We start from the raw sequence: 288,358 nt of genomic DNA on the forward strand, positions 1-288,358 counted from the left end.
AGTCCTGTCAAGCAAGTGTGTAAGTATGGAAAGAATCTAGGACAGATGAGTAATAAATAATAAAACACTATGATTGAATTGGGACAGAAGTAACAATCTCAGAGTACAAATAGCTATTAGAGGACATTTATACCTGTCTAGTAATCACGGCTTACCCAAGGCAATTTACATAATTGTTCAAATGCAGATGGTTAACTGAACAACTTAGCTGGTATATGATAAACTTAATCCTTAATCAGTTTTAAATCAACATCTCTTTTAGCAGGAAAGAAAGTTAAAGACACCAGCTTTTAATAGTATTGAACACCCTAGCCATCAAAAATCTCTTTTCATGTCCAAGCTGCAACAAAGCATCAAGAAGCAACATTAAAAGGTCTCTGCGGTGAGACTGACTATGCCTAGAAAACATGAGGATTTCAGTAGCTGTCTTTCTGCTGCACTAAAATGTTGCCCTGGCATTACTACTTGCTTATTTATGCCAAATATAAAGAAAATTTGTTTACTAGTGGAAAAAGATGGAACTGAAGGACATTGAGCAAATAAAGAACAAAAGCAATCAAAAGATCACAGAGAAATAGTGCCTTGTTGGCTGGAATATTAGCTAATAACTTAGAATAAGATATTTGCTTTGCTACATGAATTAACTTAGAATAGAATAACTTGCTCTATGGATAATCAGTTCTGGTGCCATCCCCTGACACTGCGAACTACTGCAGTTTATATAGATTACTGACGTTTGCATAGATTATAACAAGGTGAGACATATATTTTACATATCTACTAGAAAATACACAAGTGTGAACATTGCTGTCACTGAAGGGCAAGTATTAAACATCAGTGAAACCCACTTTTATATGTCTGAAGTTGTTATGTAGTATAATGCTTTGCATTATGCATACTTTGATTTGTATATGTTCAAGCTGGAAAGAAAGATTCACAGTTGATGTCTTCATGTCGCCAGCACTAAGGTTGCACTGTCAGGTAAAGAAACACTTGTCAGTCTTTGTAAAAACACACCCCAAACAGCTAATGTGACTTTCAGCACCATCATCCACCATGTCACAGTTCCTCGAACATCACATCAGATGTTCATGCTGCCAGCTTGCTGCAGAGAGCACAACATGACACAGCTCCAGGCCTGGGAGCAGAGCAGCATCATGCCCTGCATGGACGAGGGAGCGGGGCAAGGATGGCTCCCACAGACCTGCGGGAACCTTTATCCCAGCCAGTGGCTGCAGCACATCAGGCAGAGGTGCCAGATGAGTCTCAACATGGTACCAAGCCCTAATACCATGCATGGGGATGGCTTCCACAATCAAATGATATCAGATGGTGATGGCATGCATGAGCAGATGCTGGGAGCTGCAAACTGTCCACAACTGCAGCTGTCATCTCCTCACTCCTGGCCAGGGCAAACTGCACCCATGGCCCATGCCTGCACCCATGGCCCCAAAGCCCAGGTCTGATACAGCCCTTGTGCCTGCACAGCCACAGCTCCGGCTGCCGCGGCCACGGCACACCCAGGAGGGAGCAGCTGTGAGTCACCCACGGAGCAGAGCCAGGCAAGGACTCTGTGGTGGGTTGACCCTGGCTGGACGCCGGATGCCCACCAAAGCTGCTCCATCGCTCCCTCCTCAGCTGGGCCGGGGAGAGAAAATACAAGGAGAGGCTCCTGGGTGGAGGTACGGGCAGGGAGAGATGGCTCTGCAGTGACCGTCACGGGCAGAACTGGCTCGGCTCGAATCAGTCCAGTTTATTACCAATCAGATCAGAGCAGGGTAACCAGAAATAAACCCAAACGTTAAGAACACCTGCCCCGGCCCTGCCCGCAGCCCGGCCCCGGGGGGGAGCTGCTCCCCGCGGGCTCCGTGGGCTGGGGGCACAGCCTGCCCCGCCGGGGCTGCCCCGCGGGCTGGGGGAGCCGCTGCTGCGGCGCCCGGAGCCCCCCGGCCCCCCTGCACCGCCCGGGGCTGCGGGGCTGCTGCGCTCGCACGGTCCCGCTCCCCTCTCGCCGCGGCGGCTCTTGCGCTGCAGCTTCTCCCCCTTCTTCAGCACACGAGCCGGGGGGCTCCCGCCGTCGCTGGGGGCTCGGCCTCGGCCAGCGGTGGGTCTGTCCTGGAGCCGGCTGGCACCGGCCCCATCGGGCATGGGGGAGCTTCCAGCAGCTTCTCACCAAAGCCGCCCCGTGCCCACCCCGCTACCAACACCTTGCCAGGCAAACGCAATACAGACACAAAGGCGACACTGCAGGCAGGGGCAGGGTGTTGACATCCATCACTACATGCTCAAAGGTTAGGGGGAAAACCCCAGCATGGAAATTTGCAGAGCTGCGTGTGCCCTACTCGCCGGCTGTCTTTGCGTCTGCCAAATGCTGCCCAGACAGGGCAAGCTGGGGGGATGGCAACTGCAGTCAGCAGAAGTGACAACCGCATTGAGGTCACTGTCTTGAAGCCCAGGTCCCCTGCCTGGGGACCAGTAGATCTGGCCTGAGAATGTGTTGCTGTAAAAAACCCTTATGCTTCAATTCAGCCTTGACCTGCACTGGCCTTTGAACCTGCAGAGAAAAGGAGAGGTTACAGATTTTGTTTGAATTGGCAGATAATCCTGGGTTTCTTTTTAAGAAAACAGGAGTTTCTAAAAAATGTGCCATTCCTGCTGCTACACTTTGTTCTTTTTACTGTGTTCACTTTGTTCTGTGTTCACTTTGCCTCTGCCCAACATAATCTCTTTTGAACATGTATACGGGCAAGTATCTTGGGCACATACAAAGGTGCGTTATACGTATCCTGCTGCAGCATGAAGAAAAGACACTGCCCATTTAGCCATGGTGCCCATTTACACAGTAGTGGCCAGTATCCAGTGGTTTAGCAGGTTCAGACAGCCCTTTCCTGTGTCTGGGTACTATCCACATAAGTCATTTTAATCTGTCACTTAATGGGAATGGTTCAAAAGCCCCAAGACTATCCCTGGCCATCTCTGCACTGTCGGTGAGCTGTTCAGTCACTCTCGCCCTGCCAAAGGTTGTCCTGTCTTAAGCCTGGTCTTGTACTTTCCTCTTCAATATAGTGTGTGAGCTGCTTCTTGGGCCTAAGTGGGGTAAAAAACTTCTGTGCCAGGTGTTTGGATCTTTCTGGACCTCCAGGATTTCAGACCTTCTAGCCATGGTGGATGCATAGCCTGGAGGTGGTGCTTAGACACCGAAGCCCGAAGCCTGAATCCCGGGAGGAGTCAACAGGGATCACACAGACCTAGCAGGGCATGTTCCTGTGCTCTCTGCTCCCTGCCCAGAATGACACATGGCTAGAAGGAAATCAAAGGATTTTGAAGACAGCCATTTCAGAAACCTTGGAAAGATTTTTCACTCTGCTCTGCAACAGTGGCTCCAGAGGTCTCAGAGTTGCTCTGTGAGCCCCAGAAGTGCACAGGTGGAGACAGCCCCTGCCTGGCAAGAGTCTATGGTGTAAGTAGACAAGACAAATTACAGATGACAAGAAGGAAATATGATTATCCAAATTTTACACAAGGGGAATTGAATCTATTTAGATACATATAGGGCAAAAACTTTCAAAGACACAAGGTAGGATCCAGCACCCAAATTCTAACTGATGGCCAAGTGTCTGATCCAGTACATGCTCCAAAACTCTTCCCTGAAATTACTTGCTCAAGATCACCAGCAAAGTTTGCAACAGAGCTAGGTACCTGTTCCCAGACTCCTGAGTCACGGCACTTTAATCACAAGGCCACCCTCCGTTCTGGAGAACAGCTTCTCCACACTACACTTGCATGCAGCTGAGCACAAACAATTTGTATGCACATTCTCAGAACACCATTAAAAAGGAGAGTGAACATCAAAGCAAAAGCACAATTTTTGTTTGAGCTAACACTGATTAGTACTTCTTCGCAGAATTTGCCAAGCTCTACTATTGATTAAAAATAATTGAATTATAACATTCAGTTCACATTTACTCTGCTATGGTTGCTGGAGTGTTTCTAAGTGGGCAAACATCCCTGTGATCATGTTGTTTGGTTCTCATAGTGCTGCAGGCTGAACAAGGGTATAAATATGCAAAAGCTGCTCCGTTTTACTGTTGCATGGATACTAAGCAGATGGATAGATGAACAAAACTCCTTCTTAGAAAGCAAGTGCTCTTGTCAATACAGACTGCACCCATCTGGCTCAGTTCTCCACCCGGGAAAAAGGTGAACATCATATTTAAACCATATCCCATTTTTTCTGAACACAGTGGTAGAATTAACAGCTTGGTGCGCTGTTTCTGTTTCTGCAATAACACATTGTGGATCCCACTGGACAATCCCTTCCGAAGCACAGAAAGACACTCTGCTATCACTTGCCTCCATCTCCCTTCTAAGCAAAATGGGTACAGCCATGTCACCGCCACGGACCACATCTGCAGTGGGGCAGCTGCACCATCCAGCCACCCTGTAAGGGTCCAGCAGTCTCTCCCACAAGATGCTGAAGGCATTGCCGGGCCAGCCATGGACCATTCCTGTTAAAGCAGTGGTACCAGACCTTCCTCTAAATCCCTGCTACCCGAAGCACCCATCCACAAACTGCAGCAGCGACCATGACCCAGTGCTCATACCAGTGCCCCGCTGGCAAGTGACTGGAGGTGGTCTGGGTTATGTGTCCCCACTGCTGAACCGACTTAATGCCTCTGTGAGCTGCAGAAACAGTGTGTCCCAGTATCCAGCATTTCCCCCTCAATCCCAGCCACCTGGGATTGAGATTCCTCTCGCCATCCTGTATGAAAATAAAACACAAGCAAACCCAGTACAACAACCCCCAATAAAAGCCAAATGAATTCTGAGACAACAGAAATTTGGCCAAGATGGAATTTTCCAGATTACAGGCCCCACTCTAATGCAGGTCACAGCTCTGAAGGAGTGACCAGGATGAGCATCGCATGGGGGCTGTGCCAGCAGGAACCAGAGCAAGGAGCTCTCCCATGGCCAGCTCCCCTCTAGAATTCAGGCGCTGCCTCCCTGGGAATCAGCAGGAACTCAGGGCAGGTATCCAGTTTCCACTCCATGCACATACTCCATGGGTGTCTTCATCAGCATACCCCATCCCGCAGACCTGACAGAGAAAGGCTTAATGATGCATGTTCACAAAACTATGAAGCCCAAGCAAAGGACTGAGCATAAAGTTGTTTTTCTATCAAGACCACAGCTGCTTTTGGAGAGAAAATTGACCTTTTTGTGCAGTTCTGATTTGCAATGAAAAATGGAGGGGGAGGGGGGGTGAAGTAAGCTTGAGCTTTGAATGTTTATTTACTAGTTTTTTTACTATTTTTATATCTATTAATTTGGTTTCTTTCCTTGCCTACATGCAAACACGTAAAGTCCTTGTTCTTAATTTGCAGGGCACTGCCTTACACCTTACAGACCAGCAGAGCTCCAGGACGCCCAGCTGTGAAATGCAGTGTTCAACTACGCAGATGCTTCCCCTCTTACGAGGAAAAGATGATATGCACTTGGAGGTGGCTTGTCTGAAACCCACCAGCAACGATCAAATGACTCCAAGGCAGGTAATAGTTATGGCTCATTCCCAAAGGCAAGGAATCATTATCATATTCTAAGCCCCTGAGTTACAGTTGTCCCTTAATCACCCTTTCTGTGGATGATGTGGGGAACTTGTGTGGAATAAGCACTTCCTTTCAGTAGCTATTGGCTTCAGTTTAAAGTGATGAATGCTCAGATCACTGGTATTGAGCTGTTTATGAACAGACAGAAAGGCACAAGAGATGTTACAGTAATAAATATTCAGCAGGTGCCTGTAGAAGAAAAGTATAAATATGCAAAATTGCTCCACTTCGTGGCTATATTAGAAGGCACGGGGGAGTGCAAATCCTTTTCTTTATATTGCTTTGAGGGGGTTTCCTTTTTTTAATTCAGTAATTTTGTTTCTTCTCCAGCTTTCTGTTCAGCAGCCCACAGAGGATGTGGGATCATGACCTGTGCGGCTGTGTGTCCGGTGTCACTGCCGGCACTGGGAACCAGGTGCCAGCTACCATGTCACGCCAGCTCCTTCCCTGACCACCTTCTCAGGGAGATGCTCTGCCCTGGGGGGCACACAGGGTGACGCTGAGGTGGACACATTTCACCCCAAGGAAAATCCAGCCACTGGAGACAGGGCAGAGCTGGTGGGGCTGAGGGGTCCAGTGTGGTCCTGCCTTGATGCTTAGTGCGGTCTCACATCTGGGCATCTGCCATGTCCCACATCACATGAATTGCTGCAAAGCTCATCCTTGTCCTCCTAAGCATTAATAATGTGGAAACTACTAAAGGGAAAATGTGCTTTTAGTAAGCAGGGAGTGCCATGGCTGTGTAATGCTGCAGACAGCTGCAGATGTGGTCTTCCTCTTGGGGTTTCTTTTCCTTCTTCCACCTCATATGTCTCGGTTACGCAGAATAAGCACAAAGGTGCCTTTTTCTGATGTCTCTGTAAACTTAAGCATATGCAGCTATTCCAAATCATGCTGTGAAATGGGGGTGGGGGTGGGTGGGGAGTGCGGGGTGGAGCAGTAAACCTTACAGTCCTGGGCACAGGGGAGGAGAGCGGGACTGAGCAACATGGCCCAGCTCTGCTGCTGTTAGCTCTCATCTGCACTGATAGCTGTTCGGTCACTGCACCCTCAAAAAGCCATGTGCAACCCTGAACCCCAGCTAGGGGACAGAATCACCGGTAGGATCACTTCTCCAGCAGGGAGGGAAGACAAACAATGTCACCCCCACTTTGTGCTCTCAAGTCCAACTGATTTCGAAAGTTCTTTCTTCTACATGCTGCTTGTGCTAGCAGAAGGCACTAACTGACCTTGCAGTTTTTCTTTGGAAATTCAACTGTTACTCAGTTTAAGTGTTCCTGGAACATACACTTGCTGTCTTTCTGGAAATCTGTAGATCTTCTTCCTGCTCATACGGGATAGTGTTGCTGCTACAAACTCTGCAGAGCTGGGAAATATCCATTGTGTCCTCCCTCAAACACAAAATATTTCATTTCTGGCCCGTGCAGGGTCAGTTTTGTGATCAGCAAATAAATTTATCTAATTCTCAAAATATAGTTTCAAGAGTGCAGCCAATGTGCAAAGCCCTAATTTGATAGGTGGACCCTGCAGTGTAGTCTTTCTCTTCCAGAGCTGTCAGAAAACATTTTGTAATTCCAAGGCAGGGAGATGACCCCAGTAACATTTGAAATGTGCCCATACTGCAGATGGATGTGTCAGTACTTTAGACTGTAACTGGTCATTTTTATGAAGCTAATGTCAGTAATACGATTCCCAAAAGACTATACATCACCAAAGGAGAATTTTGTTGTTTTAAAATGCAGACACAGAGGAAAACTAGAATCACAGAATAATTTAGACTGCAGTGGACCTCTGCTGGTCATGTAGTCCAATATCCACTCAAAGCAGAGACAACTTCAAAATAACATTCTGTAGCTCAGGCCTTTCAGAAATATTTTTTTTTTTCTCAGTGAGTAATTTTCACCTCTTCTGTCCTTTGACTCTGAAATTACAATTCCACATCTTGCCTAACACCTCTGCAGGGACAGGCCTCTGGAATTCAGCACTTACCACCACCCCCACCCCCTTCCTTCTGCAGCATCTGCACTTCAATCAGCATCGACAATTTCAGTTTCTCCTCTCCATCTCCCTCTTCTTTTCCCTCTCCTCCTCTCCATGCCTTCTGGGGGCTGGGGAGAGCTTAAAAACCTGAGCGAAATACTGGCTGAGAATGGGGTGAGTTGAGAGCAGCGCTAGAAAGCCACCAGGGTCAAAAAAAAAAAAAAAAAAAAAAAAGGAAAAGGGGGCACAACTGGAGAGAATTGTTAATATTGCCCTATGCCAGTTTGAATGATGGAGTAAAATCGCCCTGAGGATACGGGATACAAGGAGCAGTGAGCTCTGCAGCAGGCTGGGGAGCAGTGCTTGTGCTGAGGCCATTAGCTGGGTCTGAGGCCACAAAGCCCCTGGGCTGGACCCCAGCACCCCCGGAGCTGGACAACAGCACCTCAGGGCTGGCTTCCAGCACCCTGGGGCCGGACCCCAGCACCCCGGGGCCGGACCCCAGCACCCCCGGGGCCGGACCCCAACACCCCAGGGCTGGCTCTCAGCACCCCGGGGCCGGACCCCAGCACCCCGGGGCCGGACCCCAGCACCCCCGGGGCCGGACCCCAACACCCCAGGGCTGGCTCTCAGCACCCCTGGGGCCGGACCCCAGCACCCCCGGGCCGGACCCCAGCACCCCCGGGGCCGGACCCCAACACCCCAGGGCTGGCTCTCAGCACCCCGGGGCCGGACCCCAGCACCCCGGGGCCGGACCCCAGCACCCCCGGGGCCGGACCCCAACACCCCAGGGCCGGACCCCAGCACCCCCGGGGCCGGACCCCAACACCCCAGGGCTGGCTCTCAGCACCCCGGGGCCGGACCCCAGCACCCCGGGGCCGGACCCCAGCACCCCCGGGGCCGGACCCCAACACCCCAGGGCTGGCTCTCAGCACCCCGGGGCCGGACCCCAGCACCCCGGGGCCGGACCCCAGCACCCCCGGGGCCGGACCCCAACACCCCAGGGCTGGCTCTTAGCACCCCGGGGCCGGACCCCAGCACCCCGGGGCCGGCGGCGGGTGCGGGCGGTGCTGCAGCGCTGGCTGCCCTCCACCACCAGCTGGTAGAAAGGCTGCGCCGGCACGGGAGCTCCCCCGGCAGCCCGCAATACTCGGGCAGCCCGCTAGGCGGTGCCGGCCTAAACGCTGGAAAAAGCCACCCTGCTGGATGCCAACTCTGCTTGTTCTGCGAGGCGCCCTGCCTGTGCACAGGGGACCCCCCGCTGAGCAGCGGGAACGACGACCGTGGCCGCAGGGGGACCCACCTTGCCGGCCCTTTGCCCGGAGATGCCCACTCCGAGCACCCACCCGCCCGCCCGTGGCATATGCTCAGCCACAGGCAGTGCTGCAGAAATACCCCTCCTGCCCCACCAGCAGGCACAGGGACCCCTGGGTGCCCCCAGCAGCAGCAGCAGCATGTGGGTGCAGCCAGGTGCACGTGTTCTTACAGGGTGCCAAATAGACACACACACACCAAAAAAAAAAAAAACAAAAACCAGAACAAACAAAAAAACCCCCACCACAGATTAGCAAAATTTCTGAGGAAGTGCTGACGTATTTTCTCACCCAGATGCACCCACATGCTTTGGCCAAAAGTACACCTTGCCCCAACGCCAGCAGAGTGCAAACCCCATTGAGGGTGCGGAGCTCAGCCCCATGTGCAGTCCAGCCCTTGACCCAGGGGAAGCCAGCACCAGCTGTGTGAGGAGGTGACACCCAACCTGTCCATCCACTACACACCTCCTGGCATCTTAACGCCATCTCTCCCTCAACCAGTGAAATGAAGGGCTCTCCCTCCTCACACAGGGTCTGTCTCCAGGGCAGGGAAAGGGTTTCACATCATCCTGGCAGCACCTCAGAGCTGCAAGCACATGAAACATGGTTATCAACCACTTCATGCCAGGTATTTCCCACTTTGCACCAAACAAGCATGCCACGCCAAGAGGTGACACAGCCTTTCCCCAGATGAAGCTCCCTTCTCCCTGAGCCAGGCTGCTCAGAGGGGCTGTGTTGCCTGGGATGCATCACCTCTCTTTCTCGACAGCAAGCAGCAGTGCCATCACCACAAGGTGTCGCAGGACACGTGCTGCCCTGGGAAGGTGTCACTTAGGCAGAGAGCACAGCTGAGGAGGAAAATCGCAAGGTAGTCACCCAAACTGCTACTCCCATGAGACACAGATCATTTTGACACCCTCAGAAGATGCACCATCATCACCGCTAGTGAAACCTCGCGGGGCAGGAATTAAGAAGCCAGCACACAGCAGTATTTCCTCGGAAGTGCTGCAGTTTACTCATTGGGTTATTTCTTTTTGCTCATATTTGGCACTCTAAGAAAATACAGACCATTCAGACAAAGCTTAAGTTACATTAGATTTGTTTGCTTTTACACCGTGTAAAGGTCCTTTCTGGCATTTTTATAAGTATGCAATTCACAGAAATAACTGCTGTGCTCTGTACCACACACCCATCCCAGTTACAGTGACTTACCCCGTTGCCCAAAGCTCCTAGGTTTTTGTTTGGTTGTGTTTTTTTTAATATGGCACAAGCAAACAGCATTGGGAACACGGTGACCCAACAAGTTAGAGCACGCAGGTTTCCCTCCATACCAGACCTTCACATTAGTTTCTAGAGAAAACCCCTTTTTATGGCTTTTTCAGTCCAGATTACGGTGTCACCTCATGTCTAAGGAGGAGCCAGCACAGCCCACAGTCTTCGCTTAGACAAGGCACAGCCACCTAACCAACACGGTCTCCAGAAGGGGCACTGACAAATCTGTGTTTCCTGACCTCACCCCATATGTTCCTCTTGCTTTCCCACTCTTGCCCACTAATTTTCCTTTGTCTTGGAGCAGCCACAACCAGGATACTCCAAGCTGTTGAGTGAAAAAATCCTACAAGAAATGGTGTTACTGTGGTGAGCCCAGGGCACATGACTCTCAAGGCAGAGGAAGAACGCCTTTTTGCTCAGCCAAAGAGTTACCAGTTCACATCCCCTTAGACAGATGATTCACAGTGAACTTGGGTCTTACCCTGAGTTGTGCTGTACCTAGTGAGCTCAGAGATCACAAGTAAGAGACCACCTCATCATCAGCCCCTGGAACCGCTGAAAAAGGGAAACAATTTGGCAAATTGAGTCATACTAACAGTCTGGCGATGACCAACACTGCGCTGTTGCAAATGAAGTGTTCATCAGAAGCAGTTCAGTCAGTGCTACTGACAGGTCCAAACAGAAAATCAGGGCCCGAGGCTTTGTCTAAAATCAAAACTTTCTGTAGTTTAATGGAATTCAATTAACAAACCAAATTCCTTAAACCAGTGCAAATCCCTGAGCAGGCCATCTTAATCAGCTGTGCCTTAAGGCTTGTTTACAGACAGTTTAGTGCTGCATTGACCATTACTGTATAGCTTCTGTATGTCAGTGTAACTCATCTGAGGAGAGGCCTCATTATACCAGGGGATGCCCTGATGTAGCTGGAGTGATTTCCAGGCAGAGTTAACGGAAACAACACAAGCATTGTGGCATTGTGTGTGTGATTTCAAACCACCACCCATTTGATTTAAGCCAAACTAGGTTTAGACAAAGTTAAGCTGTCCCTACAGTATTGTCTTAGTCTTAAATCACTCCATATGCTTTCACTTTCTCCAGCTGAGAAACAAATGGTCTCATTAGTGAGACTGTAGGACAAGATGTGTATTAGCTTTAAACTGCCTTGAGTAGGCTCCAAACGTAGCTAACATGTTAGCTTAAGATCAGTGTCGTCAGCACAGCACAATTACACCAAACATACCAACAAGAAGGCCAGTTCTGCATGTCTCCTTATTTTAAATCATCCACACACTCACCTCAAACCACTTGCAGTTCATCACTGAAAGGCATTATTACCAAGCAGTAGCATCTCTTATCTTTCTTCCCTGGGGGCATTGCTCCACCATCGTGTGCCAACAGCCACAAGCCATGCCATCCAGCACAACCAGGCAGGAAGATTAATGCAGAACCACGTCTGCTTTAATGAATTCAGCCTCTCCCAGCACAGGCACAAGCTAAATATGCCTGAGGGTTCTTGGCCTCAAAGCTATGAGATGGTCTTCTTAACTGTCACATGACTGCATGTGCCGCTAGTAGACAGCACCCGAGGGAGAGGCCTGCCTGCAGTGAAGGGCTGCACAGCTGTGTTGCTTCTGAAGAAATTGGAAACTACATAAAATCAGTGTTTATGGAACAGTTTGTTGACTTCTATTGACTTGACTTGAGTACCAGAGCTCAGGCCTTTGCTCCTGGCTTTGTCACCAGCTCTCCATATGGCCCTAATCCCCTCCTTGTGACTTGGCTCCTCTTCTGCCTTTTTGTCTCTCCTGTACACTGAAGTCAAAGGTGTTTTGGGGTGGGAACAAACACTTCATCCTCAGAAGTTTTCAAGCTGCAACTGGATGAAGCCCTGAGCAGCCTGGTCTGACCTCAGAGCTGACCGTGCTGTGAGCAGGAGGTTGGAGCAGAAGCCTCCTGAGGTCCCTCCCAGTCTGAGCTACCCCGCAGTGCTGTGGTTCACAGCAAATAGCACACGAGTCAGTGTTGGGCTGGGAGAAAGGAGACAGAAAAAGACTTCAAAGAACAAATATTTTTGGCTGTAAGATCATCCTTACTACAAAAAATACCTTCTGCATTCTTAATTATATGACATTCACCAAATAAGGAAGTCTACCAGGACATTCAACGATGCAGCTAGCTCATGGAGTGCTTTGGGAAGCAATAGAAAATGAACAGATTCTGTGTATTGGGAGTTCAGGCCAAAACTTTCAACTTTGTCTGTTAGAGTTTAAACTTGTCTGTACAAAGACAGAAAAATGAAACTACAGCTACTTAAGTTAGGTGCAGATTAGGCCATGAAAGCTTGAAATCAGAACAATATAAATGAAACCATCGTGAAGGTCTAAGGTTATCTCCTGTATACAGCCTCCTCCTTAACACAATCAATTCATTTCCTCTGAAGACTCAGAAGAATAGTATCAGTAACCATAGTAACACTGAAATATAAGTATCATTTTTAGCTTCATGATGTAGGCTGCACAAAATAAGAGAACGCATTTTGAAAGTTTTCGTCACAACATACTTTAATTTTTCATGGGTTTATTTTAATAATGGATCATGTATCTGGGGTTTTTTTAAGTTGTTCTTAAAATTTTCATTGAGAGATGACTGATTTGCATTCATTGTAGCTTGCAGCGAGGAAGTCAGTGGAGCCTGAGCTCTTCTGCCTCCCACTGCAGCCTCCTCAGCACTGAGGAGGTAACTTTGGTCCCCTGTCCTCATCTCTTCTGCACCCAAGCAGAGTTTGAAACTCCTGTTTCAACCTGTGGAAGATGCCCAAATGGTTATTTCTGAGCACCGCACCACCAGCCAGCCCAATGGGTCCCAAATACCCAAATCAGTGGCTTCCTGCCACTGCTCCTTCAGCTGGAGGATAAGCTGGGTCCATTAATGAGCATGAGTGTCCTGTGAGCCCTGAGGCATCGGGCTGTGGCCCATCAGACCTCAGCACCGGGGGCCTCTGCACCATGGCCCTGGAATGCCTGGGGCATGGCGGGCTCTGCCCAGCACAGCACCCACCTGAGAGCAGCCCTCGCAGCAGGATGCTCATCACAACAACCTCTAAACCCCATGCGTACCAACATGCTGGGGACACTGTCTCCTGGAGATCAACATTTATCTGATTTGACTGCATGTCTTATCTAACATATAGCACTACTGTTAGAGCTGGCAGCCACTTTTTTTTTTTTTTTTTTTTGGTAATCATTTTTCCTAGGTGACACAATATCCCAATGATTATCAGTTTTTCCTTTCCAATTCTGAGATGTCTGCTATGTCAGCTTCCAAATTTAAAAACAAGCATACCCATTCCCTGATTTCAGCTTGCAGTGGAAGCACATACCCCTTGATACAGTTACCTCTGTGTGTGTGTTTGTATGTGCGTACACACATGCACCTTGTTTAAATAGAACTTTGATCTTCAGACTGATCATCACTGTTTCTCTCCTGGGTTATCAGTCTTTACCACTCATCCAAAGATGTAGATTTTTTCATGCCTTCACCCCAGATGACGTGCCTTTTCAGATGCTACACCTCTTTGCTTTCTCACAGTTCTTTATTAATCTCACAGACTTTTTCTATTTTGAACACCACTTTCTAACATTTCTAAATGTAGAACCCAGATTTTCAAAAGCTTATGATGAGTATGAACTCTGCATTATTTCTTTTCCTCATTTCCTAAAACATAACCTGAGATTGATTTTCAGTCTTTCTGCATTGACACTTGGCACTGGGAGCATTTCAGCAAAGACAGCCACAAGAAAAGGCAAACCACCATTCAGCTACTCCCTACAAGCCTCTGCAGAGGTCTACAAGATCTCGCACTGTTGCATCCAGCTGGCATCACAAACCCAATTACCAATATGCTTGGCAAGCAAAGTATCTTCCATTTTAACTTGCTTCTTCCCATCCATGGAGAGAAATTCCCTACAGCAGTCCCAGAGGGAATACCTCCAATGCAAGTGGGTACAGAGTCCTCACTTGGCAGAGGGGGTCTACTAACAGGATCATTTCTCCCTCTGACAGCTTGCTGCCTTTCTGCCATTAAACTGTTTTCTCCCGCAACAGCCTGGGTCTGCTGGCCTGGAAGTGAGATTTTTCTATTATTTGCCTCAAAGTCTTGATGACAGACCTTTTTCTTTATTCCCAGCTTTAGTTTCTCATTAAAATAGGGGTGGGGTTTTTTCGCCTTTAGCCTTGCTCTAGAGTGGTTTGTACTGAGCTGAGCCCCTTTTATCCCAAATGGAAGACTTCTCACCTCTGATAAACTAGGGTCCTTCATGGGGATTTAAATCTGCAGTACAATGAAAGTCAAACTATATCAATTACATGTTAACCTACAGAAGACTGTTCATGTACCTGAACAAAAAGAACATGACAAAGCCCTGGAAGTGTTTACGAGATTTGAAAGATTGTATAACAGCGAGAGGTGGTGAACAGTGGGTAGCATTTAAATGCATCCTGTGAATCATAAGCTTCTGCAAACTAGGGTTTAACATTGAAAGTTATCCCAAAAGTACTGTCTGCTTGTCTTCAGAAGCAGAGAAGGTGTTTTCTTCAAACAGACAGCTACAGACTCTATTATTTCACCAAAGAAATGGCAGAGGAGAGAAGGGAAGAAACACAATTACTGTAAGGCATTTTGAAAATTAGTAGAAAAAACTTATCTTGGACCTAGCAGGCAGACAGACCCATTATCTTGTCTGCCTGCTAGATAAGATGCTGCCAGCATGTGTTGAGTTTGGGAAGTTCATCCCCACGATTGAAGTCGTCAATAACAAAAAAGCTGCCGGAGTGTCTGTGGTGGGTGCCTGTTAGGGGGCACTGGTCACCCCCGGGTGATGCTGGGGCTCAGGTTCGCGTGCCAGTGCAAGTGCAGGACATCAGGCTCAGTGGGAGGGTTTGCACCGACCTCAGCAACTAGAGTCTGGCTCCTAATCAGCCTGTACAAAAGGTATGCCTACCAACAACTGTCTCTTTGAAGTATTGGCTCCTTTGTGATTTTAATTTTTGTTTAAAAAAAAAAAGAGAAAGTGAAAAAGGTTCTGTTATTACAAACAGAAGAATGCTGAAAATGATGTGGGAACAGCAATTACACTCCCACATACTGTGGCCCAAAACAGGGAGGAAAATTGTTTCATTTTTCTCCAGAAATTCCTGTCTGCCATTTTGGGGCAATGTTGAAGTACTGGACTGGTTTGATCAAAGCCTTCCTATGCTGTCAAACTTGCTAATAATTCATGAAGTGTAAGGGACAGAAACCTGTCACAAATATAATAGTACATTTTTTAAAGATGTTGACCATATTCTTTCTATCAGCACCTGCGAATAGGCACCTCTTTTAAATGCTTAACAGTTTTCAGCTTAATGCTGAAAGCATGATTTAATTCAGTGAGTCAATGAATCAGTTGCTGCAGATGTGCTTCCAAGGGATGTGCTCATTGCAATGTCTGGCAAACCATTTCTGCCACCTCTCCATTCACATCATGATGCAAATTCTACAACTAAGCTGAAACTTTCGGTGCACTTAAGTGATGCACTCTGAGTAACAGCAGACAAATCCACAAAGTCATCCCTTAAGCTCTTAATATTCATGTCTCTTCCACTGAATCTCAGTTGTGCATGCTCTGACCTCAGTGTAAAGCATTTAGGATTAATGTCCACATTTTAAAGAGCAGTCACTATTTTGGTGACCTATTCTTGCCCTACTGGAGGGCCAGCTCGAGAAAGTGGACCTGAAACTGGATACAAGACCTGATTTTCAGGTGGCACAGAGCCTCCCTCTCCAAGAATCAGACAATTTTTTCTTGATTTTTCTGATGGAAGACTAATCCAAGAGTATCTGTTTCTGACTGACTGTTCCTGCATCCTCATTTTTATTCCAGGATGGGTTAGAGAGCAGTGGGAAAAAGCAGGAAAGCCTCAGAGGAGAAACAGAGTGGCTTGTTTTTACCCACCAGCCCATAAAGTCTCTCAAAATCTTCCAAAACTCATCAACTCTTTCAATCTCTGTTCACTCAGGAGACAGCAGAGTCCCTTCGTACCTGAGGGCAAGAACATTGCCTCATCTGCTCTCCCTGCCAAGCTGTTCTGCACCGAGAAGGCCCATCAGCCATCACCTCAGGTATGCAAGGGAATGGCATATTATGGGAATGCTGCAGCTTTCAGTGTTACAGGAGTAGTGGCTCTCTACAGGCTTTGAGGCAGACAGCAAGCTGGCCAAGTCCTGAGCTGTCTGAGGCCATATATATATATATATACATATATATATATATATATACACATATACATATATATATACACACATATATATATATACACATATACTATAACCAAAGAGAAAAAAGCACTCCCCACCAAAAACTGAGCCTGGCATCAGAAAGGTGATGTTCCCATCAGCTACTAACAGCAATGGGGGGGGGGGGGGGGGGGGGGGGCGGGGAGCGGGCAGAAAGATCATTGAAAAGAAGTGGTGTCTGATGGAGCTTTCAGACTTACACATTGAAATAATAAGACTAATAGGCTATACGTCTTTCCAACTACAGGTACTTCTGTTTAAGAGAGACTTTTTGGAATCATAGGTAATAGGTTTCTCCTTCATCTCATTGAAGAAAATCTTAAGCCCTGGATATGAGACTATATCATAAGCAGCCTTAATCAACTTAGTAACACAATCCTATTCTCTGAACCTGATAAAACACAGTTAGTGAAGACAAGCCCCCTGTTGCTTCTGTTTTGAAATAATCAGACTTCTTAACATACCATTTGGAAAACTGGAATTGCTGTTGTTGTGGATCATAAGTGCAAAATTTTGTCACTACAGTTGGGATGTGAGGGCAAAATGATCAGAAGATATTGCAAATCCAGAAGATAATGTAAAAGATATACCTAGCAAAAGGGAGATCTCTCCCTGCCATAGGTAGAATTTTACATACTCATTGGAAAGGAGTTGAGAAATAATTCTGCAATAAAAGACTTGTTGGCACCAAATAAAAAAGGACAAATAGAAACACAAACTTTGAAACCCCAAGTATGTATATTTAAATTCTTAGAGGGGTTGCTTGCCAGAGCCAAATTTAATATTCAAGGTCAAAAGAAAACTTGTACAGAAAATCTCTATCTAAGTCAAGATTGCTCATTAATCTGATTGATAGGAAAAATAGCATGGGAAGGAAGAAGTATGCCCTTTTCCTCCTTAGCATAAGATCAGTACATTTAGCCATCAATGTTTCTGGAGTTTTAATTCAGCTGAATGAAAGGAATTGACTTTTAGAGGTTGGGAGTTGGCACAATCGTCAAATCCAGCAATTTTAGCCAAGGTGTCAAGGTGCATACTTAAGAAACAAGATGTCCCAAATCATTTGTCAGCTTTGAAAGGTGCTGGCGAAGATTTGCATTCTAGCATTTCATCATTCCAAAGACTCCTAAAATGCTTTGTAACCCTAATGAAATGTAGGGTACAGTTGGTAACCACTGCCCATTTCTTAGTACTTCTGTTATGGTTTTTTATTTAAACCAATAACCCTGTATTTGTAAAGGGAACCCTTTTTTTCCAAAGTGGAAAATTAAGGTTCTTGGTGCCATCGAAAAGAAGCTACAAGTTCGTATGACTGAAAAACAATGTCCTTTTAGGAGATTCACACCTCACTCTAAAATCTCTAAAATCAGAGGTGATAATCGAAATACAATCCATTACATATGGTTCATTGGACTGGAAAATAAATGTTAAAATCACACTTAGAGAAAAGTTAATAACTGATAGAAGAACAAATTGTAAGCTTTCTGCATTTGGCAAACTTGTTTCACTATTAAACAGTCTCCAGAGATGCTGAAGTCCAAACTAGCTGCTCCACTAGCACCTTTAAAACTAAGACCATTTTATTGAAGTCTTGAAATGCAAGATATTGATACAAGTAATGAAGTACAATTAAGACAACTGCAGAAAGAGTGGCAGTAATTGGTAACGATATGTGCAGTGGTACTTGTCAGTCTTGAGTTCTGCTCCAGATGAAATGAGTAAGATAATAGGCTGAGTACCCTGCTAAACTATGCAGAAATTAGTAACCAGACCAGCATTAGTTACTCAGCGCACAGATAGAAAGGCACGTAATTTTAAATGGTCTCTCCATGTCTTTCAATTCATTAATACAATTTTAAATGTCAGGCTTATTACTGAAGCCTCAATTTTGCTGACAATAGGCCTTTACTTAAAATCACAGCAGATGCAGCAATTTTCTAAGTACAGACCAAAAGGCTCCAGAGCTGTTGCAAATGTTGCTACAGATTTTGGACTTTGGAAGTATTCACGTCACATAAGCTGTCTAAAAGCTAGGTGCCTAGCCTCGGTTAATGGTTAAGTTCCCTCCCTAGTCAATGGGGGAAGTGAATCACCCTTCGAAATGCCTTTCTCTGCCTCTCTGGCCATTGGTGGAGGCTATTTCATAAGCTTAGCCTGGTCCTTACTTCTAGATGACTGAAGGCAGGTGAAGTGAAGCCTGCCTGCCATGACTTCAGTGCCTCACAGACAGGTACAGGTCCCACAGAGGGGGTCTCAGAGGTGTGGAGAAAATGTCCCAGGTGACGTTGCGCGCTGGTGACATGGATTTTTCCAGCATCCCTGCAGTATATGAAGGGAAACTGCCACTAATCAGTCAGCAGTTTTGAGTACCTCATCTCCTATATTTGGCACTTCACATGATACCATGTTGCCAACACTGACTTTTCAGCTGTAACCAGCACATGTGCAAAAAACAGATGGAATTAACTGCGTAATGGAAATACTGGGTTTAGAAATAACTGTTTGTTAGAAGAAGCCAGGTTTCGGAGTTAATAATATAACAGGAAATCAACCTAGCGAGATAGATGAGATACATAATCAGTGAAGCCGTGTTGATTGAAATAGTACTTTAATAACTTCCACTTTTTAAACGCTGTCACAAACAAATCAATGGATGTCAGTCAATTTATGATTCTTGTGGTTAGAGATTAGTTCCCGGGAAATGGCTGCAATGTCTTAGCATGAATACACAGTATTAAATAATTATTCAATGTGAAGGAATGCTCTTCACCAGTACTGCCAACAACCCTGAACATTGTTTTGCCTAAGTAAAGAATATAAGTTGTGGTCCATAATTATATTATTTTTGCCGCCTTTGTTCAAATGTGAGGATGTACTCTGCAGTCACAACAGGGTTCATTTAGTGAAAGTGCCTCTGGGTTTACCAGCTGATGCCCCTTCTCAAGGTATGGTTAGCTAAGGCGATAAGGGTAGTTAACCCAAGGTAGCAAACAGTTGCAGATCATCCATGTACTTAGAGATGCCTACACGTGAGTTAGGCACCTAGGGCATACTGTGGTCAGCAGAGATACGGGACTCAGTTCAGACAGGTGTTTAGTGCCCTCTCTGGTCCCCAGCTTCTCTTACAGAAGGTCCTGTGCCACATGCACCAGCCCACATGGATGTCTTGGATACTCAAGGACAGGACATCTCAGTCAGCACTAGGCACCTATGTGCAGACAGCTGGATTGAATTCTGAGCAAGTGCAGACAGCAGACCCCAGAGAATAATTCTGTTCACCTTGACGTATTTACCCACTGCTTGGCTCAGTTTTCCATACATGAATGCTGTTTGGGATGCCATGGGACACCCAAGACATCCACATGCAGCTGGAAGATGCCCCCAGGACCTACAAGGGACCATGGCCTGCTGGAGGCCAGGCAGCTTAAATGACATTATGTGCAGGCACACAACCAGGCATGCAAGTCTCTAGTGCCTGCTGCTGAGCAGCTCCCTCCGTCCCAGGGATGTTTCAGCTGGGATGCCATTACCTGTGATGGGGTCCTCAGCACTAGTGCTCTCAGCCCCCTATATTTAGATTTGATAATCTCAAACTGAGTCGTGTCCTGAATGCTGGACAGTTATGTCTTGTCTTTTACTATTTTGCTGAAGAAGCTGGAGTAGCCTCTGTGGAGTTTTATTTCTTAAGAGCTTAGCAATACTCATGGGTCTAAAAGGCCTGGAGAAGTTTTCTTTTCCACTCTTTGCATAGATGCAGGGAACATCAAGAGAAATGGATAGTGCCTGCAGCACTCATGCAGAGGACTCTGAGGCTAACTCTCCATGATGTCACCTCTCCTCCCTGACCTACCCTCCTTTCCCCCAGCACGTTAATCAGATCAGCCTTCACTACCCTGTCCCAATCTCACCTGAAAGGCATCTGCCTCTTACTCCATGTGCTGCAAAATCAGGGTGCAGAAGAAGAACAGCAAAATACAAGGAGGGAAGGGACAGCACATCAAGGAGCTGTTTTGTGAGGTTGATGACTCTGCTAAATTCATTCTTGCTGTAATCCTGCTACATGTAATAAACTGCAGAGACAAACTCACCCCAATGCCCATGGGCTCTCATAAGTTGCCTCCTATGGGCCCAACCCAAAGCCTATGGAAATCAATGCATCTCACTTCAATGATCTTGAAATGACCTTGTCATCATTTCTTCTGCTCCCTGTCTTTTCTCCTCTGTTTTCCCTCTGCTGCAAAATTTTACTGCCTTAAATGTGTCGTGAATTATGGCAACCAGCTACTCAAATCTGATTCTTTCAGGAGTCTGTATTATGTTCTGCCAGATAATCCATCTGTGCAAATCAACCTGAAAACAGGAATTTAGCCCTGCAGAAATTAAGCTGAGAGAAAACAGAAAGAAACTACCATCTGAAATGTAGATCTGCTACTGAAATTTTGAAAAGATGTGGCCATGATCTCAGTTAATCTGTTCCACCTGTGACACTCTCCTATAAATAATAGTATTCTCTCTGGGTTTGCATGTCTTCATAAATCTACTGCAAGTGGACTGTGTCAAAGTTTAGCTACAAATGCTAAAATTTGTTATTCATCTATTGAACCAGCCTCAAGTGACACTTTCTCTTCTTATTTTGAACTTAGGGTGGCTGGACCAGGCTTATACCTGAGTAAAAGGCTAAGTCACATCCCATGTTCCTCCTACCATGGGGGACATGCCAGCTGATGCATCCAGCCACAACACAGCCAGCTAATTTGTATTTTCCAGATAACCACAAGGCATGATAATGACTTTGAATTAGTACAGCTGGGGACTTAGCTATGATTTAGCCAAACCTAGATGAAAAGTGCTGCCCTTCTTTCCCAGCCTCCTGTGTTTAACCACATTTCAACAAAGACAACAAAAACAGAAACAACAAAAAACCCCAACAAAATCAGAAAAATAATTTCTGCTTTTCCTTAGCATAATGGATATACTTCCAAATGTCCATAATTCCCATTTACAGATATACATATAAAGAAAATGAAGCACTGCTCAGGAAAGGGTACGGTTAGAGAGAAGGACAGGACGAAGAGAAGCCAGACTCTTGCAAAAAGACATAAATCATCCCGGGAGCAAATAAATGGTAAGTGAGCTGGCAGGAAGGCCATGGAAGATAATCACAACCAGCTCAGAGCAGGTGAGGCCTCAGCTGACCCCTGTCCACCCCCATTGTCCTCAAAAACATATTGGAGAAACATGTTTGAGGGATGACACAGTTTACAGTTCATTTTCCCTTGGGTAAAAGGACAACTAGGTGACCTGCAAGGAGCCATCTAGCCCCTTTTTTTCCCAGCTATAATTCTCAGCCATGTAGGAAACTGACACAAGAAAAGGGGCCAGTGCATCCAATATCACACCTGGGTTCCCATCTAGGAATCAGGAGTATGGCATGTCCCATGACGTCCACAGCTTTGACACTACTAGCAAAAACACCTGTTTAAAAGGATACTGATTCTGTTTCCATTTAAAACAAACAGCAGCTGGTTTCCTATGCTCTTTCATACAACCTAAAAAGTAATCGTTTAGTGGCTTCTTCAATAAAGGCATGGAAGATTTCTTTGGCTGAAAGCTGTTAAATATTGGAGTTGATTTACAATGAAAGCCACGAGTAGAAAGCAAGCTCTGTTGCACTGATTTCTCAGTACATAGCAAGGAGCATCTCCTATGACCAGGCTGAGAGTTTGCAGACTTGAGAACTAAGGTATGTTGCATAAATAACCTGGGGTTTCCTATGCTGCTATACCCAGGTAAATACTCAGTAATTTCACTGATTTCAACAGAGATCAAAGTTAATCTAACTAATCCATGTTAGAGTTTTATCTGTATTGGATGGAAGTCCACTACAGTAATTTTCTTGGAAGGACCATAGGATCAAGCCTTTGTACTCTTCCTGAGTCAGAATCTGTCCAGGACACTTAAACTTAGATTTTCGCTCAGGATGTTGCACATAGTACACATAACTGCACAATGGACACCTGGGATACAAGTCTCATTCTCTTAATGGTTAAAAACTGGCCTTTTACTGCCTCCTGTAAAAAATATTGACTCATTTATTAAATTACTGTTATTAGGGCTGTCAGATACCAGTAAATGACTGAGATGGTTTTTTTCACCTTTGCATCCTATTTCATTGCTGCCGTGCAACACATGCCTTTGCATACCAACTGAATGAGGAAGCGTTGCACATTGTAGCAGCAATGAATTGTTTCTTTGCTTAAGGGACACTGCTCAGTGAGGAGACCAGGAGTTTGTAAGGTAATTAATGACCATCCTTTACTTTGAGTCCTCAGCTTTACCTGATTAGCTTGGGGAGACAGTAAACAGGGCAGTGAGTGTTTCTTTGCTTTATCTCAACAAAAATGTAAGTGGGTTCACTGGAAGGTTTAACCAAAGGGGTTGAAGACTTTTTATCCCCCAAGATGCCCATTTATTTCAGTCCTCTCAAGACACAGTAACTTTAGAAATGACTAGGTTTCTGATCCCAGTTCCACTATTAATGGGAATTTGTCTGCATCTCAAAAGCTGCCAGCTTCAATCAGCAGGCTGGGACGAAGGGTGAAAGGGCAGCACCAGACAAGCATCATGGCTAGCCTGCTACCAGTACGTGAGACAGCTGGCTAATGCTAGCTCACATATTTGCCCTGTACAGCCATCACTCCCAAAGCTGTTTGACAGACACATTTTCGGACAGACCAAAACCATCACAGCCCCTCCAGAAGGACTCTGTGAAATAAAAATTAAGCCCTATACATCATCTTGTCGACTACAAATTTAGATTACTTGGGCTTTGTGAGTAAACAGAGCATCAACCACTGAGGTGTCATTCTGCATCAACTCCTGAGCAGTCAGTGCTTCACAGATTGCCACTCAGTAGGTGATACGATACTGTTCGTTATGTTCAGTGGGAAATGACAACACATTTTTCATAGTACTTGAATGTGATTTGTCCACAGTACAAGTACATGGTGAACACTGCAATTGCCATTTCTCACTAATTATGTGGAAAAATCCACCAAGGGAAAAATAAACTCCTGCAATAGCTTCTTAGCTAACAAGAAAAGGACATGAAAGGTAAATGTACATCTCTAGAAATAAATAGAATATTCCATCCATAAAGAAGCAGAACTACTACCAGCAAATTGTTTTTTACCCTCAAGGGCTTTGAAGAAAGAAAAGGGAAGGTTAGATTCACAGCAAAGTGCAGGGTACTGAGTCACTGCACAGAGCACAAGGAATTGTACCCAAGGCATTGCTGCTGAGGCAAAGCTACTTGTATTTAAGGTTGATTGAACAGGACAACCAACAAGGATATGTTCAGGTGCTCTGATTCCTACAACGGGGTATGCAAGCAAGGCTTTTGAGGGGTGGCATTCAGGTGGCACTACGCCAGAGATGTCAATAGTTCTGGTTCAGAAAGAGTATTGAAAATAACATTAATTAAGGTCTTAGCTATGTTATTAACTTTGTGCCCATAATTTCAAGGACAAAATGTTTGGACTGAATTTCCCTTCTCTTGCCTACTGTTTCTACAAATTAGGTCTGGTTATCACCACAAGTACTGACCACAGGAGCATTCAGAGGTGTTAAATGCAAGCAGAGTTCAGATTTGCTGCTGGAACTGACCCACCTGGAGAGGAGTTCAGCTAATAGAAAAAGCTATGTTTCATAATGGGGGAAAAAAAGATTATTATACAGCTTTTAGGGCTCACCCATTTTCCATTTCATTTTCACAATTTTCTTAGCCAAAAAACCCAAACACATAATAAATGACAATCCAAATTTTTTAAAAAATTGTACCGTTTTTTGACATCTTTAAGTGGCATATTTTCAGAAGATGAGTGATTAGCACTAGTTTTATTCGTTAATAGAGTTAGTGGAAAAGAAACAACCTGACGTCTTTGGCCCCAGTCACCAGGGTCCTCTTCAGGGCATTGCACTCTCCTAAGTTAATTTGGAGTTTATCTGAATGGTCTTTCAGGTCTAGCTAGCATGATGCACTATAAAGTGGATTGGGACCAAGCCCATGCAGGACACCAACTAACAGCAGGTCTAACCCTGACATATACAAGCCAAAATGTCTGCAACAGGCTGACAGTAATCATCAGCCAAGACATAAGAAAGAACATAATTTTCTGGGCATCTTAACTACTCTCAGGGGGGAAAAAAAAACCAATCCTGGACCAATTTTAAATGTAAGGTGAGTACTTGCTATCAACATTGTTCTCACACCAAATCTAAAACACAGCACTGCACCAGCTACTAAGAAGAAAATTAACTCCATCCCAGCTGAAACCAGGACACACAAGCAATCCCACCAACGAGTCAGGAAGGAGGAGCTACCACAAACACCCTGATGCTCTTTAATGCCTCCTCAGATTTGCACAGAGCTACAAGACTGCTCCTTAAGTCCCTCATCCTCAGCCCTGTTTCTCTGAGCTTGCTAAAATAGACTTTGCTGCCTGGTTTTGCTTTTCCTCTCTGCTTTCCGAACTCACCTAAAGGTCTGGGAGTGGGGTCTCCACCCTCAATTGTGGCTGAAGTCCCCGGTGTCAGCTGCCACGCTGTTATCCCAGCTCCTGCCCATTCCCGGCTCAGAGCCCTGGGGTCAGCAGTCAGGTAAGAAGCTTGGCCTTTAGTGCAAATCAACCCCATTTCTAACTCTTGCCATGGAGGAATAAAGTATAGAGATGTGGGGAGGGAGGGCCAGAAAGGAAAATAAATGGGTATTTTAAAGAAAACAGCACCAATGGGCACAGGGTGCAGGGGGTGTGTGGTAGGGCACGGAATCTGAGTCACAACTTTTCAGCAACTGAATCTGGTAATTTTGTGAACATCCTTACCCCCACCTCACCTCTATTGAGCTGCTGCCCTTCAAGATAATCACTTTAAAAGGGCTACTAGCAACTAGTCCCTGCTGAGTACGAGGGATGGGCAATCTGCTGCGCCAGAGACCAAGGAAGCTGATGAGCAGAGCCCCCATGGCACACAGAGAGCTGGAGCTCAGGGCCATGACATCGGGAGCTTAGGGCTATGACATCTTGCAGAACAGAAGAGAGAGAGGCTTCAGACCCCTGTTCCTCCAGCCCATGCTTCAGCCTGAGCCAAGATGCTTCAGATACCTGATTAGCGGCATCTTGCTCTGGCACCTGCAATTCTTTGCTGGCACATTTGACCTTTAATTTGGAAAGGAAACATTCAGTCTGGCCTTCTACCTTGGAAAGGATGCTGGCATCTGCCACATATTTTCACTTGGAAGAGAAAGTAATACCTGGTCTCTTTAATACAGTAGATAGCTGGAGTGACCCATGGGACAAGCTAGATGGATATTTTGGGAATGGTGATTCTTAACTAAAAGCTCAGCTTGGAGGGGCTTTCCATGTTTGTGAGCCTGCAGGTAGTTTGGTATTTATTTAGCTGCTAGTATGTGCGAGTTCCTCTGACACTAAACAAGCTCCAGCACATTCAGGGCTTTAAATATTCCTCCCAGACCACGGTACCGCCTTTGACCTTAAGGGAGCTGGAGCATGCCTGCTTACAGCACGAGTCCAGAATGTCCTTCAGCAGAGGACATCTTCCATCACATAGCACCCAGGAGCAGTGAGGGCCCTGGAAGCTCATGCCAGGGTCATAAAAGGGCTTTGAGGGGACATTGTCCGTGAACCAGGCACTGTACTGGGAAGGGAGACAATACAGAGCAGAGCACAGTCACCAAGCAAACATACCGTCACTTGGCACAATCAAGTGTTGCTGTTTTTAAGCTGATTAAGACCTAATGAGTTATAATAATGAAGCCATAAAAGCTCTGGTGTATGGCACGTCACCGTTTGGTCTGTGCCTACATGATCAGGGGCAGCCTTTGGGCCAGCAGAGATGGAACAGAGCATTGTATTCTTCCAGTCAGGCTATGTGTTAAAAGTACTGCAGGAGATACCAAAAGGACTCTCTGGATGCAGAAGGAGCTGCTTTTTGGATGGCAGCACACTGCCTGTTTTTAAAGAGGGCCTTACAAATGCTTTTCAAGATGTCAAACAGGGAAACAAAGAACAACAACAGGTAGGAACAAGAGGCTCACTCACTCCCAAAAGCAATTAAAACATTCATGTGCTTTGCAATATATTAATACATGCCCTGGACGGCACAGTTATTTTCCTCCTATCTTTGGGGAGGATGGCTTAGATGCATTTACTTCTCCATGCTTTTTGAGCATCACCTATGCTGAGCATGCAAGAACATTAAAGTAGGACAAGAAATGCAGAGATTCAATAAATACAGCGATACAGTGCTCCAGTTAAGAGTGCTTAAGTAGCCCTGGTAGCCACATTTTCTGAGCATCTCTCAGCCTTTTCTCAATGTGTTCATTCTCATAGCACTTCCATAATACTTTCTAAACCTGTGTGACACAGGAATATATAAATACAGGTAGTAAGTCATTTGACTCTCTATCCATTACACCACATCTGTACAAGTAAATAAAACAGCTTCGGGACTATTATCTGACCAACTGGCACAGCACAGCCTACATCCATGTAGATACCCTCTATCCCAAAACAGAGCAGCCTCGTCCAAACTGCCTGCAGGGCACAGTCCCCAGCCTGTGCTAAACCAGGCTTTGTCTGACACAGCATGAGCTGGCCCAGGCCAGAACAATGCGGGAAGCGTGCCACAAACTTGGCACAAACAAAGGTGATGGTGGGATAGTCACTCTGAGCTGCCCTTTGGGAGCACTCAGTTCCCAGCTGGGGCTGTGCACGGAGCCAGGCACCCGCAGCTCTGCACAGCGGCTGCTTGGAGTGGTCACTTGTAGACAGCAATGCCACCAAAAGTGATAGTGGTTCATCCAAAAGCAACACACATGAGAGCTCCTGTGATCAACACCACCTGCCAGGTTATAGCAACAGTTTTCTGCAATGAGTGCAGGTGCAGAATTAACAGAAACATGACCCTGGCTGGTTTGCAGGTTAGTGCAATAAGACCGCAATAACTTTGTTTTAGTTTACTGCAAAACCCATTAGCAGTTGCATTTGAAACAAACAGGGCTCTTCCCATAACCACTAGTGCGTAACCTGTGATCCGTCATTTTTCCCTTAAATGTTCATACCATCACTGAATGCTTTCTCTGGACAGAAAAACAGATCAAGATTTCATAAAGCCCGGCACAAAATCACTGAGCAGAGGGGAAAAATGACCCTCTAGCAAAATCTTTCCTGGTGAAACCACATTCATCAAATAGGGGGAAAATCTGGCAAAATAAAACAATTTTTCAATATATCTGTTAAGTACTGCACTTCTTGAGAATCAAAAGCAATAAACAGCACAAGCAACAGGTGCAGAACATCACATGGCATGGGTAATGTCACCCTCCCTGACAGTACACAGATGTCAGGATCCAGTGGGGAAAAAAAGGCTTTTAAAAACATACCTGATTTGATTGTTACTCCACGGATAAAACAAAGAGTTCACAGATGAGTATGTAGAAAGTATTTAATTTTATATTTATATATAGAAATATATATAAAAAACCTCCCCCAAGCATTAGCTGAAGCTCTTAAAAATACATGGGCACACATAAAATATCTTTACTCCAGCACCAGCTGGAGTTATCGTAGTTTACACTAACAGAATTTTCGAAAAAAAAAACTTCCCAAAAGGCTCAGTTTCCTACACAACCCCCACAACATAGTGGTGAAGTATGAGCACCAGCCAGCCAGGAATGCACAGTGAGAAGCTGCACCATGAAGCTGCTTTCCCAGCTGAACCAGGCACCTCCAAAGTAAAGGTTTTGCAGCTGCATCTGCTCAGAGTAAAATGTTATTTCACGTGCAATGGTCAGTGGAGTTGCCAACAGTACAGAACTAATTGTATGAGGTTTTATCAGCTTTCTAGCACACACCATAGTATCCCAGTGTCATAAAGCCAGACCTGGGGGACCACAAGAAGAGAGAGGAGTCATTTACTACCAATACGCTATTGCTCCCAGATTCACTTCAGTATCTTCATAGCTATTATCTATAAAGTACCAGTAATCACTTATATTTTTCACCTTTTCATAAACATTCTCTCTCAGGAGGAATACTCAAATAATATGGTCACATAAAATTTCATTGTCAGTAGCTACTTCTTACAGTTATAATCTGTCCTCCAAAAGACAACAGACAGCTTTACAAAGGTCCACTTGAGGGCCTCCTTGAAGGCATCTGGAGAAAAATGATGACACAAGAATGGGTTTGAACCCAAAGCAGAAGACATTTCAAGAGAAGCAAATTTGAGCGTGAGACTCATCGAAGAACTGGATTCAGTGAGTAACCTGAGAGCCTTGTAGCTGAATAAGATAGAACGAACCTCACATATTTCTGTGTATTTGACCTTAAACAAAGCAATGACTTTCTCACATGTTCTGCTTTAGTGTAATATAGATTTTTTAGGTTTTATTTTTAAAAATACAGTTCTCATAATACTGAACTCTTAGTGCTATGAATGATTTTAGGGTAGCTGGAAAAGTAGAGGCAAAAATATACCAGGTTTAGGGGTGATCCTGAAGAAGACCAATTCCCTCTCAGACTCCTCAGAGCCCTGGTAGATAATTTAGATATCCAGGAGTGGGCTGAGAAACATGCGTGAGCAGTCAGACTGACGCCGAGTGTTGGTGGCGTGCGACAGAGCAGTAGGGAAACTCTCTGAGTCACTAAAGCTTCCCCAAATTCATGCCATCACGTTTCACAGCTCATGTGAGGTACCACGCTGGCACATTGACACCGCCAGCAGTACTTAAGCAATCTTGTTTTAAACCTGCTCAGACACACTGTTAGCTACAGTGAAGTCATAGTATTAATCCAGTTAGAGAGCACTAAACTGGGTATCTTACGAATTTCTGCCCAATATGGATGAGAAGCAATTGACCAGCAGGCTGCATTTTTGCTTGTTGTTTTAAACTTTAGCCTTCTTCCAGACACATAATTCACCCAGCCAAACAATAAATTGCATTAAAGTAGGAATCATTCACCTACTCTCAGAGAGGGTTAACCCCAGAGTATGACATCATTTCAATCAAATGTAATTAATCCTCAAAATAAGGACTGATATGGGGAGAGTTGTTGCGACATCTCAGGCAGGGACCTGGCATTTTCCTAATATAGAAGATTGTCCCTTGTGTAAAAATGGTAGATTAATCATACTGATTAAGTGTGATGAAAATATACATGCAGTAATACTAGCAGATGATCCTGAAAATGTATTAACAGAAAATGAGACGGGAACTGCAGGTTTCATTCAGATTTGCTGCAAGCTCTGTTCAGATAACAGGATACAAACTCAACCTTATGCAGACTATTACTGGAGTATCGTCCTTCTGCAACCGCAGCCTTCACCAACACATTTGGAGAAGTGTACAAAGAGGCTTGGTTCACACAGCGTTATGCCTAGAGCCAGTCCTGGTACATATCAAGCTAATATTTTGGCAAGGTGCTTATAAACTGTTACCAAAATGGCTAAGCCAAGCCCAAGCTGCAAGGTTCTAATCTTTGGTTAGTAATGCCTCTTGCAGAAAGAGGGAAGACTAAATTCATGGCCTGACCGATGTCAAGCAACTCTTTCAAGTTAAAGACTCACTGCTACCTACTAAAAAGCAGCAAATACGAGAACAAGTGATGTGCTTTTGAGTAAGATCCAGAAAAGGCAAAGACAGCAGCCTTGTGATTTTTCAGTACTTAGTTCCCTCTAACATGACATTAGATTGTCCCAAGAACACCCAGCTCTGTCTTTAACAGATTATAGCTCTAAGAAGCAGCCTGTGGATGTTTTCTCCATGGTAGGGAACCATTCCTCTGCTCAAGAAACTGGGAAAGTTTGGTTCTTTGCCAACCAAAATCCCAGTGGAGAGAAACTACCCAAGGATACAAAGTGGACACAAACCTCATGCAGAACACCCAGGCACCAGAACCCTGAACACACCCACCACGCAGGACTGTTAGCAGGGGCAAAACCCACAAATGGACATGAGCTAAATTCAAAGCTGCCTAATGTTGCCATCAAGCAATTCCTGCCATCCCCAACAAGAAGGATCCTACAGCATCACGTGGATGTGGGACACCCAGGAGCTCACTGTTTCTCCCATCTATCCCAGGAAGCAAGCGGCTCTGCACTCATCCTCTCAGCAAACACAAAGACAGATTTGCCTCCAGTAAGACAAATCCATTGAGGATTTTTCAATAACAGCCTGTCCCAAATTGGCCAGGATTTCATTAAAAGCAGAAACACAAGTGCTCTGGTACCAAGGCAGATACACGGCCAGCCTCTTCCCACCTCCGTACCTCCTGCTGGGTTAGTAATTGTACTAATGGTGTTTCATTACTAACCTGTATCTCTCCCTAGGACACAGTATGGATGTTTCCGATACACGGTGGAACCTCTACCACTAGCTGCTGAGTTCTTTCATGTATGATCAATAAACAATCCACTGAACTCCATAAACCTTAGAAGCTGATGATACACTTGTTGCCAGAATGTGTTGTGGCATACATCTAAGGTATATTGCTCCTGGGGCCGTTGGCACAGTGAGCAGCGTGGACTCTTAGCACTTCCCAGAATAGTACTCTTAACAAGTGTTCATTTTAATTTGAACAGTTGCTGCAAGCAGTGAGGCAGACAAGCCTCCCCCATGCTGTGCATGTTTATGTATAAATGTAAATCTTTCCTACCTTTCATCTGTGAAAGCTGAAACATCACCAAATGTCCTCGTTTACTGAAAACCCACATGCTGCTGCTGACAGAGAAGCAGCTTTCCATTTGGCATTATGTATCTTCCTCTAGACCTGCACTAAATTAATTTTGGATCGTAATAAATAATTGTAGTATTATTTTTACTTGAACCAGGGTGGCAATCACAATACATCATAGTTAATCTTTTGTATAGACAGTGGAATGCAGGAATACTTTGGAGGACTTCAAGACATTTAAAAGATTAACCACCCCTTTTTCAGGGTAGGTCTAGCACTGGGCAAGTATATTTGGGTTAGGAAGGCATTTCTGAGCTGTCTTTTCACCTCTGCCTAAGATGCCACCCTTTCAGAACGTTTTTTGCATAAGTAATTTTGGCAAATAGCACACACAGCAATCAAGCCCACAAATTTTGCAGCAGGACATATTAAAATATCAAATCGGAAATCATTAGGCCTCTCTAACATGTTAAACTTTTCACACTGTCACTTTTAAATAGATGGTGAGATTTCACTCTGCAAGTGTGTCTAAACAATAACACATCTGCTAACACAGAATCAACCCCACTTAATATCACTCTGCCTTAAGTTCAATAGTCTGCAACGCTCAAGCAAATTCAGACCAACTACAGACAGAACAAACACCAAGTAAAAGCAAGAGTGGTAACTAAAACTAACCTGACATTTGATGAGAGAAAAAGAGAACCAATGCCGGGGCCTTTTCCATACCCTACCTCTCACATGTTCAGCAGTGGGCCATGGTTTCATTTTGTTAATCACGTTGCTTCTCATGGTGCTTCTAGAGGGAAGCTGCACTTTGACACAGCTCGCCTACAACATGGTTAACTCCAGATTTTGAAAAATCACTAGGTGGCATGCTTAGTAATTACCATTAAGTTTTACTTGAAGTCAAAATCAGGGAGATTGACTGTAAAACTTCTTGATGTTGATGGCAAGTGAGCTGTGTGCATCCTTGTGTTTGTGCAGGCTGTGCCACAAGACCCGAAGAGCTGTCCCTCATCCCACTGTCCTCTGGGGAAGAGGTAGATGGGAAATTGTTTTCCCACCTGGGGAAAATTTTCAAGAACTGAGAAAAGTTCTCCACCCCAAATCAGGGTAAGAAGTGTTCATGTCAATTGAAAAAAAAAACAACTTGCATTTAAAAGGAGATTTCAATTCAGTTTTGATGATTTTTATTTCTCCACCGTACAGTTTCAGTAGAAAATCACTTTCAAATGAGAAAAATATCATCTCCTGCACATAAATCTTGAAGTATCTCATTTCATACATCCAAAAACAACGGTTGTTCAGACCACATGTCTCTGACTGTGGCATCTATCTTCTCTTGTCCTAGGTTAGGTACTATGGAGGGGACAGAGTTCCTCTTTCATTCTGTGTTTGCATAACGTCTAGAACAAATCCTTGGTCTACTAATAATAAGCCCTTAAGTGTAATAATAATACAACAAATAAATAATAATTGAATAACTGGAAGAAGCTGGTTGTCCTTTATGTCAGCAAGTCCTGAACAATGTAAAGATTTATAAAGATAAAACTCATACCCAAAAGACCATGGAGAAACTTAGAAGCAGTTAGTAGGTGCATCACAATAAACTGATTCTGATTTACCAATAACTTAATTTTAAAACTATATCAAGTAGCTGCAATGATAGTAAGAGAATACTGCAGGAGAGATTTATTAATGGATAACAATATGAATTCAAAGCACTTTGCAATATGTGGTGCAAGTGGAAAATCTTACATATTATTGGACAACATCATAAAGCAGAGGGTATCCAATCAAGATGTTGATGGTCTCCAATTTCAGAATCACAAACCCAACGAATTCTCACAAGGTTTTTAATGTAAAAGCCTTCAGTCCATGTGTCAGGTCACATGCCGTAGCTCGGACTCACCCAGGATATTGACTGCATCAAAACAACTGATCAAAAAGCCCACTGCAAGCCTCTCGTGGGCTCTGTCCTGAAGATCTGGAGAAGCAAAAGCTGTTCATCTCTGTCTCCACAGAGAAGATGATGTCCTGGCTCTCCTCTCAGATGATTTTGAACCCAGAACATCAAAGCAGAAGGAGCTAAATATAATGTTTCTATATGAGCAACCAGTGGCAACAGCGTATGAAGTAAATTTTCTATCTTCTATCTTGGTTTCTATCTTTCAAACTGTGATGATTTCTTTAAACCAATGGTATTCATGTGAAATTTAGAATCCCAGGTTCATTATAGTCATTATTAGTTTCATAATGCAATTAAAATCAAGGTATGATCAAAGTGGTGTGGATTTACCACAACTGCTCTTTGCAGATACTCATGCATTCTCCCACAGCCCCACTATCAGTCTGGTAATTTGTATTTTCTCTGTATTTCCTTTGACCTCAGACAACTCTCTCCACTTTAAATTTGTTCCATTATTCTCACAAAACTGTTCTGAGCTTCTTATAAATTGATTGACACGTGAACAGTTAGAAGATTCAGGAACAATTATCCTCCATCATAAGATGTACTATAGTAATAAGGAATTTTTTTAAGGAACCATTATAAATCATTTAAGCTGTTTATAAAAATAGAACTGAAAAGAGTAATATTTCTGAACAATGAGCTACAATGGAGCGTATTTTTAGATCAACATGCTTTTTAGATATATGCAAAAAAAATCCTGTCAGCATTCCTCCTCCACACATGAACTTGAAAATCTACTCCACAACTTCAAGAATGAAGGCAATATCTTCTTAAACTAGCAATCAAGATAATAAAGTTAAGAGCACTTCTGGCATCTAGCTGATCTAGATTCTGGAACTAGATGATCTATAAGGTCTCTTCCAACCCAACCCATGCTATAATTATATGATTCTACGATCTTGTTCTTGTGAGCATCTTTTTCAAAGCATTGTAGACATACATCATTAAGAAACAGCCATCACGCTTTTGCTGACGTGATGTTTGCTGATTTCAATACTCTCCTATCGGGCCTTGTGGCTCACTGGTATCCAGCACCCAGCTTTACAGTAAGTACAGCCTGAATCGAGCACTACACAGCTGCATGTACTGCTTTTGCTTCAGTGGTGATGTAATGAAAGGGAGCTTTTCCTCTGATTAAGTTCCCCATTCACTGTCCTAAAAGATAAACTGGGGTTCACGCAGTATACATTTAATACCACATGGTCTCTCTTCCACCACGTTTAGTTTTGAGTTCCTTATTATGAGGACTACGTGAACCAGCTGGAAAGAGTCCAAAGAGGAACAAAAACAGATGATGTGAGAATAAACAGTGTTTAAAGAAAGAGTGAACTGGTTTAGCCTATCGAATATGACAGGCAACATGATAAGTAAGTGTAATGGGTACAACAAAGAGGAAAGGAATAAATTGCACACTCCACACCTGTCCTATTGATGAGACAGAGTGAAATGGCTTTAAGTATAGGTGAGACATCAGCGGTGCTCTTTCCATCTCAGATGGCTCTGAACACCTATCTGTAGACAAATGAATCAAGATCCAGATCTCCACATCTTCCAGCAGAAACTTAGAAACCTGCAGTATTTGTAGATGTATACCTGTAGACATCTACACATAGAGAATTAATTGCATGATGATTATTTGAAAGACAGTTCCCAGGGAAATTATTCAAATAGTACAGACCAGTCAGTGCTGGAGCATTTTGCCTACAAAGTATATGGTGTCTCCATCACCAGGAATTCTCAAGAAGTAGGACAAACTCCTTCAGGACTAATTTAGGTGGAGATTAACCTGCTGTGGACTATAATGATGGGCCAAAATATGTGTCTTTTCATACTATTTTCTGTGGTTTATATGATTCTGCTTATAACGATGTACAAGGGTGGCCAAGAATGGGGGAAATAGACCCCAAGAGGTGCAAAGACCAAAGCAAATTAAAAAGTGAGTGTATAAAGTTGTTATTGCTCCTGACTAAAATATAGACACTGGAAACTGTTCTGTTAATTCAACACTTGAAAAAGAAATTAAAGTGAACCAAAAGCTGAGAACATGGATGCTCAGTTCCAACTATCACAGTATGGTTATCTAAAATACAATGAATAAATAAATACTGAGATGATTTAATACTTGTTTGATTTCAGGGTTTTGCTCAAAAAAAGGGGACAGAAAAATTACATAAATGTGGGGAATAAAGAAAGTAGAGATTCTGATCTCCCAGGAGATGAGGTATAAAGAACAGCAACCATTAGGAGAGAATATATTACTGCTATCTTATTAATGATATGCAAAACCACTAAGAAAATGGTAGCATACCGATGCATACCAGCTTTGGGCCAAGTTGCACAGTTCCTGAAAAAATGAATTCTCACTGCAGCTGAAAGCCATTTTGTTCATTTGTGCTAACTGTTGTGTTGTGTTCGCTTCTGAGCCATCACGAAGCAGAACGACACATGAAATAACACAACCCCCACCCAGGAAAAAAAGCACAAGCATTGATTCTTTTTTTGCATCAGTAAGAACAGACTTTACCAAAACAAAGGAAATAAAATAGTAACACTTCACCTTACAGAAGCACCAACTACCCACAGTGTAGCTCTAAAACTTGTAATAAAAAATCCTTTCAGGTGATACAGCAGAATATGACTAAAAGTCATATTGGCTGCAGAAGGACAGAAGAGAGCTTGTTCCTGTGTAGTGCTCTGCCAATTTTTGACAGCTATGAAGAAAATAAAAGAGCTAAGGTCAACATTTGATTTTCAGAAAATTATCACCACAGTGCTCTTTCATTTTAATTTTTGGCATTTAAAGTATTTTCAGACAAACTAAAGGAAATTTCAGACTGAAAATTTCTTTCAAATCAAGGTATCAAAAAAACCAACTAAGGATGGAAACATAAATTATTTTACTTAAAGAAAATTCTGTAAAGTTTATGCGTGCAAAAGTGCTCAGTGTTTTAACATTTTTTACTCAAAATTTGGAACGCTGTAGCAACTACTTTTGCTTGAATTTTCATTGTTTCAAAATGCAAAAACCCAATAGTAAATAAATGGGATGAAGACATTTTACATTCCATATCCTTCTCTCCCTTAGTCATTAAACCACCGCATGACAGTAGCAATAGATTAATGTGTGGGGTAATAACAACCTTCCTAAAACAGGGACAGGGTTCTTTTTCTTATGCTAACATTGGGTTTCTCAATCACCTTCTCCCAGAACTCTCCCCAGCCTAAAGGAGATCATAGGTATGAACAATCTCTCAGCACTGACCTTCTTCCTCTGGCTATACAGTGTCTCAGTTCTCCAGACAGATGCAGCATGTTTGAGGTGACTTCTATCCTTCCTGGCCTGCAGAAGCCAACATGTATGCATCCTGCTAAGTGAAAGCCTGTTTAATATTCCTGTCAGTCAGACTTGATCAAACATCAAATTCTTGCTTTCTTGTGCTCTGCAGTGAAGAAAATTCCCGTGCTAGTTTTCAGTCATACCTCTGGATATGTTGACAGTGGATAATTCTCCTTCTTGCTGATGCTCTGGAAATTTTGAGAACAGCAAGCATGACCCCTGCCCTGACCCACTTCAGGGATCCCCCAGGTGATGTCTCCCAGCTGCAGAAAGTAGGTTTGCATTCGCTAGATTCATTCTCCAGCAGGCTCAGCAAGGAAATGTTCCTCACTGTTTCCCCCACCCCCAACATTATTGACCCATATTGTGGCCTTAAAGTGCCTTAGGATTTTGCTTGGCTGTTTCATGATGAAGGAGAAGGTGATAATGGAGTCAGGCATCTGTCCACGCTTGTCTGTGTCCATGGATGTGGAGGCAATCTTTTTTTCTAACTAAAAGAAAATAAAATTTTAAAAAGCTCTGACTTATCAAGGGCAGATTTCTGCCTCCTGCTTATTCTTTTGATCACTTCCCAGGCTAATTGTCTCCCGCAGTGCTGCAAGCTTGCAGAAGCACAGCCCCAGACAAGTCAAAGGATTTCAGAGCTTTCTCAGTGAGCAGGCTAATAAACTACAAAGTAAGAATGCTCACACTGGGACACGTGTCTCTGTCCAGTCCCAGACCTCTCCCTGACAGCGGCCAGCAAAAGACGTCCTCTGCCAAACACAAGAACTAAACAAATGTATAAAGGCTCCAGCAGGGCTGGAACCTGGGGCTTGGGGCTGCCTTTCTTGGGGACCTGCTGAAACAGAGTTCTCTATGCTTTGGTTTTTAACAGCTCTAGATGGATTTTTATTCCATAAACATACTCACTTGCTTTCTGAAAACATTGGTAGTTTCAGGGAACTTCTGCTTTTGCCTCTCTGAAATCTGACATCTGACAACTTTATCTGATGCTCCCTAATTCCTACATTAAGAAAGACAGGTACTTTATTTATGGGGTTTGTGCCATCTGTGGTTTACAGATCATTCTCATACCCTGTCTTGGCTGTGTCCTTCTCAGGCTGAAAAGTGTCTATTCAGGCACACCTCATGGAGGAGCTGTCCTATATCCCTAATCATCCATATCACTCTTTTCTAGTTCTATTGTATCTCTTTTGAGATGTGAAGGCAAGAGCTGCTTGCAGCATTCAAAAAAACTGGAGCACCGTAAACAGTGGCACAATGATGCTTTCTGTTTCCTATTCTTTTCTTAATATCTATTTCTTTCAGCCATGGCTGAATGCTGACATTGTCATTACAGCTCCAATGTCCTTAACTTTACATGAAGTCGATGATTCTTCATTGTTGAATGTTAGTTTTTATGACCCTGAGAAACAAAATATAACCATGAAATTTTGCCACTTTATTCCCCACCTCTTCCACATCACCTGTGAGCATGTTGATCGGCGCAGGTACATGGGCAATCCGTGTTCTGTGTAGCACTTTATTTATCCTTAACAAGAAATCAGTACAGGACAAAATACCTCATTCTCAAAAAGGATAAAACGACTATACAAGTTTTCAAAGTTGTCCCTAAGGGGGAAAAGAGTAGCCTTAAACTCCTGATGGACACTGCCTTAAAAGATCAGTAAATAATGTATTCAGCACTGGCAATTATTGCAGTAGCTTTTTTTTATTCTAAGATGCCCAAAACATGCATGGTTTTGCTCTCACAAACATGTTGATTTAAGGCTATAACAGCAAAAGTTTGTGATATACCTAATTATAATACCTAAAGTATTATAATTATAATATATATATATATAATACCTAAAGTATAAAAGTAATACCTAATTAGAGCAGATAACATGGTTGGAAAAATAGAAAACCTATCAGGAGTGCTGTCTGTTGATCCAATCTGCCAAGTAAACAAATGTCAATTGTTCTTGGTATAAGCTATTTATTTTAAATGGAAATGCAGAAGTAAATACTAAACTACTTTTTTTTTCTTTAATATACAAGACTTTGTATATTAAATCATGCAAAACAAATCATGCCTAGAAAATAAGTAACATGGTACAGTTCACATTAAAAACTTCTATGGGTTCCTGGCAGTGAAGACTGGAGAACTGAGGATTGTGTGCATTAGGCAGGTCTACTATAATAAAAAAATATTTTATGAATTGAGCAATTTTATCTAGTATTTGTCTAACGCATCTCAGATTTATGTTAACATTATGTAGAGTTTATGTAGAATGTGTTTGAATGGACTGGCAACAGTCATCTAAATAATTTTTACTGCATGTTTGACTCCCATGAAATTATCATAGTTATCTCAGCAGCTCAGTGCAGTACAACTCACCAGTCTGTGTCTATTGCAGGCTGCCAGGAAAACGAGAAAGGCTTTGGTATTCGAATACACTCAGAGAAAAATGGGACAAAACATTTTTTGTCCTCCAAGGGACACAGGAATAACTAGGGATCCTAGTTGAAAAGAAAACAGAATGTACAATGGGACTGGATAAAGGAATGATGATTAATAAGAAGACTCAGATTATACGTAATCACAGAGAAATAGGTCTGGAATGGACCTTGATTAGTCACCTAGTCCATCCTCCAATTCCAGTGCCAGATCAATAGTACTTACTATTTGTCCAGTATGTACGTATGACCTCTAGTAATGGAAACACTATTACACCCTCTGTAATATAAAGCTGTGCCTCACTAATGTTACCACTAAAAAAGCTTTTCCTCCTTGATGCAATTTAAGTCCATTACATCTTATCCTACCTACCAAGATTATTCTCTTACTTTTTGCAATGGCCTTTTAAGAATATGAAGATTCTTAGCATGTCTTTCTTCTGCCTTCTTTTCTTTAGCCTGAACAACTCCAGCTCCTTTAGTATTCCCTGTCCACTGTTATTCTTGTTGCCACCTGCCCCGTCTCCTGTTGGTTCACATACTTCTTGAGCTATGGTGCAGAAAACTAGCCCTTCCACTGAGGTCCTACCAATACTGACTGCATAGAGCCCACGGATCACTTCCCACGCACACATCTTCCTGGGATGTTTACTGGTTTTGTCATGAAAACACATTGCTGACTCATGTTCAGCTCGTGACTTACAGTAGACTCCAGCTCCAGATTCCTTTCTGGAAGATAGCTCTTCCACCAATTGTTTTTTTTTCCCGAATTTCTGCTATTTTTTTATTCCTGCCTAGGCTCAGCAGCTTGCTTTTGTCCCCCCAGCCTGTGCCTTATGTTTACTAGATCAGTTCTGTATTTGTCAAGATCCTAATTCCCTCCTCCAACATGCCTGCAATTCCTCCCAGAACTGAAAAGAACTGGATTTAGATTCCTAGGGGATTCCTACGTGGTAAACCCATTTAGACACCAGCAATTGATACCTCCTCTGTAGGCACAGTTCTCTACCTAGTTAAACCCCAGATCCACAGCCGCTCCAGGCAGACTACATTTCCCTAGCTTTTTATCAGAATACCAAGGTACAATACCAAACAATGCCACATTACATTTTCGCATGACTCAGTTGCTGTGGTAACATAAATTAACAAAATGTACGTTGTTGTAGCAGCTTTGTCATATGAAGTATGTAGGCTTTTCTACGCAAATAATGGCAGAAGCAGCACAAGGTTCTGAGATTAAAAAGTATCTGGACAAAATGCGGTGGCTGAAAAGGGAAAATAATGCCAGGTGGAGGCTAAACAAAGAACTGATAAATCATCTAGACATTTCAAGGATGTCAGTTTGGAACGAGGGACCGTAACTGTGCTTAAGTGGAAGGAAAGGATGAGGGTCTACCTGCAAAAGGTACTCAAATGACTGAAGCAGAAAGCCAGCAAGAAGCTGACTTAATGTTTAGGATCTTCAAGTCAAGCAGCAATTATTTAAGAAGACAAAAGCAACAGGTGCTAACAGTGACAATGTGCTGCTGAAATCAGTTATCTGCTCTGGCATATCTGCTAATGTCAAGAACAAGCTGGATCAAGTGAGTTTTGGGCAGGAGTTACCTGAGAAGTGGGCTGTTGTGGATGGAGGCACGAAGAGCGAGTTTCCCAGGCCGAGTAGGCTCAATTACAGGGGCTGGCCAGCTCGTAGGACAACTGCAGGAATAAAACAGGCATTCTCTATGTCACAGGCAGAAAATATTCAAGTCATGGAAAACAGCTGTAGTTCATAAGAGGAGGGCAGAAATGGCAGATTAAATGCACAACGTAAGTGAGAAGGTAAAGAAATTTTGAAAATATGAATGTGCATTTTTTTAATTAAAAGAAGAGGTGACTGTGATGCAAAGTTGCTAAAGCAAGTCTGACTTGACAGAGATTCATGAAGAAGACAGAAGGGAAACCAGAGCTTCAGGGGGCCAGTTTTATAGAAAAGTATGGTTTATAAACTTTTGCTATTCTGTATTGTTACATTGTAGTTAAACAAATACAGATTCTGGAAATGAAGGCAGTTCTCTTTCAGAATGGGGCAGCTGACCCTGTTTCCCCTCTTCCTGCTTCTAAGTACTGATTAATCCCATGAGTGCATTCTCATTTATTAACATTTTCCTTCATTTGCTGACCAGGAAAGCATTGTGCAATGTGTGAAAGTCCCAGAGAAGCTACGGAAATCCTGAGTTTCGGCACAACCTGAAGAACAGTGATGTGGGACTGCTAACATACAATGGGGAACCAAACTCAGAGGATGAGAGATGTCAAAATTTCTGCAGGCATGTGAATCCGCAGCCTCTGACTGTCCTACCCAGAGAAAGAAAAACTTTCAACACTCTACAAGCCCCTTTCCAAGGTCCTACTGCTGTATTTGCGGTTTGTAGTCACAGGACAGGAAAGTCCCGGAATCTGACTCCCAAAGGTCTGTTTTAATTGTCTCGCTTCCCAAGGCAATAGAGAGGAAATGAGGTTTTACCAATGAGCAGTGCAGTGACTTCAAGCAGCTCACTTCGAGTAAACCTCACATTTGAACAGACTTAACTCGTACTTGTAAAGACCATGTTTTAATCAATTACAAAGGTACTGTAGGTTTAAAGAATCGCAATCTCTTCTAAAGAGGAGATGAGGTCAAAAAGATCTTTTAGACAAACTCAGCAGGAACTAGAGTATATTAAGGAAAAAAATGTTAATGTGAAACTCTTGTGACTTTAAGTAGTTTCAAAATCAATTCCACTCCATATTATTCTGTTCTGTCTTATTCTGATAATTGAGAATCATTTTCTCCGGCACTGCAGTGCTTTTAACTGACTCATATGCTCCTCAATCACTAGCAAAGGCTTCCATAATAAGCAGCAAAGTAGTACCGTCATGTGGCTAATTCTTTAGTCTTGCTTTCATCCATTTCCTCTATTAAATTAATATTCATAGTCCCATTTGGACACCACTCTGACTCTGGAACAGCATCAGTATGTCTGGAACCAAGGGAACAACTTTGGGTGTTGTGTTTGGTTTGGGGTTTTTGGGGTTGTTTTTTTTTTTTTTTAGTAGAGCTTTCAAACTCCTTCTGCACAGCTAAGTAACTAACCAGACCAGAGAGCCAGCCTCTTGCACCATGAGCTGAACCCTCCAAACTCATGCCTGGGGATGAGATACACTGGGAGATTGTACTGAATGAGCTGAACGGACAAAATCATGCCGTCGCTCTTAGAGATGATGTCAGCTCCGAGAGGGAGGGTTTAGTGAAACATATGTAGGAAAGCAGCATAGCCCCGTTCCTCTACAATCTTTTGTCCAGGCAGATCCTATGACATTTTCTTGGAAAAATAAACCTTGCGAAGCAGCCCTTCAGGCAAGTATTTCTGTGTACGATTTGCATAGATTCGATGAAAAACTTGAAAAAAATTAGCCCATTTTCTACTGGGTACCGGAAGAGGGGGTTTTTTTTATGAACTTCAGTAGTAGAATAGGAGCGGATAACAATTGCACACACACGTTTCCAGCCGGTGAGTAAGGACCGCCGTGTGCCGTGCCTTGTGTGCGATGCCCGGCGCTCGCCAGCCGCCGTCCCCTCGGCGGAGCTTCATCCACGGCCCCGACCGCCCCGGCGGGAGGCAGGGTGGGACCGTGAGAGGTAGTTTGCTTCATCTGCATAAAAGTAACTGCGGGGTGGGAGGAAACATCTCATAATTAGAACACGGGACAGAAATCCAGGTTTCTACCAACTCCGCCACAGAGCGAGTTTGTTATCCTTGGCGGAAAGGTCTCCCGCCTCCCCTGAGCCGCCTGCCCGGGCAGGGGCAGCGAGGCCCGGGGGACCCGCACAGTAAGCGGCCCTAAGCACCGGAGGTTCCTTCGGGTGGCGGCAGGATCCGTGCCAGGCCAGGAGGATCCGCTGCCCCGACCGGCCAGACCACTTCGGCCCACTGCCTCCCGCCTAACTCGCCCCAGCCGGTAACGTTTCGGGGGTGGGGGCAGGGGGTGTAACTACGGCGGCCTTCGCCCCCCGCGGCGGGAAGCCGGGAGACGGGGGGGTGACCCACGTCCCTCAGCGGCGCACCACGGGGGCCGGGCCGGGCCCTCATGGCGCGGCGCCGAGCAGCCGCGGGCGGGCGGTTCCCCGCCAGGCTCCGTCGCGCCCCGGCAGCAGGTGCCGCCCGCTCGGCCCGGCCTGCGCGCCCCGGCCCGGCCGCCAGCGGCGCGGCGGGAGGCGGGGAGGGGGTGGCGGCGAGGGGCCCGCGGAGCGCCTGCCGCAGCACCGCGGGCATGAGGCGGGAGGCGGCGCGGCGGCGGGCGAGGTGAAGGCGACCTTGCCGCCGCCTCTCCCGCCCGCAGCGGCGGGGCGGGCCGGGCCAGGCCGCCCTCCCTTCGGCATGCGGCTGCTGGGAGGCTGCAGGTGGGTAGCTGCGGGGGCGCGGGAGACCCAGCCCCGGACGGGGCGGGGTGCGCGGCTGCTCCCGGCGATGGCGGCGCGGGGAGCGCCGCGCCGGGCCCGGCGGCCGCTGCCGCGCTCCGCGCTCCCGGCCCGGCGCCGCCCATTGCCGGGGCCGAGCCGGCGCGTGTCAACACGGGGCCGCGGCGCCGGCCCTGCCCCCGGCGCCTCCCCGAGGTCGCCCGGGCGGCGGAGGCCGCGGTGCGGCTGGGAGGAGCCGCCGCTGCCGCTCGGCGCTTCCCGGGGAGGTAGAAGACAGCCCCGTCCCTCTGCCCCGCCGCTCCGGGGGGCCGGCGCCTCGGCAGGCCCCGTCCCTGCGGAAAGTTTCCCCCGGCCTGGCCGCCGCCGACCCCGGCGGGAGCCGCGGGCCGAGCCGGAGCGGCCGCTCCTCCCCGCAGCGCCGGGCTGGCCCGCCCGGTGGGCTGCGCCCGGGGCCCGACCCGCGGCTGCTCGCCGCTGCCGCCGGCCCGGGGGACGCGCGTACCCGCGGGTGCCGCCCGTCTGAGAAGGAGCCGAAAAGTTATTTCAGGTACTCTACCAGCCGTGCCGTCCGCTGCTTGTAACTTTCGGGCTGTTTGGGGGCTTTGGGGTGTGTGTGTTTGGTTTTTTTTAATAATTCCGTGAGAACGGTGCGAGATTTATTCACCGCCCTTTGGGTAAGGGAACCGGCTGCCTAAGTTGGCTTGCTCTGTGTAGTCGAACCGTAACGGGCAGAAGCCTCTAAAATTGCTGGCTGCGCCATTCTCAGATGTACTTGTGGCTTTTATGTTTCAGGTTTTTCTTAAAAATTAATTTTCATTCACCTGTGTGTTTTGGACCGAATTCTGCAGGCGTGCCTGGGTAGCGCCGGGCATGTGCGGCTGTATTTGTGGAGCGGTGACGTTATTCCACGATGCCCCCGGGGAGGAAACTCCGCCGGGCTGTGTCTGAACAGCACCGCCGGCAGCTGGCCCCGTCCAGCCTGGTGCTCCCGTGCCACGGTCCGGTTTGGTGGCTTTGATGGGGCCAGATAGCCCTTCTGCCATGGTGTTGCCGACAACAGGGCTCGGTAAGCTCTTCCAGCTGCACGGCAAACCACGTTTCTTTAACAGCAGATGTAGTGAAACGTGTTGTTTACTGTGTCTTCTCTTGGTCTGTGTTTGCACAACAGAGGCATAAATCATAATTGCGGCTCTTATGTTATTAACTGCATAACCCTACTTAAGATAGCGGTAGCCTAGTCTTTTCATTTGGAAAGAAAGCATTCAAGCATGTCGGGGTTTTCAAAGTAAGAGGGTACTTCCTCTTCCACTGCCTCCTTGCCACTTCGCATTTAGCGACCCAGTGACTTCACAGTAACATTTTTTCCAGTGCTGTATTAGATAAGTCTTAATTAACTATATTTTTTTGTCTGGTTATGCTCTGGGGTGAGATTGCACTTCAACAGAGTGTACTGTAGTGAATGGATCAAAATTTAAGCATGTTGTCATTTTAAAGACAATTTGTTATGTCAGTATAAAACACATTTGCAACTCTTTTAGGAAAATAGGGAAAGGTGTGGTTTTTGTTTTCTCTCTTCCCTCTCCCCCTTCTTTTTTATTAATTAGACCAATTAGTCTTGAGAATTCAAAAGGTTTGGGGTTTGGGGTCTTTTTTTCCTAATGGAGGTAGTTGAACCAATTCAAGGTATTTCATTTCTGCACAAACCTTGCTGTATTTATGGTTTTAGTCCAACGTAGTTATTACACCTTTGTTACTACACTAGACTTATAGGGCAGCAGTCACTCTGGTCTTATAATTGCCATTACCATTTGTGATCCTTTTAGAAAGGCAGTTATTATTTATGAGGTCCTGATAGAGCTCCACTAACTTTTTAAGCATCTGCAAATCAAAACATGCTTTAAAAAAAGTCATCTTGTAATGTAAATGCAAAGAGAAGTGGAGTTTATTAAAGGTATGCAGTTTAACAACAAATCCCATACTCTCAACCTGACAGAGCATGAAGGGATTATCCAGACTTGCCTCATCTATGTAGATTGTGCATTTCAAGCTGAGCTGAGCAACAGTCCACTGGAGTGATTTCACTGCCTGTTTCTCTGGGTTGTACCAACCTTTAAAAACACTATGGGTGTTCCAGAGCTGTTTATTTCTTTGAGGAAAAAAACCCAAAACACCAGGCTTGCAGTCGATGAGACTTGAAAAGGCCAGAGATTCAGTTTGATTTTTGAAGAAATCTATTTGCTGTTCAATTTTACATAGGTAAGTTGAAAACTGTATGAGATTTTCTTCTGTGAGATTTTATACATCCTACGTACAGTGGAAAATACTTTTTAAGTGAGCTGAAAAAAGACAATTCAAACTTAGCATGAAGTGAAATGAGGAACTTGCTTGGCTCAGGTCAGTTTTTGTTGTACTAGGAAATGGCTATGGCTAAGCAATTCCATGTTTGGTAGAAAAGAGATGTGTGATTTCGTTTGACTTCTTTAATTACAGAAGCCATAAAATCTTGTTTGGTATTTTCTGCATTGGATCCGTAACTTTGAGCTTGAACCAGTAATTTAAGAAAACGAAAAAAAATCTGCCCTTGAAAACTTAAGTGTGTGTAGTTTTTTCACTGATTGCACTTTTTAAATTAAAACTGCTCCTAATCTGAATTTTGCTAGCTTCAGCTGCCAGTCATGGATGTCTTCATAGTCTGTATTTTAAATAATTCTTAAAAACTTCAGTGCTTGAAAGAAAGTGATAGTAATAAGAAAGGGGTGTTAGAGTATCGAAGAGGAAGGTTGGAAAATGTGTGATGCCTAAGGTTATGGTGTAGAACTTTTTTCTGTTACTCTTCTGCTGCTTTTGCTGTTCTGTGAAGCACTGTCCCAGGTGTAGTTAGGAAGTCATGGATAAGGGTTTTTTAAGTTAGTCAAGAGAGTCATCATTGTTCACTCATTTCCGTAGTGTTTGTTGCTATGGCAGCTAGCCAGCGGCCTTATTAGTGATCAAGGTGGTTACATTTCATTTTTTGTTGTGTGGTACTGGAAACTGTAAGAAACAGATGTTGTACAAAGACTGCAATGAGTTGTTTCTGTGAAGAGACTAAAATGTTTCTGTCCTCAGATTGAAGTTAATGTATAGTGATGCTTTATCGCTCTTATTATGCGTAGTTATGTTTAAAATGCCTCCTGTCTTCAGGCTTGCTCAATATTTACAATAAACATGCTACTTCTACCCTGTGTTTGAAGCGAGAAACCCATTAATTGAACAAGCCCGATTTTTATGCTTGAAAGAATTGACACTTAATTCATTTTAGTTACTAAATTACATGTTAAAGGTAGAATATAACAAAAGCAGAGGTGAGATGGTGTAACGAGAAGCAGAGTCATTTTTCTTACCTCTTTGTCTCAAACTGTAGTCATTTCCAGTTAGACATAGATAGAAAATCAATTGTAATCTGCTCATAATTGCCTTCCTGGTAGAGTTATGAGGCATTTCTTTTCCCACCCCCTTCTTTTTCTTCTTCTTCCTCCCTTTTTAAATTTTTTTCCCCTGTCTCTCCATATTTTTTTCCTCTGCATGTCTTATGGAATAGGCAGCTCTCCAGAGTCAGAAGAGAAAAATACTGTACAGATATTTTTCACTGTAAAGCTCTGCATCTTTAAATGTTTTTGTGTAACTGCTTGAGGCTCTGTCAAAAAGCATGTTCCTTACCATGTTGTTTACTGATGAGCAGAAACTGAGGGAGGTTTTCATAACCTTGGGGCTATCTGCTTAGATGAACGAGGCATTTCTCTTTTACCTATCAGGATTGATTACTTCAGGCTAGATCACATTTCTTGTGTAAAAGGCTGAGCGTGCACTACCAAAAATCCAAACTGTATTTTGCTTAGTATGAGGTGCTGGGCTTATCACTTGACACTGACTTTCTCATTCTGCAAGGATATTCTGTCCCCCAGTTAAGGAATTACTTTAGTTTTTTGGTAAACTCAAACTCCATTCATTCTTGAATCATAGCTGCAGAATAAGAATGTTTTGAAAGAGTATTTTAATTGTAAGACTCGTACTTATGCTGTCCCGACTGGAAAGGTCTGGACAAGACCTTTTCAAAGTTTGCCCTGGGGAGTAACGAAGCTCACTCTCTGCAATTGCAAGATTCATCGTTCTTCCAGGCTTACCTCACAGTGTGTGCCAGACTACCTTTTCTGACTGCCTGGCCATTTTAAGGTTGTATTTTCATAATTTACAATACCAGTGTAACACTTCAAAATATGACATACGTCCTCTTTCTCCCTGGGAGTGGAATGTCTGTTTACGTGTATATATGTACCTGTATATGTGTGTGTATAGGTAGATAGATGCAGAATGGAATGCAAGACCATCCCAGGATCTGCGGTCCTTTAAATGTAGGAGGCGCCTATGTGCTCACAAATACAGCACCCAGTACCTCTTATTTTAGACCAAAGTGATTTAGTTCTGAATCTTTTCAGGATAAATACGTCCTTAGCATAAAACTTCTGCAAGATTATACAAAGTATTTTAAATGTATTCTGTCTTAAAATTATAGTTTTGTTGAGGGTAAATAGTGAGGAAATTGAAGTTACGACCAGGAGTAAGGATTTTACTTAATAGGAAGTTGGTATTTTGAGAAAAGAGTGGGGAGAGAAGAGGGAGAGGCAAAGCAAGACAGTGGCTGGGAGTAGAGAGTTTAATGGACGTTAATAATCGTCCCAATGGAAGAAATACAGTAATTTATTTTGGTATGAAAGGAATGTCTTGGGAGGTGGTTGAAAGTTGCAGAGGAGTGCCAGAGATTGGGGAAGTCAGTGAAGCTGGAGGTGTTCAGCAGTAAATGTGATGCAAGTTACTGAAAATTCCTTAAAAGCAGTCTGCTTGCTGTGAGCAGGTAAAGCTCAGAGGCTGGGAAGAGTCTTAAGTCCTGGAGTCCTTTACTAATTTGCAAAAAGTGTCATGATAATTCCTGAATGACTGTTTGTGTGAGCCATCCTCTCCTGTGAGCTGTAAAAAGTAATGTGTTAAGTTGCAAAATCAGTGAATCAGTCCCATCAAACTTTGACGTTTTGCCGTGACTGAAAATTTTTATTGTGTTGTGACTTTAGACCTTTTATTTTAGGACTAATGAAATTTAGTAGTTTGACAGAGATTGGCTGGAAAAGGGACAGATTACATTTCCTTTAACAGAAGCTACTTTGCTAGTCTCCTTTTGTTCTTCAAACTGTTAATGTAAGTAGCTGGTACCTATAAACCCTCATCTCTGTGCTTTCCTAGTCACTGTTACCATTGGTGCCCTGACTCTGGGCAGATCTCTTCAATCCTTCATCATCTGTAAAGCTGATGTTTGAATCACAGAGTTATCTAATCTTTCTAGCATCAATGCATGGCCTCGTCCTTGATAAGAAGCCCTTCTCTTATAAAAAGTTCCATCAACACTTTCATGGAGATCTCTACTTTATCGAAGTGGAGGGTCTGAGAGCCTCATAATTTGCAGCAACATCCCCTAAGGCCTTTCCACCTTAAAGCATTCAACTGATTTGAAAACCTTAGATGATTTCTCCTTCAGCAATAATTCCAATACATACTATTTGTAATGCCAGATACACCTCTGGAAATGGTTTGTTCTGGCTTGGGAAGGACTATGATGTACAAGCGCCCAGGGCTGTGCACCTGGGTTCATGAGTCTCTGTAGCAGCTGCTTCTGGGGTTGCTGCTGCCATTCTTGCTGGGCTGCCAACTGGGCTTTTGCTGCTCTTGCTGAGCTGTGAGTTGGACTCATTAGTGTTTCTGGAACTGTCACTGTTGGGATTACAGTCTGGGTTTCTTGAAGTTGTTGCTGAGCTACAGCCCATGCTTACTGCTGAAAGATTGAAGTCAAGAGTTTTCTGCTTCAGCTGCCATTTCCCCAGCCGCTTGTTCACTTGCCTGTTAATAGCTTTTTTTATTGTAGTTGTTTGTGTGGAGGAAAATAACATCTGGTATCATGCATACATTGATGTGACTTTCATCTGGTTCCAGCAAAAGACTGCGTAGCCCATAAATGTGTTTAGGTGATGCCCACAAGGTCGAGTTTGACCTCATTACCAAGATTCATTCAGTCTTGCGACTTTCTTGTGAGCTCTCTTCTTCCTTCTCTGAATTGACCATCACTTGTTACAAGTGGAACTTGGTAAACCACACTTGCCTGATGAATTAGGAGAAATTAAACTACCAGTCTTCGCAGAGATTAAGCATGTCTTTGCATTGTGGAATTACACAACCAGTCTTGTTTTCAAGACTCAAAATAATTGCTCTTTGACTTTGATAAGTTTAACTATGTTGGTTCCATGCATGGTCTCTCCATAAGTTTTTGTTCAGTATTTGGTGATGGTCTTCTGTCTGATTTGTTTCATAAAACTGGCAGCTCCAGATTTTCTAAGGCAGTGTTAGCAGTCTTTAGTTTGCACAGGACACCTTATTAATTTCAGACATTAGTATGTTACAGATCAATTGCCTTTTAATGTATACAGCTGTCACAAGAGAGACCTCAGATAAGCAAGCTCATTAGTGTGAAAACAAGCATCACTCTCTTAAGGCTGATCTTTTCTTGCTGTGCTCTGCATATTTCTGTGAGCAAGAAGGACTGCAAGAAGGATGTTGAGGTGCTGTAGCGTGTCCCAAGAAAGGCAACGAAGCTGGTGATGGGTGTAGAAGACAAGTCTTATGAGAAGCAGTTGAGGAACCTGGGGTTGTTTAGCCTTGAAAAGGGAGGCTGAGGGGAGACATTACTGCTCTCTACAACTGCCTGAAAGGTGGTTGCAGCGAGGTGGGTGTCTGTCTTTTTTTCCCAGGTAACAAGTCATAGAACGAGATGAAATGGCCTGAAGTGTTGCACCAAGGGAGGTTTAGATTGGATATTAGGAAAAATGTCACCATGAAGATAAACACTGGAACAGGTGCCTGGACAGGTTGTAGAATCTCCAGCCTTGGAGATGCTCAGAAGTTGATTTGGGAAATGCACTGAACAACCTACTGTGGTTGACCCTGTGTTGAGTGTGAGTTTGTTGGACTAGCTGACCTCCAGAGATCCCTTCCAAACTCAATTATTTAGTTATAAATGTTAAATAGTATCACCAGTTCTGAATGAAATCTTCATATTTGCATCTGTTGTTGTTAGATCTAACTCAATGATGTGGTAAGACTCTGAAAAGCAAAGTGTGAGCTCTGGAGGCCAAAAAGGGCTTGAAATACTAACTTTTAATGAAGGAATCTATGCAAGTTTCATAGGACTAAAATCTAGTTGCCTGTCTAACTTAAAAAAAAAAGAGGAGGGGGAAGCTTCATAAAGTGGAGACTAAACATAAGGAAGTTTGGTCTGCAATATTAATTTCTGCTTTAGAAGTTGAAATGTCTGAGCTCAGAATGGAAAGACTCTGAAACTCTGAAGACCCCCTAAAATTATGTGAAATCACTAGCAGATTGTCTCTTTTTGATATGTTAGTTTATTAAACAAAAGTGAGCAAGCTGTTTTATTAACGTATAAAATACTAGGATTTCAAGGCCTGGTGTACATAGTTCAGTATGGGGACTTCCTGGTGGTTTGCCCTGAATTCAGGGATACAATAAATCTGAAGAACAGCCATACCTAAATGACAGGTAGAGTTTATGTGTAGTTATTTTCTATTTATTTTTTAACTTGTCTTTGCAGCTACAGTAGCCCACTTTCTATAAGATCTGGCTATTGTTGCTACATGTCAGCTCTAGTAAAAGCTTCCCCACAAAGTAAGAAATAATTATATACTAAGTGTGTCTTGACAAACCACATGACCATCTCTGTCTTCCCTGATTTTTAACTTACTAAATCTGGACAAAAAAACTGGACCGTAAGATACTCTCTGGCTCTTTCATTCCAATAGAGAGTAAATAGCAAGGCCGAAAGTCTTGCAGAAAATCTGCTGCTGGCAGCTCTCTCACAGAAGGCTCCAGTCCAAAATGACAACTGCAGCCCTGTGGTACAGGCACAGGAATTGTCTCTCAAATAAGCATAACCCTGTGAAGCCATTTAGGGTGATGCAGAGTCCAACTAACACCTTGAACTTCATCCAGGAACCCTGGAGATTATGGAGCTCTGTTGCCAACAGCATGACCTGAAACACAACCTGGCCATGTCAGTAGACAGTTTGAGAGGCCTATTTTCCCCTGACGAGCCTTTCAAACTCTTAATAATAGTCTGTGGCACAGATAAAAGATGTTAGGTTGACTGGCTAAGTCTCTTAAATTTGTATTTAAATGAAGAGAATACTTTTTTATTTAACATAACCATGTTAGTTTTGTTAGAGGATTTTCTTCTGACAGAACAAATTTGAATAAAAGTACTTTGCTAAGCATGACGGCGTACACTTTGTACAGTTGTAGGCATTGTCTGGCTGCCCAATATTGTCACAGGGAAAGTTAATTAGTTCAAATTTTTATGCTCAGAAAGCATCCAGACAGTGTGACTCATTCTGGAAGTGGAAAGAGATCAAATCTAACATGTATTGCTGGAAACTTTTCCCTAAAGTCCTTTGTACCTCAGTGTCTCTGCTTCAATTCATAAGTAATAAAATTAAGAAAGAAATTAAGCAGAATGCCCTCCAGCAATAATCTTAAAATAAACACTGTTACCCCATTTGTTGCAGAAATCAGCAGCATGTTCCACACTGCCCTGGTGTTGATAGGAGTAGTTGCTCGACAGCCATCTTAGTGCATGGCAAGGGCTTTCAATGTTTTCTGGCTTGCAACCCCCTGAAATTTTTCCAGTAAAGCTGAAAGGCCCAGCATTGATGTAGCTGAACTGCAGGTTGGATTTTCTTGGGTTTCTTTGGCAAAGTGTGTAAAAATAGGATAGACCCTTCGGTGTCTGTAGATTGGAATCTGAAAACCAGTGGCAGGTGATTGATTTGGGGTTTTTTGCCTTTTCTGTTTAAGGATTTTTAATCTGGGTAATTTTCTTAAAAGCTTAAGTGTTTTACGCTCTTGCATCCCCAAAAAGGGCAGAAAGAAGTACAAGATGTTAAGTGCAGTTTTAAAGAAAACTAAAGACTTTTAGACTTATGTCTTGGTGCTAGTGGCAGATGTTGTGCTTTTCCCTTACATTTGCATTTTTAAATAAAAAGATTTTATTTTTTTTTCAGACAGGAAACGGTAACTGAGGCCTTGTCCTAAAGGAAGACTCACAGAATGGGGTGGTTCTTACACATGGCTGTATCACAGCAGGGAGTAAAGGGATCTACCCTTATGAGCACAGTCATTGTTGCAAAATTGAACCTTAACTGGCCAAACTGTGGAAATGGTCACATTGCTTATGTGAAGAAAAACATTTCCCCTACACATTTGGTGGAATGCTCTTGGGTGTCTGTTCCCCAAAAAACCCAAGAATTACTGCCCTTGGAAGCCAGGCTTCTGTGATCATGTTGTCTGTGTGCACACGCCCTTGTGCTGGTACGGTTAGTGACTCATCTTTTGTGCCAGGTTTTAACCACACTTGAGTTGGAGCTTCCACTTAAAGATGGGAAGAATCCTTGAGCCTGTGGTGTGTCCTTGTGGCAGAGAAAGCCAGCAGTGTCCTGGGCTGCATTATGTGGAGTTGTGCAGCATGTGAGGGGGGATCCTTCCCCTCTGCTCCGCACTGGTGAGGCACACCTGGAGTGTTGTGTCCAGTGCTGGGCTCTCCAGTACAAGAGAGACCTGGACATACTCGAGTGAGTCTAACAAAGGGCCACAAAGATGATTAAGGGAGCATCTCTCCTGTGAGGAAAGGCTGAGAGAGCTGGAACTGTTCAACCTGGAGAAGAGAAGGCTGAGGGGGATCTTACCAATGCGTATAAATAGCCAAAGGGAGGGTGCAATGAGGGCAGAGGCAGGCTCTTTTCAGTGGTGCCCAGGGACAGGACAAGAGGCAGTGAGCACAGACAGAAACAGGAGAGGTTCCCTCTTCTCACCGGGAAATGTTTTGGGTTTTTTTACTGTGAGGGTGACTGAGCACTGGCACAGGTTGCCCGGGAGGTGGTGGAGTCTCTGTCTTTGGAGATACTTGGATGCTGTCTGGACAGGGTCATGAGCAACTAGCTGTAGGTGGCCCTGCTTGAGCAGGGAGGTTGGACCAGCTGACTTCCAGAGGTTTCTTCTAACCTCAGTGGTTCTGTGATACTATGGCAGGAGCATTGCTTAGGGATCCATGCCTGACTTCCAGAGGTTTCTTCTAACCTCAGTGGTTCTGTGATACTATGGCAGGAGCATTGCTTAGGGATCCATGCCTACAATGGATATCTGAAGTTACGGTGCCGAGGCAGCTGCTTTTTAATTATCCTCTTAGGTAAGCATAATCAAAACTATTCACTTTCAAAATCAAAGTCTTTGCTTCAGAGAATGTCTCATTTTAGGAGCAACTTCTCAGTGTGGTACTGATGGGTGATACCAGTGTTTCTGCTGTTGCAGAATGCAGCTTTATGCCTTCTGTGTGGCTTGCTGGTATGGCTCATGCCTGTTGGGCTCCTCATGTAGGCAGACTGTGCAGTTAGGTGCAGCTACAGGCAGTCATCTTGTCATCTCATGGTCACAGCCTTCGTCTACCCACAGACAAGGAAAGACTGGATCTGTTTATACCCAAGGTTAGCAAAAAAGTAATCACTACTTGTGGTAAAACTTGCCCTCTTCTCTTCGAAAGGTATTAGAGGATATCATGATAAATGTTGCAGTGGTTTGCTCAAGTCTTCCATGCAGTCAATACTGACAATCTACTGGGATTATACTAGAGCCTGTAGACCTCCTAACCTTCTTTTAAGACGCTGGAAAATGCATCTCTGCTTTTTTAAATTTTAAGGGTAAGTGCAGTCAAATGAGTCTTTTTTTCAAAGAGTGAAAGAACTCTGCTACTTTGTTTTAGTGCATTTGAAAGTGCATGTTTTTCTACAGAGAAATTATGTTGCATTTAAAAATAGTTGAGCCTTTTTAAATGTTATTTTTAAAGGCTAGTTATTCTCTAGCCAAAGCATTACTCATATTTATCAGTGTACCATTTGTGTTTTTCTGAATTCTAAGCACTTTTTACCGGTCATTTAATTCACTCTGTGTGACTGTAGAATGGTGGTGTTTGTTTTTATGACTGTGTGTAGATACAGTTTAGAGCACCACTTACTATTCCTCAAAACTAAATAGACTTTTTTTAAAGTGGTCTCCTTAAGATAGTTTGCATCTCTTAACATACTAACTGGAAAAGAAGAATTTCTGTTGTATTGCCACCTCATAATTTTAAAGATAAGCGTCTCCCTTGCAACTCCCAATTCCAACAGTAAACGTAGAGTATTTTGCAATGGTACAGCAGTGAGTTTTGTCTGTAGCATAAACTTTCATTTCTAATTCATAAATATGTGGTTGATTTAACTTGTGTACTGTATTCTTACAAATGCATCATTTGTTACTGGAGGCTTAGCATAAAGGTCTACGATAAAAGATAATTAAATACTTTAATGGGACAAGTTGTCTTTCTAATTGCTGCAATAATACCACTTAAGTTACAGAATGACCATTTTGTATGCTTGCATAAAATAATATCTTGTTAAGTAGGGCTTTGTTTCCAATGTGTTTGAAACAACAGGAGTTGGCTGGAACTAGCAGCTTTTTATTTTAGGGTGGGTTCCCCCCCCCCTCCCCCTTCCATAGAGTAGTGTTTCCCTAATATCTTCAGCCTACACTGTCTGAATTTCCCAGCTGCTCCAGCTCTCCCTCCTTTGGTCTTTCTGATCCTGCCATGTGTGCTTTTCATACCAAACTGGGCAGCAGGGGGGGGGCATGGGCGGGGGCATGGGGGGAAACACATTCTCCGTTCCCACCCCTTGCCCAGCTGAGAGATTCACCCTGGCTCCCGTCCCTCTGCAGTGCCCCGTCCCCTTGCTGTGTGCCATTTGGAAATCTTCTTCCACCATGGAGTCCCTGAGCCCATCATTTCCAGCCAGTTCAGGATTTTGTGCTGGCCTGCTGTTTAATGAAGTGGCATTAGGGACCCAGTGAGCCCTGCACACAATGTCCAGTCTCTAGGAGCCACAAAACTAGGTTTTCACAGCTTACTGATCTTGCAAGACCAGAAATTTGAAGCACTGCTAAGTTTGCTGTATTTTGGTGACTGGATTTAACTTACTGACATCTTGTCTTTTTAGATGTGTTAATAGGAGACTACTAAACTGGTCAGGTTATTGGATTTGGAAGGATGAGCATAAGTAGAGCTTGCTTTGCCCATTTATGCTGTGTACCTTCTAGTGATGCTGTTACAGCCTCTCACAGATGTGATGGGAGAGCCATGGTGTTTCTTGCTAAGGTTTCTTTGCTGAGCTCATCGTTCCCACAAGGAAGCCTCGTGGACTGGTTAAACCTTAATACAAATGCTTTTCTGTCATCGCAAGTGTGATTTAATAGGATGATCTGACACCTTTTAAACCATGGACAGCCCAACTTTTACAGAAGAACTGAGAAGATGTTTCCAGAACAGCTGGTTTCAGTAACTGACATGGTCCACAAGGTAGAATTAGAAAATGTCTTCTTAATTCATGCAACTACAGCTTTGCTAGAATATTTTCTGTACATTAAATAATATAACATAAGTCTTCAGATTGTATCTGTTCCAACTTTGGTCATAGTCAGCTGCAGCATGGCATTAGCATGAACATTAATCTGCAAGTAGACCTGGTTTCCTGAAGACATGCACTTGAAGTATGGAGAGTTGGTTTGGAGGTGTGGGGTATTCTTACTGTTACTGTAGAAGGCATTGGGGTGGCAGGTATTTGCGAGTAAATTTCTTAAAGCCTTATTTTTAAGGCAGATCATACACTTGCCCTGGTTGTGCTTGTAGAGCCTGAAGTACGCCACTTCTGTGCTATGGAGTTCTCGATTTGTTACAGCTGTGCATAAAGTGTCATACATGTCCTTTGCAAAACAAGTGTTTCTGGTATTGCAAAAGAAGTGCCTGATATTCAACAACTGACTAGCCAAGTGATCCTGCTTGCATTTAACTGCAGTTTTTGGGCATAGGTGAGTTGGACTGGCTTCCTATTTTGCCTACAGAAGTTTTAATATGCTTAACATTATCCAATACCGGCAACTGAGGTACTCTAAATACCACAGCAGGGTCTGATTAGCTTTTTCAGATCACTGCTTTTATTCGCTGTTTGCAAAGAGGCTTAATCCAGTGCTGGAGATCAGGCGTCCCACTGTGCTCGTGGGTAGCTTTCTCTCACTCTTTGTGTTCACAGTGGCAGAAATTAGTGAGGAGTCTCCTCCTGCCTCTGACTTAAAAGCTCCGAAATAGTGGTGTTAGTAGTTGTTCTGAGGCATGTTTAATGGACAGTGCAGAGAGACTATAGCTGGGGTTTTTGGTTTGCAGCTTAATATCTGGTTATATGATAAATGCATCAGTGTAATAACATTGTGATTTATTGTGAATAGACGGTATGTGATTTCGTTTTCTATCTTGAATCACTTTAATATCCACATAAAGCTTGGGAAATTACTCAAAACAGCTCTAACAAACCTATTCTAATTCTTTTCTTCTTTTAAATCACAGTAGGTGTTTCCCAGCAGATTGCCTGTCCTCTCAAAGCATAGGACAGCTGCCTCTGTAGTTCTCAGTATTGCTTTTAGTTATGTAATGATGCTGAAGTTCAGTAAATACTCTTTTCTAGTAGTCATTCAAATGAACACTTGCAAACGTAGAATCCCCTCCTCTGTGCTGGGCTGTCTTCACTGAAGTTGCCAGCAGTAGCAACTTCTTATTTGAAAGTCTACATTACTCCACCTTTTTTATCAAGCATCAAACCTTGCTGCTACTACTGCATCACTAAATGTATGTGTTACAGGGCTTGATGATATTGGAAGTGTTGGGCATGGAAGGGAAGGGAGGGGAGGGTGTGGACTACAGTTAATGTTTCCATGTGGCTTACTTCAATAAAAATATAAACAATAAAAAGCTGGCTATGGCCTAGCTCCTGACTTTTGTTCAAATATTTTGTTACTGCAAAGAGACAGGAAGATCTTGGCATCTAGAACAGATCTGTGAAATAAAAGGGAAAGAAGTTCTGTTGCAAACAAATATGAGTGACTCCAGAACAAAAGAGTGGTTGTTAGTTCCTTTCTATCAAGTGCCCTAATGTTTCAATGCCAGTGCTTAAAAATATCCATTATTCCACATATTAATATTACATGGGTTTAGTGTAATCAGTTTCACCTTCCATTCAAATTATCCACAAGTACACTGTTAGTGTTGTGTGTAAATGCAAGTTTATTACATTTATTGACTGATGTACAAAAGTGTCGGGAAATTCAGAAAGGGGTTTCTGAATACATTTCAGTGTTTAGCGTGGGCTCCTTTCATACCTTCTTGCACTTTATACCAATATGATTAATTTTGCTAACAAGAATAGGGGACTACAATAGCTACTGATAGATTTATTTCTCTTTAATATTTTTCCTCACAAAGAACTTTTTGTTTCCATAATAGAAGGGATTATATTCCTTAAGACTGATGTATTTTAATAGGAACTCACAACTTTTACTACTTAAAAATAATTCCTTTCTTTGTTTCATGAATTAGAAACAATGAGGAGAAGCTGAAGTCTGCCCAAGCCAGGTGTTTCTTGTTGGCAGCCTGCTCCCTAATGACTCTGGCTCTCATACAGCAGCTGCCTGCTAGTCTCTTTTGTATGGCCTATTGTTGCTGCACACCCCTCGTTAATACACATGCTGCCCGGGGCAGACCCTGAGAATGACATCAACTTGCTTATCTTAGAAACCTCCGAACCTGATGCAGGGTGGGGAGGTTGCCTTGCATCTGCCCGGCGTGCTAATTGTGAGCTCTACGGGTCGTGATTGGCTCTGCGGCCGCTCAGTAATAGGTTAAGCAAAGACATCGCGGGTCCATCTGTTCGTCCATTCATTGTTCTGCTTGCTTGCCTGAAGTCTGCAGCTGAAATCGTGTTAAGGAGTTGCTTCTGGAACAGCTACAAGAAACCAATGTCTGTGTGTTTTCCAGCTATCGTAAGTATATGGGCTTCTCTCTGCAGAAATGGGACATTTCACCTGTCTGGTGTTTCAGCATATCAGTTTGCGTTTGGACAGCATAGCTAGTGGGTGCATGTATCGGCTGAGATTTGCACGCTTTGGGTGTCTCTTGGAAAAAGCGGGAAAGAAAAACAGTTTGTCTGAAGACCAAGTATATTAAAGAGCAATGATCTCACCCAGTGCATTCTATTAAGGAACTTTCAAAAGCATCGGTAATGGTGTGTTTCCCAGAATTTGAAAATGGTAGGCAGTAGCCATCAACAGAACAAATTCTCCTCTAGCCCCCTGGGGGGGAGGTTTCAACTTTAAGTTATAGGTATTTACCCTTTTTTTTGCAAATAAGGGATTATTTACTTTAATTTGTGACTGGTAGAAAGAGCTTTTAAGAGAAAAAAAGAAACAAACACCTTTTTCTATTATACCATACAATGGGTGATATTTCCTGTGTTTGTGAAAATAGGAAGAGCTCCATTGTGGGCTATATGAAGATGCCGTAGCGCAAGATAGAGCATTCAGATGCTGTCAGATGGGGACATGTTCCAGTCAAAGGTTTTGTGCTTTGAAAGCTATTCATGAGTGTGTCAGATCTAGCCTGGCTATTTTTATAAACTTTCTAATCTGTTTTGTTTTATGTTTTGAGTTCGAATGTTAGGCTGAAGAACAAACACTGTGTACTCCATGAGCCTGTGTTCCAAGGATCCTGTAAAGAAAAAAAAAACCAAAACAAAGACCTTCATATATCAGTTGGGAGGGAAAGAGGGCATATAAAAGGGTTAAAAAGAGGTTTGCATTTCTACCACATGCTCTATTGTGTGAACATATGCATGAGTCTATTGAAAGTTTTCAGAAGATGGGCAGGCCACCAGTTGCTGGTCTCCTGCAGTTCCAGTAGACATCTGTTGCCCCAGAGCATTAACCAATCTGTTCAATGGGACATCCTTCCTTTGTTGGATAGAGTGATGCAGACAACAGCACTCACTGAAATACAATGGTAATTAAATACATAGAAACTACAGCAGTAGGTATTTATTACATATTCATTATTTTATTTGCATTGTTGCTGTATCTTTATCATTTGGATAATAGATCCGTTCATTTTTTTCTTTTCTGATCAGTTCTGCACTTCTGTTTGTGACAAGTAATGACAGTGTTTCAACAAACTGTGATTTCAATATTTTCCATTTTGTGTTTAGAAGACTTAAAAAAAGTCTGCCTGTGTGAAAACACGCAGCTATTTCACTGTAGAATGTCTCTTCAGAAACTTTTGACAGTCTTTTGAGAATACACCATTTCTGTTATACTGTGCCTACATGACACTATTTTACTCCTTGTTATTTTCCTCTGTGAATTAAATTTGCATTAATTGCTTTTCTTATGCTCAGTTGTAAGTGGAAAGTATTCTGGATACACATTGAAAGATTAGATGATCTACTTGCCCACATCCCTTTGAGAAATATTTCTGTTTTGTGTGAAGGTGAAATAATGGGCTGATTATTGTTAATGGTTAGTGGAAAACAGTGGTGACTTCTAAGAAATGGGAAAAGATTACACTTCTACAGTGTAGTAGCACAGTGCTCATCTATATTACATTTATACTTGATAAATGTCTTTGACTCAGTAGTACAGTATTTTAGGCCTTTAACAGTGAACATAGTGTGAGATACTGTAGCTTTAAACAGGCTGTAGTTTAAAACTCTACGGTGTAGTATGTCCAAATTGGGCGTTACCCATTTTAATAACCTTTTCATAAATACAAATTCAGTTACTCAGCTGCGGTGAGCGTAACCAAAAGCTGAATACTTTCTTGACAAGAATTTTTTGGCTGATTTTTTGTTTCGTTGGTTCTCAGTTGAGTCAGAATTCATAGCGGATATTTTTCTTAGCTATATTGCATTGTATCAGTAAGCATACTTTAAAACCGTATTGTGTAATGAGGGTTTGTTGTAAATAAAGAGTGCAAGGAGTTGTTCTTTGCTGATGTTACTCCTTGGATAAATGTGACCTTTTCAGGTTTTCATGAGCTTCACTGTCCTATATATAGGTACGCTAGTGTTTATTTGGAATACAAATTCATTCAAATAGGCTGACTGGCATGTTGCTCTTCACTGACCAAATCAAGATAAAATAATCAATTCAAGCAGCATTCAACAGTGACATCTGATTTTCATGGTTCTAATCAATGAATCTCATAAAGGACATCATGTTGGGAGCTCCAAAGTGTTGTGTTTCTGAGAGGTGCTGCTGACCACAAATACAGTGTACAAAGTTCACAGACATTGTAAAAATTTGTGTGAAAATGAATGCAGTTTGCATGCAGGGGTTAATGCCAAATGCCAGGAATAGTGTACTGCTTATGCAGGAAGCCAGAGAAATCTTTAGCTTTGGATTTACAGTGTAAACATAATTTAACTACCCTTTTAAAGTAAAAGTATGGTGACTGTATGTTATCTGGTGTAGATTTGAAAGCTGCTGCTCTTATTACTCTAATCTTTAAATAGTTTCTGACAAACTAGACTAGAGTTCTATGCAAAAAAAACCCAATTACATATTGGAGCAAGATGGAGATTGGCAGGAGACTTAAAGCAGATAGATGCGAGGCTGATTATGTATACATTCCCAAGAACAGACAAAGCTCAGTTTATGGTCATTTTTCATATGCAGTTGATGTGCAGATCGTCTGAAGTATGTCTCATGTAATACCCGATCTTCAGACACGTTCATATGCTGCTGACTTCTTTGAATCCCACTGGAGGGTGTTACGATTGCAGCTGCTGTAAAGCACTTAAACTTCAAGGAAGAAGTGATTGGAGAATGACTTAAGTATTATTTTAACTAATATTACCAAAAAAAAATAATCCTCTTTCTGATCTAGGCATGCACTTCAAGCTTTGTTTATGCCACGTTGTTAATATGCAATCTCCTCTTCCCCCCTCCCAGAAAAAAACCTCCCTCTGCTTTTAGTTCAATACTAAAATGACATTTCACAGTACACGGATTTAGGCAGTGACCCATTATCTCCCTGTATGCTGTGGTGGCAGTACATGAGCCAGCTCAACTTTTCAGTCCAGCTTAAAAGTGTTGCCCATTAACTAGACTTCCTCGAGTCAGAGCAGATTGTGGGCTTGGTGGAACAATGATGTCGGGGCTTCCAGATCGGTTTGGCAGCTGCATTGTTCTCCAAGGGGAAACCAGACGCACTTCAGTCCCACTCTCTTTCATGGGCTTTTGTTCATACCAAATTATTCTTTGGCTGTGCTAGTATTCATGATGGTATGTTAAAGGAGCGCATCCTAGCAACTACAGGCTGGTTGCTAAGCAGCCTCACTTCCAATAGGGGTTTCTTGTTTGAGGGTGGGTGTGGTGGTGGGGTTTTTGTTGGTTTGGGGTTTTTTTTGTTGGTTTTTTGTCTTTTTTGTTTTTTGGTGTCAGTTCTGTGAAGGCCACAGTGTTTGTTTTTTTTTTATCCTTGTGATTTGTTGCTAGCACTGCGCTATCAAGTGCATTACCTTAGTAAATAAATCACAGTGTGAAAAGGTTCATTTCCTAAATTCTCGTTGTGTTTCATCTGTGGCGTTGCTTGAAAACCTAAAGCTTTTGAGTTGAGAGAGTAATATTCATTGATACGCTGCCTGAGAATTACAGCCCTACTGCCTTGTAACAAGATCAGATCTAAATAAAACTCTGTAGAGTATTTTCTTTCCTGTCAGTCTTGCCTGGATTAAGGTGTTGGACATGAAAATGCTGATGATAGATTTATTTATTTGAACTAGAAATGCGTAGGTAAAGCAAGTTTTTGTGCCCCGTAACCAAAAAGCTCCACAGCAGTGGTGATGTCTTGCCTCTCAGTGCCTACAGAGTCTGCTTTTACTGAACCACGGATTGGATTTTTTTGCTTGATTCTCTCTAATCTTAAGACTGGATGAATTTTTCTTGTGTGCACTCTCAGATCTTTATCCCAAGAAGAGGAAAGTATACCGTATTCTAAAAACACTGAGTTGTTCTTAAATCTAAAAACACTGGGTCGTTCTTAAATGCTAACCTGTAAGGGGACGGGAGAGTTAATGTATTTGCTGACAACGATTTTGGCTGCTCATGAGATAGAGCTGTAATTTGTGCTAGTATAGATCAAGAGATTGTTTGATGTAATGTTTTTTTTCTCAGTGTATCCTCCCTGATGAGATTTGTGTCTGTAATGTATCTGTCAAGTTCAAGTGAAGTCCTTTGCCTCTGTATCTGGCTTTTATGTTCTGCCTTGCAAGATGGAAGTGTGAAAGAACTCTTTGTTTCATAGTCTTCCCTTAATGTAAATTCTTCTTTTTCATGGTAACCTTGAGTACAATTGGTCCATATGGTCCATTTTTATCTATGAGAAATAATTTATCTTTTACTTTATTGAAGCAGTTAGCAAAGATTCCTGTTTAAAAGAATAAAATAAGTGAAGGAGGTAGCAATCTTGCCTTTAAATGTAGATTGTGGAAGTAATCCTGGTGTTGAAATGGGTAGTTAAGTTCTAAGTACTGTTATGCAAAATTTGTCCAGAAAAACCTATGTGGCAACTGTATGAAGTCCAGAAAACAGCAGCATTTCTTCTTCTGTTCTTCCTATGTTGCTTCTATCTATATATAGCTTTGATTCAGGAAAAGGTTTGCGTTAGTCCAAGGGTTGAAATCAGCTTTTAATTTTATTGCCTCGTTGGCTTGATGAATGGTCTGTTGCAATCAGTGCAAAGACGTCCATTGGCTTTATTGGCTGTGAGATCAATCCGTGTCTCTAAATGCTGTGTGTGTTAGTAATGCAGCACTCTGTTGAGAGCAATTAGTCTTTCTTGACTTAACTATCACTGTAAAAGGGAATTCAGAAATAGTTTGAGTGTATTCAGTTGAACTGATGGTGTGTCTTAGGGCCAATAAGTTTTTACTGAATCATGTTTTCTGTTACTAATTCATTTTGTGTTATGATGTCTTATATTTGCATAATAAGCCAGATAATCTAGTATTATGCTAATTTCTTTCTATTCAACGGAGAGTTTAAAGTATTTAGTTTAAAAAGCTTTCCTAGCACTTGTATTTTATACCTGTTTTGGGTTGGTTGTTTTTTTTTATTGTCACAATACTGTCTTAAGCTAGAAGAAATATCTCTATTCCTTTAAATATTGACAGCTGTCTCTGCATTACAGTAGGTATACTTGCAGTGTGGTTTCTACTCTTTCATAAACCCGTTTTTAGAAATTCTTAAGTAAAAGCATTTTATACACTCCAAAAAGAGATGATCAGTGGTTTATCTGCTTAGTTATGGGTGTTCCTTAGGAAAAGTTTTGCCCAAAAAAAGTTTTCAGTGTTTAAAAAAAAACCCAACAAAAAAGTCCTTTTTCTCTCCGGGGGGAGAATAAATGCAGTTCTGAGGAAGCAGCAAGAAAATAGAAAACAAATAATATGTATAACCAGTTGCAACATTTTTGTTCTTTCTTTAGGAATACGGAACACTTTATATTCAAGAATACAAGAAAAACAACAAAGTGGAGTCAAGTACATGCAGCAGCTTCATGGGCTTGAAGGATCATCTGGGGCATGACTTAGGCCACCTTTATGTGGGGAGCACTGGCACACAAATAAATGCAATTGAACCTTGGTCAATGGCAGAGAAGCCAACGATGGATAAGGTTAATTCTAGGAAAGAAGATGTAGACAAAGAGGTATCTGAAGAGACTTCTGGAAGCTCTAGTTGTGACTCTGAAGAAAGCACAAATTCTGACAATGATTCAGAGAGACTGAATAATTCTGCATCAGAATCGCATTTACTGCCTAAGACTCACCGACAGCTGTGCCGGTCTCCTTGCTTAGAGCCTCACATACTAAAACGAAATGAAATCTTGCAAGACTTTAGGATAGAAGAGGCTCAGATAGTACCTAAGGAAGTAAAAAAGCCCCCTGATGTGGTGAAAGAATATCAAACCAAACTGGAGTTTGCACTTAAGTTGGGTTACTCTGAAGAGCAGGTTCAACTTGTACTAAATAAACTTGGTACTGATGCTTTAATAAATGATATTTTGGGAGAACTTGTCAAACTTGGGAATAAAACTGAGACTGATCAGACTGTAACTAATGCTAACACTAGTGTAATGCGTGAAGCGTCTTCCATAGAGTCTCAGAGGTCAGAATCTCCACTGCAGGAGGATGTGACGGAGGATGGTGACAACCTGAGGCCAATAGTTATTGATGGCAGCAATGTTGCAATGAGGTATGTGATCATGAAGCTTTTGCTTTTATGTTTAGGTGGAAACCAAAAGATTGTGTCCTGTTCAAGCACTGCTGTTTGGTATAATTGCTGAAGACTGTATGCTGGTTCCCTTGCAAGCATCTTCATCAACCACACAGTACGGCAATCTTTTAATCAGACTAGAGGTCTGTAAGAGTTCAGTGATTTGTACTCACTGTTAGAACAACTATAGGTTAATGTCAGTCTCCTCTTGTAGGCAGCTATCAAATCTCTTTCCCATTGCCGATCTAGTGTTTAATTCATTTTTGGTAGGCACCATTGCTATGGGTAATCGCTCTATCCAGTTAGATAGAGGATGTTAAAGCAAATGTAAGATTCTCCAGGGTTATGAAACAGCGATTTAGAATTAAGTGGTTTAAGGGATACTTTTTGGTAGGCTATTTTATAATAACTACTCTGTCTGTAAAATTGGTCTTGGTTATCAGATTTGGAGTTAGGTTTTATTGCCATCAGTTCCTGAGGTTACTGTGCTTTAGATTTTCACTTTAAATGCCCATAGATATACATTTACCTACAGCATTCACTCATCCTGACCCCAGTCATCTAGGTGCATAGCAAGAAACTTGTCTGTGGGGAGGTGAGGGGTTCACGCTTCATCAGTGATGAGAGAGAGAGAAGGAAATGGCAGGCACATGCTGAGAGATGGGGGGTTTGTGGCTCTGTAAATGATTAAGTGACAAATTGATTAGTAACTAATTGGGTAATTCATAAGGATTATCTGATTACTAGCACCATGGTTGAGAAGGTCAATTTTAGTTTTCTGACAGCTTGATGTGGTTTTCATTAGCTTAGTAATAAAAGTTCATGCAAGACATTTCTGGGCTAAAGGCCTAGGTTTTTTAGCTCCTAATCAAGTCAGTTACCTTTAAATGAGTCTCTTTAAAACTAATCTCAAATACAGCTCTTATTTACGCCAAAATGATAGGTTTTGTTTAAGTAAATGTGTTAGCTCATAAAGCAAGGATATTACTACTTTGTTAATGGGGTATTCCTGTGAGTTCCTTCTACCTGATGTGTCATTCCTAATCTTTTTGTTCAACTTGACCTGTAAAGGAAGTATGTCTATTTGAACAAACACTATTCTGGTACTCAAACAAGAAGCTATCCAGAGACTTCTAAAATGGGTTTGGATTGTATTTCACGTAAATCTGAAACAGTTGTGTAAGTGTTAGCTAGTTAGCACAGCTCAGACTTGGTGGGTGGACTTAGGTTCAACTTCTCCCACAAACTGCACTGAGCACATTCCAGAAGTAGCTCCAGATCAGTCACTTTTCCTTAATGTTTATTCAGCTATTAGCATAAATATTTAGGAGCTGCCTCCCTATGCTCAGTTTGCTTTCTTGACCACCTACAGAAAATGAGCCAAATGGGGAAGCATGCTACAGGGCCTTAGATTAAATCTATTAATATAACAGTCTTTCTGTACCCAAGAATCAGATTAACAGTTCTTCATGTGTTTTCTGCCAAATTTAATCACAGAATCATTCCGTTTGGAAGGGACCTCTGGAGATCTTCTAGTCCAATCCCCTGCACAGAGGAGTGTCAATTCAAGGCCATGTCAAGTTGGGTTTTGAATGTCTCCACGGATGGAGACCCGACATATTCTCTGGGCCAGTGTTTGAATGCCCTCACTGTAAGAAAGTTTTATTTTTTTTCTGTTTAGATGACATTTCTTATATTCCAGTTTGTGCCCATTGCATCTTGTCCTATCACTGGACACCAATGACAAGTCAGTTTCTGTCCTCTTTATTCCCTCACAATGGATATTTATACACATGAATAAGATCCCCCTGAACCTTCTCTTCTCCAGTCCCAGCTCTCTCGGCCCCACCTTGTGTGACAGGTGCTCCAGTCCCTTGATAATTTTGTTGTCCTTCAGTGGATTCTCTTCTGTATTGCCCATGCCTGTCTTACAGTGGGGAGCCTAGAACTGAACCCAGCTCTCCAGATGTGTCCAAGGCTGAGCAGAGGGGAAGGATCAGCTCCTTTGACCTACTGGCAACACTTTTCCCAATGCAGCCCAGGAGGCTGTTGACCTTCTCTGCTGCAAATGCACCTTTCTGGCTCATGGTCAGCTTCGTGTTCACCAGAAGCCCAAGAACCTTCTCTTCAGAATTGCCTTCAGTGGGTTGGCCCCCAGCCTGTACAGATGCCTGGTGATAGTCCTCCCCAGGTGCAGGATTGGCATTTCGCTCTGTTGAACTTGCTGGAGGGTGCCTGTTGGCCCATTTCTCTACGCTGCTGGGATCCCTCTGAATCTCGATACACCCACCTGGTGTACTCCTCCCAGCTTTGGGTGCTCTGCAAACTTGCTGAGGGTGTACTCTGTCCTGTTATCTAAGTCATTAATGAAGATGTTAAGCAATGCTTGGCCCAGTAGCCATCCCTGAGGTACAGCAATACTGACTGGCTTCCAGGTGGACCTTATGTCACTGACAATCCTTTTTGAGTGCAGCAGTTCAGCCAGAATTCAGTCCGCCTCTCTGTCTCCTTATTTTGCCCATATGTCATTAGTTTGTCAGTGAGGATGTTGTAAGAGACAGTGTCAAAAGACTTGTTAAAGCCACAATAGAGTATTAGGAGGCTATGAGGTTGGTCAGTTGTATTTTCCCTTCGTAAATCCATGACTGTTGGATTTGGAACTGACTGTTCCAAATCACCCAATTTACATAATTTGTTGGGAAAGGGCTTCCAGGACCATTTGCTTCATCACATTTACAGGGATCAAGATGAGGCTGACCAGCCTGTAGGTTCCTGAATTATCGTCCTTGCCTCCCTTGAAGACAGAAGGGGTATTTGCTCTCTTTTAGCCCTTAGGAACATACCCAGTCACCACTGCCTTTCAAAGGTTACCAGGATTGCCCTTGCAATGACATTAGCCAACTACCTCAACACCCTTGAGTGCATCCCATCGACACCCAGCAGCCTGGGATTGTCCCATTTCAGTGTTCCCTAACCTTTGCTGAAGGAAAGTCTTATCCTGTCACTTCTGCCCAACTTCTTGCACATCAGGGTGGACCAACCTGGGTGGAGGTGATCCTTGAAAATCAGCCAGCTCTCCTGTGCCCCTCTTCTCTCCAGGGTCATGTCACACAGGATTCTCCTGAACAGGCCAATATCTGCTCTCTTGAAGTCTGGGGTTGTGATCCTGCTTTTTGCCTTGCTCCTTCTTCACTTCCCAAATTCCACCACTCGTGGTCAGCAGCCCAGGCTGCCTGTGACCCTGACCCTAACCTTCGCATCTCTGACCAGTTCTTCCTTGTTTGTAAGTACGAGGTCCAGCAGGTTCCCTCGTTGGGTCCTCAGTATGCTGGGTCCTTACCCATGTTAAAAGAAGTTACCATCAATGCACTCCAGAAACCTCCTGGATTGCTCACGCCTTGCTGTGTTGGCCAGCCTGTTGGCAAAGATGCTTTTGTTCTGCTTGGTCAAGTGGATCCCACCTTTTCCTAGAAATCAGTCCTTGGTTGCCAAAGCTGTTCCCACGTTTGCAAAAGATGAGCCCCTATTGCTGATGCCAGCTGTGCAACCAGTTGTTCACTGACAGGATCTGTCCTTTCCCCTTCGAGAAAATAGGTAATAGTAAATAAGCACTTTAAATACTTAAAAGGAAAGATTTCAGAACAGGGGTCAAAGCAGTGGGAGAGACACAGGAATTCACCTGCAGTTTAGGCAATCTTGTTCAGATTTCTGTGTCTAAATATCTAAATTACAACTAACTAACCTATATTGGCCCAGTCCATCCTTTTCTTTCCTCTTTGCATTTCTAAGCTGTGACCAGTGAGTTCACTTTGGAGTTGCTAAAGGGATACGCGCCTATTCCCTAAGCAAGACTGTAGATAGTCTTTTCAGGGATATTCTTGGGAACTCTCATATTCTCGCAGAAATGGGTAGACTGTGATCTGTATTCTTACTCCCATGTTGCTGTAATGCACTTACTTGATGATACCATTTACTGTTGGAATTATTCTAGATAATAACTGCTAATTTTCCTTTAAAGGATGTATTTGATGGGGGGGGGGGCAGGCAGAAGTTTTGTGGAGAAGGTTGAGGTGAGTGATGTCCAATATTACAAGTAGGATGAGACAGCTGTCCTTCTCTGGAAGGATCAAACACTGAATGGTGCCCTGTCTTTCCATTGCATGACTAATTAAGGATGTGGTTTCACAAAACATCTGAGTGACAGAGTGACTTACTCTCAGCCACACATCTATCTCGCTGCCAGGGATGCTTTCCTACCTGCATGTCATCTAGTGGCTGCACAGCTGCAAAAGGAGTTGATTCAGCTTCCTAATCTTGGGGGGGGGGGGGAAAGTCAGAAAGGGTTATTTTTCCATTAGACCTGTAAACGAAACCCAGTGTTTTTGTGGTTGGGAGAACAGCTAGGCTAAGTCTGACACAAAGGAGGAATGATGTGTCTGATTATGTGACTGGATGTTCATGTTTGTGTATCTGGTGCATCTAGTCAACTGATGATGGGTGGATTTGTGAGTTCCTTGAGGGCAGAACAAAAGGAGGCTTGGACTGGAGTAGTTTACTCTAGCCAGCATGTATACTGGTCTGGTCTGGTGATTACTGTTCCAGACAAGCTGCTTTAGCAAATTGTAGTTAAAACCACCAAAAAACCCCCCCAAAAACCCAAAGCAAAACAACTCTCATTTTTTCTGCCATTTGGTAATGCTTGGTAAGCTTTCCTTGTACTTTAAAATGGCATTGCTGAAAGTGATTGATCATATGTATCTTGTGTACTTCAAGTGTAAAGCTTTGATATTGGTTGAAGAATATGAATTTGTTCAAGTTTTAAAACCAAGCAAACCCTGTTTTTCAACTGGATAGGAGAAAGGTGGCTTTTGTAGGGTATGATTTGAAGAATTGCTATTTAGTTTCTATGGGATACTTCAAATCTGATCTTGTTCTTTTGCTCTTCTAGGTTTCATGGTGTTGACTTAATCCTTTTCCAGAAGAGCAAAGATGACTACATGTTTAAGCCTAACACACACAAAATCTATTGTGAGAACGCTTTTACAGATGAGACTGATTTTCCTGTGCATGCATATGTGTGTGTGTGTGTGTAAACTTAAAATATGAGCTGAACAGCAAATTAGATAATCCCCTAAGGCAGCTGTGAAGCTCTTGATAGACACTTCCCACAGCTGAGAGTGAGGCTGGACTAAGGGATAGGACCTGGGATTCAGTCGTGCTGTACCTATGTTGGCTTTCCAGAGAACTGTGTAGCTCTAACCCTTCTTCATAAGGCTGGGGGTTTCTTGCACGTAGGTAATGATGTTGTAATGCAAAAATCTTCATTTAGAACCTTAGTCCACGTGAGTGACAAAGGCATTTGTCTGTTGACATAAAAATGCATTCAGGACCTTATCTAGCGTAAACTGCATGACACAGATACTAGACAGGTAACACATTTCAGTCAATAGTGGTTCTGTATCCCTGTGTGATGATTTAAGCTATCCTAAATTTTCTCGTAACATCACTGAGGTGGGCAAAAGGTGATCTCTGCCCATCCAGAAACAGCAAATTGTCAACTTTCATCCCTACATCTGTCTGTTCTCCAGTGTGTTCTTGGATCTGCTCTTCATGCATTCCCAGCTTCCTCAGCTGAGCCACTGCAGTTTGAGATGGAGGGGAGAAGGTCCGATTTCTCCACAAGGCAGCAGAGGCAAGGTTTTGAGGTTCTCTTTTGGCCCTTTGTCTTAAGACTTCCATTCACTGCTGAGGTTGAGAAAGAGGGAAGTCATTCTGAAGAGAGAAACGCACTGCAGCGTATTTGTACAGTCCTTTTCCTTTGCTTGTCCTTTTCAAAGTTGGGTTGCTGAAAATTGCCTAAAACTGGTTATTGTTGTGATACTTCTGTTTGCTGTAATCAAAGTCAGTCTTTTGCCACCAAGAAGTAAGGAATGAGGAACAGAGTTGTTAGTCACAAAGACAAGGGGAAAACTTTAGCTGTTTAACTATTTTATTCATTTGCTTTTGTTCCATATTTGTTAGTTTTCCCTGGCTACCCTGGGTGCCTTCAGACTTTGCTAACAGTGAAAAGAATGGGTTCTAAATTTTAGATGTATACAAAACTTTGTTGAAAACATGTAGGCAAAAAAGAAGTCTGCTGTGCTTACAGAGAGTGCAACATGAAGATGACACTGATAAGCAAATAATCAGGTATTTTACTTGCTGTATTATAACTATTAAGACAACCGCTTTCAGAATTACATAGACAGAAGAACTGAAGTATTTTGATCATGTGTCATCTGGGTTTGCAGGTTGAAATCAATTAACCTTGTTTTGAGCAATTAGATTCTTCTGCAAATGTCACCCTTAGGATCCCCAGGCCACAGAGGTGATGCACTTAGTTTCCCCTTTTGGAAAACCTTGACCTGTATATTTCAATGATGCTTGTTGGTACTTCATTGCACAAGGGAAAACACCATACGAGATAACCATTGCATACTTAATTTTTATTTGTAAGAGGTAGATGCTGATTTTGGGGGGGTTGTTTTTTAGTTAAATGTTTAGTTAAAAGTTGGCACACAAAGACAGGTGCTTTACAAGTTTCTTACAGCTTTCATGCCCAGCCATCCCTCCAGCTGCAGATGTTTTAGGTGCTTGGTGGCATCAGAAACGGCCAGGCCTGGCAGATGTGACAGAGACCACAGTGCCATTCAGGAGTGGCATTCAGCTGGAGGAGGTGCGAGATACTCGAAGGTGCCTAACCAGCGTTAGACATTTCTGGGCAGGCAGCTGAGTCTTGTCCCAGTGCGTTAACCATGAGGCAGGTCATCTGGCCATAGTAAAAGGTTTGCGGATACCCGGTCTGCATACAAGTTTTTGCACAACTGTCAACCAAAAGATGGTTTGGTTGTCTTATCTATGCCATACGTAGTTTTCATATGGTAATTTAATGGCATATGTATTTTAACAAACAGTTTAGCTGCATTAGCCTCTTCTCAGATTGTGTGTTGTTGCACTTGGTAGGCATGATTGTATCTGGGCACCTTGATTCAGACATCTGTCTTTCAGTGGCACCGGCTGCCTAGTTTCTGAGATTATTTTGAGAAATCACTTTAAGGAATAGATAAAAATATTTTTCCAGCAAGTAACAGTGATGTGGATAGGAGCTAATCACTGGCAGCTTTGAGTGTAACTTCTCTTTGCCTGTTTTTGACCTCTTGACTGCTGAGTGTGTGTCTGGTGACTTGCACTTGCTGTAGTCCACAGAGTGCCCCAGCACTGGAAGTCCTACAGGCAAAAGATGTTTTGAAAGATATTATAGTTTCCAAGGAACTTCTTCCTTCAAAGACCACAAAGCACTGGAGTAATTTGTCATGGGCTAATGGAAAAAAAAATGTTTGGGAACTGTTTCATCGGCTTTGTGTCAGCACCAAAATATACATACATGTGTGTGTATATATATATATATATATATATAAAAGGAAGAAATACAGGACTGATAGAAGGCCCAGGTTACTGAGAAATACTTTGGGACAAATTGTTTCTGTGATTAGGAAATTAATAGAGCTTTAAACAAATAAAAAAAAACCAAACAAGCGATGAGACTAGTGACAAAATCAGGCTGCCAGGCTAATGAGTCACTAATATGATACAGGGTGGAAATTCTTATCTTTCTATGCTATGGACTGAACACTGTTTTCCTCCTATGACATGATAGAAGAAAATTGTTTTGTAACTCTAAATTTACCAAGCAGATCTGTGGTTTAGTTCTGTTCTTGCTTTCAATCAATATACTTTTACGTGGGAAGTACCTTGATGCGTCCAGTTTTCAGTTTATATATGTATAAAAACCTGTATGTGTATCGCAACACACACTGTAGATGTCAGCTAATAATGTGTATTGTCATCACTGTGTGTGTTTTCTGTAGTGCTCTGTGTTGGTTTGAGTATTGCATTAGAGCATGCCAGAAGTCTTGCAACGATTGTATGTAGTCAGTGTTTTAGGAGTGTGTACAACAACTCTTTTCAAGACAGTCAGTTGAAAATCTAGTTTGGGGGCTAGGAAGGTAACAGAAAATGAAAATGTTCTCATCAGATGTTTTATCACTTTCTGCTAGCTGTCCTAGCCTAGAAAATTCTTGATTGATTTTTTTGCTCAGGAAGTGTTATACTGCCTTTTTTCTTTTTCATTCATTTAAAAATAAAACCACAGCTATCAACAGGCCTAATATTAAAGTGGTGATTAAAAGGATCGTTCATGCATGGTATAAAAGAGAAATAGGTACTTGTTAAGGAATATACTTTATTTTCCTTCAACTAAAGGACTGTAGATTAAACATAGTCAGCAAGCAGAACCAAAGCAGTATACAATGTCTCACCCAGGGCTACAGCTGTCATCCTGACTGCTCTGAGCTTTCACATACTTCTGATAATTGGGAAGAGATTTTTAAAAGAAAGTTTCTTGACAAAGAAATACAAACAGTTACCCTCTTTTTTACAACTAATCAGAGGGGAAGAAAGTCAGAAGCAGCAGCATGATTTCAGTCTTTTCACCATATGATGTATCATAAAGCTGATAAAGCACAAAGATCACAAAAAGGAGAGCATCCAATCTGCATGACAACAAAACAGAAGAAAAGAACAAATTTTAATTGCACATCTTTTTCACAGACTTTCTCACTAGTCATTTAAATTTCTTGTAATTTGTATCCACTCAGATAGAAGCTTAGGCATGTGTCTGAAAAGGAGCGGAAAAAAATGAAGATTTATACGAGCTGTAAATCCACTTGCTCAGCAATGCAGAAAAGCTAGTATGCATTGTAATGCATTTCCGATTTCTGTTTTGTAGAGTTTAAATATATTTAAAATTTATGTTCTGGATGAAAGAACTTTAATAGTCTGTATTAGGCAAGAGCAAACTAAGGAGCTGAACTGCCTGGTCTTCCCTCTGCCTTTCAAAGTGTGACTTGAATTCCAACCTGATGGAAAGAGATAGGCAGGAACATCCATTTCTTTCAGAGAGGCCAGGATTTCATTCCAGAAATGATTTCTCAGACTTAGGGGAAGAAACATACTGTTATTAAAATGTCTTAACAAAACGCTTGTTCGCTGTCAGGAGTGAGAAGTGGTGTTATCCATTTGAAACCATGGAGATTGTTTAGAGTAATAACACTACAGTGATTTCAGTGGAATTTAGTAGCTGAAACAACCCTTCCCGATTGTTTTGAAAGGGATTGCAATATGGCTGCACGTGACCTGCTGATAGCATGAACAGTAACTTCTTGTATCAGGCTTTGCAAAGGAGGCCTCATGGCTGCCCACAGGGTCCTAAATGCACACCAGGAGTCCTGGTTTTTTGTTGTTACAGGGAGATGTAATTAGACTTGCCACGGCTGGAAATGCTGTTGGGCTTTTCTTCTATGCATGTGTGCATTTTAGTGTGAGATATCGGTGTGTGGTTTCAGTTCCCATTGCTGGGAAGTTATGAAATCCACAAAGATACTGCTTTTTCAGCCAAACAAGCACAAGAAAAATTGTGTAAAACAAAGCCTGGAAAAAATACTGCTATGTGTTTTATTATTATGGTGTTATTACAATGTAATAGTGTATTACATATTATCAAACAAAACAGGGAATGTATTATTGCAGAGGCCTATAACCATAGCTAAATAGCATATTGAAATACATAGATGTCTTTCTCCTGACAGTGTTCCTAATATAGCCCTATAGGCACAGAGGATGGACTTAAGCTATCCTTGGAGTACCTCATGTGTGCTGAAATCTACAAACTTTGGTTATCATGGCCAGCAACAATTGCAATATCTTTAGTATATGATTGTTTCCAGGTCCTGTCTCCAGCACCATTAGAAGCAGTAGTACGGTTCCTCACTTAAATCCAGATGATAGTAGTGGGCTCATTTCCCCCTTTTCTTTTTCTTCTTTTTTTCCCTCTTCCCGCCCCCCCCCCCCCCCCCCCTCGCTTTTTCCTTTTTTTCCTCATTTTCTTTTGTTAGGGGCCTGTGACCTTCAACACAGCCTCTGAGGATGATGCTTTGTGAGAGGTATTAGCCATGACTCATTCTCTCTTGACACCTAGACACAGGTGAAGGCTTACACCACCCCCTTTGCAGGCTTCTGGAATCTGGACATTGTTCCAAAACTTTTCTCACTTTTACTGTGGCACTTCATCCATTGCACAATTACTCAAACTCCCTCAAAATACAAAGGACCATAAAACAGTGCTATGTTTTAGAAAGCTGGAAATAGTAGGTACTTTAAAATGGTCCTACTGAATGAAAAAAAAAAGTTTTTAATAAATTTCTGGTGGTTTTATTTGCCTCAAAAGCATGTTAGTTAAGTAGGAGGATCCCCATGAATATCCATTATCGTATTGTTCCCTTCACAAATCACTCCACAGTGAAAGAATTGTCTTTTACTTTTCTGGAAAGCAGATTGTGGCATACCTGCTATATACAACAAGTGACAGGTAATGGCTTGCTGCCATGCTGCTGTTGTTTCTTCCGCTACACAGAGCTGTAGGGTTGCGAGAGACCTTGCAAGAGTTGGTGGTCTCCTGTGCATGGAGAACCCAGACTGTCCCAGAGGAGCCATCTGACTTGTTTTGCAAAGTGTCTGGTGAGGAGGTCCCAAAACCCATGGGCAGACTGTCCCATTGATCAGTTAGAAAGTTTTTTCTAACATAGCTTAACTGTTCCTTACGCTAGTTAAAGACTTTTCTGTCCTTACCCAGTAGGACTATGGTGGGTCAGCCGCAGCTTGCCTCACCAGCAGAACAGGAGGAACAGGAGCAAGAAAACTCATGGGTCAAGATAACAGCGATATCGTTCACCAGTACTGTTGCATGCCAAACACTCAGCTAGGGGAATTTAACTTAACTTATAACCAATTAACATAAATACTTAATTACTGATTCAGGTATTGGATAACAAAAAAGACAAACATTAAAATACTTAGGGGAAAAAATATCTTGCCTTTCTCCAGTCTTGCTTTGCTCCAAACACCTGTCCTCCCTGCCACAGCATCACTCCAGACACCCGTCCCTTGTCATGGCTGCAAGTGGCACTCAGTCCCTTCAGAGATGCAGTGAGCAGTGCGGGGTGTTGGGGTCGGGATGGCACAGTTTTTCTCTGCTGCTCCTTCCTTCTTGCACTTTTCCTGTTCTCCACCAGCTGCTGGTTGCTGTGGGGGTGTACCTGCTCCTCCTGGAACACCTTCTTCTCTAGCCTTGATGTTCCCTCATTCCTTTCTCCTCTGCTGTGGAGCTGGCTAGAGCTGGGCATGCCGGGCATGGGGTGGCCCCTGACCTCTTCTCATGGAGGTCACCCTGCAGCCCTTTGTTACCAAAACTTTTCCTTAGACACCCAATGGTTGATCACTGTCCTCTTTTTTTAATTACCACCTGTATACTGAAGATTGTTTTCTTCTTCTACAGGCTGCCTTTTTTCTCCAGATGAACTAAATGCACTTCCTTCAGCCTTTCCCCATAGGTTTTGGTTCACTTTCTTTTGGATTCTTTCCAGTTCATCAGTGTCTTTTGTAATCCATCATACCTGAAACTGGATGTAGAAGTTGGCTGAGGACTCATCTGCCTGTAAAACATGACATAATTGCGTCTCTTGCTTTACCTCAGACAGTAATTGCCCAACAGACGCACATCTTTTGTTTTGCTTTATGTCTGATCAGTTTCTGCTTAAACCCTCTCCACAGCTTTTTTAATACGCAATGTATTTCTCCTTCTGAAGTGCAGTACTAAGCAAATTCTTAGTTTTGTTGTGTTGATTTTGGACAGTCTCTCTGGTTTGCCTAATCTGTCCTGCAGAGTGCCTGCCATCCCCTTGGGCTTGGAGACCTTCTCTCTTTGTTCAGATGGGACCTCACAGAGCTCCTGCAGCGGGAATTTGCTGTCTCTTCCCCTGCTGCCGTGCACACTGGTGCTCAGTACTCATCTGCAGCCGTTCCTAAACACACAGCACTCTTTCATGTTGGTATTTCAGGCCTCCTGCTTTCCCTCATCAGGTCTCTGTGGTGCCTGTTACACCCCATAATTTTGGTTGGGTTATGAGGGTATTTAACACTCCCTACTTAGATTTTTTCCCTTTCTTGTTGAATCTGTGTACAGATGCTAAAGATGTTTGGAAGATTTAGTATCCCTCTCCCACACCATTTTGCAAGTGATGGCAGTGTTTGGGCAAGGCTCAGTCTGACTCGCAGCTGCCTTTAGAAGCCAAGAGCACAGCTTTGAGAACTGCATTTTACTGTGCTCAGTTTATAGTCATAGAAAAGCATAGTCATATAATAAGGAATTTTAATGTGTGTTTCAGCCACGGGAACAAAGAAGTGTTTTCTTGTCGAGGAATCAAATTGGCAGTAGACTGGTTTTTGGAAAGAGGCCACAAGGATGTTACTGTGTTTGTGCCAGCATGGAGGAAAGAACAGTCGAGACCTGATGCGCTTATCACAGGTAAGCTCTGTTCCACCTTCGCTGGTTGGTTTGATGCTTTGCACAGTATGAGTGCTACTGCTCAGATGAACAAATCTTTAGAAATAAAACACTATTATAGAAAGTATATTTGGCGTAATGACTTCATTATGGTCTTCCAGAGGGAAGCAGACAAAGCGATGCCCTCTCCCCATCATCCTTTTCTGTTTCCCTGATAAGTTTTCCATTAACGTTGCTACTTAACTTCTTGAAGCATCTAATTGCTGTTTTTAAAATCTATTACATTCATGTAGTATTGGCAGCAAAGAGGTTTGAAATTACTGATTTTCTGGGTGATCTTTCTTGCAGTAAGCAGGTTCTGCCGGTCAGCTGTGGTGAGTCAGTGCCACACTTGGGGTTATGTGAATTATCCTGACAGAGAGGAAACAGTTCCTCTTTGCATCATTACTATGGACAAGTGAGACAGCTTTCAAAAAATTTAATTCTGAAGGTGTTTATCTAGAAGAAGAATCTGGTGTAGAGTTATTTATTTCTTGATTGGACTAATTGATTCTGTGTGAAGGCTGGAGAGTCATCCTCCCTGTGCCCTAAAGTTGAAGCAGAGGAGAATTTGGAGTTAAAAAAACCTCTAGAATTTAGGGGAGAGGGGGGATTGAGTTTTGGGGGGGGGGTTTTGTTTGCATATTGGTTTGGTGTTTTGTTTTGTTTGTTTGGGGTTTTTTTTTAACATGGCTACCTTTAAAAGGGGGGGAAGCTTTTGAGAGTAGTAGCTATAGTTTGTAAAATAATATGGAAACATGTTTTGATTACCATGTGCATTTTCAAATCTGGAAAGATCTTCACAACACTTAATTTCATTTGCTTCGTTGCTACTAGAATCTATCATGTTGATGCAGGAAAATGTTTGGAAAGTTGTTATCGTCCCCTCATCACAGGCAGCGTGAAGCCTTTCTCTTGATGCCATTCTCTTTCACTGTACTAGTATTTGAGGTATGAGAAGAGCATTGGCTAAGTAATAAAGATTTGGCTATTTACATATAGATTGTGACATCTACTAGAGCTGTGGATAGGGCTAGAAGCCCCAAAAGGAGTTTCAAGAAAGTAGCAAGACTTAGAATTGACCAGGTGTCTAGCAATGAAGAATCTGTTTGCCACGGGTCATCACAGACCCTGAAAATGGGGGGAAGATCAAAGCAAGTATCTTCTGTAAAGCAGAGGTTCTTCAGTTTTCTTACCAGGATGCAGGGAGCCTCTTTGCTACCAGTCTGGTGAATTATATTGCACTGACACTCCCTTTCCAGACACATGCACCTGAAATACGCCGCCACCTGGAATTTTGAAAAAGTCTTAGATGACTAACATGAGAATGGTTCTAGACTGTCAGTATTCTTGGACTATCAGAAGCTTCTTGGACTAAACAACAGCTGCATCTTTCTTATTATTACCTGCCAATCATCACATGGCAGATTTTTTTATTCTTTTTTAGTGGGGGAAAAAAATCACCTTCCATCACACTCTTATTCATCATTTACCATATGACAGGAGACAGGGGGTGAACCAGAAGGCTGGATTTCATGTAGAATCTTGTGCTTTTTCTATTAAGCAGATAAATGTTTGTATCAAGTATATTGCTTATATGTAATGTTAATTCTGTATTTCTTCTTGTTGGAGTCTTTTTTTTTTTTTTTTTTCCTAGATGGAACATGTTCCCTGTCAAGTTTCTTGTGCTACAAAACAGTTATTTGAGATCTCAACCATTATTAAGAGCCATGACTCATTCTTTGTGCAAGAATCTTGCGCCATTCTAGATGTTGCCTAGCTTTTTGTTTATTTTTCTTCCATAGCTTGTCTGCTCTGAGGAGAGTGATAGTTTGGAGAATCAACACAAGGGGTATGTGCCCCAGTGCTCTGTACAACCGCCTTAGTAGCCTGAGCGCATCTTTCAAAGCTCTTTGAGATGTCCAGTTTCCACACAGAGAAAGAGAAAATGCTTTTGGATAGGTGATTGGTAGACTGTGTAGGACAAGAAGGAATTACATAGAACATTAAGTGCTTACTTAGCCGGATTAAAGAAAAATCTGTTTGGATTTGATGAGACCTTATATATAAATTTGTAAACTTTTCAAGGAAAGATACATTCTGAACTATTACTGTAGGTAAAAGAACACCAAAACCACATTTGCTCTTGGTTATAGGATGACATCAGAGGTCTTTTTGGGGGTGCTGTTAATGTTTGTGAAGAGCCTGAGTGTTTGTATAGAACATGGGTTTTCTGGTCCTTGTGGGTACTAACGGTAACGCCTTCCCTTTGTAGCCAGAGACTTTAATGAGATGGTTCCATTAACATGAGCTACCGAAATTATTTCAGTTCTTGCTGGGTACCACAAAGAGATGGAAGAGGTCTGTTTTTACCAAGGAGCTCAGTTACAGGAAACCCTTGACTATACTTGGGTGTAGCCCTCCTAGATCGAAACATTCATTAATGTTTAAAACCACCCTTTCAACTGGAGGAGTTTTTTTCATAGACATTTTGATAAGTAGTGTTTCTTTTGAACCACAGCAACGTGAACAAGGTCTCCTGTGTTAGTCTTAGAGAAATGGTGTGGAGCAGGAGGTTTTGTTTTGTTTGTGGGGTTTTTTTTAAAAAGTATTGCTAGTTGACTGCTGACTGTGACTTCATCAAATGCTTTCTGCTGGACTGTAACCATTTAAGATATGTTTAGTCCTATATGCTTGGATTTTCTTCATCAAATCTAATGTATTTGGAGATTAAACAAACATCTTTTTCTTTTCTGTCTTTTTTGTCTTTTTCTTTTCTGTCTTTTTCTTTTTTAACTTTCAATTCTTGTTCCTTGTAGATCAAGAAATCTTGCGTAAATTAGAAAAGGAGAAGATTCTTGTGTTCACACCATCCCGCCGAGTGCAAGGGAGAAGGGTGGTGTGCTATGATGACCGATTCATAGTGAAGTTGGCCTTTGAGTCAGATGGCATTATTGTTTCTAATGATAACTACAGGGATCTAGCCAATGAAAAGCCTGAATGGAAGAAGTTCATAGATGAACGCTTGCTGATGTATTCATTTGTTAATGACAAGTAAGTCATTCTTTCTTTATACATGCCACTAAAATAATTGAGGAAAGGACAGTTTGAACACTTGCATGAATTTCTTACCTTACACCCAAATCATTAGGTACCTGTAGGAAAACAGGAGGAATAGTCAGTCATAGATTTGGTCTTCTAATTAAAAGTACTCAAACTCTGGTTTTTGCTAGTGCTTTTTTGTAACAATATCTTTATATCTTTTTATGCTCTTTTTCTCCTGTGTTGGTGTATGCCAATGTATATTTGATGTATGCTATGGTATAATATTCCAGTTCTCTTTATATACTCCACCAGCATTTTTGAGTGCCCGTGGTTAGACCCCTAAAATCCTAGAGTCATAGAAAACCCATGCCAGAATGAACCTCAAGAGGTCTGTGGTTCAGCTGTCTGCTTCGATCCATCCATAGTATCTTCATACCCTGGCATACGTACCAACTGCAATTACTATTAGTGGCTTCTTTTATTGGCAAAGACTTAGTACTCTGCCAAGCAGACACTTGTATTTGAGTGCCTAAATACTGATGCAAAAGTCCCAGACAATCATGATTTTGCAAAGTTAGTTGTGGCGTTTTGAGAAATTGCTGCCCTTACTTTGATTTAGGAATTGGTGGTGTGTAGCTCTGCTTTGCCACAGAGCGGTCAGCTGAGCTCGAGTAAAGGTGTCTGAAGCAGACTAGGGGTGTCCACACAGTCTATTTCTATGACTCATCTCTCAGGCAGTACCTGCAGCAGAAAGGTGGCCTTTCAAAACAGCTCTCAAACTACTCGGGCTCAAAAATGTCAGCATGGCAGGTTATGGTGTAGAACACAGTCATGAGGTTCTTGCTCATTGCATGAGGAATATGAAGAGGCTCATTTGCTTCCATAATACTTTTTTTTTGTTTGTTTTATGCTCTATAGATTTATGCCTCCTGATGATCCTCTTGGCCGCCATGGTCCAAGTCTGGACAATTTTCTTAGGAAGAAGCCTATTGTACCAGAACACAAGAAGCAACCATGTCCATACGGTAATTTGGTTTAATTTACCAGTTTTCTGTACTGCTGGGACTGGAGACCAAGCTCCTGCTTTACTTTAATACTGCCAAAAATAAAAGCTTTTTCACAGAGGTTTTTACATTGTTGTGTTAGTCTGAGAATGGTTGAAATGCTGAGCTGATGATGGAAACTGAAGCGATTTTATTCATGTGCTAGTTAGAGAAATTTCTATCTACTAGTTGAACTAAAGGAACAACTCTATTAATCATTCATAGGAATAGATCCAAACCAGCACCTAAATTCTGCAGGCTTCAGAAAACCCTTTTCTAATGTGATTTGGTCATAAGACATCCAAGTTTTCTTCCAAAAAATTGATGGAGCTGTCTCAAGTTTAGCTATTGAGTATCCCTATGGGAACACCACCATCTTGACTGAGCTGAAACCTGCTGGTGTTACGACTCTGTGGGACTTTCCTATTAAGTTTTCTGCTCTATATCTCCTTGGCCCAGTAGAGCAGGTGTGTACAGACATGCTGACAGCGTCACATTCAGCTCAAAACGTGGCTGATAGTGTTGGTCTGCATTCCTAGAGTACGACCTGCAGCACACTGCCACTGCCTCCTTTTCTCCACAATACAAGAGGAGATCTTAGATCTCACCCTGTCACACAAAACCATTTGCAAGATTTTTCAAATCATCAGTAAAACTTTAAATGAGGAGCGTTTCCATTGTTTGATGATTAACAGAGTTTGGTTGAAGGTTTTTTTATCTGATTATGTTTGTATTCATAGGGAAGAAATGTACCTATGGGCACAAATGCAAATACTATCATCCAGAAAGAGGAAATCAGCCTCAGCGGTCTGTAGCTGATGAACTTCGTGCCATGTCTAGAAACACAGCTGCCAAAACTACAAGTGAAGGAGGACTGGTAAAAAGCAATAGTGTTCCCTGTAGCACTAAAAATGACGGCACTTCTGAGCTGAAGCGTGCTGCTCCAAAGAGGCAATCTGATCCTAGTATAAGGACTCAAGTCTATCAAGACTTAGAGGAAAAGCTTCCCACCAAAAACAAATTGGAAACCAGGTCTGTACCTTCTTTAGTTAGTATACCAAGTTCCTCTGCTGCAAAATCCCAAAGTACTGCACCTTTAACTAACGGCCTTCCATCTGGAGTTCACTTTCCACCTCAGGATCAAAGACCACAGGGACAGTATCCTGCAGTGATGATGGCAACCAAAAATCATGGAACGCCAATGCCTTATGACCAGTATCCAAAATGTGAGTCTCCTGTGGACGTAGGTTATTACTCTATGCTGAGTGCGTATTCAAATCTAAGTATATCTGGTCCGCGTAGTCCTGAAAGGCGCTTCTCCCTGGACACAGATTATAGGATTAGCTCTGTAGCTTCTGATTGCAGCAGCGAAGGGAGCATTAGCTGTGGCAGTAGTGATTCGTACGTGGGTTACAGTGATCGCTCTTACATGAGTTCGCCGGACCCGCAGCTAGATGAGAATTTGAAGTGCCAACATATGCACTCCCATGGCCGCCTTAACACTCAGCCCTTCCTACAGAGCTACCACGAACCTCTCACACGAGTGCAAAGCTATAGTCACGAAGAACCAAAGCATCACCACAAACCTCCAGTTCCATACATGGCTGTGCATCTACAGCATCCCACAGTTGGTGCTCGTTCTAGTTGTCCAAATGACTACTCTGCGTCTCAGAGTTCATCACATTCAAAGACCATGCATCTGGGGAGAGCCCTCGTGTCCACGAGAATAGACAGCATTTCAGACTCGCGTTTATATGATAATTCTCCATTAAGACACAGAAAGCCTTATTCTGGCCAAGACGGGCTTGGAAGTTGGGATAGGCAGAGTTATGGGCTGGATGCATATGGCTACCGCCAGACCTACTCCTTGCCGAGTAACCCCACACAGCCGTGTTACGAGCAGTTTGCCTTCCAAAGCTTACCTGAACAGCAGGACCAGACCTGGCGCGTACCTTACTGTGGAATTCCTCAAGACCCTCCAAGGCACCAAGACACCCGGGAGAAGGTTTACATTAACCTCTGCAACATCTTCCCCCCTGATCTTGTGAGGATCGTTATGAAGAAGAACCCTCACGTGATGGACGCTCAGCAGCTCGCTGCAGCTATCTTAGTGGAAAAATCTCAGCTAGGTTATTGAGAGATGATGCATCTTTGTGGTGTCTAGTAGTTTTCAGCTCAGCTCTAACGCTGAGGGAGGTTTGCTACAATAGCATTTGGGATCTCCTTCTCAGCAAGGAGGTTATATAGTAATCCGTTTATGTGAAATACTGTATCATGGAGTCTGTGTGTATAGCCCCATGCATCAGAAGTACCAGATATGTTTTGTGTTCTAGTCTGAAAATTTTTAAATGGCTATTTTCACAGCTGGAGAATGTTCCAGTTTAAATTTATATATATATATATATAAAAAAAAAAAATGTGGTCTCTGGTTATAATCTTTGGTGCATCAGGGGTTTATATGCAGCACTTTCTATCCTTGTTACATGTTGGGATTTTTGTTTTCGTTTTTAACTTGCTGGGTCTTTGTCCTTGGGCTGCGTGGTATTAAAACAACCTGCAGAAAGAGGATTTTGCTATTTCTGGCACGCAATTTTTCAAGCCAAGTTTTTGAACTTTTTACAACACCGTGTGTATGTTTGTTTTTTGTGAGCTTTTTTGTGCTATAATCATCTTTTTATAGGAAACAAAGATTTACTACAGCACTGACTTCATTTTTTTTTTAAACAAATAATTGAGTTACCAGTTAAACAGTGAAATGGGTAACAATATATTGGTAATTTATAGTATGGCACTTTTCATTGCTTGCTTTGTTTTGTTTAAATAGTTAATTGTATTGTTGATGCATTCGATTAGTAAAATCAAATGCAATCAGACAAGGAAAAAAATTTTTTTTTTCACTAATTTATGGGTAAGAGAAAAGCCTTATTGCCTGATTTTCAGAGGTGCTGAGAATTTGCAGCGCCTGTTGAACTGAAGAGAAGCTGCAGATGCTCAGAACCTCCCCAAACCAGGCCACCCTGTTTCAGTTCCCGTGTGTTGTTACCAAGCTGTGTGTATTTCTGGTCAGTAGAAGGGGGCCTGAAATTGTAGGGTCCTGCTTAGCTGTTTTATGTGGGGTTTTTTCTTTGTATTGCTGCACAAGTGTACTGGATAAAATATGCTTTTCATAAAATATTTACCTGTTTTTAAATGAATTTAATTATCTCAATGCAATTTTGTATTTAAGATACTGTTTTGATTTTTCTTGCTATTTATCAAGGCTGGCCTGAAAAGGTTTTGTGTGTTGAGGATATGCAACATTATTAACTGCACTATGGTAATGATATTGTAGCTCAAAATAATAACTTAAACTTTTTTTTTCTTTCTGTTTTGCCTGGGGAGGGGAGGGTTGCAGAGAGAGAAGATACTGTTATGTGTTCCTGAAGTTAGTTTTTGGTCTGTTGCATCATTTAGGCCTGATTCTTGCCACAAATAGTGTAGTTTTAGAAACAGACAAACCAAGTCTGTTTTAGTATTAGTAAGGGATATTTCTGGTTTTAAGTCATGGGTTTTACTAGCACCTCGTAAGCTTTTATATATATATATATATATATATATATACACATATAATAGAAATAGATTTTGCAATTGATGTCAGATATACTTGCCGACAGTTTTAGGTTTCCATCCATTGTAATGATGTTCAGCATTAAAAAAAAAAAAAATCACAAGTTTACACTATTACTGCTGATAATTTTGGTACACTTGCTGGAATTTAAAGTAAGGCCCTGAAGAACCAGAAAGTACCTTTTACTGTTGATACAAATTGTATCTTTTTAACTGAGAACTATTTTGATTTGTAGATGTAGTAGAAACACAAATGTATAACTATAACTAGTCTTTTGGGCAACATTTTATCCCTTATTTAAAAATTAGATATTTCAGACATAGAGTAGACTTAGGCAAGTAAAAGTAGATAGCTGTCTGTCTCAATTTCACATATTAAAAAGAAAAAAGAAACTATTGGCATCTTCTTCCTCCCTCTAAAATCTTTGTAGTGGGAACTCACTAAAATAAAGGTAAAATGCTGCCTGAAAATGATGTCCAAGCACCTTTGAATACGAAGATGTTTTCACTACTTGTGTGACACTGTGTGTTGCAGCGAGTAGGGTTTGGGTATACAGTAAATGCTTCTAAAGAGCATTGTGCTTATAGACATATCCAATAATCTGAACCATGTTCAGCAAACCAATTCAGGACGTAGTGTTCGTGCAGCTTCCACTGCTGATGTGCTGCGGGATCTGCCATTGCCTGTCCCAGCGGCGGTACCAGAGGGGCTCTATGCCATCTGTCCTGCTTTACCTGTTTAGGGAGAGGACCTCTTCACCTGTCGCAACAGTTTTTCCCTGGATTTGGATGGTCGTGATCTGTAGAGCGTGTTTTAATGTAGAGGTCGATGCAGCGCTGATGCTGAGGTTTGGACTGGGAAATGGGTCTCATCTTAGTTGTACACTAAGATTTTTTTAAATTGAATTACACTCAAGTACTACACCATAGTGTAGATGCATCTGTTTTAATAATGCAAGTATTATATTTGTGTTTTTTAATGGGTTTCTACATTTATTTTTTATGTAGGAATTTACTTCTGCCGAAAGTTGAATTCCTTTAAGCATGAACAGAAACGTGTATGTAATAGAGGCATTTTGTCTTTTTCCCTATCGCATGAGCATCAGAATGCTTCCTACCATGTACATGAAGCTGTCTGGCCTAGAGTGTTGGCTCAGCAGGCTTAGCCACGTTGTTAAAACGGTGTGAGGAGACGTGTGGGGCTGTGTGCTGCAGTGGCCAGGCCTGGGTTATCATGGCACTGATTGCCTCCACATACGTTTAATGCAGTATTGAATCCCTGAAAGTGTGGTGATTGCTAGAGAATTCTTGTAATAGGTTCTGTGCTTTGTACTCAAGCACTGAAAATGCTTTAAAAGTAGAAGTAAATTGGTGGGTTTTGATGTTGTGCAATGATATGCTAGTTCCTCTTAGACTCTGTTATGTTGGGTAAAGCAAATTTACTGTGGACAAAACATTGGTGCTGGTATTTCCTTTGGTTTTGCTGTGATAATAGAGAGAATGAGGAGTTGTTTGTGAGCTCCTCCACACGGTGAAGAGATCAGTCTATGTATTTAACAGGCTTTGGAGAGGGCACCAGTAATAAACATGAACGCAATGATACTGTTCAAATACTACATTTGTCAACGTAATTGCATTGATGCAAATAAGTGAAAGTAACATCCCGTGTTACTTAAACAATAGAGGTGGTTCAGTGATACTGTCTTTGCCCCAGCTGAGTGCTAGAATTGCAGTGAAGGATGAAGTACCTTCAAGTTAGGCCTGTCCCAACACTAAGAAGAGGGCAACACTTTCCCTTTTCTTCGGTACTTGAGAGTTGGTTTGATACTTAGCAGAAACTCCCTATTTTTAGATACAGTCTCAAGCTATTACAGCTACATCAGTAATAGTATATAGATACACAGTATTTTGAATGCACATTCACATTAGGCATCTGTCTACAAATGTTTTGTACACAATGTGTTGCCAATATTTAGAGTTCTAAAATATGTCCCATGGATACCTAACTTGGAGCTAAATATTCCCGGGCTATGACAGTATTAATGACTTCGTTGTCTCTTTTTTTAAAAAAAAAAAAAAAAAAAACCAAACCAAAAAAACCCCAAAAAAACAAAAACAAACAAAAAACGTGTACATGTGCGTGTATCACACTCACAGGTACTTGGCAAGTGGGTTTAAGACTACTGTTAATAGTCTGAGGTAAGATAGGTATCTTTTCAGGTGTCCTGTTTTCTTTGGTACGTCTGAATTGTAGCCGGGTTCTCCACTGCAGAATAGCTCTGGGGAGAGCCAAAAGCCTGATGTGTTCATGTGATGCCCCAAAAAGAAGGCGTGCCACTCTGGGGAAGCCCTTGAAGGAAGGAGACTTTTGTAGCCTTGGAGTATGTGGACTGTTGTTGAGCTGTTGATGATCTTCTGCTGTGAAAGTCATAGCTAACACTTTTCCAAAAATATCAAAGCTATCAGTGTAAACCAGAGTACCTCACTTGGAATGGAAAGCTGGGGGCGCTCGCCCCGGTAAGGTGAGCACCAGAGGACTGAACGCCTAGGGTGAGAGAGAGCACAGCATCTTGCTGCAGTAAGAGACTACTGAAACATCTATCAGTTTCATCAGTTGATGGTTTGACCAAGGTGTTTTTGATGTGTAAAGCTTGAAAAATGAGACACAATGCTTTCATACTCTCTGGAGCATTTAGAAAAATACCCAACTGACTTTTCATTGCTACTGAAAATTTAAAATACTGTGCAATTAAAAAGAGACCATTTTTTAAAATAAAAATAATTTAGAAATTATTTATTTTGATTTACAGTGTGACTCTTGATAATTTATTCCATGCATTATAAGGCCGTGGTGGAGTGCCATTTATATTTTTTATTTATCATAGGAACTAAAACTGCTGAAAAGAAAAAACAGTACGTTTAAACTTAAAACAAAAGTCTATAGCCTTGTTTAGTTTTTTAGAAAAGGGCTGTGGTTTTATAAATGTGAAATCATGCATTTTATATACTTTGTAAACTTTAGAGAAGCATAGTTTAAGAATTTTGTTCAAATTAAATATGTATGTGCACATTGTTTAGACTAACCGTGTAACTAATCCTAAAATCATCTGTGTTAAATGATTGTTCCAGCTAACCTTTTGCTAGGTAACATGAGATGTTTAGACTTCATCTTTACATGTTCTAGAATACATTTCATATATCTTAACGCTTTGTCAGAAACTGGTGATCTAGTCACCTGATCACACATTAAATGTCTGTTTGCATGTGAATGATCGTACCGTGTGCTGGGTTTTCCTTGCAGTGCATTACAAGGTAATACACTAGTACACATGAAGTACACAGTAGATGTTTATAAAGGCACTATATCAAATACAGCGCGTTGCTCATGGTCATGGGTATGCTATAAATAATTTTCCAGCTTCCATTTTCAGGTCTTAAAGGGTTGGCATAACTTGCTCCCAGACGGAGGTGAGATCTCACTGGTGCTGGCAGGTCTTTTGGCCAGGATTGCATTTTGTGGTCCTTGAGAACACCTACAAACCAAATCTACTTGGATGCTTAAGCACATCCATCCTTGGTGTTCCAATCTACTCTTCACCTTGTAAAACAAAACCTCTCCGCTTTTTGTAGCTTTTTTCTTTTGGTCTCAGATGAAGTCTAATTTACTACATTAGGTTGGCTGGTTGGTTACTTTTTTTTATCTGCATGACATTCTTAATGAAACTGGTATTTAAAAAATGTTTTACCGGAGTATTACAGAACATCCTGCAAGGAAACAGAATTGCAGATACAGCAGCAATAATTGTGTTTTGTAGTTCTTTTTCCCCTCATTATCTCTGTACTTGTGTTGAGTAGGTGAGATTTTAATGCTGTCCTGAAGTCCTTTCTGGCAAAAAACCCCAAAACAATTAGTTAATAATGTTTGGGCTACTTGATAAAGCAATTGTCAAACTGGCTCTTCATTCCTTCACTGGTTGTTCTGTATTATTTCTGTGATGTGACTATTCACATCTTAAAACCACCTTCTAAACCATACAAAAAACCATGTACATGGATTCTGCTTTTAGAGAAAAAAAATAAAGATTCATTTTCCTCATTGATGGGCTGCTTTTGTTTCATGAAAAAAAGAAAAAAGTCTCAAGAGCAGTTAGCAGTGAGTTATAGACAGCTCTGTGTTGCAACCTGCATGACAAAACTGCTCACTTTGAGTAAATTTAAACAGAGTTTAAAACCTATAAACAATGATAGATTGTCAGTTAATTTGTAATGTAGTAATTCATATTTAATAGGCTCTTTCCCCTCATTTTGCTTACTAAGAAAACTAAAACTCTGGGGTTGAATAGCCGCATCAGTCATGTAGTAGCAGAATTTGGATTTAGACTTTGTGCCAATGGACCTGGTCTCCTTTCAAGTACTGCTACACATCTGTTTGTCTTCCATCACACAATTATGAGTGGCCTAGCTCAGAATATTGTAGGGTAAATAGAACAGAATTCAGAATAGAATAGAAACCTATGCAATAGAATAGAGATAGAGTGCAAGGGTACAGCAGAAGCTGCTATAAGCTGTGATAAAACGACTGTTTGGAATACATGGAGCTGTTGAATTGTATTTTTGCACAATTGCATCACCTTCTAGGGCCAGCGTGCCAGACTTGCTGGGACCCCTTTTCTTTCCCCCCGTAGCCCCGTGTGCAGGTGCGAGAGCAGCCTGCCAGCCCTGCAGTGCAGAGCGATACAAATGCAGATGGAATGAGCAGTTGGCCTAAAGAAAAAAACAACCTAGCGTAGCGTTGCCCTTCATCAGTTGTGACCACTGGTGATTTGCTTCATGCGTATGTTTCGCACAGCTGTGAGCATGTGCTGTTTTAGTGTGTCCAGCATGAGCGTATCATATGACTGTGCCTCCTTCCAGGGCGAACAGAGGCGCTGGAGTGAAACGGAAAGGTCCCTCCCCAGCAGCTGGGTGGAAATATTACAGCAGTGTACCTCCAGGGATGCTGACCCCAAAAGTCGTCGTGGTGTGCATGAGCCACGGCCGCGCACAGGGCAGCAGAGCGGAGGAGTGACGGGAGGCTGCGTGCGTGTGATGTGAGGGGCAGCAGGTGCTTCCCATCCCAGGAAATACCGGTGCTGCCCGTGCCGCTGCTGGTACGCTGTTCGGTGCCGGGTGGTGGCTCCTTTGCAAGCTCCAGCATGAGGCTGCCTGGTCTGTAACACACCATTTTCTGCGTGCATTGCATTTTTCTGATCTGCTACTGGACTCGGCCCCCTCGTGCCTCATCAGAGGTCAGGCAGTGCTACTGCTGGCCCAGGTGTGCCCATTGCCATCAGCTCAGCTGAGCCTTCACACTTGCTGCGTGGAAATACATCATTTTTTCTGAAGTGCTGTTTGAACTGTGGCAACTGCTTTTCAGTAAATCAATGCTTGGAGCTTGAGCAAAAAGCATGTATGTAAACAGGGGGAGGACTCGGGGTGGGTGAGCACGTCTCCAGAAAGAAAAAATGGATCGATGACCAGAGCCGAGATTTCTTTGGCTGCTGCTCTGCACAGTGCAGCGCTGTTGGTTTCTCTAGCAGCTGCTGAAAGTCTCTCTAAAGCATTTACATTGTGTTTCCACATGACAGATCCAGAAATCTTCTATTTTTAGTAGATGAGGAAATTAAATAGCATCATTTGCACACTTTTCAAAACAGTATCATATAATTCACCTGGCAAGAAAATGCAATTTTGGAGGGCAGAGGCTCCATCCCCCAAAGCACACATAAAGGACGGACTCACTTCATGGTCTCAGAGGTGCGAATTACTTCTGCTGTATTTATCAGGCTGAGTAGGGCTGGCTGAAGACCCTGTCCTGCTCTGCTTGACCTGCAGCCTCCACCCAGATGAGTTAAGATGACAGGTTGCTTTTCTTGCAAATTGCTGTTCTCTGGAAAGCGTTGCTTAGGACAAGGGCAGAGAAAAAACACGTTTCATGAATTTTAGATGCAGAAGCAAACCGCAGGTGGGAGACATGTTGATGCTATGCTGCTCCAAAGCTGAGAGCTGTAAATCCAGAGAGCTGAGGAGCAGAAGGTGGGGTTGAGCAGATGCCCAAGGCCCTGCCACAAGCATCAGCTTGTTGTCCCTGCAAAGAGTAAGAGTAACGGGGCCTGGGGCACATCCAGAGCACAGGTTGTAAGCCCAGTACAAGATCTAATTAACAGGTTATAACTTTTCTCTGTTATTTAGTTGTTTAGTACACTGAAGTTGGTTCTTGTAAAAAAAAAAATAGTTGCTGCTTCCCTGGTTGCATTGCTTGCTTCCCTATTTGACTCCCGACCGTAGGATGCTCCAGCTCTTGGTCTTAAGCTGCGGGATGGTACCTGGTGGGGGATGCCGGGTGACCATCCTGCTCTTCTCTCCCTTGAGGGGGCCAAGCACCCCCAGAGCCCCACTGGCAGCCAGCTTTCAGCCACAAGTGCCCTAAAAATTACTTCATTACTGAACTCATTGGCTTATGTTTGTGGTTGTGATGCTGCACGCAGCTCACTGCAGCACACAAAAGTGCAGATCCACCTGCTCTGTCCCATACAGTGCATACAGCATGTCCCTGGCCACATTAAACACTGAGGGAAGCACAGTAGAAGTGCTGAAGCTGATCCTGACTGAGGAACTGGTTTAAACAGTACCCCCAGCTGTAACTCCTTGTTTAGCGAGACCTCACAGCCGCTACCACAGTCATGCTTATTCTTTATTTTTTTGAGGAAACCGGTATGCTGGATGATTCAGAGGAGTTGCAAAGAGGCAAGTGTGATTTGGGATGTCCCTGGACACCTTGGTTTCTTCAGTGGTTTGCCGGCTCAGGTTGGATTTCATTTTGTGATATTGCTTCAAGAATGCCAACCAAACCCAGCCTTTTTCTGCTCAAGACACCAATGGTGCTTATGTTGTCTGGTTTGGTCTCTTCGGATGGCAGTTGCACCACTGCCCAAGCCTCTGCACAGCTCTGAGTTCTCCTTTGGGCTGATCAAGGAAAGTGAGTTTCCCCAGTTCAGTCAAGTCTTCTAGTCCCATGAGGACCTGCTTGCCTGCATCATACAAGACAGGCTTGGCGAGTTGAGTCATTATCAGGTTACAAACGTCTCTTGAAACTGCTTCCATGTGAGCCTGACAGGCATCACAGCAGCTCCTGATGCAGGTTGATGCGTTGTTACCTCAGAGGTGAAGGGCTTCTGTCAGTCATCCTGGAGCTGAAACCTGAACTAGACAACCTGCATGACCTTGTCTAGAGGAGCTACAAGAGAGGCTGCTGTACAACCGCACAGGGAGGCTCCTTGCTAGACCATTTCTGAGCAGGACAAAGCATCTCTTTGGCTGGTCTGGGCACCGTCCTTCAGCCTCACAGGATCTTTGAGCTCATTCTGCACTGAAGAAAGGGATGAGAGTTTTTCTGCTCCAGTGCACGAACTGTCCCCTTCACTCCAAAGGTTTGCTGTGACTGTAGAGAAAAAGCTGGCAAGGAGCTGGGCACATCAAGAGCACATGCATTAAATGCCACCATCATCCTGCTCTCAGTGCAACAACAGAGGACCTGTGCTCGGTAACCCCAGCACCCACTCCTGAGACACCCAGCATGGCAGAAGGAGCAGCAGAAGTGTTGAAAATGATTGAAATTTCCTCTGCTGAGCAGGTTTGTCACACAGCCTGTTTCACCATGCCTTCCCAACCACACGGCAGGCTCCCGGAGTCCTTCAGCCACCACCAGGGAGGAGTTGCTGCCCTGCATTTCTCTGCCCATCCCTGGGGGTGTGAAATTCCTGCCCCTCCGAGGAGAGCTTGGAAGAGGCTCCAGGCTCAGGAGGACTTGCCTAAAACCAGCTTGTAGGAGACCCAGGAGACCAGTTCTCATGGGAGTTCTGCCCTGCAGAGGGGTGGGTTGAGGGGCAGGGGTGCCCCACTCTCACCACAGCCAACAGCCAGGTGCTGGGACATACATGTGTGCACCCCGTGTGTGTAGGTCTGCAGATGTTCCTGGTATCCCTCTGTTTAATGGCCTCCATAGTAAGAGTTGGTGTTGTGGGTTGTTTTTTTTCTTGCCCCACTCCCCCCCTCCCCCCCCCCCAGTTGAACTTCTCAAGAGCAGCTGGTAGCTACGATGGAAATTAAAAGCCACTATTAATTTACATGAGCTGGGCAAAGCATAAGCCAGAGGAGCATGGGGGATGAGGAGCTGGTGATGGATGTTCGCCAGGCAGGTTCCTTATGTCAGGTGGACTCACCTTACAGAGATCCCCGACTGCACCCTGGAACTGGAGCTGGAGCTGCAGCTTTGGTGACTGGATATTCCGCCCCTCGGCCAACAGCCTGATAAGGGGAAAATTGCGTTGGGGTCTTGCCAGGGGTGCTTGGGAGGCAGGGAGAAGGAAATTGGTTTTCATCCACCTATACAAAGCATTCAGGCATGCACAAACCTGGATTTAAAATTACAGAATCATTTAGGTTGGAAAAGAACTTTGAGATAATCAGAACCAACTGTTAACCTGCCAGCACTGCCAGGTCCATCACTAAACCACGTCCCTAACCACTGCATCTACATGTTTTTCAAACACCTCCAGGGATGGTGATTCCACCCCCTCGCTGGGCAGCCTGTTCCAGTGCTTCACCACCCTTTCTGTGAAGAAATTTTTCCTAACATCCAATCTAAATCTGCCCTGGCATAACTTGACACCGTTTCCTCTTGTCCTGTCACTTGTTACTTGGGAGAAGAGACCAACACACACCCCCTGCCTACACCCCCCTGTCAGGCAGCTGCAGAGAGCGATAAGGTCTCCCCTCAGCCTCCTCCTCTCCAGGCTGAACACCCCCAGCTCCCTCAGCTGCTCCTCACAGGACTTGTGCCCCAGCCCCTTCCCCAGCTTCACTGCCCTAACTTTAATTTTAAACTGATTTTAATCTGTATTTTGCTAATTTCAGAAATTAGAAATGCTGTTTCAGCAGGAAAACTCCCCGTCTGGGGCAGTGTGCTTTCTTAGCTGCCCTGCTGCTAGAGCCACCTCACGGACCACAGCAGCACCTCTGGCTGCTCCAGCAGATGTCGGTGACCCTGGCATGAGCCACACAGAGTGCCTACAACCACTGACCTGCTGGGGTAAGCCCCAGTGAAATGTTTTTTTTGGGAGGGTGCAGACCACGGTGATTCTCAGCACTGACCTGCTCCAGCATCCACGGGCTGAGCCTCTGCATGGTCTCGTCATGGCCACCACGGCTGAGAGCCAGATGCTCCAGGAACTGCAGAGAGGCATGATGTCGTGTTTGTTTATCCATTTATTGTATACAAGAGGAAGTCAATTTCTCTTGGTGCCTTCTGCTACAAAGTCATTTAATTAACACTGAAACGCCACGCACAGGGGACACAGCAGAGCTGCTCACGGTTGGCATGGGCTGCATCTATACAATTGTTTCAGAGAAAGGAAAACGTCAGCACGGTAAAAATGGGAAGTGTTAGCGTGCCACGTGCTGCCCGGAAATGGGGCTGCTACCCTATTCTAAACCTGGATCAGACTCCATGAAAGTTAACTTGTTCACCCCCCCCCCTTTCCTTTTGACCTTTAATGCAGTGGGACAACCCCCTCCCGGCAAGCACCACCGCAGGAGCTGCCAGGGCTGGGGAGGCACGCAGGCTGTCATCCACCAACTTGCCAGTGCACATCCACTATGGAAAACAAAGTGGTAGCAGAACTTGAGTCATGCCACTGCAGAAACGGGGCAAAAAAATGTAAACCGTGTGTAGGCTCCTGCTCTTGCCCCCTGCAGCTGGGGCTGCACACACCCCAGCCACCACATGCCCACCTGCCCAGCCCGGCTGGCTGCAGCCCGGCTGCTTCACACCCAGACCCTGCTGCCGCCACAAATGTGAAGAGCACTTGTGAAATTAGCGGAAAGACCCATGATGAACTTCTGCAAGGACCAGCAAAACCAGTGGCCAGCCACCAAGTATGAAAATAGCATGGAGGTGGCAGGGACAAGGAAGGAAAAAACCACTTTAAGTGGTGACCAAGTTGCTTTCTGCCTTACAGACCTGGCACTGCTCTTTCACTCTGTGTATTCACAGGCATGATTGAATTCACGCTTTCCTTCCCTGCAGGACAGCGTTTTTCATCATACAACTCTGCTGCAACAATACTTCACCTACGGGTAAATACCAGGCTGCTATTTCCACAACATCATCATCCTCACCAGAGCAAAATCCAGCCCCCCGCCCCAAGGTGACTGACTGAGAAACCTCCTGTGGTCATCCCAGAGGCACGATTGCCACCCCGTGTGGAAGACAGTGACAATTTTCAGCCATCAAGGCTTACAGAAAGCAGCTGCTGCAGTGGATGAGGCAATGGCCCTGGGCTGGGTCCTGCTGCAGCCACCGGTGGGGACCTGCCACCCCCTCCTGGGCCAGCTCAGGCCAGGGACCAGCAGTGGGGTGAACCTGCCCCTTCCAGCTAACGAGCAGCCGTTATAATGATGGGGTGCTATAGCTGGGTGGGAGCAGCTACAGTTTGAACAAAGCTACGATCAAGCGGCAAGAAAGAGCCCAAAGCTTTCATGGCATCAAAATCACTTTCTGTTATGTTTTTGTTTTTAAATCTGGCTGCTAAGCTCCATCACACTTCATCTTGCCCAATTCCCCCTCTGCAGGGCATCCTCCAGAGAACTTTGACACTGACAAGAGAAGCCAAAACACATCACAGGCAGATATTAGCAAAGGCACCAAACAGTAAATAAAATCCTGTGGAACATTTCACAGTTGCACTGAACGTGGATTTCCATGAAAGGGTCTTACTACCTTCCACTGTTAGTACCTGAAGCAAACACAAACTTAGAGAAGGCTGCTTCAAGTGGCAGTTATTGCAGAAACACTTTTAAAATCTGGCTAGAAGTAAAATTCACAGAGATCACAATGCCTTGGCTCCCCTGAGCACCAGGAACATCTCTAACCCACCACACGGGTCAGGGAGAGGAGGCCTGCAGAAACTGTTTTAGAAGAATCACTCAAATGCTGAGCAAGCCAGTCCCCCAGTCCCGGTGCTGGCCCAGACACGCAAAGGCAAAACAGCCCCTGAAATCCCACAGCTCTGGATTTTGTGTTCCTCTTGAGCATCTGGAACCCAAAACGTCATCCACCAGGGGCTGAGCCAGGGTCTCGCTTCAACTGGTGGTGCCCTAGTGTAACCCACCACCAGCTAGAGGCAGGGGAGGCTTCCTTCTGCACAAGCCCTGCAGAGCCGGGGGCCTTCAGCAGGAGGCTGGCCATGACCCACAGCCCGCCCTGCCCACCTGCAGTCCTGAAGGATCCAAACCCTGGCAGGATGGAAAGCCCACAGCCCCTCCTCCACCAGCCCAGGTGGAGGGCTGTTCCCCACCAGGGCAGGAGGCCCAGCAGCGAGCACTCAGGCAGCATCCCGGTTCAATGGGAGGCTTGTGGAGCCCTGAGGCAGCTCCCTCGCCCAGCAGTTAGCAGCTAACGATTCTGCTCATAACGCTTCGGCAGCCGTTGCTTCACATCTAAGTCCTCTGACTGATCTGCCTGCACAGTTCCCAATGCAGGAGGCCATCGTGCAAGAAGGCACCGCAAGGGACACAAGTGTTTCCAAGGTTTGGTATATTCCCATGGGATGCTAGCTGAATTTGGGAATAATTCAGGTGCCCATCTACTCAAGTACCAGATTCCTTAATTACCATCTCCCATCTTTTCCTTGAAGAGCGATCCATTCTTTGCAAATAAAGCCTCCCATGGCTTATCTGATCACAGCACAAGACGTTTACCTGGAAACTCCCCTTTGGATTGGTGCCACATAATGAACTTCTCAGAGAACTGAAAAGCTATTTCACTAGCAACAAGCAACACCGATCATCAAATGAATAGTGATTCTTTGGATTAACGTTAAAACCCATTTATTCAGGCTTTTGTGCAGGGTGCACAACTCAATGCAGTTACGTATACACAGTATGAACATCCCAATAGCATACAAAAAGGCAAGTAGCAACGGGTGCTTACACTCGAGATGTATGTACAGACATTAAATTGGGAGTTTTACATTAGAAAATTATCTGACACTATTCATGTATCATCAAAGCTATTAGAAATTGTGTAGAAAACCAATAAAACTTGGAAAGTATCTACTCTTACTTCACTTTACCCAGGCTGGATATAGAGTCAGGCTTCCCACACCACATCATTTCAGGCCAAAGTCTGCAAGATCCCCAAGCACTTTGAAGAGTCACACCACCTTTCACTCTAGCACATCCCATTACGTGTTAAAGATTAACATATTAGTATTATTTCCTGTTTTTTCTGAGAAGAACAACAGCTCAAACACTTCAAAAAAGCTAATTTTCTCCTGGGGAAAGACAACAGAGGAATGATTTAGAGAGACCATGACAGAACGAAACATTAACAAAATGTTGTAATGGCACTTCCTGGTCCTTTCAAAAAACTCTTCGCGGACCAGGCAGCACCTAATTTAAAGCACTGTAAACTGTCCAGATTTACAGAAGCGCAATAGCAGGCCTTGGCAGACCCCAGGTCTTCTGCTGATCTTTACCTTGTTCCTATCCTAAGGGCTGCAAGAGATCGTACTTTTGTAACCTGCACAAAAAGACACAGAGAGATCAAGTAGATTTAGCAAAAGGATACTACACAGAAACAATAAATAGAAATATGCAGCAACATCATGAGAGCTACACTTCACTCCCTGTAACTACTCTGAATTTCATTTCTGACTGAATTTCATTCCTAAGACGTTGGCAGAATGAGGGAGCGTGAGAAAAAGAACGATTTAAGAAACATGTGGTTCTTGTGGACAAGGCCTCCAAGGACACCCAGAACCCATCTCCATTGTCTTACAGCTTGAAGAGCAGGTCCAACTCTCTTTAACTACTCTTCTATCCCAGAGTCAAATTCTTGCACATACCAGTACAGTTGTGATGCTAAATTTTATCATTATAAAGAACCTAACCTACAATCCACCCAGGGAGTAATTTTAAAGGACTAATTTGCTAATGCAGACAACGTAAACCACAGCCAAGTACGACACTGGTAAGACTGCGTTAAAACTGCTCCCAAAGGTGGCTGAAAGAAGATGTCTTGTGCATAAATACAAACAATATAGGACGTATTTGTAGAACATTCAATCACAGCCAATATGACTTCAGCCAGCTCTTCTTTTTAGCACAGCACATGTGCCGATTGCTGTATTAAGCTCTGGGGGTTAATTTATTCAGTTTGTTGCCTTGCATGAGCCTTTTGGAGAAAAAGGTGAGGACAGCACAAAGAATCTCTCTAAAATTTATCTATCTCCTAAAGTTTAAAGTTCTCTGGTGGAAGTTTTAACAATGAGTCAAAATTTACTTCGGTGAAAATATGTTTCAAAAATCCGTATTTTCCATGTTGATTTTTATGAAAATTCATTGTTGAAGTGGCTTGAAAAATATTTTCCTTTTGCAGAATTACTTCCTTAAATATATTTTGAATAGGCAAAAAATAATCAGTATTTTAAATTCAGCCTTCCTACGGTGTGAACCTCTCTCATTCCGATTGTTTTAGAGAAACACTTCAGCTGTCAGTATTAATAAATCAGAATTTTATTCAAAAGGAAACAGGAAAAAGACTTAATAACCAGATTCTCTTTGTCATTCAATAAGCATAGGGAATTAGTTCCCATTTGAAAGAAACAAGCCCTCAACAGCACTTTTTTACGTTTAGGAGTGCAGCTACAGCCCGTCACACATAGGAACACTAAGTCAAATTTTATACCACAGCCCGTGACCCACACAAATCATTTTCTGGCACAGAGAGTCAGTAGGAATTGCCAGGGCTTGAGCGTAACCAAATAAGCCGTGTGGTTAAGATTTAGGAGCACTTAAACCCACTCATGTCTTAAAAGTCTGACAGCAATTCCAGGCCAGGGGCGGGGAGGAAAAACAGGCTTCTGGCAGCAAGTAAAGCTGTAGACTGGGAAGGTACCACTGAAACCAGTAAAATGCTTCCTGGTACTGAGAGATCCCCAAAATAAGTTTGCAGGAGGATAAAAGCAAACATGCAGGTAAATAGATCCAATTTTGATATCAAGGACAAAACTGAATCATACTTACTGTGCATGCTGTAATATTTTTTTAAAAAAATTTTAAACGCAGTTAGCTTTCAAAGGCCTTATTTCTAAAAAAATATTCAATGTCAAAGTTTATATAAAAACAAGTAGTGACTTGTGCATTTTGCTTTAATACAGCCATTGCAAGACCCAATGCCACATACTGTATTAGAAATCTCCAGTTTACCCATGCTATATAAGAACGTTTTTATATACACATGTGTGTATATACGTATATCAATTACCAAGCTCAGTTAAATGCAAGGCTAATTATAATACTTTTCCCCTCAGAAAACAGTTTCATCCACTAAACTCCAGACTGCAAAGCTAGTTGCAGTGTCACAGGCAAAACATAATTTTACAAAATCACTGGGGAGAAAAAAAAAAAAGGCATTTTAACCCTTAAATTGACAGAATAAGCCACAACAGAAGTAATTCAAGGAAACACGACTGAACAAAGAAATACACAGTATTCTCTTCTCCAGTGGTCGCTAAAGAATCCAGCAAATGTCAGTCAATAAATAATGAAAAGCCTGGTGAATTTTACCAAAGTACTTTGCTACCATAAATTTACTTTGAGCAAAGCCTGCGTTGCCATACGTAGCTGCCTGCCTCTTGTTTTCACCCTGTAGTCTTAAGTAGTCCACTAATGCAACCTATTTCTTTTGGTAAGTCTTAAGGCTTAGACTTTTTTCCCTACAATGTTTTAAAACTAATAATTATGCAACATCTTCCTTCCTTGTGTTAATTTGCATTCTCATACTGAAACAAAGTTATTTAATTGCATTAAAGCTCTCAGCGATCTAAGCTGAAATCTATTTTTCAGATTAAATACATGGCATGACACACTAGGCAAGGACAAAAAAAGCCCAAACAAAAACCAAAAGCAAAAAAACGCCAGCAGCAGTAAAGTGAGACGTAAGAACGCGTTCAGAGACTGGGAAAAACATGTATGAAAAGGGCCACCCAAAGCATACAGAAGCCGCTGCTAGAAAGAAGATTCTGCAGACTTTCTTTTCATGGCTGTGTATGAACAGAGACTGATATGAGATCTTTTCCCCCCTCACACCTGCTTCTCGAAGTCCGGATGGGCTGAAGAGCCACTGGATACCTAACTCCTTCAAGATACCTGCGATTACGCTATGGAGGAGTTAAGCTTCTGCCAGGGTGATCTGCAGACAAGGTTCAAAGCCAGGCAGAAATATAACCGTAACTCTTAAGTAAGAGTCCACATGAAAAAGTCAACTATTTCATGGTTTTTCTTCTTTTCAGTACTTGTACATCCAGGACAACTGCTGTGCAGAAGAGCAAAGCCATAGCACCATGCAGTGGTGCTCAGCTGCTCTGCCGTCTGAGCAGGCGTAACCACCCCGATCCAGCGCTTTCTCTTGCATAGTCCAGGCAGACAGACAAGCTGCACAATGAAAGTGCAGAATTTCTCTCCCACGTGCTTCCATGGGTGTGTGACCCGGGCTAGGCTCAAAGTTGAACCTCGTGGGTGTAAACGCTGATTCAGATCTCCCCCAGTTTCCTGCATGCATTAACAGATCTGCTTTCTGACATTTCCTGTCCTCCAGAATGCTCATAGCAATTATTAACTGCTAAATACAGTTATTTCCTCTATAAGCTGGCATATACTATGCATGCCCGATAAGAAAGCGTGTAGCCAAAATTAATCCAAAGATTATTCTAAAAAGTAGCAGTAATCATTCTAAATTTAAATATGGTCAGTTAGCTGGCTTTGCTGAAAACAACAATGTAAGATCCCAAACGCAAAAGAAGAAAGAAGAGCAGCTGTGTTTTCACATGGTTCAGAGAAATACAACAAGCGGCACCGAGCCACAAGATGGATGCCCAAAACTCTGTTTGCAAGAGAAGAGATTCAAGAATTCAAAACGTGAATTAAATTGAAGAACTATCAAGGATAGGAAACATGCACCAGAAGTGCCAATTAATGATACAAAGATTTCTTAGTATTTTTAGAGATTTTTCTGATGTGTGAACAAGCTTGCTGTCCTGTCTCAAGTCCGGAAACGCTGAACCTGCTCACTCAAATGTAAACAAATTTGTTCCCAGCAATAAAGGCAGCAGCGGCAGCATCAACTGGTCTGTGTATTCTGGATGTAACCCTACGCCTTCTCAACTTACTTTGCTAAAGACCTAAGTGCACTCAGCAGAAAAGTTTTCAGCCTCAGACCCGATGCAAATGAATCTATTTCTGGCAACACAACTGTAATTACCATATTCATAGAGATAATTAATTAATCAGAAGTGCTGCTTAAATAAAGGTAAAGTGCAATTATTTCAACTCATCAGCACAATGTATTCTAAGAAAACATTTGAGATGGTAGTTAACCATGTACTGGAAGCTCGGTTTAGCAGAATATTACTGAAGTTATAGGTTAAGAAGTTAAATACCGTATCAAGTTTAACGAAGAAATCAAGGGTGAATAAGAAGCATGAAAGCTGAGGCTGCGGGGAGCTGCAGACTTGATAAGAGATCCAGCGGAGTTCAGTGTACGTGGTCATGGAGCCCTCTATGCAGTTACTGTTTCACATGGGTTTCGCGTTGCTGGAACAAGCAGCCGGCAGCTAGAACCTCGCCTGTACACAACTCTCATCAATGCAGAGATGCTCTTGGGCAAAACTATCAGACTCCAGAGGATGTCTTCTGCTGAAGTTTAATAAGAGTTTAGTATACAGAGGCCAGGCTGGGTCCACATGGCCTTAAGAACTCCAAGACCTTTCACTATTGAGCAGCAGGCTTTCTAAAAGCCTTCAGCTAAATATTCAGATAGTAGCAACTCCTCTTGCATAAATAAGAGTTTAAAAGCAAACAAAACAAAAAAAAAACCCTAAACAAACAGGCAAAAAAAAAAAAAAAAAAAAAGAAAAGAAGCAGCAATGCAATTGTCCTACCTCTGACCTCGATCTCTTTTCACCTGACCCACTTATCCAGAGCACAGGGAACATTAACTCTTACACACATGTGCATTAGGAATATTTGCACCAACCAGGCCGCCTCCTTTGATGTGCATTTCCATCTCCCCTCATTTCTTCCGCTGCCTAAAGCCTACTGCTGCGAACAGAAACTCTTTGACGCGTTATTTACAAAAGCCAATAAAAACAACTAATGGAGGAATCCCAACAATTCGAAATGCTCCGTTTCCCTTCACTAACTTAAACTTTGTCTTTCCCTGAACTATGAGCTGTGTGGGCATAATCTATCTCTTCCTGAGTACCTATAGAGTATTGCAGCCACTGCTGCAAATATAGCGGTCCCTTCTTGTGAATAAATGTGATGGTTTGGGACTGGAGGTTGGGGGGCAGCAGAGCAGGCAGGCTCTTTGGGCTTTGGTGAGTCCAATTTATTCACATAAACGAAACACATACATTTGACATGTCAGCAGCCTCTTCGCATGGAAGGGGGAAAAAGCAAAACAAGTTGAAGTTTCTTTAACTGCACTCCAAAGGAGCAGTTTATCAGCTCGGAGTCTGCAGGTAGTAAAGTGAACACAAGTGACAGACACCGTGAATCAAACCAAAATCGGGTAACTGGCCTACGCCTATAAAACAGGGCTCACCTCTGTGAAATGAAAAGCGCAACTCCCTCCAGCAAACTGACTGCTCAATTTGCTGAACGAATTACTGGTCACACACGGTGAATTTACGGATGCTGCAATAGTACACTGAACAGGAGTTCTCAACACAAGTGAGTAAATGGGCCAGTTAAGGATTCTAGCTTACCACATCTGTGTTTTGGTTTTGTTTTGCTTGGGTTTGGGGTTTTTTTCTTCCTCCTTACAGCCTTCTACCATTACTTTTCACCATTACGCCATCCCTTTCAGCCCTGAGCCCCTTCTTGCTGCTGACTGGGTCCCCAACCTGGGAAAAGGACCTGTCACGTAAAACTCACATGCTTGCAGACCAGTTGGTTGAGGCAAGAATTGGCACTGGCCTGCTCAGCAGAGCAGAGGGACACACCACCTGGCAGATGCCCACGGTGGCCAGCCAGAGCCATCTCCTAGCCACCCACACAGCTGACCAGGCAGCCTGGGATTTCAGCTGGGAGGCAGGTACTCTCCATCTCTAAGCACAAACAACGGAACGTGCTCTGAGGGGGACAAAGAAATTGCCACAGCTTGTATGCTGATCCATTGACACTTACTACATTTTCCACGAAAATCTTATCACCCGGCCAAGATACATTAAGTTGTGTGTATGAGACAACTTCTATTAGTAAGTGAACTTTGCTCTTTGGCAAGGAAGCTTTCAAATTTCTTCTGTTGATATTTTTACTCAGTACATTTATAAGCACTGGCATCAACAACCTCATCCCACTGAGATACATCTTTGTTACAATCCCCAATTCTTGAAACTAATCTGATGTCTTGGAGAACAACTTTTTAGATTATCCACGTGGAAACAGATATAGAAAATGCTTGCATAAAGTTCCTTTACAAAAACAAAAGGTTTTAAAATATAGATCTAAATGATTAGTTCTTTTAAAAACTTAAGAAAACCTATGGAGAAAGTACCTCAATTATAAGTTTAAAATGTTTCATTTAGAACAAACCTCCTTTTTCCTCAGAGGTGCTTAAGCAGGAACAGCCCTAGAGAACATGTTTTAAGAAAGAGGCAAAAAGCACAATAATGCTTTCCAAACTGCGTTTAAAAAGTCAGACATTAATTTCTTTCCATTTTGGAAAAAATAATCTCAGTATACAAGAAACATACTCGAAGAGTGCAACCAACAGAAAAATGTAGGTTTTGATGTGCAGAGGGGACTACTTCAGTGAGACAGAACATCTTGTTTCACATTGAGGCATGTTGGGTGATGATATTAGTGCCCCTGTTTACAAGCCGGAATTATTTTGCATCCTTTTCTCTCCACCTCAAGAGCACATTTTATATAAACCTTTCAAAAGCACTTACCTCGCCTTTTAAGCACAATATTCTGAAATTACATACCTACACAGACGCTCTCTAACAAGTGAGAAACCTCAAATCTACTGCTTCAGCAGGAGGGACTCCAAGAAAGTATAAACTAGAAATATGAATTAAAACATGTACTTGATACTTTTAACGATGCATCATAGCAATTCTGCCATATGGAGTAACAAAAAGAGTCATGTGCTTGTATTGAGTGAAAGGCCAAACAAATACAAGACAGAATGGAATGTCACCTGAGAGGAGATCTAATTTCTGAGAGCTGCTTAGCACATTAGTTTGTATACCTACTTACACAGGACTGTTCCTGCCTTCTCCAAGTGTACTAGACAGGTGAAAAAGCCCATAAACTTGCCATTACCTAAAACATACGGCCATGCATGTATTTGACAGCACGACCCACTATAACGTGCAGCATCAAAAAAACATGTCAAGGTTTCTCGATGCTTTAGACATTGACCTGTTAAACTAAACTTCACTTAACCAGGGGCTAAGCAATATGTAGCAAGTGATTGAAAGTTCTTACATTACCGATAGAGCCCTTACATGGCTGAATTACCCTCTGTTCTCGAGAGACAATTTGCTCTGATGATTCACATCCTGTTTTGAATCAACAATCAATCACCAGTGCTTCCTCCCAGCTGTATGTGGTAATTTCTTAAGCAGAGTACCACCTCTAGGGATACAATTTGAGTATTTTTTTTTATTTCATTCTGACCAGAGCATGAAACAAAAGATGATCAAAATTTGTGTATACTGCTCTGGAAAAAGGCTATTACAGTGTGTTTAGTAAAGCTGTCAGAAATAAAGGGCATTAAATAACAACAATGGACCTCAGAGAAATTAACTGTATCTCTTTATTGTTAACCAATGAATGTTATCCAAAATAGTAGATGTAATTGTAGCTTAATTGTACAACACAAAACATGATGCTAAAGGAAAAAGCATGTGGAAAATTACTTCACCAAGTAATCATTAAATGTATTCTTAGTATTTCTGCACCAGTAAGTGTTCCCAACAGCTGGTGACAGCAGCTATTACCACTTTGTTCATCATGAAAATCCATATTACAAATGGTTGTTCCTGGTTGTTTAGAAAAAAAAAAAAAAATCACACAGCTTTATAAATGGATCTAATCCATTTAGCCCTAATCTAGATATTGTAGATTTATGAACAACAAACTTTACTGCTATTTTTTCCCAACACTGAAACTGATGTATCAGTGTTAGTGCACACTTTCCAGGGAAAAATGAAAACTCACTGGAAGCACAGTATTTCACCTGCCATGGCAAACTGTTCAAATACTTTAGAAATTTGCTTAAGCTTCAGTGTATGAAGCCTATGAAACAAAACCTGTTCTTACAATGCACTGCAAGTAGAAACACTAGCTTCCACCAAGCAGCATTTTGAAGCATGTGCACACCATCCGCACATCAGTCTTCAAGGTCAACCAGATATGTTTAGCCCCACAAACCAAAAATATATTAACGTATCTTTATTTTATTTTCATGATGTCACCCCACATAGCCAATCTTTAACTCTGCAAAATAAAAAAAAAACTCAGTTGAATTGTTCATAAGAAATTTAAACCTATTGTGCATGAAAAAAATGTTTAATAAAATGGCAAATTTTAATAGATAAGTGTAAATTTATGAGTGCATAATATCAAACAGAAGAGAGCTGAACCATCCTCAGAGAAAGCAGGGTTCTTCCACTGTAGACATTTACTAGAGTACTGTAACAAAAGTAATAACTGCAGTCCACGTTAACTGTAAATCTAAAGTTCAATTTCTAAGTTAAGTTTCTCAAAAAAGTATTTTTTTTTTTCCAAGAGGGAAAGGACTTATTAAACAATGATCTGATATCATTATGACAATTACAATACTAGCTTCACTGAAAACTGAAGCTATGAACACTTTTACTTCAATTCTGGGAACTTTCATTTTGTATTTGGAAACTTGAAACCAAATTAACTGACATCCACATCTGCACCCCTCCCAGGAGATAGTATACCAGTGACACATTACAGCTTTAAAACACAAAAGATGCTTTTACAATTTAAATTCATAAGGCAGTTAAGACAGTATTTAGCACTATAAATCCATCTTAAAGTAAAACAAAATCCTAGGAATAAAGGCTCCTAGCATTCTATGATATCACTGTGTAGCGATAAGTCAATTTCAAACAGTTTTTTTCATGGTGTTTGAAGGACCAGTCATCATGTACATAGTAGTGAGGTAGGATACTGTCCCCTCCCTGGGACTGATGTTTTCATATGCTCCCTTGCCAGAAAGGTCCAGGTCTCTCTACTGCAAATAAAATAATTACAAGCAAATAGCACATGAAGTTTTGCATTTTTGTTTTCCTTTGCTGCATTAGAACGTTTTGCACATCTGTAAAGGATCACCTAGGAAAAGCAATACTTATTCAAGCCTATCGGCAGCCATGCGCTGCCCACAGGTAGTGTTCCATTTAAAAATATTTCCTGGAACTACCACCTGCCATCCAGACCTTTGTGAACAGGCAGGCAAAGAAAACCATCAATGATGACAGGACATGAAACACCAAAGAATTTCACTTGGGAGGAAAAAAACCATAACCCACAAAACCACCAAACCTAAAAGTCAGCAATTTCAAACTCTTAATGGTGTAGCTACATCGAAAAATGTAGTTTTAAACTTCATACTAAAATAGCACCTATCCAGTTTAGGTTCAGTTCCATTCTTCTATTTCTTAATTTTTAAGCAATATATACACTTGTCAGTCATTATATACTTCACATCAGTTTCCAAAGGGAAAAAAAGAAAAAAAAAGGAAACAATGAAACTGAAAACATGATTGGGAAAAAACTGCTATCATTCTCCACACCCTCCTCCCCCCCAAGAAACCTAGGGATGACAGACTGCCTTGTGGTTGAATAGCTTTCCCTAAATTTGTCTTCTAGCCACTGTAGTCAAACTGGTATTAAGTGCTTTGGCAAAATGGGGTGCAATCCATCAAATCTGCAAAGGCCTGCTTTTTTCTCTGTTGGTGGTTCAGCTTTACGAGGAACATATATGCAAAGTAACAGCTCTCACATTGCTTCAAACTCATCAATACGCTGCTTTGTATTGCCTTGTCGGATTTGTCGAAGAGTCTTGTACTTATCACGGCCTGCTTTAACATTCTCAGCATGAAGGACATCATTTTGTGTTTTCTTGGTTTCATCTCTGGCTTGAGCCAACTCAGAACTTAAAGCCTGTTGAATAAAATATTTACATTTAAGTGCTTTGACTAATCTTCTAATGGTTCTGGAATTTCTGATAACAACTGTTCTGCAACTTGGATAAGGATTTCTTGAATGCCAACCTATGAAATGCTTGTTGTGCTGTTCAGTAACTCAAGTTGTGAGGTGTATCAGAAAGACTGCAGAGGGAAAGAGAAAACAGGATTCTTTCCTTACGCAAGTGTGGGCATCAAACTAAGAAAAAAACGGCCTCATGCCATAACATCCAAGAAGAAAGGGACTAGCAGGATAAAGCAGGAGAATGACCTTGTTTTTCAATTTCTGCTTGAGTAAAGACAGCTCTTGTTTATCTCCCTTATCCTGTTCAGCAACTGACTTAGCAAAAAGGATATTACACATACCCACTACTAAGATATTGCTGCCAGAAAAAGAAGCAGCTTTGCATTTCTTTTATTCCTTCCCAAACAGACATTTCATAACAAAGCAAAGGGTTGCAACTAACATAGATTATTATACTTTGAGGGGTAAGACTAGTCTAGGAGGAAGTGCTCTGTTTCAAGGAAATGAGATTAATCCAAAATGGGCATAATTCAGTTTTTGCATTTACAACAGTTGTGAATGATTGCAAACACAACAAATACTATTATTAAGCAAGCACCTGTTCATACCACTTCACGAAGTTCAGTATTGAGAAAGGAAGGCATTATGTGTTAACATTTAGTGTCCTGGACATTAAATAATTATTAGAAATGTTTACTGTCCAATGTGACAACATTCTAGTACTTTTAAGCTGTAAAGCACAATCTTACATCCAATCTTTTTATCTGTTCTGCTTCTAGAACACTATGAATGATATTCGTTGGTAAATTAGTAATAAACCTAGTAAATTACAAAAAGGATGTTCCCTTGGCACACTGTAATTTCAATGAGACTTTTGACAAATAATGAATGAAAACCCAAAGCCTGAATTACGTGGATACAGCTATGAATCTTCATTACCTGGAGCTGTTTCTTAACACGTTCATTTTTCTGTGTTTCTGTTACCCGTTCTTCCTCACTCCTGTGATTCATGACACCATCAGAAGACAGTTCTGCACTGGCTTCAGCATTGTTCTCATCATGTTCATCATGTTCATTCTCTGTTGGAGGAATAACTGGCGGGGGAGGAGGTGGAGGAGGAGCAGACATCACAGATTTCAGTTCTTCTTTGGTTTTTTCCAAGTCCTCTTGTGCTGCAAAAGCCTAAATATAGTAAAGAGTATTTAGCATTTTAAAAAATTATTTATGAATTTTCAGAAAAATGATGTTTTCTGACACACAGAAACTGTCCTTTATAAATGACACTACAAGCTTAAGCACTGAAAATTTTTAAATAGGAATGCAGGGTAAAAAAAGACATGACTCAAAACCAGCTGTACTGCCCAGCTATTTCCAGCAGTAGACAAGAGAAGGATGAGAGAGTAGGGCAGTTATACTGATTGCTTTAGAGCGCTCCTAGCCTCCTGAAATTTGAGGCTCGGGGACTTCCTAAATCAAAGGTAATGTCTCCAAATTTCATATTCAACCAGAATTTGTTCATCACTTTTTAAATCTGTCCACACAAGCAGTATTCACATCCCACAGCTAATTGCAGATTTTGAGAAAAAAATACTATTTTGCTTTAAACTGTTGTCCAGTTGCCTTTGATGTGCCTTTGTTACTGTTCTGGTTTGTCTTTTCACCACGACTCATGATTTTATACACCACCCCCCTGAGGTGTTTTCTTTTCCAACACAAAGCTCCAACCGATTTCATCGCCATACATAAGGAAACCATTTCAAATCTTTGACCATACCTTTGATGAGAATTTCCCCCCATCATGACTATTTAATATGAAGAAATTAGCTAAATAGAAGTATAGGCTGGCTTCAGTAGACTGGAGAACAAAAACCTTTAAGAAAGGCTTCTCTGAAGCCTACGGGGAAAGGGAGAGATTCAACCCCATGGACTTCCAGTGGGATTTCCATGCTCATTTCCCTTAGTTTCTTTGAAGTTCTGACTTCACACAGCATGAGCTCATTACTTTGTGCTGCCATTCTGAGGCTTCCTCTTCTTTTTTTTTCTTGGCCTCCTCTAGAAGTGCAATCTTGGCAGTGAATTCAGCAAGTTCTGCTGCCTGAAACAAACAAATCAAATAGAAGTTTTAATTTGGCATCATTTTGGTTGTGCAGTGGAAGAAAGCAGAGCCTTTGCTGTGATCCGACTTGAAAAGAGTACCATCCATCACTTCTCTGCTAAAAACCAAAATTTTAAGCATACATGACAGAGGGAATGAGTCTATAACTCTTGCCAGATGGAAATAAGTCAAAAAAAAAAAAAAAAATTGTCTTTGCACTTCCAAAGCCTGGTGGAAAAGAGCAAGCTGTAGTTACAAACCAGCATTTAGGGCTATTTCAGTTTAATACAATTTTAATAGTTCCACCAATAAGATTATAATTCTGGACCACATTCTCAGTATTATTAAGCTAAATCTTGCCTTCAGAATTGTGTCCTACGTTTACAGAAAATCGAAAGCTGTTTTACAGTTGAGAAATCATTTGTTCTATTTTCATGCCTTTCTCAGTTATTACATGCAAATCTTGATTTAGAAGTAGTCTAGCACAGAATTTGAGAAGATACTGTAAATGCTGGAAACAGAGGCAAAAAACCCCACCCACTGACCCCCCAAAAAACCCTTCAAAACCCCAAACTACAGTGTCACCAACTCACCACCACCACCACCACCAAGCTTCAGAACAGACCTGCCTCAGAGAACAGGCTTCCCAGTGGACTGCAGAAGGAAGCTACTCTTGTTCTTAGCTGAATAAGCCTGACACTATTAGAAGGAGAATGTAATAAGTGTTGTCACTCTGAAATGTCCACTTCATTTAATTTCCTACAGCTCTGGGGTTCTATTTTTTACTTGCAAAAACTGGCAAATCCAATGCAGTTTTCTAAAAAAGTTCTCATGACAATCCGTAACAGTATTTTCCATACTTTTACATGTGTTTCAATATGCTTAGCCATTTGACAAAACAGATATAATCAAGAATAAAGGCTAAATTCTCAATTATCTTTTCCAACTTGTTTCAAAAGGTTTAAATAGGGTTAAAGCTTCTTACTAGCTGCTCCTGGTTCTTCATCTGATCAGCTGCCTGCTTGGCTAGAGCAGCTTTAGCTTCCTCAGCTGCTCGACGCTCTTTTTCCAGCCGCTCTGCTTCCTCTTTTGCACGCTTTCGTTCTTGATCCAGTTCTAGAGCTCTCCTAGTCTGCTCCTCTAGCTCTGCCAAAAGGAACGTTTGCAGATAAGGTATTACTACCTAGCTCTTCCTCATACATAACACAGATAACAACTGTAACACACTTAAAATAACGTAGAAAGATGACAAAGACTTACAAGGCTGCCTCAAGCTATGAAGAGCTGTTGAGCATGTTACCTGAAGCTATGCTCTGTGCTTGATTCCCTCCATCCCCAGCAAGACATACTTTGGATATACTTCATCTCACCTGACAGTTATCACAGCCCAGCATTTCAGAAAATTAATCACCTCACTGATAAAAGTAAACACCCAAATACATGTACATGTATTTGTACGTATATGCACATATGCCCTCACTCTTACTACTAAGGAGACTTTATATACATTGAATCATACTCTTTCAGTAAAAGAGCAAGCCCCTCTTCTATTCTATTGAAATGCCTGACAAAGACTCCTTAATGCAACTTAGGCAATTTAGGCACGTGCCTCCAGCACAATGGTCTAAGACCCATTGGAAGGGTCAGAAAAACTCTGTAGAACAGAGCCAAAAAGATGCAAACAGGAAAATTTCAGATCAAGGGAGAGATAATATTTGTCTAGCTGCCTGGTTAGCAAAATACTGCAATCTAAAGGGCAGAACAACCTTGAGTGAAATAGGACGTAGTAATAATCTACCAGTTCTGCAAGGTAAGATTTGCACAGGCAAAATACATTCCTCTGATGTGCAAAATGAAGTGACTATGAAAAAAACTCCTCCTGAAGTTCCTTGCTGACTTTAATGACAAATTTTCCACTATGTTTTTGTCTAGGCACAGCTGCCATAGATTCCTTCACCAGAAAACCTAAACAACTGCTCAGTTAATGGAACGATCCATTTACCCTTCACCACAGGCTTTAATACCATAAAAGCTCCTCCCCAGGTATGCTGACACATGCTTAATCTTTACACTTGTAGTTTTAAGTACGTCTCGTGTAATCAATATTCTTCCATTTGTTTCTGAGGTCTATGACTTCAGTTACAAAATTAAACGAACGGTATTACAAGTATGTGGAGTTGTACTAAAGCAGTACTTAGCAAATGAAATAAAATGCATAAATGTTTAAAAATGCTACTCAAAATCTTTCTGTGAAGATGGAGAACACGTAACTACCAAGTCAACTAAAGAATGCAGACATCATTTATATAAACCCTTTTCCATATGTGAATAGAAAGCTAAAAAGACCAGCAACACATAAACATTATATATTGAATCAGAAGTTACGCTATATCGCTTACAGAAGTTATGAGAAAGCATATATATCGTTAAACCTTTAGAATCACCCTGACACTGTTTTGTGCTGAACTAAATAGCTCTCACTTAAACAATTCCAAGGCACAGTTCACGTGTTACCTGTCTGGATGTGTCCAACCTGTTCTGCACTGAAAGACTGAAAAATGCAGGGGCAGAGCTGGAGAACAGTGCCAGGCACATGTTATTTATGTGCACAGGTTTAGTCAGTAATTCTCTCTATAATGCCTGAAGCCAACAGTTATGAACATGAGAGGAAAAAAACTTTTATGAAGGTGAACCCAACCTGAAGCAAAACAAGAACATGGAGAGGAGCGACTGGGAAGGAGCAGCAGCAGGGACTCTATGGGGTGGTTCAACACAGAGCTGTGATTGGTGAAACCACATTAATTCACTAAAAACTGACAAGATTTTAGTTTTAAAATTCTCAAGACTTATAAGGGAATAGGAAAATGAAGGAACAACCCAAATGAAAAGTTAAATTCAACAAAATCCTAAAAGGAAATACTTTGAATTTTCCTCTCCAATTTCCCTGTTCCCTCCAGCTCCAGGTTTTCAGCACTTCAAGCACTTCATAATTCTGAGTTGAACTGTGTAAACATTCATTTCCTTTTTATTAGAGTGAAACTTTTGCTATATTTGTAATATAAAACCAATTCCTAACATACACACATATACATGCATACCATCTCATAACTCTTAACACTGAAAAATAATCTCTCAAATAATACACCACTAAATTCTTGTTATTATTAGTAAAATAAATAAATAAAACACAAAAAGCAACAAAAACCCACACATACCAGCAGAACTGTGGAACTGAACTAAATATTGTTATCAGATATAAGAAATCCAGGACCAGTAAGAGCTCACCTTTCTGAGCTTTCATTGTTTGTTCCTCGATTTGTCTTAAGCGTTCCATTAATTCTTCCTTTTCACGCTCTATTCTTTCCTTTTCTTTTTCTGCCATCTCCCTCTTTTTCTTCTCATTTTCTAATTGTGCCCTGAAAAAAAAAATAGTAAAAGTTTTTCTAACCTCAGATTAAATTCTAGTCTAAGGATGCTAGTAGCCTGTTTTTCAGTTTACTCAACTACAGCAGAAGCACGTTATTTTAAGTGTTTCAAATTCTGTTTACAATGCAAGAACCACCAAATTTCTGCTTCAAAATACTTTGCATAAAACCAATTTATGAACAGAATTGATTAGCAACATTGGTTATGGTTCGACCAGGTAAATCCACAATTATACCTGCATTTTAGACATGATGTTCCATCTGGACTAGAAATGGTAACAGTATTTTTTAAAATATACAAAAGGTAAGCCATGACATTCTGAACTTGCTTTAAACGTTCACCCGTAGAGTATAAATGTCCCTAAGGATCAAGCAACAGAGTTAAGCCTGTTTCACAAAAACATGAGAAACAAGGGTACAGCTACTATTACTATGCTGAAAGCTCAAAACCGATACCGCTTTCTATTAAGACAGGTGAGCCAAGCCACTCCACAAGCCTGCTCACATATTACAGAAAGAAAAGCAGCTCTTTTTTCTAGAATGCCAAGATGTCTGATATTCTATGACTTAGTTTTCTTAAAAGGGTAGAAGAATTTTTTTCTCTTTCACGGAAGTTTGTTAATTACCTTTCCAATTGTTTCTGATGTTTCTCCTCTCTAGCTTGGGCCTTCATCTGTTGCACTTCAATTGTATCAGGTTTCCTCCTCCTCATGTACAATTCATGATTTCCCATACACAGTGCCAAAATTCGCTTGTTAATTCTCAGTCGGGGTGCATAAAAAACAAAATCCTAGCAAAAATAATTTCAGCAAATCCATTAATCTAAAAATACAGTTGTGACAAGATTCAAACCATTACTGCATGCTTGCATTTTTTAAATTTAAACTTAAAAGTATTTTGACATTCATCCTCTGAGCAATCCAACACCATAATCTATACATCTAGTTACTGTCAGGAACTTGCAAGATAAATTCAAAATTACACCTGGATGCCTCCTTGTGGAGGTTAAATAAAAATTATCTTTTGTAAACTAGCTACACTTCTGAAAAAGTAAGACTGTTCTCTACTCTTACTTCTGAAGAGTTTTGACCTAGAAAGTCTCATGAAATGTGCCCCTGTAATACAAAAAAAAGAAAAATATAGGTGGGAGGCCAGAGAATTTAGCATCTTTTCAACACAACACGAAATATTAATTGACTTAAATTTTAAAAAAAAGCAGCAATCTTAAAAGTATCAACCAGAATGAAGACAGAAAATAAACATGACATGACAATACTTCGAAAATAAAAATATCCTTTTGCTTTCTGACTATTCTACCAATTAGAATAATAAATGGCACAAAAAAAATATACTCATGCCATAATACCAGAGCAAGTCCCTGCAGGCTTAAATCTTTTCATATACTAAGGCATACTATTCTACACACTACTTACAGGGGCCTTTTTGTCAATTGGCTTTATGACAAATTTTTTGTCGTTAAAAGAGATGTTTCTTATTTCACTCCAAGGGAAACCAATCTTGGGTGTCAGCCTTCAAAGAGAAAAAGTTCTCATTAGAAGCACTGAAGATATGCATTTTATTTACATCTACTAAATCTTAACTCTGCACCATTTTCACTATCACCCTCAGTTACATTTACAAAACTTAACAACCATTCAAGCATATTTTGCTAGACTTTTTTCTTGGTTTTTTTACACCTTATTCCATCAAACAAATATAAACTACATGGCACTGTAACAGAAGAAACTTTTATTTGTGACTTATTTTACTACCATTTAATAGATGCAAAACATCATAATCATGTACTGATTCTTTATAAGCTATTGATAATTCTATTTTCAATTAAAAGAATATTTAAATTTGAGAAAAGTTACAACATTTCAAAGACTAAATTAAATTAGCCTTCAGCAATGTTGTACTTTATTTAAACTCAGATGCAAGATATGTGTTATTACATTTCTAAAGTTCAAGTTAAATGTGTTTCCCCTGCATCTCAAATAAAATAAATTCAGTTCGGAAACTATTACAGTGTTACACAACAACTGCGTAACTGTAAATATTTCTCTCTATGAGCACAGAAAGTTTTTTCAATTCATATTATCTTAATTGCAAGCATTAGGGAAAGTTTAAGCATTTAATTGCTAACTATCAGGAGTTAAAGAATACTAAAATTGGTTGATTGTTCATCTGATCTGAATGCTTTCTGAATATTTCCTTTTTTCAGGAGTTATATTGCCATCTAATGGCAATTAAGGCTTAGAGAATTTTGTTACAGAGTATATATACATTGAAGAACATTAAGTTTCAGTTCAGTTGACAGGTGTTATCTGGGTTTTGACATATCATGTTTTAACTTCAAATCACTGTGAAAGGACTGTTGATATCAGATGTTATTAACAAGTGTTTGGAAAGAAACAAAAGAATAAGTTTGTTGTTCTGTTCTCAGATTCTTCAGATTTTGTACATTTCACCTTTACCTCTCTTCAAGTAGCACAGAATGTTTGATCTCTTTATCAGGACACAAGATTAATCTATTTTCTTTGATGTCTAAAAGCTTTCACCTCATAGGTTTTCATGCTCTAACAGCTATAACTCTATTTACTGCTTTTACAAAATGTTTCTCATTAAATATGTTGCTCAGCTTCTCAATGTCCTTTTCATCGTGACTGAAAAGAAAGTCTTGAGGGAAGGAAAGGTACAGAAAGAAGCCATATAAAGATGGTCTAGCTACCATATAGCCATATTAAGCAACATAAAATTCAGTTTACACAGAACTGCTCTTCCTTTCCCTTCTTTTGCATCTGTATTTAATGTTCAAGATTCAAATACTCTGGCAGTTAACATCTATATCTTTTTGTATTTTTTACGTAGATTAGAAGGTCTTTGAGAATCTGTTTTGCTAGATGTTATTTAACACACAATAGGGTGGTTTTTCTGTAATCTCAGATAGAACCTCCTAGGACAGAACTGCAAAATTAGTATTAGCCACTTACTTATCATCATGCTCATAAATATTCAGACCCAAAGCATCAACTCCTAGCCACAATTCAGTTCCTTTTTTATTCTTTATTTCAAAATAGTTGACTCCATACATTTCCAAGTCTTGTGCTATCTTAAGGTATTCCATCATAGAATCTTCCCTGATGAAAGAAGAAAAAAATGGCATAGTGTAGAAAAATCAAAAGTACATTGCAGGAATAAGGGAACTGCAGAATAACTAGTGTAAAATTTGGTTTGTAATTACATCTCTCTTTGAAATTCACACGTACATTGACTCAAGCTACTTATAGAGCTCTACAGTGTAATACCAAAGTACAGTCCAATCATCACACTTTGTCTTTTCACCTTGTGAGCAAAGGAAATACTAAATATGTTTTAAAAGGCAGACAACTGTGGTCAAAGGCACTTGACAACCTTACCAGAAATCATGTAAGTAAGCCAATAACCTAATTGGAATCTCAAACCTCACTGAAGCTTTCATGGAAGTTTTTGATAACCGCCTACCCCGGTCAAAGTAAAAGCAAGCAGTTGCCAAATAAAATATGCCACCTCCCCAAATACATCCCAATAATAATAAAAACCCTTAAAGGTCTTGGAACATTTTTTACATAATTACCTTAACATTCCTCTGTGCTCTTCGTGCCAGTTTTGTATCCTTTCTTCCCACTGTTCTTTTGTCAGTTTGTGCTGTTCTAACACCCTGTGAATAGAAGTTGCTGCTAGTAAATGACAATGACAACAAATTTAGTATCTTAAAGTTACAAAAAGAAGTTTGGTTATGCAGCATAACACATGCTTTAATGGAATAAACTTGAACATGTCTTCCTATATGCTGCTCATCTTTTTAACCCAGACAAACACAGAAACTTTGAATATCAACAAATACGCTCTTACAATTGTGTGAAATCACTTCTTTTTTCATGGTATTCTGAACTCTTTGTAATGTAGAAGTCATACCATGGTGTATCTCAACTCTCAGTAAAGTCATGAAATCTAGTATGTTTGGAACACCTGAAAATGCAGGCCTATAAAATCCTTATAAGACAATGGTGCATATTAATCTCTAGGTATGCATAGATACACTCAAGCTTGAAAGATAAAGTAACATATCAAGACAAGTTAGCAGACTAGTTTGTTGAGTTTACAGTTTGGATTCGGTTTTTAATAAATAAAATCAATAGCGAAGCAGTTTCAGAAAACTATTTGAAGTTTACACTCAGCAGGCTGCAATGATGGAATTGTATTTTGACTGACTAGAACTTTCAATGTAGTACTACAGTAAGAAATCAAATGCATATGACAACTTTATTATGCTTTTATTCCATGCACCTAGCATTTCAAGCATTCCTAGAAAAACTGTTTTAAATGACAATTTAAAAAAAAAGAAAGACTACAAGATAATCTTATTCTAAAAGTCAGAACAGTTGTTTTCCTTCCTTTTTCTTTACTCATGAAAGTAAGGATTTACTACTTCTCCCTGCACTTTTTAGCAAAGTACAATAAGGAATAGACTAAGTGATGCAGAAGATACTAATGCAGTATTTCATCTGTTATAGCATCTTTCTGCCACTCTATTTCCTACTTTGCCCCATATCTAGTGAAGTGCACTTTTCACTGGTAGCCATTATCACATTTTGATTTGCCTAGTGTGCATGCCTGTCAAGGCTCTCCTCCTCAAAACTGAGGCAGGTGTTTTAGGTTTTGTACCTGCACCAAGTTTACATGTTCACAGATAAATGACACAAGAACATGCAATGACAGGACATACCTTTTGTTTCTTTTCTCATCTTTAGCCTTGCATGTAAGTATAAGCCCTAAATGTAATACTTACGGAAGCCTGTTACAGAATACACAAAGAACAACTTGCTCTGTCTGTAATAACCAAAAAGCATCCTGGCAATCTTTTACAAGTTTTATTACATAAAAAAATTAATTCCAAGTCTTCTAGGACAATGTTAATTTATTAAAGAATTTCTGTAATTAAATGAGGCCTGATTTTTACATTGTGGTATCTACACTACGAGCTGCTTTCCACCATTATTTCTTCTACTCCTCCAGCAGACATTCACAAAATGTTCAAAAGCTTTCACAGTGGTATAGCATAAAGTTAACAAAAAAAAAAAAAAAAGGGACAAAACAGGATATTGCAAAGTACACTATCCCAGCACTATGCCCCACAAGTGCCCACCTGAAAATAAAAGCCCTGCTCCCAAGCTCTTCTTCACAGAATCACAGAATGATTGAGGTTGGAAGTGACCTCTGTCCACTTTGTCCACCCCTCTGCTCAAGCAGTCACGCACAGCCAGTTGCCCAGGACCATGTCTATACAGCTTTTGGATATCTCTAAGGAGGGAGACTCCACAAGCTCTCCAGGCAACCTGTGCCAGCTACTCAGTCACCCTCACGGTGACTTGAGCTTTCCAAATTAAAATTTCCAAAATTTCCAAAAAAGTATCTACTTCTACAGAAATTCTATGCACTTTCCTCTTTTAGAATTGAGTTTGAGTTGAGAGACACAAGACAATGCCTACAGGTGAAATACACATGCACACAGTGTTTTATTTTTTTACTGCGAAGGTGGTCAAACGCTACAACAGGTTGCCCAGAGAGGCAGCAGCATCCTTGGAAATATTCAAAACCCAACTGGAAAAGGCCTTGAACAACCTGCTGTAATTAGAATAGACTATTTCAGTTGGAAGGGACCTACACTGATTATCTAGTCCAACTGCCTGACCAATTCAGGGCTGACCCAAAGTTAAAGCATATTAAGGGCACTGTCCAAACGCCTCTTAAACACTAACCGTATGGAGCATCGATCACCTCTCTAGGTGACTAACTTTGAGGAGGCGCACTGGACTAGATGATCTTCAGAGCTCCCCTTCCAACCTCAAATGATTCTGTGTTCCTATGATATCCTCATAGCTGGCAGTATCTTTGGCAATAGCCACGTTGTCATTTGGTTCCCTCCATCCCCTCTTCACATGCTATTGATGAAACATCACTAGCAGATATGCCAGGACTATTGCAACAGAGTAACTCAGCAAGGACTTGATGCCTTGTGCTACCCAGCTCAGTTTTGAGCCAAGAAATACGGAGTAGTTTGACAAGTGAACATTATGACTCTACAATTAATGGGAACTGCAAATCTTCTCACCCTTTTCAGTAAAATTTTGAAAGCTAGTCTACTTTGGGAAACAAGTATTTTTGACATAATATTGTTCTGAAGTATTTTTATGATGCACTTGCTGGTTTTCTGGAAATCTCATGGTAACAGGACACAAAACATGAATAGTTGCGTTAGAATGAATACAAAAGCAACATGCTCACTCAGTACAGACTGGCACACGACTGGTTGAAAGCATATGCTCGGAGATCATCTGAACATTTGTCTACTGAAAAGGAGCATCTTAAGTATTTGAATTTGTGTTGTACACAAGTACTCCAGTGTTGACAGGTTGTCATCATAACTGAGCAAAACCCAAGATTTGTGAACTAACATATTCAGTAATGACAGTTTTACTGGTTCTGCATCTCCCTGCTTTCCTAACAAAGAGTACTTTTCTCGAAAGTGGTATAGACTTCACCATCACAAGAAGGCAGTACACAGCCAAAAAAAAATTCTTAGCCAGGATTTTTTAAATCTCAAGCATTTTCAGAAATATTTTTTTCAGTACTTTACCACAATCCTTCAAAAGGCTTTTTTGCTTGCTAGAAAATTCTCAAGCTTAGTTACACTAATGATTGAGTTTCCACTTTTAGTTTTCAAACCAAGGAGACAAAGCATATGATTTTTTAAAGAAACCTCGATTTCTTCCATGGCTCTCATTTCTTTGAAGATGCATTAATGTTATGCATTTATTAATCACACATTTGTCCATGATACATCACTATGGATTCATCTACACACATAAAAAAATTGTCTAACTCTATACATTTTTGTTGCAATACTTCTCTTGCTGCCAAAACACGCCAGGAGCATGGTTTCAGTTGCATAAAGAAACAGAACTATAATCTCAGTGCTTACTTTTCCTAACCAATTAGATAATCAGCTGACACAAAATAAGTTTATACTCAACAACAGTGGCAACAATTTAGTTTCTAACTTCTCTGTCCAGGCTAGCATTTTTATGCAATATATTTTATTTGCAATGCACTTTATAATTATTTTCAGGAAATTATTATAATTTAATGTACAAAACCATCAAGAACTGAAGAAAAGGAGTATCAAATGAATCTTATTGACTTCTATATTAGATTATTTTTATTGTAATTTAGCAGAAGCAAGCCTCCAGGAACATTAGATAATTTTGTACTAATTTGAAAATTTCTTCAACTAAATATCCATGCAGATGGTTGTGGATGGGACAGGAAACAGGTCTCAAGAACCACATGGTTGAGATGCTTCTTTGTTATTTAAGAGTCTAAATTAGGATCTCTAAATTCTACTAGCAAGACATGCACTCTTAAGGAAGCTACCATTAAATGCACATCATCACTTAATATTTAAATTATCAAAAAATGTGCTGTAATCAAGTTTATATAAGCAGATGATGCAAAAACTGTTTCACTCACCGCTGAGGGAGAAGTCTGTCATTCGCTAGGTAGCCTAGTTTATGTATCTCCTTACTGTAATCTCCATACTTGGACTGGACAGCATAAGAAGCCAGAAGAACTGCGGTTTCTGGTGGGCAATATATTTCATCATTTAAGATCGCTTCTTTGACTTGCAGGAAGAAAAGTCTCTGAGTTATTTCCTGAATTAACTCTTCAGATACATCCTCTGGAAAAAACTTGGCCCTGAATTTAAACTGCAAAGGGTTTTCTTTCCTTACATCTTGCTGTGTTACCTGATAGAGAGGAATAAAGAAAAATAAAAAGAGCACTAAATGGTATATTAATATATAATTAACTCTAGTAATGAACTCTTTAGCTCCTCTACTCTGAAATCCAATGCTTCCTGACAAGCCCACGGTGGAACTCACTAAATGCTCATGTGGCACTGAATCAAGTACACCAATTTGGATAAATCAGACAATTTTTAAATATTACTCAAAGGCTGGTTTAAGAGGTTTTTTGTGGGCTTATGTGAATTTGTATTTATCACAGTAAAGATCTGGGAAAAAAAAGAAGTTGTAATACAATTTTTTTAATCAAAACTATATCCAAGGATGAACTGCAGGAAGTAACAAACTAGAGTCTAACAAGATTTCTTTAGCCGGAACTACAGTACATTAAGTGTAAAGTGGATTCTTTTAAAAGTCTTTGAACTATTGAACTAAATACATGTGCTCTGTTCCTATGCAAAAATCATACCTGCATTAATCACATTTTTTTCCTAGAATGCATAAGCCTTATAATCATGATTTCTGTGAAGAAATCCGATGTGGTCATCTTAAGTAAATGTCTACTTCAAATTTCAACAAAACCTCATTTTTATGTAGAATTTTCCATTTCATTTGGGCTCAGCTTTCAGCCCTGATTATGACTAAAGCAAAAACATTCACAATGAAACTAAATTTAACATCAAATAAAATTATTATTTAAAAGTACATTCATAGTAAATCTCATAAATCCCAATTCCTCAAGCACTTTATTACATATTTAATTTTATGCGCACTTAGTAGTCCCTCTAGAACTTCTTCACTATGCATGAAATGATCCGTTTGCTTGACTCGTAGGAAACAGCAAAAATTGTAAATATAATGCAGCCATTTAAACACATAAATAAGGCAGCGTAAGTATTATATTCAACATTTCATATGTCAATTTTAAGTTTTGCTTGCTTTTCATTATTGTCCATCTGCCTCTGATTTACATACACAGCATTCAATTTAATCTCACCAATGAACAATTAGTTGTGCTGTTGCCATAATAAAACCTTATTTCCACATCTATTCTGTGATTTATCGGATCTTACCTGTATTTACCACAAATATTTACAAGTTAGAGCCAGTTTATGATGCACTTAATGAAATGTTACAAGCTTTTTAAAAAAAACCACAAAAAAACCAAAAAACTTGCCTTAGTCAAAACTAAAGAAATTAGCACACTCTTGTTGCTCCTGAACTGCACCAGCAACTTAAGTTGCTAAAGGCTTTCATAGAGCAACGTCTTCTGTGTTTTTCATAAGTGAATGTGCTAAATCCTGTAAGTCTCCAACCACTGGAGGCAAGCCTCTCTCTAGGCTTACAAAATATTTGTAGCACTACAATGTATATTGCATATGAAACAAGACACACATGAAATTCTAGGAGACAGCTTTGGTGGTTAGCAGGTTTAACTTGCTGGATTTACCACAGAGGAGAAGGAAAGATTATATAAATGCAGGCAGTGGGACTTGCTCCTAAAAACCTCTCAATTTACCCCCAAAATACTGAAGACAAAAAAGGTACTCTTGATTAAGTTGAAGTCAAAAGTCTCTTTATTCTATATAGTTCCATTAATAACATGACAGCCAATTTTAAAATGAAAAGTGACCATTCAAATTCATAAATAGAATTCCAAGTCAAATGGCCTGGTTGCCAAAAGCTGAGAGATACAAGGTGCTCAGAGCTGATGGGAAAAAACAAAACATAAATTATCCTACAATCTACTTATTAGATAGGTACCTAAATAGAACTTTAGGAGCCTATTATTGGTGCCTCGTTTAAAGATCTATAGCTGTATTCATGCAAATTCCCAAAGCTCAAATACTTCACACACACCCGTCCCCCACTGTAAAACATTCTATTACATTTTACTACATGAAAACAGGACTATCGTATGAATTTAAGTTTTCCTCATGCACGTATCACCATGGTACTGGAAATACAGGAAATGGTATCTCCTTCTCAAATTAAATGTTGATACAGCTTTGCATATTCTTGTATAACTAACCAAACAATGTATTTTGTCATTTAAAGCAAATAAAAAGCAACTTGTCAACTAAATTTGAAGTCAGCTACATCTCACCTACAACATTAAAGCAGCAAGCCTTATAAAAGTATATCTCAAACCATAGACTTGCCTAAATATTAGGGAATTGTTACCTTTTTATTTAGCTTCAGCCAAGTTGAGTAGCCTTTGCTGTCCACATACTGTAGCCCAAAAAACCAGACCTCACGTAGACCAACAGTTTTCACCACCTGAAGATAAAATGATCCATAACCATCAGCACTTTGTTAATGGTAACTAAGCTACAGAAACCATCTCAAATTGAAATGTAATCAGGTTTTACAAGAACAAAAAAAATGAAAATAGTAGCAAAATATCAAGTTCAGGGAAGCATTCACCTCAGAGCTCTAAAACTCGAACACAGTGTTGCCAAACTACCAACTGGAGTGTGCAGCTTACTGCATACATCAAACTCAGCACCTGAGGAACACAACGTAGTAAACAGGACTCTGATATTTGACAGCACATATGGGAAGTCATCTGCAGACCTACAGACAAGTCCACCTCAACAGAAGACAACTGGTGAAACAGTAATAACAGGTAATACTTGTGGACAAGTATGAGGTAATGAGGATGAATTGCTTTCTCAAAGTATTTCTGATATCTTAGAAGAGTTAACGATAAAAGGAATAAGGATGATTTGGCTGATAAATCATACGTGGATTTCCTGTAAGATTTCTGATCAGTCTATCACCAAAGGCTACTAAAGAAACAAAATTTTCCCTGAATAGAGGGAAGGTCTTCTTATGGACATACTAGTTGGAGAGAAAAAAAAAAAAATAAACTCTTTTCACAACAGACTTGTAGAGTAACCACTAGGGAAGTCCTCCAGGACTTCATATGTAATCTGCAAAAAAAAGAATGAAACTGACATGACAAAATCTGCTGTAGAAAACTTTCCATAAAGATCTGTGTATGAGCAGTAAAAAGGAAGATGAACCTCAATAAAAGACGGTATTTAATAAAAACAAAATACTGTATGTAAAAGACAACAATTTTAATTATGCAAAGCTCTTATTATAAAGGAAAAAAGCAACAAAGCTGTTATATTACCATACATGTCTATGGTATTCCTTGGAGATGTTTAAAATTTAAACACATAGATGCGATGCTTAGGGACATGGTTTAGTGATGGACTTGGCAGTCCTGGGTTAATGGTTGGACTTTATGATCTCAAGGGTCTTTTCTAATCTAAATGATTCTATGATTCTATTCCCAAATCTCTGATACTACATATGGACTGGTCACATCAACTTAAAACGGGATGCTGCAGCACTGAAAATGTTTCAGAAATGTTGAAAAGAATGATCATTGACATGGAACATTTTCTGCATGATGAGATGAGAACTAAGGCTACTGACAGAGAAATGAAGAAAGGAAAAATACAATACAGGTCTATAAAACCTGCATGGCATGTAGAAGAAAAATGGAGAATAACATTCATTATTTCCTTATAATTTAAGACTTAAGAGAATCAACAGAAATCATTCAATAGCAGGTTGAAAGCAAACAAAAAGAAGCACTTTTACTACACAGAGTATTAATGAAGCTTTGGAACTACCTTACAAGCCTTTTGCATAGTAAAAGTACACGTTCATTCAATAAGCAATCAATCAGAAAGGTCCAGCAAAGATTATTAAATAACTAAACGCTGGCTCCAAAAGATCCAGTATGGGAGTACTTACATATGTTCTCAGGTTGGACCATGCTGGCAAGTTGGTTTACTGAAGGCTGTTTTATGGAAGCATTCAGATGCATGTGAAGTAAATAGAATTTTACACATAGATCCTCCTCCATTTTAAAGTAGTACTATCGGGTTGCAAAATTAAGATTTTGAAAATTAGAAAATGTCACAAGATAGCTGTGCAAACTTACTTCTGTTGCCTTGCATTTGTATTATTATTTAACAATCATTCAAGAGTGCACCTTTTTTTCTTCCTCTACCCTTTCACCTTTCCAGCTCCAAAGCACAGAATGAAAAATGTTCATTGATCTAACCTGATTCCTTTAGTGACCTCAGTTATCTTCTCTAGAATTCCTACATCATTTACCTTAGAACATCAGAAATGTTCAAAACAAGTTTATGTTATAGTATAGACCTGAGTAACATTGAATTTGGTGTCCCAACACAGAAACTTCAGACCTGCTACTACTTTTGGCACAATCCATACAATGCTGATCAAACTACTTATGGCTTTATCAGATTGAGAATGCTCTTTACTTTGCAGCTGTGCAAGCTGAGCCTTTGTACCTCATCAGCTCTCCAAGATGCAAAAGTAGTAAGAACTGCAGATGCTCAACAACTCTGCCCATAAGGCACAAGGAGACAAGTGCTTATGCTCACGTCAGAACATTTTGCTCTCACCTGCTAACTACAGCCCTTCCACTGAGAAGCACACTGCACATTCAATACAGACAACTTGTCTACTGCAATGCAGTTACACATGCTTGCAAATCAACACTAAAACCAGCTTATACATTAGCCTTTTTTACTTCAGACTCCACAAATAAGGAAAGAGTATAATCTATCACCGCCTCTCAGCTCAACGGAAACAAATTCTCTGCAACTTTATACCAAGATAATATAAGCACTTATGTGCTGCAGTAGCATGACATGAAAAGTTAAGTACAGAATGAGAAACTTATGAGTTTGATTCTGACTCTTCATTAAGCGGCTTAAGGCAAGTCTTCATTGCATTTGTAAACCAGATTTATCCACCATCACATCCTACAATTTGACTATATAAGTCAATAAAAACTTCTTGGAGAAGAAAAGCAACTAGAGAAATAGACGTGTTTTGGCAAATTAAAACAGACACACAAAGACAACGTAGCAAGAATTTCATTGAGTCAGCTTCTGAAGATCATAAGGGAGGCTTCTGAGATACCTGGAAAGGACAGTGGAGTACAACCCGAAATAGGAGACAACCTTCTCATTCTTTCTGAATGGCAACTACAGTAAACCAGAGGCACTGATGCTCAGTGCTAACATCTTATTGAAAACAAAACAAAACAACCCCCACCGTTAACAGCCGTGTGTGGAAACATACCTCAGGGTTCCTCCTCTCCTAGGAAAGTTAGAGGTGCTAAATTGGTTGACTAAAAGAGGATAGATCTCCTCTTGCCTATTCTAACCACTGACAGGATAGACAGAAGGACTAATGATAAGTATGTTAAGACACCTTCTGAAATACGAGTAGTTAAAAAAAAGGGTTTATGCAATTAGTAAGAACTTTACCGACTTTCACAACAGCAAAAGGGAACGCCATAGATGTCATATCCTGAATTCATGTCTGCTAGCCGATGAAGATGATGAAAATATACTTACGGAATGGGAAACAAATCAACAACTCCAGAAAACACCAATTAAAAGCTTGAAAGAACCACTGACAGAAAAAAAGGACAAGTTGTTCACCAAAACCATAGGGGAACACTAGACAACAGCTAAATTCACAGAGAGGTTATTTTCTGAGAGCAATAATCAAGAAGTCTGCTGTCACGTCCACCATTTCTGCATAAACTTTGAAGACAAATCCCCTCAATAACAGTGCTATTCAATCCTCTTTCTACAGAGGAACAGCATAACTTTTGTCCAAAAATTTAACGCTGATTTTGCAATACAGTTCAGCTCTTGACATTACTCTATCAAACTCACATATGATTCTAACATCATGCTCAAAATCCTTCGCACACAACTATGCTGGTTGATTTTGCATGATCTAACAATTCTTCAATTTAAACTTGCAGAAGCTGATTGCAAGAGCTGGTGAGATCGGTCAAACGCGACACAGTGAACTGAGGAACAAAGCTGAAGAGAGCATGAAAAAGCGTTCTGACCTGTATCTTTGTTCCCCGTTTGTGAATGTCCAAGAACCCGATTACCTGGGCACAAGAGGTTACACAGCAGAATGTCACCCCACCCAATACTGCATGGCAGATGATAGCAAAGGTTGGCAAAAGACAAGTTAACAGCTTCAGGTTTCTGTGCCACAGAATACTGGACTTTTTATTTGATGATAGTATGGGTTAGGCAAAAAGCAGGACAGCCCCTCTCTAAGTTTTTAAGAATCATTAAGTCTATTCCTATGTAGAAACTGAAGATACATTGCTACCGATGTTAAGAGAACTGGGCAAGAGGTAAAAGCACTGAAGGTCAGTCAGTCATTTCAAACAAAACCAGCAAATTATGTAAAAGAAAAAGCTCAGTGTTACAAACCAATAAACGTTATCCTCCTTTCAACTTATATACTAACACATTTAATAGACTCTTAAAGGTCAATTAAAAGTTTTAAGGAGTTCTTGAAAAACTCTTTCAATGCATTACTTTCTCTTAATACCCAATCATTACATACTTTATGCATCTATAGTGGACAGACACAACAGTTCTACCAGACATAACTGCTGATACAGTTAAAGTGTTTTTGAAGAGTAATTCAAATACATCTGCATTTTTATCTAAATGCATACATCTTGGATTTAGATATATATTTATTGGTTTCTTGAGAAAAAACAAAAAAGCACATTAACAAGCTCCTATTCTTAACATTTTCTACAAAACACCACAACCTAGATCAAAAAATTGTTTTCAAGATTCTGATGGCTAACATCACATGAAATAAATATGAGAACAGTCCTTTTTAAGAAATCATTCATTTAGCCCATTTGGTGTACAACAGACAAGTGAGAATCTGTAGTTCTGATGGGTCTGCAATCCATAAGCACATTAAAGCCATCGTTTTAACTTTTCCACTTACGGAGTTTTTTAACTTAAATTTCAAACTGAATCATAGGAAAACATTACTTTTCTAATATTTGGGAAGTGAAAAAAGTATCTACAGCTTCTGTTCTTGGAAAAAAAGAAAATATGTTAGTTTTCCTTAAACTTTGTTACATTCATTATTCAATAGTAAAGGCTATATAAATTTCTTATATGCATAGGTCTATTATATTGCAGCTACAACTGTAACATTAGACATAAAAAAAAATTAATTTCAAAGCAGTTCTATTCACCATTCAGTTGAAGCCTCACTGTTAATCTGTTTACACAGAGTAGTCTTTGAATTTAATACATTCCATGAGAAGTAATGAGGAAGTTTAAACTGAGACCACAGTTTAGGTAACATAATGAAAAACATAATCTATACAGAAGAATACTTCCACTTTCTTAAACTATGCCTTAATAACCAGAATAGTTTTATGTGTCTGTACACATACATACACAGAAATATATATAAGTTACCTGATCAAAGAGCTGCTTGCCTGTTGTATTGGGCTGGATGGCAAATTCCAACTCTGCATCCATTGTGGTTACTCTGACATTGATCTACAGAAAATAAAGCATCATTTAAATCATACTGTAATAGTGTCACGCTTCTATATTCTGTGATTAGCCTGTAAGAAACAATATATGGTAAGTAAATTCAGCAATTTTAATCATGTTGTATACACAGAGAACACAGAAGATATAAAAATGGAAAACTTGAATCATAAAAATCTGACCTTTCATTTAGTATAAAAAGCATATTCAGGATAATATTTAAGACTAGGTTTGAAAGTCAAACCAGGGAAGAAAGCGCAAAATCAATTTAACGTGATAGCTGACTGACTACTGAACACTCAAAGAACGCTGGGACATTCAGCTACTGGGCATTATCATTCAGAGGGCTTCCCAAATGCGTATGAAAGAGTAAGTTCCTAGTCATAGACATATCATTTAAAGGTATTTATACTTGGCAATATAAAAAGACAAGCAGTCTCCTGCCTTGCAATTTCTAAAATTAAGAGAACTGGCAGTCTTAAAGTATATAGGACTAGAGCTTGTGCGCCTCAGGACAGACTAATAGCAGAGTTTTCATCAATAGAAGGAGGAACAATAGAAGTTAGATTCCCTTAACACTTAATAATTGAATGATCCCATTCAATTCCCTTACTACAAGACCGAAAATCACTATTCCATGAACTTCTTCCTTCCCCTGAAAGAGAGGGCCATTTTCCAGATGACTCCTGACAGTCACTGTTTTCATTTGTTCTAAAACAAGCAGTCAAATATTCCAGAAAATATCTGGAAGCCTACCTTACTTGGAAGTACAACAGTGTCTCAATTTCTCTTTGACTGGTACACAGAGAAGTGAAAATTTTCATGAAACAGAATGAAGTACTATATGCACAGTACTGTCCTCTCATTGTTAGAATGTCCTCCATTCCTACTGCCCTGCCAGAGGATCACATTTTATTTATCTTTAGTGAATACAAATATAAAGTGTTAAATCAAATCATCTTCACTAGAAATGCAAAATCCAGAAACATGAAACTTAAGGCACACAAATATATTCTAATTTTTCTCTCTCTACCATAAAATATGGAACAGGAATAACTTAGGACTTGTATTACAGGTTCTTGCACTACTTGATCTGTGCCTGTGTAAACCATTTCCATTAACTATTTCCCTGATTTTGCCACCAGGTGGAATACTTTGAGAAGTAAGAGCCTGGAAAAAGTCTCCTCAAGACAACACAAAAGGGAGATCTAAAGTGTGAAAGAGAAAAGTGGATAAAGTTTGTCCCCATACAACAGATAAAGCTTGTTCACTCCTTTCTTTAGTGTCACGGTAAACAACTTTAGGCACGAGCTGGATACACAAGACAACAGTAGCCAGTAGTGGGAGTTTGAAGACCTCTAGGCTATAGTCCTGCAAACAAGGAAGGTATCAAGGGGTTAGCACACTTTTTTGTGTGTGCAAGCACTGATAAAAAACAAGAGTTGAAAGCTTTGGAGTAAAAGATAGTAAGTTTTTACTGAAAAAAATTCAGAGGGTGTGTGTCAAGAGGAGGGAAAAGAAGAGGTGTTTTCTGTATATTGCACCACTCTGCCTGTTTCAAAAGGAAAAAAAAAATAATTGCTTATTCTCCAACAGAACAACCCATTTTAAATGGTAGCTCTAACTCACTGCCAGTTGCAGTGGTTTAAGTGTGAGGGGTTGACCCTTAAGCAGAAGTTAATTTTTTAAAGCAGTTCTTCAGTTTTGAAAATGAAGGCTGCTTCAGGGCAGCTCCAAGTAAGCAAGTTACAAAGGATAAATGTAAAAGCTAAAATGCAACTTTATTAAATGCCACAGCACTCTGTTATGTAACAGCAGCACTGCCAAGGCAAGAAGTGTCACAGAAGATCTACAAAGCACAGCAAGTTCAGCTAATTGCAGCAGACTTAAAGAGTTGCAGCAGAAACTTCTTACATAAATATCCTTGTAACAAATGTCATCTACTACAAATGCAAGAATTACTACCTGAAAGTCTATATCCCTCACAAGAACTAAAATACTCAAATAGTAAAATAGTAGATGTAACACAGAGGCAAACTCAACACAGCTGACAGATTCTGTTCGCATCTAGATGTTACCACCTCAAATAAAACCTAAGTGCTCTAGGAGTACACAGCTGCTACATCTGTGATAAATACAAACACACATTAGGAGTACCTGGTCACCTACATGCATTACAGTAACCATTTAAGTCTTCAGAAGTTTTCTTTTTCTCTGAATTTCTGATTATCAGATCACTCAACTGCTAATTAAAATTTACACTTTCAGTTCTACTAGAAGTTGAAAATTATAGTAATATTAAAATGTTACCTTTTATGATATACGATACTTCAGACTTTCAAAGCTAACACTACACTTGATCATTTTACCTCTGAAGGCATTTGAACTGACTTAGATTTTTGGCATACAAGTACCAAGCTTATAACACTGTTTCACAGCTTCAGTTATTTCTAGGCATGGAAAATAATGTTACTTTTGGCAAAACCTGAGACTGAGCCTAGAAGGTTTACGTATCTAATCCAAACCTCCGCCACACAGCATGCTCTCAACAAAAATCAAACCTCTGGTGTCAGTTGCATTGTCTGTAAAACACAGCTAACCAACACATTAAGAAGAGTCATGGGGGAAGTTTCCACATTTTAAATAACACTGGGAAAACACAGGCAGAGAAAGAAGGCCCAGTAAACTCAACAACAGACTTCCACTCACGTCATCTGCTGTTGGGAATCCAGCTACTTTGAAGCAACACTCATAACAAGGCACTGGTGACAGAGGAAAATTACATGAACCACAAATTATGAAGACAGACACTAATCTGAACAAAATTACTCTGAACTGACTTTGCCACAGAAACACAGAAACAGGAAGGAGCTCTGGCAATGGTGACAAGAGAAATGTATGAAGGTTTCCTGCAGCAAGTGTTGGAAGGCAACCACTCACTACTCATACCACAGGACCCATTGAATGCCTGCTTTTCAGTCTTGCCCTCACCAGGATTACACCTCTTCCTGCAAACTTCAGAACCTATGACAAAGCACTACACAAGACTTAACCAATTACTTCAGCTGCTCAGTTGTGAGACTTAGACAAATCCTGTTCTGCTGTGCACAGGCTCAGGGTAAGAGCTACGGCAAGTCTATTTTGGTTTGTTCATATGTGATTTTGACTGAACTCTGAGTAGATGCTTTCTAAGGATCCTACTCCAGTAAACTAACCAAGGAACTCTCTAGGTGGTTCTGCAATTCACAGGAGTATGCCTTAGCAAACATTTTTTTTTTTTTTAAAAAAAAAAAAAAGGTTAAAAAGCCTCTATACACAAACATTATTTTTGGTGCCATAATTTATATCACTTATTACTGACTCTGAGATCTCCACACAAATACCAAATACTAAAATATCATGGTGGTCATGTCTGGGAAATACTTAAAAAATGTTATTCTAGTCTTAGCAACTGGGTAACTGAAGACTTTGTGGCAAGATCCATGTGGTGAAAGATACTCCCCCCCTCCTCCTCCACAGATCAGGCACCATCATACCTGAATGGCAGCTCTGCGATGACAGAATTGACACTCAGCAATACAGCACTCCTAGACCAGCCCCCACACATCAACACCAGAAATCACCGACTTAGGCCACTGCAATGTACACAGTAAAAAAACCAACCAACCAAACCAAAACAACATACCACCAAAAACCCCTCAACAACCAACCAAAAAAAACCCTCCAATGCTTCCAACACCTAACCCACAGAGCTATAGGAGGTTTTCATGCAGGGGACATAGGACAGCTTCTCAGGTCCCAATTTAGATATATGCCTATACTGATGTTCATCCAGTAAAACCAGGACAAGGGCACTCATATGCTGGAAAGAAGGTGGCATTTAAAAAGGAAACTCACAACCTATAGGCAAAATGCAAACACCTTTAGGGCTCGCTTCTTTCTGGCAGAATTTCATCCTGAATATGTTGCCTTTATGCAACTGTACATTAAAGTACATAAGCCAAGCATCTAGATAAGCACAGCCTGTATATAAAATGCCATAATGGACAAGATACAATGGCAGGTTAATCAGTTATTTGAATTTTTTTTAAGAAGTCTAAGAGGAAGAATATGCTTAGCACAAAGTTTTCTTCATCTGGCTACCTTTAGGAGTGCATTTTATAAATAAAGCTGCTGTAAGAGGGTATAAAGAACACAGTGAAGTTTAGCATAGCAGAAAAAAGTATGCTGGACATTTAGGAAAATGCCACTGCAAAAGCTCTATTCTAGAGCACCAAATCTCTGTGTAGAATACCAAAACCTACCTCACAGCATTTAAAGTGATTATTTAGCTTGACTGATTTACGTATGGTAGCCAGGGACAGAAACCTTCTACCATAAAAGGATCACCAAACATTTAGGGAACACTGCTACATAAACTACGGGTTTTCCTCATTTCTGACAAAACCCCTTTGTCCCAATATCTGGGTGCACCTACATAGCTTTTTAATTTATTTGTAAACTTTTCTCAGATAAAAATGCTTCCAACCATGCACTGTAGAAGTCACCTTCTTCACTTCATAGAATCATAGAATAGTTGGGGTTGGAAGGCACCATTAACAGTCATCGCCTCCAATCCCCCAGCCCCACAATGAGCAGGAACGTCTTCAACTAGATCAGGCTGCTCAGAGCCCTGTCCAACCTCAACTTCAATGTTTCCAGGGATGGGGCATCTACCAGCTCTCCGGGCAACCCGTGCCAGTGGTTCACCACCCTCACTGTAAAAAATGTCTTCCTTAGATCTAGTCTAAATCTACACTCTTCAAATTTAAAACCATTACTCCTTGTCCTATCACAACAGGCCCTACTAAAAAGTCTGTCCCCATCTTTCCTGTAAGCCCCCTTTAGGTACCAAAAGGCTGCAACAAGGTCTCCCCGGAACCTTCTCTTCTCCACACTGAACCACCCCAACTCTCTCTGCCTTTCTTCATCGGAGAGCTGCTCCAGCCCTCTGATCATTCCTGTGGCCCTGCTCTGGAGCTGCTCCAACAGGTCTACATCTTTCCTGTGCTGGGGACTCCAGAGCTGGATGCAGCACTCCAGGTGGGGTCTCACCAGAGTGGAGTAGAGGAGCAGAATCCCCTCCCTCGACCTGCTGGCCACACTTCTTTTGATGCAGCCCAGGACACGGTTGGCTTTCTGGGCTCCAAGCACACATTGCCTGGTCACGTCCAGCTTTTCATCCACCGGTACCCCCAGGTCCTTCTCTGCAGAGCTGCTCTCAAGCCCTTCATCCCCAGCCTATGTTGATACCAGGGGTTGACCCAGCCCAGGTGCAGGACCCTGCACTCGGCCTGGTTGAACTTCATGAGGTTCACATGGGCCCACTTCTTGAGCTTTTCCAGGTCCTTGGCACCAGAACTAGCAGACTAGTTCATCCGTATTTTACCAGACGGGCTCCAAAATGAATTAAACAGTCAAGGGAAAGGTAAGAACATATAGATACATACAATAGATACAAGTGTTGCTAATGGGTTATGAAGAGAATTGCTTTTTATAAGAACTATTTTGCAAGCTGTGGCAATCTAAAGCAATACGTATATGAAAGAATTTATCAAAACCAATACAGAACACAGTCAATGAACATACCTGGAACACCCATGTGCACATATTAAAAGCATGCATTTCATATGGGAATTACATTTGTTGTTGTATTCCTTCACTACTTTAAGGACACAGCAAATATTTTTCTATACTTCCTTTGTAGTATCTCACCTCAATCCTCCACAGTTTATTGGGATATTACAGTTACCACATTAATCTTTGGACCTCTCCTCAAACACGGACTGTCCACAGAATATGCACAACACTTGTCAGCTTAATAGTCTTAATACTTCTTATTACTGTACTTGAGCCATCGTTTACAGATAATTAGTCGTAGCACTTCAGCTTTCATCAGGAACCGAAACTGAGTAGGTACCAATATTTAGCAAGAAAGCCATTTAAAATTACATTAAAAAGGCTGCAATAGTTTTGCTTTGTTTTAATAAATGCAATATGAATTAATCACATGTAAAAGCCAAGAAATCAGTTCAAATCTTACAAATAAAGAATATTGCATATAGTAAAAACGTTTTTTTCACACTAGTTTGGTCAATTACTGTATTAAGTTTGCATATTAAATTATTTGTGTTAAGGAATAGCAGTATTAGTCCCACTACAAATATACACAGCACACTCTCCATATCAACCTCAAAGCAGACACAGGAAGAGATGCAAGATGAATAAGGTAAAAAGGTAAGAGTTAAACAGCATTAGGAACAGGAGGGTACAGAAAAAATGGTAAATAGATTTTACTAACAGACAAATAAAAAGAAAGCAGTCCCCCAAACTGATATCAGTTACCTATTTCTGCTCCAGAAATAAATCACATATTCAAACCATAATTAAAATACTGCACTAGACATCTCAAAGATTTTCCTGTAAAAGAACACTCTAGTCAACAATGAATTTATAGACTATTTCCATTCAACCATTTTGCAGAAATTAACTTGATCTTATAAATATTCAAATTCTAAACATCCATATTATTCCAGAATCTGTTATCTACTCCTTTTGAATACACAATATTGTAAAATGTTGAAGTTTAAAAAAAGAATTCTTTTTTTAATCTTAGTAATTTTGACATCTACCCCATTCCTATCTAGCATGCTTTCTCCTTCATGCCTTGTCTTGTACAGAAAGACAAAGATAGTCTTATATAGAAATGCTGCAAAGTACCAACAAAAAAAAGCTGATAGTTTTAATTCCTCTTACACCCGATACATGAAACTAATATTTCAGTCAATTAAATCTAATCTTCTTAGCCTATGAAATGATTAACAGTTATGTAACTAATGATGTCTAATTTTAGTTTCTATGTTTCTATTTTTGGTAAAGATCTGGGAGAATCTGAGAAACATTTTGAATCTGTTCCTTTAGGAAGAAAGCACTGAAAATAAGATTCAACAAATATTCTGTTCTTTAGTAAGCAAGAGAACTAAGCACGCTGAAAACAGCCTATTAACAGCTCCAATTTTGATTACAGCAGCAAAGACCTAATTAAATGAAGTCACTCACATTTCTTTTTTTTAGATGGATCACAACAGAAGCTAAGTGAAACTTAATTTTTCACTGCTAGGCAGAACTGAGAATATTAAGTCTCAGAACTATTTTGTTTTAAAAGTAGAGGAGATCCCGAGTAAACTACTTGAAAGAATGGAAAGCCACTTTGTTACAAAGTGAACAGAGAAGCAATCAAACAAGGAAGTGTTTCAATAATGTGTATTTTCCAGACACATATTGCCTTCATACCTCAGGACATTATATTAAAGTCAAAGTAGCCTTTTCACTCAAGCTATTTAACCTAGTAGCCCAAGACAGAAAATCCCAAACGCCTAAGAACAATGACCTTTTACTACCACATGTAAGAAGATCATTCACAGTGGCACGAACCTTATTTTACACTGAGACTTCCAGGAAAAATGAAAGATCGTTGCTTTGAAATTCAATTATGCCAAGACCAGTCACTGGTTTTCATTTACTTAATTTTGCCTGGAATACTACGAAACTTTTCAACGTGAAAGCAGAAGTGAAACTGAAATCTATTCCATTGTATTTTCTGTGATTTAGTGTTTACTGATTGCATTTAAACAAATCTATAGCTTAATTATTTGTTATACCTAAGAAAAAAATGTAATTCATTCAGAAAACATGGAGAAAATTTACTTGTACTGCACTGGTTCACATATTTAGAAGATGACCAGGTTTTCTGAAAAGTATCAATTGGATCACTACAGCAGAATCTGGAAATAAAAATATGCCTAAATAGGTCACAATAATACAGAGAAGAGAGCTATAAAATAACACCGTCAACATTTTTCATTCTCACCGATTATGTTAACTGGATTTCTTAGTTTTATCCATGATTATTTCATTAGTTGTCAGGTTAAAAGACCTCCAATAATAAAACTACTGAACACTGACAGTCTTACTGCAACAACTGTCAAAAATAAAGAACAAGGAGTTGAAGCACAAATAGTTTGCAGGCTAGAAGTACATTTGATTATTGTGGATTGTCTTTAAAAGACAACTGGTAAGAGCTACAGTGAATGTTCAGAGCAAGGGACCTTCTACAGTCCAGTACTATCAAACCCTAGCTGAACAGCAAGACTCTTCAAAGAACAATGTCGTATTCATTAAACATAACCAATGATCAGGCTCTTATAGTCTCCAAAGAAGAAGGGGGCGGGGGGGGGGGGGGGGCGGGAGGGAAAGGGAAGAAGAAGAAAAAACATGAAGCGCTCCAAAGCAATCTATCACTTAAGCAGCAACCAGGGCAAAATCTGAGGTCTGATTTTTATAGGTAAAATTACTTAATCTTTGGCATGTGTGCTACTTCTTCATCCACTGATTACTAATTACAATTACAGCAACCTAGAGTTCACAGGAAGAAATCCATAAGACATTTTTCAAGAAATCTAATAAATTTCATTTCATTTCTGAACAGCTCCTCTCACTTGGCTTCCTTCTAAGATCTCACATGTGCCTGCATCGTCAGGAGACCAAAGAGAATATCCCAGCATATGAGAACTCTTTATATAAATCCCCTTATCAAAGGGGAAAAAAAAAAAAAATATCTCATCTTTGGCATGAGTCCAGCTTCTTTCCTAAGATCTGCTAGCTGATTTCCATTCCTAGGGTGGATAGCGAGCTCTTCTAACACCTCTGCAATCTCAGTTCTAAAGATACTGCTTTTCTTGTGAACAACCCTGTAACTGTATTTCCTACAATTTTCTCAGGCCCTTAAAATAGTGGGAACCCAGCCTGCCTAATTTCATGGTTCCAATACCACTCACTCAGGCTGTCTTTTTTTTTGTAGTCATCACTTCTATGACTTCATTCCTCTGTAGCTGCATGGAGTTGGGGGTCTCAGGAACCACATGAGCTCACAGTGACTTTTTGTCTCATTCTTAAAATACAGTTTTCCAATTGAGAACTCTGTCAACACACTACTACATTATCACAGCCAGGACTCACAAAGGTCAGAAAACAGTATGCTACTAATTCATTTTCCAGCCTATAATAGTGCAGCTTTCTGTAAGAAAGGGGTAGGATACGAGTAACAACGTTCAACTTCAGAAAGTGCTAAAATACAATCCCCAATCCACAGCAGGGAAAAGAAGAAATTACAGAAATAATATGATATGGCCAGTTGGTCATTAGACCAACAGCAAAGCTCAGAACAGAACTTCTAGCCCTTGGACATTCCCACGCTCACACTATTCATTAAGCTGTACCAGTTCCAAATACTGGCATGCAATATAGACTGTTTACACTGGTAACTTCTGATAAATAGCAAAAACCTTTCATAGATCTATGTATAGGTATGTATATATGTACATGCATGCACACAGACATATTTATTCTTAGTAATATATCTGCCCTGCTCCTAATCTACTACTTCAATGAAAATATCAGTAAACAAAGCAAGCCTGAAGGCTATTACATAAACCAATTGAGTTTAATAGAAATAATCTCCCCTGACAATTCAGCTCCCTTTATGAATGCTTTGCTCACTGGATATAAGGGGAAGAGACAACCAAAAGTCATTTAACACAAGGCGGAGGAAATCCTAAGCAACTACTTTTACATCAGTAGCAAAAGAATCAAGCTGCTGAATAATTATCTCCTCAAAGAATTCTAGAACTATTATCGAAACTAAAGTTGGAGATTTTTTCTTTTCCCCTGGACAGAAAATGGATGAACCCTTTTCTCAGCTGAGCCAAGATGAATAGGAGACAACAAACATTGCTTCTTCCCTCCCCTTCAACGCTTACCTTTCTAGGTTATATCCTCTACCATGGTAAAACTACCACCTAACCTAGCGCTGTTGCTGTCACAGACACATTTTCTGTCTTCCCTGCCAAAACCTGCAGCAAATCCTTCCACAGATTCTCAGACATCGGACAAGGCTCAAATTATGCCTCCATTAACTACTGTATGTCATCTCATCCCAAAGTCAACAATTCCTGAGAAGTCATTCCTCCTGCCAGCCAAATGGACTCTTAAGTTCATTGTGGTTTCTAAGTACTGACCCAATCTCCAAGCATGCTTCATGCAACTTGCAGTACCGAGCTTTCTTGATCTTTTTTCCTGTTGTTATTAAACTATCTCAACTCCAATGGCACATTATCAGATCTTAGGAAATCTAGAAAGAGCAGAGTCAAAACAGCTAGAACTGTTACAAGACCACCACTCAAACGTGAAAACCCTATTGGATTTTAGATGAGTAAGAAAACAGCTACTTACTGGTTTTGGCATTTTTCTTGTTTTCTTTAGTCTCCTGTTCACTTAGATCTTCTACAAACTCTTTCTCTCCTGTCAACAACAAAATTAAAGGGGTTGTTTTTTAATTAATCAAAACAGAGCTCATGTATGTCACAGCAAATAGTACAAATTCCAAAGCAGGTAAACAAGTGCTCTACACATACAAAATACACTTTTCAATAGTTTATAAAAATAAAAAGCAATTAAGTTAGCCGGAACCAGAATCTACAGGTCTCTAAGTAGTAACCTCTTTTCCAGTTTTTGTAGAATGTTAATCCACTAATGTTAGAATAAAGAGACAACAGCTCCACGAGTGCTACAAATTCTTTTTAAAATTTTTGATATCAGACACCTTCTAGTATTAAAAGCTTTAACATTATTTACGAGGAAGTAGAATTTGTACAAGGAACTCCAAAGCTGCAATTTAATCTGTCAACTCTCATCAAACTTGAAACACCATGAAAAAACAAACTAACATAATTTTAAAGCATCAAAACTCCATTTCATCTCTATAACAGCATCCATTTCTCTCAGTGAAGGAATGACATGGTCATTTTTCCCACAAGAAATGAAATGCAAGTATACCACCACAGTAAAAAAAAGGAAGAAAATCTGCTCTGCTTAAAAAAGGGCTTTTTTTACTTTAAGCAGAAAGGCTGTAAGTTATGACTATGTGGTAATGAAAGTATTCACTATTGTGTTCTGTTCAAAAAAAGTTTTTATGCCTTGAAAAAAATACTTGCAATGTTATTTGTAGACAGCATCCTGCAGCCTTTTCGATTCATTCTAACTCAGAATGATCAAGCAGCTAGTCACCTTCTCACACACATTTAAAGTAATGACTTCCATGAATCAGTCCTGCTGCTGGTCTCCAAAGAGTACCGAAGATGGCACTGCCTTCAAAAATAATATTAACTGGAATTACATTTACACTAATAAAAGTGAAAGTGACATACTACTCAGAATAATTCAAGATTCCAGTATTATAACTCCATGCCTGCATCAGAAGAACAAAATTTTCAGAAGTGCTAAAAAAAAAAACACCAAGGAAAAAACCCAAAATGTTTGGAGTAATTAATTTATCAAAAACAATCTTTTGCATAAATGATTTTTCATTCATAAACAGAAAAGGCTAATATAAAGTGCTGTTACATATATTTATAAAAACTTATCTTTTTCTTGCCTCTTGGCAATAAAAAAATACAGTAAATACTAGAAACATTTGAACAGCAACCTAAGGTGCACCAGCAGTTCATTTTTATTTCTTTTTCTAATCTCTGGAGATACGTTTCAAAAGTGGGACTGGAAAGAGAGATAAAGGATGAAAACAGGATTCAAGAAGCATCAATGTTGGTAGCTGGTAAAGAAAAGTTAATCTCAAGACTAACGATTACAGAAAGAGGGATCTAATGGTATAATGCAGATATGGAGCAAATTTTGTTTGGCAAAATTAAAACAGAATCTTTAAGTTATATTCATTATGATATAATTAATGTAGCACAGCTATAAATGTATAATACTACATTTTATCCTAGCATAAAGACAATTACATTCCAGTAGATTTATTTTTTTTTAATCGCAGAGAATATTATGAAGTATTAGGCAGTATCAGTAAGACTAATGTTCTAAGATATTATTCAATATATTCCTGAAAAGAATGAATATACTTTTACACAATTTCCTACACACACACACACCCCTTTTCTTTTAGCCACAAAAGCTTTCAGAGGAAAAATAAAATAAAATGGGGTTTTGGGTGCTTACAGCACTGGCTTTTGATAAAATTCAACAGCATGCTTCCAGTTCACAGAAGAGATTACCTTGTCTTCTTCCCCCCTTTCCCCAATATACTCCTCAGAAAAATTCAAGAGTAGCAAAAAGCAAAATAAGCTTGGCTCTAAGACCCGCTAACAGTAGGCAGGATTCCAAGGTGTACTAATACTTGTGTTCACCTTCCTGCCTGCAGAGGCTCATTGCTTGCAAAACTGAAGGTAGACAGAAGCCCTAAACTCAGTTAATTAACAATGCAAAAACTAAATTAGATTCTCATCTACCATTTTATAAGCGTGCCAACTCAACAGTACTAAAAGTAATAGAAAGTAGCACAACCATTTTTATGTGCCTATCATTACATTAGCATTGAAAAGGAGGAGTATGGTAAGATGACTGATAAGTCCAGTCTCCAGGAGACAAATGAGAACACATGGCAAGAGGCCGAGATCTGCGTTATCAACTTTCTATCAAGAGGTCTTGCTAAGAGAGACCATGTCTATCACCTGAAATGACTGTCATACCCTCACACATTTTATCATTGCAAATTCTGCCATAAACATAAACACGTCCTGACTTTTTGCTTTTGGTTTTACCCAAACATTTTTCTAAATTACTTCTTTGGAAACATATTTGAAAATCTCAATGTAATTTTTAAAATCGGAAACATGACTACAAAGTTTTTGAGGATAATTCTATGTCATCAAATCACAATTAGTAGACATGCAATTTAAGTGAGTTTACAGAATTAACATTTATTGTTCACACGCAAGAAAACAAAGCTATCAGAAAGCTCTTGCGCAAAACTCAATACAAATGAAGTCTCACTGTCAAGAGTCACAGATCTCATGGGCCTGACTTTCACAATACACACGCAGCAGAAAAAAAAATAATCTATGCAAAACAAATAACACCCAGGTATTTTTTGTTGAAGTGTTTGCTGTAGTATCTTTTACTAGAGTAAAAAAAATAATCTATCATTTCTTAAAAAAAAAAAAGAATGAAATTTAATAAATTTACAGCCAACTATGCTGGACTTGTTTCTATTTCAGATCATAAAGACTTGTGCCATATAATAAGGGGGGAAGGGAATAATCAAACTTGAGTGATAGGGTCTACAACTTAAATTCATGGACCATTGTTTCCATTTTATACACAAATGCAAAAAACAGCCTGTGTCTATACTTTCATACTCAATATCATATCATTTCAAATCAGTTTGTTGACACAAAAGCATTGCAACTAAATATTATACATATGTAAAAATAAAGAAGTTCATAGATCTTAAAACTGCAAAAAATAAAATCAAATAAACACTGAACAGGAAAATATCACCCTATCTTTCCCAATTATTGGCACCATATAACATTAAAACCAAATTAAATACAAGGAAAATATTTGGCCAAAAGAAACCAAAAATCACTGCCAGGCAAAATATTCTACTATTATTACTGGAGTGGTAATACACTTGTGCTGCTTAGGAGTTTCCAATGAATTTACATTTAGTGGATGCAATTATTATCAGTTTTACTAAATCTTTATCTTTGAAACAACTGATTACTTCTATGTGGTTTTATCTTAACACTCATGTGACATGGAATTGCAAATAAGAGGAAAAAAACTAGCCACCTGGGATTGGGAATGATATATTCCTGTCATTTCCTGCATTCTGAAATGAGCTTGTGACCTACTGGACATAAAGGCTCATCACTTTGGCATTCCAATTCACAAAGGTGCTTCTTTCAAGTCAGTATTAGCAGCGCTGTAACTTTGCAGAGCTTCTACTGCTACAACATCCAACGCTCAAGACCTTCACAGCATACACAGTAATCTGGACCCTGGACTAAACCACCAAAGTATCAGCAGGCTCCACACCATAAACAAGCAAAAAAATCGTCCAAAACTTCAAGAATTCTCTTGAAACGAAGAGCTGTGATTTCAATTAATTTCACAACAAAGCAGTTAGTATTTTTAAATCAGTATCATCCATGTTTCCAGTTATGCCACAGAAACCAACAAATAAAGCAATTGTTGAAAGATGACAAAGAAAGCGTTCTTCAGAAAATGATGGTGCACAAAATGCTTGATGCCAAAATTCTGTCAAATAATTCATGCAGCAGCTGCTTTCAAAAGAAACATTCATACATACAGCCATGGGTCTGAGGTCAGGTGAGGATGGGATAGGAGGCAGAAGGCTTGAGCAGGACGCCTGGCTGGCAGAGAACTAGCCCTCAAAAGCAGGACCTTATCTGACAGCTTAGGACCCTCTCTCAGAAGCAGTCTCTTCAGCAGTGTGCCGCCTAAGCTCTAGCAAGAGGTTCACCATCTGTTTTCCTACATACAGATGGCAAGGACCACAGAGCTTTAGCCACAGCAATATAATTAACTCACTTATTCACAGGAACTTACTTAAAATTTACATACCTTTTTTCTTTTCAAAGTCTTACTCCGTTCCATTTTTTGTGATACCTAAAAGTTTTACATCTTTGGGGAGGCAGCAACAGGGAACTTACAGGCCACGGTACCTGACTAACTGGTCTCAGCTTTCTACAGAAACACCTCCCTACTCCAAAGCAGCTTGTGAATGCCTGCAGGGCAGGTAATCTTTTCCACTAACAGCTCCCTAACGACACACTTGCTGCAGTCCAATAAAGAAGTTCATTCGCCACAGACTTTACTTCTGCATACATCTTTTTCAGACAGACAGAGAAGTCATTACACAACTGTCTGCGATGTAAGCAAGCCAAGGGGGAAAACAAAACAAGCCATCTATCTCACAAGAAAAGGCAAGTAAGAAAAATAAAGAGCTGAATTCTACAGCCAAAGTAATAATTGAGACTTGACCAGCACTAGGTATCACATGCAGAGTTTTATATACCAACTTTTTTTATTTTAGTACTGTATCTTTACCTTCTTAAAACCACCACTTTCCCCAACCCTACCTTCCCTGAAATACCTGAGATGGGCTTGCTGCCGCCATGAAAAATAATTGCAATATAACCAGCACAATCGTTATGCATTAAATGTATTTACAATTCAATATATTTTGAAGAGTGAAGTGTTTCTTCTAAACTGCAGTTCCCGAGAACTCCAAAAGTACAAATGAAAACTTGGCAGTTGCCAAGACAGTAGTTAAATAAAAAGCAACACAGACCAGCCAAAGAATACTCGTGCAATACTTGCAGTTTGACAGTTAATAAACTGGTATGCTATAGGTGTATTATGTAATTTATGTACAGTTAATAGTTTAGTAACCTTAACTTCAAAATTTAGCTTCAAAGTACTCACAACTGCACTATTTGAAATAACGTGAAGATTTTGAAGATCCTGGACTACTCTGCCAGGATGGCTAGTCTTCCCATGTACATCTGACGTACCAGCAAAAATGGAATTTAAGAAGCGTGACTGATGCAGGTACTCTGTTGTTTCAAAGTGAAATAAACCCTTCTCTAGAAATACAGTTAGCAAGAATTATAACATAACTGAAATTCTGGGTATATCCTATTTCAAAACCAGGTATTATATTTTTTGAATGATGCTGTTAAGTCTTTTAGAATGAGTTCCATAAAATAAACTTATGAATATGAACCGGCCACTTGCATCAGTCTCCATACACACTACCTAGGGTTCTTAAATTGAAATGTTCCAGAGTAAAGATTATTAAATCCCTTTTTGGGCCAACGTAATACTTGGTTTTCCTTATACTATGTGACTTGAAAGTTTCATTTCACAGAGTGATTGATAAATGTCTAAAGCAGAAAGGAAAAAAGGTTGTTTAAATTCAAAGCACAGCTGAGAATCAGTCTACTGGTAAAGCTAGCCCCCAGATGCAGTCCTTCAGTGTTGAAAGGAAAGAGTTTACCTAGGCCCCTTCAGCTCTGGAGTAAACTCGCTGAGCATGCAAGATACATTGAGTGCTGCTTTAATAGATCAATATCTTTCAACAATCAGGACTTTCTTCAGAAGTTTGTATAAAGCTTTGTTTACATTTACAGACTTGAAAATCCTCCCCTTCCTCTACTCCCACAGACTTCTAAATGCAATACAAAGAGACAAGACAGCTTTGATGTATTTAACACATCCCATAGAATAAAGTAATACCTTCAACAACTTCCTTCTTCACCTTTGCCAACAGAAGTACCCTCTCTCAAAAATCAGGGCAAGACTGTCGAAGAAGAAAGGCCATATACCTATTCTGGCAACAGCTAAAGTAACTTTCTTTACCAAGAACTGCCTTCTAGTATCATAACCTCTGCACTTCTTACCCCCTTAATTCTGCATCTTGTAGATGGATCCATATTCTCACTCTCTTTATGGCTTTACCTGATTTTCCGTGAACCAACATTTTTCCGGCAGTTCTATTATCATCAAGCCCCGCAATGCTCTCTACTGCAATGGCAGAAATAGTCAGACCAGAATTCTTTTTGTCACCTCTACGAACACTTTTACACTGTTTCTTTCAGTCAGCACTGAAGGAAAAGTCTCTGGACAGCTCCTGACATGTCACATTATGTCATTTTCCATGTGTTTTCTAAAGCTGTTTGTTGCACTTTTGCTCTCTAGTCTCCCTCCCCGATAGAAGAGCAGTGTCACTTTGGCACAAAGCTTGGAAATGCGCCACTGCCTTGCAATTGCCATTTGCTGGAAGGCTGCTTATCTGGGAACATTGCACAGGCTTGTAGTTTATTTTTCTCACAGCCCATCTTATGCTAAATCGATAAATCAATAGAGGTAAGTCTTATAATCTAACACACAGTTACTACCTGTCTCTTATCTTTAACGATCAAAAAACTACCTCATCGCAGTAGCCATAATGTTACTATATACCAGCTCCATGTCTTCCCTCTCAACACACGCTGCCCAGCAGCATTGTGCCAATGCACTATATAAGAACTGACAGCAACAACAGTATTTCTATGATCTTCTGAATATGCGAAGTGCTGTGCAGGCAGATGAGCTCTCAAAACGCTTCTGCGACATATACACGATGACAAGCATCCCTGATGAAAACAAAACAGGGTAAAAGATGCAGGCAGATGTCTGAGGCCTGACAAAAACCAGGCACAAAGGCAGAATTAATTAAAACTCAGAACTGCCACTCCCATAACTCGGTTAAAAAAAATGGAATCTTTTAAAAGCCTGCACCAGAAAGAACATGAAATACTTGTCTAGGGTGTTACACTGACTGCAAAATACAGCTTAATAGCACCTTACAACTAATGTGATTAGTTGCGTTGGCCTAGAGTCCAAAGAGTTGGGCTTTTTTTTCACGTTCAACTTAAGAAAACTGACAAGAGACACGAATTCCAAAAAGTTGAAACTAAAACCTCCTTATCTGAGCTCGACGTTAAGCAGCAAGGTTAATCACAAATGCCCACGACTTGCACAAAACATTAACCCATTCAAAAAAGAAACAATGCACAAAGGCTCATTCAGGGCCGCTGTGCCCATTACGTCGCTCAGTATTTAAGGACTCTCAAAATGTGCGTTTGTTGAAAACAATAGACAGCAACAGATGCTTCACAGCACTCGTTTATGAAGTAATTCCTTATTATTCTTCCACACCGCCACAGTCAGCTGGCCGACCCGACTGCCACATGTCTACGGTAACCTCAAGAGCCGCGGCGCCGGGGGACATGAATAATGCAGAGGGGGCTGCGCGGCACGGGCACGCCGAGGGCGCGCTCCCGGGGCTTCCCCAACAAAGCGCCCGCCGCCCCCTCAGCGGCGGCGGGGTGGGCGAGCCGGGCCCCCCGGGCGGCGGCGGCGCCCCGCACACGAGCGGCGCGTTGCAGTGCCGCCGCAACAAGTCGCCCCGCTGCGCGCCGGTGCCCCCCGCCACCCCGGCCCCGGGCTGCGGGCGGGCTCCCGCCTCAGAGCCCGGCGGGGGAACCGGCCCCCACGGCCGCGGCCTGCCGCCCCCGCACTGCCCTCCCGGGCAGGGGAGACCCCGCCCCCGCGCCGGCTGACAGCCGCCCGCGCTCCCCTCGCCTCAGCGCCCCGCGGGGCCGGCGCGGCCCGGCCCGCTCCCCCGCCTCACCTGCGGCTCCGCTCCCCCGCGCTCCCGGTGCCGGGCGGAGGGGGGGAACGGGACCCCGGGGTAGGGCGCTGGGCGCGGCGGTGTCCGCTCCTCGCGGGGCAGGGCGGTGTGTGTCCCCCCCGCCACCGCGCAGTCCCCCGCTGGCAGCGGGGCAGGAGGCGCTGCGGGGCCGCCCCGCGCTGCTCGCGGCGCCGCCGGGGACGAAGTGCCAAGCGCGGCCGCCGCTGACAGCTCCGCAATATGGCGGAGGCCGCCGCCGTTCGGATTTTCCCCCCTATCAGATGTTGCTCCTGCGCCCGCTCTGGGCATGCGCGGCGCGGCCGGGCATGCGCAACAGGCGGCGCGAAGCCGCTGCCCGTAGTGCCGGGGCTGGCGGAGGGGCGCGGGGGCTGGGGGTGCGCGGGCGGCCCCCGGGCGCGGAAGGAGCCGTGCGTGGCCGCGGTGAGGCGGAGCCGGCCGGGGCTCCCGCTGCGGGAACGGGGAGGGCGAGGGGCTGGGGCGGTCACGGGGGGGACGGCGCGGGCGAGAGTTGTAGCTCCCGTGAGGGGATGGTGGCGAGCACCCACCCCGTGAGGCTGCCCCGAGGGCCGCTACCGCGCTGCGGCTTCTCTGCGGGGACTCCGCGGCGCCCTGCGGGCTGGGGCTCAGCCGGCTCCGGGAGACGCGAGTGCCCCGCGGACACCGCCCGAGCCCGGCTCTGCCCGCGCGGTTGCTCCTAACGGGCGCTTAGCGGTAAAGCCGCCCTCCTGAAACTCCGCTGGAGTAAGCGAGGGGAAGATGAGCAGAGAGCGAGCGCTTCCAGCTGGGCGGCCGGGGACGGAAAACGCCAGTGAGGCGGGCAGCGCGCGGCGGGCAGCGTGGATGTCTCCCGTTCGAAGCCCCGCGAGGAAGCCCGTCGCGCTGGGGAGGAGGCGGCAGGCGCGTGGTGCGGGGGAGCCCGGGTGCCCGGGAAGGCAGGCGGGTGGCACGGGGCCGGCGGCGCCAGCGGCCGCGGCGGGCGGGAGCGGGGCTCGGGGCGGGGCCCCTCAGGCAGGGAAGCAGCGCAGAATGCAGCTCGAGTGCAGAGCGCGGACCCCGTGCCCCTCGTTCATCTCGCTGCAGGGATGGGACCCTCGCTCCTTTTTCATCCCTCGGGTGGAGGAAGGAGTCACACTGGGGGATGAGATCACCCTTCTTTTCGTTTTTTCGCATACAATCCCAACAGGAATGGACAAGACAGCAGTAGAGAGAATCCTGCTAAGGACAGAAGCCTTGAGGCAGTCCCAGCCCCCCGTGCGCTTTTGCAGTTTATTTTTGTTTGCAAGAAAGTGAAGGTGCACCCTGAGCTTGGTGGCACCATAGCCAAGGAGGTCAAGCAGCGAAGCTCGCTGCAAAGGGATCCACTTGAGCTACCCTCTGAGTCATGCAGCTGCTATTAATACACCTCGCCCTCTGGCTGTCTGATAAAGAAAGAAAGGTTGGGGGAAAAGCTAAGAGGAATTTTCAATTAAAGCTGCTTCAAAAAGAATAATAAGAACATTTTAGGATGAATCAGAGGTAGGGAGAAGGGGAGGAAGAGGAGAGCAGCCTGGCAAACAACAAGGAATCATGTCCCAGAGAATCTGTGGGAGCCTTAATGACTAAATCTTTTTTAATTTGTTTGGACAAAACTTAAAGAATATTCCAATAAAGTAGATGACTACATAAGACAAACTATGAAGAAATTAAATTGAATTGTACAAGCTTGAGTTTAATTGCTGCTTCTAGAGGCATTTAATGAGTTTAATCTGTGATGATTTTATGCATTGCATTGTATGTTTCAAAGAGGCATCTCTCTCGCAGTCATCACCACAGAACCTGAACATCTCAGTCTGTTAAAAGTACATTCAGTTTTCTCCCATGGTCTAAAACTTGAGTTCCAGCTTTGTTTATAACATTTTGCTCCAAGGAAAAAGTGATGGCACCTAATTCTTCCTCTCCATTCTGGCTTGAAACAGGGTATTTTGCAGTACATTAAACTTCTGAAGTGTCTTGCAGTCTCTGCAGATAACATAGTCCCACTGACCAGCTGCCATGAGTATTGCAACATGCTCTTCCCTGTTCAGGCAGCTTTTTCCTGCAGATCACAGTAAGATCCAAGGGAAATGAAAAACAAAACAAAAAACCAGCCACGGAAAATCAAACCCCGTTTCATTCAGTCACCTAAATAAATTGTCTACCTATCAGTGCACCACACAGATAAAATGTGTTTACTTCAGTTGACTGACTGAATTAGAGTCTCGCTTTTCTTCCCGAATAGTCCATTGTGAACTGGTTCAAATATAGGATTATTGTACTAGGGCATAGTTTGTGTTGATAGTGTGTGGAAGAAAGTTCCTTTCAATTTGTGCATTATCACTGTCAGGATATGCTTTATCTCTTACCCTGTTACATGAAAAATATTATTGCTTAAAAATGTCAAGGTAAATAATAGTCTTATCTTCCTTGTCAACAGTATAATGTGTTTTTCTTCTCACCTTGCTTCCTTAACAAGGAGTAAAATGGCAGTTTGTCTGATAAAACAGGGCAGTAAAAACAAAAGTGTAGTTAAGAGATCATTTTCTTTTCAGCTGTGAAACTGAAACTACAGAAGGAACTTAGAGGCAATAAAGAGAGCTTTCAGATAGCCATATCAACTTGAATTACACAGTTCTTTAAGAGGTAGATTATAAAGATAAAGTTAATGATAAGAATACCGTAACTGCAAGATATAGAAGTTTGTCTTCCTGCAGTAATGCCGAAATACAGCTCTTCATTAAAATACAGATTTTTAAACTTTCATTCCCCAATCTGAGGAATCCATCCTAGATTTGCTTTTGAAAGTAAAGAATTCTGGGCCAATGCTTCTCTTCTTTTTCAGTGCACCTGCAAAGGCATAAAGTATTAGCCAGTGAAGACCCAGTTGTGGGTTAGCACCCACTTTTATTAAAGCTAAATGTACAATCCAAGAGGCATTTACTGGAGAAAACGTTTTGGAAAGGAGAACTAAAAAAAAAAACCAAAAAACAACCTTGAGGAATTTCTGTTTTTTTCGGCATCTTAAATGATGTGTAACATACCTTTACTTTATCCTGTAATTCAATGAAGATGGATGCCATCAGCTAGGATAGAAGTGTAGTCGTGCCTATACCATGCCCTTAATATGAAGAATTATAGATGGAGTTAGTCTACAAGCCTGGAAGCTAGCCACTCTGCCTGGGAATATTTATGCATATGACTCAACACAGACATATAATCTATTAATATGTTTACAGAAGCAGACCTCACATAGTCTAAAATTATTGCAGGGTAATCTTACTATTAATAATTATATGGTCTAAAACCAAATAGTTTGTTCTTTTGTTAGTATTTAAATAACAATAATAGGATAAGTTGCCTTAATGAACACTAATCACATTGATTTTTCCAACAAGTATGTTAGATTGCCTTTTAAAGCCTTCGCTAGAAACAAATGGAATTGAAAGAATTTTGTGGTCGTTAGATGAATCCAGTTCACAGATATTTTAAATATTTGGTGAAATTACAATAAGCGTCTAAAGTAACAGGTTTTATGTAGTCTCAGCTTTGATTAAGTTCAAAAGGCAAAATATGGTACAACACTGCACGGATTTGTCCTTTTCTGTTCTGAAATACCGTAGTTCTGTGAAGCTCACTTGGGTGTCCTTCAGTGCCATGATCCTGCAATTGGCAGCACTTCCACAAGCCTCAGCTCCAGGGAAGATGTCAGGGAGTCCAGGTCCAGGATTCTTCAGCTGGATATTCCCCTGCACAAGCGTTGTGATGAGGGAGGACAGACCCAGCCTGCAAAAGATTGTATGGAAGGGGGATTCTCCCTTCTCTTCAGGAACATGCAGGAAACAGAAAGGATAAATCAGCACCCAAAAGCCTGATCAAAACATCTGAAAAACAGCAGTCAGGATAATCTGCTAATGAACTGCTGTGTTGGCAGCTGGCTTGCTGTCAGGCCATTCTAGCTTTTGTTTTAGTAACCTAGCTGAAGAGGCTTAGCCTCAAACACTGACAATTGAAACTTGGCTGGCCAGGAGACACCTTCACTATCTGTAAGGTTCTTTGCAAAAGTTTTGCCCTGAGGCCAAATGAATTCCTGGTGAAAGACTTAAGGACAATATTGCTCCTTTTGGTGACTGTGCCCACCAGAAGCAAACATGTCACACTGGCCTAGGGCCTGGGTGAGGGACAAGCCTGAAGGCTTTACCGCTGACCATCTCTCACACATGATGACCTCGTGCAATGACACATCTTTGTTTTTCTCTTAGGTGTTTAGTCTCTGGTACTACAGCAAAGATACCACAGTGGTGTCAGCTGTTCCCAGGGCCAAATTTTAATACCTTTTCTGCTCAGCGTGGGAAGTAGCAAAATCACTTGTAGAGGAGTGTGGTTATTTAGCAGTGTGAAATATGGTTCTTAACAATTCAGGCTAAGTGAATCAGTATTTGCATCTCTGTGGTAATAATTCACCAATTTAATTTTTGTACACTATTTATTATGTAGTCCTTATGTTCCATCTATTACTTCAACCACCGTTATCATTTTATGATTATTTTTGTAACTGTTGGTAATTACACAAGGGGCAAGTGAACAAATCAAGCTACTTTGCAATTAAGGCTGGGGCAAGCTATCTGATTTCCTGTACCCAAGATAGGACATACCTGCTCATGTCACTGCTCTTGTGTCATGTCACCCTAACGTGCCTTCACTAATACATAAGGTTGTCATGTAACAGCTGACATTTAGCTGCAGTTTTGGCTTCTGGCCACTTAATGTTTTTATCTCATTCATAGTTATAATTATTATGGCAAGTGCGAGTTGTTCCACAGTGACAGCCTTGTTTCTTTAGTGACCGCATTTATCTTAGTTTTCATGTGGCTGTGGCTGGGTCATGTCCACGGCACTGGAAATCAAAGTCATTGATAATCATGGAGGCATTCACTTCAGCGAAATACTGTTAAGTATTTATAATAAAATAAAATAGGATGTAGGGTACTAGGCAGAGTTAAAGGTACCAATCCAGACAACTTTTTTTATGAAACTATTTCGGGGGGTGGGGGGCGGGGAAGGAATATGGTTACCAAGGAATTGGATACAAGTGTTTGCAAGCTTGAAAAATATATACAACTGTTAAAGCGAAAGCAAATGCTTTGGGTTGGTTTTTTTTTTTCATAAGGCACATATACACTCTTCTGAGATTCAGCCATACAACTTCATGAATAAACAAAATCATATTAAAAAGTAGAGCTTTTTACTAGGAATCAGTCACTGAAATATTTTTAGGTCCTGACTCCCTCTAATTTTACTGCATTTACTTGCTTCCTTATTAACAACCAGGAAAACTGTGGAAGGAAGAGTTACAACTTTTCAGGCAAAATATATTCTCAAGACTTTGTGTCATCTCCCTGTTCTACCAAAATGGACATGTCAAAACCTCAAAACAGAAATCTGCCTTCCCCCTGAACTCTAGCCAAATAGGGTGGCTAAGACTCCTTTTTTTAACAGGGGAATTTCCTGGAATATTTGTATATATTTAGGAAAAAAAAGAGTGAAAATTGATTGAAGTAGACTGTTCAGTTTTGTGTTTTTCAGGTATGGGACATTTTTGATAGCATGCCAGCAGCATCACAAAAGGTGAAAAAATGCCTGCAGACCCAAAGGAAACGCCCCATCACCTCTTTAAAGGGGTATTCTACAGCAGTCTCCCCAACCGACTTTTATTAAGAAAATGTTTTAGTTAGAAGAAAACAGATGGCAATTTTTGGCAAAGTTGTTTTAAGCTAAATCCTGTGTAGCCCTTAATCATGAAACTACTGGAAAAATAGGAAAAAAAAATTGTCCCAGCATTAACATTCTGTAAAGAGGTAGAGACTGGATACAGTTGCTTTCTGATTTTAAATGTTGTGCCTCCACTGAAATCACTGGCTCGTTTCAGAGTTAATCTGCTAGTACTGAGTACAAGGTCATAAGTCACATAGACTGGGGTTCTGAAGGAATTTAAGAACAAAAAGGCTGAGCTGGTAGTAGCAAAAGCATGTGTCATTAAAGCCAGCTACAGCTCTATTGCTGAAGTGGATACCCCCACAGATTCTTTTTTTTTTTTTTTTCATCTCAAACATAGCAAGCGAGGAATGTATTAAGGCACTTCATTTACAGAACTAGATTAATATCAAGGCTTTATCATCAGTACACATAGATAGAAAGATGCAAATTTGAGTCTAGTAGGTAATTTAGCCCTGAAAGGCTTCTGTAGCAGTTAATATGTTGCAATATGAACCTTATCAGAACAAGTCACCCTCCATTAAAGCTCAGCAAAGAGAAATGTAAGGCAGGAAAGGGAGAAAGGCAAGATAATTCTAGGATGCTAAGAACTTCTGTGTGCTATGTCCCCAAGTATATTTTTAAAGGCTGCTCCTTTTTCATTTCACTGTGTATGAAGAAGGTCTGAAAGATTTGAGACTATTTATTTCCTTTTAGAAAAAATACTTAAAAAGACACAGTCTGGCTACCCGTAAGGATACCTCAAAGGCAGTTGAACAAGGTGGGATAGAATATACAAGAGTACCAAAACAGTGAAATATGATTAAATTGAAATGGGAAATTAGTTTGAGTTAGTCCCCTTAAGGGCCTAAAATCTGTTAATGGTTTTGTATTACATGCCATTCATGAAGTTCACCGGTGAACAGAGATTGGAAGGATGGCACATAAAGACAGTCTTAATATTTCAGATGCTGTTGAAGATGAAATTACAAAATACTTCATGGAACTAGATTGACTGAGGTTATGTGTGCTTGGAAACAGAGCCCTGTAACTGCCTGCCTTGGTGTAGCTGTAATTCTTTCCCGTGACTGAGGCTAACTTGAGAGCTCTGCCTGGTGTGGATTCCCTATTAACCAAGAAGTTAGATCACTCAGTTAATCTTTCCCAGCTGGGGATGCCTCAGGTTTTTTTTTTTCTTCTTTCCTGATGGCTACTTACATGAAATTTGTAGGATATTATTTTCTTCCAAGGCTTCTATTTTTGTTGCATTTGGTGGAAGTTGGCTAATAGGTTTTAAAGTTACCAAGAAAACTTGCAGAGGGACCTAGTTTGATGACAAAAGCTGGGCTGAAAATAGTTATAAAACTGTGTACCACTATTAAAGCAGAAGTAGCAGTCCAAGTTATTTATCTTGTTAAACAATTTTTTTTTCCTATAACCTGAAGTAATGTTCAGATTACACTGCAGACTGCATTTTTAAGTTCAACATTTGGCATTAAATGCTACTCACAGCCTATGCTGAAGCCAGCAGGTTTGCTTACTACTTTTTCCATCTGAAAGTTCAAAATTTTGTTACGTCCTGAAGTTGATGAATTCTGGGAGTAGTTTGAACATCTGTCTACTGCGTGCATCTCCATAGCTCATCTTCTGAGTTTAGTTAGATGGGACGAAGCATTCTTTCTGCTAAGACCTCTGATTTAATCATTTTTTGTTTTTTTTAAACAAAGTATGTTCCTTGTTCCCACTTAACAGATCAAGAGGAGGATTACTCTGGTTGTCCTGCTGATTGCTCATCATCTTCCGTATGGAGTTTCTTCTACATGGAGCCAGACAAAACCACTGAGGCTTTGCATGGAAACAGAGCTTGAAGATCTGCCCTTTCTTGCTTATTTACATAATTTCCTATCGTGTAAGTACAGCTGAGAATATTTTTCCTCATTGCTTCAGCTGAGCCCTGCAAACTGCATTTCTATTTTCAACTTACAAAAGACCAGGGGAATTTCATCAGTGTTGGTGTACAGGGAGCACAATGGCAAATGAAGTTTGCATAAGGTAGAGAAAGTAAAAAATTTATCTGGCATATTATATGTTAACAATGCTGTTTCCAGAAAAAGACAGAGCTGTCAATGTAGACAGTACAGTATGTGGCTATGTTCAACAAAATGTTTTAAGATTCATTTATGTACAGATCATACAATTTCAGCTGAAATCTGTGTACAGTTCTGATTGTTGCAGCCTAAAAGACTACAGAATTAAGAGACATTTGGAGACACTGAAGGGGCATGAAAAAAAGGCCTCTAACTGAATTAGAACTTTTTGCCTAAAAAATGAAATAAACAAGAAGAGATTCAAATATGTAAGCCTGAGGCTTAGGAGGGGGGAAAAAAACCCAAACCAACAGCCCTTTCCTGAGCATTATAGAGGAAAAAAAACCAAGCAGGGGTCAGTGCTCCATTGGCATCTTGTTGATAGAAAAGGAGCTGGACAGAAATGGGCAGGCTTGAAACTTTCTGTTGGAAGTTCATGCTTCGTTGTATTTTTGTTAACAAGTCAGCCACTGAGAAAAAGCATAGCATAAATTTGAAACAGTGATGTAATTACAATAATATGAGAAAAGTCTGGGCAAACTAACTCAGCATAAATGTGCTCAGCTCTAGCAGTCACCCTAATCTAAAACTTCCTTTTCAGCCTGGGGTTGCAGCAGCTCCTAGAAGGGAAACAAAAAGCTCTGTAAAAAAACAATCTTCCTGGGGCAATGAGGATTACTTGTCTTTTTATATGTGATCTCCTATGAAAAAGCACAGCATCACTAAGGAGTGACTAACAAAAAAACCAGCCAGCAGGATGGTCAGTAGGGAAGAACAGCAGGTGATTGGGACTGACTAACCCAAATTAGATGGTGACACTGCAGCATTCAGCAGCCTAAACTGAGGCAAGTGGTCAGTCCACTGGATTTGACACTAAGTACCAGTGAATACAGTACTGCCTAAGGAGGTAAGTATCTGTCACCTGCCCTAAGAAATCAGAGGACAACTCTAAATTATAACTACTGTCCTTTAGGAAAAGCGTAGTTGCTGTCCCATTTCCCTTCCTTTACTTTCCTCCTTTCTAAGTTCTGTTTTCTTAAGCTGTTTGTAAATGGGAAGTACAGTATTATTTAGGTCACTTTTTAGTAAATATTCCCTAGAAATTCTGGGTCAAGATCTAGCAAAAGGCTTGCAAACATAAAAGTAGAATAGAGAATGTGGTTTGTTAGCTTTCATTTTCTCCGTCTTGCAGTACAAGAGGAGGCAGACTGTGTAGCTGACAACTCACATATTTGGAACCAAGTGTTGTCTTTTCATCAAAGAACAAAATAGACTGTGAAACTCACTGCTCCAGAATGTTATTGAAGTCAAAACACGCCAAAAGAGTATAAGAGGGAGGGCAATATTCTCTTGTCCTCAATTACTGTATTTCTGGATATTCTTGTTATTTATATAAGAGGTATTAAAAGAAAAAAACAGCTTGAAACACAGAATTTAAACAAGTTAGTAATTAGGATGAAGTCTTCATCACCCCAATTCTGTCGAAAATATGTTTGGGTTTGTTTTGGTTTTGCATCTTCTCAGAAGCATGGGGAATCAACAACAGTTATATATACACAACTGGGCTAAATGAACATAATGCATTATGGCACGTTATATGCTCCAGTGAGCTCAACATTTTCTTAGAAATAAAACTAGGTTTAGCCCACAGAGAGAGCATGTCAGTGATCAAACTACACATGCCTTGAGGAAAAACAGGGGAAGGAATCTCTAAGGTTTAATTCTGTAAAGGAAAGTTTCAAAGAGACTACAGAAAAGCAAGCGATTGCTCCAAACTCCCTCTTTTTGAAAGGTCAATTTTTAGTTCTCTTTATGAGAATGTAAGAAATACATGTTACACAACTGTTCAGAAAATCCTTTGTTACTGTAGGAAGTCAGTTGTTCTAGGCAACTTAGGCTTTAAGGAAATTCATTTATGCAGAGATCCATTTCAGATGTTACTGCACAACTGCTGGGGCTCTGAAACCCTTCTTCACAAATGCAACACACCATGAAAATGGTGAGTTAGATTCCTGTTTATACCTCTGCTTAGCAATTAAAATTTCTAACTTAAAATGCAATTGCCAACTGTTAAGATCCTCGGAAGCGCTACCATTCCCTATGGAAGGGTCTGTCACGGTTCCACCCAAGATTCTTTAAAGTTCACTGTATTTGCAAAGGCTTGTTTTGATATTCATTCTCACACATATACAAAATCTGATGGCAGTAGTCCCACTATGCAACTCTGTATGGAAGAAGAGAATCCAGCTCTCACTGGAACCTGCTTACCTTTCAATAGCAGAGTAGAGCAGAATACATTTTTGCTTGTGTGTCTTTTTCATTAGTAGTTTTATGATAACACTGAAACACCACATCCTGGAAAACACAGCAAGGGAGGCTGTATTGTTAAGGTGGTTTTACAAGAAAAATCAAGATATACCCGAAGTCTGCATAGGGGCTTTTAATTCAGATATTTTGAGTAAAACCAGCAACTGCATTGCCACCTGCACAGTGATGTAGGTGCATTCTGTGTTCACTTCTTCACCTTGCCACATGAGAACTGCTGCTGAAATTTCTTCATCAAAACTAGAGCCTTCAGAGCAATGCTATATAGAAAGTTCAGGCCTTCTTCAAGATGTTAGTATAACCAGATGACATTTGCTTCTCATCAGGTTTTAAAAACCTATGAAAGAGATTTTTAATTGCTAACATTTTTCTTCATCAGTTTAAGACACTCTACCTGCTAATCTCCTTCTTAATATATTCAGAAATCAGTTACAAAACTATTTGTGTAGTACCTAACATAATCTATTTACTCAAAGGCTTAGTACATTCTATTGCAGTAAGTTGAAATACAGAGTAAAGTCAGTCTCACAAGACCTATGAGTCTCATTAGTAGTCTTGATCATCTTAGTCAAAGAACTTCTCATATGCATTTTAGTTTGCAGAACTGGCAAGCTAACTTTTTCCAGATTCAGTGAAATCTAAACCACTGGCCTGGTATTTTTCCTATACAGTAGGCAAGGCCACTAACAAATCCATGGGACAAGAAAGATGATATAGCATATCAAACAAAGATGGATTACAAGATACTGTTTAGCCTAAATTAAGCTGGGACCATTATACATCTTCACACAAGATGTCAGAGCTCTAAGAAAAATCTAGGAAAAGAGAAAACAGGATTTCCCCCAGATTTTTTTCTTGTGAAGCAGAGGAAGATGTGCTTGAGACATTGATACTGCAGAGAAAGATGTGGGTAATCCTGATTTCGTATTTGGTCTAAGTGGGTGTATCTCAGCTGCTTTCCAAGGGATGCTCCACACTCTTCCTCTAGAATAGATGCACTCTGTCAAGCATAAACCTAGCTGTGCAACATCAAGCCACCTGCTAGAGCATGGGGATCTGAGAGCAACTAAGCACACCTCAGAGGCTGGTTTACAGTAAGTACAGCTCAGTTTTGGGCACCACACTACATCAGTATAAAGACAGGATGCCCATGGGCTGCCTGTTAGCATTTCTGCAGGTGTCACATGGGCTGCTTGAAAGCCTGACATCTGCATGAGGGACAGGCACACCCTGACACAGGTTGTGCTCTGGAATATAATGGCATGCTGTTACAACTACTAACTTCTGTTGTACATCTATTAAAAAATAATACACTCAAATAAAAGCATGGAACTCTTTGACCTTGTGTTTTAACTGGAGTATTTTTGCTTCAGTAAAATATGAGCATTTTGTAATAATACAGATGTAAAAAGTCAAGTGTTTTTGCTTTAGCTGCTGTGTGATGACATCTTGGTCTTTCACACAGTGAGACTAGTCTTTTGAATAAAACTATTCATATGTTTGCAGTGCCAGGAACTTCAGTCTTTTATACACATTCTCTAAACTATTAACCCAGGATGGGTAGATACAAAAGGAAACAAGTTCAGTCTAATTAATTGGATGTCCCAGCTAGCAAATGGCAAAGACACAAGCAGGTCTGCAAGGACTGCAACAATGGTGGCTCAGGAAACAGCCCCCACACCCCCATCCTCCCTTGATAAACAAACAGTAATTTCTGGAAAAGCATTTGCTTTTCTGTTATATAACTGAATAGTTCAAGTTTCTTCCACCTTAGTAAGACACCAGCCTACAGATAAAAGCCGTCAAGCACAACAAATACCAGCCCTGAAATCCCAACTGCAGGCAAGTCAGTGAGACCATGATGTTACAAGGACACTTTAAAAGACATTTGCTTTCAAGGTTTCTAAAAGAAGTATCATGCTTAATCACATAGGGCATAAACACTGGAGCTAGACATTCATTTAGTTGTCTTTGCACAGGCCTCTGCACAGTGACAGCCCAGCTCTGTGCTGGTGTAATGCAGCAGGACTCTGCTAACTTCACAGCTGTGCCAGTTTAAAACAAAGAATTTGGCCTGTTTTAAGACTTGAGAGCTGCATGATTCTGTTTCCCTTGTTTCTATACAGAAAACAGAAGTGCATTAAAAAAAAAGCAATAGTGTAGAGCGCTACCTCAGCAGTTTGGAACGACCGTGGTTCTACTGTGGGTTACTAACTCCAGCCTTGTGCCAGTAGTTTGGCTAAGAGTCCTAGGAGCAGTGCAAGAGAAATGTACTATATGATATATATACACCAGCAGAGTGCTCTGCCTTGAAATAAGAGCCGACACACAAAGCCAGTGCAATACATTGGAAGCATTGTTTTATTGCTGCCTTACTGCTGAAAGTGCTGAACAGTCACAAAAATGCCTGGCGCTGGTGCTGCACTGTTCCAGCAGGACATGACCTGCTGCCGGAGATGGCCGCGCACTGTGTCTGTTTGGTGTGCAGCAGCAGCGTGTGTAAATGCTGAAAAACTGGAAATGTCAGATGCGTTCTCTCTACACAGCTGAGTTTCCAGCAGCTGGATTATTGCCAGCTAAACTAGCAAAATGTAAAAGTAAACCAGAATTTCTACACCAGTCAGAGTCTGTCAGCTGCACTAAACCCATGCAGAAGCTGGTCCCAGGGAGGCAGAGTGGGCCCTTGGCTCCTCACCTCAGCCCCACAGCCCACACCACCAGCTGGGTCCCATGGCTTTGGGTCACTTTTTTCATTTCCCATGCTTAAGGGTTCTTGACTGCACACAGCAATCTTGGATTATGAAGGAGCATAGGCTACATCTCAACTGTTTTAAGTGCTGCCAAGAAGAAAGGGGACTTGGGTCAAGCCCAAGCTAGCCAAGCACAGAATTGCCAAAGCAAGGCTTTCAATAAATTAGTTCCCAGAAAGTCATGAGACTGGCATTAAAAAAAACCCAAAACTCATGAGGCCTTAATAATAGTTTGGGGCTCTCTTTATTTCCTTTTTGTGCTCTTATATTCAGGTTTGTCTTCAAGCGTGGGAAGATAACTTTTTGTTTGCTTGGGTTTAGATTTTAAATTCCTAGCTGACTACCTAATTTTGACATGACAGAAAAGAAGGCTTTGATTCCAATACTTCAGAATTTACAAAATTTAGCAGCTTTTAAAACACCACTGTTCACATTAAAAACATATATAGTTTATGTAGAGTGATATATATATATATATGTATATATGATATATATATATATAGAGAGAGTGATCTACCTGCTCCTGGGGTGTCAAAGAGAAAGATCATTGTTTCTAACTCCAGTTACGCTGTCAGAGGACATGCATAACCAATAAGCTTATTACAGCCTGAATTCCCATGGAGTCCCAAATATGCAAGTACTTATTGGTAAGCCTCTGGCTGTTTTTTAATCTCTTTTATATTGTTAAGATACAACAGATATGATCACTGACATGCATAAATGTTTGCAGAATTAAAACGTTGTCCTTTTCCATATGTACATGGAGGTATCTAATTTGGCCTCTTAAACAACTGCTGATGTATACCTTAAGAAGCTGAGCCCCAGTATTTCTTTGTATGCTGATTAGCATTTTTATTTTCAGTCATATCAAGTATGACTTCCAATGACTCTGAACAACATCAACAAAATTTATTTGAAATTATAGCCTTTTACAAGAGGACATTTTGACATCTACGCATTTTATTACTTCTTGCCAGTTCTCCACTTTTTATTCTTATTCTAGAAATAGGTGAAAGCTTTTTCCTCCGTTCACTTGCCGGTACGTGCAGCGTGTTGGGGCCTGAGCAAGATGGAGCCCTAGCTTGCTATGCCTCCTGGTGGACACACAAACCTCCTGCCTTGGTATGCTACCTTTGTGCATCACACTTTCGCTAAGAATCTTATACTAAGGCCTTTCTCATGTGCTGCTTCTCATTACAAACCAATAGGCTACCACTAAAAGTAAATGCATTCATTCCCAGTGGGCTATACGAAGATGTATTTTCCAAAGGTAGTAACAACCAGCATGCTGGATCTCATACATCACTCACACTTGCCACTGACAGGACAGCAGGACTTTCAACTTCTACAGCAATTAACATCTTTGCTTAATGGGGAGATTTTGCTTACACTTTGTTGCATGTTTTTTTAGAGAACAACTGGAAGATTCCTGGGAAGAGAGTAAAAATGTGTTACTGAAAATTCATATCAGCATTATCCAGAGAAGAGAAGTGGGCACCAGTAGGCAACAGGAGTGGGTATCAGGCTGTAATTCATTGTCAGCACAAATCTTGAGCGGTAGGAAAATGGCTTTTTAGTTTAATTGGAGACTAATTGCTGTGTTGCTCAGGAGTTGGGACACTGGTAGTAGTGAAAAAGATTGCCCCAGCCCAAATATACTAGGAAAGGTGTGGTGGATTTTGGTCCTCAGCTCCTCTCCACCAATAAGAACTCCACAACTTCAACTTCAGGGTGTTATTATATGCATGAAAATTAGGAAGGAATGAGACCAAAGAAGAGTCCATTTCATGTTAGACCAAAGATCCCTCAAGCTCAGTATTTTGGCTCCAGCAAGTGTGGAAGTTGACATATGGGAAAAAATGTGAGAATGGCACCAGCACTAACTTTCCCAGAATATCTGCCCATCTTCCAAAAACTTGCAGATCAAGGACTTCAGCCATGAGCTGGACATGGTATCTTTGTATTTAATAGTCTGCAGTGGATTTCCATTTCATGACATTGTACAGTTGTATTTTGAACACACTTTAAGATCCCCTATTGATGGAGACAAATATTCACAATGGAAATCTGGCTCTAACTCAGTGATGACAAATTCTGCTTTGTTTTCAAAATTCCACATTAAACTGTCCATGCACTTTTCCAGCTTATCATCAGAAGGAGCTGTTGCTATGAAATGCTATGCATAACATGAAGTAGAAGAATTTCAGAAATTCAGAAGAGTAAGAAAAGTTTTCCTGTGGAAAACCTCGCGTACCTTTCTATTACAGAGTATAAAGACTTCTAGACAACTAACTTTAAAATCTCCTACTCAGAGATGCAAATTCTCACACAGATTTTGCAGTCCCTTATGTATGACAGAACCATGCCTTCGAAGCAACAAATCATTTATGGTTTAGCAGAATTCCATGGCAGTTATTCACCTTCCTGTCATAAGACAGATCCCCTTCTTAAGCTTTCCTCTCTGAGTGGGTATCACCAGGCTCTGGCTTATTTCCAAAGCACCACCTTTTTGAGTGACAAAACCCCAAACATTTCCATCTGTTTCCCACTGTATTTCAGGTGCTACAGTGAAACCAGCAAAGACGAAGCAATTGCAAATAAAGACCTTCCTGTCCTGCTACACTGCAGCTACCAGATCCTCACCAACAAAGTCCCAAAGTTCCCAAATCCCCCTTTAGCTGCAGAATCACTTGGCAGCCACACACACACTTTGATGGTATTCAGATGACCTGCCTTTTACAGAAAGACTTACAAACCACTTTAGTTCCCCAAATAAAAACAACCACCCCATGAGTATTTTACATATCCATTAATCCTTCATGTTTGATGACTTCTCTTTCACATTCCTGCCTTATTTCAAGCACAGGTTACTTCATACCTGACTGCTCTCAAACCCTGTGCCTCTGGGCTGAAGGTAACAACAAAGTGCCCGACCTGCGTGTCCCTCTTGCTCAGCTATAGATTGAATCTCCACCAGTTTCTTACTGGCTGGATCTTCCTATGATTAATGACTACATTTTATTTAAGTTTGATTGCTGAACATTAGATGAAGGTCTGTGCTACTAAACTGTCAGGGACAGGTGAAGACCTCTGTCTTTTACATGGGTCTCAGAAAAATCAGGTTGGAGGTGGCATAGCTTGCAGAAAAAAGCAGGGAGAAAATGTTCTGTGTCAGCAGTTCACATGACAGCTCCTGCCCACAGTCACATGAAGGTTGCCAAGGTGCAGTAATGCAACCTGCTGCTCTCCCGTGGTTTTTTGTGAGGTCTTAGTTGCACTCTTGTAATCATAGAGAAACTGTAGTCAGAGAACTGAACCGAAAGACTCATGCCAAAAAAGAGTAGGGAATCCTAGGGTATCACAAATCATACTACGTTAGAGAAGAAACTTTGATGAGATGGTTCTGCTCCCATGCTGGTTAGCAGGAGATGGTATACAAAAAACAAAGATCCACATGGATCCTTTCCTTTCTCTGGATCTCCTTGAGCATTTCAACTGAAAGGGATAATTTGACAGAATTCTACTTCCAAGAAAATCCAGGTTAAAACACATATTCACACAAAACTTTGATAATGACCAAAAAAGGTAATCATATACAGTCTGGTATAAGCCTGATTAATTGGTAGATTTGTTATTTTGAAAAACTGTAAAACATCTGGATTTGCATTTTGTAAATATGCTTCCATGCCATATCTCTTGTAGATAGAAAACCAGGACTCGGAGAGATTATCTGTAGTAACTTACAGAAATCATCTGCTGATGATTGGTGTATATATATGTAATGTTTTCATCATCCTGAACGTTGGAATTTTATTCCAAATAGAAGAATATGTAGTACCTTTACACAGTACCATAAAACAATCCAAGACAGGATTGTTGTTTTCCCAGAATACTTGTTTTGCACTGGGGGTCTATAGGCTGGTTCATGGAACTGAAATGGCTGGAAACCACTTACTTTCTTCTTTTTCCTCTCTCCCCCCATCCCCCCCCTGCCCCTTCCCAGTTAGTTTTTCCACAGATGACCTGTATGAATCCACCCCACACCTGGTTCATGAACACTAAAACAGCAAAAGGAAGGGAAAGGCAGGGAATAGAAGGACCATGTCAGCTTCACCCCAGGTTTCTATAAATTGCCATGGGACTACACTCTGTGGCCTCAATGATGAAGCTGATGACAGAATATTGGGTGAATATCTGTCGATTATCCCGCTGAAATTGTTTGCCATCTAGTGGTTTGTTGGCCTCCTACAAATATAAACTTAAAAAATAGTAAAGAATTGGAGGGCATAATTATAAAAAGTATTTGTATTACATCTCTTTGCCAATGTGCAAGAACATATACAAATACATAGGAAAGCGCTTCTTGAAAAGTGTTTACTATTACAATGAACATGCCATGGAGACAAACAACAAAAACTTGCACACAAGCAACATGAGATTCAGAGAGATGTTAGGTACACAGTCTGTAATTTTTCTCTTACTTCACTTTGCTACACTTACTTCATTGAGGTGTCCTGACCTAATCTGCTCTACCATTCTCTTCAAGCTTGCCCACCCAAAAGCACACATTATATAGAAATTATGAGGGAATTAGGAGGGTTCTGTGTTTGGTGGGGGGGGAGGCGTGGGGTGTTAGAGAGCAGCAAGTGGTGGCTGCTCTGCAACAGAAGGTGTGCCAAGAGATAAGCACAATGCCAAGGCAGGTGAAAGCAGTCACCTCACCCACAAAGAGCCAGGATGTGGAGCAGCAAGCCAGAGTCAAGGCTTGGTTGAGAGACAGTGGTCAGGGTCAGACACGCTCCAGTGGTTACCCAGCAGGCCTACAGTGACAAGGCAGGTTCCGGGCCAAGCCAGAATGCCAAGTCAGCGAGTCTGGATCAGGGGCAGGCTTGCAGAGATGCAAGACAGTACAAATAGGGCTGCTGCGCAGCTGCATGGTGGCACAGGCAGGGGCCCGTGCAAAGCCTCAGCTTGTAAGTGGCTCTCAAAGGAAGGGAGAGGCAGGCCCTCACTACTAGCTTTTTTTCACAACTGCTCTTATCAGTGAAAGAGCTGACCTTGGACTCTGCCAACTAAACTTCTGCAAAGGGGTAATGTGCTCAGGGCCATGGCAGTCTGAGGGCTGGAACAGAGCTATGAAACATGTCCAACATGGGGTAAAGCTGATTAGTGGAAATGACCTTCTTCAATAAAATGGTGTATGAATGAAAATACTGTATCAAAGTAGATTGAAGCAAAGCTCAAAGAACTTACATTCAGTTTGGGGGAACCAAGAACTCTTGCTGTCAATGACGGCTTCATTAATAAGAAGCAACAAGGGACATACGGGATATTAACTGATGACAAACTGATTTGAGGCTATTAATTTGATTTGTACATGAAAAAAAAATAATCAAATGCAATCCTAGGATGTGTCAGGGCCATACATTTCTATTAAAGACACTGTACAAGACCTGAAGTGAGTGTACTAACTAGTCACCCATGTTTAACAAGGGTGAATTCAAACTAACATATGCACAAATAGCTAAGTGGGATAATCAGGAGAATAGTAAGCATTTCCAATCTTATGAAAGGAAACTAGTAGCAACAGTAAAATAAAACGGCTGGACAGGGTACAACAAATGATGGGTGGACATCACAAAGAACAAAAACTATTTAAACTCATGGGCAGCCCTGACCAGACACAAATCGGTATAAATAATCCTACAATAAGAATAAAATTAATAAAAGAAATTACTTGAAAATTAATAAATAATTAAGCCTTCTACCCTTTCAAGTAATGACATTTTGGGACTGTTTTTCAGTGCAGTTAATACCAGCAAGAAACCTTTAAGAAATGGATAAATACTTCTGTATTTAGTTACTTGAGTTGCATGTGGCAGCAAATGTTTACATTAGAAGGTCCAGAGGGTCCCTTTCAGGCTTATTTCCTGCATTAACCATTAATTTATGACAAGCAGCCTTCTGGTTAAAGTCAGACTAGATTATCTGATGTGCTTTTTTCATTTTAGAGTATTAAAAATGCACATAAAGCTGTATGTATCTAGTCACATACTGCCTTAGCAGTACTGCATATATAACCCTATACTGTAGTGACAATATTGAAATAAACTATTTTTTGTGGCCTCATTCCTTTGTGTTGAAAAAGAGTGGAACCTAATGAAAAAGAGCACAGTATGGGTGAATGGATACCAGTATACTAGCTGAGGATCTGGCCCTCGGAGTATTTATTTCAGTGACTGCTCTATGCTATATTCACATATATTATCTGCATTTATATTAATATATGATTTAATAAACATACTGAGTGCATTTACTTCAGTTACGTTTAAAAGATGTTACTCTACGAACAGTGTATTTGAACAAATGCAATTATTTTGCTAGTAATCAAAGAACAACTGAAAGCTGTCCTGCCTGTATTACAGTGGCAACCTGTGTAAAGTTACTGGCAGCATCTGTGACAGGTACAGGAAAAATGGTCAGTCTCATGTCAGCTGAAATGCAGAGATATACTGTGCATCTAGATAACTGTAACTCTTTAAAAAGCCTATGCTAAATCTAGATGGGGAGAACATTGAATTTGTTTTCATGGGAAGAATACTGGATTGTAAAGGATGATTATTTGAAACAGATTTGCTATAATGAGATTCATAAAGTGTAGGTGCTATAAAGGCTACTTTGACATAGCAATAATTGAAATAAAGCTTAAAAGACAAGATTCAGACTATTAAAATCTGACATTCGCCATATTTGTAACAGGTAAAGGGAATCACTCTAACAACATTGAATCTAACATAAGAGGGTAGGAGCTATATACCTGAAGCGGAGAAAAATGCCACATTCAAGTCACTTGGTTTATGGCCAGTCTGGAGGCCCTTGACATTTTCACCACAACTCTCTCCTCTCCTTAAAGAAAATACACCAGTTAAAGTTATATAGTATAATTTTATCTCCCTCTCTGATCTTACTTTAATGTGACAAAAAACTTGTAAAATCGTAAGACATCAGGAATAGCATCAGCTACCTCAAGTGCAATAGAAATAAACAACATTTCCTCCTTTTCCCCATTTATTTCTCCTCCTGTTTGAATCATTTCAAAGTAAATGCTCCATTTCTTCCTCATTCACTCAACACTCTCCGGTCTGGGTACAGCAGAGTGAAGGGGATGCACATAACCATCTAACCTAACCAGGCTTGTAGAGCAACGTGTACATTGCAGAGAGCCAAATTAAGTCTACAAGTGCAGTCTGTAATTGCTCAGAAAATCTCAGAATTTCCTATTGCATGTACTGGTATTTCAACCATTCACCATGAATGCTCACCTCCTGTTAAAACCTCTGATAGCACTGCTGTCACTTTGCTGATGCCTGGGTTTTAGAAGCTGATCTTCTGTTGTAAGAAATAGTAATGAGGAACTGGGAATTTCTCAGTGGTCCTGCCTGGACAGCCCGGTGGACAGCTGAGACTCCCGAGCTGCCAGCTCTGCTTCCCTGGGGCCATGTTTCTTGCCCTGCCTGCAGCCAGGGAGCCCAGTCCCTCGCAGGCCTGGCCTCCCAGAGATGGAGGAGCCATCTGGGATGTAGTGACAGCTCCTTGGGTGTCACCTCCACAGTGTCAGGGACCCCGCCAGGGCCCAGGCAGCGCTAAGCCCTGGCCCTGGCCCAAGCTGTGACAAGAAATCCCTCACAGACCCAACCAGGCAGGGCGGCAAGGGGCCGAGCTCCGCGGGACCGCCCTCCCGGGAAGACTAAGGCTAGCTGTTGGATTTGGGAACCAAAGAGCGTCCACCGGCCCGCAGCGCGCTCTGAGGGAGTAAGAGGGAAGCTGACGGAAAGGCGGCCCCTGGGGCGAGCGGTGTTCGTAAGGCCCGGCCCCTTCCCTCAGCGCATCGCTGCGCACTTTGCGTAACGCCGCTCTTTCCCCGCAAAGGGGGGCGGGAAGCGCGCTGCGTAGGCAGCTGCGAGAATCGCCGCTGCTCGCGCCAGAGGCGTAAGCGGTGGGACTTTGCCCCCGCCCTCCCGCGGTGCCGGCGCGGAGGCCCAGCGTTCCCGACCTGCTGCCGCCATGGCTGCCCCGGGGCCGGCCCGGCTGCTGCGGGCTGCCGCCGCTTCCTCCCGCCGCTGGCTCTTCTCCGCCTCGCCGGCAGCCGGGACGGGGCCGGGCTGCGGTAGCGCTGCCGTGAGGGCAGCCCGGCTGTTCAGCCTCTCTGCCCGGGCGGTGCTCAGGTAAGAGGGCCGGAGCCGCGAGGCGCCGGGTTGGCTCCTCACGGTGGCGGCCGCCTTCGCGCCGCAGCAGTGCCGTGCGTGCCGCGCCGCGCCGCCGCCTGGGCCTCGGTGCTGCGGGCACCGGGGGCCGGCGGCCGGCGGCCGTCTGTGGCACGGGCCGCCCGGGTGGGGGCGGCCGAGCTGTGCTGCCGCGGCGTGACCTTTCCCCGGTCGCTCGCCGCGTCGTGGGCCGCAGGGCCCCGCCGTCCCGGCCCCGCCGCCGCCTGGCCCCCTCGGGCCAGGTCCCGGCCGCCTCCGCGCCCCGGCTCTCGCCGTGGCGGTGGCACCGAAGCGCGCTGCGGGGGAGCCTGACGGCGGGCTGCCCCCGGGGTGTCGACCGGGCGCCCACGGCGGGTAGGCCGAGCCGTGCCGGGGGTTGTTAGCTGGAGGTGCCGGAGGGTCGGCCCGGGCCGAGGGACCGCACGTTGCGGTTAAGCCACCACGCTCTATGTGACCTGGAGCCCCGCTGAAAGAGCTTACAATGTTACGGAAAGCTAAACTAGGGTTCCTGTGTTCAAACTCGTTTTCTAAACGGCTGTGACTGGCTAGGCTTGTGGTGGAAGTACAGCACCCATCAGAGCCCAATACTAAAGATATCTTCGGCCTTTGGTATAGTTTTTCATTACTAAAGAGCTCTTCTGCGTCTAAGTGTGCAGAACACCTCCTCTTTTCACCACTATGTATGAGTAGGTGTTGCAAAATGCATTATGCCTGTAGACATTTAATATTCCACAGCCCACAACGATAGATTTGCAGCTTACTGCATGTAGTCAAAGACTGTATTTATGCATGGCCTTCTGGCTTGCAGCTTGTATATTTAAAGATAGGTCAGAGCCTACAGTTAGCTGTCTGTATTTAATATACAGAAGTCCTAAAAGCCTAATTTACTTGATTGCCAGAGAAGTTTCTTTGACTCAGAACAGGACCCACAGTCAGCTGCCCAACATCAGGGGCATAGCCTAGCCTGTTTCCACAGGGTTGGGTAGCACCCTCACCATCAAAGCTGTTTCAGTAGTTTGCTTTTAAACATTCCTGTAGGTGCTCTTTTACTTACTTCTAGCAGATAGCCTCTTTCCATATTAAAAGTAACTTTTTATTCTAGTACTGCCGTATGAGGTGGGGCAGTTGATAGTTGAGTGACCCAGCTGAGCGTCTTATAAGTCTGAGTGCCCTGATGATAATTATACTGAGGTCCCTGATTCGCAGCTTTTAATTCAAAATAGAAAAATGCCATTGTAAAATATTGTCAAGTTTTTTAAAAGTTATTGAAATTATTGAACAGGGTAAAAATAGGAGGAAAAAGAATACTAAAAAGGGAAAACCTTTCCTTACATAATAGTAATCCCTCAGGTCTTTAACAAACAGACTGAATACAGATTGGAATTTATTCACATTCATTGCGCAAGCATACCAGCAAAAAAGCTCTCTTAAGCAAGTATTTCAAATGTATTGTTTATATATTCCATGTAATCGCTTGGCTGAATGAGTAAATGAGTTGGGAGAAAAAGAAAACACTTCTTTCTATATGATCTATATTAGTGTGCTCTCCTTTTATGTGCAAGTTATTTTCTCTAGTCCTGCCATTTCTGGATGTTGTATTATTTGAGATCCAGTTCTTGAACTTTATGCTGTTCAAATATACAGTCAGTGTAAAGAGATAAAAAGATGCTTCACTCTTTGTGTATGTAAAATCAGCTGTATTTGTGTCTAGAGGATGAAGACCTAGCTATACAAAATCATTACCTGAGGTGACTCTTGTGAGCAGAGGTTCCCAGGTGTTTCAGTGAAGCATCAGGTGTTACGTGTTCATTTCCATTTCATTCTTTGTCTTGCTCCATTTTTATCCATTATCCTTCCTTTTCATTTCATAGCGAATAGTAGTTATCTCAGAATTCTTTTATACCTGTGTAGGTAGCCGTACAATATTTTTGATGCACAACATAATTACTACATGTTTTAAGGATTAGTTCAGATTAACCTCTTTATTTTGAGGCCTGTATAATAGTTTCATTCATGAAACTCTTCCGACAGTTAGGTGGGGCTGTTAAATTTACCATTGCCAGCCAGTAAGCCAGCTTTATTGCAGGCCCAACTTAAATGCCTCTGTGCAATGCATTTAGCATGGGTAATAAGAGGAATTAAGAGGTGGGTGCACATCTGCAGCAGGGCTGTGATCTTACTGGCATCACTGGGACATGGTGGGATGGCTCCTATGACTTGAGTGTTGGAATGTAAGGATACAGGCTCTTTAGGAAGGACAGACAGTATGAGGAGGTGGTGTCACCCTCTATGTCGATGATCAGCTGGAGTGCAGAGAGTTCCACCTCGGGATGTATGAGGAGCCAAACAAGAGCTCATGGGTCAGGATTAAAGGGAGAGCAAGGACAGGTGACATGATAGTGAGGGTCTGCTACAGGCTACCCAATCAAGAAGACTGAGTGGATGAGGCCCTCTATAGACAGACAGGAGCAGCCTCATGTTCACAAGCCCTGATTCTCATGGGGCTCTTCAGCGACCGGATAATCTCTTGGAGGGACCACACAGCAGGGCATAAGTAATCCAGGAGGTTTCTGGAATGTGTGGGTAATAACTTCTTTCTCCAAGTGATAGAGGAGCCAACAAGGAGAGGTGCTATGCTGGACTTTGTTCTCACCAACAAGGAGGGCCCGGTGGGCAGTGTGAAGCTCAAGGGTAGCCTTGGTGCAGTGACCATGACATGGTGGAGTTCAAGATCCTTAGGGTGGCAAGGAGGGCACACAGCAAGCTCGCTACTCTGGACTTCAGGAGAGCACACTTTGGTCTCTTCAGGGACCTGCTTGGTGGAGTACCGTGGGATAAAGCCTTGTAGGGAAGAGGGGCCCAAGAAAGCTGGTTGATACTCAAGGATCACCTCCTCCAAGCTCAGGAGTGAGGCATCCCAACAAAGAGCACGTCAGGCAGAAGTACCAGGAGTCTGGCATGGATGAACAAGGAGCTCCTGAAGAAACTCAAACACAAAAAGGAAGCCTACAGAGGGTGGAAGCAAGGACAGGTATCCTGGAACGGATGCTGAGAAATTGTCCAAGCAGCCAGGGTTCAGGCTAAAGCCCTGGTATAATTAAATCTGGCCAGGAGCATCAATGGCAAGAAGAAAAGCTTCTATTGGTATGTCTGATAAAAGGAAGACTAGGGAAAATGCAGGCCCTCTCCGGAAGACCTGGTTATCTAGCATGTGGAGAAGGCTGTGGTGCTCAATTATTTTTGTTGTTGTTTTTTGTTGTCTGCACTGGCAGGTGCTCCAGCTGTGGCACCCAAGTTGCCGAAGGCAAAGGCAGGGATGGGAGAATGAAGAATCAGCATTCCTGATAATCCTGAGGCTATTTATACTTGCATAGACCTAGCACGTTTCATGTGCGTTGCCTGTGACTAGTTCACAGTATGGTAGTGTTTGGTTAGGGTTTTTTTCTTCACGCAAACAATGTATGGGTAGACAAAAGCCATGTTACTTGAAATTTATGAAGTCTAAATATTGTTTCATGCAGGTGTGATTATTATTTTTTAATGATATCTCATAGTCATTTAAAAGATCAGCACTGTGTGTTTTGAATGTCTGACTAGTCTGATTATTATGTACACACACTTCTGAAAGTATTTTCACCACTCATGCTCATGCATAATAAAGCCTCAGTGATTTTTTTAAAATTACACGTTTTGGCTATATGAAGAGTGGTAAAGATGGCAATAGCAGAAAAACATCCTACTGGAAGACTTAAGAAGGCTGTCTCTAAGTTTATTACAAATAAGTGAAACTAAAATTTATCAACCATGGTGGATTAGATCCTGTAGAAAAGACTAGTTACTCTAGTGATCTTTTAACAAAAGTCATTAACTTAGTGGTGGTACTTTAGTTTGTCCTGTTGCTGCATGCCACACCAGTTAGGCGTGCACAGCCATGGTGCAGTTCCACAACTGGCTGAAGCTAATGTAAGATTGTTACTGCTGAGAAGAGGATCCCATTCCTGTTTACTCATTTTTGTTGTGGGCAGTGGCACTTCTGTCAGTTTTGCTTGCTGGTTCAGCTGGGGCTACTGTGTTACTATGGTTGATTTTCAGCCAGATTAGCAAAATGAGTTGACTTGCTGTAGTACAGGTGTAAGGATGATGGCAGGGCAGTTTGGAGTGAGGACCACCCAAACCCACTTTTCTTTTTTATATTAAAGAGATCAGGTTTAGCCGATCATTAAGCTTAGATTGTGTTATTACATCACAAAGTTGAAGTAACACAATGGCGGTAAGTTGATGTAAATGCCACATAAGTGGCAGATCTGACTGTGTGCTGGTTCAGACATTTGTATGGACATTGACCTGTGAAGGTTGTGTTTGGGCCAGTTTTGTTTCTGGGGGCGAAAGGAACAAAGCAGGGAGGGCAGGACCATTCTTCTTGTGACACTGTGGTATTATGCCAGATGAAAGTGTAATCACAGGTGAAGACAAGTTTCAGGTGTGTTTTGAAAACTGGGAGTGAGATTGACTTGTCTGTTACAAAGGTTCCAATCTTGCTGTTTGGTCCATGTTACTTGTGATCACCTCATCCTGTAATAGTGGATGGGGGTATGTTTCGGATATTGGAAGAAATACTTAGTACTTGCCAAGTCTCTGCTGTGGGCAGAGGATGCCCCTAAGTGTAAGTACATCTTGCATTGTGTGTCCTGTCAGGGTTGTGTTGACAGAAGTATTTCTGTAAATGAGAGTGTATTTCCGTGAGCTCTGGAAGGGCTTTGTCAACCAGTTTAACATTACGCGGTAGTGGTTTACTTTGGCTGTCAGAATGTGACTTTATACCTTTCCAGATGATGGGTTTAGATTGCAAGTCTTAAACTACCAATGGAGGTGGTGAACTTTGTGCTAGTATGTTTAAGAAGTGGGTTCTTGTTTCCTTGGTTGTGCTGTGAGAATTGTTAGCACAGCAAAGGAGCAAAACAAAAAGCAAACTGGTAACTTAAACCCTCACAGAACAGTTTGCTTGAGGTGGTTCTTTGATATCATGGGTGACTGTGCAACACTGATTGCATTTTGTGAAGATATATCTTAAGATACCTGCATTTTATTATAGTGCACACTTCAGTTGCATTCTGCAGCTCAGCAAGGTCAATCCTTCATTATCGATTATAATTTTGGAATGAATTTGTAGTTAATAGTAGCTTGTGTTCTCCTTCTGGAGAATGGACTGAGTGATGATATGACAAGAACTGAACATGACATCATAGTGAATCACGGTGCATACTGCTGCCAACTGAGCTTACAGTTGCGGCAAGTGTATTAAGTCTAGAGCAACAAACATTTGTTGTTTTGAAAAACAAGCTAGGGCTTAGATTGCTAAAAACACCTTTTCTTTTACCAGTTCAAAAAATAATCTGTTCACTGATGCTTCATTATGGCTATTTTTAAATTTTTGCTTTAATATTCAGCTCTACAGTTAAGTTTTCCTAGGGGCAACTTGATTTTTCAAGCGTGTGTGTTTTCCATATGATAGATCACCCAAAGCCCACAGTTACTAAAAAAGATCAGAAGTAATATTAAGCATGCTGTTCTTAAACGTGGATTTCACATCGAAACACATTTTTGCATTAGCTTTCAGTTGTTCTATTTGTATCTGTTATCGCTTGGTAGGATTTTTTGCTGTCCATCCAACAAGTTTTTTTTGTTTTGCTCACTTTCTGTAGGAAAGAAAATAGTCTGTTTAGAAGCAAACAAACTGTATTTTATTTGTTATTATATTAAAAGCTTTCCTTTAATTTGCATGTCAAATAACATAATATGGAACACAAAAAGAATCTTGGGGTTTTGTGCATATTAAAAGCTTTAGTCTTAAACGTATATGCAGACTGCGAGAGATTTCTTTCTTAAATAAATATTAATTGCCTGAAAAGCAAAGCAGGAAAATACAAAGCCACCTTTCTTTGAAGGCAATGTCCAAACTTTGAACTTCACTGGAATTGGTATTTACAAGGTGAAATCCTAAGAGAACCTGTGGTCAATAAAAGCATTCTGCTTTTGGAGTATTTCCATGTTTGGGAGGAGAGGAGAATCAAATTTTGAACTAAAAAGTAAAATGTCTTGGACTTTAAGCAGGAATGGGAAAATTTAAAATTCATCCTAAATGTTAATGATGAGAACAATTAAAATTTCATAAATCCAAAGCAGAGGTCCACAGAAAGCTGTGGAGAGAAGCATTTTACATAAGCTCTTTGCTTTGATAAAAGTACGACTATTGTGCCTAAAATAAAATAGCTCTGACTTGGTGAAAGGTAAAACATCAGGATTCTGTATAGTTCCTAGTGACAAAACACAAACCAAGTTTTCCTTCTTATTTTTCATGGCCTTTGTTCAATGTACAGCAATAAATGGCTGTACCTGTTACAGCTTTTAAAAGCCAGTCAGTTAGGTCTCTGTGCTGCTAGAGTTGATTACTGCTTTAATAGTATTCAGTCAATGTTAAAGAGCTAAAAAATTGTATAATTCTTTCTTTAATTCCATTACATACTTTTCTTTTTCAGCTCAGAAGATAAAATAACTGTTCATTTCATAAATCGTGATGGTGACAAATTAACAGCCAAAGGAAAACCTGGGGATTCACTGTTGGATGTTGTTGTTGATAATAATCTAGACATAGACGGTTTTGGTAAGTAGATTCACTGAATACTCTATTCAGTGTCTAGACATCGTTATGTTACCAGTTTATTTATAAATATTAATAGAATTGTAGAATCATTTAGGTTGGAAAAGACCCTTAAGATCATTCAGCCCAACTATAAATGAATATTTACTTATGAATTTATTTATAAAACCTAGCTGTACTTTATTTGGATTTTCTCCCCATTTGTTCTTTCCTGCAGGTGCATAGAATATTTTGGGTTAAGTACCAAAAAAATATTTGGGGTGAGCCTTGCTTGAATGTTCAAGGAGGGGAATGTGGACAGAGTGCTGTCAAGGTGGAGTCTGAAAGATGCCACCTGCAGACTCTTGTGAGCTGAAAGGTTCTGGAGACAACACAAAACTGGTGTGTTTTTAACAGTGTCTGGTTACGTCGGTGTTGCTATGCTGTCTCAGTTCATTGTTGGGCTTTTCGTAGCACAAATTGATGTAGTATTTGTGTGCTAAGCGAAAGAAACAACCAAATCCATGTTGGTTGGAAGGGAAGAGCGAGAATTTTAATTCTTATTAAGACTGGGGTAAAGGAGACCAGTGCCCTGGTGAAATTCTAACTCGGTGCAAGTTCTGCTTAAAATCAAAATGGGAGGAAGTTACAACACCTCTGTATTCCTTCAAGCTTTTGCACTTTCTGTACTTAGTTCCATTGAAGTTGTAGAATTCTGCCCGTGCAAAGCAGGGATGTTTGTTAATGGCGATTAAATACCTCCAGACCAGTATTTATGTGAACGTTAGCTTAAGAATTAATAGTACAAAATAAAGCAGGAAGTGAAAGTACAGTTTGCATGAGTGCATGCGCATAGCCTGGAGCAATTAGCCGGGAGGGGGGGGGGAGGGGCGGGAAAGTAGGGTAGTATAGCACTGTTGGAAATCTGAGGTGTGTTTTATTTCAGTGCAAATAAATTTCACTGCTAGAATAAAATCCTTGATAAGGTTTTAAATCTCAGACTTATGTCTGAGACCACTCTTATGTCTAGATTTGCATACATCTGGGGAAGAAGAATTAGCTCTTTAAAAAATCTTTTGCATTACGGGTTGGGGTAACTAGCTCTGTGTCATTTATTAAATATGGCTAGTCTGCTTATATTCTACAGTAAATATTCTCTTAGTTTGTGTAAGCATCAGCCATGTTAAAGCGCTGTGGTAAGGGTGGGGGCGGGAAATAACAGATAATGCTGTTAAACAGAAGCCAAACTAAAAATTGGAAATACTCTAACAATCTTCAATTGTAATATGCTAGTCCCATTTCAATAATCATTTGTTAATGAAACATCATACGAGGGCAGAGAAATAATGCAGTATAAGTAATGTAAAAATGCATGTTCTGTGTTTAGAAAAAAGTGAGGGGAAAAATGTATATCTTACCTGTTCACTTCTGTCACTAGGGGGCATCCCAAGTGCAGTAATAATAATCTTTATAAGGACTTCGAAAACTTTTGACTGATTCAGCTGCACTCGATTTGTTTGCTGCTCCTGGCTTTGTAGTTGCAGAAAGACCTTTCACTATTCAAATAGATTGATTAGTGTTCTTTCTTCCCCTCCTTTCTCCCTCACCTCCGCCAACATTAAAACACTTAAACTGCTGAATGACAAACTTTACATTATTTGACACTTTATTTAAACTCAACTTTTTCACATGCATTTGTAGGTACTTGAATACATGATATATTTCAAGTCTTCTAGTACAGTGTCATGCTCACTTTGAATATATGCTGTTGATACCGTTACTATATGTAACAGCATGGTACTTTCTGTGTGGTTCTTGTGGTCTGATGGTGAATCCCACTGCTTTTCATAGCAGTGGTTATACTCACAGCCTTGCTTCCCTTTGTTTCTGTATGGGTACAGAGGTGGTGTAGTCGTGATACATTAGCCAAGTTTCACTTATTTACTCATTTCCAGGGAAAGCAAAATCAAGAGTACTACCTGCTTCTCTTTTACCAGTTTAAGTCAGAGGTGGGGGTTTGTGTCCCCCAACTCCAGTCTCTACGCAAGTATGAAGAGTTCAGCTTTCTCCTCCTTTTGAAATTGCATGTTTGTTTTTCAGCAAAGGGGAGAACTGTGTGCTAACCCTATACAGTGGCAGAGACAAATTTGTTAGTGTTCAAACTTTCACTGTTCTGTGATGACTTAATTGCTCTAGCAAGCAGGTGTAGTTGATGCTTATTCTGTTCAACCATAGCAAATTCCTAGATCCTTGGCTTGGGCTGCATTACCTAGTAATACATGTAGGCCTCTGACACAGAGAAAACGATCTCTGCTGATGCCTGACTACTTGTGTTGCTGTGAATTTGTGTTCTGTTGAATGAGAAAAAATAACAAGTACAAAAATCCCTCCTTTCTGTACATCGGGGGAATTTTTTGTATAGCAAGTGTCCTCTGTTGAACTTTTTGAGGAAGCCCCAAAATGATGGGAAAGAGAAGGATAGAAGAATCAACCTTGGAAATAAATTAAGAAGAGCTGGTTGATAGCAGCATTGTTTGCTTTTGCATTCTTACAGTAGAAAACTTTTCTCTCTTTAAATGGTAGAAAGAGAATTAGTTAAGTATTTTAATTAACTACAGCATTCAAGTAAATCTTAATGTTGTAGGGACTGTAGAAATACCATTGGCAGTTGAATGCAGAGTAGATACATGAATGTGGGAATATATGAAACATTAATTTTATTAATCAACAGAGATACTTCTTGTATGAGACATATAAAAGGTTTCTTCTGAAATTGTGCTGTAATTTGAAACTTGGATTTTCTGTTATCTTGAATTATTTTTTTCTTTAGGTGCATGCGAAGGAACGCTAGCCTGTTCAACTTGCCATTTAATCTTTGAAGACCACATATTTGAGAAACTAGATGCAATTACTGATGAAGAGATGGACATGCTGGACCTGGCATACGGCCTCACAGAAACGTAAGGCAGCATAACACTTCAGTACATCAAAGAATGGAAAGATGAGTTTGCAGATGGGGCAGTCCAGTATTCTTAAATGCCTTAATGGGCTTTTAATGAATAGCTGAATTCTGTTACACAAATGGGACTGTCAAATTTAAATATTGTTTATCCGAATTCATGTTAAAAAGATGGTAGTAGTAGTAGTAGAAGTAGTAACTTCAGTTTTTGTAACTGAAGAGTGGCAGTTACCAGTACTTGCTCTTCAGAGGTGTCTGATGTGGAAGTGTCAGATGCTGAAAAAAAGACCAAAAACCCACTTCCTTCAACAAAAACTTTGTTGCTGCTGTCATGTGTGTGAATTTTTATGTTCTTGTTTCCCTTCTCTTTTCTGTCTTTCTTAGCCTGTAGCTAGTTAATGTATTTTATGAATGTGTTTACACTGGTATTTTAGTTTTGGTCAGATCTTTTTGCAGAATCACAGAAGGGCTGAGGTTGGAGGGGACTTCTTGAGGTGTTCTGGTGCAACCCCCTGTTCAAACAGGGCCACCTAGAGCCAATGCCCAGGACCATGTCCAGTTAGCTTTTGAGTATCTCCAGAGATGGAGACTCCACTGTTGTTTATGTACTTTGATAAGATCTTCACCCTGAGCCTTCTCTAGGATAAACAGTGTCTGCATGGCAGTGTCCCCGCTTGTCATGCTTTGACTCGTGTCAGAGTGCTCTTGGTGCACACAAGCCAGATTCCCCTTTGGGTGAAACTAATCCCAAAATGTGCCCTGACTGCTAATGGGCATTTCGGTGCATAGGATCAGACTAGTGGTATTCTGAAGTAACCCTCTTTTCTACATCTCTCCCACCATCATGTACCGTGTCATTAGGGTATCGCATCTTCATCGCAGGCTCATTCCTAGTGGGCTGCGCTACTTGCTGGTGTACATGTAGCCTGTATCATAGAACATACCTGTATGAACAGTAGACAGCTCCACCTTACAAGGTTTCATAAGCCCTTTCTGTCACGCTTCAAGGTAACTGCTTGTTCCAGTTGTTCTTGCAGAATTTTTCCAGTGATGTCAGAGGGCTTTATACCTGGCCTATATAGCATTGAGTTTTTATGTCTGTGTGAAGAATTACTGAGTTAACTCATTTATCTCCTTATATCAGTAATGGGAATCCCATAGTAATTGTTTCTATGTGACAGTACACTTTCTCAGTTCAGCCAAATCTTAACTTTCTGAGAGGTTGTAAAGGCAAAGAAGTCAAGCTATGATAAACTTTTTTTAGCTTCTTTTGTTTTATCCTTTTTCCTGTCTCCCCAAAAATCATTTTCAATTTTGAAAAAAATCATAAGCCTATTAAGGGTGAGTTTACTTCACTCTTACCATCTACCATAATTCTAAAAGTAACCTTTTAGATTCTGGGCCAAACCAAATCCTAAATAGCTCTGGAGGCCAGTGATCTAATAAATTTTTTTCTTTGGCTGTCTTTTAATTAAAGATTTAAAGCAAGGAGCTTTTACTGACAAACAGTAGAAAGCCAGAGCTTTCTGTTTAAATATTTCTATGTTCTCCTAGAGTTCTTCAAACTGAATTTAAGTTTTAGGCCCTCTGAAAACACTTGTACTGCTGTCAGGTTTTCCTAACATGATGTGTTCTTCCTATGGCCAGGGATCTTTTATATGTGTGAGAGGATGACTTCTTCTGGAAGGTGGAGTTTTGAGTGACTGATACTTGCCAGAGTTTACCTGGTCTCATGTGCTAATACAAACTTGTGTAATGGAGATGCACTACTATGCTCTATCATAAGTGTAAGGATAAAAGGTTTTTCTTGTCAGTGACTGTATTTGGGAAAGCTTCAGCTAGCAGCTGCCATGAGAGCTTTTTTTTTTTTTTGTAAATGAAGGACTAATTAGAAAGGTTAAAATGAAATTGTTTTGACAAACTGTCGAACAGTAGGGATTATTAAAAGTAGTAAGATAGGGGAGAGGCAAGCCCTGGCAAGTTAAATGTTTAAAGAGAATACCGAAGGAAAAAAAATATGCAGAGAAACAGCTTGCTAAAAAGTAGAAAAATATTTTTGTTTCTAACCTATCAGAAGCAGGAAGCTTGTCTGCGTGAAGAGCCTGTGGGTGATGTAGAAGGTGCACTTAAAATATAAAAAGATAACATAAGTCAAGTTTCTTTTGCATTGCTGTTTCCAGAGATGTTACGCCATGTCTGTGCACTGGAAGATTCCTTTGCAGAGGGCTTCTTGGAGTGTCTGTCTCAAACTGGATGAGTCCATAGAATTAATATTACAGCAAATAAGTAAAATGGGTAGTGACAAATGGTGATGACTAGGTAGCATTCACCCAGGCGTTCTACAGGAGCTATGACACTTCTCAACTACTGTCTGTACGGCTTAATTAGTTGGTTTAAAACTGCTTCCACATCAAAGGAATGGACGGTAGCACCCCAACTTTTAAAATGAGATCATCGGAACTGAAGAACAGTGAGTCTGATTGCATACTGGACATGTTAATCGTGTGTCTGTGGGCTGCTGCTTTTTTATAGTTTGTACTACATGATGGTAAGCAAAGAATTCAACAGAGCTTTTGTAGAGGGATGTAACAGGTACGGGAATTCTTCAGTTGAGTCACTGAGTATGAAGAAAATATTACAGTTCATGTAGCGTACTTAAATCCTTTACTAAGTTTTGTGTTGCAGTGGGATAAGAGTGGAGACCCTGTAAAGGATAAGTAATTGGTTTTAAAAAAAAATAGCTTGCTTGCGGGGATTGACTAAATGATCTTTTTCGGGGTCCAAGCTTCTTCACCTTTAAGGGGTGGAGGAATCTGGTTAAATATCTCTAAAACTGTAAATGCTGTGGAAGAATTTGAATAGGAGAAGGTAGTTTGTTTCTCACAGTGTTATTTAGTGCTGCCTAGTTTTTGTACTGCTGTGTAGCAGTCTCAAAACAAAGGGCAGTGTGATTTCACATGAAGTGAATCCATTGCCACGCTACAGAGTATGTATGCAGTCAGCATTGGTCTGTAGTGAAAAAACATACTTTAGTAAAATTAAGCCGTATGAGCAATGCTGCATATAAATACCAGAAGTCATATCTATAAGATTCCATTTCTAAAGCTATTTTTATGGGTACATATTAATGAGATTAAATCTTCTGGTTAATGTATGTATTAATATGGACAATCCAGTAATTTGTGGTATACAGTCACTTACATAAAGTGTTACTTTTGGGTATAGTACTGAATTGGGGGCTTTAATTGATCACTACATGCTTGAAAGAGTTCTGTGTAGATGTTAATGTAGTACCATTTTTTAATAATATCTCTGCCAACATTCCTGTACTGATTAAATCCTTCAACTAGTGCTACAGGATATTGCCCGTCCTTGCCAATGTTTTAAGTATTCTGTACTTCAGTACCAAGGCATAGACACTGAATTAAAGATATCTCAGTAATAAAAGTGGCTTATAATGTCTGCAGAATTTTGTTGTGGTATTAAATATTTTTTAGTTGCTTACATACAACATTTTTTCATGTTGAATAAATGATAGGTAGAAAAGTGAAGGATTACATCTCCTCAGGTGCCATGAGTATTTTAGCCTTCTCTTTTCTACGTTTCTTGTCTTTTCACTCTTACTTTTCTGTCTTAATGACTCAATCTGGAGTTGTTTAGTTTGAAGACATTGGACCCTGGATAGGATAGGTTATGCTTTTTATGAGGCTTTCACTCAAATTCATTGCCTTCATCTCTTCAGAGACGCCAAATGTCCTTTGGGAGATCAAATGTCACTCGCTGCACTTGACCTAACTATTGGTGACCCATTGAAAGTGGAAGGGTCACCCTTACTATATGTTGTCTCAGCAATAGGAAGTACTCAGTGTATACCTTTCCAACGTACTTGTTATTTAATGATGATAGCAATGAACTCTGTTATTTAATGTAAATCATTATTATTGCCACGTATATCTTTGCATTGATGCATGCAGTTCACTACTGATCTTGATTAAGACCATGTACAAGAGTGGCTGTTTCTAGATCATAATACGTTCAGGATGGCTGAATGTTGGAGGCATAAGGGGGTAAATGCTGTTAGATATGATTGGCTAAAACTAACGACAATGTCGTATTTCCCTACAGATCACGTTTAGGCTGCCAAATTTGCTTGAAGAAATCGATGGATAATATGACTGTTCGAGTACCAGAAGCTGTTGCCGATGCTAGACAATCAGTAGATATGAGTAAAAACTCCTAAAAGAAAACATCTTAGGGGTTTTAAAGAAGCTTAATTATTTTTATAACTTATTTTTAAATGTATAATTAAATATGGAAACTTACATAATTGTGAGTTATTTTATATGACTATCAATATTAGATTAATGCTATTTTAATTTTCTTTATAGAACCTCCTATATTTTTACGCTTAAAATGCAATAATACTTCTTATAAATGATTACTGGATTATAAATGTTAGCAACTGCATTACAGATTTCATATAATGTTATGCCAAAACCTTTAACGATGTTTGAAAACTGGATCACTTCTACAAGACTTCTCCTAAAAACCCCATGGCATTTCTCTGTTTCAGACCTGGATATGTAAGAGAACGAGAGTGCGTGGGGTCTTTTTAAAGTGTTGTCATTAAACATGGTGTGCTTGGAGCTAATTCACGCTCTTAGTAAATATGATACTTTCTCAGCAAATACTGGGTTTTCAGGGTAGGGATTTTACAAACTTTGGAATCTTAATGAGATGTAGCCACTTTTGTCTTGCAAAAATACCATTAAAACCATGAAATCTAGGGGCCAAATGGGAATGTTGGCACCTGCAGCTTAATTGCTGCAGTGCACCTCTGTTGCCCAAATCAGAAGTCAAAAAACCTCAACCGTATTTGTTTGACTACACTACAAATTTGGGGATACGCATGACTTAGAAGAGTAAAGCCTTGGAGCTGTCTAATGGGAGAACATAACCACTGGAGGTAATTGTGAATTATTGGCATTCTCTGGAGATGGCCGAGTTGGGATTGAAGAAGGCAGTGTTTGCCAATACAACATTTGTTCTGAAATCTTTATTGCATTTTGAGTTCTGAGCTTGTTCAGGAGGCAGTCTGGTGTTAGCTAGGGTATTCAGCTTAAAGAGATTTGCAGATTCTGGGCCTTGCTCTGAGGATCATTTCAGTAACAGTTGATGTGAAATGATCAAGTATAGTTATTCCATAAAGATGGACTAGGTTCCCCAGAAGATGTAGGGAGACCTCCATGGTGGCATAGTGTGTGGGCTGATGATGAAGAGCTTTCAGCTGGATCTTGTTTTAATCTTTCTGAAGTAGACCAAAATAAAATAATATTGCTAAGACTTCCTATTATTCTCTCCAGTTTTTGTTGCCTAAATACTTAAATGAAATGGTCGTCACCAACACAATAATTGTTACCCTTATAAAGTTATTTTAATTTTTTGGTGTATTTTTATAGATAAATATATATATATAAATATGTTTATTTACATTTGGATGATCTAATTCATTCATTAATGCCTTATTTGAACTGATGACAATAACATCTAGACATCTTTCCTTGCATTATTGTATTTATGGAGAGGAGGGAAAAATAATATTTTTCTGGTGTTGATATTTGGATTATTCTGAGCTTCATGAAGAGGAGAAAAAATAAGTCCTTCTTTGTTATAAAAAGAAATGTTTTCTAGAACTGTATTGAAAGTAGATCTGGTTCAGATTCTTTCATTTCCCATCTTGAGTAGCTATTACTTTGTTTCCTGGTGTTCCCTTTGGACTTTCCCCTAAACCAAGACATGCTTAATGCGGTCTGCTGAGAACTTAATCATACAGGGCTTTCAGAATACATTTCCTATCTCATCTAACTCAAAGTACGACTTCAGAGTTGAAATTTCCTGGCCTTTTGAAAGACAAAGAGCGATGCTGGGTAGAAGGGTGGAAATAAATTGAAGAAATGTTCTGAAGATGCTGCTGTCTTTCTCTTCAACTGCTGTGACTAACCATAATTTAGAGGTTACCCTCCCACAATTGGGCACTAAGGTAAATCAGTTCTCACTTTGCATTGCCTTTGTCCTGAATTCATCTGTATATAGTAATTATTACTAAATCTTGAACTTTTTTTTTTTTTAACATGAGATACAGCTCTTTAGCTTCCAAGAGAGGGAACTCAGGTTATAACCAGATGTACTGTGCATTCTTACATTGGAAAGAAATCTGAGGTTTCGGTATAGCTGTTGGGTTTAGGGGTGGATGTTGGTGTTTGGGTTTCGGGGGTTTCTTGGATTTTGGTTTGGGTCTGGCTATTGGTTTTTTTTTGTTTTATGTACAGCACCAGGCACTTCTCCTTGGGGGAATCTTGAAGCACTTAACACTGTGTTAAACAAATGTGAAACGGCTCTTGCGACAGTTTTCTTTCTAAGCCAAGGTTTCATTGAGCACTTCCTGTGACAGCTGCTCATTACAAAGACTTTGACTCTCCTGTAGTGTGCCTGTGGAAGGAATTACTTAGCACAGCAAGGCAAAAAAGGACACTTCAAAGTTCATTTTGAATCCTAGAGGTATCCCATATTGCATGCAAATGGAAATCTCAGAAGGCAAAGGAACTGATGTGTAATCCCTGAAATACACAGCTCGGAGATACTTGCTTCCTTGTTGTCAAAATCATTTGCAAATAAATCTTGTTTTATATCACTTTCTGACACACCTTGTTTGTATTGATTTTTCTTCCCTTTTTCTCTAAGCAGTGAGTGTATTTCTGGGTGTGAAATGGAACTTAACAGTTAATGATACACGTTCAAGTGTAAGTATGAACTGTTGTGCAATGGCACACAATTAAAACATCAAACCTAGTTAAATGTGTATTTACTTCCTTGTCCAAATAAAGATTACAGGTAACCTGCTTTCTAAAAGCATTTCCTTTCTCTGGTAAAGTATCTTCTGTCTCTCACCCCTCAAAAATGAGAAGAAAATCACAACTGACTTTGTTCCCTGTGGTTTTAAACTTCAGTTCACGGCATGTGCTCACAGTGTGGGGCAGGCACGTGCTTTTAATTCACAAGCACTGGGGGGGGTGGGGGGTGCTGCCTTCTGATTCTTGGGGGTGGAACGGTGCTTTGGATTTCCTTGGTTTTGTGAGGAAGGCAGGAGAAAACCATCCTCTGGTGAAAGGAAAGGTTTCCTCTCTTTGAGAGTGGGGGGGAGCATGTCTGTGGCTCTAGGTCACGTCCCTTCCCTCTACCCCCTTAACTGCGTTGGGTTTGGGATCCTGTTGGCTTCTGTTCTGGGCAGGGAAGCTGACCACAGGAGGTTGCAGTCCCCCCTGTTTCTGTCATGTTCTGTGTTTGTGTGGTGTCTGAAGGGGAAAGGAGGTGCCTCGTGCTCCCACATGGCTACATCTCGTTCTGCTGGGGGAAATGGCCATCACTGGAGTGCGAGCTGTCACTGGGGAGAGGAGAAGGGAAGTTCTCCAGGCAGTTTGTTACTTCTTGGGCAGAAAACAACCTGAATCCGAAGTTCCCCAGTTTTGACTACAGGGCTCCAAAAGATTTAAAGCAGTTGTGTCCCAACTTAATTCACATTCCATCTGGAGGCAAGCTGAAAAGGCCATGTCCATAAACGGCTGCAGTGAAAGTGGCAGTGCTTCCCCTGCTTACAGGTCTGGGCTAGGGCATGGACACTCCCTACAGCCTGACTTCCTTTTGCCCTCACAGAGGGTAACATGGTATACAGAAAAAAAGAAAAAAAAAAATCCTTATTTCTCGGGAGGAAAAAGGAGAAATAAATCTCCAGTAATGCTCGAGCTGAGTCACTGAGCTATCAAACAGAAAAGGTTTGGGAAGAGGCTGCGGCTGCCGTAGGTGATTCTTCCTCAAATGATCTGAAAAGATGTGGAAGGGGAACAGGGATTTCCTGCGCCTGGGGGGGCTGTTGCCACTGTGGGTGGCCGTGTAGGTGTGCGTGCAGCTGCTGCGGGCTGGAGTGCCTCTGTCCTCTTTCTCTCCCTGTTGCGCTGCCAGGACAGTAGAAGCTGCACAGTCTGTACATAAACCAACAGGTGTTACGAGTAACCCTGAGATTTCATTTCTAATCTACTCACCACCACTTCTTTTTTTATGAAGTTAATTCTTTTTTTTTTTTTGGTGACCTGTTCCAAATTTAAAAACGCCTTAAAAGTAACTTCTGGCCAGCAGTGATTTAGCATTTGCAACCGGAGCAAACTCTTCACCTAAAGCTGTGGCCCCATTGTGCTCGGAGAAAAACCTCTGGGGTCCCCCTCCACAGTTCTGGAAGCTCCCTTGACCTCAGCCCAGCAGCAGAAACGTTTTGAGCCCTGTTTAGCACCATGTGCTTCCGTGAGTGGTGCTACCTCGGTCTGGCTGGCGGCATCCCCTTTATGCCTGACCCCTTCCACAGCACAGCACTTGCTTCCCCAAACAGGCGCCGGGGTACATCTCATATCTGCTAGAGGTGAGGAAGGATTAAAAAAAAGGGGGTTGAACAGACCCAGTACAACCTTCCTCAGGTATAGCGGAGCTTTCGCCTTCCCTTTTCTGGCTCTTTTAGAGCACGTCTGTGCTAGAGAACAGGACCTGAAATCCTCTCAGCCAGGGCTGACCCCAGGTGTAAACCCCGCAGCGCAGCGCTAGTCGGGGTTAGAACTTGGGCCTGGGAGCAGCGCAGCAGGTTCGAGCAGCTGTGCCTGTGCGCCTGGCCCGGCCGCTGCGTTCAGAGGGAGCTGGTCCCTGCGGAGCTGGCTGAGATGTCTAGAGCTGTGAAAGAAACGTAGGCTCAGCGTTACAGTGGAAAAGAGCTATTGCGGGATCAGGCCAGGCTGCCACAGCCTCGGGTACCTGCGCCTGGCCGGCAGCGAGGCTGAGCATGCGGTGCCAGAGACAGACGGACACATGGACACATGCGCATCAGCCAGGCCCATCAACGCAGACACAAACCACCTGGCCCGTGAGCTCCCAGCTCCTGCAGGCAGCAGCTCCCTCCGCCAGTGAGCTGGTGGGCAGCTGCTGCCATTGACCGTGTGGGCTGGTGGCTTCCTGTGGCAGCCCTGGGCGCAGCCCCGTCAGGGGCTCTGCTGGCCCTGGTGAGGTTGTGGGGGTTCTCCTGCCGGTCAGGGTGCCTCTGCTCCTTTGTGTTTGCGGGGACGAGCCATTGATTGCGGTTCACACTGTTCCATGTTGGGGTGGGACACCTGTGCTCCTGGTTTCTGCAGTGCTGCGGCAGCCAAGAGAGGACGTGTAACATCTGAGAACTGATAATGACATGGGACACTGGTGCCAAGTAAGTATCTGCTTCCAGATACTCTGGAGAAGTCTGTGCATCAGCACCGGGTTGCAGCTACGGCTGAGTAGGACTTTGTCCCACTGGCAGCGAACTGCCACTAGCAGCTGATGAGCTGAAATCTCTAGGTTTGGAGAAGTCTGTCCCGTCTCACTGAAGGAAATGCCAGGCAGTAGATGGCTTTTTTCCTTCAGGCTGTGTTTGATCAAAAATGTCTCTAGTTAAGAATCTAGTTTTGGATCAAACAAATAGCTAGGTAAGTTGGATGTTCTTACTCCATCCAAGCGCATCTGAGCAGGTTCAGAGGCAGGTTAGCAGCTCACTCTCATTTTATCCTTCCTCAGGTAACAGCCCTGCTTTGCACAGGTAAGCCAGCCCTAACTTTTTATCTGGCGAGCGCTCACAGTCTTTACCGGTAACGGTTTGGAAGCAGAAGGGCATTGCCTTCCTAGAAAACTCTGACTGGAGGGGAGAAAGAGCGAGGGAGAGCTGATGCAAGAAGACAGCGATGCAGCTGCAGGCTCTTGGATCCAGGAGAGAGAGGCAGACACATACCACCCAGGGAGCCAGCAACGGGTTTTGGCTGAGGATAAAGGTAGAAGGTCTCATCTCAGAGGAATGTTTAACAACAGATGAAAATAGCTGCAAAAGAAAACAAATGGTGTCACAGAGACAGGGCATATGGTAGCTCAGAGTGACGGGGAAGCTCGTTCAGGCTGCGGTTCAGTTTCAGGGGACTGATGACTGTCAGGAGGGAGCACAGCAGGGGATGGCCAGGGCAGGAAATTCTCTGCTTCAGATTTCAGCACTTTTTTTTTTCTCCTTCCAGCCTAATTGAGTTGTTATGATCATCATAGCCATTGGATTTTCATCAGAAAATCAGGAAAAACATATTCTGCCTTGCACGGAGAAGAAAAAACAATCAATGTCTCTTGCCTTGAAGTTTTCTGCCCGTCTGGGGCTGTCCTTCAAGGAGCAGAGCAGCGCAGGAGCCTCCGTGGCAAAGGTCCGGGGACAAAGAGCAGAGCTGCCCCGAGGGTGAATGTTGTCCTAGCAGGGACGCTCAGGAGACCGCTCCCTCCCTCCGCTGAGTGTTGTGTACACTAAATGTTGTATTTCCAACTCGAACAGCCCGTGTTTGAGCACCAAATGCAAGCATCACGTTAAAAATGACCTTAATTAGAGGCCTCATTGCTGATCTTTATTATCTACCAGTTTTGCATTTTATTAAATAATTGTCTCTGGGTAAGAAGGATGGGAAAGGTTTAGCTTCTATTTTGCCTGTTACATTACTTACTTTTGGAGGTAAAAATGCCTAAAGGAGGCACAAGCTATCAGAGACCTTTACAACAGCACACAGAAATGAAGGGGGGAAACCAATTACCAGGGAACACGAGTTAATTCTTAGAATAAAAGTAAAGTAACCGCAGCATATTTGCTATGGTATTTCACTGCTTTTATAATCGGTTAATCAGTGCTGTCAACTGCCCAGCACCAGGCTGCTCCTTACCATAAAGCCCTGTCTTCACCATAAATAATGTATTTAATCCCTTTCTATTTCCTTTCAGCTGAAGAGCCTTTATAATGGCTCTAGATCCCAGGAATTTTGTAACGTTAACCTTCCTCTGAGGGTCAGGTGCCAGAAATTCTTACTCCGGCAAAATAATTTCCCCAAATCTTTTCGCTAGCAAGTGAAAAATGAATCCCATCCCCAAGCCCGAAGTGAGTTTGAGCTGCAGTATAATCAGCGCAAGTACAACCTGCCTCGGCACCTGCCCTATTGCACGATGCAGACACAGCCAGCGGTTCATGGTTTCTGGAATGAGATATTGTTTACCAAACCGATAGGGCTTATTTTGCTCCTTCAGATCTGGAGTGCATTCAAAAATATACAGGAAGGTCCACTTGGTGAAAATTCATGGTCACCTTTAAGCGTGGAAGGAGACCTGTGTTATTTAAGGAGTTCATTCTTGGCAGCAGATTTGGGTGGCTGCTGCTCTGACAGCAGGTCCGAATCTGTAAACACTTGACCCAAATCAACTGAGGGAAGAAAAGGACCCTTTAGCTGATCCCCGCCACTTGCTCTCCACCTCTCCAAAATAAACAGGCTGGTATGTCTTGGTTCAGCAAAAATGTTGAAACAAATTACACTTGATACAAGTCACAGTACTATTTCAGAAGTGAAAACAGCAATATTCCTTCCAGACCACGCTGAATATTTAGATATAAAAATAAACCACCTAGCCAGGCTCTGCTGGTGCATGCACTGAGCTGCCAGTCCTCTCCTCTTGTACTTCCCATGCTGCCTCTGCCAGAGAGCTGATTTATGGTCTGTTTCTCTCCTGCTCCATCACCTGCAACTCTTCATGACTTCCACTCGCTCAGTGGGTACCTCTGGTTTTGGGTTTTTTTCCCTGCCCCGTTTATGTCCTTTTTATGATGTTTCTTTGTCACAGAGACATCAGATATCCTGCAAAAATTTCCTTTTTAACACACGAGACAATATTTGCATTAAAAGCAAACTGCTCGTTTCCATGGTTGTGAAATTCTTCAGCTTTCTCTTACTTTCTGAGTAACCGCGATGCCTGGAATCCTGGCAGGGTAAACTGCTGTTGAAAATAAAACCCCCTCCAGGCCCTGGCAGAGGAAAGAGGGAACGGGCACAGGAGCAGCTGCTGGCTCCAGTGCCACATCCTTGTGTTTCAGTACTGGCTGTGGCCCCTCTTCCATCCCCAGGAGCTGTAGGGGGGAGCTCAGGGCCTGACCCCAGCACAGCGCTGAGGTTCAGTCAGTGCACAGGGCTGTAGAGGAGCAGCCAGGATGAGTTTGCAGAGCACAAATGTTCTCAGGGCCACGCAGCGCCAGAAAACCTCACGCTCCTGCTGCGTGGCTTTTGCCAAAGCTGCTCCTGCGCAGTGCTGAAGATACATGGTGTAGCTGAGCGTATAGCAAGAGACAATTTAATTAGTGACTGCTTAGAAGCCTCATGTCTGAACAGCTTCATCTGGCGCTGCGTACTTCATATGCTGTCTCTGCCAGGCAGAGCTCGCTCTCTATTGCTATTAACTTTGATATCCTCCTTAAAAAAAATAATGTGATAATTGCTTCTGAAGAGACAAAGCAGCAGCAATCTCAAGCCTGCTTCCCTGTCTTTTCCCAGGTTTTCCATGGCACTGATGCCATCTGTAAAGTCAATGAATGTGCTTTTTCTAATTTCATAGTCTTGATATTAGTGCTTTTGAAAAAAAAAATCCCCATTGCTGATAACTTCAGGTCGTGGCTGGGAGCTTTTTTATTTTCAAATTGAATTTCAGGCTACAGCGTTTTCACAATTGCCACTTTTATTTTCTCATGGAAAATATGAAATAAACTGCTAAATAAAATAATTTTTTTTTCTGGAATAAATGTGAAATCTGAATATTTTTCTTTTTGTATTGCTTTTGTATTGCTCTTCATACAGTTAAAGCTGTTCATTTAAAAGGCATGTGCAGAAAATCAATTCTGTTGGTTTGCACATGATAACATTTAATTCTGGTAAGATTGTTCATAATGTTTTCCAAAACCAATAATTACTAAAATTGTCTTTAAGTCTCCCAATAGCACAGGCTCTGAAAGATCTTTTCTAACATTACATTATTTTCCAAAATTATGGACACAGGTCTATAAGACCTGGATATTTGGCTGGGGAGTCACACAATCACAGAAGGGTTTGGGTTAGAAGGGACCTTCAGAGATCACCTACTCCAGTCCCGTACAGACTTGATTAGACAACTGCGTAAACTTTGTGCATCTGATAATTTTATTGTGTAAGATTTCTAGTGTATCCAATAAGTTTATTGGGGAACTTGTCCAGAGTTTTTGAAATTTGCTGTGTTTCACAAACTTCATTGGTTTAATCTGTTAAATAATTTCTGGTACATTGTAAAACAGTTGTCATTAACATTTTTTTAAAACTACAGTACCAGGAGTATTGCTCATATGTGACATTTTCTCAGTTTGATCTGTAGGGGAAAAAAATTACACTTTTTTTCCATCGAAAAACCCAAGAAGTATAACCAGCAAACCAAAAAGAACTTGAAGTGTAGATCCCATCTTCCCAGCCAAGGGCTTGTTTTGGCTGGAGATCCAGGGCAAAGTGATTGTGAATCCGTGGCAGGTGGCCACTAGACAACCCTTGACTTGTCTGTAGGATGACAGATTTAGCAGCACGTTGGATGGTGTCTCCAGTGCCCTTGAGGGCATGAGCCACCACAGGGACTTGTTGGTACCCACAGACTTGAAGGGGCTCGATACAGGATGGCTTGAGCAGTTAAGCAGTAAAAAGTATTGGAAATTAAAATGTTAAGAATAGGTTTAAAGGAAAGAGCTGTCAGTCTGAAGTCTACCAGCAAGGCAGTCAGCATTCAGGCAATTCATGGAGAAAACAGCCCAGTCCCAGCTGAGTGTGGATCAGATTGTCACTTCTCAATGGTACTTGTTCATGAAGAGTCAAAACGCCAATAGATCTAAAATTTACCCTAAACTATACTCAGTAATTTTTCCCCCAGCTGCTTGGTTAACTTGGAGGATCTTGGGCTATGAAAGTTGTTTTGTTGCTGTTTTTTACAGATATAATTCCCAGGAGCAAGGATTCAGTTGAAGAGTTAGTTCAAGGCTAATTCTTAGCACAGAGCTTCTGATCTGATGTGAGCTCAGTGTCCACCATGGGCACATGTTGCATTAGGAGGCAAAACTGTCGTCCTAGTGAAAGAAAAAAAATCTGAAAAGCTCTTCAGAGATCAAGACTGAGAAAGAGCAATAATAATTGTTAGGGAACCACTCAGCTGGAAAAATAGCCATGTTCATGAAGTCCATGATATTTAGTGTCTGAAGAAATTATGAATTTCTCTTCCAAGTTTTACCTTTTGAAGGTGCTTGTACTCCTTGAGAATCAGAAGCCAAAAGCCAGAAAAGGAATGCTGTGAATGCACGTCTCTTGTGAGTAACTGGATAGTTCTGGGTCTTTATCAGCTCTCCCAGCTAGTCAGTTTTGACAACTAATGGCCATTTAGTTTTTGCCCAAGTAATTTCCACAAATGCATTTTGGTTGAGCATGACTATCACTCATAGCTTTAGGTGTTTCTATAATGACACACTGCAGAGCTGTATCAGCCTGTTTTGTATGTGCTTTGGCAAGATCTGTCTTCATTTGGTGCTTCTTGGACAAGAGGTATCTTGCTTCTGGTGATGAGACTGGAATGGGTGGGAAGTGCCTGGACGGCCAGAGGGGTAAAAAAGGTAGTTGTAAGAAAATTTATTTCAAGGTATGATCTTTCAGCTAAGTTGTAATTATCCAACATTTTTCAAGATATACCCAGAAGGAGGAGAAAACGTAAGATCTCCAGTGGGAAGATGGGTCTCTTTGTTTTTCTGTCAGTCTGCATGAAGTATGTAAATATTCAGATGCTATCATTTGTCTTGGGAAATTAAGGAAATTAGAGTGGGAGGATTAAAGACGCTTTTAATCACCCCTGGCTCTGCATCCAAGGATTTTTTTCATGATTCATCTTCATCATGGGCAAGGAACTCCTCTTCTGGGCCTCAGAGGGTACGAGCTCCCCATCCGTGGCTACGTCGTTGCAGTTAGGTCCATGTGCCACTGCTGAAGGGTTGACTCAATACCTCCATTTGGGGATCTTAGGCTGGTTTAGTTGTCTGCATGTGGAGAGTCTGACATGGTGCACCTCTGCTCCCAGGGCTGTGTAACACCTCCCTGCCTGCACTGCCCTGCCTTGCCCTGCCCGTCGTGGGAGGCTGCAGCTCAGGGACGGTGTGCGGGCACGACAACAGCCTCGTGACCACTAAGGCACTGATACAAGATACGGTACATGTGTTCCTCCAACACCTCCTGTCTGGCAAAGTCCGTAACAGTGATGCGGGATGAGGGGTGATCTGAGGAGCCTTTACAGTTCATTTCTTTCCCTGTAATCTCTGGTGGCACCCATTTCCCCCCCCCCTTTATTTTTTTTTTTGGGGGGGGGCGGGCATTAAGAAAAGGTGATAATCACCTTAAGTCCAGCTCAGTACTTTACAGCAGCTCTTTCTGCTTCCTGAGGGTTTGCTGTGCCTGGGTGTGGTTTAAGGCAGTTTTACAGCTTATATTTGATGGATCCCTATGCTCAAAATATTTACTGATCCCAGCTTTATCAGAGACTATGCAACCAGGTCCCTTAATACATGCTCTCTGCTTAATCTTTGCTGTTCACATGGAATTCGAAGCTCCACCCAAATTGACCTGTAATCTGTTGTTCTGTATTTTGTGCATTTTCAATTCATTTGTGAGGTGAGTGTGTGTGTGCTGCCTACTTGTTTTCCAGGTCAGGACAGTCCCCTTCACAGCAGAGACTCTTTCTGTCTTGGGAAATGATCTTTGGAAAGTGTCCTGAGAGCATATAAATATGATAGAGTTGGAAATAGAAATGTGACATTTATTTATTGGGCCATACATCAAGCAAAGAGTAAAAGGGGTAATACATTAATTGTGTTATTTAAATTTATTTAGTGGGTAATGCTGATGAGTGGTGATGACATTATTGGAAAGCTTTTGTTACAGGGAAGGATAAAAACAGAATTAATATCTCCACCAGGCAATTACTCTTAAAAATCACGGTTTGTCCCCTGTGTCAGAAGCTCAGAAGTTTGACGATGGAGCTCTTCATGGAGCCAAAAAGGAGGAACGTGAGAAAACCTGACCCTTGCTCTGTGCCAGGTTTCTCCCTGTGAAATTCCCTCTACCCACCTGCGCCTTGCTCTTACCTCTACAAGACCAAGAGAAGGTCACCCCTAGGCAGCTTGAGAGGTTCAAGGGGCACCTGCACACACAGCAGCCACCTTGGTAGTTCAAAGCAGGCTTTGCGTGGTTGGTGATGGCTGCTGCTGCCAATGAGTGGGCTGCAGCGCTTCTGCCAAAGGCGCCACTGCCTTTAGGCAGCCTCTGGGATGTGCAATGCACAAACCCCCTCCTATTTCACCTCACTACACCTAGGTCATGTCAAAAGGGTTTGTGTCTGCCCTCCAGTGTACTTCAGACAGTAAAACAGAGGTAACCATCATTAGAGCTGGTCCTTCTAAATCCCACCTAAAATGGGGTTTAACCTGGATTTCACCTAAAGGCACCTAAACTCCCCCTGAATCTTAGAGATGCACTTAGCCTCCTGTTTAGTCATATGCAGCATGACACCTGTTTCAGAAGATGTCTCCTTGACTGAACTTCAGTTTCCTCATGCCTGAAGTTGGGGGTGGTTGAACGCTGGGATGCCCTGCTCTGGGGGAAGGGGCTGGTCCTCTCTCACCTAAGTTCACTGCAGTCCACAGGGTTGCCTGTAGTTGTGAAAAAGCCTCTCACTTCTTTAACAGAGGTCCGCTATTTTCTTTAAGGGGTAGGGGGAGTGAATCCCAAGGAGGTGTTTTGCTATTCATTCCCTGCACAGTGGACAAGAAGGGGCAGCACCTCATGTAGCTGATCTAAATTGCTCTCTGGAGGCACCTGAGCTCAGTGTATGGTGAACAGGGAGAAGGAGAGGCTTAGCTGCATTTCTCCTGAACTGGTCTCCAGAAACAGTCCCCACAAACTGTGTGGAAGCCTTGGTGTCATGGTACCACTTGGTTGTACTTGGGAGTACCTTCTGATGTACCTCCATTCACCTGGCAGGCAGGTGGATGCACTTTTTAAAAAGAAATGATTCAGCAAAGGTGATGTGTATTTATGAAATGTTTCAATATAACTGAAACCCCTGCCTTCCAACAGAAAAATATTTTGGCCAAAAAGTCTCCACCCAGCTTTTTTTGCGATCTACATCACTTACACAGAGCACAACGTAACTGCTTAAGACAGCTCCGTAACCACCCGACACAAGCCTCGCATCTCCCTTTTTGCTTGCAAAGAGCTGTTCTCTAGTCACTACACCAGCAGTAACAATAATTGCCAATATTGCCAAGAATTTGCATTTCTGGTTATTCTAAAGCTTGGTATTTCAAATGAGAGACTTCAGTGAACTAATTAGCACACAGGCTCATTAAATGCTAAAAAATGCTTCTCACTAGGTAGATGGAGCATCCAGGCTGTTAACCCATTTCCCAAAGGCAAACACATCTCTGTCTCCTTAGGTTTTATTCAGAGCAATCTGAATCCTTTAAGCTGCATATGCTCAGGGAATGCCAGTTTACACCATCTACTGGCTTTTTGCACCCATACTGGGAGGTCTGGGTGCTGCCCTGGGGCCATCACTGTTGAAGCCCAGTGCTGCGGCAGCCTGGGGCAGGACTCGGGCACAGCCCGCTGCCAGGGGCGAGGGGCGGGGGGCTCAGGGGTGCACCCCTCCCTGCTATAACAAGCAACCTGCCTGCGCTCCAGCACAGGGACGGCGCTGCCAAAAACACCACGGCAAGCCAAGCTCAGCCTGCAGCCAGTGTGTGTCTGCGGAAGGAGAGAAAATCAAAGAGAAATTACAGCAGCTCTGTGCTCACGTTCTCCTCTCGCTCTTTCTCACAATGTAAAGAAATGGCTGCGGCTTTGTGTGGAAGTTAATTAATGATAGTAAATAATATTCCTTTGTGCTAGGAATGAATAGTGCCTTTTATTTGGGGATCTCAGTGTGCTTAATGCTCTGTATTTAATTCAGCTTCACAGCAAAAGCTAGCTGAATTATTCATTGCAAATAAATTATCTGAAGAATACAGTCCTTTTTTTTTTTTTTTTTTCTGTTTGTGAGCCCTGCCTGCTTTCTTTGATGCCCTTTTCATAGCCAGCAGTGTCTCTGCAACAATTTCAGCAATGAACCCACAGCGCATGGCTTGTGCTGTTTGCTCATTGTGAGAGTGTGTGCGCACGTGTCGGGGGTGGCAGGAGGGGGGGGGGCAGCCTCCAGGTCTCACTAATGGTCTGAGCAAACCTTTGAATGGGAGAGAAAGAAATAAGCAATGCTGAGCATGTCCCTCATTTGTGCACACAGATGAATACACGCATATGCATATGTATATAGAGCTTTTCAGACACATGTGTTAGTGTTCATGGAGCGCCCAGACTCCAGTTAAGGCCAACTGCTTATGGTAAGTCTACAAATTAGGAATTTGTGGATTAAATCCTTCTAGACTGATTTTGGTATAAGGCTCAATGTTACCTACAAAACACATCCTCATTCTTCAGTGCAAGCATAGTGAGGCCCTGGCACAGGCTGCCCAGAGCAGCTGTGGCTGCCCCATCCCTGGCAGTGCTCAAGGCCAGGCTGGATGGGGCTGTGAGCAGCCTGGTCTGGTGGGAGGTGTCCCTGCCCGTGGCAGGGGGGTGGGACTAGGTGGTGATCTTTAAGGTCCCATCCAACTCAAACCATTCTATGATTCCATGATACCAAGAATTCCAGATAATTAGGCAAATAAAAACCTCTCCTCCACATCCTCAACCAGTAAAAAGCTCTGTATTGAAAAGCAGAGATTTCATAACTCCAAGCAAGCATGAACTCCATTGCTTCAGAAAAGGCAGCAGGATGCCCTGGACCAGGGTACACCGTAGTTGCAATTTCAGACAGCCTTCCATCAGCACTTTGCTGAGCGTGGCAGGTTTGAAACGAAGCCCTAGGATGCCATTTCCATGTGGGCAGAGCTCAGCCGTGAACTCACTGCTACCAGCAGGTTTGAGGTGCCAAAAGCTGACATGGACCCAAAAAGCTTTTTTGCCTAATTCACCTAGATGGAAATGCACAGGGTGTCACCTGTGCAAGGAAGCAAATGCCATGGCAGCTAGTCCCCCTCTCCCACATCCCTGAGTGGACTGCCTCCAGCTCTGATGCTGAAGGGAGGCTCTTCCCACGTGGATGGTCCCATCACTGAGCAGGTGCACAGGACAGCCTGGTCCTCACCTTCCCACCTCCAGAAAGAGTTGCTGCTCTCGTCAATTTTCTCAAAAACATTTGTTTCACCAGTATTTGATTTGTTTCTCTGTGTTCATGAGCAATGAAGCACCCAGATCTGGTGGCTACTGGGGAGCCTTTCAAGGACGGCTCCCTGTGGGGGATGTTAGAGCCTGGCTGGACACGGGCATTCCCTAGCCAACAGCCAGAACACTGGGCACATGGCAGTGTGCCCCTAAATCTCTAGTTGACGTCCCATGGTAAATGAACCGTGAATGAAAATCATGAATTTCCAAGCTTTTAACACAAAACTTTTGCCTGGTGTTTTTTGTTGTTGTTCTGTCTGTTTATTTCTTTTCAAGAATAAGTTCACCTTTGTAAGAAGGCCTTGTTTTTCTGTTTAAAAAGATCGTTCTATGCATTTTTTTTCCTTTGGAAATAGCTAAGCTGACAGCCAGACAGGTCTTAGGTGCATGTTTTTGTCAGTTCCTTGTAACCAATAACACCCACACAAAAAAAGCTGAAATCAAGCATCAGCAAGGGAACAGGCTGAATCCATAACAGCTGCGCTGACCTATTTTGCAATTACATTTGCTAAGAGGAAAATAAATCAAAGTTATCCAGCCTCCTGCCTCAAACCTGATGCATTATCCTGGGTTTCTTGGGTGTTTGCCTGAACACCTTCCAAGCGCCGAGTGAGGAAAGCACACAGACACCTTGGCTGGTGCCCAGCAGGGGCGTGGTGCTCAGGGGATGCAAGAGCCAGGTTCCCCATCCCCGGAGCCTCCTAAGTATGCTCCATTCCTGAAGTCCCTTTTCAGTACACCCATGTAGGATGTGAGACATTTTCATTTTTGTTTTGACTTGCAGATGTATGGAAATTCATGGTAAAATGGCTGTGTTTCTCCCCACAGGCTTGCCTGCAGGAGCCCACTCTGACCTGCTGGGTCTGGCACACACAGCCGTGTTGTATGGTTGAGTTATTCCAGCATCACCTGGGTAGGACGATCAAAGGAGGAGAGGCTGGTGGAAACAAAACCATCAGGGTGCTTGCAACAAAAGGATGGTGAGTTCTTCCAGTGAAGGTGACAAGCGTGATGTAGGGGCCACTTTGTCACTGGAAGTACAAGAAGTATCAGGGACTGGTGGCTTACACTGCTATTAGCTGATGAGTCCAGATGTGACGGACATTCCTATGAGGTAGATGATCTGCAAGTCAAGAGGCAGGTTCTCCCTCCAAGGGTAGGATCTAGTCCCTCCCACAGATTAGGCATATTCTTCATTTGTGACTTTGGGAGACTAATGAATCACTTCTCCCATAGGCAGGGCCAATGTTCCCTCTATAGGCATGGAGAGAAGAAAGTGGTCTTAAATCTCCTTGGAGAGAGCCCATGCTGAATTTAGATGTCTAAATATAAGTGGAGACTGTAGACCACGGTAGAATCACAGAACAGTTGGGGGTTGGAAGGCACCTTTAAGGGTTATGGGGTCCAGCCCCCCTGCAATAAGCAGGGACGTCTTTAACTAGATCAGGTTGCTCAAAGCCCCATCCAGCCTGAACTTCAATGTTTCCATGGATGGGGCATCTACCAGCTCTCCGGGCAACCCGTGCCAGTGGTTCACCACCCTCACTGTAAAAAATGTCTTCCTTAGATCTAGTCTAAATCTACACTCTTCAAATTTAAAACCATTACTCCTTGTTCTATCACAACAGGCCCTACTAAAAAGTCTGTCCCCATCTTTCCTGTAAGCCCCCTTTAGGTACCAAAAGGCTGCAACAAGGTCTCCCCGGAACCTTCTCTTCTCCACACTGAACCACCCCAACTCTCTCTGCCTTTCTTCATTGGAGAGCTGCTCCAGCCCTCTAATCATTCCTGTGGCCCTGCTCTGGAGCTGCTCCAACAGGTCTACATCTTTCCTGTGCTGGGGACTCCAGAGCTGGATGCAGCACTCCAGGTGGGGTCTCACCAGAGTGGAGTAGAGGAGCAGAATCCCTTCCCTCGACCTGCTGGCCACACTTCTTTTGATGCAGCCCAGGACACGGTTGGCTTTCTGGGCTGCAAGCACACATTGCCTGGTCACGTCCAGCTTTTCATCCACCGGTACCCCCAGGTCCTTCTCTGCAGAGCTGCTCTCAAGCCCTTCATCCCCAGCCTGTGTTGATACCAGGGGCTGACCCAGCCCAGGTGCAGGACCCTGCACTTGGCCTGGTTGAACTTCATGAGGTTCACATGGGCCCACTTTTTTGAGCTTGTGCAGGTCCCTCTAGATGACACCCCATCCCTCAGGTGTGTCAACTGCACCACTCAGCTTGGTGTTGTCTGCAGGCTTGCTGTGGGTGCACTCGATCCCACTGTCTATGTCACTGATGAAGATATTAAACAGTACTGGTCCCAATATGGACCCCTGAGGGACACCACTTGCCACCGATGTCCATCCAGACATTGAGCTATAGACCACTACCCTCTGGATGCGACCATCCAACCAATTCCTCATCCACTGAACAGTTCACCCATCAAATCCATTATCTCTTCCATTTGGAGAAAAGGATGTGGGGAATCGTGTCCAAGGCCTCACAGAAGCTCAGACAGATGACATCCATAGCTCTTCCCTTGTCTACTGATGCAGTCACTCCATCGTAGAAGGCCACTATGTTGGTCAGGCAGGCCTTGCCCTTGGTGAAACCATGCTGGCTGTCTTGAATCACCTCCCTGTCCTCCATGTGCCTCAGCATAGCTTCTAGGATGATCTGTTCCATGATGTTCCCAGGCACAGAGGTGAGGCTGACAGGTCAGTAGTTCCCGGGGTCCTACTCTCTACTCATTTTTAAAGTGGGTGCAGTGTTGCCTTTTTTCCAGTCACCAGAGACTTCACCTGTCTACTATGACTTTTGAAACGTCATGGAGAGTGGCTTGGCAACTTCATCAAGCAATTCCTTCAGGACTCTGGGATGCATCTTGTCGGGTCCTACAGACTTATGTATGTTCAGGTTCCTCAGGGGGTCATGAACCTAATCTTCCCTTACGGTGGGAGGGACTGTGCTTCCCCAGTCTCCATCTTACAGTCAATCCACTTGAGAGGTGTGGGAAGAGAGGTTTCCTGTGAAGACCAGGGCAAAAAAGTTGTTGAGTACCTCAGCCTTCTCCTTGTCCATTACCAGATTGCCAGTCTGGGGTACGGTAGACCAGTTCTCCCTTACATCCTGCATGTCTCATACATCTAAATTACAGCCAGAAAACAGCACCAGGGAAGGGTTTCGACCACCCAAGGTCTTGCAGCAGGGTCAAACAGAGGCATAGATGCAGCCCACCCATGTGCCAGCTCCTTGGTCTGACTCTCTGGCCTGCTATAAGATTATTTCCTTTTTTTTCAGAAAACAATTCAGAAGATGCTTTTGAAATGTCTCTCTTGCAAACAAGCAGCGAAAGGTCTGGGATGCTTCAAGGACTTAGAAGCAGACCAATGTTCATTCTGGACCTGGTTCCAAGATCCAAGTGTCCCTGGCCACCTCTGTCCCTGTCCTGCTCTGGAGTGCTGTCCTCTCCCTGTTCCTCCCTGGGAGGTATTTCACAGCCCAGCTGGGGACACAGATCTGAGGAGCAGAGAGGTGTTGTCCCCTGCATTTGGGAGTTCAGCAGCCAGTCCCACCTCCTCCCCTTCATTGCAATGAACCCCGATAAAATAGATTTATTTTAAAATAAATAGGTTTCAGGGCCTGATTATGCACCAGCCACAGAAGAAAATCAGATTTGAGGGCATCCATCCCTTTATGAGACGAGAGCTATGCATTCCTAACAGAAAGCTACACATGGCGACTGTATTGAGGCTATAAATACCTTGGAGTGATGGACATGAACTAACAACCTGTTTTACAATGGGACGTGCTCCGCACCCGCATCGTGTGGGTCTCCTGACTGTGAGGCAGGGCTGCGATTTTGTTCACAGAGACCTGTTTTCAGAGTTATGGCTTTTATGGCCTTTTTGAAGGTGAGAGAAGTGAAGAATTTACATAATAAAAATACTTGGCAAAGTTGGAGCCTCCAGTTTCTGTGTAATAAACCAATTACTATGTCATTGAATTTATACACCTCAGAGAAGTGTACTGTAAACTCATATCCCAAGGTAAAAAAATGCAAAAAATTCAGACTTTGGCTTTGCCAAACATTTTATTGGTCAAATTCTCCTTTTTCTTTTTTTTTTTTTTCTTTTTTTTTTTTAATCTAGACAGGATACATAAGTACTGAATACTTTTCCTTAGTTTTACACAATGAAAGAATATTTTCAAAGTCTCTCCTTCATAAAATGATAGGCAGATCTCTGTAATAGAAATTAAAATTGTAAATGGAAACTTGTTAGGGATCAATTTTTCCAGCAATGCAGGAACATCTGGTATGGTTTCTAATTTATTTACAAAACAGGCCCGCAGGCTCCAGCCCAGTAAGGAATTTAAGCACATGAACAATCTTACTGAACTTCTCTGGGACTATTTACACATTCAAGCTAAGCCCAAGCCCAGGCTGAAGTGGACCTTCCAGACTCCTCAGGCTATCTCTGCATGAAAAGCCTGATGACATTTAGGTGCCGCACATTTCTGCAAGTATTTGGATATTTAGTAGAGGGATAGTAATGCCATGGAAGTATTCCGATGGGCCTGAGAAATGAAGAGCATCTTTCAATGCCAACCATCCATGGAGACCAAGTCCTGTTCGAAAAGGTGACTTCTGGGGCATGAACTTCCCTGGCTGCCTGGTCACCTCAGGTTCCTTGAGTCAAAGGTGCTTGCGGATGTGGTGTCAGATGTCCCTTTCCCAAGCAGATGTGCCAATAAAACACCTGAGCACAGCCCTACCTCCTTCCTACCACCCCCACCAAGCCAGCCCCCCAGCTCTGCTATAGGAACTTGCAGTGGTGTTTCAAATACAACCAGTTTGTTCAGGTAAAACATTTTAAGTAGGCTGATCGCGTTAACAAAGCTGCTATTGCCTGCTGTGAGGTTGGGGGTCCACATGTAGCAAATGGCAACTGATCCCTTGGTGGCTCCAGCTGGATCGGGGTGGGGGAAACACCTCTCCTGTCCTAAGTCCTTTCAAAACATCTTATACTACATCTTTCATGCAAGCTGTCCATGGAGCACTTGACATTTAAGAAAACCCTTCTTCTTCAAAACTGCTATGCTGTGAGGTAGCCACTCACACACAGTGCTTGCACATATGTGAGCAGCACGGGCAGCAGGTACTGTTCCTCTCTGGCTGGTCAGATTAACGTCCACTAGTGAAATACGGACCCACACGTGGAAAATGGATCTCTCCATTTGCTACTCCGTCTGTCCCAGAGCCGCCCCAGGCCCCGGTTTCCCCAGCCTCTGAGGGTCGTGGTCCCACTCCAGTTGCCGACACTCAGCGCTCGTGCTGCTGCCCACCAGCCTGGCTGGAGGGTTGGGTGGTGGGCGCTCACCCGGGCTCCGAATAGGGACTGTGCCCGCACAGAAAGTCAATAGTAAGAATGTAAGAGTAATTACTATTAGTAGTAATAATAATTATTATTCTTGTTATGTAAGAACATTTAGTAAGACTGTAGGGCAGGCTGTGGTGATGAGGTGCAGGGCTCGGTCAGACGAGCGTACGGACCAGCCAGCTGTTACCCCGACCAGCCCCTTTTATCCCCTTTTCCCGCTATTTTCTCACACCGGTTCCTCCCCAGTCCACCATGATCCCTCCCTTTCCCTGCCATTGATCGTCCCCTAAATGTCCCATAACAAGCCTTGCACATTCCCACAGACCCCTTACAACACCTCATATATTGTACAACATCCCCAAATGTTTTTCCTCCACAGCTCCCTGTGAGTCCCCACGCCCCTGCAGGCGCTACCCCCTGCCAGCCTTGGGGGATGGGGGGTGGCCCCGCTAACGCCTCGGTGGGGTTCACCCAGGGACCATGAGCTGACCACTTTCCTTCAGTGGCCCAAGGGATTGGGTTGGGGTTCCTCTGGTGCAGGTGAGGTTGGGCTCCCGCACCCGGCATTGCCCTCTAATCCTGGGTCCCCTCTCGAGCCCAGGCACTAACCACCAGCGCGTGCCCTCCGCAGGTCACTCTTGCTTCACTAGCCCTTGCTGTGGGGGGCTTCATCGTCTAAACCCTCTGCTGGGATCGTGTAGCCTCAGCTGCAGACATCAGCAGGGTGGTGCTGCCCTCCCCCCGCCCCTTCCCTGGCCAGCAGACCACCCACCACCTCCTGCCTGGTGCAGCCCCCAGGGCAGCAAGCAACCCTGCAGAAGCTCTCCATACCCAGGAGGAGGAGGAGGAGGAGGAGGACAGCTTAGCCTTCAGTGGTCACATCAGAATTATGGCTGCGTCTGAAAGCAGATTTGCAGCAGATTGATGGAAATAGTTTGTGACAAGAGAATCGAGTGTAGAGAAATAATTTCTGCATTGAAAACACCTCTCCCATGGAGGGTCATAGAACGGCTAAATTCTGAAATATTTAACTTAATGCAACTGGCAGCAGCTACCGGAGTACTTGTCCTCGAGGAACTGCTGACATTTGCGGTGAAGCCACTACAAAATAAGGCCTGGAGAAAACCTAGTGTCGAGGAAAAATCACTACAGAGTGCATTGTACATATTTATAAAACGCAAGTGATGCCTAAATCCTTTAGGCCCTGTGTGGCGACCGTGTCCTAACAGAAATATTCAACACTTTTAACCAGTCTTCCCCTTTGGACACTAGTGGGTCGATTAGTTTAACTTGACAGTGGCCTTAATACAGAGACATTGGTAACTAATCTTGAGAGTAGGTGAAATCATGCAAGCGCTTCGGTGAATGAGAGAGCTGGCTCACTTCCTTTGATGTTTATGTAGGGCTCTGCTTAGCCAGCAGACATCATGCTCCACTGCCTTTTACACTTGGCAGGAGCAAAGGACTCTTCCAAGGGGAAGCAGCCTTGCACAAATGCCAAAGGCGAGGCACAACGCGGCCGCTCACTCAGCCCCTTCCTGCATCAGCCCTTGGTGAGGAAAAAGGCTCCAGTGTGGCTGATGCCTTGCGTCCTCCTCTAGATGATTCCTCAAAATGCTGTGAGTGCATGACATTGGCCAGTGGTGTCACAGAGGCTATCTCCTTAGGCATATTCAGGTATTTTGGACCCAGGATATGAGGAGACGTTAAATACTGAGGGAAAACATGTATCATAGACTCTGCTCCTAATTATTCAGGTTATTGGGGTAACCTGAAGATTTGATGTAATACTACAGCTTTTTCTGGTTTCTTAGACATTTTCTGTGTTCTTTAAAATATCATTGACATCATCTGTTCCAAAAGATTTTAGCTAGCTGTCTGAGTCAGCTACCTGTTGCTAAATTTCCCCAGCCGTGATGAACAGCAGTGGTTTGCTGGGATATTGTTATCCCTCCTCCAGGCATGAGCTACATGGATGGGCAAACCCATGTCAGGAGGTTGGACCAGAGACTTCTCAGGTTTTCCAGCCTGAATTATTCCATGCCCTTGTGTTTTTGTGGATGGAAATAGGGGAGGTCGATAGGTTCACCTCACTGTGGTTGTCTCGGATGTGCTGTAGGTGCTGCAAGTTGGCCTGCAAGACATGTGAAGCAAGTCTGTTTTTGCATGGGTCACAGTAGCCTCACTGTGTGCATATGTGTGAGTGCACATGCATGTGTCATCCCTACAAGTGCTAACTACATCCCTCCCGATCTCTCACGCCTGGTTATACATGGGTAAATAGTTATGACTGGGATGGGAGATGGGAGGACACACTCTGAAGCAGGAACTTCTGCTCCCTCCTTGCCCTAGGGCACAGGCAAGGGAAGAAGATGTGGATGTGATAGAAAATTGAGTAACAGCTCCATGCTCCACATCTAACATGTTCCACATCTAACGCAGATGACCCCACAGTCATAGTAATACCAGGGCTGTCAGTAGGTTTCACTGTTGTGCAGCAGCACAGTTGTCCAGGTCCCACACATGCAGCATCCCACCCTGTGCTGGGCACTATGCAAACACCAGCAACCTCCAGCCTGTCCCAGCACACTGGGATATTTAAAGAAAAGATTGGTGGCATGAAACAGGGAACAGAGGAAGCAAGTAAGTCTGCCAAATGTCAATACTGCAGATCAGGAGCAGAGCTGGAAATGAGATGTTGACCACCAGGTCCTGGAACCATATAACGTCTCCAGAACAGGAAAGGAGCTGATCCAGCAGATATTAGCCTTCAGTTTAAAGGTCATGGTTCAGCCCCAGGACCTAGGATCTATTTTGCTTGAACTCTACAAACTAGTTGAAGCAGAGAATAAATGAGACATACCTTCCTGCTTCCTGAATTGGGCTGTGCTGGAGAGATAAATCATCCAGGGATGAAGCAGTAGCATTTATGAGACTGACGGAGAAAAATGGAAAAGCCCACAAAAACCACCTGAAAAAAACCATATGATGACCTTTCAGGCACATAAGCACACATAGCTAAAAAAAAAAAAGCAAAAACTTTCAATGCAGGTTGAGAACATTTTGCTTTATATTTACATTATATTAATCTCTGAAATTACCTGAAATAAACGATGAGTAGTACGTGTGAAACAGAGGCAGGATGCTCATTGATGATGAGATCACAAACCCCTGTGGGACAGGAAGTCCAAGTGAGAGGTGATTTGTCAGTTGGCTTCATTTTGTGTGCTTGACAGCAGTGCATGAGGAGCCATTGCCACTGTTTCTTCCCTAAGAGACTCACCTTTTTATTCTATTATTATTTTGTGGGGTTTTGCTACTCCAGGAAAGAAGAAAACACTTTGGAAACATCTCAGCTACCATTTGTAACTAAAACTTGGGCACCTCCTCCAAAGCAGCCACCCCAGTCGAGGGAGGCAGGTGGCTGGGGGAGATGCGGCATCCCACAGCGACCACGACCCGGGCAGGACCTCAGCAGGGGTCAGTGTTTGGGGCACCCAGCTGGAGCCAGGGCGGAAGGGGAAGCTCAGCCTTTGGGGCCACCCTTACCCCAACACCTTCTCACAGGCTGTATTGGGTTTGTGTGGCAAGATTTTGGTAGCAGGGGGGCTACAGGGGTGGCTTCTGTGAGGAGATGCCAGGCGCTTTCCCGTATGTCCGATGGAGGCAACGCCAGCTGGCTCCAAGATGGACCCGCTGCTGGCTGAGACCAAGGCCAGGCCCATCAGCAATGGTGGTAGTGCCCTTGGGATGAAGAGCCGCCGCGGCGAGAGGGGAGCGGGACCGTGTGAGCGCAGCAGCCCCCCAGCCCCGGGCTGTGCAGAGGGGCCGGCTCCGGGCAGGGCCCGTGGCCCCGCGGGGAGGAGCCCGGGCCGGGGCCGGGCTGCGGGCAGGGCCGGGGACCCCGCGGGGGCCGCGCCGGGGCCGGCCGGGCCTGAGGGGCTGGGGCCGGGGGTGAGGAACTGCAGCCCCTGGGCAGGGCTCCCGCTGGAGCAGCCCGTGGGGAGCCGCCTCCCGTGGGGGGGAGCCGCCTCCCGTGGCGGGGACCCCGCGCCGGGGCCGGGCAGGGGGTGAGGACCCTCCCCCGAGGGGCAGGAGCGGCCGGGACGGCGGGGGGGGAGGGAAAATGGGGAGCAAAGCCGAGCCCGGGAGGGAGGGAGGGGTGCGGGGAAGGTTTATGTCTCCTTATCCTACTCTGATTTGATGGTAAACTGGACTGATTCGAGCCGAGCCAGTTCTGCCCGTGACGGTCACTGCAGAGCCATCTCTCCCTGCCCGTACCTCCACCCAGGAGCCTTTTGCTGTATTTTCTCTCCCCGGCCCAGCTGAGGGGGGAGTGATGAGTGGCTTTGGTGGCACCGGTCCAGCCAGGGTCAACCCACCGCACAGGCCATCAGCAGAGCCATAGAAAATGTTACAAAGCTTTCCTTTCAATATTCCCTGGCCCCGAGATCCCATGCCAGCCTGCAGGGGTGCCCAGGGCAGCAGAGTAGCAGGCCTCCCTGTACATTAAATGTTGGCTTCCCAACAATAAAGTACCTAAAGCTGCTGCTTACTGCAGTCTTCAGTTGCATCTGACGCTCTGAGAAGGTTCAGTAGAATCCATTTTGGATCTTAACAGCATTTAATTCCTTCAGTGAGAAGCTGCAGACGGTGATCTTCTCCGTTAGCGCTCTTTTTTGTGATTGTCACAGAACATGCCTCGTGCAGCAGCAGGGTATATATGTCTTTTAAGACAGAAGTGCATTTTACATTGTACTGGGTCTACATCCAGCTTGTTCACCATATGTTTAAAGCTGAAAGCACTCTAGCATTAGCTACAGCTCAAAAGCAGACACATAATTTGTTTCACATCGGAGCACTCTTGGATATACTTTTACTCCAGACTAGCAGAGACAAATGACTTGCTGGAAGATACCATTTGTAGGACAGAACGTTTATATTGCAGAGACTAGAGATTTTTTCTAAAGCTTTATTACTGTTGCAATGAATCAGCATTTGCTACTTGATGTAATCTTGGCAGCACAGCAATACCCTTTTTACCATTTTGAAAAGAAATTTAGAGTAGCTGTTTTATTTCAAAATAGCATCTTTTTTTTTTTTTTTATAAAGGAGGTGCATATGTAGGGCTGCTAGATGACAGGTCTCAAAATACATACAAAGGGGTTTACCTCTGGAAGGTGACTATTACAGATCAGATTCTGTGTATTACCATTTTTATTAAAATAGCTGAATATGAAAAAGATGAAAAAATAACAAATTGAAGTCTTTGAGCCTGCACAGAATTATACATGCTAGTATAGTTCTAAGTCCATGATGGTTTATTGCGTTACGTGGGTCTCCACAAATGCAGCTCTGCTTACAGCTACGACGTTTGCAGGATTAGAGCCAAAAATAATAACCTTCTGATTCCATATTTTCAAGTAAGGGTATTTCTTGCTTTGCAAACAGACACCCCCACCCTCACCCACCCCCTCCTCAATCTGCTGGAGAGTATCCATTCTGTCTGATACAGAGAAAAAAACCTTTAATGCTGATAATACTTGGAAATGGGTTAGTGTACTGGACAGCGTTTACATTTTTTAGAAATGTGTAGTGACTCAGGAGCATAAGCACCTTTACGAGAGCATAGTTAAGCAGAATAGGATCTGAAACTCCACAACTGGCCATTACCAAACTGCAGCGGGGGAGGGCTTTTGAAAATGGAAAGGTAATGAATAAGTCAATGCAATTTCAGAAGCAGTGTATGCATGCACACATGCCCAGATGTATTTAGTTTAGCCCTGCCATTCCTTCTAGCTTCTTCTATAACCTGCCAGTATTAAAGAATAAATCTTGCTCTCATCCAGTGTCTTGCTCCCCACCTTTTCTTGCTTCCAACCCTGATACCTATTACCTAAGAAGATCTCTTTGCACCTCCATGTCGTTAACTGCATCCCATTAACTGAAAACACCCTCATCTTTCTAGATGAAGAGCAAAAGGGTAGGAACTATTGTTTGAATATTATCAGAATTTATAAAAGTCAACAGGATGATGACATACAGTATGAATGATGCCACCCAAAGTGGAGGAAAAATGCTGCAGTCCTTCCTCATGCAAGATTTGCAGTGGCATCACTGGGACTTTTGCTTCAGCAATAGCTTGTAGAACTGACCTAAAAAAATTTACACAGAATATAAATTGAATTTATGACATAACAAATAATATTTAATATATAGCATTGAATGCATATACATCAATATCAGTGCTGTAACAACAAAACAGAACTCGTAAAATTAGCAGCAGTTTTTTGCAAGTACAAAAATACACATTTTTTTCAGAACATATATAATAGCAAAATTTATCAGGATATATTATACAAACTCAAAGCATTTAGATAATGCATTACTTTTAATATATTATATGATGTTTTAGATGCTGCATAATAAAATTACATGTGTTCTGCTTGCAATAATACATAATGCCATTTACAGCAGTGTTAAGAAACTATTCACAACTTAAACACAAAAAGAACAAGCCAACGAAGCACAAGATATGAAACACACAGAGTTGCGAGGTGTTAGTTACAAGCTTCAGCATTTCTCTTTACGTATTTTTGAGCTTATTTTTTTCTTTCCTTTGCAGTGTGAAAGAAATAACTACACCTATCGAACATACCTTATAAACATACAGAAAACAATACACTTATTCCTTGGAGGACAATGAAGGTAATACCTATCAGTTTCAGAACAGTAGTATAGTACCACAGATCTATGCTGACTTTGCACACTACATCAAAACCACAAAGGACTGGGACTCACATCCGCAAGGCTCAACACACGAGTGGTCAAGGGGAGAGGCCCAGCAGGCACCCTGCTGCCCTGGCAGGCTCAGAGAACAGGGTGCTGCTCTTAATTTCCTTCTGGGACCCATCCAGATTTTGGGGAGATTTCTGTTTGCTTGTTTTTTAGCAATTTTTATTATTCTTACAATGTTCTTGCAAAGCTTTATGTGGGAACATTACTCAGACAGTTTCCTAAAAAAAGAAAAGCTGTGAATCTGGGAACTGCTCAATTACATTTGAACAACCTGGATATTAAACTTAAAATGAACACACATTAAAACCCAAGGCATTTTCTTTATGGTGTTTATTTTAAGCATTAAGATTCCTCCGCAAAAAAGCTTTGGTCAGTCTCTTCAAACTTTGGATTGTTGTAATGCTCTTCTAGACCTCCTCTTTGATCTTGGATCATGAAGTCTGTCTCTTCCTGTGATTCTCAGAGGTAACGGCTGAATGTCAGGCTTAATCAAATAGCCGTCGACTCCGTCAGTAGGCTTCAGGGGTGCTGGCCTGCTGTTGAGCTCCATTGAGCCCCTCTCAGCCAAAGCGTCGGTAGGTTGTGGACATGGTGGCACCTTGGTAGGTGTAACCAAATAGTCATCATCTGCTTCAGCGGCAGTGTCTTCAGGTTTCTTTAGCGGCTGAAAAGTGCTATCAAAAGGGGAGGAGGTTTCAGTTGGGGTAAACACAGATTGGTCTGAAAACTGAGAGAAAGCACTGTCCAGAGAGCTCATTGATGACACAGATGGAGATGTCCCAGGAGAAGACAGGCTAGAAGAGCTAAATCCTGAGCAAATATTTAATCCCTCTGGCATTGGAGGCAGGAGGCAATGGGACAAGTCTTTCTTTTCAACGTTCTGGTTTGTGTTGTCACTTTTACCAACGTTAATCCCTATAATCAAGCTCTGATTGATAAGCTTTTGCCCTTCCATCTGCAATGACCGAAGCTGACGGAGATAGTCTTCATCCTCATGAAACAGGACAACATCACAGCTGGCTTTGCGTGTTGCCTTCTCATGACCATCACCAATGCGGGCAAAGTTGGAAGCGAGGAGGCCAATTGCAGGCTCTGAGGAGCGCCTGTGCCTCCTCAAGGTTTTGAGAGCATCTGAGGTGGCTGCTGAAGAGCAGCCCAGTGCACTGGAGCAGAGAGACTCATTCTCTGAGTTTTCTTGTGATGAAAACTTACGGTGTACGTCAACAGAAATTGTCAACTGTTTCGATTTGGTTTTACTTTGGATTTCATCTACCTCTGTCTGCTCCGAATCACCATCACTCAGAGTGAAGACAGACTCCCTGCTCCTGTTATCCTGATCTCGGTTCTTAATCCAGTCACTAGAAGAAGAGTCAGCTTCATCATTTGCCTCGTTTTCCAGGCTGTCATACGAAGAGTCATTCAGATGGAGAGAAACAGCATCTGCAAGGACAAATCAAGTGTTAACATACCAGTGACTGAACCACCCTGCTGAGAAGCAGCTGCATTTTTTTTTCAGCAAGGTCCTACACACGGTTAGAGGCAATCCCAAGCACAAATGCAGGCTGGGCAGAGAATGGATTGAGAGCAGTCCTGAGGAAAAAGACTTGGGAGTGTTGGTGGGTGAGAAGCTCAACATGGCCCAGCAATGTGCACTTGCAGCCCGGAAGCCCAACTGTATCCTGGGCTGCATCAAAAGAAGTGTGACCAGCAGGTCAAGGGAGGTGATTGTCCTCCTCTATTCCACTCTCATGAGACCCATCTGGAGTACTGCATCCAGCTCTGAGGCCCCCAACGCAAGAAGGACATGGACCTGTTGGAGTGAGTCTAGAAGACAGCCACACAGATGATCAGAGGGCTGGAGCACCTCTCCTGTGAGGACAGGCTGAGAGAGTTGGCGTTGTCCAGCCTGGAGAAGAGAAGGCTCTGGGGTCACCTCGTAGCAGCCTTTCAGTACCAAAAGTAGGCTTACAAGAAAGCTGGAGTGGGACATTTTACAAGGGCATGTAGTGACAGGACAAGGGGGAATGGCTTTAAACTGAAAGAGGGCGGATTTAGATTAGATATTGAGAAGAAATTCTTTACCGTGAGGGTGGTGAGGCCCTGGCACAGGCTGCCCAGAGCAGCTGTGGCTGCCCCATCCCTGGCAGTGCTCAAGGCCAGGCTGGATGGGGCTGTGAGCAGCCTGGTCTGGTGGGAGGTGTCCCTGCCCATGGCAGGGGGGTGGACTAGGTGATCTTTAAAGGTCCCTTCCAACCCAGACCATTCTATGATTCTAAGTATCCTTTACTCTCAGGAGTATTTGCCCTTTAAAGATTCTTCAGGCAGAAATGCCAAAAATTTCAGAAAAAGTTACTGTCCTATTTTGAAGTAGAAAAACTGAAATGAATGCTAAGTTGCAGTTCAGTCAAGAAACGTATGATAAAGGCACAAATAAGGGTTAGGTTTTTTTGTAGTTTGTTTGCGGTTTTTTTAAGCGTGGAATGTTTAGTGCTAGGCAATCCAGCTATAAACAATAATTTATATACAGTATATTCAACCAGTAATTTATGTTTTTCTTTTTGCTAATGAATATTGAAAGCAACATTTAACCTTTCTTTCCTTCTTTTAGAGAAATGAAGAAAATGGGGCATACTTTGTACTTTTAGGGTCTTCCAGGAATTACAGTATCTTTAAGAGCAACACTATGAAGAAAGTTCTACTCTCAGTTTAAACAGCCACCTCATTTCCACTGAGCAGTGCACACTCGGGCCCTATTCTGTATATGCGATAATTGGAATTACATTAAATCTCTTTTGCTCTGGGCTGTGCTAAGCTGACTTATCTCACATTTGCAGCAGAGTTCACGCATGGGCAGTCCCCATGCCTCAGTGCATGCCTGAAAACTTGTTCAGTTGCTGTAAGCTATTGTGGGTCTGAACTCTTGAGTTGTAGCACATCCTAGCACTGCAGATCCCATGTGCTTCCACTCTTGGGGAGGAGGCAGGCCAAATTTCACTGGATTTCACCAATTTCACTGGAGGCAGAGCATGAGGAGTTTGGGACAGCCACACTGAGTCAGTCTGGCATGCCAGAGCAAGTGCCATTACCACTTTTAGTATAGATCAGCTGTGCCAAATTTTATTTTACAGAAACCCTGCTTTAGAAATATTTTAAGGAGAGGCCCAAAACTCCTGTAAAAATCAATACTATCACAGAATAGTTGGAGAGAAAAAGAGCATTAATGATATTCTGGAATGTTCTGCCAACTAGTCTGTCAGACATTTTCAGTCACCAGTTCCATGACTTTTCTGTGCTAGTAGCAAAATCTGGATGTCCCATTGAAACTCTGGAGAGCTCTCTTTTGATGATGAAGAATAGACACTTTCAACCCTAATATAACGGTGTGACAGCTGGACTGCAACCATTATAACCAATAATTATTATTATATTGTTGATCACTGACTTCCAGTTATTCGGGGAAAACATAGGCTGGGGCAAAAATTCTAGACTTGAGATGAAACCTTCTCCAGATTTTTTTCTTTTTTTTTTTTCTTTGTTTCCCCTCCACCCTTTTTTAACACAGTGCCTCAGATGACTGGAATAGGAGAAATGGATTCTTTGGAACAGCATTTTGTGATAAGGTCCAGGTCTATGATAAGCTGAATCAGTGAACAGCAGTATCTGGGAACACCACATAAAGAGGGAACAGCATTATTCCATGGAATATACTGATCTTTTGCCTGGCCGAGTTTAGCTAACAGGATTGAAACATCATCTGTTACCTGAGCTGTTCTCTCTCTTGCATGTCATCAGTATTTCTCCAAAGAGGGAGGTAATTTCCTCTCCAAAAATCCTGCAGCAGTTCTCAGTGAGGAACTGTACCAGACTAGAAATCTGCAACAAAGCAACGGGAAAGAGATGTCTTGTCAGAGCTTCCATTATTCCACTCAGGGCAAGCTCACCATACAGATGAGGAACAGGAGCAAACTGCCCATCCATGATGTGCTCCCTTACAGCCAGGAACTCCTCTCCTGATCTCCTGGGCCTGAGAGGAAAACAGATAGGCCCAGGTAAAATGTCCCAGGATGCATCCCGGTATACATCTTTTCCATTTCTACTCTGTCCTGTTCCAGGTTTACCACAACCAGAGATCTTTTTGATGACAGTAGCACTTTGCTAATACACTCGGTATAGCTTTATGATATCACTCCCCTTCTTCCAGGCAGATTATGAATATGGATCAACGAATGTTTCTAGAACCCTGATAAGTGGACAAGTCCTGATGTAAAGAGGTACTGACTGTTTTTGTGTTTATAATCAACAGCCTGGTTGAACAGGATGAAGGTTGGTTTGGGTTTTTACTACACTGCAGTGTCTCTTACCTTTTTTGTAAATTCACTTTCTATATCAGGAGTGGAGGAAACAGGAGGCCAGAGCAAGCTAGGTGCAATGCAGATAGCCAGATTAAATGCATTCATCTGGTTCTCTTCAGATCGCCTTTCTATACCATGCAGTACTCCAAAGATGTAACGTAAGAGAACAACATTAGCTCTGGGGAGCTGCTCTATTAACCTGAAAACATACACAAATTTAATTCTTCAAATTAGTGACTGGACAAAAATAAAACCATTTTCCATAGATACACACAAGTCAAGACAGTGAAAATACAGAAAGAGCGTAACATGGTCCACCAATTAAATTAGGGAGTGTGTCAAAGAGGTGTTCTTGTTCAGCTGCTTTCCCTCTCCTAGCAGTTTTCTGGAAGGACAGAGAACACCCTAACACATAATGAAAAACACACTCTGTCAAACTAATGAACCAAGTACAATGTATGACATGAAACTGTATTTCACCTAAGTTGCCTCATAATTCACTATTCACTTAACCAAACAGTTCAGTTTGCCATAAGTATATATGTATGTAAGTACACGTGAGGTCACCTAGTGCACCAAGCTCTGTTTCCCATGACATAAGTTTTGCCCACTTTCTGTTTTGTATCACCTGCAAGGGTGCAGGCTTCCCTTGTCGCTATGCTCCTGTATTTCATTCACAGTTCCATCTTGGCTTCAAAAAAGTCACTAAAATTTGAAATGAATGAGGGGGAATATATGAGGAATTGATTTCAACTACCCTTTCACCTAGGATCTCAAAGTTCCCTGCAGATTATTTTGGATTTGGTATCAGGCAGAAATGCAGGTCTTGAATAGTGTATTTATAAATACTATAAATACCATTTTTTCATGAGAGGATATTCATTTGTTTACTGATATCCACAAAGGCAGAAAAGCAGGACAAAACAGAGTCAGAAAATTGTCCCATAGAGGCAATCGCTTAAGTATATATTCAATGATCTGTCATACATGAAGATATTGTTAGCATCTATTTAAAGGAAAAAAATAATTGTAGGTTCAAGATTTGGGATTCTGCCTTCTGGGATATAAATTCATAGGAAAAGAATACAGAGAATATAAGTAACTCTACCTTTGGATGCTTTTTATCTTCTCTTCATTATTTCCTTGATCCATCACAGAGACCCACTTATCACAGAGCTGGGATGACAAAATGCTACCTGGGATGTTGCGAAGAAAATCCTTACCAAGAGAAAAGAAGAACAAAACGCATGAACAGCTGTTCTGGAGCAAGGGAGGGAGTAGGAATAAGAACGCAGTTACAAGAGGATGTATCAGTAGGATAACACTGGCTGACAAGCATCTTGTTACACACAGCAACAAAAACCAGCAGAAAATCACCTGAGATAAAGAAGTACTTTGGATTATGCTTAGAGTGAATATTTTCCTGCCCTTCCTCACCCTTCCCTGTCAAAATAGAGGCATTTGGAAACTTCATCTGCTATTGCTGAACTAAAAAATCTGCAGTGGGACCAATAATTTTGATGCTGCATATCTGTCTTATCACTTCACCTCATCTTCAGTCCCTGTTTCTTCTCCTTAGGTGACAAGCTTCAATATCTCCAGACCATAAGCATTCCAAGGCACCCCCACCTTCCTTCCTCTAATCAGTCCCTTTCGGTAATGGAGTACTTACACTGGTCATGGGTAGTCTTGCTGCTCCTTTTCTAAATACCTCAAGCACTGGCAGGCAAGTTGTTGCAACTTGGGAAGAAGCCCATATCCTAGCTTCCCAAACAAGCTAGGGTAAGGGAAGCTATGATGCCCATGAATAACACATTTGCTCTTATGTGGTAACTCTTCACTGTTATAAACACTAAGCAGTTCCCCCTCAGTGAAACCGTTACCATGGGATGAGTATTGCACCCCAGCAGTTTGCATGGTGCAGCTGTCCTGACCTAAAGGAATGTTATAAATCCACCAGTAGGAAAGTAATTGTGCTTCCTCACCCATAGCAAAAGGAATGGCTTTCTCCAATAAAAATATTCCACCAAACCACTGCTTGCTTGAGAATGGAGATTACTATTTCTTTTAAGCAAAAACTACACACAAAGAGATGCACTGCAATAAAACAAGAAAAAGAAATATGATGATCCTCCTTGTAGCTGAAATTTTAATGAACTCTTGGGGTGCTTTTTGCAGAAGGAACATTGTTTTTAACATACAAGTCTATAAGAAAAGGTAATGCATGGGAAAATCAACCCAAATATTTTGAGCAACACTATACACTCACTAGGATATGTAGTGTAGGGTATTACCAATGAGTAAGGAGACAGGTCTGCAAATCTGCTTTTCTAGTATTTCATTGACTTTAAGCAGAGACAGAGAGAGTAACAGGTTATAACAGAGAGAGACCAGGTTATAGCTGAGACCTCAGGAAAGCTGGCAGCAAAATAAGCTGGCTAGACCTCTCCTCCATCCTAATTCAATGGAAACCCCCTTTGGAGATCCTCACAACGTTACTGTGCCAGTCCATTCTTCTTAATTGAGCCCACCAAATCTTCTTTGGGCCTGTCCCTGGGAGAAGTCCTACTTGTTTGTGCCTAGGATCTGCGCTGCTCTCAAAAAGGGGGAAAGGAATGTTCTTCACATACCTTAAACAAAGATGCTGTCACAAATATGGATTCACAGGCTAGGTCCACCTCAGCACCTGAATCAAGCTTCTCCTTGAGCTCTTTGCAGGTTTTTGCACTTCCAGAGCGTCTGAAAATACCCTCAGTGGACGGACCTTCTTGGTAAAGGAGGGAAAGCATGTCCTAAACAACATTAAAAGGCAGAGAGGCTTTCTCAGAAATATCTTTTAATGTCCAGTGCCATTAAAATGTAGTTTTGCCAGTTCTGCTGAAGGTGAAAAGCTCTGAGTCCTAAAAAAGCTCACAAAGCGAACGCAAGTCAAAGCTCACCCTCCAAGCCAAACCAAACTGCACAGGAAAGCTGTGGTCTGGGGCACTGATTTTGGAAAACATCCCCTCAGAAATACTGTGCTGCCACTGCTGAGCACTAACCTCCTCCATGATCTTCCAGGATCTATGCAAGTTTTAGCCAAGTCATTTAAATATATAAACATTGTGGTATGGGAAAAGGAGAGTGGTCTACCTAATCCAAAGCTCTGCATCTGACAGCGGCTTCAGCCAGACACCGCTTTGCAGGAAGATATGAGACCCTCACTGCTCATCAGTGTGTTCAATATTATCACCGACCAGAGATGAAGACTTCTGTTCCATGCCTGATGTCTGAAAAAAATGAGATTTTATCTAAGCTGGAAAGTGCTTTGTTAATATCTACCTGCACTTCTACAGCAGATCAGAGTCAGATTTTTACCCCCTTTGCTTCTTGTGAGTGGTATCGTACTCTGCAAACAGCTCAGGGCTGTTAGTGGGACCACCTCCGGGGCAAGGTGCTCCCACCTAGGAGGTCACCCAGAGAGGAATAAAGCTTGGTTCACGGCTCCTCTGAAGCCAATGAAGCTGCAAAGGAATAAACAGGTAGGCAGCTCACTACATTAAATATTTAAAAGGAAAGGGAAAACAAGAAGATTCCTGCTTAGCTTTTAAAATAACAGGAGAGGCTGATTTCTTCTGCTAAATAAGAGAGGAAAACGAGCAGAAAAGGAAATGCTGAAATCAGAGGCCTCTCCTGAGGTAATATGTACATAATATTTTCCAGCTGCTTAATTCTCTGCTGTCTCCTGTGGGTCACCTCTCAGACATGCTGGTTACCTCTACCCAGGCCTGGTCCAAGTGATGTGAAATTTGTCAAGTTTGTCTCTTCTGAGGGAGAAAAGCATGCAGGCAGTCTCTGGGATTATGTACATGCACGCAGTGGTCTGAGGACCAAGTTACCAAAAGAGACGGCAATAAAGGGTACACTGGGGAAGAGTTTCTTGTCATTAAACCAAGTTACTGTAACAGTGATAGCTAAGCGGTGGCATTTGATGAATTTCCTAGTCAAGGCTGTAAGGTAGGTCTTCCTGACACACAGCAGTGCAAACAAGTCTAATGGAAACTATTATTTCTACTTTTCTTTGATGTTTCTTTCTTGCTCTTGCAGAAGTTGAAAGCCAAGCATTCATGTAAGTGCAGACACCTTGGAGGAGCACCTTCATGGCAGCAGGATTTATGCCAGCATTGCCATCTTTTTCCAGGAGTTTAGAGCTCTGCTGTCAAAACAAGCTGAGTTCAACAGCACAGGATCTTAGCATATAAGCAAATGCTTTGAAAATATATTTTACATAAAATACCCACAAGAAAAAACTGGGAAGTCCCTCTTAAAGTAGCAAACCTAGACAAAATTATATGAATTAAGCTAACGGTGTAAGACAATTCAGTGTGGCAATGGCTAAAAGAGAGCCCTTCAGCTGTGAAAGCAAGTTTGAAGCTCTGAAGCAGAGGTATCAAATATGCCTGCAGCATTCATCCCTGATATGTTCCTTCTTTTGCAGGTAAATCCCACACAGTCCCTCAGATGCAGTATTCCATTCTCCAGAGTTGCTGCATGAAATCAAAAGTAAGTTATATTTTGTAGCATAAACAGAGTGTTTGAGATTCAAGGCACAAATTTTACCAAGCTATGATTTTATGCTTAGTAACTTTGGGTTTTTTTTCAGATAAAAATTCGTTAATATTTATGTTTTGGAGAAATTTCTGAAATGCAGCATTGGCTCATCTCTCAAATAGAGTGAATAAGGGACCAGGTTCTTCCAGAGTCCATCTCTGGAGGGCTTATTTAAATAACCTAAATGATAAAAATGCACACCTCTCCCTCAAAAGAAAATAACAAACCCACACTATTAAAAGACCTGAAAATTCCTGGTATGATTCACTACCCAGGCAGTGCTAAAGCAGCGCATCAAGCACAAGCTTTGGAGATAAACCATCTCTTCCTGTAAACTGGTGTAAACCCACTGATTTCAGTGAGGTTCTGGCAAGTTGTTCCAGCCGAAAGTTGGGTTGTTAGGATGAGGGGCTCAATCCTGCAGGGCTCACTCCCACTCCCTACATGTTTCAATTGCTGCACTGATAACAGGGCAGCCCTCAGTCCTGACCAAAAATGCCACACAATTGCCTTAATTATGCCTAAGAATGGGCTTTAGGTCAACATTTTTCATGTTCCTGAACTGTTTTTGTGAGCAACCACAGCATTAGTGCTCCCTTGAGACAGGATGAAAAGATGCTCTTACAGGCTCCACCTTCCCACCTATTTTTGCAGTGGTGCTGCCAGATCAAAAATGAGGACCCAGAGTGCTTGCCTGCTGTGGGATGCCTTCAAGAAAGGCTCTGAAACTGTCTGCATAAGGGCAGGTAGCGTTTGTATGCACACGCAGGCTGTCTGTATGGGACAGTAGATGCCACATTTATGGAGTTGGGGATTTTACAGAGATCTTTGGAGTGGTTTAAAAAGTGTGTGTGAACGTGGCATTTATTTACACTGAGTAAGTGAGGATTAGGGAACCAGCCTTCCAGTGTGGGCTATAAAGAAGAAACAGCTCAGAGCAGCAGACAAATCACATACATTTCTCAAGCTGTTTGTTATTAACCAGGCCTGACCACAGCATATGTTAAAAACCAAAGTTCTTGCTGAGAACCACAAATGAGGTTTCCTTCTGGTTGCTCTGCTTGGGTAATTTCAGTGTCCCGTTTACAAAGTGTCCCCATGTTCTCATTCACTACACAAAGAATTTCCACCACTGTAAGAGCCAGCCCTGAGCCTGGGACTCACCAAGAGGGGTTTGGGCAGGTTGTCATCCTCACAGATGGCTGTTAGCAAGAGGCCGAAGAGCTTCCCAGGAGCAGCAGATGTTGAGGAGAGGGGTGCATTGTCCAAGTGAGTGCCTGGGCCACGCCAAAAAGCCCAATTTATGATAGATCTTTTCCTTTTAAATGACTTTTGGCTTAAGTCTGCGGGAAGAGAAAGGTATTTATTAGAGCAAATGCATTTCAATTCTAATTCCAGTATTTGTTTTGCGGTGGTTACTATGGTTTCAAAGGAAAAAATGTCATGAACTCAACCAACTCCCTGGCATCCAGCTAAGCCTAAACCACCATACACATACCTGTGCATGTGTGTATGGAGAATGTGCTGCCTTACCCATGCTCTTAAGAGGATCACCAGCATCTGCACTGCACTGCTGGACCACAGTGTCAGCACTGAGTGCAGGATGGCAAACCTCAGCCCGCTGACTTTACACCAAGCTGGACTGTGCTAAATAACTCATTTCTTACCCACAGGTGCAAAACCACAGACATTTTATTTGGAAAAAAAATAATACATAAACACCACCACCCTCACCTTGGCTTGCTGTCTGGAGGCATCCTAATTCCCCTGGTAATGAGACAGAGCACCCACTCTCCCCACAAGTAACACCACAGAATCAGCTAATGGGGTGAGACATTTTCAGCCCAGGAAAATTCGCCACCTTTGCTCTCTTCTCCACAAAGCAAGTGTATCATTAGTGTCCTCGCTCTAAGCATTTACTGACCATGGCCCAGGGATGGTGCTTGCCCTTTAATCAATGCCTTCCAGATGGCATTTCAGCATGCTGCCAACACACTGATGGGCTCCTTTTGTCTTCATTGATTTTAACATATTTAATGAGTTATCTAAAGAGCACCACTAATTGAAGCCCTTATTTGCAGTGTATAGAGAAGGAAATAATGGTATTGGGATACAAAAAAGGGGGTTTTGTATGACCTTTCTCAACATCAGCCAATATAAAGTCTTCTTAACAGCACAGGCTAATGCTAAAGGTGGGTTGAGACTGTTTATGTTGAAAGTGCTAACTGGGAAAAACTTACTCTGATATATTTTTCCTTTTCTAGATGTTTTCAAAGAAAGTCAGCTTTGATTTAGTTGTTTGCCTACCCTATGCACCTTTCTGTTAGTGGTTCTTCCCTCAGCCAAACATTTTGCTTTCTGCTGTTTTAGAGGGCAGAGGGTAGAAGAAAGGTTTGCAGAAGTAAGGATTGTGGTATAATACCAGAATTTTTCTCCTGTACTTCACTACACTTGCTTTTTAGCCCAAATAGTGATTTTCATCATATGCCATTCCATTCTAGGAGATCATGCTCCCTTTGGGAATGGGCGGGAGACTTTTTATTAGAGGCTTACAGGATAAAAAGCTACAGTGTAACTCAAAATGTGAACATATGAATGTGAAAGCCTGATGAAAAATTCTTTTTGCAAAAAAAAATTAAGGAGGATATAAATTTTAAGGAGTCCAAAGATTCATGAAATACAAGCTTGGCAGTGTCTAAAGCTTTACTTGACACGTCATGTTTTGGGAGAATATAACTAACCTATAACTTTCAAATGTTTGGGTTTTTTTCTTTAAGATGAACTGGATATTAGCACAAGAATATGGTTTGCTTCACTTGGAGTTCTACTGACACAATGGCAAATACTGGTGATTTTTTCTGGCAAACCTGTAGATCTCAGTGGAAATAAAAATTAAGAAGAAATGCTATTTTGGAGAACAAGGAATAGCAGAAGTAGAAAAAATAAGGTTTTGAAATTAGGAACTTTTCTTAGTCTCTCACTGTTTGCTCCGCTCCTAAAAGCCATGTCTCAAATTGACAACGTGAGCAAGGGGTAACTGTGATTAACTGCAGCTCTCTCCTGGGACAGGAAGGAAATCAGCGTTCTTCAACATAGCAGGGCCGAAACCAACAACTGATGTATGGCAATGAAATGCCATGTCACTTACAAAACTAACATTCATGAAACAACAGGAAAACTCATCCAGAATTTTCATATCCTCTTTTCTAAGGATTTGAAAAGTCTTAAGGTAAAGAGCAGATGAGAAGGGGAGGATGTATACTTTATTTTCTTGAATCTGTGCAAAGGTACACCACTAGGAGAAGCCCGGCCTGCTCTCAGCCAAGACAGATGCCAATTATTGCTCCGCAGAAGTACTTCCATACAAGAGCCTTGCTCTGGCGGATTATTCTAGGCCAGAATCAGAAAAAAAAGCAATACTTCCTTGGGTGCAGATCTTGCTCAGAGCTCACAGCAGCCATCTATTCTGCTTATATTTTACATGCAGGGAATTTCTATTTATAGATAGTGTCCCAGGCGTGCAAGTGGCATTTCCACTTCTTGCAAACTAAGCAGAAACTTCTAAATAAAGCCTGAGATCTATTTAACTTGTAACATCCTTTCTGATCAACCTCCTAACTGCCAAACAGTTTTCAAAGACCTCCTTTCTATATTGAGACCAACCTGTTGAAATTTTGCTTTCTATTTTAACAGACAATTAAATAATAATTTGGATTACAGGCTAGCCAATGACAGCAGTCGGCTCTTTCAAGTTAAACTTCAAACAAATCAGTATTTACAATACTTTTTAGACATGCTCATAAGCATCACTTAATGGCTGTGTTTAACGGGTAGGCGACCTAGTATTCCTATTACGTTCTGAAAGGCTGCAGGAGAGGCAACAGGAACGCTCCAGTTCTTCCACACAGTAAATTCTTCTGTACTTTTTTAAACCATCCTGCCAGGTCAGCTGTTGCAACTACACCGCTACAGTTAGTGTTCACACAGCTGCTTACTTCACATGATGGCCAGTTATCAGTCATTTCTGCCTGTCAACACCTACAATGCTTTCTAACCACGGTGCATGCTGGTACAACTGGGCAGCTACTCCTTGCTGCCTCCAGAAGGGACAGCATGTCCAGCACAGTGGTATCAGTGCAGGGAAGTGATGGGAGGGAGGATAGCACAGCATGTCTGGCAGTGAAATGTGGGGTTACAGACGCTGTTCCCTGTCAATTTGCCCTGTATGTGGTAGCGCGTCTAGTGGTTACCTAAGAACATAGATTTGGGCTTGCTGATCTGAAGATGAGCCCAAAGCCAGATCATAGCCTTGGCTTGCACACAGGTACCCTTCATCATTTTCTGAAACTAAAATAAGTGAGGAGTTGGGGAGTTGGGAAGAGCACAATGAACAGAGCTGTATGCAAGATACTCTGTTTTGCAAGCCGGCAGACCTATACATCACTTTAAAAGGTGTTGTCTGGTGAAAGTAGGAAAGGTGAATGGCCTAAAAGGCTCTTTCTCCACTTAGTGCAGTCCCTGTGCATGACATGCAGGCTGCCGCAGGCTTCCGCTGCCCCAGAGCCAGCCTCCCCTCCCCTCCTGTGGCTTGCACAGCACCACTGACAACACATCTGCATTAGAACTTTACAGGCCTGATTTGCATTTATATTTTCTCTTGCCAGTCAACGTCAGCTGCCAACCGGGGCCTGTAAACCTAATTACACCCCTTTGCTAGATTGCCTCATTCTTAAAATATGCCATGAAGTAATATATGATACAAATTACTGGGAAGGGGGTGATGAAGGCGTGTGGAAAGGAAATTAATTTATATAAAATGCAATCAATTTCCGGAATAATTTGTAACAGACACTGGTATAGCCTCACTATATTTAATTTCTAACAACATTACAAATGGATTCTATTTGTATATTGTGGGAAATCTTAGCTATTGGAGAGTGCACTGGATAACAGTGTGCATGTTATTTTTGATTATACAGTCATTAATGGTGAAGTAGGGCAGAGTTCCTAACTGAGCTCAGTATGCCAGTGTGTTAAGCACAATAAAAACATACCATGGGATGCATCCTTGCCTACAGAGTTTTTAGTCTAATGCCCAATCCTGTAAATATCTCATTCATTTTACTCATGAACAAAGAGCAGTCATTGTGTCATTGACAAGAGAGTGCAAAACAGAGAGCTGGTGCTCCTATTTTTGCAGCACCAAGGCCAAAAGCAGAAGAAAACATTACTGTCTTCATTTACTCAAAAAGAACTGAAATAAAGAAGTTGCATTTGCTCACCTCATCTAGATACTCAAGTACATGCCTAGGCTTTGCCGCGTGAGGGTCCCTGTAAGGCAGGTGTGCAGTCCTAAGTACCTTGTTGAGATAAAAGATGCTGCCAAACATTGCATGGGAATTCTGTGCTGAAGTCAAGCCTTGACTTCTGAACCGCAAAACCACTCTGCCTTGCTACAGAGCATAGCAAGGGCTGCAGAGAGAAGCTCAGCTAATAAACTTACAAAAAATTGCAGGGGAGAGATCTTGTCTTTCTTTTCCTGGTTTTAGAACAACCATTTGACAGGCAGCTTGTCAAAATGTAACTTAACAAAGATGACACACATACAACAGCACACTGAAATCAGGGAGAGCTACATTGCAAAATCCCCGGTGCAGCTGGAAGGTACATCTGCATGCTCCTCTTGGCTTTCCACCACGCCCCCACCCCAGCACGTTTGCTTTCTATAGCAGAGCCAGAGAGATAGCCAGGCTGTGGGTGAACGATGCTGGGGTGAGCAGGGCAACATACCATTCAGCTGCTGGCACACAGCCAGGCGGCTTGGCTTCAGCACAAACTGGCACTGCAGCTCCTGGGGCAGCTGCTCTGTCAAGAAGGACCCCTGAAGCTGCCTGGGGCAGGCACAGTGCTTTGATCCGTGGGGCATAGCGTCACGAATGTGGCTCATTTTAATTCCAAAGGGATATTCATGTCCTGTTCAAAGAGAAATCATAATAATCTGTGTTGGATTGACTGGAGACTTGCAAAACTCCATCTGCCTTGGAGGAAAAGCAGATTTTGCATGCTGGCCTGCAGCATTTTCTCTCTCGGTAATCTCAGAATTGATGCTTTTCTGCATATTTACATGGGCATAAATCATACACTGGCAGACATAGAGTTATTGTGTTTGGTGTAATTAAACAGATGTAAAAGTAAAATCAGACCTATTACAGCTGTATCACATAAAAGCCCACCAGAAAAAATACACATGACTATTTCTGAATTCAGTGTTTATTCTTTCTGCTGCTCTGCTTGTGGCACTGAAAGTTAGGTATTGGTTGCTCATATTATTCTGGTAAGAAATGAGATTTTGGGAGCAATCATCGATCAAATTTTTGCTGAGCATGCAAAACCAAAAAAATCCAGTGTGAAAGTGATCTTTCCTCCCTCTCTGTGGTAAGTGCAACAGCCATCAACTCAGTCAAACGAGACACAATTATGGTTCCTGTCTGAGCCTGGAACAGGAAGGAAACATTAATCACAGGGCTAATGCAAATGAGCTAGGCTTGGCATTAACCAGCATCTTTGGGGACTACACAGAGGCAATTCATTTCTGGAGAAGCTTTCAAAATGCCACCAGAAAGATATTTTTCGGACTTGTCTGAAGACCTGGCATTGAAATATATTAAATGTGGACGCATTGTTAAGATGTTTTAGTTAACTTGGCACTTAAGACTCTGATAGTGGAAGAGACATTATTTGAGGTTATAGGTAGTGTGAAGCAGAAGCATATTCAAACTCTGCTTCTGATGTCTACCTATGATAAAAGCTAGCCATATCTAATAAACCTTTGCATAAATATCAAGAACAGCATCAATTTTATATCAGACTCTTCCTTCCCAAGGATTGTAACTTGAATTTGCAGTGAGAGAGAGTCAGTCAATTACAAAGGCCTTTCCCATTTCTGAATTCTCTGGTTCTATGTATAAAACCATGGCTGTGACTTTATCTGAAGAAGCTACATGTAATAGTCAGAAAGACAAAGTCTGGTATGTTTCAAAGACAAAATAGTTTGGACTGTCTATAAGGTGCACATTTTATAAATACTAATGTTGTCTGACTCCAGCAAAGCATTTGTAGCTAAAGTTGCTTTAAGAAGGAATGCTAAGATTTACTGGGGTTAGATTTGCAGGAGGAAACCAGAAAATCTACAAACTTTTCTTTTCTAATCATCTGTGAACTCATACAGCACAAGTAATGCTGGGCTTCTAAAGCAGAAGGTTCTTAGTAATGGGAAGGGATTTGTTCTCATTGAATCATGGGCCAAAATCAAATCACTCCATCCAATCACTTCTGAGATTTGGGTTGATTCCCAGGAAGCAAATATTTCAAAAAGCATTTTAGAAAGTGAATAAGCAGTAATTTGCTCCTTATCAGAGGGGAGATGTCAGCCAGTAAGAGAAATACAGCATTAGACAAGGACCTCTTGAATCAGCTGAGTTGTGGAAGAATGGAAGATTTCTCAAAACTCTGCTGAGTTTTGCTGAGGAGGGGAGTAAACAATGCTATGGAGGTGTAGGAAGAAATATGGTAAAGCTGGACCGGCTCCAGTAAAGGAGGTTAGTGAGTGGAGCGGCTGACTGTAGAAAGACTGAGGCTCATGCAGCAAAATTGGAGCAGAAGAAAATGAACTTTTTCAACTTCTTAGTGACACAAGCAGACAATTGCTCTTCAAAACAAAGGATCAGCATCTGACTAGCTCCCAAATAGGCAAACTTGCGTGACAGGGAAGTAAGAGAAAAAAAAGGAAAAACAAAACAGAAGAGGAAATTGCGTTTCAGTCTTCTCTGTATTTCTTGCTTCCTTCAGCACTAAAAACTGAGTGAACGTTGAAAAACAAAACTATGTTAAGAACTTACCAATAAGAGGGTAAGGAGCATCTTCTCTTCCTGAAATCACCCACAGCTTGTAGTCTTTTTCAGAGCCCTTTAAAATCAAAATTAAGAACGTTTGACAGCCATTAACAAGAGGTTCGTGTTAGGTTTCTCACAATAAAGATAATCTGCATGTTGTCAGTGGGATCAAAGGAGCCCCCTTACTTTTGCAGTGCCCAAATTTGCCACCAGCAAAGCTTCTGAATTGTGTCTGTCCTGTGCAATGTGGTTTATGTGACCAGGGTCAAGCTCCCAGAAGTGAGAGGGGCTGGAGCCCACCATCTCATTTCTGAAGGAAAAGAGGAAGATTCGCACCAGTTCTTTCACTGTTCCTGGAAGCAGAGGAGGTCACAGCCTGCCAGGACTCAGGACTGCTGTTGAGGCTAGACTAAGATGTTGGCCACACCAGACCCCGCAGTCACGTAGCTGAGTTGGTCCCCAGCTCATGTGTTTTCTCATTCCCAGGAGGCTGGAAATGAGGCAGCCCCCAGCATGATTGGGACCTCTGGCTCCGGGTGCTTCTCCTGGTTCCCAGCACATCTGTGCCCCACTTCTCCCTGCTGGTGCTGAGCAGCACTCATCCCCAAGGAGAGACAAGTCTGATCCGCTGGAGGGATTACAGATAAGCAGCGCAAAGCAGAGGCCTGCTGCAGAGTGTGTGGCAGGCTGTGGGCAGTTCATGTGAGCTAAGGTGACCCTTCAGCTCCGTCCTGAGTACCAGGGTAACTGCATCCTCTGGGACATGCTCTGGCACACAGGGATCCCCAGCCTCATACCTGAGACCTCTGCTGCACCGTCTCCCCAGTTCCTCTACAGCCCTTGCCAAGTGGCAGGTGTGGAGGCTTGTCAGCCAACAGCATCCCATGCCTTGCACTGGAGAGCAGGGCAGGAGCATCATCGCCCGAGACCTGAGCCCATATTGATGATGCTAAGGCGAGGATGATACCCAAGGGGCTCCTGGCACTCAGCACTGCTCCAAAATCTCCTTGTAGGGCTGCCATCAGCCCTTTTGTGCAGCCCTTTTGTGTGGAACAGCTTGGGATTGCTGAATGGTGCTTTAAGATTGCTGAGTCCTCTTTTAAAATTTACAGCAGAGAGGATAAATTTACATCAAAGGAGATAATTTCCAGAGGACTGGAGACTGTGAACATCTTTGGGAAAAGCTGCGTAAAACCGCTGATTTAAAAGCCAATTCTAAATATTGCCTTTAGCATAAATATACAACCCAATGTTACAGTTTAATTGAAGCAGGAGAATGGTACATTACTGCAGATATGACAGTGAGATAATAGAAATAAAAAGAATGGCATTTAATAGAAACCATTTTTTCAAGACAAAAGGTAATAGCAAGTGGATAAATACACCGTATGAAAAGTGATCTATTATACTTTAAATCCCTTTTCAGTGACACTGCTAAATCAGGATAATTAAAATATAAAAAGTTTTCTGGCTACAAAAGGTGATAAATGCCTCGTGATAGTATGTATTTAGCTCTAAAATTAAATCTTACCTCCTTTTAAACAGATTTGCCTACTATACTGCATTGTCTGGACCTTCACCCAGTGCCCCCAGAGCTCTTGGACTTTCTACTCCCTGTACTCACCCAGTGTAATGCTAATAGACCAAATAAAGCCTTCGCAGTTTGCTCTCTGACTGACAGAGCTTTCTGGCCCATATTAGCACTGCTGTTAAGTTAGCTAGCAGGGGGCAGAAGGAAAATAAATAGGCTTTGGAGACATCTCTGATGCCTCAGGGCAAGCAGCCAGGAGCAAATAAATACAGCTGAGGAGCACAAGAAAGGGTATTTACTTTTCCTTTTAAATATATATATGAAAGGGTTTGTCGCAGTGAAGAGGAAGCTAGGGAAGGGGAAGAGCTAGTAAGCGCAGTTTCAGGAGACAGACTGCTCATCTCTCAATTGCAAATGTCCTTTATGGGCTTTATGAGGCCATTTGTCAGTATAAATGTGACTGTCCCAGAAAAGTCAGCAAGTGTACTTATGGAGCTGGAAACCCAAGGCCCTTCTTTCTGCCCCACTTGATAATTTGGAACAGATGATCAATGCCATTCTGCACAAACTAGTTGTCATTTTACCAGAGCAACCACAGAGGGAAAAACCCTGATGTGTTAAACCAGAGTGAACTCAGCCAACGTAATAGCCCATTAATCACACAACATGTGAAATGTAGTTTTTATAATTGCCATTGAAAAGTCATAGAGCTCCTTTCAAGTGGTTCTCTCTGGACATAAATAAAAAAAACTTGCAGCGGCACATAAGGAAAAGCTTCCTTGCAGTCAGAACAACCCTGAGAGGGGGTTGGGTGTTTGTGTGATACACAGACTACAGCTTAATTTATTTAGCTTGTTTGATTTTATTACTAATCTTGTGATATGCCTCTAATGAAAGAGGCTTTATGCCATGAAGATGCAGTGAAAAAAAGTTGTATATTACTTGGGCAGATAATTCTGCAGGCAAGATTTTACATTTTTTGGATGGCTTTCATTCTTTTTCCACTTGAAATAAAAACATAACAAGGAGGAAAGAATTGGTTGTGATACATACAAAAGAACACAAAGCTGGTTTTGTGTTCTGAGCCTCCTCCTGCTCATCTCAAACAAAATATTCTCTCCTAATACTACCATTTCCCTGGGTTTTCTGCACACAAAATGAGGAAGTGCAAATGACAACCATAAAACGGGTAAAACTGAAGCACATCATAATAAAGACTTGCAGCTGTAATACAGCATAGTCTCTTGATTTTTGGTGCAGACTGTGGGAGACAATCTGCAATTAAAATCCTAGTTTTAACTCATATCTTATCCTTTTCACCTTGCTACCCCTCCATCAACTCCGGAGCTACCTTAATGGGACAGACTGCTGGATCCTGAGCTCAGGCCAGAGCCTCAGCCCTGGTGTAAATGGGATGTCTGAGCCATAACAAGATGGCTAGACAGAAACTGCTCTGCCTGGGAAATACCAAGCTAGCAGAATAGGTCCCTGGATGCATTAAAAGCCGTTAAGTAAGGGATAATGAATGTTAGGGAAGGCAAATTCTGAAGTTACTCCAACTTTTGCTGTGGGTCTCCAGAAGCCCCAGAGAAGCACAAGAGTGGCATTTTGGTCATATTTAACTCTTCACACTCAGGGCTGTGGTAAGGAAAGACTTGTCAGATGCCACACAATGAGATCAACACATGCATCAGGAGTAAGACGTTAAAAAAAATCTTGTCAACCAAATAGCAGACTGACAGGCAAGTTAAGAAGCTATTATCCAGGAGCTTCTATGACCATCGATGTTGGTTGGAGCCACACTGTGAAACAATGAAGGAAACAGAATAAGGGAACCAGAATTTTTGTCCCTTGCACTGATTCACTACTATACCTGAAACACTACCTTGTCTGTTTTAAGGCAAAGCAAGCCACCTGAGGCACTACTTGATCTACTAGGGATCACTGCAGCTACTTGGTGCACTACCCTGCATTATTGTAAGTCCTGTAAGAGGCTTTTCCAAACCGTTTCAGGACATTGCTTAAATTGGGTGCATTCAGATTCTGTGCAATCGCTCAGTTACATTCGTATCTCACTTAGCAATAAAGGTCCATGGATATTTAGAGTGTGGACACTTGAGAGCAGTGCTTGTACTTGTAATCTGAGGACATGTCTGATTATGAATGTTTGCACATTTTGAAATGAACTAACAATCAGGTCAGTAGGTTTCATGTTCACACTGAAGTATGCAAAAGGAGCTGTATCAAACTCTCACCTCTTGTGTCAAGATATCTCCTCCTAGGCAACAGCAAAATAGATTTAAAAGCCACTTCAAACATGATGGATCCCTTACAGGGATGAGAGACTTACTCAAAACTTTTAAGGCACTTGATGACCTCTGGAAATCTACACAGCAATGGACTTTTACTTACCTTCAACAACACCGAATTGCTATGATAAAGGATTTCATTAATATTCATATCCTAAAACTTGGAAAAAGTGCAAGAAAAGATTTGGTTATTAAAAGTGACTACAAAAAGACTCATTAAAACTGGTGCAAGGACTTACGTTAATTCCCAGCTGCTGCAGAGCCATCAGAATTACATCATTTGCTGTATCAACATTAGTTACACTTAGAGTTTTTGACTGTGAACAGAAAAAAGGAGAAGAGGAAAAGGGCATTAAGAATTTGCATTTGTGAGCAGTATCTGAAGTACAATAGCTTTGTGTAATTAATTGTTGGAAAAATTGAGAGTATTCTGTTAAAATTTCACTTGATAATTAAGTTATACTACATAGGTAAAGATCCAGCTATCTGAGGCCAACGTTTGACTCCTCTGCTTTGTTACATACTCTCTGTATATGTTCCCCACCTTCCCAACAGCTCCATCAGAAGGCAGAGTGCCATGATTACTGGGGGACAAGACTTCCACATTAAAATATGCAAAAAGACACCGCCACTAACTGCACTTTAGACACTGCATAAGAGAACTGTAATGGTTTAATCTAAAAGCATGCAAGTTTCCTTTGAAAAAATGAAATATTTCAGTGGGTGTTTTCAGTGAAGTAAGAGGTTCTCATATCAATTATTAATAATTTCTGTTTTTTTCTACTGAAGAACTCCCTGGCAAGAAAATACTGTACACAGACTGTTCATCTCTATATCCTTTGCCACATTGTATATAGGTTTCTCAAAGCTTGATTTCGCTTAGTACCGGAAGCACTTCCTCCTGGTAATTTTTCATCCAGTTAAAATGCTACCTCTCCAGCATCCTCCAAAATCTGCTGATCGGCAGTATGGAAAAGCATGGATCAGCAGAAATGCCACTTTCTAAATAGTTACAGCGACCAGCACAAAGTGCCAAGCTTTGTGTCAGAGGAAGTGTTGCTTTCCACAAGGCAGTCTTTCCAGAGTCAGATTTCAGCACCTGCTGCCTGGCACCAGTAGGATTCCCATACAACTGGGCAGTGCTCGGTACCTCAGCATCATGGGCTGCTCTTATGCAGGGCAGCGCATTTCAAACACCCCAGGTTTAATGCCTCCATCTTCAGCCTTGGCAGGATGTGGCAGCACTGATGCCATCGCCTTGCAAAGGCGAGAACAAGCAGGGAGAGCGTGTCCAGAGTGTTTTTTGCTTGCACTGTAACATCCACACTGGCCTCACTTCCAAACCGACAGGCAGCTCCCACACATCAAGCCCAAGTTACTAAGCCCTCTTTAGAGGCATGCTGGTTTGGCTCCGCTAACAAGACAACACAGAGTTTGGACTGCAGCTGGTTCATGGCCAGCCTAAAGCCCTGGCAGGACAAACACATGCCCACTGCAACAAACTGTCCAAGTGCATCCAATGGCCCAAAGAAGGGAAGGTAGGGAAGGTGGTAGAGGCAGGATGCAAATGTTCACTGCCAGTCCCAAGACAGTTTGCTATACCCTGCTACCCTGTGTAGCATATCAATTTTATACTGGCCATAGATGTTCAGGTGAAACAAGCCTCTGACATTTTGCATTTAGAAAAGATCTGAGTTGTACAGTCCCTGACTGTAACAAGATGCCATGGCAATAAAAGGAAAGTAGTGAGAATTCAGTATATCTTGCTTCAGGACATATCTGAACGCTCATACCATAAAAAATTTAACATTTGCCTGAAGCAATGACATCTGGCTCTCAGGAGTAGGTCAGCGCATTTGCATAAGTTTTGCTCTTGGCTAGAATACAGTAAAATGGTTTGTGCTTTGTGTTCAGCCTTCCTTACCCTCCAAAAATGAAATAGTTCTTGGGCTTCTCCAGCTGCTGCAGCACAGGGACCACAGTGCCATAAGAACTATTTGCATCACAAAGTTTCCATCTGTTCCTCCTCTGTTTTATTACTGATAATAGCTAGACTACAGTGTGTCGTTTCTAGGACTGTTAGGATCAGGAAACAGTATTTGGCACATGAGCTAATTATAGCTAAGGACAAAAGACATTTTATAAAAAACCCAAACCCTGATGTACAAGAGTACAACACCTGAGTGTGTGTATGATTTACAGTCATTTATACCTGAGCATATCTTGATCTGCAGTTCTGGATTTGAACTACTACAAATATTGTTACTGTTTATTAAGCTTTGCCTTAGTGACCTGGTAATTCTAACTATTATCGTTTACCTCAATAACGATTTTCAAAAAAAAAAAAAAAAAAAAAAAGGCAGACTTCTTTATGCTTACATCTACGCAAATACAGAATTCTAAGTGAAGATTCACTGTTGGGCAAAGACCTCCAATGAAGTCTGACTTCTGTCAAAATTTCTCATGTCCTTGCAAATGCTCTTAGGCTTCTGAGCATGAAATACAGATCTTACAAGCACAGAAAAAGAAGACAAATATATAAGAAACAGAGGAAGAATGGATGGATTATCACTGAATGCTAGGGTATCCCTACGGAACTGGCTCTATACAAGAATTTAGTTTAAAATGGTTAAAAAGGACTTAGTAAAAAAGGTGCAAATCACTTTGTAGATGACCTTTCTTTACCAATTTACTTTGTGCCTATGAATTTACCAGCATCAGTTAGTTGATGAAAATCATGCTTAAGGCAATTTCAGGGTGTTCATATACACAGCTTTACTGACTTATGACCATTATAAGCAATAAAACACACTGCAACTTTGCAGAACTGAATGAAGGCAGCTGTGGGTTTAGATCAGTTTTACAAGCACAAAAAGGGTACATTGTACTGGCATTTCCGAAGATGCTTATGCATAAGTTCCGCTAGAGGTGTTCCTTGGGACTTCATACTGTACAGTCTTTAGTTTGTGTGCCAGAATCAGTATTTCTTACCAAGCACAATGTCTTTAAAATGGAACTCATGTATTAAACACAGGAAACAAGCATTTCAGGGCTGCATATGACAAGCCTTTTCAAGGGACTGGATCCTTAAAGAAGGCTGCAAACTAAAAGAACCCTCCCAATATCCAAAGGATTTACAGGTGACTAGCACTCATAGGTGACATGAATCTAGATCCCCATTTAGCTCAAGAGCACTTACATATGCACAAGTTCCCACGTCCTTTGCAATTATCTTCAGAGGAATGCTTTTAGGGTAGTCTTTTTCCTTCTCTTCTCTTATTTGACTGACAAAACAAGTACAAAACAAGTAAATTTTTAATATTGTAAACATAAATAGCAAGATGGAGATTTAAATAGCAATTGAGCAGTAGCTGGATAAGAAGCAGACCGTCTGCAGATGTACTGCAACAGAAAGATCTCTAAGGACAAGAAAGCATCCAGAAGTATCTGGAAGGGATGCTGACTGTGACCCTCAGTAATGCCCTATTGTATTAAACTTCATTGTAGAAACCAGGGTAAGCAGCAGAGAAACTGCATTCAAAAAATCAAGTTAAAACTACCCATCATTGTGATGGCTAGGTCTGCAAACAGGCTCCTACTGGAATCAGTTACATTCCATTGCATGGACCAGTTCAAAGGACCAAACAGGAGAAGAGTGAATTAGAAATCATTCCTAGAAAAGATGATCTAAACAACCCCAGGAACTCTGAAGAATCACAGAAAAAAAAAACCCCTCAACCAAAAGAACTAGGTGACCAGAAAACAAAACCGTCACTAATAATTTTCTGTCCAAACACTGACTGAAATAAGACAGCTCTGTTTATGCAAACCCTCCCACCATACCCTCCAGCTTGGGATACACTTTGTAAGACCAAAGCACAGCCAGCCATGAGCAGCACATAGCTTAGAGCAGAGGTTCCTGAGCTGGGCTTGCTTAGATGCCATCACCATGGAAAGAGTCCCAGGCTCAACTAGAGCAATGGTGGCAGAGGCTCCTACCAACTGTGTAGGGAAGGGACCATATGCAACAGGAATCGTTCCAGTTTTGTGCTGAGCCATGTTCAGGCACAAGGAAGCATTTCCTTCCTTGCGCAGTGACCGTTGCATGAAGGGCACATACCATCTTCTGCAGGGAGAAGACATGAGGTGTTTATTGTCTTATTATCACTTTGAAAGAGCTTATCTATCATGATGGCATAGGCACCACAGCTTGGGAATCACTGGTCTAGGTGACTGGAACTCTTTTCAGTGTCTTCAAAGACCGTAGAATAAAGTACCTTTGCAAAAAAGACAGCCACGTTTCCTTTTGTTCTGCAGACCTGCAAGAATTTCAGAAAGACAGGGACAAATCAGCCATCATTCTAATACCAAAATAGCCCTTGTACAAACCATGGCGGAATGGATTGGTTGCAATTTCCATAAATACCTACAAAAACTAAAAGGTTTTTCCAGATGTGAATGAAAAATCTGTTTCCCTGCAAAATCAACTGAAAAGCCTGCCATGGAGATCAAAACCCCCAGTTACCAGTTTTTATCACAAAACGTATAGCTTTACCAGTAAATTCAGTAGGAAATGGGTTGAGTTCTTAAACTAACGTCCAAATAGAAGAGGAGGACATTTTAAAATAAGAGTTAATTCAGAAGTTTAAAGATATTTCCTCAGGTATATAGACTGCTTTCCACTTCCACTATTCCAATTCTCTTCTTATTACTTGGGTTATCAGCACATCACAAAGAACGCATAAGCCACAATGAAAAAAAGGTCCCATTGTACTTAATAGGGTTTAACTTTGGACATTTTAAGGCTTATCTCATTTATCTTTGTCTCATTTATACACTTTCAAGGACACAAAATTGTCCAGTTAAATGTAGCTAATAATAGGATTGGGCAAGGAATCTAACTTAATTTTGCTTCAACTTTCTTGATTTAAATTCTGCCCCAGATGGAGTAACTGCTATTCCCACTGCTGTTTCTGCAAATCAAGTTCTTCAGATTTTCAGAGCAGGCATTTAGGGAACTACAAACCTACTGAATGATGCTGTGAGGGGAACGCACTTTATAAACATTAACTATGTGATTCTGCTTTGGCTGCTTCAATTCTGTTGGATATGCATCTACAGACTCATGCATGGTGTTTTAGATTTTTCTGTGCACCTCCAGACATAAAATAATTTCACCTCTATAAAATCTCTGAAGCTGTTTTGATTGAAGCTATTGCCTTCCTATTCAACTACTTTCTGGTAGCTCTAAAGGATCACATACTGTCTCTAGATCAAAGCTCATGTTTATTGGCAAGAGCTCAATTGAAAATCAATAGAAAAATTCAGCTTTGTTTCAGGTCTATTAAGTGAAAAAAAACATAAACAGCACAACCAGCTCAATAGAGAGCAGTTTGTGCACAGCATTCTCTTTGGATACAGACAATGTGACATACAAATTAAGCTGCATGCGTCAGCTTTTGCTCACTGTTGGTAAAGAGGAAAATGCATTTTCCAAGACCCAGCCAAATTACTGTGGCTAAGCAGCTGGGATTTCAGGGGAATGGTGCCCTCCCTTACCCAAAGTGACGACAGAGCCCTCCTGCTGAGTATAAAATTAGCCTAATCACTGAAATTACCTCTACAGTCTTTGTGTCCTACAGTCAATGCCGCAAAGACAGACCAAAAATCTTTCTCTCTATTAAAATTCAGAGATTCTGCTGTAAGAGGAACTTTGACTTTTTCTCTGGCACAATTAAATTAAAAAGAGAAATAGGACAAGGTCAGTATTCCACTCTATGTTTCCTGCTACTTCCAATACAAGCTCTTCTGTCTAAGTATCCCACGACAGTCTCTTTGATCCCTTCATTAGCTTCACTGTTTACTATTTGTAGTTCATCTTATTAATTAGGCAAGATGTTTGTCAAGTTATACCCCAAAAAAAGAGAATTTCAACTGAGCAAGATTCAGCACAGACAGTGCTTTGCCAAATCATACATTTTATCAAATTTTTAAGCAATAAGAGAATATCACTGCCACATTTACAGGGAGACAGAAGATGAGGTATGGAGGGTGTCTTGCATACAGCAGTAGAAGGAATTGGTTTAAGCACCAGTAAGTTCCTGCTTCCCACATTCACTGGTGCTGAAATAAATTCATGATAATCTCGTTACCTGGCAGCTTAAAAACATTTCACTAACTTGGTAAATAAAATGTGTCTCAATTCTTACCTGAAATTTGCCACACAGTTTGTGGTGGGCCAGCCCAAAACAAAGGACCTCTCTGGGTCTGTGCTGCCTTCACAGACTTCTTCTGTACAAAATGCTGTCCACATCTCACAGAGACGTGCTTGGCACTTTAGTTTGAAATGAGAGTGAGACCTGCCAGCAGAAATTCACAGGTATGTCACACACATGAAAACATAGCAAGGCAAGTTATAAACTTCAGAGTTTCTTTTTCCTTCAGGCACATCTGAAGCTTCCATTGGAGTTGATGGAAGAAGCACTTCTGGTCTAGTTAAAGAAAGCAATGTTTTATTAGAGTTGCATGTAAAAGTACATCAATTTCTCATCTAAACGGGATCAACAGGTATCTTATAGGACAAATAAGTTGCTTGTGGTATCCCTGGACATCCCCCTTCTTGGGGGAAAACTTCTGCCTATGTCTAGAGCTCCCCTTCAAATATCACCACGAGGCACAGATTGGCGCTTGAGTCAGACTCTCAGTGACTTTAATGCCACTGAGGAGCTTACAGTATAGTTGGATTGCTTAGCCCCAGGGTTAACAAATACAGTGAGTTTAAGTAGTGACAACTAGGCCAGAGCAAATGAAGCAATCCTGAAGAAAGAACAAGCAGAAAACTGCCATTTGTTTTAACTACAGCACAGGTCACATACAGCCTCCACGAACTAGCTGCATGGTAGCTTTAGGCCTACACCACTTAGAGAATGAGCCAGAACTTTGTGCATTCTCAAAATACCTACTCATCCACAAGGAAGATACAAAATTTCCCCAATGTTTTAAGATTTGGCCCTTCCTGTATTTTATCCTACTAAACATTAGAGTACAGTGAAGGTCAAATTTACAGAACTTTATGTTTTAATTTGAACTCTTCCATTTAATTTCTCATTATAAGTCTTCTTCCTTTGTAGGATTGGTGGGCACCAGTGCTATGTGAGAAGCAAGTAAAATCGCAAGAGTCAGTCTGCTCTGTAGCAATGCAACAGCCACTCACTTCAGGCCTTGCAGGCTGAGTTACCTGAGCTATGGTTTTCCAGCAAGCGAAGGCTGGAGGAAAAGTGTCCCCTCCCTGAAAACATTTCGTCCTTCTAATCCAAGCAAGAGCATGTCAGCTCATCACTGTGTTGCAAATGTGGATGGGGACAGTGCCAGGCACCATGGTGATTAGTGCTCTATAAATAAATATGCCAGGTAAACAGTTTCTTGGAGCTTTGATACACATGGACTACCTTCTCTGAGATTAATCACATTTACAAGGTATCTGATTTAGGACAGACTGAACTAATACAGTCTGAAACATGAAAGTACTTGAACCTTGCCACTTTAAACAAGAACATAGATGAACTTGCAGTACCCAGACTGGTCTGAGGTTTCCAGCTGACTTTGTGCTAACAGGTGTAGTGGGGTGGAGCACCATTAATAACCCAACAGCATTTACAGTGGTAGGCAAGAAAGGACAATCAGTGTGTATCACAAGGGGCAAAAAGCTGCATTTCAATTAGATTGCCATAAAATACTGTAAAATACCATCTTAAGTTCATGGGTTTTTTTAAACTATAAGCTAAACACCATGGTCAGCTAAACTAAGCTGACCATGGTGTTTCCTGGTCAGCTGTACATTTCACCTCTTTTTACTGTTATGTTTTGTTACCCCATTAAAGAGAAACTTACAAGTACAGGAGAACATTTCAACATGTTCATCAACAAATCAGTTTGTGATGCAACCAGTAAGATCTGTAAAGAATACAGAAATTACTGTAACTGACCACAGAATGAACTGTGAAAATGTAGATTTACAAAAACATACAGCTGTGAATTCTAATATAGATAAATGGATGCCTGGTCTGACTCCATTAAATCAAGCTGTTGACTCTCCCTTTCCCCTCAGTTTCTTTTTCCCATTACCCAGTACAGTGAACTCTTTACATGCTGTTTCACCTTTTTAACATTTAGAGTTCATAAAGCCAGACCCCCACAGTGCCAGTAGTGGGTGTCAGCAGGGTGTTGGCAGAAGCACAAAGATGATCTCCAATCATGCCTGATGTATATTCTTACCCCGTTTGCCGTGCCTAGTCACAGCTCTCAGCTATTATCAGTATTCGAGTGACCTGGTTTCCAGAGGTGGTGAAACAGTAGCCTCCATTAACATCTAAAGAGCCTGAAGTATAATTTCATCTGTATCTGCTATGTCCTTTATGCAATTCATGGGGTCTCAGCATTTGTGAAATGCTGGTCTTCTATTTAAGTGCCAAAGCATTACCTCTAGAAATGAATATATTGTCGTTGACGAAGGAAGCAGCATGACTGAACATTTGAAAAAATGGGAGGAGTAACAATCTAATGAAGATTTTTTTGGCTTTTTTTCTTAAGGAAGTAAGTCCTCTTGCAAGTCCACTGAAATCAACGCAAAAATCATGAACATCAATGGTGTAGGTATTGATGCACCCCAAATGATGCCACCTCTGCAGAGTAAACAGTTCCTTTGGCTTTCTGTAAGCAGCAATAAGATACCTTGCGGCTGTTAACAGATGGAAGATTAACTTCTCACTAGATTTGCTAATCTCCTTAATAGGACCCTCTGACAAAAGCATTAATGGATGTACTGTGAGATTGCTACTGTAATTCCATGTATGCACTCAACCATTAATTTCTATGTCCAGTCCCATTGGGAAAATAACCTTAAAATGCATGTATATATGCATATATATATGCATATGTATATATGCATGTACGTATACAAAGGTGAAAGAGGAAGCCATTTCTCTGTGCCTCCCACACAAACTTACATGAGAAACCTCAGATGACTGAACTGACAGATCCTTGAAATATTTACTCTGCCAAATAAAACCACATGCACGCTCTCTGTAAGAAATTTAATCAATCTATACAAAACAGTATAACATTTTACATACTTAATATTGGTTTAGTGAGTAAAACACTTTAAATGAATTTGTGACTTAATCCTCACTATAAGCCAGTGAAGGACAGGGCAGCAGAGACAGGAGCACAGCATGGGAGTATTATTGTTATTTTTAATAAGCTGGGCTAATGCATGATCTGAAAAGATAACAGCCCACATTTAAAAAAGTATTAGAAAGTAGCAGAAAATGTACAGGCACCTTGCCCAAAGTCATACATGGATCGGTTGTGGACAGGATTTATCCCTCACAAATTTCTATGGGAGCAATGCCAATGTGCTGTCTTTAAGCAGGAGCTCAGTGCTGTACAGGAGTTTACTCGGCAAGCTCAGAGGACACAAGATATTTGTTGCACTCTTTAGGAAAAACTTGTACCGTCTGCCGATCATACAAAGCCTAATTACACATGAGCTCCCTTTGTACAGTGGCTGGCTACCTGCAGTGGAGCTGACACTAGTACACCAATGAGCTGTACCTGAGGCATATTAGGTTCATATGCCCCAAGTTGAAAAACTACTTAACACAAAAGAGTACTACAATTTTTTAGCACCTTCACAAGGAATAATGCTGAAGTCAAGTCAGATTCAACTGTAACATTAATTCTGTCCTGGTGACCTGCTACCTTGACTCTGCATCAGCTACTAAAAAGTTAATAACATTCAATAGTCAGGGCCACATAGCAATACACACCATTGAGGTTCTCCCTCTAGGAATCAGCAGGAGTATTTTAGTGTGAGATAGCTTTAAAAATGCTGATTTTTAAGTAGTATTCATTAGTGACAGCTCTGATGCTTTAATTGCTGACAGGGCAGCTGTAGAGAGAACATCCCAGTTAGTTCTTGACAATACATGAAATAATATCACTCAAAATACTATTTTTACTATTTCTAGCAAAGACTTGCCCCCCGCCTTCACATGCAGAAGCACAATTTGTTCTCTTCCACCTTCTTCAAACATTGCAGATGCTTCACCATATTAAATCAAATGCTGGAAGAGCTGTTATTACTCCCTGGGGACCAGATTTTGGAGTGGTTACATGGAGTAGTGCTTTCCTATGCAAATATTCCCATTGGGACCCAGCCAAACCTGCAGTAATGTGCAGCTCAGCCTGGGGTTGTAACATTGCTTTTGCTCAGCACATTGACCAGGGAGGGAGAGAGGGATTCATCTCTCCTGATTTTAGTCTTCTAAAGTTTAGGAGCTAAGCTAGTGGGCTATGCCTGCTGAATAGTCAGTGGACAGAGTGAGAGACCCCCAAGAGCGTGACTCCCCTTACCCACCATGAACACTCTTTCAGGGCCCGGTGAGTTCGCTGCAGGAAGGTGCTGGTTTTCCCTCAGTGTCTATAAGAGGAGCCTAGAAGACTAGGTAAATCATATCTAAGATTTTAAAGCTTAAATTAGGTAAGGTGAATCTCACTCTAAACAAGACATAAACATAAGTAAATACAGCAACAATGTTATTCCTGCTACTGCAGGTAGAACAGCAAAATTTCCCCTAAATATCCTTATGCTTACCACCCAGCCATCTTAGAATGTGTTTTGTGTGAAATATTCTCTATGTTGTCACACCACATCAAGTGAGGAAGTTCAGCTGGGGGGGTTACGTTTACTATGTGTGATTCGAACAGACACAGCTCAGATTTCTACAGAAAACATAGATTTATTCTGGCTTTTCCCAGAAGCCTCTGAAACAATTGCTTAAGTGAAAAGACACATTGCAAAAGCCCAGGATTCACATCAAGATTACCCACCCTGTGAAACCACAAACAAAGTGCCTAACAGAATGAAGCTGAATCAAGATTTTTTATTATTATTTCCCCATAACCCGTAACAACAAGTGAAAGCACCCTCTAAAATTGCCTTAAACCACAAATGCTGCATGAAGCTGGCATGTCAGACACAGCTTGTAAATCTGATTTAATTGTGAATGGTAGAGTGAATAATCAGAGCTCGGCAGCAAGCCTGATTACACATGAATGCTACCCAGACTGCTCAGCATCACTTCCCTTCCCCTTCCCCTTCCCCACGCTCCTCTTGGCACAGCACAACCTACAGAGATGGACACAGCAATGCCACCTGCAATCGCTATTTTTATACAGCTGCTCATTGCTGGTGTGTATCAAAGCAGCTTCCAGGTAAGCATTAAGACCTCTAACCCTTCTGTGACACAGCCAGTAGCGTTACACCCCCCCCATAAGACTGAAGATGACCTGTTTGAAACACAACAGTCAGCTGAAGGCAGCACAACGGACACAGTTGAACACCAATGAGTCTTTTTCTGTGACACTGCGCTCCCAAAGCAGGGAAGATGATATAATGCAAGGAATATATTCAAGAACATCTGATATTTCTTTAAAACTCTGCATCCTGGAATTCCTCTATGGCTATGGGGTTTTCAAAGGCGCCTGGAAAGGTCAGGCACCTAATTTACACTGACCAAATAAAAAGTTTCCTTATGATTCAGGGAAGATTTGCTACTAAAAAAAGCATTATAGAAATCTTATGCTGTGCTCCACCAAGAAAAAGGGTTGCTCTGTAGGAGCAGTGCCTGAAGTGTCATACTCACTTGGACTTGGCAACAACCAGAAGGTCTGTGAAGAGGAAAAGGTGTCTCTCCTGGGTTTGCAGACCTGTCTTCAGTTGCACATGGCCATCCAGGATGAATGTTCGGTTGTGGCACATGAAAGACTGCACAAGGGGACATGCCTCTGGGCTGATGGGCGAGAAGCAGCCTTCCCTGCAAAAGGAAATAAATGGAATAAAGGAAAGAAAATCAGCTGATTGCCTGTGAGTGAGAACCAGGCAGTGGCTTCCCATATCCACTGCCGAAGGGCAATTTATTTGATCACATTTCAGCAAAAGGTGGGAGGGACAATAAAGATAATTCAGCAGTCTGATTCTGACAGAAAATCTGTTAGAGACTGTCCTCGCTGAGTCTTTTACTGCCCAAATACATGGATAGCAATTAGCAAAGGACAATAATTTAAATATAGCCCTCTACATTTTGTCTATTTGTATTTGTCTCCTTCTGTATGAAGTCTTAGAGAAAATACTGCACCTTCTGTAGACTCTCGATAAAAAGAGGGGAGACATAAGCATGATGAATGGATAACTGCACACCCACCTTTGTCAGGACTTGTATTCAGGGTTATAAACAATTTATAGGAGTTATTCAGAACCAAGGACAAACATAAGGTGCAATTGAACCTTGCTAGAGACAGATCATGTACTAGATTCAACAGGAGAAAAGGCTGCTCAGCCCCTCCCTCTCCCAACGTGCAACCCACAAGCACTGAAGTGAGCTCCTGTTGCAGGGTTTGGTTGTATGACTGGAGCACAGCTATGCTCGTCTGTGGCTGTGCTATGTAGGGGCTGCTCGATAATCCAAACCCTCGTCTATGGGGGAAAGATCAGGCTCCCTCCTGGATGACACTGATCTTTTCTAAGGAGGTATCAAGTACGTTCCAGTCCTAAGTCACCGAGGGTGAAGACACGGTTCCTTCAACTGCTCCTGACCTAACTGTTCTACATAAAGTAGTTGAATAGCTATTGAAGCAGAAATGAGAGTTTCTCTAGCACAATGGTCAGCTCACTCACCCAGACAGGATATCCCTAGTTTCTGAGCCTTGCCCCAACAAATGTCTATTTATACAGAGCTGAACTGAATGAATGTGAGGGTCTGAGGGAAGGACACTCCTCCTCTAGGGCTCTCTAGAAGCTAGCTGCAGGTCAGGCTTTCCCTTGGAAAGCTGAAGAATGGCTTCAAATTCTCCCAAGTAGGTGAGAGAACTGAACCTGGGTCTCCTACACCCTGGTACCTTACATAATGAATTTCTGCATTAAAGCCAGGACCCATCAGCATCTTAACTCATGATTTTTAAATGCAGCTTCTCAATTATTTGCTTTCCCTAGAGGTGCCTCCAAATGAATCATTTCCCTTTGGTTGAACAGATCAGTTAAATTTTATTCAAATGTATTTACTAATTTTTTCTTGTTAACAAAAAAAAGAAAAAGAAAAATTAAGGTAACACTTGGCAGGATTAGCTTGGCAAGGAAGGCTGAAGAGAGCATTTTTGCGATTATAGATTATTCCCGTCCTGCTGGAATGGATAACAAACACCTAATGACTCTGCTGGGAGAAGAAATGGATCTTATACAGTGAAAGTCACAAAATAAATGGGAAAGATATGAAAGAAAACAAGAGTGAGCAGTGAAAACCTTCAAAGAAGGTCATAAACCTTCTTGTACATCTCTCAGAGCCTGGATGATTCCCAACCCTCCTCTCCTTGATGTCTTTGGCTGGATTACTCAGGAAATTATTTAGGAAATCCTGACAGCTGGAGAGAAAGGATAAACTCTGAGATTGGCCTAGATTAGCAGGACACACTTTCACTGACCTGTAAGGAGCTGCTGAGGATCTCTACTTGCTGGGGAGAGCCTAGTTTGGCCTTGGATTCCCCTTTCTGGCTGGGACCCTGAGTTCTTGAAAGAATCCCTCAACTTAATTTGTCTTAAACTGTGTCTTAATCTTGTCTTTCTTTACCTCCCTCTTCAGGGAAGACAGATTTCAGAATGAATAATGCCAACCTAAGTTAGTTGATCATTCCTAAGCAGAAGGGGTATCCAGCAGTGTGAGCATTAAAGCAAAGAGAGTAGTTTTGGTCTACTACATTTGGTTCAGTGATACACGCTATATGGCCAGCAATACGAGTCAGGGGAACAGCAAGAATCTCTCCTACCCTGCCACTTCCATGAGACTGGGAATTCACCAGTTCGTCAGTGACTGATAGGTTACTAGGACTCAATTTCATGAACTCCCTAGCAGCACTTGGCACAGAAACTTAAGCACAAATCAGAAATGATGACAAGTCACCTGCATGAAAGCCATGGACGGCCTTTACCACAAAGGTTAAGTCAGGGAAACACTCATTTATATTTGAACCCAGTAACAACAATAGTTAGAAAAAACACTTTCGTGTTATGCTGCTGTAAGCAAATCAGCAGAAACAGTCATAAAATCATACTGAAGTGCCTGCCCCTACTAATGTTCCTGTAGGGTCACGCTCTTGTGTCTCCGTACAGGCAGCTCGATTTGATTATTCCTGTTCGTACATTTTCTATATCTTGATTTGTTAGCCCAGGAACCTCCCAAATTAAGTAAAAACTTTGTCACATAGGTAAGCAAATGAAGGTGTAATAGTTTTATTAATGTCAGCTGGGTCAAGCAAATTGAACTTGGTTTTAGAACAAGAAAATGCAATAATATAAATCAATTATTCTAATGAAATCTGCCTTTTAACCTAGTGCCTTTCAAACATATCTATCATCTGAACACTAGTAAGCATTCTCACATACTTTAATAGAGTTTAGCTGATAAGCCTTATAAAAAAAAAAAAAGGCCAAAATATTTTCTTCCTTTGAAACAAAGTGGAAAAAAACCAAAGTCATTAATTTATCCGGAACCTTCTAAAGCCCCAGGATAAAGCAACATGGAGGAAATTCACCAGCAGCAACAAAAATGTCTTTTGGAAAGCATGCTTTTGATCCTCTCAATTAATGTTCCATTGTTACAAGACATGAATGAAACCCAAGTTTTGTTACATCGAAGAAAATGCTGATTGGTGATACCTTCAGGCGCAGGGATTTATATGAGAGGTATTTTTGGAGTTCAGTTTTTAATGGCTCAATGATTATTTTGGCCATTAAACGGGTCTAATTTTGAAAAAGTACTAAGTGCTCAAATACTGACCCTTTCAAAATTTCTTTTAATAGAATTATGCAAAACTCAGTACTTAAAGTCAATGTGATTTCTGATAAAATTTAAAAAGTAGAAGTCAGTGATATAGGGCCTTCTCTGCCTTCTCTGTGTTCCCCTAAAAGTCATTCTATGATTAACACACGTAAAAACCCCACAAAGTAACATCTTTCCAGTCTGACAGAAAAAAAACCCCACCATCATCCAGGTTTGTTACGAAGGAACTATGAACTGATTCCTGAAAGATGGGATATGTTGCAGAGTCAGCCATCAGCCCTGTTGCACCTTGTGTAGAAGCAAGGCGGATACTGATGCTTGGATGGCATTGCCGTTGTAAGGCTCCAGTCTCAAATGGACATTTCTTCCTAAAAGGGGATCTGAAATTTCCATGTGTGGTTTTAACTAAGGAGTAAATTCTGTAATTTGAGGATATCTACAGAGATATTATTGAGTTATTCAGGAAAAGACTAAAATCACTGTACTGGTTGAAAATAGTAGAAAAATAATTGATTTTTCTCCTGGCAGTTCCAGAACCTGAATTTTTACACCTATTAGTTTTCAAATTAATCAAAATAGGCATTTTGTGCCTATTCAAAAGACACAATGATATAAAAGAAGTCATCAGTTTTGTAGGTGTAACATATGAAGTTGAAATCCAAAGTAGTCAGCCAAACACTGAAAAATACATCCCCATTGCATTCAGTGTGAATGCAAACACATCACTGCTCACTTTGTCAACCCTGTATTTACCAGAAACCAAATAAGCACAAAAATTACTTCTTCTCCCCCTCTGCAGAGCTTCCTTGGGGGTTCTCAGTAAACCTGATACCTGAATGGCATGACCCCCAAAATGTTTATTCTTGGTGTAATGGAGATGTCAGCTTTATTCTCTACTTGTAGCAAAGACAATGAAAGAAATTATATTTTCCAAAGGAGAATTTAACAGCCCATGTTTCATGGTTACTAAATTCATGATCCAAATGGTATTTATGCCAATGGGAAGCTTTCTCTTGATTTCAGTTGATGATGACTTCAGCCTACCTATGAATTAGGTTAAACTGTAAGATGCCTCAGGGGAACAATCTGTGCCAAGGTACCTAAGCTGGAATGAGCTATTGCAGGTATCTCAGCTCTATGACATCACTCTCACAGACTGCTCATGCTCCACCCTAAATCTCATTCCATTGTTTTGGTTATTGTTCTCTGCCAGAACTTCTCTCCACTGATGTTATCTCTGCACCCACAGAAATTGATTTCCTCTTACAATTTGACACCATTGCTCTCCACACGAGTGATACCTATTGAAATAACATACCACTTTGCTTTTTAACCTCTGAAGTCCTTCACGAGAGGTAGGTGAGAAAACGGCAGCTATTCAAAAGGCTGAAATGTGAGTCAGCCCCTCCAAGTGAGAGGCTGTACTTGGTCTGTCAAACACCCATACATAATACCTTTCCAAATTCCTCTCACGGTGAACAACATAGTCTATACTCATTTCACACATAGGTACTGTAAGTAAAAACACTGCATGCTTGTGCCAGTGCTGAAGCCCAGGTAAGGACCAGAAGCTCTTTCCAGTTTTGTGCCTACACACATAGAGCTTGCAGCTTGCAGCATAAACCTCACCTTGTTTTGGCTACAGGCTAGAGAGGCCACCAAGCAGAGCACCTGCCAACCCTCATGGTGTTCAAAGACAACAGACTTATTTTGTGTATCTCAAAGGCCAGTTTTTGATGGGTCTAAGGAACCAGCAATTTATCTTTTAGGAAAAATAAAGCCAATGAATTTTCAACCTCAGTGTCTCTCAGTAAAGCATATTTACTTTACCATCACTGAGTCACAGCACTGGGCTAGAGCAACCCACTGAGAGGAGCAGGAGCTATTCACATCCTTTCAAGGCTAGTGAAAACAGAAGCTATCTGCACAGTAAGAAATGTCTACAGCCCAGCCTGTATTATGGATTTTTGCCAAAATGGATTTATCAGTCGGGGGGGAGGGGAGGGGATATGTGATTTGTGACCAGCAAAGATACTCCCCAAAACAAGTCTGGTCTAGAAGTCAAGTTCCTTCATTTTCTTTAAAAAGCTTATATTAGAAATCAGGTAACAATATTTACACTTTTTTTTCTGTGCCTCCTACTCAGACCCTTAGGTGCCTAAAAATTCCTGTGAGAAGGAACTTCAACAGCAGCTAAACAAATGCTTGCTTCATATTTTTGCTAATGAGGCATGCCCTGCAAACTGGAGCTTGCAAGGCAAGATGGTTTACTGCTGGCAATCCTTTAACACATAAGACATACTACCCATATCATGTAGCTAGAGGGTGTTTTGCATTCAAGGTAACTAACTTAATAAGGTATTGAGAACAATAACCAACCAAAAGAAAAGAGCTCCAACGTGGTGCGCAAGAGCTCCTTGTCTCCCCTGAGAAAAGGTAGAAATAAAACCCCAAACCTAACCCCAAACGTGTAACACAGCAGTGAGTACTGATCTGCCTTGCAGAGTCTTATAGTGCACTCAAGTGCACTATTAACATTTCAGGACTTCAGCACGTATCTAGTATCATCATAAATGATAGTTTGGACATGACTCGTACTGTATCCTAGCCAAGCTGACAAAATCATCATAGCAGATCATCCCGTTCTGTATGCAAAAAGAGTGAAGAATGAAGTGAAAGAAGAGCTTTTCTTGTACTCTGAAATCAAATGTCCGTGCTTGGGACTGAACACAAGACAATGGAGATGGTCCTGTTCATGCTCCTGGTGAATTTAGCCTCTATCACCCTGATGGCTCATTAAAGCACATGGCTGAAAAGTCACTCCCCATGCCAGGAAGGCTGTGGAGAGCAAGAAGGCTACATCTGCTTTACACACAGCAGATCTGCTTCCGAAATTTATCAGCAAAGGACCCGGAAGAACAGTTGTGGAACAAGCAAAGCCCAGTGCAGGTACTTGACCATTTGCTCAAACCAGCTGCAGATGGAAAGAGGCATAAATTGGGAGATATTACATGGTTCTGCACATTAATGCTATTTAGCTGGAGATGTCCTTGTGAAATGGCTTCTGGCTTGGCACAAACCAGGTGTATAGATGCATTAAGGAGTGGAAAACAGGGGTGCCACAGCCTGGTTCCCATGACTTGCTCAGCCCAGCCTGCCCCCTCCCCACTACCTGTTTGGCACAGTCATGCAAAGACCCACTGTCTTCAGGGCCAAGCACTTGCAACTCCTTTTGCCATGAACAAGGCTCCACACTGACTAGGCTCACCCACACAGAGCAATCTGCAGCTCAGAGCCCTATTTACGCAGGCAGAGTATATACATAAAAAAATCCTCTGCATTTTTAAAGGTGCTAACTACTCCCTACTGTCACTGTCTTCCAGCCATGACCTCGGCGAGTCACCCATGTGCTCAGGATCTTCCCATTTCAACTTCTCATAATTCAAAATATGCATCTCATCTGAGTTCATAAGGCACTTTATTCTAATAAATAATTGTACCTAGAGTGTGAAAGTAAGCATGAAAAGTATCAGCCTGGATGGTAGGAGTGTTTTCCAGGAAGGTGGTAGGTAAGATACAGGCCGACACAAAGTTAGTATGCTGTTGTAATCTTACACTGACTATTTATAGAAGGGACTTGGATAGACAAGCATAAAACTCTCTCAATCACATGGGCTGCCAACCCATTTCTGAAAGTCTGCTGTCAACTTGATCCCTGCTATGCTAAGGGAGCTTCTTTCTGAGGATGCTGAGCATGTTTGCTTGCTGTTATCTATGATAAATCTTACACAGTTCAAGCAGCACTTTGTGAAAACAGTGCAGCATTCCAGAAATAGCAAGTCTATTTTCTGCAGCACTCCGTTAAAGTCCCCTAGGCCATCACCATCGCATACAGTAGATTTTGTACAATGAAACAAGTGAGATCCGCTCAGTTTTTCAAAGAGTATTAGTTATTAAGTATTAAAATGCCTGCTTCTACTTCGTAATTGTGCTTTACTGGCTGCAACTTCTTTTTTATGAGCATTGTATTTGAACAAATCTGAGGCAGTCACCTCTCACTTCTGCATTTTCCCTCAAGGGCTGCACCTGTGGATTTCACAGAAGGCCCTCTGCCCTGGAGCACGCATCCCTCAGCCCCAGATCACAGCATCTAGCGCAAGGCTGTCCTCACTCTACCCATGCAAGAACCTGGACCTCAGCAAGCTGCAGTGGAAAGTGCTGTACCCCAGATAAAGCAGTGAGTCCCAACATGGTCACAGAGCCTTTGGATCAAAATTCACTGCAAGCCTCTCTCCAGCACAGGCGGGGCAAGCACAAGCCTGGATAATGGAATGAAGATGAATATTAATAAAGATTGGGAGTAAATTTTGCTCAAATGAATAGATAAATTTACATTTTAGGGTAGAAACTAGGGCTACTACTTATATTTAGGATATCCAATACCATTCCTCTGCTTCTAAAACTCAGTGTACACATTTTAATTCAAAATACATTGAGAAAATATTTCAACTTATATTATTCTAGGATTCTAAAAATTGTTTTCTAAGTATCTTAAATAATCTTTGCACGATGTCAAAATCTTATTAAAAGTAATACATTTTTTTATGATGAATAATTTGGTTTACACTAAATGTTCCAGGTGTCGAGGCATGTAAGTGTATTATTTTTCTGTAGTCTTCCAAAAATCCGTAAACAATTAAGACTTGCAGTAAAATATCACATAGCTGTAGGGTAAAATGCATCATTAGAAAAAATCCTCACACATTTCAGGATGGAAGCTTGGCAGCTTAACTGAAAACAAGCTGCACTTAAGTAATTTCTACGTAGCCAAAAGGACAATATTCTCTGCAGAGCAACTATGTTCTACAGGATGGTGGCTGGAGACAAGAAACACACTTGTGGCTTGGTTTGCTTCCAACGTTTTTTGTTTTAACAAACAGCTGCAAGGTGTTTACTCTGAAAATTTAGCACAAGGGCAAAATTCTCTATTGGTATAAATTAGCACCACACGTTTCAGTCATATTTTGCCCATTTCCACCAGAAAATAATTTAGTGCAAGTTACTTAAATCCTATTGAAAAGCTCTTGCAGTGTGGGTGTCCTCCAGTCCTGCTACACAGCTCTGCTAGCAATCAACATGCTCAAGAGGTTTTGGTCCAAGTCCCCCTGAGCAGGGGAGAGGTTTGCGGGAGGACATATTCACATGCAGAAGTCAATAAACCCTTTTTTGGCCTTTGGAAGAATTGATCCTCTGTTCCCCACTGCAGTTCCCACTCATTTTTACTGAGTGACATAGCAGCAGCACCGTGAGTTAGTCTCCCATTCCAGTTGCACCAGGGCAATGCCATTCCAGGCACTGTCTACCTAAACAAAGATTTCATTGTTCAGATGAAAAAGTCGGGCAAAAAAAGGACCCTTGCTGAGGGGGAGGGTGTGAAGAAAAGAAAACAAACAAACAAACAAAAACAAAAACAAACAAAAAAAAAACAAAAAAAAAAAAAGGAAAAAAGTAGTGTGAACAGAGGGTGAAGAATAGGCCACAACTTAACACTCCAGCACTGCAGTTCTGCACCATGGTTGTCTGGGCTTTTTGGAGCTCCTCTTGGCCTACAAGAAGTCTGGAGGCACAGGTTACCTTTGCCACTTCCATCTCAGTTCCTTCATACCCATTCCGTACAGGGGAGCACACTGGGATCTCAGTTTCACCCATGTCCCCCTAGGAGGATCCAGTATTATTTTAGTAGCCTGAAGGGTTCAGGTTTCTGTCCTGCCTTAATTTTTTGAGGAAGCAGCAATCACAACTGGGACATCTAATCCCACTTAATCACAATTGGGACATTTAAAAGCCTAGCTCAACTCCATTGATTTTGAGTTACCTCACGGGCAAAACTAACCTCCCTTCAAAAGGGGGTTTCAAATATCTTCTTGCAAACTGTATTACAAGAGTTCAGCACAGGTCATGTAACAGCCAGGAATTCTGGGTTACCAAAAATAGCCAGGACATGCTGCAGACCTCTGCAGAAACAGGTCATTTCAAGCTGAGGTGCACATGAGGTGAAAAGATTGGTGAAGGCATCTTTAGAAACTGGACCATCATGTACAGCTGTTAGTGAGCCTGCATGTATTTGCCTGCCCTATCATCTGCAGCTACACGTTACACAGGCTGTAGATGGACAGGAATGAGGCACTCGTGTGACCATGTCCTTTCAACAGGGAAACAGCATTTTCGAGGTGACTGCCTAGGTTTACCTCACTGAACTATCAGGTAATACCAGGGGGGCTGCTCACAGTCTCCTCAAAGTCTCATTGCTCAACAGTCATTCCCATTTAGCCCTGATTTTCCCCTCCTTCAAGAAGTAATTCAGCTAGGCTCTTCCCCTGCTCAGCTTGTGCCACCTGGGTATAGTCTGCAGTTAGGCAACAAGTTTTAAGAAAAATAAATGCATTCAAAACAAAGCAAGACTTAAATATGTGGCCAGGTAAAGCAAACCTGCAATCCACCAGCTGCTGTTCCCTGATGGCCCTTTTTCAGGAGAAAACTTGCAAATTATAAATAAAGTATTCACATACAAAGTGACCTATAAATGACTGCAAGTACTGCCTTTAAAAGATAAGCCCCTTCACCACACTTTATCCTCCCACAAACTGCAGCTCTCATTGAAGCTGCAGCTGCCCGGCTTTGCGTGTATCCCCACCGCTGTGGGATGCTGTGCAGTGAACTCCACAAAGCTCCACCACAGACATGAGGGGAAGATCTGCCCAGCTCTTGTATTGGCTTAAGTTTTTAAGGACTGCTTCCCTGCGAGGGATGACCGATATGGCTGCCGTATGGAAGACAGGATTGTCACCTCACTGCACGTGTCCCAGCTGTAACAGGAACAAATCTGGCTTTGGTTTGCCACAAGGGCTTTAAACCATATTTTCATACTAGTACTACAGCATAGGAATTATCCTATTACAGTGAAGAGATTACTTGATATGCCTGCTGCTGCCAGCTATTGCAAGGGTAATGACCCAGATTCCTTATGAACAGCCAACAGACAAATTAGTTGCAGCCACATGCACCTGTTTGCTCTCCTATAACTAACTGCCTATGTATTCAACAAGTTTTTTGCACAGCTACCCACGCAAGTTAGTCAGAGGTTTCTATTCTGCCTGAATAGTGATCTGAGCTGAGGAGAAAAGCTGTTAGAGGATTCTCCACACCCCTGCACCTGATGGTAATTACTTTACTTGAGGAAGAAGTGGGCACAGGCCAGTTACCTGCAAAGAACAGCAGCCCGGAGGAGGGGGAAACACAAAAGACTTTCACATTACGATGTTTTCCCCCATGTTTAATTGAGAATTTGATAGAGCAGAAGAGCTTGCCCATGTCTGATTAGTGACCTCCTTGTAGAAACGCATGTCACACTTGACACGCCACCCACTGGAAACCTGTCCTGAACTTGGACAGCAATACAGAGGGGCATGAGTGTGAGGTTGCTTAGTCCGAGGGGCTCAGCAACCAAAGTTGTTTCCAAAGAAGTTCTGATAAAATTAGATGCCTTGCAAAATATTGGATATGGTTTCACTAACCAGAACATGCAGGGGGAAGAGAGGGAAGGAAGGTGGATGAAAACACCTCAGCTCTGCTTATTCATTCAGGTGAAGGTCTGTTTCATTCTTTTCTGCATTTTCTGAATAATCCTGCCATGAAGACCTAGGATGCACCTGGATGTACTTAGATACCTACTCCCACTGAACGCAGTCAGCATTCAGTGCACAGGATCCCAACAGAGCACACAAGGATCCAAACCAGTCCACTCATCTCAGTACTTACAACCACTTTCAGTTAGGGGACAGGATAGGCTGAACGTGGATGTGTCAGTGGGTGATACGCAAAAATAATTCTGGGAACAGACAGGCCTATCCCCTCCCAGGTAAGTGCTTTTACTATTCATTTATGGAGCCAAGCTCGCTCCTGTGAACATAAGATTTTTGGTCCCAGGAACGCTGCATGTCCTTCTGCACAGTGGCCCAGCTTCAGCTGTGGGAGGGAGAAGGAAAGACTCCCCTCACTCCAAATATCCTCTGCCTTAGTAGTTATATCACACTTCTGGGTAGGAGAAGATAAACTGCCTAAGGAGTCAGAGAGCTGAACCTGGATGACTAATTTCCATGGAAAGCACACCAATTTAAAGTCCAGCAGTTTTGCAAAAAGCAGTAGTTTTCTGTGGAGATGTGCCTAACGCACAGGCTAGAAACAGCTACCATAGCTCACACTAAGCTCTCTAGATGGCACAAACCTTGGCTGCAACACAGACCATGGCCTCTCCCTGCCAAAACACCCAATGAGCCAGACTCCTTCCCACTTCTGCCCTGATATTGCATGTTTGGAAACCACTGCCCTAAACAATTACTCAAAAGCACTCCAGAAAAGTGGACTCAGCCAGAGGTTTAAAAGAGAGCAACACTTGCAACTGTTTTAGTGAGGGCCTTGCTTTTGCCCAGGTAGGTTAAATAGGGTCTGTGGACTAGTGGATGAAGCTTCTCAGGAGCCTCTCACGAAGCAGTGTTTAGTTCTTTGACAGAGGCCGGTTCAGTGCTACCAAAAGTCATGCTGTACTGGGATGTGCAAAAGCGCAGCTCTAGGTGTTTTGGGAGCTCTCTGGTCAGTAGGAGAGTGCCTAAAGAACAGAGGCACTTGGGAGGTCAGGAAGCCACCGAGATGATTTTTTTTAAGTCATGGTTTTAGATTCAGGTACTGATATTATTCCCATGTCTTGCCCTTGAGGCTTATCATCCTTTATTAGATCTAGGCCCCAGTACTCAAACACTTCAGACATGGGGACAAAAGAAGTCTAAAGGCATCACGTTATTCTCATGATGTGATTAAAACCTCCCTACCAGCAGTTTTGTGCATGATGAGGAAGCAACTGGACCAGGAGAAGCAATGCCCTATCAGCCAGGAGGAGAGTTCAACGTATATTTAATGTTGGCCCTTGTCAGAGAAGAGAGCACCAGAGGCTGCACATCAGCCTGCACATCATTAGAGGCTTTCTGCTTGTTTACACAAGATAAATGATCACAAAGCGTCTGAGCGAGTCAGTCTGTGATTTCCTCAGGTATGCCGCTGCCTATACTGCTTGGCCAGACTGTCATTTGGCAGAGATTTTGCTGTCTAAAATCAGGGATACACAATGGCTGGACAACAGCTGCATTCTGCCAGACCTCAAGGCCTAATCCAAAAAGCCCCCAAAATGTGCTGTAGCCAAAAGCACATGTGGACAGTGAAACATCTGGATAAGCAGAGCCCTGTGCTCATCCCAATGAGCACTGCCCCTTGCTGTCTTTGTATTAAAACTGCCACAACTCTATCCAAAGGGGAATCGGCTTAAAGTGCTAGTGTTAAAATATTAGTAATTTATTGTAAAATTAATCTCTCATTTAAACTCCAATCCCTCCAAAACCTCGTTTCAAGCCTTCCTTCTTGTTACATCTAGTCCTTTTCTTTTAATAAAAAAGGCAGCATATCTCTGAGAGCCACAGCTCATTTCGATCTCCAGATGTACAAACATTGCTATAAGCCAGTTTGTATGTCATAAATGAAGAACTGATGGGTTTTATCAAAAACAAACATATGCACACATACACACACATGCTCACACACAAAACAAAACAGAAAATACACAGCAGGGGGACAGGAATGCCAATCTTGGAGTTAAAAGGCCATTTGAGGCCTCAGAAAGTTCACTTTGTTCCTTGTTAACAGTTAATAAAATTTTATCCCCAGCTATTACTACATAAAAATAACTTTTGCGCTCAAGCACATGGTTTAAGGAAACAATACTCCAGTGTCATAATTAGGTTAAATCAAGCATGAATTAGAAATAGTATAAAAATTACAACTTGTACAATATCATCACAAGTTATCTTAATTATGTGCAATTCCATTAAAAAGGAAGAGCAATTTGATACAAAATAGTATGAAAAAAACCCCCACCACCACTGTTTTTCTACAAATTCATGTATCCATACCTTACATAGGGAAACATGACATAATGGAGGGGAGAAATCTAGGGAAGTTCTCATACAGAAATTAAGCATAAAATGCTAAAATGCCAAACTTTTAATGAAATGGAAAATCTCAGAAAAAATCCTGATCAGAAGTTTCAAAGCTGAACTAAATCTAAAAATCAAACCCAGAAGCAAAGAACTTTTCATTTGCTCTGCTGACTGACTCTTTAGGAATGGGATTTTCCCTCCATCTTGATGACTAGAAACTTGACTGCTAATGAAACTGGGATTTTTATAAACACATGACTCCAGGAGCTGGAGCTTTATGGAAAAAGCTACGAAATATCACAAGTCAAGATAAAATGAGCGGTACTTGTACTTAATCCTTCACATTGGGAAATTGTTCTGGGGATTTTGCCTTTTTTCCCCCTTTCATAAAATGGCTCCTCTGTATTCTCAAGTGTATTGGAGTCTCTCAAAGGACTTCAAGATGAGGAGTGGAGGATGCAGGGCTGCCCCTGAGGTGCTGCCACTTTGATTTTCACCTGGGGGAGCCACTCTGAGAACAGCGACAGCCCTTCTGCTTCCCAAAAAACCACGCAGCTTTGGAAAGGCTGCTTTGCAAGGGCTTCTTTCCACAGCATGCCTCTTCCTAAGGGTGAATGAAGGCATTCAAGGGCCCTCACCTCTTGTGACCACAGGTCGGTGGCTGAGGGCGCAGGGGGAGGCTGTAGAGACGGTTTAGTTGTGCACATGTGTGCCTGGTGTTCGCTACCCGGCCCCCCGCCACCCGCCTCAGCCTCCCACAAGCCATGAGGTGGTGGTGGGGGCCACACCATGGAGCATCCCCCAGGCAGGGCCTCGGCTTGCCTGGCAGCCACAGCTGCCTCACACACTGTAAATCTTCCCCTACTGCCAACGGTGCCAGTTTTGAGTGACTTGTTACCCTATTATCCTCCACCCTCACCTCCCCTTTTCAGCCTTCAAGGGAACCCCATCTTGCCCAGACTGCGATACCTGCATTTCAAACGAAGGAAGCTGGAACAGTATCTGGCCATGCCCCCTCCCGTCCTGCTTTTGAGCCTGTCTCTCCCCCCCCCACCACTGCTGGTGATGTTTGACAGTGTTGGAGGCAAAACCCCACACTGACTGTATGTGTAAGGCACATGCAACAATGGGCAGGCTCACAATATGGTGGCCTTTGTCCCTCAAAGCCCCTCACACTTAGCCACGAGGTGTTACCTGTCCCACACTATCCCAGGACTGTGCCCTGCGGCAGAGTGGCCCTAAGTCATGCCCCACGTGCCACCAGCAGCTGTGGCAGCCCTGGCCAAGGGTGCCACTCCTCTGCCTGACAGGTATTGCTGTGGTGACCAAGAGGGACAGGAGTCCCGGCAGTGGGGTAGCCTCAGCCGGGTGGGCACCATCCCTGGCTCCACACTGCAGCAAATGCTGTCATGGTGCCTGGGGGCTGCGTGAGAGCAACACCTGGCTCCACCACAATGACCAAGGGGACAGCAGCTGCTCCAGGCACAGCTGCCTATAAAGGCCTCGCCCTGCTGTAGCAGGCAAATAAAATGGCTGTGGGGTGCGACAGGGTGGCAGGCACTCCCCCTCCATGCCCTCGTACCGGACCAAGATGCTGAGCCTCACTGACCAAATGCACCTCATGGAGATTATTTTGCTAGGTGAAATTATTTGCTACTGTGGAAACAAGTGAAGAACGAGCAAATCAATCGCAACTGAAATATCTACTTAACAAGTTAGTTTCTTGCAATGAACTTCTATTCCCTTCCTCCCTGCAATCGGATTTGCCTGAAACACCAAATACTCAACTCTTCCCTGTAAAAAAGAGACAGTTAAGGCCTTCTGGCAATTTACATTTATTAAAAGTCTCTATTTTTGTCTTCATCTAGTCAAATAGCTTGGATCATCCACGTATCTTCTGACTAAAACCCTGAAAACACAATGTCCAAGACTTTGGGAACACTCTGTATTTGACTAGCGCCAAGTGGAATGTATTACTAGATTACACATATGATCTTCGTTATCTGGGATATTTAGCATTTGGCATGGGACCCCTGGAAGATAACATGCCAGAATCACTTACTGTGTGTTGGGAGAAGGAAGAGCAGCCTCTGCGCAAGGCGTAACACTGCTTCCACTTACAGAAGGGGGAAAAAACACCTCAGAAACATGTAAAATCCTCGGGTTTTACCTTTAACTTCTTCAACCATAAAAGCCACGTAATAAAATTGACTGGGAGTGATTTTTTAGGTGCTTTGTTTTCAGGTTCTTTAAAGATTTGTTCATTAAACCTTTTAAAAATTATGCTTAATTTTTTTTTTTAAACAGTCCCTGCTTCTAGCTTACTCAAAAATAACATCATAACCATGCTTCATGCTGTAATAAGGAGTAGTTTCATTACCGATATTTTAACACCTTTAGTGTGTAGTGACACATATCTATAAATGGTCATGCAGAAATTGTGAACTTACATTAATAAGTTTCAGCATGTAAAAATATCACTTTCAAAGATCTGGTGAGGCACGCATTAGGAAAGGGGAAGCTGCCAGCAACGGCAACACAGAATTTGGCTGTCCCTGTGAAATATCTGAGATGTGAGCAGAAGTCTGCCAACACAGAACAGGAACTTGGTAGCTTGGGCTTTGTCACATGTGAAAATTGTTTTGAAGGACAGCAGAACAAAGGCTGACAATTTGGCTTGAAACAAGTCTTTATTATTCTCTATCAGTTCTTTTGAGATGACAAGACCTGATGCTAAAATCCAGGCCTCAAATATTTCTGTTTCAAGCCCATAATTTGTGTTGTACTGAAGTATATCATTAAGTTGTGCAGTTTTCATTAAAGGACACAAAGAAAAAGTAAGAGGAAAATTACAGCTGCGGAACAGGTCCAGGGCCAAATATAACTAACCTGAATCCTTTGCTGATTTCATACACATTAATGGAGTTAACAATCAAACATATTTTTCCTGCATCTCAGCATCAGCCAAGAAAAATATCAGAAGCTTACTCTTCCAATGTATTTCTAGAATAACTTTGCTCAAAGCGCTTCCAAAGAGGACATCTGATGATGTGAAACAGTCCTTACGTGCCTATTCATCACTATTTTGTGACGAAAGAAAAACTGTACAGAAAGAAGGAAGAGAAGCAAGAACAGGAGGCCATGAATAGTCTGCATATTTTCATCTCTTGACAGCAAGGACCTGAATTCCACTATAATATCTGTACTATTTACTGTGTTCCTCTGCTGCCTGCAATTACAGTCAAGTGAGGCAGGAACTACAGAATGGTTGCACATCTCTGCACCACCATGCCATATAGCCACCCCCGTATTCTTCTTTAGGCCAAATATCTTGTAACTTCTTTTATATGACTGACATGGCAAGGCAAGATTTGTAAGGAAGGCTTAACTCTCATTAAACCAAATTATACAGCTGGAGAAAAAGAAGACAAGCTTTCAAGCACACAAGACTTTCAGATTTGCTTCTCTTTCAGGATTGAAGAAGAGGACAATGGCACAAACAAGCATCTGCTTTTTCCAGCTAGGTCGTCTTGGCTCACTTATATCTTCGTGCCATCACAGCTACAACAACTCTACCATTAGAAAAACTTAATCCTTTGACTGCTAAATAGCCATCTTGAGATGTCACAATGGCTTCTTTGAATAAATACCACTAACAAACTTTAATATGCCCCAAAGTAAGTCTGTCCGAAGTGGGTGCCACCACATTTTATGAAAGTGCCCTGTGTATAAACCAAGGACACCTGACATATAAAGTGGTATAAAAATACAAACTGACTTGTGCTTCTAAGTATTTCCTGCCCTTTTAAACTTTGCACTTGTTCATTATTTCAACAAATATTGAGGTGAGCCAGCTGCTGAGGTGAGAGGATTCATATAAATCCCTCACAGATGTTTGCTAACTTCAGATAGGAGCTTTATTATCTACAAATCATTAATCAACCATTAACAAGTAAGTGTTACGGAGTTCCAGTATTAAGGTTCACTGCCAGCGGAGAATAATGGATTTTGCTGCCTGACTATGTCTACAAGAAGGGGAACTAAGAGCTGAGAAAGGTCTGAGATAAAGAATTTGGAGGAGATCAGAAAACATGAGAAGTCATTTTCTCACTCTTCAGTTTGCCTTAAGTGAAAGCACTTAGAAGAGGTAAGCGTTTACACAACAGAGTGGAAAGTTTAAATCCATCCATCAGTTTGGTCACGCAGAGGAATGTGTTTTGCACAGCCAAACAAGGAAGTCAGGCACAGGTGAGAATTACTGCTCCCATGAACAATAACAAACACCATTCAAAGCATTACCCTCTGAATGATGGACTCTGAAGCTACAAAATCATCTGCTCTGGCTCCTAGGGTCCTCAGACTTCACCCGATACCTCTCACTAAGGCTACATGCTTCAGAACAACCGGACCAGCTAAGTTGTTGCACGCCACAGACAGAGGACAGACATAACTGAGGCAGCATCCATCAGCTGTGAAAGTGGCAGGGTCTGTCGGGGAGGCAAAGCGTTGCCTTTACTGCAGAACAAGGCAACATTTTCCCCTCTTCAGTCCTCTCCATCACACAGTTTCTGCCAACTGGCCTTACCAAAAAATCCTTCCACACATCAGATCTGGAAATAATTCTGATCTGGGCTATACAAGCAAGACATATTTACATGTAAGAAAGTGTAAAATTCTTAGGTGAAAACGTACATACTGAGTGTGTACCCCACTCGGTGTCTCTCCAGCTATGTCTGATTTGTGGTACTTACGGAGCGGACAATAAAACAAACAACAACAAAAAAGTAGAATTGAACAAAAATATTCATGTCTGAACCCCAGCAGGCAAATGACAGAAGACTGAAATATAAGCATCAAATATAGTTCATTCTCTTAATATCAAGGAGCAAATCTTAAGATAGCTTGAAGGGAAGACATTATGGAGACACAGGTGTATAAACTGCAGGAGACGCTGAAGCCCAAGGGCTGAGACATCCCATATCTTGTCCCCTGTAATCTTCAGTTATTGCTACTCCCCATAGTAATAGTCCATCTCTAATTTCACAACTTCACATATGAATGTGTCTTCTATGCCCAAACGTGGTATCACAACAACAATAGCTACAAATACAATCAAGAAATCACAGTAAATGAAGAATAAATATGATAGTCCAGACAATCTAAACAATTTCAGTATTCTCATTAAGGGGTTACAAAATACCCATTTCTCTTCTTTTAAAGACCTCAAAACAAAGTCAGAGAGAGGCCACAGAAGAAATTTTACAGACAGAACCAGAAGACATGTTGCTGGCTCTCAGTCCTAGGCTCAGGCCACTAGACTACACAAAAAGGTGCAAACGCCTTTAGGAATTAATTTCTAAGTTTCCTTTTATGTCATAGCCAGCAAAAAGACCTGCAAGTCGTTTCAACTCATTTTCCTTTCCTATTTTGCAACTCTGATGTTTTCACAGAACACTTTCACAGGTTTCAGAAATACTGTGGAATTCTTCATGATGACAAATATGAAACCAGGTATTAGTTAGATCAAACACAAAAAACTTTCCAAAGCTCACATACTGATTACTTAACACACCCCAGAGTAGGAAAAAATATTCCTTACAAAGCCATACTTTAATTTCCCTCAATAACGTTTCTTCGTAAAGAGCTCTACACAGCTGGAAGCATTAACAGCCTACCAGATGGTTCACTTCTCAATAAACACTTATGTTTTGTAAGTTTAAAGTCTAATGAACTGTAGTGCAGGAAGACAAAAGTTATGTATGCAGAGTGGTTCAAGTGGCAGGTCAGAGCTGGGGCTGGAAGGGGACTGGCTCCACAGAAACTACCATTTTTATGGTAGTTTTACATTGGGGTAGGGATGGAGGAGGAACAGCTGATCCCGGCAGAAGATGAAGACAAAAATGCTGAATACTTCAAACCCACCCACCCCCACATACTCAGCCTCACAAGTGCTAATGCTGGATGGGAGGAGGCTGTGACCACCAGATCCTGGCCCACAGCATTGTCCCAAACAAGCAGATGCCGGAGAGCCTGTACCATGCAGCAGTCCATGACTGATACTAGAATTAAATTGTACGATCCCACAATAACCACTCCCAAGTTATGCCTAGCACGGCATGAGTGTACAAAGCAAAAAGTAGGAAACACTCATCTTCCTCTGCCCATGCCATCTCCCCCGCAGGCAATCATAGCCTGCCACGAATTAATTAGAACTGAGCAGCCCAAATGTTGCACAGCCAGTTGCACATTGCAGAGCAGCTCTGCTTGCTCAATTGGGTATAAACAGCTTAGTATGGCAGCACTGGGGAAACCCCCTCCAGGAGATCAGCCAGCATCTCAGCTGGATCTATCACATCTTTCAGCAGGCTTTGCAGTTGTGCAGCTACTGAGCAGCCTGAATTGTGACAAACCTTGTGTGGATAATAGCTGAAAAACATTTCAGGTTTTGGGCTGAGAAACTGCAGAACACTACATCCAGCAAAACTCACTGACTCACCTTGAGATCGATCTAGATCTGTTAAGTGCTTTGACAAAGATCAAAGATGGTGCAGACTGGCGTCTTTGGGCCAAACTCTTCATTTTCTGATTGGAAAGAGAAACAAAATGAAATCACAGGTGAGAATCGGAACAAGAACTTCATGGATACACACTTGTCGCAGCCAGAGTCCAATTTCAGACCATAGGAAAAAAGCTGAGTTATTGCCATCAGCAACCCTGGAGGGCAAAAATAGTTGTAAAATACCACATATTGAGAAAAATGGGAGCACAACCAGAAAGCCAGTGATAAAGAAAAGCTGATAATTAGTGTCCACACACAAATACATGAGGTACACTGCACACATGAAATAAACACCTAGAGCTTGTCGTCAATAGTTTTTTGTCCCTTAACAATCTTGTACTTTAAATCTATCAACTATCCAGATGGTGTTTCAAATTTCAAATGTTTCATACATTTCTGTGTCAGGCCTGACATTTACCATAAATGAAGGTTTGAATTCTACCCACCTAACCTCATGTGCTACACTGGGCTACCTTTTTTTTTTTCCAAATCTTTAGAGATGAGGGCATTTTCCTTCCCTACTAATCTAGCTGGAGCATTATGTCTTGTCTCTCCATAGTCAATAATGACATTTTTTTCATTCCTGACTATGTATGGGACAAAACAGGAAAGTGAGAGGCACGGCAGTTCTTAGCACAGAATTCGGAAGGGAATGGAAAAAAGGAGACATTCAAAGACAAGAGAGTGCAGCAGGAAAAAGAAAAGACAAAGCATAGGGAAGACATGCAAATGTCAGTAGCTATCAAGGGAGCATAGATTCCCATTCATTGAAGTTGAATGCTACAATTAAAATACTGAGCAAATAAACAACACTGTTTTCCTCAGAGGCAGAAATTTTCAAAAGCAACCACAGGAGACAAAACCACACATTTCCCTGAACAGAAATTGGCATTCACCACTTTATCCTCTCCCTCCTGCAGCCAGATGCAGGACTAAGGAGTCCTGGCCCTAATTTTGGAGCTGCTCTCTAGAACCGGTTGTGCAGCCTGCTGCCAAGGTGCATGACCTCTCCTCTCCCTGACCCTCCACCAGAAGGGTGGTTGTTACCTTATTTAGCTCAAATATTTTTCAGAATAAACGGGTGAACAAAAGGACTGGGGTTGAACATCTCCTGAGACCCTGACAGGACAGCATCCAATGCTGGAGCAGTCCATTACACCAGCTTGGTAACTGCTGACAGCCCACAAACAGGTGAACCTTTGACATTCATGAAGTCTCTGTTCTCAGCTAATTGCAAAGCATGACTTTCTTCCTTCGTACTAAAAATAACCACTGACTACCAGGAACAAATATGTTAGGGAACAACTGATTCTTCTGCCAATATATGTGCTGGATGTGGCACGCATTTTGTTTGGGCAGGTGCACAGCATGCTCCCCTTGAAGAAATTAAAGTCTACAGTACTCCATGTTTTACTTGCTTTTGACAAATGCATTTCTTTCACTCATTGCAGTGCATTTATTGTATCATTTTTTTGGTTCCCCCTTTATTTATGTAGAGCATGCTTGTATGTTTTGTCAGATACTCAGTTACAGCTATTGTGCAGAAACTGTTATAAATTCAGCTGTGTAATTTCAATTTACCTTTAAAAATTATCCCCTCCTCCCTCTTTCTTTTATCAGAAAATAACCTTCTCAAGACTGATAAATTAAGCCTGGGAATATTCAGCTGTCTTCAGTTGGACTGTAACTGGATAATAATTTAATAGATTACTAACAATATAAATGCCATATTTTGCTAGGGTTGAGGAAAAAAAAATACTTTGCTAAAATCTTCTAGTGAATGAAATCAGTTTGCCTTACTGCAAGCAAATCTGAAAAGCTGTTCACAGTTTATAAAGTAGTATATCTACAAATATGAAGGCAAAAAGAGACCTGTGTAACAATGCTGTCCAACATGCTACAGAAGACAAGCCACAGATTTCACACAACCAGCAGATTTTAGGAATTTATATAAAGCATCAACTCCCAATTGGAAATTTACTGCGTCTCATTATTGGGCAGGTGGTGGCTTTCAGGGAGTGGTTAAAACTAGGAGCATCTCAGCTCATGCCAATGCAGTGGAGGTTTGGTTACATTTTCAAAGAGATCTTAATTCCTTCGACTTCTTAGGTCTGAAAAGGAAGCCACTGAAAAAAATGCAGCATTTTAAAATCTCTGTCAATTACGGCAGGTTTTTTCATGCTTGGGTTAGTAGCACTGAATAGTGCTTGTGGCAGTGAGATTCTAGTCTTGACTGAAATATCTGAGGACCAAGGAAAAGAGTAGGACTACAGCAAGTTTAGAGCTAAAAACAAGTGGCAAAGAGTCCCACAATAATTCAGGTTGGAGGGGATCCCAGAAGGTTTCTGGTCCAGCACCTCTGGACTTGCTGAGCGCAGGACCCATCTGAGCAGGCTGCTCCGGGCCACCTCCAGTCCAGGTCTGTGTTATCTCCGAGTATGAGATTCCACAGCTTCTCTGGACAACCTCTTAACACTGCTTTAAAGCAAAGCTTAACAAAAAAAGAGCCTTAAAAGATCACTGCTGAGATCTGGAAAAGGAAAATTTTCACAGCAAAAGTGAAGTGAGTCAGATCAGCTGTATGCAAATAAAAACATTACACAGAGACATTGACTACAGACAGAAAGGGGGGTTTTGTTTTTATTTTGCTATGTACAGAGTTTGGAAAAGAAAACAGGTGATCATCATGATAACTTGAATTGATTTACTTTGGGAAGGCAGAGGACAAATTCATTTTTGGCTAACTTGGACCCAGGTGCCTGTTCTCCTCGGTTTCACTCCATTTAACACGTGCAAGGCTGTCACCCTGGCAATGCAGACAAGAGGAGATAACATCTTGGACAGCTGTAGTGAGAGCAGATATTTGGGAGCAAAAGGAGATGCAATGACCAATTATCTAAGCGTGGGACACAAAGAAGCATTTCTCAGCATGTGTCCCACATCATAACCTCCCATTTTTTCATGTAAATATTAGAAAGGTCAACACAGAGAGAAATCCTCATACTTGCTGGCTGAGTCACACCCATGTGAAATGTATCATAAAATCAGTATCTGTAATGAATGTTTACAGTGTGCCAGATGCAAAGATGATAATCTTGTATCAGTCAGGAAAAACTAGAGCTATTTTTGCCTTCCTCATGTTCAAAACCTTGGGTTCCTGCCCCCTCCCCTCTGATTCAGGTTTAACTTCATACTTTCTGCATTTCTGGTGGTGGTTGTCTTGACTGCTTTTTTAATGGTAACAAAAAGGTTTGCTTTTTCCGTTGTTGGACTGGTGGTAGTATTTGATCAGTTTCTCATCTGGTGTAAACAGACATAGGGCTATAGATTTCAAAAGAATGAATTTACACCAGATAACTACTGACCTACACTCTAAAATACTGTTTTGTAAATTGTGACGGGAGGTGCGTTATGAGCAGATCAGCCCACCATGCTGAGGATGTGCAAACCATCACTGAAAATATGCAGTCTGTCCTCAGGAACCAGAACCCCTACAGACCACAGGATTACAGTAAAACTTCCACAAGTATCTCCCAAGTCATCAGCTGGAGGAAAAATCTATTCCTGACTGCCAGTATTCAGCTAATTTTGCCTGACAGTTGAAGTGGATAATGGTATTTTATGGAATTTATGTAAAAGAATATATTGCTGAATGATGATATTAATTCCCATTCTGTGAAAAAGAGAACATACAGCAGCATCTGCACGATGTCCTCAAAATAAAAGGAACTGAAGATAAAGCCGTCTCTTGTACTTTGTGTGTATCAACTATATCAAGCTTAGAAAGAGAATGGCAGAGCATTAATTAAATAAAGAATGCGTGAGAAAATTCATGGTACTTACTATTTCTTTAGTGATGACAATTAAGTAACAGATATACAGTGTTCAGAATATTTTACAAGAATCTAGAGAAGTGAAAATCTGTGCAATAAGGAGATACCCTGCTGCAGCTACTGCAAATGTGTAGGAGGTCAGAGCAGGCAGGCTAATGCAGGGACTGTGCTGTGGAACACACTGCCCGTGCTGCCAGGTTATGGTGCCTGACCAGTACGATGGTCAGGCATGTGCAGGAGGATTCCCTTCACCCAGCCTCCAGCTTGCACACCTGAGCTGTTTGCCCTGTGCTTCTTTTAGTCAACAGAGGGAAAAGGACACATTTACCGTACATCGCATCTAGAAGTGCTGTTTTCCTCCACTGACTGTAAAAGAAAACTAAGGTGACCAAGAAAATTGAGTTAATCAGCTCAGTCCTCTCCTTGCTGTCTGAGCAAAGGACAGGGAGCAGGCAAATTTGTGAGCTCATAGGGAACAATTGTCTTCTCAGAGAGTGGTCTGAGCTTAGAATGAGAAAATTGTATTACATGATATCTGTTTAAGAGATTGATATACAAAATAATTGAAAAATGTATTCAGTTCCTGATGGACAGCTAAGTGCAACAGAAATGCCTCCTCAGCAATGTGCAGATACCCTTGTAAAACCCTCCCCAGACATGAAAGTATTTGGGGCTCCTGATTTACAGGCCCAGAAGTGGGTCAAGGCTGGGACATCTGCCTGGGTCATTTAACTGGGTGATGGGGACAGCCCTCAGATGTGCCAGTACCTTGAGCTGAGGACTGCACTCAAGTGGCTATGCTCTCCCTCTCACCGCTTTATTTTTTCTAATAAAATGAAGTCTGATTTTAACAAAGCCTTCTCTTTAAAAGTATCTAAGTTAATAACTGTGAGGGATTTCATCCATGCAAACTGTGTTCCTGTTGTCTGAGCAACAAAACGTATCTATGGCAGGCATTTCTGGTTCGGCTAGACATGAACCAAAGCACAGAACACAAATCCTTACCAAAACTTGTAAGGCAAAAGTTCAACAAACGGCCCAAGAATCGAAAAATCAAAACAATCCTCAGCACCCAGCAGTTAGTTTTCCAGGGCAGTTGAGCATCACTCTTTCCCATGTATCACTGGGCCACTTAGGAGAGGCAATAAATCATTTTTTCCTATATACTATAATCCAGTATTTGTTAGACTTACAGTGTAGGGTTGTCTGAAAATACCAGAAATAACAAGAATCTCTTATACTTTGGTAGAACAAGAAATGGCTTTATACTGACCTATAACATTCTCGAGCCCTTATAAACAGGGTGAGAAGATGACTGCATTTGAACTGCTGGCTCAAGCAGCAGAGATGTCTAGGTCCCACAGGGAGCCCATTTACCATAAAGGCAGAGCAGGTGACAAAACTATGTGCTTTTATTTATACTGGCAGAATACTTGTACTTACAAGGAGTTTCCTAAAAAGAAAGCCATTTTTGGATGGATAGCTGAGGAGAAAACAATTGCAGGGGCACAAGGGGAAAGAGCTATCAATCAGCGCAGCAGAAGCAAAAGCACATCACCGTGGCACAGCAGCTGCTAGAGAGCACAGCAAAGATGGAGACTAAAGGCCATCTCAGAGTAGAAAGAAAAACAGATGAAAGAAACTAGGAGCAGAAGATGTTCTACGAAGTACCTACCAAAGGATATGAATCTTCGGAAGCACTGATACGGACACGTTCAAAAGATCTCACCCATCTACATCAAAAGATGGAGGTGTGGAAGACTACTAAAAGTGTGGAGGAGGGGAGTGTCAAATATTTTGCCTGTGGGTCCTGCTGGCAGCTGCACCGCACCCACAGTGCTCACACCAGCAGCCCTGTGGTGGTGGGATGAAGCACAAAGTTTCAAGCCTGACACAAAGCAGAAAGGTTAACACATGGACACAACTCTGCCCCAGTTTCTGTGCAGCAAGGCTTTCTCAGGAGCAGTTTACAGATGTCAGAGGGAGGAGAATCCTCCCACTCCACATGGATACTTCAAGCAGCATTAAGTAAACAGGCAATAATGTGATATATGCAGTTCTTCAGTATTAGGTCCTACATGGCCTGCCAAGTCCTTCTCTTTCCTACTGTGACTATGAGGGACAGAAAAAACAAAACAAAACAAAACAACCAAACCCCAAAACTAGGGAACTCAAGAACTAGAATATGTTGTTTTATGCATAATTTTTGAGTTTCTCTCATGGACAGACAGAGGAAGGATTGCTAATGCTAGTTTGTAATTAAAGCAGTGTCAGGAGGCCCATCATAACAGTAAGTTATCGTAAGCCAGCGCAGCCTGCCAAGGTGATTTCAACCTAAGGACCAACCACGCAGATTACTTCATTAAAAGAAGGGCTTTTTCAGTCCTCTCAGAGATAACATTGCTACAGAATATGTCTGCAGGATGACAGGAATTGTCCATCACTTCACTAACCAGTGCCAGGAGTGTTCCTGGACAGCTGAGACTCCCAGCACTACCCGGTGTGATTTTGGAAGAAACCCCCAGATCCCCAGCCAGGATCAGAGGACTTGCAGGAAAACTAAATCTCTGCTTAAGGACCTTTATGTTAAAAAACATATCTATAAGGGCATGAGATCAAGATATCATCAAATATAATGGCAAATGTATACTTAATTCACCTTTGCAGAGCACGACAAGTAAAGGATGCAGATTTTGTATGACTACGTCTAGTCTTCCAATGCTGTTGAATTTTATCTATTTAGTACACTGCTGTGGAACACTATAACTCTCCGTTTCTTGCCAGTAAACTCTTGCAGTATTTGTGATCAGAATCACAAAGAAACACATTTTTATGGTGATAGGATACCATATTTCAAATCCCAAACCATTTGCTTAGTGCAAAATGGTTAATCTTTTGCACATATTGTATGAGTAAATATTAAAAATGCTGCGCCTCCAAAATATTTTAAGTAGTTACTTGAAATTGTCAAGGAGGCAGCAAAAACTCCTAAGAGTGACTCCTTGTGTTACCAAATACTGTCTTGTATAAAATATTTGGGGTTGGTTGGAAGTTAGCCCCTCTAAGATGAGACAAGTGAAACTCCAGGAACTTATAAATATGGTCAAATGACCGCAGCTGCTACTGTTGACACAGTTACACTGGCACAAAAGACGTCTCTGCTGCATAGTTTGTTTTGATAAATTTGTAGAAATAAGCTCTATCAGTATAATCACTCTTACTCATGTTACTTCAATCCACTTCAGAGTTGTATCAATTTACTGGTATTGGTTACTAAACACTCAGTACAAAACTTCTCTGTAAGTCACCCACACATAGTCCAGCAACGCCAAAAGTCCAGTAAAGGAGGGAATCTAGTCCACAGTTTTCCAAAGCATTAACTACCACACTGCACTTCAATGTCACCTTTTATCAGGGTGTCTTTAATGCCTTGTAAGTATTTAACTGGGAGAACCTCCTAGTGTCTTGTGAGGCAGGTTAGCAGTTCAAACCACTTTGCACGTCAAGAAAAGGAAAGGAAATATTTCCAGGAAAATAGCTGAAAGGGTCACACAAAAGACATGAAAAAAGTCCTAGATATTTTCTGTCTCTTGGTCCTACGAGGTAATCCTTCAGCTTTGTTTTGAGAAGCCAAGTGGAAGACAAAGTAGTTCAGACAACGACAGAATGATGTAGCAAATCTCAGATAATTTGAGAAAGGTATAGTCACCATAATAAAAAGAAAAAGGTTCAGTGGTCACTTAACATCCCATATTGGGGGTATTTGTGCCAGAAAGTAACATAGTTGATGTTAAATACCTATTTGCAACAAAATTGTTCCAGTTTACATGCTCTGTCACCAGTACCAAAACTGATTTTTGGCCAACATATTCTTGCATTTAACTGTACTTTACCAATATAAGCAGTGTGATCTCCCCCGTAGTAAGAAAGACTTCCAGTATTTTAAAAAAATGTGATGCTTTGGCACTGAGTGGAAAACAAAGCAGAGGTATATCTGGAAACCATAGGACCCAAGTAGTAGAAAAAATATTCGAACTGTCACGGAGATCCAGCTTCAGGCAAAATTAGGACTAGCCCATTGCTGCACATGCATAAAGGTAGGAATCTTCTCCTACAGACAGGCACAAAGAGGTAGCGTGTTAGTGGTCTCAAGGGAGCACCACAGCCATGGACAAGCAGCTGGGCGGTTGGCTGGATGTTGGTGGCTGCCTATGTTGGCTGTGTAGGGTATATAAAGCTGCCATATGCTGCATGGCCCAGCCAGGGTCTCAAGCTGCTTCTCCACAGGAGGAACTCCATCTGTACCCTTGTCGCATGTGCCTCCACACTGAGGAATTCCAAAAGGGCTGCCAAGATCCGTAAAAAGTAATATCCCCGCTCCCTTGCCAGCACTGGCAAAAACAAGGTCTGCGTTCCTTCGACTGTGGGCTCTTTGGAGCAGGAATAGGAAACACAAGTGCTACCATTAATATTTGTCCTCAGAATGCTGAATCATGAAGTAGAACTTGTAAGAAAAAAATCTTCATCTTCACAGTACTTGAGCATCCCTTCTCATTTTAGGCAGGTGCATGCCTGGCATCAGGGCTCTGCCAGGTTGGAAGGTACACAGTACTTTGTCTTCAGCAAAAATGAAAGAAATTATATAAGAAAAATAAAAGCTGTTATCTTAAAATAGATTGCAGTACTTAGAGAAGGTATCTACTCCATCAGTTTGTCCACCTAGACAGCAGAAGGTGCTCCACCACATTGTGTAGGTATGTCACACTCCCTCTTCAGAAGCTGATCAGGCATTAAATGCAGCAAAGTGCGTTGCAAGTCTTAGCCAAATACTTTCCAGGCAACCATTTCACCACTGGCAGCAGCTGCCATGAGAAGAGGTCCCCAGGCTGTGGTCAGGCTGGAGCACTCTGTGCCTTAGTGGGACATGGCGCACATGGACACAGCCCATGGAAACACACAGCATCGCTTCCCAGCTCAAAGAGACACTTCATCAGGAAGAGAGGGACCAGGAGTCCTCTCCACACCACTGTGCCACAGCCAGCAAAGACCCAGCCACTGCTCAGCAGCAGGACTGGACACAGGCTCAGCCTCTACTACCATGCATCCTAAATTCATGTCACCAGGTGGACAGATTTAGTAAAGGACACTGTAACCTGGCCAGTCATTCTAATCCTGCCAGCCTATTTGGCAGTCAGTAGTATTGTACGCCTCTAAAGACAAGGCAGCGCATAGATTTAAATGTCATTGTGAGGCAAAATTAAGGCAGGAAGGTACCAGCTCTGCTTTGGGTAGAAAACCACTTGCTAAAACCAAAGAGAAAAAGTTTTTGTTATACACAGTGAGAAGAATGTGGTTATCACAGCTTGCTCGTTACAGCTAAGTATAAGGCAGAAACAAGTACTTGGCTGTACGCAGAGATGAGCATTTTGCACTAGATTGTGTCAAATGCTGAAAAACAATTTGAGACATCAAACAGATTTAACAAGCAGTTTTGAAGATGGGATGACGCTCTTCTGCTATCAATTGTGATATACCTAGAGAGTGCAAGGCGCTTCTTTGGGAAGCTGCTCTTACATTTATCTTGTACAAAGCACGTGTAAGAGCAGCCAGCAAACCCCCTCAGCTCCAGCAAAGCCTTCCCTCGCCCCCCCGACACACATGCAGCAGAGCCCTCCTAGATCCCCTGGATAATCATTCAGCAAATCTCCCCCCACGCTCTCTCTGATACTCATCCAGCAAAACCTCCAGACATCCATCCAGCAAAGCCCCCCTCCAGGTCTCCCCAGGACATCCATGCAGCACACACCCCCCCTCCTTATCTTCCCAGCACATCGCTGCAGCACTCCCCCCGCCCGCAGCTCAGCAGGAAATCCATGCGGCAAAGCCCCTTGGCTGCACCGACCACCACCTAGCAAATCCTTCCCTAGCTCCCCGGGACGCCGGCGCAGCAGCGCTCCTCACCCACCCCAGGCAGCCAGGCAGCCGCCTGCCTTTGCTCCCGGGACATCCGCCCAGCAACCCCCCTTAGGTCCCCGGGGTCACCCACCCGGCAGAGCCCCCCGCGCTCCGGCGGGCACCGCCGCACGCCCAGCTCCCCGGGCAGCCGTGCCGCAAGCCCTTCCCGCCGCCAGCCCCAGCTCCCCCGGCAGCTTCCCCCCGGCCCCGGTCCCGACGGCGGCGGCGCAGGACCCGGGGCGATGGGCCCTGCGGAGCGCCCGGCGGGCAGGCGCTGCCCCGCGGCAGCCCGCGGGGTGCTCGGGGGCCGGGGGCCGCTTTCCCGCGGGGTCTCCCGGGGGCGGCCTCACCTTCTTGCTGTCGGCGGCGGCGAAGACCCTGCTCTCGCCGCTCACCGAGGACGAGCGGCCCGGCCCGAGGTGCTCCTGTTGCGGGGACATCACGTCCATGCGGCCCCGCGCCGCCGCCCTCCCGCCGCGGGGACACCCGCGCCGCCGCCACCGCCCGCACCATGGACAGGGCGCGCCGCGCCGCGCCACGCCCCCCTCGGCCACGCCCCCGCCCGCGGGACACGCCCCGGGTGTACACGCCCCTCACACGACCACGCCCCCCCGCAAGTTCCGCGCCCCGTTCGGTGGGGAAGGGGTACGGGAGCGGGCGGGGGGAGGGAGCTGATGCGCATGCGCCGCCGCCGCCGGGGGTTTTGGGTGCGGGGGGTGCGCGCTCGTGGCGGGGAGGGGGCGCGCGCCGCAGGGGCGGGTCTCGGCGGGTGCGGCGTGGCGGTGGGTGCGAGGGGGACGTGGGGCGCGTGGGGAGCTGCGGGGTCCCGGGGGCGGCGGTGGTCCCGGGACTGGGGTGGCCGCTGCAGGGACACGGCACTGGGGGATGGGGCGGGCCGCAGCGGCCCGGAATTACCCTCCCCCCAGCTCCCCGTGTGAGGAGCAAGCAGCAGGCTGGGTGCGATGCAGGTGCGGGTGTGAGGGTCCTGGCGCGAGGGAGAGGTGGCCGTGGCAGCACAGGCTCGGAGTGCGCTGGGACAGCCGGGGGGGGGGCTGAGGGGACGCCGCTGTGCTCCAGAGGGCTGTGAACAATAAGGAGGAGGAACCCCTGGTTAAGCTAATGTGTAGCGTTGGCTCAAGAACAAATGGGTGTAAATAAGCTGTAAGTAACTCTGCTGGAGAGGGGAACAAAGCGTCCTGATCGTACTGATCGTGAGGAGTGGAGGAGCCACGCCAGCTAGGAGAGAGGCATAGCTGCACGAATGGTGGCGGTTTGCACCAGCTGTCATGCTTGCGCATTACGGTGTACCCTCATTAACTAAGGTGTCTTCAGCTGCAAAGGGGCTACCCCTCATCACCCAAGAGGCTCTTTCTAATCCTGTCTTTCCACACTTTGCAAGGGAGATTTTTATCCCCCCCCCCCCCCCCTTTCCAGCTGCCACAGGCTCTGTGTGCATTTTCTCCCATGCTGATCACAAAAAAAAGCAGAAAAGGAGAGATCCTGCCATCTCATGTGCAGCTTTTCATATCTACCGCTTCCCTTGTGCAAGAAGAGTTTTTACATTCCCGTGATGAACTGGATTGGGAATTGTTACAGCTTTAACACAGTTATTTTTCATCTGGAGAACCCAAGTAGGTTCTCCTCCTGGAAGCAGAAATGTATGTGCTGCTTCCATAACTTGCTGGTGGCTGCTCTGGTGGCATATGACTGAAATAGCAGTAAATGATGAATTTGGTTCCATGTTCCGCAGCCACCTGGATCGGTTATTTAGGCCCAGCGTGCCCACGTGATAGTGCTTCAGTGAACTCTTTGTTGAGATTGATCTGGGCACCTGCCCTCTCCTTGCACCCTCTTTTCTGCAAGTCAGTGGAAGCATGTAAGTGTTAAGTAAATGAAAGATGAAATATTAAAGATGCAGCAGCACTTTAGACAAGACTTCCTTTTAGGCAGAAGCACTGAGGTTTTCTGGATCTGACTGTTAACTTTTCCTCCCTACCCTATGCTTAACCAGTATTAAAAAAAAAAAAAAAAAAAAAAAGCCATAGAGAACTATAGCCACTAGGAGATAGCCCTTGGGTAATGCTGTACCTGTGCATCCCACCTCAGAAAGCCCACCAGGCTGCCTCCCGTATCCTTGGGAAAGAGAAATGGATGGTTAGAGCAGAGGTTTGTGTTTTTTATATATATTAAACGTATCATGAGTTACACCATTTCATCTTCATTGAATTTATAAGGTCTTTTCAGCTGAAGTGTGAAAACCTTTGAATGATGTATTCTTGCTCTCTGTGCTAATTTACGGACAGATGGCCATACATCACTAAGGCAAACCAGCGTATAAAAAACCTTCTAAATTTTTAAAGCATGAGTCTCAAAAATCATTACGTCACCTGATTTTTGCACCTCTGGGCCTTGGCACAAGCTACGCGTTGGGTCGGGTGGGGAGCATCCATCCCCACATGCCGTGCAGGCCTTGTCCCGCTGTTCTCGCAGGTTCTCCCATCCCTCCGTTCCCATCCCCTTGCTCACGTTCCTGTTTCCCTTCCTTCCACCGTGGTGCCGGTCCTGCGGGGGTTGAGCAGCAAGTGGAGGGAAAGCAGAGTTGTAGGCTTCCCCTGGCACGGTGCCAGCCTCTATAAAACCGGGAGGTGAGTCTCCGATTACTACTGCCCAGCACCCAAGCCAGTGGGATGCCATCCCTAGGCAGGACTCTGAGCTTCTGTGACAGGGCTAAGAAAAGATCTATCAGGGCAGAAAGGAAACGGTACAAAATGTCTATTTGAAGCCCGGAATATATTTAGCAATTTGGCAACCTCCTCCCCAGAAACATGTGCAAGTGATGATATTCTTGGTGATGTTTTGGAAATGGGGCTGTAAGTATATGTTTATTTTGCAAAGGAAACATTACATAAGCTTTCCAAAATGCTTGCACATGCTTAGAGGTGTTCTTTTATCTACTACCATGAGCACATTTCCTACACTCTTCATTGAATACTGACTCTTTCACCTGCTCACTGAGATAAATAGATTAAAATCTTGCCATTTGGTGAGCAGGATCAGAGAAGCTTTCTTCTCTGCAGCAGCACAAATATGTTTGCATACGCAAAGGTACAGCCATCAAGCTTTCTTTAGCTGCAATACTTCCCTGGTGCTAACTTTCCTATACCTTTCCTTAACCTGCTCTGCCAGAAAAGCAGACAGGAGGTTTAGCACAGGAGACGTGAGCTAGAAGGAGTGACTCTGAGGGAGCAGGGCTTTACAAACCTCGCTTCCCTTGACTGCAGCACAGGTGACGGAGGTACGGAGGGAGCATCTGGGGTACAGCAGCAATGTACAGGCAGCCTGGAGTACCCTGTCTGTAAAAAGACCTCTGGCGTGGCACTGGTAGCAAGTGAGTCCCATGCCTTATGGTGATGAATTTCAAAGGGTAAAAATAAATAAACAAACCCACTGAGAACTGCCAAAAAAAACGGGAAACAGGAAGAATAGGTTTTCCCAAAGGACTGTTCAGAGCTTAACCAGCAGTTTCTTTCTGGCAGATCAGGACTTTGTTTATTGATTTGAGTTTGGATTGAGAGACCCTTGAAAATTGGTGGCGTGATGGAGGCTGGGGACAGGATGTAATTGCAGCCTGTGCAGCATCCCCAGTGCTGCCTCTGCCTGCCTGTTACCTGCCTCTGTGCAGGGATTCCCAATGGGAAAACCACTGGCTCTCCCTCACTGCTTGTCCAGGGATGCAGAAACATGGTCTGGTGTGGAGCCAGCCACAGGAATGGGGCTGCTGCTTCCCAAACTGCCCCGGTCCCTGCCACCCCACAGCACAGCGTAGTCATGCTCTGACATTGGCCAGGCCATGGGGCACCTGCTGGGTGCTTCCTCTCATAACACCAACGCTATCTGGGTTTCGACATCAGCCTGGGTCTTTTTGACCCATGTTGGTCTCAACAGTGAAAAGCCAAGGTGTGTAGCTGCACTAAACCATCCTTAAGCTGCACCAGCTATCATCACCACCAGCTAAAATCCTGCTTGGCCCTGCCCTAAAAGAGATGTACAAGGATCAGAAAATAACATGCACATCTGCAGAAAGATTTTCTTTCTGTTGCCTTGGCCACAGTGTTGTGTGAAGAAAAATACCGGGGAGACCGAGGGGGGATTGGGACAGAGAAATATATGGGTGTTGTAGAAAAATCATGTTTGTGCACAAGACAGGAGAATTATTCATGGGCAAACCCATCCAGATGGAAACATGACCCCTGTAAATCTGCCACTTGAGGGAAACCCACAGTGAACTGTTAGCAAATACTAGATACACAGGCTGCAGCTACCTCCAGTTTTTTATGAGCTTTCCAAACATGTTAGCACTAGCAGACATTCCCTTCCAAGAAAATCATGATATCCAAGGAACTATGTGAGGCTAGAAATGAATGAGCTGTACTTGACTTGCACTGAATAAATGTGATTCTACCAAATCTGCCCCAAAAGAGTACATTTGCCTGAACACTAATTTCATGAACTTCACAAGTGCCTCATGCAATTAAAGCAAAGCAGTAGATCCAAACTGGAAACTCCAGAGGTAGTTGTATTTCCATGAGATCTGATGCAATGACTTTCTGGTTTAATATCCCAATAGGTAGAGAATCTTACGCTGCTCATGCATTGTGAGCAGCTAAAAATAGGGCCATATCCTGGACAAATATGGAGCTAAGATGGAGAAAAGCCAAGTTGAAAGGAAAGGTTGGAGAAGGAGAACAGATGGATGGAGTAGATGCTGGGACGCAGTACGGGAGCTCCAGTGGCAGGTATTTACCCTACAGTGTGAATCCTTCATTGTTCATCTTCACAGTATTTGCTGACAGTTCTGATGTAGGAATGGGGAAAGCGGAATTACTGAGAAACTCTGGACATTGGGTGCTGCATGTGGTATCACTGCTATGGCCACCTAGAGCCATTGTCCCACAGCCACACCTGCTGCCCCGGTATAAGGGAAGACTTTCATGACCCAGCCTTACAGAGGAAGCTACCAACGACCCTACTAATTCTTAATATCCCTTTCAGCCTTATTACATATGCCGTGTGAAATTCAGTCCAGTGCATCAAAGGGAAATTTGCCTTTGAAGGGCTGCATGCTTCCTGCATGCTAAATGTTGCTCTGATTTAATTAAGCTTGATTTTATAATCAGTGTAGTTAAACCAGTACGATGCTTGTGAGCAAATACGGCTGGCATAAGCGCCTCATCATGCATATGGCCTGATATCAACACCACCCATAAGCAAGTGACATTCGAATTTTCCTACCATTCACATTCTCCCTGTTTTTCCTATATCTTACTTCTGATTTTTATGCATTATTTCTTTTGTTCATATTAATACGCTTATAAGATTGTTTATTTTTGGTTTCTCAGTGCTGAAGTTTTCTTACGGTATTTGTCAAGAGTTCAACCTTTCAATTGCAGATTGAGGCTAAGTTTAAAATCAGTAAACTGGATATTCATCCATGAGGGACCTCACGTAGGAGCTAAGTATTAGACATGAAAGGATAGCGTTTCATTTAAGATAAGGCCTAATCTCTTTCCTTTGTGAGCAACATTTCTGAACTAAATCCGAGCACTCGTGCCTGGAGCTGTTTAACTCTGCTCTCAGCTAGGTGGGTAGTGATGGAAACGTACAGAACTAAATCTGCAGCATAATCCTGAGTACAAAATGCAGGTACCATTAAGAGAAGGAAAACTGACTTCAGGAAACATCTACTAAGTGTTAACATATGTGCAGGACACACATCTCTTCAGTACAAACTTTAATTTTCTTGGATCTGACTGTACCCATCACACTACTTGACTCCTGGAAAACCCACAGTCCACAGCATCCACAGTGATGTTCAGTACTAGGGTTGGTTTCTATTCATCAGCATATTCTTGAGAAAAGACATGCTATCACCTACAATTTGATGAGGGGGTGTTTTCAGATGCTTGTCCCAAAATTACAATTGAGAAGCACGGTTCTCAGCATACAGATCATAAATAACGTGTAATATTTTTTTTATTATAGCCAGGTGTTGCTGATGGACTCCCTGGAGCTCTACAAAGCACTGGCCACATAGACAGCCAAACTCCCATTTCAGTGGGTTGAGGTACAGAGTGATAAATTAGGTAACATGAGTCAGGCTGGCATATATGTGCCCAGTGAGAATTTACATTCATAACAGGAACATTTATGGTAACTAGAATGGGAAGTTATTGGGGTTGCATTAAGAACAGAGCATCTTTGGTTTATGGCTGATGGGACTTAAATTTATTGCAAGCAGAAAGTGCACTGTTGACATTGGCTCTTTAGGAAACTTGAACGAGGCTCCCATGAACAGGGAACCCTTTTGACTGTAACATGCACTCATCCATAAAAGTTATCACATTATCATCCTTGCTCTGGATTCAGTTCAGGCATCACTTTCTCTCTCTAATTCACAACCTAGATAGTTTTTACTGTGAGTGTGCTTAAGAACCCAGAGGGCCATATTTTTTGTCAGTTTGTGTTTTTAACGTACTGATGGATCGTACTGTATTTCTGATCCCTCCCTGGATTTACTATTTTCCATTCACCATAAAGAACTCCCTTTTCCTAATAGCTTCTGGGACTGTCATGTATAATGCTGTGAATAACAGACATTAACAAAATGATGGGCTAGATTTTTAGTTGTCCTTTCATAACATGCTACAGAATTTTTCACAGCAAGTGTGGGATGCTTACAAAACTGACTCAGATGAATAAAAAATGAGCTAGACATCCTCCCGCTGATTGGGGATCCAAGAGGAAACAGCTCTATTTTTCTTGTACACAGTGTTGAATTTCTCATTATAACCTGATGTACATATCTTCAGCTTCTGTAAGCCAAGGTGGGAGCCCAAACTTCACTGCACTCCATCGAGCAAGGACTTGGCTCTCCTGCCTGCCTCAGCCTCTAACCACACGGCTAGCAGTGTACAGATTAAATGGCCTGTTATATGAGTGTGGTGGGTTGACCCTGGCTGGATGCCCGATGCCCACCAAGGCCACTCGATCACTCCCTTCTCAGCTGGGCAGTGGAGAGAAACTATAAGGAAAGGCTCCTGGGTGGAGGTATGGGCAGGGAGAGATGGCTCTGCAGTGACCGTCACGGGCAGAACTGGCTCGACTCGGGGGAAAAATTAGTTTAATTCATTACCAATCAAATCAGAGTAGGATAATGAGTAATACAACCACATCTTAAAAACAGCTTCCCCCATCCCCTTCCTTCTTCTTGGGCTTAACTTCACTCCCGATTTTCCCTCCCTCCTCCCCACCAGCAGAGCAAGGGGATGGGGAACGAGGCTGCGGTCAGTCCCACACCCTCTGTCCCTGCTGCTCCTGCCCTGCAGGGGGAGGGTCCTCACACTCTGCCCCTGTTCCAGCCTGGGGTCCCTCCCATGGGAGACAGTCCTCCATAAACTTCTCCAGTGTGAGTCCTTCCCACAGGCTGCAGTTCTCTATGACCTCCATGGGCTGCAAGGCACAGCCTGCCTCACCATGGGCTGCACTGCAGGCTGCCAGGGAATCTCTGCTCTGGTGCCTGGAGCCCCCCCTGCCCCTCCTTCTGCCCTGGCCTGGGGGGCTGCAGGGCTGTTGCTGTCATGTATTCCCACTCTTCTCTCTGGCTGCAATTGCTCTTGTGCAGCGATTTCCCCCGCTTCTTAAATACAGTATCCCAGAGGGGCTCCCGCTGTCACTGCGGGGCTCGGCCTCGGCCAGCGGTGGGTCTGTCCTGGAGCCGGCTGGCACCAGCCCCATCGGGCATGGGGGAGCTTCCAGCAGCTTCTCACAGCAGCCACCCCTGTAGCCGCCCCAACCCCACCTCAAAATCTTGCCATGCAAACCCAATACAATGCAGCTGAAATTCCTGGATCTTCTGGGTGGCATGGACACTGATGACTGTCATCCTCCAAATGCAGTTTGGCTTTTGCTTCAGTGCAAGAAGGTTTAATTGCCAAAAAGGGGTGGCCAGCAGGAGCCAGCAGAGGAGTGCCCGAGGTCCCTGCTAGGCTGCCACTGCAGCCCCTCTGCCGCTCAAATGCTAACATTTTAAGGGGAAAAACAATGGTTTTGGAGTGTATCCAAGCTGTTCCTGACTCCAACACAGTAATCATAATAAGCAGATTTAAGGAAAGACCTCAGATCACCTAACCTCATCATCAAGCCTCTTTACCTAGGTCTTTCCTAAAGGCGTCTTGGGTAACTTGTTCTTAGAAATAACTGGTGATGGGGATGTGCAGCCTTCCGTGTAAGTCTGTCTCTGCATCATCCCCACAACTGGGAACTGCTTTCCCTGAAGCCTGACTGCAACCACCTCCTCCTCCTCACTTAAACCTATGACAACTTGTCCTAAGCCCAGGGGATATGAAAAGAGTTTATTCTTTCCTCCTTAGAGCTACTTTCTACAAATTTGGACACTATGTCCTCACAACATTATTTGCCAAGCCTTCAGCTTTTCTTGCAGTTGATGATACCTGGTCATTCTACCAGTCCTGTTCTCCAAATCCTTTCCATTTGGTACATTTCCTTTCTAAATCATCATTTCCAAAGCAGGATACATTTTGTTTGTAAGGACAACGTGCAAATGTTTCTCTTCCTTTCACACCCCACCTCCAAATCAAATGTTTCTGTGGTTTTTTATTAACTGGAGAAAGGTGTAGCTATGGAGAGGGGAGGTGGTCCATCCTTAATATTTTACAAAAGCATTTGTTATGCCCCATGATGTGGAAAGCCATTTAGCAAGGAAAAATGTATTAGTTTCACATATCCTAAATGTCATTACAACTGCTGAAGCCAGAAAATATAATAAAGGTATTAATACATTTGGATAGTTTAAGTTTAGAGAAGATTCCGGCAGATATTTCTATCACTCCTATTTCTCAGTACGAAAGCTGTGACCCAGCATTTCTCCTGAATCAGCAGGATATGGGTCCTGGTTATCAAGCAATGCTAAATGGTAATTGCTTTTGAATTAACGGAAAGGTGATCACTACTGGCATGCACACATTTGGATGGAAACCTAAGCCATAGGATAATTGTGGGCTTGAATTATTTCAGGATTCCAGCTTGAGAAAACAAGGGCTTGTTACTGTAATAACTACCAGACCCTTCAAAATAAAAACTATTTTGTAAACTTTGTTAAAAATTAAAATTTTTTAGAACACAAAGTAAGGAAAAAATAATCTGAAAAAAGTTTAACATATGCTGGGACAAAAAAACTCCTTCAGGGTGCTGGGAGAGTGAAAAAGTTCACTGCTGTGAATGCACAGGATTTTGGGCAGAGGGGCAGCAGGAGAGGACTTGAAGGGGTAGGAAGGAGATGTGGGGGCAGAGGAGGCACGGAGCTAGCAGCTGTGCTGCTGCCAAGTCAAGAAATGCCACGTGCAGCAAGAGGGGACAAGGAGGCGGCAGGTGTGTTGTCGGCACAGCCCTGAGTGTCTGCTCATCAGCAGCATGGGCTTTGCTGGCTTGCTATCACCGAGATTGGAGATCGTTGTGCAGCAGGTGGGTGACCTGGGCAGAGAGGACAGGACACCTCTGTGCTGCTTTGCCTGGCCCCTGCCATGAGCAGGGAGCCGCATCGCCTTGGCAAAGGAACAACTGGATCTTCCCTCAACCTAAACCCAGCAACATAAATATTGTGTATGCATTAATTATAACTGTTACAAAGGTAGAGTGTGGAAAAAAAATTATTAATATGAGGCATGTTCAAATGACTTCACTGAAAGCCATGCTTTCTTCTTAAAGGAACATGACCTATTTTTTTCCCTGATGCTTTTAAATACTGCACTTAGATGATCTAGTTCTCAGGGGGGCTTTTCTCTCAGGAGGACTCTCAAGCGTGGGGTCAGATAGCTGGTCACCATAAAGTATAGCATCACCGATACAGCATTGCCACATATGACGGTACTTTGCCCACAATTTGTATTCAAGAACACCTTATAGTTATTTTAATGTAATTGGGATATAAACTAACGGCAGGCCTGAGGAGAAATAAAAGATGTAGTACAGATAATCACTATTAGTTACCTTGGGACAATCTTCTTGGGACAGCACGCAAGCCTACCAGCTTCACATCTTATGTATTTGCAGTTGTCAAATTGTCATTGGCTGCGGAGCTGTGTACTTGGCCACAAAAATAAAAGAAACAAGCTAAAATTAGTGTCAGGAAGAGCCCTGGTATTTATTAAAAAGAAACCTGAAATAGTAATCACAGGACTATCATGTTGATTCTGCTGCTGTTCAAGGTTCACAGCTTAATTCTGCACTAAAGAGATTTGCTGTTGGCTCGAAGACTTACAGGTCAGTGGAAACTGTTGATCCTGAGAGGCCTGTCAGGAGAAACGAGTGAATTATGGGGTTTGGACAAGTCATGTGCTTACCAGGCCAATTTCAGTAACCAAGGCAGCAAAAAATCCATTTCAATGAACTGAAATTAAAATGCGTATAAATGCACAGTCTAGGTTTTGCAGGATTTTTAGTGCTTCGCCATATGACATAATGGCACATGTTTTTATGTCCTCAGAACAATTCTGCCGGTTTTGAAAGGTTGTGCTGACATTGATGTCGTATTATCCATGTATTCTACAATGTAGTCTGGCCTTGCACTTTATTTGATGCTTTGCAATGTTATTTGGATGCCATAATTTTACAGTTAGCTCACTGGATCAATGAGGAAAAGTAAAAAGCTGCTAGAGGAGGGTTATTTCACACACCGAGTCAGCACCAGCTTTCCTAGCTTACCTTTCCTTCTCCTCCACCTGAATGCAAACCTATTGAAAATGCTCCAAGAAACCTCTGCATTCACACTCAACATGCTTGTAAATCGTACTTCTTTAACAGGGGTTTGTAATCTGATGTCAATGAATACTCTAGGGCAGCACCATGTTTGAGAGGGAGCTGGCGCCAGGAAGGAGGTGGACGTATGGTTGCATACCTCCAGTGTTATCAGTGGAAACCCTCAGAATTACATCAGTGCAAGATCTTTCCCCCTCTCTTTAGTTCAAAAGTTTCTATTGGCAGGATGGTAAAAATCCCCCATCGCATCTCGTGAATAGTTTACACTGCAAATTCCAGAGCCCTGGCTGCTCCACCGTATGGGTCCCAAAACACAGCAGTCGTGCTGCTTCCCGTCTGCTGCCCGGCCCTTCAGACCACTCCAGCAACGTGAAAGGCTCCTTACTGCACCTGAAAGATGCTCTTCATTTAAGAACCCTTTTCAGTGCTGGGTGACTGGGAGGAGGCTGGGCAGACGCAAAGCCACGCTGCAGCCTTGCAGGCATCTGTGGGGAAATGGGGTGGGAGGGCTTTTCTAGGCAATGTGGCAGTTTGCAGGGCGCAGGAGCTGCTCCTGTGCCTCGTAAGCCTTGACCTGAAGGATTAATGTCAGCTCTTTAAGTTGTAACATAAAAGCTAATCATTTCTTAAACCCCAGCTCCTCACATCATCCAGCATATCACGGCCGCTTGCAGACTCATTAACCTCCTGCCTAACCCAGATATGCCAGAATATTGCAGTCCCCACCTGTCTGTCCCCCTTTCAAACCTACTGAAAACAGAGAGCTGCTGGCAGTGCCTCACCCCCGCAGCCACCCCTGGCCACCCCACGATACCAGCATGCCCCATCCCCATCTCCCCTTGCATCCAGCCCCTTCTAATCTGGGGTGGCCACCCTGTGTTTTGGAGCAGTGGCTCTCACTATAGACTGAATGGCACTGAAGAAGGGGGACATGTATTTTCAGCTCTGCCTTCATCTCCTGCCTAACCCAAACCAAGAAGGTGTTTCCTTAAGCTCCGTGTCCTAGAGACTGTGGGAACTAAGGTAAGCTTGACTTGCCAGTCCGTGGCTTTCGTTGCTTTATTGCTTAATTGGCATATATGGATTGAGATGTAATTGTCATATGAGTGTTAGCTAAGGAATTATGTGCATGGCGATGGGGATAACAATGATTTACTTTTCCAGAGAGCCGCACCAAAACACGAGCAATCAGAGCGGTCTGATTACTGAAAGCTCCTTCTTTTACTCAGGGCTTTGAATACTATAAAGTATAGCGTGTCGGGGAATCATAGTATCCTGCTGCTAAATTAATACCTAAATGACATCGTGGAAGGATTTCCATTCTAAAACTGATTTTCTTTCTGGCCTATATGTTGATTGATGTGGAGAGGGTATCATTTTGCCTACTGGTTGTTGCTGTTGTCAAGTGGGAATGAGCCCAAGCAGGAGCTTTCTTGGCTCAAATGCCACTTGGCTCCCTGCATAAAGCATTATAAATGCACAGGTCCCAGACCATAGCATTATATAAGCTGTGGTGCGCATTTTCATGTTGACCAGTAAATTTACAATGTTCATTTCCAGTGGTATCAAAGAGTTATTAGAGTAAAAAGTCATATTCTCACAATACTCTAGAAAATTTCACAGGATGGTGATAAATATAAAATGAAAAAGGAAGTGCAGCTCAGTGGAGTAATTGTGGCTGATAGAAAGTCAGTAGTGTCTTAGCTGCCCTGCATGAGGGATGATGGGGATGGTGGTATCCAAAATCTTCCAAGAACTTTTCTTTTGCTTTTGATCTCAAAGTTAAGTTTTCTTTCCACATAATCAGTTCTTTTTCTTTGCTTTCTAGAGTTACCTACAGCAAAGAATATTTTCCTATGCGTAAAAAAAATTAAGTATTTTCCCTTTTTTCACCCCAATTAATTGTTCGGCTTTCTGAATAGCTGCTAGCATTAGTCATTTGTTCTCAGCAGTGCTCACATCCTGCCTGTGCTTGGAGGACTTTGAGGATCACTGGCAGCAGGCTGTAGGCCAGATACTTTGTTCTGGACAGTATATTGCCCCGATCTGCAGGTTGGCTACCCCTGGTCTTGGTTGTTAGACCCAGTTCTTCTGTAAGAATGAATCAAAGGCCAGTTGCCCTGATCCCTCATTCTCTACTAGATGTTTTGTTATCCTTCACAGCACTGTGTTTGTAGCTCTCCAGCCAATTTTCAGTCCATGTGACAATGTTCATTTCCAGGCCCATTTTGTTTATTATTCTTTGGTGTGAGATACCCTATCATTTGCTTTGCTAAAATCCCAGAATATTTCCTTTACGTCATTGTCTTTGTCCAGTAATGGTAAAACTCCATCATAAAATGTAATCAAGACTGTCTGGCAAGATCTTTTATTTAGAAACACATGTGCCTTATTGCACATAATTCCACTGCCCTCTTGATGTTTCATGATTATATTTTCTATCTTAATGTTATATTAATGTGAAGGGAAGGGGACACACACACATTTGTTTCATACCTGACCAATAATTTTTTATGCACTTACACATGTCCTATAATGCAGAGCACATATGCAAGGGAGCTATGTTATTTTTCCATGTGATTTAGGCTGTTTATTTTAACATTAATTCCCAGTGAGAAGGTCATCCTTTCCCCAGATGTTTAGTACTTTCGCAAACCAAAAAAGATTTCTCTCATAACTTGTGCTGCAGATCTAATACTTGTAAAATGCACGAGCGATGCCAATGCAGTAATGGTTTCAAGAGCTTTCTATACGCAGTGCTGTGGTTTACCACCATGCCACAGCTTACCACAATTTAGCAGAGAGCAATAGCTTTTAATCAGAAAACCAAGTCTCGGCCAATTTGAAAACACAGTGCTTGGTGAGAGGGGGAAGATTTGGGACAGATGTGCTGCACTGGTTTCTTTCAGCTTTTGCATTTATTTCCATTTTTTAAAATTATTACCACAGATTCCCAGCAAGGATTAAAAGGGTGACAATCAGGAAACATTTGGATGTTGGCAAATTGGAAAAGACTAGTCCAAATTTGTCAATTATATTTTCAACCTTAATGTGTATACCCCCCTGATCTTTTTTTAGGTATATATACATTCCTGAAAGTGCAGAGTACATAAGCATGAAAGTTTCTGAGGTTTAAATATATTATCTCCACTCAAGAATTTTCCCTCTGCAGAGTTTTTGATCACTTTGGGTATGTTCAGCTACTTCTGCATAGTTTACTACTGACTGCAAGGAAAGCAGATTTGGAAATAAACATATATACATAATAGAGAACTGACAGGGACAAGTAAATAGGTTATAATGTCATGTATCTGTGAGCCTCGGGGAGTGTATATAAGTATACATGTTTTGCCTTTGGAAATCTTACAAACATGTTTGAGGAGATGAAAGATATATACTCTCAGTATATAATGTAAAACGAACTAGTTGTTTGGAAGGGGTGGCTCATATTTCTGATATGTCTGAAGCTGAATTTCTTCAAATAGGGTCTCTATTTTTGCCTTGATAACATGAAAACACTGGTGGCACTTGCTAGAGAGATTTATTTTACTAGCTGAAAGCTGAGTAGGCATCTTTGAGCAGCTGGTGGTAAGGACAGGAGATAGGTTGAATTAAATCACCATAATGAATAGGGTTTGATTTAAGGAGAAATAAATTTTTTTAATGACATCAAATTCCACTTGTGACTTTCTCCTCAGCAGAGACAAGCTGTAACTACTTTTAAGTTGAGCAAGATATAAATCTTTTGATCTGGTACTATAATAGCCAAGATGTCAGAGATAATGTTACTTGATTTAGAGTTTGTGGCATCCACTTGACAAGGAGAGGTGAGAGCCACACTGTAGAGCACTGCAGCAATAGTCACACCAAACATTAGGATAGAAAGGGTTCATTTCTGTTCGTCATTGTGGGATTTTCACTACAGACAAGTGTGTGCTTAACCAGTATTTTACATCAGTTGTCCTGTGGGCAAGGACAGCAGCTGTTTGCAATTCAACCTTTTTGTAGATTTGGCCCAGAAATATTTTAAACTGAGCCTGCTGCACTTGCAGAGAGGCTGCATGCCACACTGACCAGACTTTGGACTTTGCTGAGACGTGCAGTGAGTCACCTGTGAGAGGCTTGCAACTTTTCAATACCTTGGGGATGGAGAATTCGGATCCTGTCTGTAAATTATTCTGTTGAAAACTGCTGAGTCAGCCACTAAACTATCTCAAAACTGTTTCCTGTTCTGAAATCATGAGATTCAGATAAATGAGTCCAGCTCACGGTAGTACAGACAGAAGCAGCAGAATGGGAAACAGTGGCACCCAGCTAAAAATGAAGGGGTGATGTCCAGGGGAGGGGAAGTAATTGGGGAGAATCAGGCTCAAGTCTGAGGGAAACATGTCTCACTAAGCCCATTACTAAAAACAAAAAAAACCAAACAGCACAAGCATATCAAAGTTCCAAAAGTTTTGGGTTCTAAAAACCACTTTATATAAGAAGCTTACTAAAATACAGTTGAATTCATAAAATTCAGCTGCATAGGTAGAAGTTGCAGAACTCCGTGCACCTTCTGATGGCTTGTCTTGGTTAATCTTCAGAAAGAATCAAAACATTAAGTATTCCGGTAAAGTATCTCACAAGTGTTGCAATAGGTGGGAGTCTCAATTGTGATTTGCACCCTTCCCAGCAGCACTGCAGTCACTGCCCCTGGAGACCTGCAGGAATAGCCAGGGCAAGGGACGTTGTGGCTCAGCCCCTTCTCATCTCAGCTGTTGGAGGAAACAATCTGACCAGATAACAACTAAAATGTATTTCTATAAAACTGGTACTCTATAAACTGGATTTTATTAGTCAAGACTGTGTTTCAAGCAATAAAGTAAATTCACCCCCTTTTCACAAGCTTTCTGCTGCTTAAACTGGCTTTGGAGACGGTGATTATTATTGACTATATCACTTCTGTAAAAATGAAGGATTTTGACAGTGGGGCTTAATTTGGGGCATGGTTTTCTTTCCTATGCGTTGAAATTCGGAATGAAAGGATATGGGATGAATATGCAAATGCAGAAAAGAAAATAGACAATATTTGTGTGCAAGACTAAAGGAATACATATTTTCCCAGTTATTTATGGTTACTGTCATCCATGGGCAAACCGATTGCAAATGACATCTCTGCCTGTGTTTGTGGTGAGCTTCCCACTTCCCAACATGAGAAAAGACGAGACCACTTCCCTTGTCCTTTCTAAGTGTGACTGATCCTTAGCACAGCGTGTTCATGCATTTCTCGTCTTGCCTCCCATCATCTGTCAAAACTCAGTATCATGCTATATCAGCCTGGGCTTTCTGGATCAGTACAGCAGCAGATCAACAATTTTTTACCTTGATCGCCATAAAACAACAGCAACGTGTTCCTTTTCCCCATGGACATATCAGAAAAATCTTCTTTAGGGTAAGTCAAAGGCACTTTAATCTCTTTTGCGCATCCTGGAGGGTTTGCTTGTATGAATTTCTGGCTCTGCACCTCCCTCAGCCCCGTGCATGTACACACACTCATGTGCTCAGACACCTGCCTAGACAGTTTCATTGTTTTCCTGCCCACCACCTGATCCAGTTTTCTCCTCCAATTTTCAGCTGAGGGCTCTGGCAGTTCAAGGCAGCACAGCCCTGGTGTGCAGGTTCCTGACCCACTATCACAGCAAGCCCTTGCCTGTCCCTTCTGCTCAACTGCACCACAGGCAGATACAACAGGAACCAAACAGGTGTTGTTCATTTCCAGACGGGAAGAGACCGTGCATCCAGCCCTCCTGCAGCTTGCAGAGACAGGGGATGTCTGCAGTCATAAAATCCAAATGGTGTGATCTTCATAAACCCACACAGCTTTCTTTCCACAGGTTTGAGATGAGCCCAGCACATGAGTCGGCATGAGAGCAGCCTGACCGGGAAATGGCTACTACAGTCCCTGGATGAGGGTGAGCATCTTAAAAATCAAACTTCAGAAGCTGTGCTTTGCAAGCTGGACTCGCAGGCTGGATGGACGTTATTACTTACTGCATCATTCATGGCCAGAAAGGATCCCTGGCAGTAATGAAAGTGACCTCTGCTTTGAAACTGGATAATTGCCGTTTGCTCACAGCATGCGCCATGTTGTACTGCAGCCGCAGCTCCAGTGAAGCAGCAAGTCCACGTCGCTTTCCAAGAAAACATAGCAGTCCTGCTTCCCAGAGCTCAGCTTTGCACAGCCCATCCAGGCAGCTGGTTTTCATGAAGACCCCGTTGGCTGGGAGTGTGTTGAAATCCCCAAAATGCCTGTCCCTGACCTCCGCCTCTCACTGCACCCTTGCTGGCGATGGCAGCAGCAGAGGACCGGCCACCAGTTCCTGACTCTGCCATGTACTGGGTCACTGCTGGCATGTGATTTCATGGCTTGGCCTCTGAATTCAGGGTTTATCTGGAGGCATTTCTGAATTATGTGGAGAAGATGGAAGCTATAAAGTACTGAAAGTGAAGACATTTGCAAAACAGGCCAGATGAGGCAAACCAGACTTTTTCTTGTCTCCACTAATATCCATCTGTGCATTGAAGTGTCAAGCAGAGATGAACATTTCCTCTATAAGTAAGAAATCATATGCTGATCTGGTGAACAAATTGCCAGAGTAATTCCATGAAGTGCCTCAGATACTAAATCTGATATCAAATTCTTTTTCTCACCCTTAATCCTGCTTTTTTGATAACCATGGTTGATATTCCTACCTTTCACACTGTGTGCTGTTATGTGAGCTGCAGCTCGGGAGCATAGCAAGATTGCTCCTCACCACTTCCATTCCCTTGGGCCTCTCTTATTAACTGCCTCTGGTAAGAGGTTAGCCAAGCACTGGCACTTTTATGTCCTTGCAAATGTACCCCATATTTCTTCACAAAGCTGTCTGCTGACTAGAAAGACCATCACTTACTGCACACAGCTACTTCTCCCTGCAAAGGGCCCAGTTCCTCTGTTGTGCAATCTGTCCATTTGATCTTCTAATGGCAAAAAAAGAGAGACATTTTCTATTTCCTCAGCATGCAGGAGGCAATCAGCTCTTTCATGGGGTAATGACTTTACAGCAATAAGGTATAGTC

The 288,358-nt window shown here is 42.3% G+C and overlaps 4 protein-coding genes and 1 long non-coding RNA gene across 8 annotated transcripts; 2 read left to right on the plus strand and 3 right to left on the minus strand.

The window, feature by feature from the left end:
• Positions 1-43,329: 43,329 nt before the first annotated feature.
• Positions 43,330-89,046, plus strand: ZC3H12C (zinc finger CCCH-type containing 12C). Of its 2 annotated transcripts, none has more exons than XM_037377000.1 (6): positions 43,330-43,435; positions 63,987-64,753; positions 77,095-77,234; positions 80,072-80,306; positions 81,216-81,322; positions 82,081-89,046. In XM_037377000.1, exons 2-6 carry the CDS (start codon positions 64,059-64,061, stop codon positions 83,475-83,477), a joined length of 2,574 nt encoding a protein of 857 aa, XP_037232897.1. In that variant the 5' UTR covers positions 43,330-43,435; positions 63,987-64,058; the 3' UTR covers positions 83,478-89,046. The 2 variants fall into 2 exon arrangements, with proteins under 2 accessions (XP_037232897.1, XP_037232896.1); XM_037376999.1 differs by lacking the exon at positions 43,330-43,435 and adding an exon at positions 43,644-44,000.
• A 7,811-nt stretch (positions 89,047-96,857) lies between these two features.
• LOC119143100 lies at positions 96,858-101,909 on the minus strand. Its single transcript, XR_005102577.1, has 2 exons — positions 101,488-101,909; positions 96,858-97,568 (listed from the first exon to the last, which is right to left on the minus strand). It is a non-coding gene; the product is annotated as an uncharacterized LOC119143100 (long non-coding RNA).
• Positions 101,910-104,853: 2,944 nt separating this feature from the next.
• On the minus strand, positions 104,854-146,345 carry RDX (radixin). Of its 2 annotated transcripts, none has more exons than XM_037376967.1 (14): positions 139,166-139,187; positions 138,405-138,473; positions 127,998-128,081; positions 122,854-122,949; positions 120,398-120,672; positions 116,442-116,525; positions 115,819-115,965; positions 114,259-114,355; positions 113,452-113,615; positions 112,686-112,816; positions 110,386-110,546; positions 109,308-109,400; positions 108,245-108,487; positions 104,854-107,257 (listed from the first exon to the last, which is right to left on the minus strand). In XM_037376967.1, exons 2-14 carry the CDS (start codon positions 138,414-138,416, stop codon positions 107,093-107,095), a joined length of 1,752 nt encoding a protein of 583 aa, XP_037232864.1. In that variant the 5' UTR covers positions 138,417-138,473; positions 139,166-139,187; the 3' UTR covers positions 104,854-107,092. The 2 variants fall into 2 exon arrangements, with proteins under 2 accessions (XP_037232864.1, XP_037232863.1); XM_037376966.1 differs by lacking the exon at positions 139,166-139,187 and adding an exon at positions 146,233-146,345 and having other exon boundaries at positions 104,857-107,257.
• A 20,652-nt stretch (positions 146,346-166,997) lies between these two features.
• Positions 166,998-183,742, plus strand: FDX1 (ferredoxin 1). Its single transcript, XM_037376968.1, has 4 exons — positions 166,998-167,406; positions 173,982-174,106; positions 176,913-177,042; positions 181,167-183,742. Exons 1-4 carry the CDS (start codon positions 167,246-167,248, stop codon positions 181,279-181,281), a joined length of 531 nt encoding a protein of 176 aa, XP_037232865.1. The 5' UTR covers positions 166,998-167,245; the 3' UTR covers positions 181,282-183,742.
• A 24,885-nt stretch (positions 183,743-208,627) lies between these two features.
• Positions 208,628-270,963, minus strand: ARHGAP20 (Rho GTPase activating protein 20). Of its 2 annotated transcripts, XM_037377839.1 has the most exons (15): positions 270,775-270,963; positions 260,574-260,659; positions 240,849-241,019; positions 235,353-235,502; positions 233,421-233,462; positions 232,343-232,427; positions 229,383-229,460; positions 225,310-225,376; positions 223,202-223,384; positions 218,576-218,754; positions 215,452-215,613; positions 213,930-214,039; positions 212,831-213,020; positions 212,231-212,342; positions 208,628-209,909 (listed from the first exon to the last, which is right to left on the minus strand). In XM_037377839.1, the coding sequence occupies exons 1-15, from the start codon at positions 270,871-270,873 to the stop codon at positions 208,849-208,851; spliced, it is 2,775 nt and encodes a 924-aa protein (XP_037233736.1). In that variant the 5' UTR covers positions 270,874-270,963; the 3' UTR covers positions 208,628-208,848. The 2 variants fall into 2 exon arrangements, with proteins under 2 accessions (XP_037233736.1, XP_037233737.1); XM_037377840.1 differs by lacking the exon at positions 223,202-223,384.
• Positions 270,964-288,358: the final 17,395 nt, after the last annotated feature.

This window comes from Falco rusticolus, chromosome 2 (genome assembly GCF_015220075.1).
Source record: "Falco rusticolus isolate bFalRus1 chromosome 2, bFalRus1.pri, whole genome shotgun sequence".
Lineage (NCBI taxonomy): Eukaryota > Metazoa > Chordata > Aves > Falconiformes > Falconidae > Falco > Falco rusticolus.

Excerpts from the sequence above, each read along its gene's own strand:
- ZC3H12C (XM_037377000.1), top strand. The coding sequence starts at position 64,059 with ATGGGCTTGAAGGATCATCTGGGGCATGACTTAGGCCACCTTTATGTG. Across the intron at positions 64,754-77,094 it reads GGCAGCAATGTTGCAATGAG|CCACGGGAACAAAGAAGTGT; the intron begins GTATGTGATCAT and ends TGTGTGTTTCAG. Across the intron at positions 77,235-80,071 it reads ACCTGATGCGCTTATCACAG|ATCAAGAAATCTTGCGTAAA; the intron begins GTAAGCTCTGTT and ends TGTTCCTTGTAG.
- RDX (XM_037376967.1), bottom strand. Across the intron at positions 122,950-127,997 it reads GCAAGCAGCTCTTTGATCAG|GTGGTGAAAACTGTTGGTCT; the intron begins GTAACTTATATA and ends TTTTATCTTCAG. Across the intron at positions 116,526-120,397 it reads GACAGACTTCTCCCTCAGCG|GGTGTTAGAACAGCACAAAC; the intron begins GTGAGTGAAACA and ends TTCTATTCACAG.
- FDX1 (XM_037376968.1), top strand. The coding sequence starts at position 167,246 with ATGGCTGCCCCGGGGCCGGCCCGGCTGCTGCGGGCTGCCGCCGCTTCC. Across the intron at positions 174,107-176,912 it reads TCTAGACATAGACGGTTTTG|GTGCATGCGAAGGAACGCTA; the intron begins GTAAGTAGATTC and ends TTTTTTCTTTAG. Across the intron at positions 177,043-181,166 it reads GCATACGGCCTCACAGAAAC|ATCACGTTTAGGCTGCCAAA; the intron begins GTAAGGCAGCAT and ends ATTTCCCTACAG.
- ARHGAP20 (XM_037377839.1), bottom strand. The coding sequence starts at position 270,873 with ATGGACGTGATGTCCCCGCAACAGGAGCACCTCGGGCCGGGCCGCTCG. Across the intron at positions 241,020-260,573 it reads AGATCTAGATCGATCTCAAG|GGAAGGCTGCTTCTCGCCCA; the intron begins GTGAGTCAGTGA and ends TTCCTTTTGCAG. Across the intron at positions 235,503-240,848 it reads CTGGTTGTTGCCAAGTCCAA|GTCTCACTCTCATTTCAAAC; the intron begins GTGAGTATGACA and ends TTCTGCTGGCAG.